At 45.0% G+C, this 273,039-nt stretch overlaps 13 protein-coding genes and 1 long non-coding RNA gene across 22 annotated transcripts; 8 read left to right on the plus strand and 6 right to left on the minus strand.

Moving 5' to 3' along the window:
• The first annotated feature begins 4,563 nt into the window (after positions 1 to 4,563).
• ANAPC1 (anaphase promoting complex subunit 1) lies at positions 4,564 to 29,936 on the plus strand. Its single transcript, XM_083857420.1, has 47 exons — positions 4,564 to 5,182; positions 5,954 to 6,115; positions 6,267 to 6,318; positions 6,868 to 6,977; positions 7,147 to 7,229; positions 8,040 to 8,113; positions 8,350 to 8,495; positions 9,115 to 9,335; positions 9,971 to 10,180; positions 10,461 to 10,556; positions 10,800 to 10,890; positions 10,980 to 11,045; positions 11,201 to 11,338; positions 11,673 to 11,813; positions 12,049 to 12,109; positions 12,396 to 12,583; positions 12,994 to 13,068; positions 13,208 to 13,473; positions 13,681 to 13,772; positions 14,067 to 14,215; positions 15,204 to 15,282; positions 15,361 to 15,397; positions 15,488 to 15,558; positions 15,669 to 15,847; positions 17,753 to 17,979; positions 19,119 to 19,237; positions 19,657 to 19,928; positions 20,471 to 20,705; positions 21,426 to 21,517; positions 21,660 to 21,794; positions 21,913 to 21,995; positions 22,108 to 22,186; positions 22,484 to 22,558; positions 23,090 to 23,166; positions 23,356 to 23,446; positions 23,540 to 23,593; positions 23,866 to 24,059; positions 24,287 to 24,373; positions 24,765 to 24,882; positions 25,653 to 25,730; positions 26,038 to 26,105; positions 27,075 to 27,213; positions 27,640 to 27,726; positions 28,164 to 28,259; positions 28,412 to 28,610; positions 29,078 to 29,212; positions 29,667 to 29,936. Exons 1-47 carry the CDS (start codon positions 4,970 to 4,972, stop codon positions 29,780 to 29,782), a joined length of 5,856 nt encoding a protein of 1,951 aa, XP_083713546.1. The 5' UTR covers positions 4,564 to 4,969; the 3' UTR covers positions 29,783 to 29,936.
• A 5,162-nt stretch (positions 29,937 to 35,098) lies between these two features.
• LOC310907589 lies at positions 35,099 to 48,881 on the plus strand. The gene is made up of 3 exons (XR_014589658.1): positions 35,099 to 35,165; positions 35,856 to 36,068; positions 48,139 to 48,881. It is a non-coding gene; the product is annotated as an uncharacterized lncRNA (long non-coding RNA).
• BCL2L11 (BCL2 like 11) lies at positions 43,592 to 53,934 on the minus strand (the record flags this gene model as incomplete). Its single annotated transcript, XM_083857875.1, has 3 exons — positions 43,592 to 46,564; positions 48,931 to 49,043; positions 53,577 to 53,934. The coding sequence occupies 3 exons, from the start codon at positions 53,932 to 53,934 to the stop codon at positions 46,475 to 46,477; spliced, it is 561 nt and encodes a 186-aa protein (XP_083714001.1). The 3' UTR covers positions 43,592 to 46,474.
• A 4,556-nt stretch (positions 53,935 to 58,490) lies between these two features.
• BUB1 (BUB1 mitotic checkpoint serine/threonine kinase) lies at positions 58,491 to 70,415 on the minus strand. The gene is made up of 25 exons (XM_083857769.1): positions 70,386 to 70,415; positions 70,131 to 70,190; positions 69,877 to 70,021; positions 69,358 to 69,554; positions 68,804 to 68,844; positions 68,445 to 68,539; positions 68,100 to 68,146; positions 67,811 to 68,001; positions 67,485 to 67,633; positions 66,757 to 67,094; positions 66,027 to 66,079; positions 65,389 to 65,529; positions 64,483 to 64,578; positions 64,074 to 64,164; positions 63,630 to 63,705; positions 62,927 to 63,107; positions 62,399 to 62,477; positions 61,774 to 61,997; positions 61,210 to 61,350; positions 60,529 to 60,644; positions 59,735 to 59,896; positions 59,456 to 59,613; positions 59,199 to 59,376; positions 58,928 to 59,034; positions 58,491 to 58,749 (listed from the first exon to the last, which is right to left on the minus strand). Exons 1-25 carry the CDS (start codon positions 70,400 to 70,402, stop codon positions 58,554 to 58,556), a joined length of 3,279 nt encoding a protein of 1,092 aa, XP_083713895.1. The 5' UTR covers positions 70,403 to 70,415; the 3' UTR covers positions 58,491 to 58,553.
• Positions 70,416 to 70,798: 383 nt separating this feature from the next.
• Positions 70,799 to 82,277, minus strand: LOC310906875 (two pore channel protein 2-like). 2 transcript variants are annotated; one of them, XM_083856504.1, is made up of 19 exons: positions 82,227 to 82,277; positions 82,046 to 82,128; positions 81,340 to 81,454; positions 80,136 to 80,264; positions 79,823 to 79,939; positions 78,995 to 79,113; positions 78,749 to 78,850; positions 77,983 to 78,109; positions 76,900 to 77,101; positions 76,028 to 76,172; positions 74,796 to 74,981; positions 74,486 to 74,550; positions 74,112 to 74,199; positions 73,831 to 73,900; positions 73,063 to 73,282; positions 72,764 to 72,854; positions 72,393 to 72,506; positions 71,882 to 72,000; positions 70,799 to 71,260 (listed from the first exon to the last, which is right to left on the minus strand). In XM_083856504.1, exons 1-19 carry the CDS (start codon positions 82,245 to 82,247, stop codon positions 71,115 to 71,117), a joined length of 2,259 nt encoding a protein of 752 aa, XP_083712630.1. In that variant the 5' UTR covers positions 82,248 to 82,277; the 3' UTR covers positions 70,799 to 71,114. The 2 variants fall into 2 exon arrangements, 1 of the variants encoding a protein (XP_083712630.1); XR_014589496.1 differs by lacking the exon at positions 70,799 to 71,260 and adding an exon at positions 73,710 to 73,749 and having other exon boundaries at positions 71,887 to 72,000.
• A 1,418-nt stretch (positions 82,278 to 83,695) lies between these two features.
• Positions 83,696 to 95,554, plus strand: NPHP1 (nephrocystin 1; the record flags this gene model as incomplete). 2 transcript variants are annotated; one of them, XM_083856505.1, is made up of 19 exons in its annotated part: positions 83,696 to 83,943; positions 84,551 to 84,611; positions 85,015 to 85,151; positions 85,489 to 85,681; positions 85,867 to 85,968; positions 86,450 to 86,541; positions 86,669 to 86,708; positions 86,991 to 87,075; positions 87,653 to 87,747; positions 88,035 to 88,163; positions 88,978 to 89,052; positions 89,325 to 89,435; positions 90,380 to 90,462; positions 91,328 to 91,404; positions 91,680 to 91,779; positions 91,887 to 91,999; positions 93,536 to 93,609; positions 93,720 to 93,764; positions 95,150 to 95,554. In XM_083856505.1, the coding sequence occupies 19 exons, from the start codon at positions 83,696 to 83,698 to the stop codon at positions 95,426 to 95,428; spliced, it is 2,139 nt and encodes a 712-aa protein (XP_083712631.1). In that variant the 3' UTR covers positions 95,429 to 95,554. The 2 variants fall into 2 exon arrangements, with proteins under 2 accessions (XP_083712631.1, XP_083712632.1); XM_083856506.1 differs by having other exon boundaries at positions 91,683 to 91,779.
• Positions 95,555 to 97,119: 1,565 nt separating this feature from the next.
• On the plus strand, positions 97,120 to 99,703 carry MALL (mal, T cell differentiation protein like). Of its 2 annotated transcripts, none has more exons than XM_083856513.1 (4): positions 97,120 to 97,255; positions 98,318 to 98,485; positions 98,699 to 98,827; positions 99,187 to 99,703. In XM_083856513.1, the coding sequence occupies exons 1-4, from the start codon at positions 97,154 to 97,156 to the stop codon at positions 99,247 to 99,249; spliced, it is 462 nt and encodes a 153-aa protein (XP_083712639.1). In that variant the 5' UTR covers positions 97,120 to 97,153; the 3' UTR covers positions 99,250 to 99,703. The 2 variants fall into 2 exon arrangements, with proteins under 2 accessions (XP_083712639.1, XP_083712640.1); XM_083856514.1 differs by lacking the exon at positions 97,120 to 97,255 and adding an exon at positions 97,733 to 97,836.
• A 116-nt stretch (positions 99,704 to 99,819) lies between these two features.
• On the minus strand, positions 99,820 to 113,145 carry ASB3 (ankyrin repeat and SOCS box containing 3). Of its 3 annotated transcripts, none has more exons than XM_083856509.1 (10): positions 113,107 to 113,145; positions 106,432 to 106,661; positions 105,975 to 106,136; positions 105,088 to 105,200; positions 104,583 to 104,718; positions 104,207 to 104,378; positions 102,690 to 102,887; positions 101,726 to 101,977; positions 100,838 to 100,971; positions 99,820 to 100,228 (listed from the first exon to the last, which is right to left on the minus strand). In XM_083856509.1, the coding sequence occupies exons 2-10, from the start codon at positions 106,625 to 106,627 to the stop codon at positions 100,002 to 100,004; spliced, it is 1,590 nt and encodes a 529-aa protein (XP_083712635.1). In that variant the 5' UTR covers positions 106,628 to 106,661; positions 113,107 to 113,145; the 3' UTR covers positions 99,820 to 100,001. The 3 variants fall into 3 exon arrangements, with proteins under 3 accessions (XP_083712635.1, XP_083712636.1, XP_083712634.1); XM_083856510.1 differs by having other exon boundaries at positions 100,867 to 100,971; positions 104,207 to 104,384; XM_083856508.1 differs by having other exon boundaries at positions 104,207 to 104,384.
• CHAC2 (ChaC glutathione specific gamma-glutamylcyclotransferase 2) lies at positions 107,167 to 111,946 on the plus strand. 2 transcript variants are annotated; one of them, XM_083856511.1, is made up of 3 exons: positions 107,167 to 107,357; positions 109,179 to 109,214; positions 110,004 to 111,946. In XM_083856511.1, the coding sequence occupies exons 1-3, from the start codon at positions 107,223 to 107,225 to the stop codon at positions 110,385 to 110,387; spliced, it is 555 nt and encodes a 184-aa protein (XP_083712637.1). In that variant the 5' UTR covers positions 107,167 to 107,222; the 3' UTR covers positions 110,388 to 111,946. The 2 variants fall into 2 exon arrangements, with proteins under 2 accessions (XP_083712637.1, XP_083712638.1); XM_083856512.1 differs by lacking the exon at positions 109,179 to 109,214.
• Positions 113,121 to 121,252, plus strand: ERLEC1 (endoplasmic reticulum lectin 1; the record flags this gene model as incomplete). The annotated part of the gene is made up of 14 exons (XM_083856507.1): positions 113,121 to 113,426; positions 113,873 to 113,977; positions 114,068 to 114,148; positions 114,577 to 114,654; positions 114,773 to 114,836; positions 115,817 to 115,857; positions 117,545 to 117,768; positions 118,842 to 118,971; positions 119,282 to 119,443; positions 119,745 to 119,804; positions 119,899 to 120,023; positions 120,532 to 120,609; positions 120,798 to 120,873; positions 121,007 to 121,252. 14 exons carry the CDS (start codon positions 113,121 to 113,123, stop codon positions 121,076 to 121,078), a joined length of 1,602 nt encoding a protein of 533 aa, XP_083712633.1. The 3' UTR covers positions 121,079 to 121,252.
• Positions 121,253 to 124,654: 3,402 nt separating this feature from the next.
• LOC310907941 (toll-like receptor 2) lies at positions 124,655 to 128,737 on the plus strand. The gene is made up of 2 exons (XM_083858526.1): positions 124,655 to 124,673; positions 125,619 to 128,737. The coding sequence occupies exon 2, from the start codon at positions 125,620 to 125,622 to the stop codon at positions 128,242 to 128,244; it is 2,625 nt and encodes an 874-aa protein (XP_083714652.1). The 5' UTR covers positions 124,655 to 124,673; position 125,619; the 3' UTR covers positions 128,245 to 128,737.
• Positions 128,738 to 132,382: 3,645 nt separating this feature from the next.
• Positions 132,383 to 134,091, minus strand: GPR75 (G protein-coupled receptor 75; the record flags this gene model as incomplete). Its single annotated transcript, XM_083858558.1, has 1 exon — positions 132,383 to 134,091. The coding sequence occupies one exon, from the start codon at positions 134,089 to 134,091 to the stop codon at positions 132,586 to 132,588; it is 1,506 nt and encodes a 501-aa protein (XP_083714684.1). The 3' UTR covers positions 132,383 to 132,585.
• A 6,223-nt stretch (positions 134,092 to 140,314) lies between these two features.
• On the minus strand, positions 140,315 to 182,691 carry PSME4 (proteasome activator subunit 4). The gene is made up of 47 exons (XM_083856912.1): positions 182,494 to 182,691; positions 176,625 to 176,765; positions 176,056 to 176,172; positions 171,700 to 171,744; positions 170,891 to 171,040; positions 170,128 to 170,191; positions 167,897 to 167,971; positions 167,657 to 167,779; positions 167,155 to 167,247; positions 165,937 to 166,202; positions 164,266 to 164,452; positions 163,528 to 163,617; positions 162,515 to 162,579; positions 162,264 to 162,414; positions 161,030 to 161,128; positions 160,594 to 160,663; positions 160,124 to 160,191; positions 159,390 to 159,605; positions 158,078 to 158,235; positions 157,371 to 157,466; positions 156,786 to 156,841; positions 156,238 to 156,294; positions 155,999 to 156,054; positions 155,817 to 155,915; positions 155,668 to 155,730; positions 155,418 to 155,513; positions 154,970 to 155,101; positions 154,214 to 154,423; positions 153,946 to 154,082; positions 153,661 to 153,714; positions 153,015 to 153,144; positions 152,329 to 152,410; positions 151,856 to 152,009; positions 151,246 to 151,315; positions 150,673 to 150,798; positions 150,183 to 150,335; positions 149,681 to 149,785; positions 149,145 to 149,236; positions 148,628 to 148,759; positions 147,838 to 148,046; positions 147,626 to 147,711; positions 146,771 to 146,899; positions 146,065 to 146,220; positions 142,940 to 143,102; positions 141,984 to 142,117; positions 141,029 to 141,163; positions 140,315 to 140,431 (listed from the first exon to the last, which is right to left on the minus strand). Exons 1-46 carry the CDS (start codon positions 182,664 to 182,666, stop codon positions 141,029 to 141,031), a joined length of 5,463 nt encoding a protein of 1,820 aa, XP_083713038.1. The 5' UTR covers positions 182,667 to 182,691; the 3' UTR covers positions 140,315 to 140,431.
• A 210-nt stretch (positions 182,692 to 182,901) lies between these two features.
• On the plus strand, positions 182,902 to 234,222 carry ACYP2 (acylphosphatase 2). 3 transcript variants are annotated; one of them, XM_083858138.1, is made up of 6 exons: positions 182,902 to 183,086; positions 194,772 to 195,041; positions 195,633 to 195,649; positions 197,085 to 197,194; positions 209,377 to 209,483; positions 233,444 to 233,565. In XM_083858138.1, the coding sequence occupies exons 2-6, from the start codon at positions 194,780 to 194,782 to the stop codon at positions 233,455 to 233,457; spliced, it is 510 nt and encodes a 169-aa protein (XP_083714264.1). In that variant the 5' UTR covers positions 182,902 to 183,086; positions 194,772 to 194,779; the 3' UTR covers positions 233,458 to 233,565. The 3 variants fall into 3 exon arrangements, with proteins under 3 accessions (XP_083714264.1, XP_083714263.1, XP_083714265.1); XM_083858137.1 differs by lacking the exon at positions 233,444 to 233,565 and adding an exon at positions 210,324 to 210,489; XM_083858139.1 differs by lacking the exon at positions 209,377 to 209,483 and having other exon boundaries at positions 233,444 to 234,222.
• Positions 234,223 to 273,039: the final 38,817 nt, after the last annotated feature.

Below are 273,039 nucleotides of genomic sequence, written 5' to 3' on the forward strand. Positions count from 1 at the left end.
TGTCCTTTGTTACCTGGGAGTAGAGCCTGACTCTCACCTGGCTACAACTTTCTCTGCCCCATCCCTGGCAGTGTCCAAGTTGGATGGGGCTTGGGGCAACTTGGGCTAGTGGAAGGTGTCCCTGCCCATGGCAGGGAACAGGATGAGTTTGAAAGTCCTTCCAACCCAAACCATTCCACTTGTAGAGAGTGACAAGGTCCCCCCTGAACCTCCTTGTCTTCAGGCTGAACACTCACCCCCATCCCTCAGCTGCTCCTTGTGCTCCAGACCCTTCCCCAACTCCATTCCCATCTCTGCGCCTCCAAGTCCTTCTTTTCATGCAGGGCACAAAATTGCCCCCAGGATCTGAGGTGAGGCCTCACCAGTGTCACTGACCACTGACCAGATGGTCACTGCCCTGGTCCTGTGGCCACACCACTGCCATTGGCCTCCTTGGGCACCTGGGCACACCTGGGCACGTGTTCAGCCCCTGCACACCATGGACCTTTCCTATCCACTCATCCCCAGCCTGCTCCATGGGGTTGTTGTGACCCAAGCACAGGACCAGTCACTTCACCCTATGGAATCTCTCCCCATTGCCCTCTGGCCTGTCCAGCACGGGAATGCTGTGCTAAAGCACTGCTCCTTCTCATCTGGCCCACACCAGCAGGACAAGAGAGGACAGGAACAAAAACAAGGAAAGGAGGAAGACCCAAGTGAAACCAACATTAACCCAGGGAAAACTGAACACATCTCCTGTGGCATGGGAAGGAAACAATGGAGTTTCTGGATATTCAGACCCTGCCCCAACACCGGCCTTGCAGGGGACATTTGGGATCAAGGTGCATCGAGGCCATGAGTGTTCCACCCCCCCCACAGGAAGGGACTGGGATTTGGGGAACCAGCAGCCTGATGATGCAATTGAAAGGCACTGGTATTTCTCTGCACCAACCTTTCTGCTCCCTGAACCTGTGACACAAGTCACTGCCTACTGCACTCTTCCCAAAGAATAGGACCATACCTAATCCAGTTTGAAGCCATTTCCAACTGGAAAGAAAAACCTTCTTAAGCTCAGTGAAAAAAAAAAAAAAAAAAAAACCAAAAAATCACTCCTAGACTCCTTTGACTTGTAAAGCTGCTTATTCACTGCACATTCCCAGGCTTTGGTGGCAGGGATTGAATTTTCCTCCCAGCTTCCCACATCTTGAAGCCATCAGCAGCCAAGGAAGGGTTCATGCAGTTGGAGGTCCTGAGGAAAGGGAAGAAGGAAGATTCACTAAAACTGCTGCAAGAAGTTGGAGCATCTTCCGTGCACATCCAGCAGCACTGCTTTTTCTCCAGATGTTGGGCACATTCCCTGTGGATCCAGCATCCCCCAGGGAGCAGGACAAGACCAGGGACAGACATTTGTCCCATGCTTCTCATTTGTGGTCAGCCTTTGCTACACAAGTGCACTTTAATCTGGCTGCATGCCTCACTGCTCCTGCTGGCTTTGCGATTTTTGGGAACAAAGAAATGGAAAAGCCTTTGGACTTTGTGGGCTGCAGTGTGGGAATGGCCCTTGCATCAGGATACAGTCGCCCCACTAACATGGGGTGAGGAAGAGAAGTGGGTTGTGCAAAAGAGGAGTTAAAAAAATAAACAAGAACATAAAAGAGGAGTTTAAAAAATAAACAAGAGAATAAAGAGGATTTCAGCAGCTCCCCAAAATCCCGATTTGGGTCATTTCTTTGCAGAAGGTTTGGTTCTGCTCCATCTCCAGAGGGTTTGTTGCACAACCTGACATGAGGAAGGGGCTGGTGCACGGAGATGGAGGAAAAAGCCAGAGAGGAGCAATCAGAGGAGAAGTTCTCAGGAGAGCTTTGTGATAGGAAAGGCCTGAAAGCAGCTGTCAGGAGCCAGTCTGACCCCTTTGGTTCATGGATACCTCACTGCCACCCTCCTGCTCCTCATGGCGCATGGAATACTGGAGTGGCCTTTTTTGGAGCAGGTGACAGATTTCTAGCCTCAGAGCCCAAACTCAACAGTTGTTGGGGAGTATCCACACAAACCACTCGCAGTTTTTGGCCCCTGACTTACCAGGTCTCCCCAAGCAGCATCCCCTGTTCCTGCTGCCCGGGATTGGGAATCAGCTGATATTTGACCCTAAGAACACCTCCCGAGGGTAAGGGAAAAAGGCAACTGATGTCAAAGGAAGGAGGGGACAACCTTTCCTGGAAACAAAGCCTGCCTATCTGAGCAGCAAGATCAGCCCTGAACCAGCTAAACCAGTCCCTATCCAAGGTTATCCAATCCATCACCAGCAAAGAGGAGTCCATGTTTTCCTGCTGTTTCCTGCTCCGGAGGGAGAGACCCTTATCCTCACAGCTTCTCCTGCCTGGGTGAGAAGCTATAACCCTCTCCACAGGGATCCTCAGCTCTCCCTTGGTGGGATCGCAGCAATGCCAGTGCCTGAGTCTGACCTTTTTTTGCAGTTTCACTTCAGAGCATCAACTCCGTTTCCTCACCAGACTTGGGAGACCGCGGAGACAACATAACCCTTGGGAAAATCAGATTGTTTAGCAGAAATGCCACTCGGAAATCACGCTTGTGGGCTTTTATTTGCTATGGGGTTTTTTTTCCCCGTGGCTATTTCTGTGGTTTTATTTTAATTTTGCTAAATCGTTCCTTTATTTCTGCTTCCTCTTTGGATCTATTTTTATTTTGATTTGCAGAGGCTCCTGTTCTTTCAAAGGCCAAACTCCTTTGGCAACATGTCCTTAGCTGAGGGCAGCTGGCCCGTTTGTGCTCAGTGCTGAACTCCAGGCACAGGATGCAGCTCCCAAACAATTTGCAGGGAAAAACAGAACATTATGTGATGCCACTAAAATGCCTTTTTCTTGCTGTGCCTGCTCTGGGCACTGGGACATGCTGTGGCTCTTACCAAGCACATCCTGTCCCTTAGATCAGCTGTTTATTCCCAGAACAATTCCTCCTGCTCTGCAAATCATTTTGCACAAGCAAAGGTTGGTCATTGGCTTTTCTCACCCTGCTTCTCCTTTCTGAGAAGTTCTTCTGTCCCAACTTAAACCAAAGAACCCCAAATCCCAGTTTCAAGTATGTTTTCAATTCATCCACAGCTTCTCCCTTCTTTGATTATTATGAAACTCACATCTTGAAAATAAATCATTTGCGCTTTCAGTTCCCATCGAAGTACTCCAAACAGGTTTTAGAGGAGCCTTAGATGGGATATTGGGAAGAAATCTTTCCCAGTGAGGGTGAGAAGGCCCTGGCACAGGTTGTCCAGAGAATCTGTGGCTGTCTTATCCCTGGAAGTTTCCAAGACCAGGTTGGATGCGGCACAAATCCTATGAGAACAGAAAGGGTTGTAAAGCACTGCAAGAGGCTGCCCAAGGAAGTGGTGGAGTCATCATCCCCGGAATTGTTAAAAAAACACGTGGATGTGGCACTTAAGGACATGGTTTAGTGATTAACAAGGTGGCGGTGATGGCTGATGGTTGGACTTGATCACCTGAAAGGTCTTTCCCAATCTTAACTCCCATCCAGGAGGGAGAGGGGATGACAAAATCTCTCTCTACTCCCGACAGAACTGCCCCTCCTGTGTGCCAGGAGCCGGGATTTTAGCTGGGATAAGTCAGCAGAGCCCAGATTTACACTAATTTATGCTAATCCATGTCACGAGCACATGGAATGTTGGGAAGAGGGTTGTACATGTGCCCAGGGGTGGCTGCAGAGACCCCATCAGTTCCACAAAGTAGTTTTTTACGCACCGTATCAAAGAATTCCAAAATCCCAGAATGTTTTGGGTTGTAAGGGACCTTAAAGATGATCCAGTCTCACTCCCTGCCACAGGCAGGGACACCTTGCACTATCCCAGGGTGCTCCAAGCCCTGTTCAACTTGGCCTGAAACACTCCCAGGCATAGGGCAGCCACAGCTTCTCTGGGCTAATGTCCATGTCTCAAATACAAACACCCATGGAGCCAACCAGGGATTGTTGGGAATAAGGGACATGGATTGTTGGTACTAAATGCCAGGGAAATTAACAAGATGTGACCGGAGAAGGCAGAAGTAGGGCAGGGCTTTTCTGGGACAAACATCCTTGTTTCAGTTCACAGAGACAAAACAACAACAACAAGAAGAAGACCGCGTAAGCACAGAATTCTTTCTCCCTTTATTTTGGAGCCCCTTCAGGCACCGAAAGGGGCTCTAAGATCTCCCTGCAGGCTTCTCTTTTCCAGGGGAACACTCCCGATTCTGATGGAGATTGAGCCTAAGATTGGATCCATCTACATCCCAACTCCCTCCCCCCCCCCCCCCACCTTTTACATCCCTGGCTTCCATAAAAATCACTCCACATGGACTCTGATTGTTCTTTATCAGGGAATCCCGGGATGATCGGGTGGGAAGGAACCTTAAACATGAGTTAAGGATACCTTCCACAATCCCAGGCTGCTCCAACCTGGCTTGAACACTTTCAGGGATGCAGCAGCCGCAGCTTCTCTGGGCAACATTTCCAGTGCCTCACCACCCTCATAGGGAAGAAATTCTTCCTAATATCCCATCCAAACGTATTCTCCATCAGTTTAAAGCCAGTCTACCACAACGCCAAGCTCTGTGCCGAGCGATCCATGATGGAAGTCGCCACGGGCGCACACCAGTCACCAACCGCCGCCGCCCGGCACCGCCGTGTCAGCGCTCGGCGGGACTGTAGCCCTGAAACGGCATTTTGGGGGAAGTCTCCCCTCAGGATATGCCGGGAAGCGCTGGAATTCCCTCAGGGACAGGGGGGGAACACCAGGACTCCCCCGGGAGCGGCGGCGGGACCCGCCGTGAGGCGCGCCCATGGCGGAGCCGGCGCGCGCGGGGCAGGGCGGGAGCGCCAAGATGGCCGCGCCCGCGTGAGGGGCCGCCTGTGCCGCTTCTCGCGCGTCCCGGTGCCCGCGGGAGCCGCCGGAGCGTCCTGGAAATAATGTGGATATCGGGGCCCCATGTCGGACCACTGTGACGAGAGGGCGACGATGATTGCGGCCGGCGACCTGCAGGAGTTCGCGCCGCGGGGCCGCGAGCAGAGCCGGCGGCACCCGAGCGCCCTGAGCCTGCAGCTGCGGCGGCTCCAGCCCGCGCCGGAGCTCTGCTCCTCCGATGGCGCCGCAGGGCTGGTGGGCTCCCTCCGAGAGGTCACGATCCACGACCGGCACCGGGTACGAGCCTTCCTGAGCTGGGGGTTCCAGGCCGGGTTGGGAGGGAAGGGGACTTAAAGCTCATCCGGTTCCCGCGCACGCCGTGGGCTGGGACACCTTCCACAAGACCAGGTTGCTCCTCCAGCCTGGCCTTGACATCCAGGGATGCGGCAACCTGTGCCAGGGCCTCACTACCCTCACAGGGAAGAATTCCCTCCCAATATTCCATCTAACCCTGGCCTCTGGCAGTGGGGAGCCATTCCTGTCGCTCCGGACCCGTGTCCAAGTCCCACTCCGGCTCTCTTGAAGCCTCTTTAGGCACTGAAAAGCGTTTTAAGGTCTCCTTGGAGGCTTCTGTTCTCCAGATGAACACCCCCAGCTCTGATGGAGATCGAGCCTAAGATTGGATCCATCCCACCTCCTCGCTCAGAAACAGTTTCGGGAGCAAGAGGGGTTCACTCTGAATCTCAGAACTCCATAAAGAGTCTCCCATACCCATTCCTCCGTGGCTTCTATCAAAATAAATCTAAATGGATCTTGATTGTCCGTTACTGTGGAATGCCAGGGGTTTTTGGGTTGGAAGAGATCTTACGGATCATCTCATTCCACTCCCTGCCATGGGTAGGGATACCTTCCCCTATCCCAGGTTGCTCCAAGCTTTGTCCAGCCTGGTCTGGGACACTTCCAGGGATGAGGCAGCCACAGTTTCTCTGTGCCAGCACCTTGTAACTAGCCAAACTCATCACACCTGTGGGTCTTGTGGCTTTTCCTTGACAAACCCCTGTTTTCCAGGAAAGCTGGCAGCTGAGGAAAGGCATCAGTGATGTTGGGGAGGAGGTGGACTACGACGAGGAGCTGTACGTGGCCAGCAACATGGTCATCTGGAGCAAGGGCAGCAGAAGCCAAGCATCCACCGTGTACAAGGCATTCACTGTCGACAGCCCCATCCTGCAGGTATGGAAATGTGGGAAAGGGGCACTGAGGAAATCCACAGACCCTCTGCAGACAGTGTTTTGGTGTGGGGTTAGTTGAGGGAACATGGGAAGGTGACGATGCACGGGAGCAGCTTGTTCTGGAGAATTAATGATGCTGTGTTGGGTTTCAGGCCTTGTGGTGTGACTTCACTGTCCCCCAGGAAAAATCGGAAAAAGCTGATGGTGAGTGTCCTGCTTCTTGTGTTGCTGGGCAAATACTCAGAGCTCAGCTCCCTTGGCTTGGAATCATGGAATTGTTTAGGTTGGGAAAGCCCTCAGAGACCGCTGAGTCCAGCTGTTGCCAAGGCCACCACAAAACCACCAGATCCGCATGGTTTTTATAGCCCTGTGCCTGTGTCAAGGCTGGATACCCTTTTGGGGAAGAAATTTTCCCAATAGCCAGCCTGAATCTCCCCTGGTGCAACTTGGGGCTGTTTCCTCTCATCCTGTCCCTTGTTCCCTGGAAGCAGAGCCTGACCCCCGCCTGGCTGCACCCTCCTCTCAGGGAGTTGTGCAGAGCCAGAAGGTCGCCCCTGAGCCTCCTTTTCTCCAGGCTGAGTGTTCTCAGCCATTCTTTGTTTTCCAGCCCCTTCCCAGCTCCATTCCCTTCTTTAGACACACTCCAGGAGCTCATTCACTGCAACTTGAAATGTTAGACTTTACTTTTTGTGTGTAAGAGATGTCTGAAACAGAGTGAAACTTCCTTGTGTAATTGTTATTTTTCCTTTCCAGTTTCAGGCAGTGAGGAAATAGTGGAGAAATGTATCTGCATTTTGCAGAATTCCTGCATAAACGTGCACAGCATGGAGGGGAAGGATTACATCGCTGCTCTGCCTTTCCAGGTATCTTCTGCCTTGCTTTTTGTCCACAATTGGAGTATTTTTGTCCACATTTATATTCCTCAGCTCTCCATAAAAAGCCTGAATGTCTTATTTTCATGTAAAACCCTCAAACATAACCAATACAAGAGATGGTTAGTTTTTCCTCTGTAAATCCATAATTTTTTTATAGGTTGCAAACGTCTGGCCAACCAAATATGGATTGTTATTTGAGCGCAGCAGTTCTTCCCATGAGGTGCCTCCAAGTCCACCCAGGTATGGGATGAGGAATTTGGGTGGTTTCCTGTTGGATAATCTAATAAGGAATGGAGGAGTTGGAGGGCAGTGGTGAAAGATCCTTGTGTTTCTGATAGGAAAAGGTAAAATCGAGTGGAAAAGGAGGAAGTTGTGGTTGGCCTATTCCTAGAAGTGTTCAAGGACAGCTTGGATGGGGCTTGGAGCAACCTAGGATAGTGGAAGCGTCCCTGCCTGTGGTAGGGGGTGGAATGGGATCATTTTAAGGCCCCTTCCAACCCAAAGCAGTCTGGGATTTTATTGATGAGTTTCTTCCACATCTGTGATTTTTATCCCATCCCAGTGACTTTGAGTGAGTGACTTTAACACTCAAAGCTGAGTGTTAAAACTATTTGGGAGTGCCAGTCCTGGGAATAGGATCTGGGAACCAGCAGCCTGAGTCCATTAGGTTTCTCCTGGGAATTGATTCCAGGCTGTCATGGACAACTTGGAGAGTCACTGAGGGATTGTCATCGAGACAGTTTCTCTTAGCTACAGGATCCCATTCCCTGTTGGGGGGGATCCCATTCCCTGTTGTGTTAGGATCCCACTCCTTGATCCCACAGCCCTCTGTGGATCCTTAAAGAAGCAGTTGGACTATGCACTGATGAGTAGCTTTAATCAACTCTTTTGGTTTTTCCTCTGGGATTCTCTAGTCCTCAGAAGAGCTGGGATTAGGAATAGAGGTCCTGAAAAGTTGAGTCTACTCACTTAATCCAACAAGCTTTTGGAGATGGAATCTGTGTCCCTGCTGTCACATTCCAGACTCTGATTTGTATGGCTTTTCCCTAGGGAGCCTTTGCCAACAATGTTCAGCATGCTTCACCCCTTGGATGAGATCACCCCTCTGGTCTGGAAGTCTGGAGGTACGTTGGATGTCACTGGAGTCCCTCAGAGTGTCAGCAAATCCCAGTGAGTCCCTGGAGTGTTCCCTGTATCAAAAAATTCAGGAAAAGTTACTTCCAAGGATGCAGTTAGAGCAGCTGCATGAACAGGGAAGCTACTCAGGGAAGAAACCCAGTTTATGGAAGGAAGAGAGTGTGGGAAATGCTCATAGCAGTGTTGTGGAGTTGATCCTTTGGAAGGCATCCCTGTTTTCCAGGAGTGTTTGGATCATCCCGGGTGCAGTACGTGGCTGACCACACGCTGCAGATCGTGTTCCTCAGCGCTGACCCTTCCATAGTGATGACCTACGACACTGTGCAGAGCTTACACATGGTCTGGGCCCTCAGGAGAGTCAAGCCAGAGGTACACTATTCCCTGGGGATCCCTGGAAAACAGCTGTGTGCATTTCTGTCCCCTTAAGTGTTAGGAATGCCTGGGATTTGGGATTTGTTTCATTTATAAGAGTAAGATGTTGGGTGGGGCTGGTTCTTTTGGTTTTTAAGAATTTTTTTCCAGGGATTTGCCTGGAGCAGGGAGATCATGTGGTGGTGATGGTCATGGGTTATGTTATTAATATGTTATTCCGTACAATGGACCAGAAGGTTTAAGAAAAGTGAGAAGTAATTTAGTGCCATGAAACCTTTTGACAGTGAGGATTGTGGGGCCCTGGCAGAGTTTTCCAGAGAATCTGTGGGTGCTCCATCCCTGGAAATGTTCCAGGTTGGACGGTACTTGGAGCAACCTGGGATAGGTGAAGGTGTTCCCTTGGCAGAGGGTGGAACTGGCTGGGCATTAACGTCTTTTCCAACCAAATCCTGGGATTTTGTGTAAACCATTGGAGCAGTTTCTGTGGGAGTGGAAGAGCAGTTGATGGGATTAACTCCGTAGGCTGAGCGTGAATTTATAACACGTAACTGACAGGAAAAGCTGTTGGGAAAACCTCTCCCTGTCCTTGCCCACATGCCATTGGTTTTCCCTCCAGGAGCAGAGCCTGGTGCTGAAGTTCCCAGAGCAGGGGGGCACCCCGCAGCACATGGCCACCAGCAGCTCCCTGACTGCTCATCTCCGGAGCCTCTCCAAGGGAGACTCCCCTGGGGGCTCCCCTTTCCAGAACTACTCGTCCATCCACAGCCAGAGCAGATCTGGCTCCTCTCCCAACCTGCAATCCCGCTCTCCCACCATCTCCAACATGGCTGCTTTGAGGTGAGCACCCACAGCAAATCCTGAAGGATGGGAGCTATGGAATACTGTGGACTCATTTTGTTCTCTTGTTTTTCCATCCAAGGCTCAGGTGCCTCTTGTGTTGCAGCACTTGAAATTCCCTTGGAATGCCCTTCCTGTGCCATTATCCCAATAACACAGGAGGATAATGCTTGTGCCAGAGCCAAGGAGGCTGCTCTGTCATGGATCAAGGAATGGCTGCAGGATGTTTGAGTCTCAGGAGTGTTACGGGCTGGATTCTCTAAAGAACTTAGAGGGAAGAGGTTGGGAGGGATTTTTGATCAAATGGACCATCTGAAATCCTTTTGGAATCTCTTCTATTGGATTTGGACAGAGATGCCTGGAAAATAATTAAAGAATTGTTTCCCTATGCTAGAAAACTAAAGGAAATCAACAGTGAGCTAGTTCCTGGTTTAGAGTTTGGTGTTTGGTTGGGTTTTAAAATCAGTGGAAGAGCTCCCTGGGATTCTCCCTGATTGTGAAGGTCCACTTTTCAGTCATATCCAACATCTGATTCTATCTCAGTTTTGAAGATCCAGTTTTTGACCACATCAATGTCTGATTTTTCTGTGATTTTGAAGATCCCCTTCTCATTGATATCCTGTCTCTGCCTGCAGCCGCTCCCATTCCCCAGCCCTGGGAGTCCATTCCTTCTCTGGAGTGCAGAGGTTCAACTTTTCCAGCAGTGCCCAGTCCCCGAGGAGACCCAGCATTACCCATTCCCCAAATTCCGTTTCCAATGACTCCTTCCTCGTGCCGGAGATGGAGCCGATCGTTCCTGAGCTCTGCATCGACCACCTGTGGACGGAAACAGTCCCAAACATGAGGTCAGATGGTTTTCTTGGGATGAGAATGGGGAAGCAGGAATTAAAGTGAAAACCCAGCTTATTTCAGTGTTTTTTCTGCAGTTGGAGCCATCTTGGAGTCAATTCATGGGCTTGCAGTCTCTGATGTTTTTGGGAAATGATGCTCCCTAAGTGCCTGGCTCCCTTGCAGAGAACTGAGCACTTGGAGTAGTTTTCCCTGGTGTACTATCCCAGGCTTTCTGAATGGTTTCATGGAGTCTCCAAAGCAGGTTCTAACCTGCTCCTTATCTCTTTTTTCCAGAGAGAAGAATTCCCAGGCATCCAAAGTGTTCATTTCTACCGACCTTTGTGGGCAGAAATTCCTGTGCTTTTTAGTGGAATCCCAGCTCCAGCTGAGGTGAGCATTCCTTGGGGACAGGTGAACCAGGAGAGGCACTCCAGAAATTCCCAGCTCGAAGTACATCAGAGGTTTTAATTAACTAGAAAATTAAAAATACGTTGATTTATTTTGGGCAAAGGAGGAAAAAGGAGGAAGGAACCACAAACCCCACAAAATTCATTGCACTGTTGGAAGTCTGTTTTCTTTCTATGACAACATCCAGGACAAACCTTTTTGTTTCCTGTTCTCCCTAATCCCTAGGTGTGTAAAATTCCAAGAGAGCAATGATAAATCACAGCTGATCTTTGGATCTGTCACCAATATTCCAGCAAAGGATGCAGCTCCGGTGGAGGTATTGTTACCTGTGGAATGTCCTTGTCATCCAGCTGGTGCCTCCTTAATTAAACACAAGGACCTGAATGTGCTGCTTGATTATTCCAGGGAATTGACACTCTGCTGGTTCTGGAAGGCAGTGGGAATCTGGTGCTTTATTCTGGAGTGGTTCGGGTAAGTGACACCCTTTCCATCCCTAATTTATGTGCAATGCTGGAAAGGGAGTTCTGAAGCATCCATGGCATTAATGGGGTAATTAAATAATTTTTGTGGGGGTTATTTTCAGAGAAAAACTTGACTTTTTTTGTTTCCTTTCTTCCACCAAAAAGGTGGGAAAGGTTTTTATTCCTGGGCTTCCTGCTCCATCTCTGACAATTTCCAACCCAATGCCTCGGCCAAGCACTCCCTTGGATAGTGTCAGTACTCCATCCAAGCCTTTGAACAAGCACCTGGGGCCCCTGGAAGAGGTAAGAAATAAGGAAATATTCCTTTTGTTATAACGATTGGTGGTTGTTTCCCAAGTGTCCTTCGGAGTTCAATCTTTCCTTCTTGTTCTGTAAATCTGTAAATCCTCTGAATAAACTTGTTTAAAGGAGATTTTTGTGTTGCTGCCCTGTTTATTTATTTCTGTTTGCCATAAAACTTCAAAGGCAGGGATTGGAAAGATTTGTAGTTGTTTCCAAAATTCTTGTTAGTACTTTAAACCCAACAATTTTAGCTGTTCTTTGCTCAGATCCACTTTAATTCTGAATTCCAATTCAATTTGAACTCTAAAATGAGCTCATTTTTCCCACATTGCAGAGCGTGCTTTTGTCACCAGTTCCGGAATTAAGGGATTCTTCCAAGATCCACGACTCCCCCTATGTTGATGACTGCACTTTCCAGCAGCTTGGGACTTTTATCCAAGCTCTGAGGGATCCTGTCCACAACAGAGTAACTTTAGTAAGTATTTCCCTGTCATTTAGGGCAATGCTTTTGGTAACAAAGATTATTTTAAGATAATTCCAAGGTTTCCAGTGTTTCACAGAGCTGGTGCCTGAATTCTGCATCTTAATGTAGCAAAAGCCAGGATTTGGGAATATGTTCACCCAATGAGGAGTTCTGAGTTGATAGAAAAGGACTCTGCCTGCACTTGGTGCATTTCCTGATTTATCTCCACTTTTGCTGGATTTTCCAGGAGCTCAGCAATAACACCATGGTTCGGATCAGTATTCCTGAGATTGCCACCTCGGAATTAGGTAGGTTTCCAAAGCTTTAGGTGGCTTTTGGTTTGCTTGGGGAAGGGCTGAGATGCCAGTTCAGACATGACTGGTTTCAGTAATGAGCAAAAAAGGAGTATTTTTCCTTATTTTTGTTCCAAATCAGAGGATTTGTGCTCAACTCAAGGAAGAGCTGTTGGGGTTTTGTGGCTTCATTTAGAGTTAAAAGTAGGTCCAACAAGAGGAACATGTGGAGATTTCCACCACTGATGAAGCAAATCCTGGGGAACCAGAGCTGATGGATGATTTCCTTCTTCCCCAACAGTGAAAAAATGCCTGCAGGGGGTAAAAGCCATCCTGCCCAAGGAGACAGCTGTGCAGATGTTGGTGAAGTGGTACAATGCCTACAATGCCCCGGGAGGGCCCAGCTACCACTCAGAGTGGAATTTATTTGTCACCTGTCTCATGAACATGATGGGTTACAACACTGAGAGGCTCTGCTGGACACGGAATGTGAGCAAATTCATTCTTCACTTCTCATTTTCCAGCATATTTTGCTCTGTGTTTATCATGAGATACATTTACAAGGTGCTTCTTTAAAAATAAATGATGAAGATTTGACTCCAGCTCACACCTAACCCTGCTGCATTAAATTTGGTTCATATCATCCATACTAAATTGATTCTGAGTTTAAACACAGGTCACAGCTCAGATTGTTCTTCTAAAGAGGATTTTAGATTTCTGGAGTTTGTTCAGCAAATCCAGAAGTACCTTAAGCCACATCATGTCCTACTTGGTTTGAGTTCAGATGTTGTGATTCACCTGGAAAACCTTGGGAATTTCATTCCTGAGCTGCTTTTATTTAATTTTCTTTTTCTATTTATTTCTTTTCTATTTATTTCTTTTTCTTTTATTTGTTGCAGCTTGATTTTGAAGGATCACTCTCTCCAGTCATTGCTCCAAAGAAGGCAAGGCCATCAGAAACTGGGTCAGATGAAGTAAGAAATGGTTCCCTCAGTTATATTTGGCTTGGTTTTTAGGGAAAAAATTCCTCTGTAATAGTGCTTTGGAATTACCTTTCTGGAAATTATGTTCACTGTGGATCCTCTCTCTTTCTTCCCTGTTTCTTTGCCCTAGGACTGGGAATATCTCCTGAGCTCTGACTACCACAAGAATTTCGAGTCTCATCCCATTGCCAAAGCTCTGTGCCTGGACCCTCTGGAAGTTTCAGCTTCCAAGGACGACTTTTCCCAGAGCCTTAGTTTGGATTCCTCCACCCTCCTTTTCTCCCACATTCCTGCCATTTTCTTTGTTCTCCACCTCATCTACGAGGAACTCAAACTGAACAGTCTGATGGGAGAAGGACTCCGCTCCCTTGTGGTTCTCCTGGTCCAGTTGGCCAGGTATTCCCACCGGAAAATAATTTCTTTGATGGGATTGCCCAAATTGGAGCAAACTTCCCCTGTATTTGAAGAAAAGGAATATCTAAAACCTTTCCTATTTGTTCCATGGCTCCAAATTATTCCCCAGTAGCACAACTGCCCGAAGGTGGCATCCGGGAGGTTGGAATTTTTTTTCCCAGTCTGTGACCTCCCTCTCTCTCATTCCAGGGATTTAAAACTGGAAGCTTACATGGATTATTACTACAGGGACTACCCAGCCCTTGTCAAAACCTCCAGGCAGACCTGCATAATTGACCAGGGTGAGTTTAAGCCTTTGGTTATTCCATGAAATTTGGATATTCCTTTTGTTTTTAACATTCCCCTCATTGTGGAGGATTATCCCATGCTTATTCCTTTGAGATAGTTTTTCTTCCTAAATGGATTCCTTGAACTTTCATTCCTGTCAAAAGATCCCATCTGACAGGAGGGATCTGTAAAATTTTGGGGGGAAATGCTGGATTTTTGTTGTTGAAAGAAATACTGGAGGAAATGGGAATGGTGAGAATTCTTGTGCCTTTCCCCTGGAGCTCATCGTCTTTGTTATTCATCATAAGTCCAAACAGGTTTCATGCTCCATCCCTCCTTTTTTTCTGCTGAGCCTCCAAGTATCTTCCAGTGGCTGAGTTCCTGCCTGAAGGGAGAGGGAGTGCAGCCTTATCCCTACTTACCAGGGATCTGTGAAAGGAGCAAACTGGTGGTACTGGTGAGTACTGGGGGGCAGGCAATACAGGCAATGTGCCTTGTTTTGTCAGCACTGCCCTGTGGGCGGGGTTTGCTTCAGCTGCTGAATATCCTGGAAATGAAACATCCCTAAAGGAAGATGAAATAATAGAGGGATTCATTTACTGGATGGATTTTCCAGGTGGGAAGGATGTACTGGAGCTGAGCAGCTTCATCACTTCTGTGTTTTCTGTGGTTTGTGCAAAGTTATGATGAAATTTGGAGTTACCTGTATTTTGGGAAGGAGAATTGCCCAGTTTTCTCCTTGGGCATGCCCCAACATCAATATTTAGTCCTGTGAGTGCTGATGGTATCTCCTGGTCAGCATCACTTCCTTACTCATTGATGGGAAAAACCTTCCAACTAGGAGCAGAGGTGTTGAGCCTGAGGTGCCTAAGGAGAAAAACAGGGAAAAAAAGCCTAGATCTATTTTCCTCCTGTCTCTGCCTGATCTGCCCTTGGAGAGCTCAGAGTTGAAAGATCTTCATAAAGTCCACAAAATCATTTTACCTGGACATGATTTTCCCCAGAATTGTCTAAATAGAGTGACTGATCCCTTGAATTTTGCTGGCTGTATTCAACAGTTTTTCACTTGGAACCTTTACAAAATATCCCAAGATGTGGAGGAAACCAAGTGGAAAAGGGTGTCTACAAGCAATGTGTGTGTCCTGCATGAGAAATGGAATGTGAGAAACACAAGAAGGATAACTGGGAACCTGTTTTTGCATTGAGAAGATATTTATCTTTTATCTCCGGAGCAAGGAGGGAAAATTCAGTGCATTGTTTCAGGGTGGATTTTTTTTCCAAAAATTTAAAGCTTTAAAGTTTCTTGTTCAGTTGTTTCAGTCTCCTTTTTCTCACAACACACCTGCCCCACTTCTGAGGTTGTATTCCAGTTATTTCCTGCCTGTTTTTCTGGGAAGCAGAATATCAGCCCCAAAATGACTTTTTTTGGTGTCTCTCTTCCCCAGAGTGTGGCTCTGTATATCCTTGGAGACGAGAGCGCCGTGCTGAATGAAGCCTCCCATTATTTGTACAAGATCACATCAGGTAGGAGTGCTTTGGCTCCATCCTGGGAGCGCCTCAAGCTTGGAGAACATGGAATTAACACAGCCTTGTCTTTCCTAGGCCAACGGAAGCAGCAGATGGAGCAGGATGATAATCGGTATGAAGACTTTTGGTGTTGTTTTATTGAGTTTGTGACTTCCTGCTGACTTCTGGATGCGCTTCTATTGGCTTTTCCTTAATTTTCCAGGTGCAGTTTCAAAACCAGCACTTCTGTTTCCAGCCTGGCTGAAAAATTGGTCCTATGGATGACCAGTGTCGGTAAGAGCAGAACAACATTTCCAAATAACCATATGCTTGGATAACAAGGAAACACTTTGTCTGGGACTGATAACACTTATTTGGGTTTTTTTTCCCTCCTTAATTTTTAGGTTTCACCTTGAGGGATCTGGAATCTCTTCCCTTTGGCGTGGCCCTTCCCATCCGAGACGCCATCTACCAGTGCCGAGAGCAGCCGGCCTCAGACTGGCCAGAAGCCGTTTGCCTCCTCATCGGCCGCCAGGATTTGTCAAAACAGGCCTGGGAAGGGAGCTTGCAGAAGGGAAAATCCGTGAGTATGACCACAAAGGGATTTCCTAATCCTAGGGTTTGGACAGAGCACCCAGCTCAGGAATTTCCAGCTTAATTCCCAAATTGAGGGTGACAAATTTACATGTTACAAGGGTTTTGGTGTGAAAACCAATATCAAGCAGGGATGGATAATCATGGATAGCTGGGAAGACTCAAGATAAATCACATTTTCAAATTTAGACAGAAGTTTTGCCTCCAGAGGTGTTGGATTCTTCCTCCTGCTATCCTTTCGTGCTTTCTCCAGAGACTCTGCCATCAAACCATGGCAGAAGGAGAAGAAAGTGGGTATTTGTCAGTGGCTTTCTTGTGTTGGCATGGCCAGCATCCTTCATTCCACTAGCAGAGCTGGATTTGGAAGTACACTTGCCATATTTCTCTTTTTTTCAAAAAAAAAAAAAAAAAGTTTTAGTTATTTGTATCCTGAGATAAAATTATTAAAAAAACAGTGTAGTTTTTTCTCTTCAACATTTTCTTCTGATAGTGGCAATCACCAGCATCCCAAGGAATTGTATCTCGCTGAAATGTCCTTTGTTGGAAGCCAAAAATCTTCTTAATGCTGACATAAAACCCCTTCATGGCAGAAGATTGGAGCCTTTGCCAAAGTCAGGAGTTGGGATTTGCAATCTCAAGTTCGTCTTGGTGAAGATCCTTTTTTGCTGTCTCGGCTTTGAAAGAGATATTAAAGTTATTCCAATTTTCTACAACAAATGCTTTATGACTAATTGCATATCAAAACTGTAATTAATTTGGCAGAAAGGTCAGTTAACTCCAGGTCAAACCCCACCTGCCATCATGTGAAAAATCCTTTTTGTTTGCTGCTAGTGGAAACTGTGCCCAACTGAAACCCTCACGAATTGTCAAAAATGATGATAAATTTGATTTTATCAGTGACTCTATAACAATGCCTCAAATTGATGTGACCTTAAAAAGCCAAAGTGAGCTTCAAACCCCAAATTGTTTGTCATTTCTCAGGAGGGCAGGGTGGAGTTTCCTGTTTCAGAACGGACCCTGCTGCTCTGGGTGGTGCAGTTGCATGTTGAGATTGAGTGTGGATTTACCAGAAGAGGTTTGATTTCATTCATCAGCTTTTCATTTACTTGCCTTCCTGGGGCCACGTGTTCCTGGAGAACCACAGAAAAATCCGTTCCTTTTGGGTCCTCTCACATCACTTGTGTGATGTGAACAAGCAGGAGAGCAAAGTCTTAGAAAAGCATTTTTTAAATCTTGCATGGGAAAAGCCTTTTCCAAGAGTGCCCCTGAGCTTTGGTGCTTTTCTAGTCATGTGTGGAAATTCTAAAACCATTCTGATGCTGTGGTGAACCGCAAGTTGCCTGATAGTGAGGAATTTGGGATTTTCTGCTGTTCAGGCTGTTTGTTTTAATGAGTGATCTGCTTTTCTAAGGTGGTTATGGTGGGAATCCAAATTGATGTGTGAAAATGTCGATACTTAGAAAAATAATGCAGGGTTTGGAGCAGAATCTGCAGAACAGCAGCTCTGGTTGGGCTGATTACAAACTGGGATAATCATAAACTGGGCTGATAGTGTAGGGAGGGAAAGGAAACCCCTTTCCTATGACTGCTCTGAAACAAGGAAGGGTTTTGAAAGGACAAGAATTCTGTCACATGTCACCTCCTCAATGTATTTGAGGTTCTATCTCTTGTCTTTAAGGCCATTTATTTATCCCATTTAGTTGTACAGAAGTACTTGATTTCCATGTTTGAAAATCCTTCAGGCCTTTAAATTCTGTAAGGAGCATGGGAATGTTCCATCTGTGTGTCCATCTATGTACAGACTCATCATTGGGTGAGTGCTGGGTGAGTTCAGGATACAGTGCCCTGCTGACAGTTTTTCTCTCTGGAACTGTCTTTTCCCTTTCCCTTGCAGTCTGTGGGCACGGTGCTGTCCTCGGACATTCCGTCGGCAGCTGAGTCGGAGGAGGATGAGGATGGCATGAACGACATGAATGAGGAGGTGATGTCCCTGATCTGGAGTGAGGACCTGAGGGTGCAGGAGGTCCGGAGGCTCCTCCAGAGTGCCCGGCCTGTCCGGGTCAACGTGGTGCAGATGCCAGAAGCCAGTGACCACGAGTACATTGAGGAGAAGGAAAACAGGTAAGGAATCCTGGAACCATGGAATGCCTTGGATTGGCTTGGGTTTGGAAGGACCTTTAAAGCTTATCTCATTCCTACCTCTGCCATGGCCATGAACACCTTCCACTATCCCAGGTTGCTCCAAGCCCCATCCAGTGTGGCCTTGGAACTTTCTCCATTTCCAGCTGTTTCTACTTCCCAGTATTTTGTTCAGCTGAAAGGTTGTGGGGATACTTTTAGAGGCTCAGAATCTAATTTAAAAAAAAAAAAAAAAAAAAAAAAAAAAAAAAAATCATGATCCAAGTCTTTGGAGTTCTGCTATATTGGAGTTGGGGGCTCTTGGGAAGGACACTTAGTGTGGACTCCAAATAGCACATTGAGCATATTGAGGTCAATTGGGGTTGAAAAGATTTTGTATCACTTTCTTCTGCCCAAAAAATGTGATATATAAGCAGGACCTACTCCATAGAGACTAAACCATCCATGCCCTGCCTAAAGCTGGAGAATCCTTTGTGATAGGCTGGTCCTGAGTCAGGGGACCTTGGACTTCCACAGAAAGCACATTCACTATTCCATTCCTTTGAAACCTGTGCCCAGTGGCCTCGATTATCCCTGTCCTGCTTCTTTATTCACTTCTGGGGGGCGTTAAAAACCTCTCCTTTAAAAACCAAATTAAAAAGCAAACCTGAGAACACCATTACCATGTGACATGCTCTGAGTCTGACCTAGGGAGCTGAGTAATCTAACGAGTCTAGAAAGTGTTTCCAGACTAAATCATAGAGAATTGTGGTCAGCATTCTTGGGAGCACCTTATTACCTCTGTATGTGCGTTATTACTCGGTGTTGTCACCACTCATAGCAGGATCCCACAGGGCAACCACCTTGGCTTGGCTTTCTCCTCTCACCTCGCTTCCGACATGGCTGGGAAGCATCCATGGAATGGATTTATTGAACCAGCTGTAAGGGGAAAATAGTGCCAGGTTCCAACAGCTAAAAGGTATCTTGGAGGTGAACCTTTTAAGGACCAAAGATTTGGTTCAAAAGGAGAAGGAAGAAGTCACAATGAGGGAGAAAAATGGTTCTGTCCAGTGCCTGTTGTTTGTAGGTCGTTTTAATTTGGGAAAATTTTCCATATGGTTTTGGATTCACCTCCCCACCAGGTTGCTGCAGCTGTGCCAGCGAACTATGGCACTCCCAGTTGGACGAGGAATGTTCACCCTGTTCTCCTACCATCCTGTGCCAACGGAGCAGCTGCCCATCCCTAAGCTGAACCTCACTGGTACGTTGGTCAGGGGTACTTCCCAGTCAATCCCAGAGCAGGATGGGCTTTCTTCCAACTGTTATTTCATTACTGTAATTTTTATGGCATCTTCTCCACCAAGAACTTCTCGGCTCAAGTGTGGGTTTTATGAGAAGCAGCTCCTTTGGGCTTTGAATATGCCACTTGGAATGGTGGAAGGTCCTTCTGGAATGGTCAGGGCCAGTGTTATCAAACACTGAGACCTTTTATCAGGTACAGAAGGAGAGAAGTGGAAAAATGGCCTAAACTGGTCAGTGCTGGGGTCATACAGGATGGAGATCCTGCAAAGGGCTGTCCTGACATTCCTGAACATTCTTGGATCAGAGCTGTTCCCTCACTTGGTACTTGATGAAGACCTTGGCTTTTTCTGACTGCTGTTATCCCCTCTCCCATGGCAGGCCGTGCTCCTCCGAGGAACACCACTGTGGATCTGAACAGCGGGAACATCGATGTCCCCCCAAACATGGCCTGCTGGGCCAGCTTCCACAACGGGGTGGCTGCCGGCCTGAAGATTGCTCCTGCTTCCCAGATCGACTCTGCCTGGATTGTCTACAACAAGCCCAAAATCGCCGAGCTGGCCAATGAATACGCAGGGTTCCTCATGGCCCTGGGCCTCAACGGGCACCTCACCAAGCTGGCCACCCTCAACATCCACGACTACCTAACAAAGGTGAGCCCTTCTGGCACATCCAAGAGCCAGGTCCCGCTGGGATTGGATTCTTTAGGTAAAACGAGGAAGGAAAAGTCAACAGGTTTCTTTGAACTGTTGGATTGGAAGTTTCCTGGTGTGGGAGAATATCTGAGTTGCATCATTATGGTCGTGGTGCATGGCTTGGGTTCAATGGATGGGTCCTTTCTCAGTGTGAGGAAGGACTTCTTTCCATAGGAGTGGTGGAGAACTGGCTGTCCAGGGTGGGCATGGAGCCTCTGAAGAAATTCCATTCCAAACCCACCTGGATGCATTCCTGTGTTACCTGCTTTGAGTGAGCAAGGTGGGGTGGGCTGGATGATCTCCAGAGGTCTCTTTCCATTGTAAATATTCTGAGATTCTGGAGAATGAGGAAACTTCATTTCCGTTCAAAGATTTCAAGCAGTTTTACCACCAGATCTTTCCACCCTGCACACGACTCATTGGGATACGCCACTGGAGCAGTGGGGCAGGGGTTTTCCCATTCCTGGACATGCCTCACTGCTCCTTGTACACTTGCCCAGGGCCACGAGATGACGAGTATTGGGCTTCTGCTCGGCGTCTCCACTGCCAAGCTGGGCACCATGGACATGGCCATCACCCGCCTGCTGAGCATCCACATCCCCGCCCTGCTGCCACCCACTTCCACAGAGCTGGATGTCCCCCACAACGTCCAGGTGGCTGCCGTGGTCGGGATAGGCCTGGTCTACCAGGGCACTGCCCACAGGCACACTGCCGAGGTGCTGCTGGCTGAGATAGGTGGGTGCCGACACCAGGAAAGCGGGATGAGGCTGGGATAGTCGCCGTGTGCACCAGGGAGTTGGGAGTTGCAACATTGGCACCTTCCCACCACAACATTCTTCTCCCATTTTTGAAACCTCAGGGTCGCTCCTGGGAGCTTGTGCAGCAGGAAGTCACTGGATTTAGGAAAAGAAACATGGCAGCATCATTACTGTTCCTACTTCTTCCACCTGGAAATTTGGCATCCTAAATTCCCGTTTGGAACATTAAGTGTTTTTAAGCACTAGGCCTTAAGAGCTGATGTGAACAGCAGATTTATGGTCTCACTTGTGCTCTCATTCTGAATTAATTTGTAACAGCTTTTCTCCACATTTACATGGGGCTATATTTGGAGACTCTGTGGTTTATTAAACAGGGAATGGGATAAATTTTAAGGGTGAAATTGTTGTGTTTCTGGAAATTGGATATGTGCAATCCTTTTTTAGCAACAGCATTTGGATTGGTTCGGGATCTTAAGTATCCTCAGTTGAACTTTGCATTTTCACCATGGCTCTAAACTCCAACCATAACATTTCAGAAGAAGTTGCTATTTGGGAGTGGATGGATGAACTGCCAGTTCCTTGTCATTCCACTGAGGACTTCCCTAGGGAGCGACAGATTTTTTTTTCTCCTTTCAGTATGAATTAAGCAATAAGCTGGAATTTTAAAAGGTGAATTTTGCTGGTTTGGTTTCTCCAGGGCGTCCGCCTGGCCCAGAAATGGAATATTGCACGGACAGAGAGTCCTATTCTCTGGCATCAGGGCTGGCCTTGGGAATGGTGTGCCTTGGGGTAAGTCAGCTGCAATTAGGAGACTCATTATCCATTGGAATGGCATTTCAAGAGCTGTTCCATCCTTGGCTCCCAGGTGCCTGTGGGTTTTTTTCTCCTAGAGGAAAGCACTTCCATGCTTTTTCTTCCTTTCATTCTTTAGCATGGCAGTAACCTGATTGGGATGTCAGACCTCAACGTTCCCGAGCAGCTCTACCAGTACATGGTGGGAGGACACAGGAGATTCCAGGCGGGAATGCACAGGGAGAAGCACAAATCTCCCAGTTACCAAATCAAGGTATGTGGTGCCAGCGCTGGCTCATTTAAGTTGGAAGTCTGGGAGGTGTCTCCATGACTTTGGGAGCATCTTTCCCTTCCAAGTGAACCTGTGGGAAGTGTTCCCTGTGTTTTCCTAGGAAGGAGACACCATCAACGTGGACGTGACATGTCCAGGGGCCACCCTCGCACTTGCCATGATCTACCTGAAGACCAACAACAGGTATTGACCCGGGAATTCTTGCAGGGTTAAATTGCCCTAGTGTTGGCTCTGCTGGGGTTTGGAATTGCTGGAATGTGACCTGGAAACCCTTCTCCTTTGCTGTGCCTTGCAGATCCATTGCTGACTGGCTCAAAGCACCGGACACCATGTATCTGCTGGACTTTGTCAAACCGGAATTCCTTTTGTTGAGGGTAAGATTTTTCTTGGGTTCATTCCTCAGTCTATTTAAACAATGGAATTTAGGAATTCCAGCTCAACATACCCATCATCCAGAATCCTTTGCTTCCCAGCCAAACTCACCCCTTCCAACAATTTCTCCTTGTATTGTGGCAACTTCCTTGTCATGGAGACAGAGTTTAGGGAGAAATAGATGAAAGACACAAATTATGGGGAAAGTTACATTAATTTTTTAGCTGTATTTTTATAGCTTTTCCCAATTCCATAGATAATTTTTTTCCCTCACAATTTGGTTTTCTCCCTTTTTCCAGACCCTGGCTCGATGCCTGATTTTGTGGGATGACATCCTGCCTAATTCCAAGTGGGTCAACAGCAACGTGCCTCAGGTAGGTGTTTGTTTATGTGTGGTGTGTTTGCTTTCCAGTTTTACACCTCTCTGGATTGTTTTCCATGTGGGTATTTCCATAGTCATATCAGGAGCACAAGGAAATGAGCATTAACATGACAGAGGTGACTGGTTCATGGGATTCCTGGATTTTAGGAGCACCAGGGACTGGAAAGGAGATGATTGAGGAGGGATGAGATTGTTCCAGACACGAAATTATGTCAGGGGAAAGGAAGGGATTAAACTTTTCACTGTATTGCCAGGTCCAAAACTGCCACATGGAGTTGAGCGTTAGGAATAACTTCCCAACAGTGGAATCAGTGATATTCCAAGATATTGTATGGATTTTTTAAGACCAAATGAGCTCTCATTAATTATGAGAACTACAGGATGCTGATGGTCTCTGTTGGAGAAAAAACAGCTTTTCCTTCCCTTAGACCTGTTTGGTATAATTTATGAACTTTTAATGGCCAGAGTTTCATTTAGTCATCGGTTTTCCCTTGGATTTATTTTCCTTTCCTGCTTTTTACAGATCATAAGAGAGAACATTATTTCTCTTCATGCAACAGAGCTGCCTTCCTCTGAAGACCTGAGCTTGGAAACGCTGGCGTGAGTAACACCCCAAAAATTTCCTCTTAGGGAATTTTACTGTCCTGTAAAGGAGAGTTTTGTTATATGGGATATCCTATAAAGGATGAGATTTCCTTTTTATTTTTAAGGGATGAAGGAGTTTGTGCTGTGTATTCAGATGAGGAGAAGAGGAACATTTAGTCATTTCCTGTTTATGTTGCTCCTTAGGCAAGCTCATGTCTACATCATCGCTGGAGCGTGTTTATCCCTGGGATTTCGCTTTGCCGGGTCAGAAAACCTGGCAGCATTTCAGTGCCTGGTAAGAGGAGAGTTATTTTATTCCATTCACTTCCCAGGGAGCTGTCACTCATCTCTTGGATCCATATTTACTGGGCATTTCTTTTCTTTCTAGTACAAATATGCCACGGATTTCCTGAAGTGTTTGTCGGCTCCAACAGCATCCATAGTAAGTTTTTCCAAGTTTTCTTCCAGCAAAAAGATGGCTTTGTGTGACCCTCAGCAAAACCTCAATGGGAAGAAACCCATCCTTTTTAATTTCCTGAATTACACATTATATAGGATGTGGCAGGGCTGTGAATCACTGAAGGACTTTGTTGGCTCTGCCTCTCTCTGGGGAATGTGGTTTCCAGTCTCTGGGGTAGAAAGTGGTGGATCATCACACCTGGAATGTGCTGTTGGCCATGGAATTGTGATGAAACCTCTCTGTTGTGCTTGAAGACAGGTCACTATAATCTGGAAACATGCCTGAGTGTCCTGCTCCTGGCCCTGGCCATGGTCATGGCTGGCTCTGGCAACCTCAAAGTGCTCCAGCTTTGCCGTTTCATGCACAAGAAGACAGGGGGAGAGATGAACTACGGCTTCCACCTGGCTCACCACATGGCTTTGGGGCTCCTCTTCCTGGGAGGAGGAAGGTAATGGGCCTTTTCCAAAGGCAGATCTCAGTCCTTATTTCCATTTCCTCCATTTCCCTTTTTTTTTTTTAATATTATATGGATGCATCAAGGTGTCTTCTGCTGGAAGAGAGACTCTTGTTGTCTTCATGCACTTTTGAAAGTTCCTTTCCTCATCCCACCAAAATATTTTGTCCTCCTGTGATTTTTAGAAGGAAAACTAAAGGACAGTGATTTTTTTCCTACAGATATTCCCTGAGCACTTCCAACTCCTCCATTGCTGCTCTTCTCTGTGCTCTGTACCCTCACTTCCCTGTTCACAGCACGGACAATCGGTAAGGCTTTCGTGGGGATCCTATTTCCTTCAGCTGAATCATCTTCTTACAAAAGACAAATGATGGATTTTTACCAAAAAAATCAATTTTTGGAGGTTCTCCATTAAAAAATAATGTGGGAAACAGAAGAAATAAGTGACAGTGGTGGGGATCTTTGATCAGTGAGGAAACACCAGCTCTGCTATGCTCTTGTGATGTGGCTACTCCAGTTTGCTTGGCTGGAAAGATCTGTCCATTTATGACCCTTAATCACTTTTGATTCTGCTCCATTAAGCCCTGTTCTACTAATAAACCAATGCCATGGCTACACAAGCTGTGTTTGGGTGTGGAGCTGGAATTGGGTGTTTGGGATCATTCCCAGCCTGTGCTGAGCTCTTGATTCCCATCCCAGGTACCACCTGCAGGCTCTGCGTCACCTGTACGTGCTGGCAGCCGAGCCCAGGCTCCTCACTCCGGTGGATGTGGATTCCAACACCCCCTGCTATGCCCTCATAGAGGTCACCTACAAGGTAACGTGGCTGGGAGGCCCTGAGGAGCTGTGGGATGACCAAACACTCGGATTTATCCCAGTTTTCGTTGGTGTGGCCTCCAGTCTTGAGTTTGGTTTCAGGCTGGGTGGAGACAAGGTGAATTCTGCGCAAATAAGTGAAGGGTTGGGCTCCACCCGCTCACACCTCAGGTGTGCTTTGGTGGCACCTGGAGAGCAGAAGGGAGGACAGGGAGAGTCACCAGAGTCTTCAAACAGGCAAGGAAGGGTGTCCTGATTGACCCAGGTTCTTTTCTCTCTTCAGAAGGATTTCCAAAGGCTCAGAGGTGGCTGGAAGCATTTGTGGTTTTCCAAGCCTTCTTGTAATTCTGAGATAAGCAATTTGGCATTTCTCCTTGGTGCTTCCATCAGGTGTCCTTCAGGGAAGAGTCCTTTCTGTGGGATTTATTTTAAATGGGAGAAGGGATATGCTCAGGATTGAGTTCTTGGAATTTTTAGGGGGAAGAGGTGCAGCTCTGTCGTTCTAGCAAAGACTTCTCCATGTTCCCATTACAGCTTGCTTCCCAAACCTTCACATTTCAGCCTTGCCCAGCATTGGGTGTTGATCCATCGATCCATGGAAAAAATGGCTTGAGAAGTCTGTGGTTCCTGACATGAGTCCTATGTTTACTTAGGAACAGAACCCCCTGCCTGCTCCCAGGGCAGTTGTTCCCCATATTCCCCATACCCTCTTCCTTCCTTTTCCCGTAGAAATTAGCTTTTCCAACCTGTGACTCCTGTGTTGTCTTGCAGGGCACGCAGTGGTATGGGGAGGTCACTGAGGAGCTGATGGCACCCACGCTTCTCCCAGAGCTCCACTTACTGAAGCAGGTAGAGGAAATCTCTGTTTTAATGGAAAATCACCTGGATTTTGTGTCACAGATCTCAAGAGCTGAGATCTGATGGTTTTTGTTTGATTCCTTAGCCTGACTCAGGATGACATTGTCCTATTATGATTCCAAAGACAATTCTCTGTCTTCTGTCTTGATCAAGATCTTCCAAGATCTGATGCAGCAGGGAATTTCCTGTAGGAGACACAAACCTCCTCCTGAATTTGCTGTGTGGACAACACTGCAATAGAAACCTCTTAATTCAATTATTCTGGTTATGTTTAGTGATAAAATGTTTCTATTGACAGATCAGAGTGAAGGGCCCCCGGTACTGGGAATTATTAATAGATTTAAGCAAGGGAACGACTCATCTCCAGTAAGTGTTTTTATAATGCTCAACTGAATCGTGACCTTGTAGTAATCGTATTTCATGTTTTTTTTAAACCCTCCCACAGCTCAGAAAAAGACCTGAGTTTCATCAAGTCACTGTTGTGCATCTGACAGCACTTTAGGGGGAAAGAAAGAAAGAAACTGCAGAGTTGGGTTTCACCCATTGAGGTGCATAATTCATGCAAAAAAACATGGTCGGGGAAAACCTGATAGTAAAACCCACAGAGGCTGGCAGTGGGATGGAGGCACTAGAGAGCAGCTACAGCTCATGGTTTTAGTTCGGTTTTGAGTAGTGGTGATGTCACGTTTCCCAGACTGTTGGGGACTGTTACTGCCCTGTGAAATGCTTTTTCTCCTGTCACTCTGTGTCACAAAGTTCCACCTGCCCTCGTGACACACTTGAAATGTGGGGGGCAGCTGTGGGAACCAGAGATTTTACCGGAACACAGGATCTGGGGGGGGGGCCGGGGGGGGACGGAAATCATTCTTATCTTTGCACTCCCCAGTGAGGGGTGGGAGAAACCAGCTGCATCTTTGCACAGTGATGTGGTGCTTTAAGGTCACTTACTTCCCATTAATCAAGTCCAGAATCATTTAGGGTGGGAAAGACCTCCAAGATAATGAGTCCAATCATTGATTGCCCTCTTGTCAACTGGAAGGATTAAATTAGAGCACAGTCCACTAGCACAGCATGCTTTGGGTTGGAAGGGATTTAAGGATCACCCAGTTCCACCCCCTGCCATGGGCAGGGGCATCTTCCACTACCCTAGGTTGCTTCAAGCCTCATCCAATGTGGCTTGGACACTTCCAGGGATCCTGGGGCAGCCACAGCTTCTCTGAGCAACCTGTGCTGGGGCCTCCCTACCGTCACAGGGAAGAATTCCTTCCCAATATCCAGCCTGAATTTCCTCTCTTTGAACCAATTCTGTAAATCAGCCCCATTGTGCCATTCCAGGTCAATCCTTTCCAAGGGTGGCATCCTGTACGTGAAGCTCCGAGCTGGGCAGCTCTCCTACAAGGAGGATCCCATGGGCTGGCGCAGCCTCCTGGCAGAGACCGTCACCCACCGCAACTCGGAAGCGCGGGCATTCAAGGTATGGCTTCTGGATGGTTCCTGCCAGGAATGCTGCTGAGGGAGGGAATTCTGATGGCTTTGACAGAACAGCCATGTGAAGCTGCATCTGCCGTGGGCAGACACAAGTGTTGGGCACATCCAGCTTGATCACAGAATCATTAGAGTGGAAATGGAGCCCAACCTTTAGGTCACTGAATCTAAATTTTAGATGTCTGAGTCCAACCTTTAGATTATGAAGTCCAACCTTCAGCTCATGGAATCCAACTTTTAGATTGAGTCCAGCCTTTAGATCATGGAGTCCAACCTTTAGACATGGATTCCAACCTTTGGTGTGGGTTCCAGTTTTCTCCCTTGTGTTCTGGGCACTTTGGAAATCAGTTGTTGTTATCTTTGTGCACAAATCCAAAAAGTTCAGGAATGTGTTTTAATCCCTTTTTTTTTCCAGCCAGAAGCAATTTCTGCTTTCACTTCTGATCCCGCTCTCTTTTCCTTTGCCGATTATTTTTGCAAACCGACTGTGAACATGGGCCAGGTAGGAAGTTTTGGTGTGGACCAACACTTATTCCATGGATACAAAGTAGGGAAAACTTGCCTTAAACTCGAGAGCAGAATTTAGCCCTGCAATCAGCAGGAACAGGGAATATCCTGCAGGATGTTGTGTAATATAAGGGTGATCCTCTGATTCCAGTTGGTTTCATATTGGGATTTTTTTGTCCCATTCCTTGAGGAATGTGTTTAACAATTCCAGAGAGCCCTGAAGCATTTAGGAGAAATCATTGAAGTTGTTTTATATGGAATTTCTTTTAAAATTAAAGGAGGGCATAAAACCTTGTTTAATTATCCCAAGGAAGAAGTCAAGTGGTATCATTAGTTATCCCAAATTCCTGTGATGCTACTGCATGGATTAACTTGGAGGTAATGGAGTCAGGAACCTGGAATAAATTGTGCCTGACACCTGTCTTTCCTCAGAAACAAGAAATTCTGGATCTTTTCTCCTCCATTCTTTACGAGTGCGTGACCCAGGAGAATCCGGAGATGCTGCCCACATACATTGCCATCGACCAGGTAGGAAACTCCTGTTCCTGTTGGAAACAACAGTTTTTCCCACTTTTTGGGGAGCAAAGAGTGGCCTTTTCCAGAGGAGGGAAGGCAGGGGTTGAGGAGTCGTTTCCTTCCTGTTTCATTCCTGCTCCAATTCCTGCTCTCCCCACTGCCAGGCTGTGAGGAGGCTGGAAAGGCGGGAAATGTCCGAGACCTTTGAGCTGTGGCAGATGAAGCTGGTGCTGGAATTCTTCAGCTCCCAGAGCCACCAGGAGAGGATGAACAGGAATCCAACCCGGGGGCTCTTCATGAACTCGGAATTCCTGCCAGTGATGAAGTGCACCATAGATAACACCTTGGATCAGTGGCTTCAAGGTAAGGAGGAATTTCAGTCCAACCAGTGTTGGAATCCTGAGATGGTTTGGGTTGGAAGGGATCTTAAAGCCCATCTCATTCCATCCCCTGTTGCTCACCTGGTTCTTGTCTTGCTGATCCAGGTTGATTTTTGCCTCAAAAGTATGGAAAATTGATGAGGGAAGGGAAGGCGTTTTCAGTTTAGTGTGGAACATTCCCTGGAGAGTTGTGTTTGCCTGGAACGGTGGGGGATTTTCAGCAGGGAAGGTGGTGTTTCCCAGAGAAAATTCCTTCCTCATCTTGCACAGGGAGAATTTTCCTGAAGCAAAAGCAAGCGGTGACCACAGCAGAGTGGCCATGGCGGAAGGAAGGAGGTCGGAAAACAACCTCCCATCCCACCTTCTGTGGGGAATGGAGACTTCAATGGGATTTATCTGTGGAAATCCTGCTTCCCAAATGTCACCAAAAGTATTCCTTGTGCCTTGCAGCTGGAGGGGATGTGTCCCTGCATTCCTACCTGAGTGGGCAAGCTCCAGAGGAATCCCAGCTGAGCATGCTGGCGTGCTTCCTGATTTACCACTCTGTGCCCACACCAGGGCAGCTGGCAGCTGGAGGCTTGGAAGGTGAGTCTGGAATAGGGATTCGGGGAACTCCTGGATCCTTTCACTGGGCAGCTTTTTCTTGCCCTCCAGCAGCCTGGGGATACAAGTCATGAGGTTACTCAGGGAAAAGAAAGGACCTTTATTTTGGGAGCTCTGTTCCTTCCTTAGAGCTGGGGCAGGAGTATCACCACATCCATGAGGGGTCTGGGCCCTATCCCAGGAATCCAGTGCCAGCCACAAATTTCTGCTGCCTGTTACACACCTCTCTTCTCTGTATTCTCCCCTGTGTTCTTCCTGGATTTGGGATCTCTTTTAAAAGAGATTTGAGATGGCTTATAGAACTTCACTTTCCAACCAGCACACAACAGATGCATGGGACGACACCTCCAGAGCTCCCTGGAGCTTCTCCCTCCAATTCTGGGCAAATCTTTGCTAATTTTTACGCCCTTTTCCTTTGCTTTGGATGTTTTTTTAGGGAGCAGAAACTTCTCAGAGCTGCTGCTGAAGCTGCGGAGGCTGCATGTGCCCGTGCGGGCACTCCTGCGCCTGGCTCCGCTGCTCCTTGGGAACCCCCAGGCCATGGTGCTGTAGTCCCACCAAACTTCCCAAAATCTCCTTCTTTTGTACCTTCCCAAACAACCAGACTCACCCCCAGCTGTGGTAACCACGACCAGGAGTTATTTATAAATTGTTATGAGGAATTTAAAAAAAAGAGCTATAAAAGTGGGGTCATAATAAATTTACTTTTGTAACAAAGACTCATTTGCAAATGTGTTTTTTGTGGGGAATTCAGGAAGGACCTTGGCTGGGAATGGTGCTTCTCCTTGGTTTTATAACTCCTTAGCTTGTGGTGGATCTTATTTTCAAACAATGGAGATAAGTCCTGGTTTTAACACTTTGTGTTCCCTTCTTCCTTGTGTATCCCCTGGATGAACTTGGAGCAGGGCTCATTCCTTGCTGGTTCCAGGCAGAGCAGATCCTTAATTTGTCACCAAACACATGGAATTTCTCCATAAAAAGCAGCCAGAGGTTGAGGGATTACTCAGCCAGAGCCAAAGGCTTGGATTCTGCTTACTCTGGTTCCAAATTTAACCATTTTCTGTGGCGATTTATTCCTGGTTTTTTTCCCAAGGAGGGGAATCCTCAAGGAGGGGAGCCAAGGGATTTTGCAAAGGGACAGATGGAGGGGAGAAGACAACCAGGAGTGATTAAAAAGAGAGCAAAAGTAGAAAATTTACACAAACCCGATGATTATTAAAAAGAACAACTTTATTGTATATTCACTGAGGTTTTCCAATTGCTTGAGGTGTCCTGAAGGAGGCAGAGCCTGTGACAAATTCCAATCCTCATCCCCTTTTTTAAAAGCTGTTTAGAAGCTGCTCTAATTTATTAAAAACAGTTTTATTTATTTAATTTAACAAACCTACTCCACAAACACCTTCTTTATGTGAATTCAATGAACCCATGAACAGATGGGAAATCAGAACAGCCACGAGGTCTCATGGGGCAATCCTGGATGGTCTTTACCCTGGGAGGTGGGGGAAAGACCAAGGAAGTTCCTTCTCAACTCAGGAAATGGGAAGCATGAAGTACTAATTTTCCAGAGGGAGCGACACTGGGCTTTCATGAAATCTTGGTATGGTTTGAGTTGGAACGGAACTTAAAGACCATGGGCACGGACACCTTCCTTAAAGCCCCCTCCAACCCGGCCTCGGACACTTCCGCGGATGGGAAATGAGATTGCCCCCGACTTTTTCAAGGACAGGTTGTTTTTGTTTTTTTTTTTTTACCTCCTCGAGCCTCTACCCCAGCCTCAGAATGAGCCTCCCGGGTTTATCTCAGTTGAACAAAGAGCCGAAAGTCCAAATGCTGGATTTGGGATTGAAAGCTGAGAAACCTGGAGGTGTCCTAAATCCTCTTGCTGTCCCGATGCATCCATGGGGTTTATCTCACATTCCGAGCGTGATGTTGTCTGGTGACCGGGCAAGCTGGAAGGAGAGGATTCATTCACTCACGAATAAGACGAAAAATGACTAGCAACGTGAGACCGAGCGTCTCCAGCAACTCCCTGCCGGGACATCGGCGTCGGGATGCTCCTGGTTTCCGCCGGATGCGGGAAAAGCGCCATTCCCAGCGTTAGGCGACGGAGGCGAGTTCGTGGGCGGGGGTGGGCGCGGGAAGCTCTGGCGAGGAGCTCTGGGGCTTCCTGTTTCCTTCCTCCGCAGCTCGAGCAGAATTTGAAAGCAGCGGCTGCCGTGAGCTGGACCAATGATCGGGGCACAGCGCGCCCGGGCCGCCCGCGCCCGTTACGGATGCCGGGGCTGCGCTTCCCGGCTCCACGTGGGAACACCGGGAACCCCCAGCCCGGGGGCGGCCTGGCCCCGCCACCCACGGTAAGGCGCTGGTCCTTTCGGCTGCTGCCAGGAATTGCGGGGAAAAAAACCCCCATGGAACCGGCGGGAATGTTTGGGATTTCGCGCGGGCTGCTGCTCGGGGTGTGCGCTTTGCCATGTCCCAGAGGGATCTGCTGGAGGAGGGGAGCCCCGGAGGCGATGTGGAGCTGGGAGGAATTTAGGGATGCACCGGGAGCCGCAGGGAGGGAAGCAGCGCTGCTCAGGCACGGAGAAGGGGGAGGTGGGATGTAGAGGGTGGATGTGGAGATTCTCCCTGGTCCTGCACCTGGATAACTCCATTCCCCATCTCTGGAAGTGTCCCAGATCAGGTTGGACGGGGCTTGGAGCGGCCTGAGCGAGAGGAAGGTGGCCCTGCCCATGGCAAAGGATGGGACGGGGTGGGCTTTATAGAACATTCCCTCCCCGATCATTCCCTGATTCCGTGATAATGGCACAGCTGGGAGCAGAGGCCGGGCTCTGCTGGCGTCATGCCTACCCCCACAGTGCTTAGTGCTTTTTGGAGTATTTTGTGCCTTCCTCTCCCGCTCATTCTATGCTCTCCTTTGGGATTTGGGCTCGGCAAAGCAGCAGCGAGTTCTCCTCCTGTCTCTTCCGCTGTCCCACCATCTGCAATCCAATACATCCCAAACTATGGTTCTCTGGGGACCGCTTGTGTGTCCCATAGGCTGTCCCGGAGCTGAGCAGCCCCGGGCTCCCTCCTCTTCCTGCTCTGGCTCAGCTTTCGCCCTCGAGATCATCCTGCTGCAGCACATTCCCTCTCCAGGAGGGAATTCTCCTCATGATCCTTCTTTAGTCCTGGCTGGGCGGCCCCTGGGGCGTCCCGCAGTGGCTGCGGGCAGAGGGCGGCTTCTCCAGCTCATCCCATCCCATGGATCGCGGTGCCGGCTGCGCTTCCCGGTGCATCATTCCCGGGAAGGTCCCACAGCTGGGATGCGGTGCCTGTTCCAGCCCGGTCCCATCGCCGTCGTCCCCGCCGAGTTCCCTTTGAGTTTTTGGCTGGGGCTTGCAACTTTTCGGCAACAGTGACCTCTGTCGGCATCGCCACCGGCGTGGCTCCGCTGTCACCCGACTGTCATCCTACGCCTCCATCGCAGTTCCCACGTCTGGCACAAGCGGGGCGCGGTTATTTGGGACCAATCCCACCATTCCAGCTGCTGCCGAATCCCACGGCAGAGCCCCGGCGGCGTTTCGGGAAACAACGGTGCCGGGAGGCGGCTGCGAGGCGCTGCTCAGAACCGGGCACCGGTTACCGAAAGGTGTCCCCGGGACAACCCCAGAGCAGAGAACCCGAAAATCCCGGGTTTAATGGGCGGCCAAACCTCCGTGAGTCATGTCAGCAATGGCGCTGCCGCCAGTGACTAATCCCGGGAGCGCTGCCTGCCGGGACTCGGCTCCATCCCCGTTCTAACCAGTGTTTGGCACGGTTAATTAACAATAAAAAATCCAGGTGAGGTTATGGGAAAGAGGATCTGAGTGGGGGCTGCCAGGTTGATGTGGGTGTCGCCTCAGCTCCTCCATCCATGCCTGTGTCCACTCAGAGAGGCTTTCTCTGCTGGAAAACGCTTTCCAGCACCTTTGGAGTGCGGATCAGCAGCTGCAGGTGGAGGCGAATTTTGGGAGGGCTGTGGGGCCGTGGCGGCGGCCGAGGAGTGACTCAGAGGCACTTTGGGGCTCTGTGGTTTTGCTTTCATGGTTTTGCTGTGACTTAGCAACTGTTTGCTTGCTCTGCGGGAAGGCAGGTGCCAGCATGCCCGGCAAAGCAGCCGGATCCTGTGGGATTCCAGCCATCTCAAGGGATCTCGGCGCCTTTGGGGTGTTGCATTGCCCAGGTGGATGTGGCTGAACTCCACAGGTGGTGCAGGCAGTGGTGTGACATGATCCTTTGGGATCTGCATCCTGCAGCTGTTCCATCCCACTGGGAATATCCAGCAGGAGCAGTTCCCACCCCTTTCTTTTTAGAAGAAAAATGGGATTTTTGACGGTGATTCTGGCATTCCCTAAAGCTTGCAGCTGCTCTGCGGGTTTCTGCAGAGTTGGATTTGGAAGCTGGGCCAGCAACCTGGCTTTTTCCAGGGAGATGCTGATGTCCTCCAGTACATTCTTCTGTTTTGTTGCAGTATTGGGGGGGAAAAAAGGTGGAAAGGGAGCAGGCTGAGTGTTTTCCCTTTGCAGTGGAAAATACTCCCAATCCTCATGTTCCTCCTTCTCGTAGGATGCTCATGGTGTGATTTCTTCCAGAAGGGCATTTCCCACTGGCTTGTGCTCTGCTGGGAGGAGCTCCAGGGATGTCTGTGGGAAGCACTGGACAAAGGAGAGCATCCATGTCCTAGTTTTTGGGGTGAATAGCCAGGCATTTGGTGCCACTGTAGCCAGCATGGTGCTCCAATGCCTCCAGAATTCCACAGTTCCTAGGTTCATTTGGAGGTTTGTGATCCCTGGAGTCTCAGCCAAGGGAGCTGGATGGGAAATTGGTGAAAGGTGAAGATGAGGACACAAAGGGGATGGTTTGGGTGGTTTTCCTCCCTCAGCTGAGCCAGGGTGTCACTCATCCCATGTCAGCTCCCTCAGGCACTGCCAGGTTTTTCCTTGTGCTGGACTGATGGTGCTGGAAGGGTTAAAGCCACCAGCAGGTCTTGAAGACAGGGATTGGGGTTGGAATGCTCAGCTGGACCATGGCATGGCCATGGAACAGTCAGTACTAAACCCCTCTGCATCCAAGCTGCCTCTCTGGTGTCATAAATCCAAGTTTGATTAGCATGGATTTGGAAAAGGCTGATTAAAGGTTCCCAGGGCTCCCCCTTCCCTCCATGTCACCCGCCCAGGGCTCCCTGTCCCCACTGTGTCACTGCTCCCAGAACTGCTCGTGTCCCTGAGTCACCTCCAAACTCCAGATGGATCTGGGAGAATGGTCCTGCCCTAAGCCAGCCGTGGGTTGCATTGTTTTTCCGAAATACAGAAGCTCCAAAGCACACAGAACAGAAATGGAGTGGGAAAAACACAAAGTGGGGACACCAGCAGGGTGATGGTTGCCCCCGTGCTGCAGAAGAGAGGGAAGAGGTCCCTTAGATGGGAGGGAAAGCTCTTGGAGTGGGGTGAGCATCTCCAGAACTGTTCCCTGGGGCTTGAGGCTGGTTTCCATCCCTAATGTGCAGCCAGAGCCTTTCCCAAGGGATCTGCAGGGAGGTCACAGCTTCTTTTAGATGGGAATGGGGGGAAAACAAGGCTTTCCAGGCTGGAAGAGTATCCAGGTGCCTGAGAGCTTAGGGATGCATTCCCTGGATGAAAGAGCCTTCCACTCCCACTCTGGGATATCTCATCCCCTTCCCAGCCCCCTCGGCCAATGGTCCCTGTGGATTTGGCTCCAGGCCCTGGGAAACGAGACCTTTCCCAGCAAAAGCTCTTTCTGATGAGAAAAAACTCCCTGATCCTTTCCCAGTGGGGGAAGTGGGAGAGCCCCTGGGCCGTGGGAAAATCTCCTTCCTCACATTCTGGTGGGAGGGATGGAGCCATATAAACCCTTGGCACATCCCAGGCTGGGAGCTGCAGCAAGGAGAGGCCAGGTAGGATGTGGGATGCATTTGGTCTGGTCTGGGATCCATGGAGGGATCCTGTGGCAGGGAATCCATAGGTGGCTTTGGGAACTGGTGCATGGGGAATTTGCTCCAGGGGGATGCGCCTGTGCCTGGAACATGGGGGGCTCTGAGCAGAGGGAAAGTGAGATTGAAAGTAATGGAATTCCTACAGTTTTCCCTGGCTGATGGGTTTTTATCTGTCCCTTGCTCTGCCTGGACAATTCCTGCAGCCCAGGGAAGGATGCCAGAGCCAAGGTTTCTGCTGTCATCCCAACATCCCCCCCATCATTCTCGTTAATTCTCAATATCAAAATGTTCATGTCATTCCAGCAGAAGCTGCTGGATGGGGCTGGGCTTTCCCAGGGAAGCTGATCCTGACCCCTTGCCATTAAATGACTGTAGAAGAAGTGTGGGAAGCACAGGGCTGAATCCTTGTGGTGGAGCATCCTGCCTGGGATCCAAGGGACACAAAGCCATGGATCATTCCCACCCTGCAGCCCAAAACCCACCGGCATAAACGTGGGAGCAAAGGGGCAGAAATCTCACTCTTCTCCGCTTCCAGGATTCCCAGAGTTGCTTCCTCCATAGGTGATTCCCTGTCTCTGGAACGGAAGAAGCAGAAGAGATTTTTCAAGCAGCATAAACTAAAAAAAGCCTTTTTTCCCTATTTTTCCCCAGGGAATCAGCAGGAACATGGCTGTCCCTCTGGGATTAGGACTGGAAAGGGAGATCTTGTCCCTTTTCCAATTATTTCAGTCCCCACTTAATGGTGGGAAACAAGTGCAGTTTGGGATTTTTCCACCCATTCCCATGAAAACATACCCAGTCCTGGAAGTTCTCTCTCCCTATCTCAGACGCTCTGAAGGTTGTGGGGAAGGAGCCGTGAATCCGGTGAGTGCCCCCATGGGATGGATAAATGTCTCTGTGGGAAGGTTGGAATGGCTTTAGGATGAGTTGCTTGGGGTGCAAAGCGCCGAGCTGAGGGGACCACCTCAGGAATTCTGGGTGCCCAATCCGTGTCCCAGTGCCAGAGTGGCTGTGGGTGCCACCAGCACTTCCAGCAGCACCAGTTTGGGTCTGGAAACTGGGGTTTGGGGAGCTGAGCAGTTCCTGGAACTGCAGCCCCACGTCATGAGGGGTTGGGTAATTCTATGACAGAGGAGGAAGGGAAAACCCCACAGAGCATCGCTGGGAGGCTCTGGCCAAGAATGAGTCAGCAGTGACTGGGTGACTGCTGGGGTTGGTTTTACTGGTGGTACTGGGGTTGCTGAGGCTGCTGGGGCTGGAGAAACTGGTGGTGCTGGTGGTACTGGTATTACTGGTGGTACTGGTGCTGTTACTGGTGATGCTGGTGGTACTGGTGGCACTGGTGTTGCTGGTGGCGCTGGTGGTGCTGGTGGTGCTGGTGGTACTGGTGCTGTTACTGGTGATATTGGTGGTGCTGGTGTTGATACTGGTATTACTGGCACAGCATCTCCCAGCTGCGCCTCTCCCTCTCCCAGTGCCAGTTCCCAGGACCTTGGGGCAGCTGCTCTTCTCTCCTGCCGGGAATTCCCGGGAATCCTATACAGGGATTTTACGTTGTCCATCTCAGCATCCAGGTCCAACTCAGGTCCCTCTGGAGATCATTCCTGTGGTGTTGTGATTCTAAGGACACCCAGGCTGTGTTTTAGGGATTTGGGGCTTTCCAGATGTTTGGGATTTATTTTCTTTAGGAAATACTTGGGACCAAATCCTGGCATGAAGGTGCCCCTTCCCGTGCTCTCTGAGCTCCTCCACACTTTTCCATGGCATTAAAATCAGGGAGGGGAATTTAAGTCAGGAAAGGCAATTAAAATCCAGCAGGGCAATTAATTGAAATCTATCAGGGCAATTAATTACAATCCAGCAGCTCCCTTATTCCCCTGCTTTTTATATTTAAATTAATCCTATATTTGTATATTCATATAAAAATTAAGTTCATGTAAATCTATTTATATTTATATGTAAATGGAATTTTATATATTTATTCCATATATATATATATTCCATACAAAGACATTTTTCTATTTAAATAAAATTATTAAATGTGTTCACATATGTAAACTCTTTGTATATTTATTGAAGAATATAGTGGTTAATATGTCAACATATGATTATTAAATAGAGTTGAATAATAGAAATATATATTTATTTTATTTTATTTAATAACAGAGTGTGATGAAGTAGATAGAATTAATGCAATATCATAAATACAATGAAAATTATAATTCATATAATAGTAATGATGGCCTCAGTGGTATAAATTAAGCTAGGTGGGGAGTTAATTGGAAAAAAAAAGGGTGAAAAAAAGGATTGTTTTTACAATGGGAAAGAACTGGGAATAAATGTAAGGATTGGGAATAAATGCAAGGATTGGGAATAAATGCAAGCATACAAAGATTTAATGGCTACTGCTGAGAGAATCGTGGCAGGTGGGTTTGTTGGTATGGAATTTTCCAGATTAATTCCTTGAGGCAAATCTCAGTCTCCGGGAAGGGCCTATCTGATTTTCCAGCTGGGTTTCTTGATACCGAATTTTTCATCTTAATTCTCAGAGGCAAATTCCCAACCCCTGGGGATATCCTGCATGATTTTCCAGGGGGATACATTTTTAAGCCAACTGTTACCATTTTCCCAGGACAAAACTCATTCCCCCTCAGGTCAGAATGATCCCCCTCAAACACCCGCTGAAAAATCATGATGAAGCAAAATCAGATCCAGCCACAAATTCCCTTTTCCCCTATTTTTCCATCCATCTGCCCAAGGGATTCTCATGGAGCAGTGTTGGCAGGGGGGCAGCCCAGAAGTGCTGGAAATTTGACTGATAGAATATCCCGAGTCGAAACGGACACACAAGGATTTTCAAACTCCAAATCCTGGTGCTGAACTCCCCAAAATTCGGGCTTCTTCACCCGTGGTGAATGGAGTGGGAAACGCCTGAGGATTTGGGAGACTCTCGGTGTTCCCCTCTCCCCACGCGAGTCAAAGCAAACGGATTTGTCTCGGTTTTCCTTCCCTGCACCCCTCAAGGAAATACTCCCAATCTGTTTGACCCTGGCACAGGGAAGGGGATGAGCCAAACCCCAAATCTATTCCCTGTGCCCTCCTTTTGCCGCCTTTGGCTCAGGTTTGAGCCCGGTGACGTGGTGAGGGAGGAGGAGGGTGGGGGGAGCGTTTGACTCGAGCAGCAGCGAGACAAAAATAGCGAAGTGGAAATTCAGCCCAGCTCAAGATTTGAAATGAAATCGTTTGAAATTAAAGATTTCGTGCCTTGCTGAGGCTGTTCCAGCCCTGCTCCGTCCTCTGCCTGGGGTGTGGATGGCTTGGAAAGGGAGCACCGTCCCGGGAGGGTTTTGAGGGTGCTTTTGGTCATCGTTTCTCGGCACCAAATAGAGGAAGAATAAGTTTCAAACGAAGCGTGTTTTGTTTTGTCACAGGAAGTGGAGAGAGCTTTGGGAGAGCCCTGAGACATTGACATGAAATTCTGTGTTTTTGAGCGTTTCCCTGGCCAAACCGATGGCGTGAATGGTGCCTGGTGGAAATCCAGGGGTTTGGGATGGGAGGGAGCAGGGCAGCGAGACCCCCTTTTCCCAGTTACCCTGAGGGAGGAGGCTTGGGGCTGAAGGGCTTTGGAGGGGGAGCGCAGCCCTTCCTGAGGGAGCCGCCGGCTGCTGTTCCGTGCCCCAGGGAGCCCAAAATTGTGGTGTCCGAGGGCTGAGGGCCGGGCGGCCCTGGGGTGCCCCTGCTCTGGGAAACCGTTGGAGACGTTTTTCCGGCGCCTCCGGGCTCGGGCGCCGCCGGCAGCCGGCACCCTCAGGAAAAGGAGCCAGGTTTCACAATGGCTCAGACCTCCCCCGGCCGGGCAGCCCACTCCGAGCCGCCTCCTGCCCTGAAAAACCCCAAAATCGGTTGTCTCCGCGCCGAGGGGCCGAGCGCGGCTCTTCTTCCCTCGCCGGCACCCCGGGAGAGCATCGCGCTGCTCCAGCGTCACCGGGCTGCGGGGTGACAGCCCCCAGCCCTCCCCTGCAGACCAAAGCCCCCAAAACCCCCTCCGTTCATCCCCTCTGCTCCTCCGGAGCTGCTGCTGCTGCCGGCCAGAATCGCCTCCCGTGCTGAGCGTGGTGTGCACTTGGGGTGATGCTGCTTGTATTTCAACCAAATCGTCAAATTCCCGCTGCTCCCGTGGTATTAATTTGCTTTTTGGTTTCGCTATTAATGCTGAAGGGCTGCGAGGTCGGCGGTGTTGGCTTTCGGTGGTAATTCACAGCGCCACTGATTTAATCCACACTCCGCTGCCAAAACCAGGGCTCACCCCGGGGTATTTGGGATGGGGTTGTGCTCACAGGTGGGAAAACGCTGGGAAATGCTGTTTGGGATCAGGAAAAATCCAGTAGGTCACTCGGGCTGAGTTTGGCTTCTCCTGCGAGGGGGAGATGGAATTAATTCCTACCAAATGAGGGTGCTTCGGGGGGGGGGGGCAGGGGCTGGTTTGGTGTCACCCAGCACTGCCCTGGGGCTCATCCCTGCCTTGGGGACACAAATTTGGGCAAACGCTGATTTTGGGGTTAAATCTGCCCTTTTTCTCGTTGTGCTGTGGTTCTGCTGTGCCTGTCCTCACTGCTGTACCCTCGAGAAAGGTTGCAAGCAGTTTTGGGAACACGTTGTCTGCCTGAAAGATGACAGAATTGGCCACAAATTGCAGATGAGACTGATAACAAAAGCCAACAACAGAAAATAGGTAGAAAAACAACACGATGAAGGCTGAGGGACCACTGAAGGACTTTTTTGTGTGTGTTTTTTAACCAGTTCTCTCACGATGGAAGTGAAAACACATGAAAAGAGAAATGTCTTTTGTTCTCCTACTCGAGTTAAGGTGCTCCAGCACCAAACCAGGGTTGAACCCTGTGGCTGGAGCTGCTGCCCAGCCCAGGGACTCGTAAATCAGCATTTTGGCACCGATGAGGGTGGTTGGATGTGGTTTTGGGGGGTTTTGTGATATTTTTTTAACCTTAAAAAATGTGCCCTGGAGCACATGGGTAACTCAGATTATTTTCTCAACCCAGCCTGCTCTACCTGAACATCTCTGTTCAAATAAATCAGGCTCCAGCTCAGAAATTAGGATGAGGTTTTTGTTTTCGTTCTACTTATTTCATCTTTGTTTTTATAAATAAATACAAATCACTCAAACTGAAACTTGATGGCTTTGGTGATAATCAAAGAGCAGCTCTGGGGAAATTTTTCTTCATTACCATGTTCTTTCACAGCCCACACTTGGGGTTTCGGGAGGAAAAATTCTTAACCTTTGCAGCAGCAGCACCCGACGTTTTTTGAAGTCCCGGCACACTCAGACTCGGGGTTCACATCACAGAGCTGCCTTGGCATCACCTTTAGTTTAGGGCCATGTGGAGAGGAGAAATTCTCTTACCCCCCAGCCCTTTCTCCCCTCAGTTCACCCCTTTTCCCTCTTTCAAAAAAAAAAAAAAAACCAAAAAAAAACCCAAAAAAAACCCCCAAAAAACCCCCAACATTTAAAAACTCCAAGAAAATGTTGGACTACCCCCTTGAAAGGCTTGGGGTTTGTTGTTGTTTTTTTAGTTCTGTGGGGCAGCTCTGTTCTCTACCAGTTTTGTACAACATGTTTTAGTATTTCCAGCTCACTTCCTGTATGAGGTTACTTTGTTTATCATAAAACCCCTATTTTTAAACCCATTTCTGCCAATAAGTCATTCAAATGGTAATGGCAGACGCTCGTGACTTTCCCCTCTGCCCCCATCTGACAGGGGGACTCTGGTGGTCTGGGAGGGATGGATGTCGGAATGTTGGCTGGGGGGGGGGGGGCGGTCCTGTGGCTCTTCCCTCAAATCTCAGGGGGATTATTTGTGTGAAAATCACCAGCATTTCTGAAAATCCTGACTTTTTTCGCCTGGGGTCCCATGTGGTGTGAGGATGTGGAGAGACAGAGCTGCAGCGCTCACCATCCTTTCCATCCTTAGGGAATGGCCATGGTGCCATTACCAGCCAGGAGAACTGTGAGATTGTCAAAAAACTGTTGGCTCGGCCCACTCTGCCCATAATTGCAGCGAGATGAGGCGTGGGTTAATTAACAGCCTAAGAGGCTGGGAAGTGCCGGCTCCCTGTGTGTCCTCCCGGGAAAAGGGATGGAGGAGCCTGTCACAAACCCAGCAAGGAGAAATCCATCATATCTGGGAAGAAGAGGCCCTGTGTCCCCCACAAGGGCTGTCTGAGGCCCCCTGAGCTCCACAGAACCAGCTTTTGTTGGAACAGCAATGTCTCCATCAGGGGTAACCATGTTGTGTGCCTTTCCTTGGGTTGCAGGACTTAATTTTTCAAAATTCCACAGAGAAGAGGTTTGGGATGCTCAGGAAGGGCAGCAGGAAGGTCCCCTTGGTCCAGCCATCCCTGAGCTTGTCTTACACCCTATAAAAACCCTGCTAGAGCACATTTAATATCCCTTTATTGCTTTTAGGGAGCTCCCTGGTATCCAACACTTCCCATCTCCGTCTGTGCCAGGTGTGACCCTAGGAGAGGTTGAGCTTCCAAGGAGCTGCCAAAAGGCAGAAAAGCCACTGGAAAGAGTGAGCTTTGTTGCAATATGAAAATAAAATGCAAAGCTTGGAGGGTATTTTTAGCTGGTTTAGGCTGCACAGGTGTTTGAAAGGTCAGCGGCGAGTCATTGGGAAAAAAAAAATATAATCATTTCTCTGTGTGAGGAGAGCCTGGCGGCTCTGGATGACTGGAATCTCATCCTCAGCTTGGGTTGCTTGGCATTCCCAAGGCTGGCAGGAGTGTGGGAGGGCAGGAATGTCCCAGTTTTGCATGTCCCCAACAGTATGAGCACATGGCAGCCATGAGTGTCCAGTTATGATGGACACAGGAAGCTTTGTCTTTTTCCATTAATAAAATCTGGGAGTTTGCTCCTTTTCAAGGAATAAAGGCAATTTGTCATCCTTAAAACAGAATTTACAAGCTCCTAGAATGTAAGAGCGCAGAAAGGGCCTGGCTTGTTGGGAGGAGCCACTGATGTGGCTTTGGTGGGCCTGGGCCATGGCCAACATGGGCTGACGCCAACCTGAGTTTGGTGGACCCATGACTACTTTGGGCTTGGCCATGCCCAACGGGCCACGACCTCCTTTGTCTTGGCCATGAACACCTTGGCTTTGGCCAACCTGAACCGTGACCACCTTGAATTTGGCTGTGGCCATCATGGGCTGTGGCCAACCTGAGCCTGGCCATGGCCAAGCTGGGCTGGAAACACCTTCAAGATGGCCATGACCCCCTTGGAGTTGGCCATGGCCAACCTGGCCCTGGCATGTGCCAGGGGCAGATCCCGACAGAGGGGCAGTGCTTCCCTTCCCCTTTTGTCACCAAGGACACTGGGTCACTAGCTCCTCCCAACCTGAGTCACTGCAGAGTCATGTCCCAGGTGTGACAACTCACCTGGACACATCCATGAACTCCCAAATTCCAACAGGAACTCAGAGCCACTGGGAGAGTGGAGGCAGCAGCTGCCACAGGCTTGGCTGGGCAATTAAACCTTTTTTTTGTGAGTTAAAGAAGCCCCCAAAATAGTACCTGAAACCAATAAACTTCCCTTTCAGGAACTTCTGTAATTTGAAACACACTCAAGAACAAAAAGGTTGTTTATCAAGTAGGACTTGGGGGTTGTTTTTAAATCCTTTTCAGGTGGTGACTGCTGAGGAGTAAGTGGAGGAAGAGCTGGAGGGACAAATGGGATGGAGGGCCAAGGCAGAGGAAGGCAAGGATGGGAATTTTTAAGAGCAGATTTAAAACTACTGTGTGAAATACTAAAAGGGAAAAAACTGTGATGTTCCATAACAAAATCAAAATAATGTTAATAAATGCATTAAATAATAAAAATAAGACAAGACACAAAGCCTAAAATAAACCCCAAAACTTCTTCAATGCCAGTGAAAACCAGCTGGGGACAAGAAGTGCATGGAAAGTGCCCATCAGCTGGGCTTGAGCCCGCAACCACATAATGTGAGGAAAAGCAAAAAAATTCCAAGGAATCCCCAAGTAACTCCCAGATGGAGCAGCTTTCAGGGTTGGGAACACTCAAGACAGCACCTGACAAAGCAAATTCATTCAAGAGCTGCATTTTGGGTGGCCTGAAGCCTTTTGGAGCTCCAGGACACCAAAATGGAGAGGAGGGCACCAGGTTTGGAGGGAGAACGGGTGAAAAATGGGGAAAATTCGTGATAAAGCAACAAGTATCTTCTTCTCAGGAGAACCTCAATCCCCACGAAAGACCCAGCACTTGGAACAAAGAGTTGGAAGTTTTTATTCATATAAAACTCATATTAAGAACATAAAAGATTCTTAAAAACAAAACCAAAAAACAACTCCCAAAAAACAAGGCTCTTGCATTTATTTACAGCAGTATTGCACAAGTAAAGTGGCAATTACCCTGTCCAAAATTCATCAGTGCAAAACACAAGGAAGGCAGGGAAATTGCAGTCAAAAATGCTACATATGCTGGGTCCTGCGACACAATTTAGTGATTCACGTAATCCCATGGGATGGCTGCTCCAGGAAAACCTGGCTGAAGCAATCCCAGGGGGTGGAGGAGCCAAATTCCAAATTCCCACTGAATTCACTAATGCTGAAGTCTTTGATGTACCTAAATCACTCCTGGGAAGTGGGGACTTAGGCACTTGGAGAAAAAAAAGAAGATTAAAATCTTGTTATCCACACCATGATGGCTTTGGAAGGGGATCCAACACTTCTGGCAGGAACTTAAATAAGCAGGAAATAAATATACAACATTTCTACAAGTTACAGCATTAAACAGTAGAGTGCATTAATTACACAGGGAAAAAAAAGGATCTACAGTATTTACCAATTCAACTCTAAAAAAGTGTAGGAAAAAACCCAAGATTTTTTTAATATATATATATTTTTTTTTAGGCTTTTTAAAAGTGTTTCTAAGCTGTACAAAACTTACAGGAGAGAAAGGAGAGGGAGTACATTGCACACAGATATTTGGCTCAGATGATGAAAATAATATGGCGCTCTACTCTAATAAATATTTGGGTATTTACAGTTTGGTGGAAAAGAAGCAAGAACGGGATCAATCTGGTTTCCAAGGAAAACTCTTCATCCTTTTGGTGCAACACAGAGCACAGGCTAAGCTTAAACACGACCCAGAGCAGGCAGCCAACGTGGCTGAAAGGAGCATAAATCCCTATTTTATATAATTCTTCTGTTTTGAGGCTTTATGGGGGGCTTTTCCCTATTAAACCTCACAATGCCACAGGAATCCTAATTTTTGAGGGTTCCTTTTCCTATGATTTTTGTCTGGGAACTCCTCCTGTGGAGAAGGCCCTGGAGACTTTGCCAATACCTTGATTTTTTTTTTTTTCCCCTTAAAATGAAACTGGTTTTTGTCTCCATGGGAGGATGGGGTAAAGTGCTCTTTGGTGATTCTTTGGTGTACTCCAAGGGACACATTCCAGATGCCAAAGGTTGGGAGATCCCAAAACACCATTTCATCCACCAGCAACAATGGAACTCAGCCAGGAGAAAAAAAAATTCCCCTCCTCTGCTGCCAAGTTTTATCCATTTAATTTTAATTTTACCAGTGGAATTCTATGGGAAATCCCTGGTGGCAGCCTACAGTAGGGCTGGCTGGGGCAGCACAGCCACAGCGAGCCAAAGCCAGAGGCAAATCCCAAGGGATGTGGAGCAGGATCTGCCCTGGCCAAGCTCCCTCGTTACTTGAATCGCTCGCTCTCCACCAGTGCAAAGGTTCCCCCATAAAGGGCTCCAAAATGCCCTTCCCAAAACATTCCCTGCTCCTACAACCGCTGCTCACCTTGCACTTCCAAGGAAAAAAGGGGAATAAAATTGGCAATCGAGGTTAAAACTCCCTCTATGATCTGCCAGGAGCAGGAGGGGAGGGCCCGCTCTGACCCGCCAGGCACAGCCATGCAGAGAGGTCCCACTGGGGTCTGCCCATTATTAATTAACACTAATTATCATCCATGGCACGCAGCAGCTGTTCCCTGTGGGAAGAACTGCTCCAAGGTGGGCTTGGGATAGGGTTTTCCTTCTTTTCCTATGGTGCTGGTGAGACCAGAAACAACCCCGTAGCTTTTGGGGAGCACCTACACCAGCCTGAGGGAAGGGGGATATTTGTGCATAGATATGGGATGGCCGGAGCAGCCAATCCCCCAAAAACATCTGCTGGGAGACAACAGGAACAGCCACGGCTCCAGGGGCAAAGGGGGAAAGGCCCTGGGACATGGAGCAACTGGGAAGTTCTCTGGGAGGACACAGAGCAGTCAGATCCCCTTGGAATGTCCTGGATGGATCCATGTCGGGCTAGCATCCTTCCATCTGCATCCAGGTGCTCATCCCTGTCCAAGCACGGAGAGGATCCCAGGAAAACACAATCTTAGAAACCTCTTTTGACAGCCACGACTCACAGCAGGTCCTGCTGCCATCGCCTCCGGCTGTGGCATTCCGGGAGCTGCTCCCTGCCTCCAGAATGGTTTATTGCTGGAATACTCAGTCCCCCACATTTGATAGCAGACACTACAGAAGCATTTTCACACGTTTTATAGAAAGAATTTCTTTTAAAAAAGGCAACCTGGTGGCTTGGGGTTTGGTTGGCTGGTTGTGATGGTTTGGACCCTGGAGTTCAACAGCAAAGTCTTGAAATTCAGAGTGAATCAAAAAAATAGAGATATCAAAACCCCCAAAAAATTAGTCAGCAGGAAGTAGGCTGATTTGCATGATGCAAATGAAGTTGGATTTGGGGCAACATTAGGTATTTACAAGTGAAAGAAGTGCTGATTAAATCCCTCTGGCGTTTTTCCAGCCTTTTTGGGGGACAAACATCCCGCAGGCCAAGGGAGAGGGGAGGAATCCAAGCCTCTGCAAGACAAACTCCAGTGGCTCTGCCCATCAACTGGCTCAGGTTTCCCTCTTTCCTGCTGCGAGGCTCATCCCACAGGATTCCAGGAACGACGACAAAACATTATTCCACATTTTCGCTGAGACTCTTTTGGGAAAAAAAGGCAAAAAAATGAATAAAAAGAGTGGAGAGAAACACTGAGTAAACACCACTCTGCCATAAAACGCCGCGGTCGGAATGGGATGTCCACCCTCATCCTGCTACGTTGTCCTGGGGGAGAGGCAGGGTAGGAGCCCCACATCCATCCATGTGTCCATCCTTCCCGGGCTTTCCCAGCGAGGAATTCAGTCCTGGTGGCTCGGGATGCACCTGGCGCTCACTGGAACCTCCAGATGAGGCGGATGATGTAACGCAACAGGCGCAGGATGACGACCTGGGGGTTTCCCACCTGGTGATCCAAGAAACCCTGAAAGAGAGGGAGAAAAAACAAAACAAAACAAATACAAACCAAACACCAAAAAAAAAACCAAACAAACAAACAACAAACCGCAACAAACAAAGCTGTGACTTTAATTCCCAGCATAAAGCCCCTCCGTGCTATATAAACACCTGGAAAATATTCCAGAGGCACAAAGTGAAGTGTTAAACGCTTTGCAGCCAGCAGAGCCTGGAGCTTGTGACAGTGGTCAAGGGATGCCTCCTCTTCCAGGAACAGCCTGGGACCCATGAGCCTTGCTGGGACAAGGAGTGGCTGGATGACGAATTGCCTGATTTCCTGGTGTCTTGTCCAAGAAAACGGTCCCAGGAGCAGGGAGGCCACACCCCTGGGGGAATGTGACAGGGAAGGCGCCGGGACCCGTCCAACAGCCCCGACCTGCCCAGCAAGTGTGGCTCTGGCACAGCGGCAGTTCCCCATTTCTAACCTCGGGCTGAAAGGGCAAACCCAGAGCCAGGCGGGGCCGGTGGGCACGAGCCCTTCCACCTTCCCCTCCGGAGCCGAGATGGCTCAGGAGCAGCCAGAAAGCTTCCAGAAGGAAAAGGAACCTTTCCACAAAGTGGCTCAGCGATGATGATTAAACAACGGCTTCAATGCTCTGAAACCTCCCCAGTTTTGGTGCAGGGAATGAGAATTTGTCACATGCTGACTGCACCAGGTACTAAGTGTTTTTAGGGTCACGCATGATGTCCCCTGCTCGTGTCACCTGAGCAGGCAGAACTTGTCCTCTGCATTCCGCTTCTTGCCCCAGGTTGGAATTGCAGCCACAGTGCTGGGAATGGCCTCATGCAAACCTGGGGGATGCTCCCTGCACCTCACCCTGCTGCTGCCTGGGAAACACCCCCATTCCTATTAAATTCACCCCCTTATCCACCACAGGGTGGCCAGGAGCAGCATGATGTGCCCAGAGATTTCCAGCACCAAAGAAGCTGGGATAATGCTGGAAGGACATTCCTGCTCCTCACAAAGTTCTCCAAATTTAAGGCACTGCTCTGGGAGGCAGGGAGGAGATGGGATGAGGGTGGTCCAGCACTGAACAGGCTCCCCAGAGAATGGTCACAGTCTCAAGGCTGCCAGAGTTCAAGGAATATGTGGACAATGCTCTCAGGCACAGGGTGAGATTGTTGGGGCTGTGCAGGGCAAGGAGTTTGGACTTGGATGACCCTTGTGGATCTTCCAGCTCAGGATATTCCATGCCACTGTGCATTTCTTCCAGCTCCTCTGGATCTGCCTGCTGCTACCAGGTGCCTCTAGCTTTCTGAACAGCCTGATCCCTCCCTTTCATTAGAAAGGTGTCCTTTCATCCCAAAAAGCAGCCACTTTGCATCACAAGGGATCAGCTTGGATAGGGGAGGTTGGAAAATTCGGAAGGAATTTGGAGGAATTGGAATTTGGAGGAATTTTGGAGGAATTGGGATATCGGCTTAGGCTTATATCACCATTTTGTTGCAGGTCACGAATGCCAGGGCATTTGGGAGAAGTGAAGCACATGGGCATGATGTGGAAAAAGCTGGATCATAGCAGCTTGATTTCCCTTTTTGCAGGAAAGCTAGCCTTGGGAGCAGTGAGGAAGCACTGCAGGAGCTATTTGGAGTTGAAGAGGATGAATAAGGATCCAGCATTCCATCACCAACACTGGTCCTGGCCCCTCTTCCCACAGCCAAGCCCGAGTGGATGGAGCAGAATCCACAAGCAGGGACACGCAGCTGTTGGGAACACTTGGCAACTGAGACACTGGTGAGCTCCTCTTGCTTCACCCCCTGGGCTGGGCTGCCTTGGGCTTTTCTGTGGCATTACTGCATTGATTTGGGTTGCAACACCCCAAGGTGAGTGAGTTCATGGGCTTATAAAAACTCTTTCAAAACAGCCTTTGCAAGAGAAGTAAGTTCTGGGACTTAGAGAGAAACTCTCTTCTTTGCAGCAGCCAAGATTTGGGAGCTGAGCTGGGAATCTCACTGAATGCTTCCTTAAAACCAATGGTGCTGGGCAGTGCATCCCCCAAAACTCCCAAAGTTTCCCTGCCTCTTCCTTTTAAAAAGTTTCTTAATCACCATCAGGTCCAGGCCCAACCAACACCTCTGCCCCAAAACCCGTGTGCAAACCTCATGCCCTAAAGCTTCCAGTCCCTATTTTGAGGTTATTTTAAATTGATTTGAAGGTTATTTTTCATTGATTTGAGGCCGCTGCCGCCGCTGATTTGCCTGGTCCAGGCCACCCCCGACCCACGCAGCCTTTTCTCCGACTGAGTGAACGAAACGCTCACCACAGAGAGAGTTTCCAGAAATGATTCAGCCTTTCCCTTTGAGAGAAATGAAGAATGAAGAGGGGAAAGTTACCCTGCGTGGACAATAGGAGGCATTGAACTCATCCCCGATGCGCCGCAGCTCCTGTGCGATCCAGATTTCTGGCTGCACCTCTTCGGCTGGAGACTGGGATTGCCACCGGGAAGCTGCGTGGGATGGAATGGGAGAGTTGGAAACCCAGGAACAAGAACTAACTGTATAGAATTTGCTACATGAAACTCTGTAGTAACCCATCAACTCTTGCCATCTTATTCCTATTTTTTATAACTATTATATTTTAACTCTCTTAAATCCCAGGGGCACATGTGGGGATTCACTACATACAATGAACAGACTTTTATGGTTTGTTATTTCTGTATTATTATTACTACTATTAGGCTTTTATTTATTTATTGTAGGCTTTCTGTGGGAACATCTCCAAGCTTTGGTCCCTCTTAAACAGGGATAAAAGCCAAGATGCCATGCTCCAGTTGCCTTCTCTCACCAAACCTCCTCTTCCCCCTTTTTTCAGCAACTCCTTCTCTAACCTTAAAAACCCTCTGCCTGGATATCTTCATCCAATTCTCACATTTCTTCCCCAAATCATCCTCAAGTGCCCAACATGGAAAACCAATGGGTTTGTCATAGGGTGGAGAAAGCCACAGTTGGATTCATGTGAGAAGAAACCACATTTCTAGCAAATCCAAGAGATTGAAAGAGAAAAGAAAGAGTTAATGTGTTTATTATTCTGCAGGATATATAATTATTTAGGTCTCCATCTTAAAAAGTTATTAAACATGTGATAAATCCTCCAAATAGCCAGGAAAAAAAAGGAAGACAGGATCATGTACAGTACCAGCACCTCATTCCCTTTCCTTAAAGTTCAGTATCCGAGCAGGAATTGCAGCCCTAAGGAATATTTAAAAAAAAAAAAAAAAAAAAAAATCCACACAACCAAAAACAACAACAACAAAAAAATTACTGCACAAAACAAAGCAGTGTTTTGGCACGACAGTTCAGAGGAATCACAAGGGAACAGGAATAGCTTCCTAGCTTCCAATCTTCCAAATATTCAAAGGATTAGTAGGGCAGTTAAATAAAAAAAGAAAAAAAAAATTAAATAAAAGCCTGGCTCCAACCTGACTGGAAAATGCATTTCCAAGCCAAGGCAGCGCTGCTTGGCCGGAGGATGTGTTTTGTTTTCACGCTGTAGTAGCGCAGGAGCGGCGCCCGCCGCCTGCCCCGAGCGCTCCTCCTCTCGCCGGTGAATGAACCACGCGCGGCGCTCGCCGTCCTCCCTTCCCTCTCTCCCTCCGCCCCGGCTCCTCCAGGGAGCCAAACGGGATTCGGTCGGGGCGGAGCGACCTTCCCAAACCCCACCGCCGCCGTCAGCAGGGCCGGCCCAGCCGGGGAAACAAAAACACGCGGCGAGCCGGGGCAGGAAGAGGCGAGGAGCGCCGGGGACGTGAGGAAAACCACGCGAGGGAGCCGCGCTGCTCCTGCTCCATCCTTCTTCCCCTTCGCCATCCTTCATCCCGCCCCGGCATCGCGCCCACGGGGCTCCTCCGCCCGAGACTCTAGGCTGGGCTCGGTGGCTGAGAGCGAAATCGGGCTGAGGTTTTCAGAAAGGACTTTCTGCGGCGCTGCCGAGCGGCGGCGGCGAAAGGGGCCAGTCATAACTAGTCCCCAAACCAGTCACGGGCGCTTTCGGGGGCGGGGGGACACAGTCATAGCGCGAGCCAGCACGCGCCACCGAGGCTGACACGGCTACCCCGGGCACGGGGACAACCGGGGCCACCGGCACCGCCGGGATGCCACGTCTGCCTCCAGCCGGTGGGATGCTCCAGCGTGGAATTACTGCAGTTCCGGCTCGAAAGGGCAAAAAACCAACCCCAAACTGCAACTTCAGCTCCTGGGTTAGGTATCCAACCCCCTTGAGGGAAATCTTGGAGAGCTAGGAGAAAAATGGCAGCAATTCCAAAATAAGAGCATCAGGCCATCACCAGCAGATTCCCAGCTCAAGGTTTTCCCCTTGAACTGAGCTATTTACACATGGAGAATCTCCTTTGAGAGCAACAGGAGGTTTATGCTGCTCCTCTCATGGGAATACACACCGAGATCAAAACAGCACTGGGAAAACCCATTTCCAGAGCACCTGCTCCAGCCACATTCCCAAAATCCACATGCGAACACGTGCCTTCAGACTGAAAATCTGATGGAAGGAAAGAAACCTCTTCCCATGGAAATGCCACACACAGAGTAACCCAATCCCTCCACAAAAGGTGAGTTTGTCTCTGGTGCCTTACACTCCCAGCTGAGAATTCCCCATCCCTGCCAACCTCTTCCCTCAAAAGCGGGATCAAGCCTCTTCCTCTAGCACAACCAAATCAAATCGGCTCCTCTCCTTCCCATCCCCTAAAGCATCTTCCTGGATATGCCAGGCTGGCACTGTAACCCTTGTTCCCTTCATCCCAGAGCATCCACTCGCTGCTTTTGTCTCATTTCCCCCCCAAAAAAATGGCTTTGGAGGCAGCTGGATGCGTCCCCTGAACTGTCAGAAAGGTGGCACAACCCAAAGCATCACTTCCCAAAACCACACCAACAGCTCTTCCTTACACAACCCAAGGCATTCCCAAGGGGTGCCTCCACCTTTATTTGCTCTCATCTAAACCTTTGGGAAAAGTTTTGCAAGATTCAGAGAGGGACTTTTGAGGCAGAGCATGAGTTTGCTATGCTGGATCAGCCTTGGAGCAGTTCCGCACTGCCCATGGGAGAGGCCAGGAGCATCCGTCGCTCCTGCTTGCAGGAAATGCCTGTTTATTTTAGCAATAATAATAATAATAATAATAATTATTATTATTATTGTTATTATTGCTTATGCTTCCGAGCGAAGCTCTCCACCTTGCAGCCTCTGCTCACAAAAGATAAAATCAGTGAGTAAAAGCACAACAAAAATATTCCCTTTGCTTCCTTCCCGAGGGACTGACCCACTTCCATGTGGAAAACTTCACGGCACGCATCCAGTTGGACACTGCCAAGGCACAGGGATTGAGGAGGAGGCGTGCAGGGCAAAGCCATGGATATTTCCCAAGGAGAGCTGCATGGGAAGTCACAGCCTGGAAGCTGCAGGCCTGGATGGGGATAAAACGGCTCTGTAGCTCCATGTTCCCAGCTTAATCTACTCAGGAGTATCCAGGATTACTGGATACATCCTGGTTAAACAGCACTGAGGATTTTCCATTTGCTTATAGTTGTTTAGGATGATTCCCCTAGCAACACTCACAGACCAAAGGCTCCAATAAAACAGCTGATGAGAACGTAGGAATTTGGAAAAAAAAAAAAAAAATCAGGGAAAACTTCAATTTCTTCCCGGATAAAAGAAACTGAAGCTTTGGCTCTTACGGCAAGGAATTCCGGGAGCATCCCCACTTAGTCGTGCCAGAGTGAGGTTGTGAAACTTGAATTAAGCTGTAATTACTGTAATAATGTCACAAAATCTTTCCTAAGGGCACATTACAGCCAGGCCTCCGCAGCCAGAACCACAGCCCTGAGCCAGGAGGGAATAAAAACACCATCAACCAAAAAAGACTGTGTTTAGATCCCAGAAAGTTTGAAGTTGACATTTGTTATCCCCATGCCTCACTCCCACCATGCCCTAGTGGAAGCTAAAAGGTGGAAGTTCAAAGGTTTCCTCCAATTAGAGGCAATTAATTCATCAGGAGAGGGGAATGCTGGACACACAGGCAAGCTCCCGCGGGCAGGTTTTCCCTGCTGGAGAGGCTTCACCTGGCAAAGCCACTCGTAAACACGCCCCCGTCCTCCTCCGGGCCGCTTCCCAGTGGGATTTCGGGATGCATGACCCCAGCACCTCCGCCACTGGGCGATGAGAGAGCCGGCAGCGACGCACGAGCCAGGAGCCACTTGCTTGGCAAAACAGCCTTGGACGAGCGAGCCCTGAGTAGGAAGCTGGACTCAACAACTCTGTCCCCTCCTCCCCTGGCAGCGACTGACCGAGTCCAGAAAAGAATAAACATCATAGTAATAAAAACCCCGGCGCTGGACGCGCGGGAGTTCCCCGGCGCTGTGTTTGCTCGGCGGGCCCCGGGCAGCTTCCACAAATCCCAGAGCGCTGGGAGAGCCTCGCGGCACGGCCGGCTCGGCTGCTCCCAAAATCCACAGGGTGGGATGCAGGAGGTGCTGCTGCAAGTACCTCGCGCGGCTACCTGCGTTTTCCATCATTCCAAGGGAAGCCGAGGGGAAGAGCAGGACAGCCCTCATGCACCAACAACCCCCAGCACCGTGTGCTCACAGCCCTACACACCCGTACACAAACCCCCGGCACTCCACACACCCCCACGAGAATCCGCGTTTTCCACGGTTCTGATGAAAGCCAAGCCAGGTGAGGAGGGGAAGGTGAGGAAAGCCAACCCAGGTGAAGGGTGGGAAAACCATTCCTGCACTTTCAGCCTACCCTTGCACTGTGTATTCACCCTCTACGTATCTCCCCCGGCACTTCACTTTCACACACCCCCACGAGAACTCGTGTTTTCCACTCGTGGTTCTGGGGAAAGCCACGCCACAGGAGGGGCAGCGAGGGCAGCCACGCCAGGTGAGGAAGGGGAGGCGAGGAAGCCGAGCCCGGCGGGGAGGGGAGGCGAGGCGAGGAGGAGGAGGATGGGGAGCCGCGCCCCAGAGCTTACCCATGGCGCTGAGGCAGTGGCTGAGAGCCTGGCAGGGCGGGCTGGGGGTCTGCGTGGCCTTGTCGCAGCCCAGGGGCGCGGGGCTGCGCTCGGCGTCGAACGAGAAGTACCCGCTGGAGGAGCGCGGCAGCAGCGGCGACCTCCGCACGAAGATGAAAAGCGGCGAGCGGGTGGCGAAGGGGCCGGGGCTGGCGGGCGGGCCCCGCGTCGCGGCGACCGGGGACACCGGGCCGGCCCCGGGCAGGGCGGCGGGAGCGCCGGGGCGCAGCTGCGCGCCCGGGCCCGGCCCCTCCGCCGCCGGCAGCCGCCCGCCCTCGCCGTCGCGTCGCGCCTTCACCTCGGGGGGCTGCTTAGCCATCGGGGCTGCCTGCGGGGAGCGGAGCGCGGTGAGCGGCCGAGCGCGCCGGGGCCGACCCGGTCCCCCGCCCCCCCGCCCCATTGTTCTGCCGAGCGCGCCCCCGCCCCGGCCCGGGCCCCCTCCCCGCGCCCCCGGCCCCGCTCACGGTGCTGCCGCCGCTGGAGCGGCCCCAGCCGCGGCTGCGCTCGGGTGTGCGCGGGAGCGGCCCCGGCCCGGCTCCACCCCGTGTTTACAGCCCCGGCCTCCCCGGCCCCGGCACCGCCGCGGCCCCGGCCCCGCCCCACGCCCGCCCCCCGCCCCGCCCGCGGGGAGGGCCCGGGCTCGGGCACAGGGAGGCGCCGGCACGGGACGCGGTTTTACACACAGGCGGGGACATGGCACTGGCGGGTGTACACACACCGGGGCACGGCACAGCCTTGCACGCACGCACACCCACCCCCCACCAACACAGCCCAGAGCGCCGTGCACTGATACCTTTACCCTTCTCACCCTGCACCCGTGCACTCACACACGCACAACACAACACCCCAGGGGGTTCACGCACCCTTACACGCACCTCATGTACTGTAGGTGCTCCCTTACCTGCGCAGCCCTTACGCAGCCCAGCACGCCTTGTTGAACCCCCATGTGCACACACACCTCACACCCACGTGCTTGCTCTTCACACACACTTTACACACACGTTGCACGCACACACACCGCTGCAGGGCCCCTCCTGCACCCCACAGCCCCTCCTGCTGCATCCCTTGCACATGCGTGTGCACACACACCCAGTACTGGTGCTGGTGCATCCCTCGAGTAGCAGCATCTCCAGCCCATGGAGAAACACGGCTGTGGAGAGGATGGTCCATGGAAAGGAAGGAATAGAGTGGAGAGGAAGAAGGACCATGGGGTGGAAGAAGCCCTATGGAGAAAAAGGACCATGGAGAGGAAGGACCTGGCCCGTCCACCCCGGGAGCTGAGTGCTGCTGCTGGAGCAGAGTCCGGTAGCCACAGGTCCCACATCCCAACCCAGTGTCCCCCACCTCAGCCAGGGATAGTCTCACACACTGCTGGAGTATCCCTGGCTGCTCCAGCTCTGTTCCTACCCCCTTCACACCATTCCAACAGGAGGGGAAGGAAATGTGTCAGCAGGTGTTCAAGTGGGCAAAAATAATTAGAGAAATTTGTTAGGAAGACACATTAGGAAAAAAAAAATAGGGACCAGCAGCAGAGGGGAAAGGCTCAAAGGTCTGGCCATCACTTTTCCACACTAGAAAAGTGATGGAGAAGCAGGGCTGAAAATCAGGCTTGTTCCTCTTTTCCCAGCCCTCCAGCAGCAGTACCCACAGCACAGAGCTCATGGGGCTCCATGAGGCCTCGCTTCCCTCACACTTCCCTTGGATCCAGGAGCCACCCGAGGCTTTTCCCCTTGGCTGGGGCATGCAGAGCATCCTGTGGTGGCGGGGCAGAGCATGGGGGACACTCTGAAGGCACCAGTGCTGTTAGGACTTGGGACCAGCCAGCAGATGTTGAGTCTCTTTTCTCCCCCTGGGTCATTTTAGTTTCTGTGTGGGCAGCTCATGTGAGCAGAAAGGAGATGGGGAACAGTCTGGCCTTTCCAACACGCAACCTTGAGCTGGCCTTTCTCCTCCTGCCCTTGAGTTTTTGGAGAGCTAAGATAGGCACCAAGTGCATTTTCCCACAGTGAATCATGGCTCCAGCCTTCTGGAACAAATCCGTTTCGATGTTATCCTCGTTGTTCTTGTCGTGAGCCATCTCTGAGGAATTTGCACCAAAGCCGATCCCAGAGGTCCTTCATTTTCGGCACTGTGGGCACATATTGAGAGAGAGGGAGTTGAACCTGCCCCTCAACACTGCCTCAGGCCCTACAGCATCCATCTCCAGCTCCCTGGGAATGGTGTTTGCATTCAATACAAACATGCCTCATCCCAGCCGTCCTACACATCCACCGGCATCCATGTGCGGGGAGCTATCCCATGGAAATGAGGAGGGAGAAAGGAGAGGGATGGAGGAGGATGGTGGGATCCCATGCTGCTGCAGCACTCCAGCAGTGGCATCTACCACCCAGTCTTGCCCTCGTGCCATCACTAGAATGACTTAGGTTGGAAAAGACCTCCCAGATCTTGGAGCCCAGCCCAATCCCAGCAGGTTGTCTCTGCCACTAGGAAGTGGGCAGGGAGGAGGTTGGAGCAAAGGAGATGGGGCCTGGCTGGAGGGAACAGAATCCTCACAGTGCCATGAAAACCCTGGGAAAAACCACCCCCTACCCCACCTCCCCACCCAACAGGTGCACCAAACCCTTTCTGACCTGAACAAAGCACCAATGGAAAAAAATGACACCTTGTTCTCCTTCTCCTCTAACCATCATGATAAACGTTACTTCATTCGTGCTGCCAGATAAAATCAGGTTTGAGGCTCAAGCATGAGGCTTTGTCTGAGCCAGGCTTGGAGCCTGACCTTTACCGTGCTCCTGATTTCAAACACCAACCCAAAATCAAACCCTTTGTCATCAGCGTGGGAGGTGCTTGAACAGCAAAGGTTGGGTAGATATAAGAACAGGTGGGTTTTGTTAAAGAGATGCATATTTTAGTTCAAGAAACCCCCAAACCCTCTCTGAGGGATGTCACTACTTGCCACACATCCACAGCAGCAATAGTGATGTGGTGATGAATCAAGTGACAAGAATGGTCCTATTTATCTACCTGAGTGGTCCCTGGGCTGGGCTGGGCATTTGGATTCCCTGCTGCCACCAGTGTATATTTAAAGTAATTTATTGTTCCTAATGGGGCAAGTGACATTGCTGTGGATGACCCCAAGAAGGGGGTCCAGGACTGCTGCTTCATTAGCATGTGCCTAACTTATTACTGAGGTGGATGCAGCTTTCAACAACCTCACACTTTATCCTTGGTAGTGCCTTCAAAGCCATAATTAAGAAATTTGGCCAGGAATTGTGGAGATGGCAGCAGAAAGGCCTTGGCCAGGACTGAGTGGTGATGGACTACCACCAGCATGGGATGGAGGAGCTGGGAGAGAGCCCCAGACCCCAGGGGGGGGCCGGGCTCAATGGCAGAGGGTGAAATATGAGTAAACCTGGGTTTTCTGCAGAAGAAAAGGCAGAGCCACCCACCCACGCACCAGGAAATCTCTCCTCTCCGTGTGGGTGGTGGAGGCCCCGAGATGAGTTATCTCTAAAGGGCAACTCTGGGGATACCTCGAGATCTTCAGCGGCGTGGAGCTGGCGTGTGCCAGGGAGGAAACATCACCCTGCCAGCTGGGCCCCGGGCTTCACTCCTGGGGTTTTTAACAGCTTAGCTTAAATCAAGTATAACAAGTGGAACCTCCACCCCACGTCATCACTCCAACTGATCCATTTTTATCCCTCATGAGGTATAGCTTTAACCCTTCTCCTTCCTGCTTCCCATGGGATGATGGTGGGACAGGCAGGAGCAGGTGGCTGGGACAGGGGGTTGTTTTTAAGGGTGCTTAATGTAAAATAACAGCATTTATTAAGGGCAAAGCTGCAGCTAAAAGATCCATTGTGCTCATAATGCTCTGAAAAGTGCTCTTCCACATATCCTTCTGCATTATTTGAGGAACTAAAAATATATGATTTACAATATAGATCTAAAAACTTAAGCCTGGCAGAGATTTTGGCCTGGCCAGAGGACAGCTGGCTTCAGCTCAGCTCGTAAAAAAATGCAACTAAGGAGAGAAAGGGAACAAAAAAAGCCACCCAGCACCCAGTGTTTCCACCAGCTCCGAGGTTGCTCCAGCTGATCTGCCTTGTGGTGCAACTCACTCCAGCCGAGTCAGGAACCAGCTGCTTCAGATCAAACCCCAAGGCTTTTCCACGTGCCATGGGAAGCAGGCTGCTTCCAAGGAGAATCCAAAGATGTTCTGCCATCAGGGCAGAGAGAGGAGCCCCAGCTGCAGGGAGAACAGCAGACCGTAGGAGAACCAACACATCCCAGCATACCAGCTCTTCCTGATTATCCCAGGCTGTACCAGGTGCCCAAGCTCACCATGGCTTTCTGGCTGAACAATTTAAGCAGAGGAAAAAGACCCCTGAAACAGAAGCAGGGGGGAGAATAGGAAAGGCTGTTGTCTCCCTCCTGTGGGGAGATGCAAAAATCAAATTAATGCCCTCTCCTCTCTCGGGGTGTGGGAGGGAGAGGTTGTGCTGCTAAAATATTCCTTTTAAAGGAACACTTTTTCTCCCCCAAGTTCTGCCATTACAGGCAAACAAGAGACATTTGTCTTCTGGGTTTCCCCTCAGCTAGAATAGTGGTGCGGGGGGAGGTCAGAACTGGAGGTGCCAAGGGAGGGTTCAGTCCTGTCCAACTTAAATCTGACCTGCAAACCTCCATTTCCTCCATCCTAGAAATTCCTGAGGACAGGTAGAGCAGGAAGAGGCCAATCCAAGCACACCCATTGCCTCCCAAACCAATTAACAACTCAATTTAGCATATTTTCCCCCCCAAAAAGCACAGAAAGATGCAAGGCCATCACTGCTGAAGTCAACCCCAAACCCATTTATTATTTAAAACCAAGTTATTACAAAAAGATTCCACGTCCATAAAACCCCCAAGTCCTTGGAAACTGTGCAAACTCAACCTTTATTTCCGTGAGCGTTTGTGCTCGATGAGCAACACGACAAGTCTGTTCCGAAGGAACTTGATTTCCTTTGCATAGGACCTGCAAAATAAATCCTTGAGCTTCTGGCGCAGGACTCTGAGGGAAGGCAGGTTGTGGCAGCTGAGAATATTCAGCAAGCTCTCAAAGAACTCCTTCCACAGCTCAGCGTTGGCAAGCCTGCAAAAAGGGACAAAAAGGCATCAAAAAAGCACTCAATTCAACTGTTAAAATACCGATTTTTACTCTGCTCACAGTTAGAAAAGCTGTGACAGAATCTGAGCTCAGAGCAATGTGGTACTAACATGGGTTTCTAGGAAATCTAGGTGAAGATTTGGGGAATATTTTGGACACCCACCTCCTGAAGGTTCCCTCAGGCTTCCAGACCCCGTTGTCGTCCTTGAGGCGCATGTATGTCCCAAAGAGCATGCAGTACACAGTGGCTGCAATCCCAAAGTAGTCTGTCTAAACCAAAACCACACCAGTTTTGTGTCAAAAACACACCCAGAGCACTAAAAACGAGCTGAAAACACCCCCTGGAGGGGGAGAGGCTCTGCAAGAGGCTACAACTCCAGGGGAGTCTGATTGTTTGGCGTGCAGGAAGCTTTGAGATGCCAGGCCTCCCTTACCTGGTAGTTCCATGGTTTGTTTGTCAGCATTTCCACGCACTGGAATCCAGATGTTTCACACCTGGCAGTGAAGGCTGTTCCCTCAGGGAAGAGCTTCATGTCAATGCTCTGGCCCAGGTCAATGAGGGTCAGGCCATGGCAGAGCCCATCAATGTCACACGTGTCGTTGTCCAGGAACCTTCAATCACAAGAAACAATGCCCTAAGTGTCTCCAGACTCCCACATGGTCACATCTGGTGACAACAAGAGGCACTTGCCTTTCTCCCAGAATGAAATTGTCAGGTTTGATGTCCCCATGGATGATTTTGCAACTGTGCAACTCCTCCACCATGTGAAGGATTTTGACAGCGAAGTAGATGACAAGGGCTTGGGGCATCACCTTCTCTGGGAGCTTCTTGTAAATGTTGATGGCATTCTGGAAGCCAGAGACACAGCATGGATTAAGGAACAACATATTACCAAAGGAGGTAAATCAAGTGCAGGAAATGCTGCAAAAGAGCAAAAGATTCTCCAGAGCAGAGGCTGGTGGCACTCACAAGCAGTGTTCCGTAGTTGTGGAGCTCCCCCACCAAAATGCTGCCGTTGGGGAAGAAATGGGCAGAATAGAAGTGGATGAAGAGGTGGCGCACGCTGGGGCTCAGTCTCTCCAGCAGCTGGGTTGCGATGTAGAACTCCCAAGGGTTGGCAGGTTTTTGGACCTGGAAGAAAGAAGAGGATTTCCTGGGAAAATCTGGGAGCAGTAAAAGCTGGAGTTCCTCTCAGGCTGGGTTTTGTTGTTGGTTTTTAATGGCAGATCAGGCATCTTCCTTCTTGAACTTATCCCAGAATGGTTTGGTTCGGGAGGGAACTGAAAGATGATCCAGTTCCATCTTCCATCCCCAGCCATAAGACACTTTCCACTATCGCAGGGTGCTCCAAGCCCCATCCATCCTGGCCTTGGACACTTCCAGGGATCCAGAGGCAGCCACAGCTTCTCTGGGCAACCTGTGCCAGGGCCTCCCCATCCTCACCGTAATTAACCTCAGTTGATAAACTCCATGATTAATCCTCTTAAATCAAGACTGCAATCCCATGCCACAGTTCCACACACTCCTTGTGAATCCCAGGTGCTCCAAAGAAAGCATAAATCACATTTCTGTCCTGAAAAAGCTTCAGGGTTTAAAGAGGGGCTTTAGATTTTCCTGAAGGACTAAATGTCAGAAAGATCCACTAAAAAGCCTCAGGGGCAGATCTGACATGGAAAGGCCAAGGATGCGTGTGAATCCACCCAGGGGGAGGGTCAGACTCCAGAATTATTCCAGGAGTGCTGCTGTGGCCCAACACCACTGACCTTGAATATCACTTTCTGATTATTCCGAGGGTTACTGGCATCCAGGATGGAAGCTTGATAGACTTGGGCAAAAGCTCCTTCTCCAACCAAGCAGTCTACATGGAATGAGCTGGAACCTTTAAAATATTAACATTAAATCCTGCTTGGCAACTCCACAGAGGAAAAAAACAGGAGAAAAAAGGAAAAAGCACCAGCCCATATGAATTATTTCATCCTAGATCAAGTCTTTCCCTACAAATCTCTTCCTGCTAGGAACAGGAGAGAGCAGGAGTGCTGGACATGCCACACACTCCACCCCAGTGTTTCTATTTTTGCCTGACCCCCTGGAAGCAGTCAAATTCCAAAGGGCATGCCCTGAAAAGTAAACACTAATGTTTAAGTCCCACAGGGATGTTGCAATCCCTGTCCTACAGCTTTTGTTGACATGGGCCCGCTGCTGTTCCCCACAAAGCTGGAAAGCTGTGGCCCAATTTTCAGGGAAACTGGGAAGAGTGCCTCATCCAAAAGGCTCATGCTACAAAAGACAAACAAGCCAACCCCAGGCCTGATTCCCAACCTGAGGCTGAGATTGTCTGGAGATACACATACAAGGAAGCTGAATTCCCACATACTTCCAAGAAGTTTTCCTAGAAAAAAGCTTCAAGAAATGCTTGGCAGTGATAAGTTTGAAGGAGTTCTTACCCAGTGAGAGTTCAGCCTTCAGTTTGATGAATGGAAGAGGAAATTTCCACTCAAAGTAGTTGGTGTAGGTGTGGAGCGGTTTCAGAAGCTCCGACAAGAATTTGTCGATCAATTCCTTGTCCCAAGGATTCTCTACAAGGACTTCATGGAAAAAAGGGAAGTGTTTAAGCTCTGGGTGTCATCCCAAGGAGGTAACACAAGCTTGGGCTTGAATGAGCATCACTAATTTAAAGAAAATAATAAACCAAAACCCCCAGGAGGAATAAGGATATGTGAAGCATTCCTTAATTTTCATATTCCAGCTTTTGCACCTGCCCAGAAATCCAGAGTTTGTCAAAGTGTTTGAGCCTCAGTGAGCCCAGAACCTGTCAGAATCCCAAGTATTCCTGCACTCTGGAGTATCCATGGCAATGTGCAATCCAGGTACAACCTACACTCATCCCTCCTCACATCCCTCGCAGGTGAGCGGCAACCTCCTTGCAGGAATCATGGAATTGCTCCCTCCACAAAGCACAAAGCACTGCCCTTGGAATCCAGGGAAGAAAACCAGGGAATGCTGTGTACCTGCAGGTCTCCCACTCTGGGCTGTCCTGTCCTGCCCAGCTCCACACAGCTTCTCCTGGGAAGTTCTATCCACCGCAAGGGAGGAGGAATATTCAGTTCTGCTTTGAGCTGTCTGCTCATGCAGTCGTTGGGAAGCAGCTACAGCAATTCCCTGGATTCCAGTCCCTTGTTTCAGGACATTACCATGAAGTCCTCTCTCTTCTGGGACATGTTCGAGAACAGGGCTATGAATTTAAGAAAGATATTATTAATCATGTTATAATAGTATTATATTCTTAACCTTCTGCCTTGGTGGTTTGGCACCTTCAGGGAGCAAAAATGTATCAAATGCCACCATGGCCATCGTGGACGTGAATAAAATGGAATTTTCTTAGGAAAATTAGATTTAGTCAAGTCACTTTACCCATTTCCTAATAATTCTCAAGTTCATCAAGAGAAGAAAACAGTGGTTTTTTAGCCAGTTAGTTTTTCATTTCAATGAGGCAAAACTTAAATCTTGGAAGGGTTTTTGGGGCATGGTCACCAAACCCAGGTCCATTTACCCCCAGAGTGCTGGGATGAGTGTTGGGCAGAGCCAGGATGATACAGTGGAAAACCTCGGAAAACTTGCATAGGAGCAGCATACCTTAACTTCTTGGGCTTTGGCTGCCTGTGCAGTTCTCCAGAAAATTCCAAATCCATTTGGGGCAACTTTTCCTTACAGGCTGAACAAAGGGAGCAAAAACAAGAGCAAATCAATGTCTATTTCCCCAAAAGCGGGAATATTTGGAGTATTCTCACCCAGCAGCTCAGAAAGCTGAATTTAACAAAGCCTCATTTCAAATATCCAAGTTAAAATAACAGCTGGATTTCTCCAGGGAGCAGATTCCAAGATTTAAGAGGGGCAGAGCAGCATAAAGGTGCTCCCAGACGGGATTCAGCCAATGTTTGGATATTCCCAACCCCTTGGAATGGTTCACAGCAGCAGTTGGACACACAAACTAAACTATCCCAACTAAAAATTGTTGGAGAGCTGATGAGCTCCTCCACAGGGAATGTGGACTCGGAAATGGCAGCACTGGGAGCCACACCTGGGCAGGATTTGGACAGAAATGAGGCATAGTCATGAGGCACCAAATTCAATGTTTTCCACCCAAAATATTCCTTATTTTACCTCTGTTCTCCAAAGGGAGCTGGGAAGGAGCTGCCAGGTAATTAAAGGGTGTGGACATGAGCCGGGCAGCTCGGGCAAAATCCCTGGTGTTGTCTGGACTGGGAGCCAGGGCTTTGTTGCTGCAGGGGCCATTCCACACCGTGTAATCATCCCGCAGGAATTCCGTGGTCCCTGTTTCTTCCTAGGCAGGAAAAAAAAATAAATCAAAATTTAAAATTAAGCCATTCAAATTACCGTGAAATAAAAACAAAATCCCATGTTGCCATAGTTTTACACTAGGTCTGAATGTTGGTAGTAGCCACAGCCACAGCAAAATGCCAGACCACCAGAAATTGCTATGAGAGCCTGGAAAGGCCAGTCCCAAGGGAAGGGATCTCTTCTATCCAAGTTTTATCCATCTCCTTGGCTATGGAAACTGCGAGGTGGCTGCTGGAAGATGAAATGTCTCTTCTTCCCCCAAACTGATGCCAACTCCACACATTTGAGAGGTGGAATTCTCCATCAATTTTATGTCAACCAACAATCAAAAAAGCTCATCCCCTTGGCAGGAAATGGGAAAAGGTATCCAGCCTTCGGCTAGGCATCATCCCTAGAAATATCATGGGACTGGGATAGAGCAGAGATGAATCCACCCACTCTGGTAACCCTCCTAAGTGCATAAGCCACTTCCAAGGCTAATAATCCCTGCAGGATCACCACTCACTTCTGCTGCACAGTCAGTCAAGGGATGTTCTCCAAAAGTTCTGGGCTCTTCTAGTTTGTTCTTGTGCTGTGGGATCCTGAAAAATGATCCAAAAAGTATAGAACAGCTTTTCCCCGACACACTGGTCACAACAAAGGTTGGTTTGTTTTAACTTGAATTTTTAATTTTAAGAGCCCCACTTGCAGCAACTTGGAGAAGCTGCAGCAGCTCAGAGTTATTCCCAAATTCTCCAGAGAATGAAACCTCCCAAACACAGTCCAAACAGGGAAGTTGTGCAATCCCAGAGCAGGAACTCCTGCTTTTCTCATGCTACTCCAGGCAGCTGCCACCAGTTGTATCTGAGCCAGTCCTGGCACAGCCACAGCAAAGTCTCATAGCATGGGATTGATTTTTTTCCATGATTTTTAAGGAGCTGAGCTCAGCTGCTCCTTTTCCCTTCCTTACCTGCTGTTCTCCTTCTCCTCCTCATCCTCAAAGATGGCAAAGGCAGGAGTAGCAGGGACAACAATGTTAGTTTTCAAACATCCACCTGGCTCTGAATATAAAAGATAACCCCTGTTATCTTCACCCAACAAAGATTATTTACACAGCCACATTCTCCCCCCTCTCCAGGCATGTGATGCTCAGGGCTCCATCCAGCTGCACCTGCAGAATTCCCACTCCAATCACCTTTCCTACAAACTCTTGGAAAGATTTTTCCGCCCAACCCTAGATGTGAAATCTCTCTCTGCTCACTCTTGTGAAGCCCCTGGGTTTCAGACTGGGTCAACTCTTACAGCAGGGACTGGTGGGAGGTGTCAGTGGGAAATAAAGAATGGAATTTCATGGACTGGGAAAATAAAAGAGCACACACCACTTTTTCTGCAAAAGGCTTCAAATTGTTCCTCACTGTCTTCCAGGGCAGATGGCTCAGGCAAGAAGGGTGTTTGGAACATATCCATGAGAACACCTAAGAAAGAAAGAAACAATAAATGAATAAATAATAAAGGAATGATGCTCCCAGAAAAAGAAATTTTCAGAGATTCTTCCATTGTGTAGGAGCCAAATCAAATGCCAATTAACTCTAACTGCTTTAAATGCTAATTAATAATATTCTTATAATTTATCAGCAATTACAAATTATTCCTCCCTCTTACATTTAAACACTTCAGACAACTGATCAGACACCAGAAGGACTAATTTGGCCAACACACACTTGGTCATGGCCCTGGTTTACTCCCTATCCAAGGGAAGATTCCAGATTTCCCAGGAGAGCAAATTCTCCTTTAACTTTTCAGAGTTTTGGAAAACGTAGATATCTGTAGGACTAATGAATGCCACAGGCTTTTTTTTTTTTTTTTTTTTTTTTTTTTTTTTTTTTTAATTCTTGTTATTATTATTTTTATTCAGCTCAGCATCAAGCAGAACTGGCTGTGAACTTCCAAATTAGTGTGGTTTAGATCTTCCCCTCCCAAACAGGATTCCCTGAAAAAGCAGCTCAGACAACACACTCCCAAAGAAAGAAGCCTGGCAGTGATTCATCCAGGGATCGATGGGATGTGGCTGCTGAGATGTTGTTAAAACATCAATTTCTGGTAAAAAGTTTTAGGTCACCCAGATAATCCCAATAGACAATTAATGATTTATATGTTATTTTCATCTTTGAATGGTGCACATGCCCATCCCTGAACAGCTCCCTATGCTAGAAAAGGCTCCACTAACATTTCCAGGGGAGATCTCATGGACTCCAGGCAAAGGAAAACTTTATTCCAGACCTTACCCAAGGCTTCCTTTGTGTGGACTGTGGGTGACGGCTGCACTTTGAAGGGTGTTGTTGTCCCTGTCACTCCTCCCAGAGAGGTGTTGGGGGTGGCCTGGGAAGCATTTGCACAGGCAAAGGAGGAAATCCCAACTCTGGAGGCTGGAAAACACAATGGCAAGATCACTCCTGAAGGAGCTCCGTATTGTTTATGAGCATTCCAGCAAAACATTTGTGAGGGAAGTAAACAAAAGGAGCAGCAGCGACGCAGAATTCGGAGATTTTGGCTTGTTCAGAGATTTGTGGCAGATTCCCTAGGGAGGCTGCCCTGGAGAGCAAGAGGGACCTGGGACGGCTGGGTGGCTTCCAAGGAATTTATCTGCAATTCCCAAGAATGCTCTATCCTGACACAGAAAGTGAAGCAGGAAGCCAGCAAGGATGAACAGTGATTCCTAACCATGCTCCAAAAAGAACTGCTCAGAACATAGAACAGGGACTGGATCCATGTTCCATGGAAAGGATAGAGAGACATGCAGGGATGACGTTTGAGAAGTCAAAAAGCTTTGCCAGGGTTGGAACTGGTGTCCACATGCAGTTAATCATTCCCAGCTGGGAACAGCCACACCAATGGTATCAGCCTTCATCCAAAGGTTCCTTACCTTCCCTCATATCCAAAGCAGGAGTTAATCCAGCAGATCTCTTGTTAGGGGACCTTCAGAAGAAAGAGTTACAACATTACCTTGGAATAGAAGCTATTTAAATCCCTATTTCAATGAAGTGAGAGGTCCTTTAATAAAGATCACTCTGGAAAGTTTCTCCTACAGCTGCCAATATCCTGGGAGGGAGCAGAGTCCTTTTAAAAGGTTAAAATGCATTAAAAGCTCTCCTTGGACAGAGATTGCCTCCAAGGAATTCCAGAATATGAGTGAATAACTGTTCCCACCTTAGCCAAATGCACTGAGCCACCCTTGCTTTGCCAGCCTGGGTTTCTCCCTCTGCCCTCCCGCCCCGCCCCCCCCCCCCTTTTTGTGGCCAAGTCCCACAGCAAAAGTGCAGGAGAAAAGTACCAGCACTTTTTATCTTTCTCTGGAGACCTTGGAGTGGGATCTGCAGGAGAAGATCCTGGGGTTTATTCCAGGCATGCCAGGGCCAGCCAGGCATTACACACCAAATTTCCTCTTACTGTAATTAAACCACAATATAAAAGGAATTAAACATGTCCACGAGGACCAAGTTTGATCTAAGTTTAATAAATAGTGGTTTCAGGTCAGGGTTTTTTTTTTCCCAGAAGAGGAAGAAAGGTTTATTTTTAGCTAATTCTAATTAATTTAGCTAATTAGTGTGGACCCTGAGGGGACAACTGCAGATGAGGAGCCTGTTCACACTCACAGTTCTCCTCTGCTCCGAGGCAGAGCCGGGTCAGGATAAGCCCATTCCTGAGCTGGAGCAGCACTGGAGGGAGGGTGCAGCAAACTGTTCTGGAGCTCCCCAAGCTCTGCCCGAGCTCCAGCTGGGGGGTTCTCCTCCAGCGCTTCCCAGGGGGAGGTGGCTGGGATGTGGTCACCAAGGGGCTTCACTGGCTGCACGGTGGGAGTAGTTGCTGGTGGTGCCTGGAATTGGGGCTGCTCAGGCACCAGAGCTGGGCACTTTGGCACATCCAGCCCTGGAGCAGGTGCCATCCAGTTCCCTGGGATGTGAGATGTGCCGGGCCTCACAGGTGGGGGCACCTTTAGGGATGAGAAGTGTTCTGTGACACCCAAATTCCCCCCAAATGTAGCCATTCCCATTTTCTCAACCAGCCCTATGTGACCAGAATGTAACAACCTGTAGGTTCCCCCGCAAGTACAGCCATTCCCATTTTTCCCGTTATTTCCACATGCCCAGAACCCAAGAGAACTTCTAGCTGCATCTCAAACTAAACTGTGGAGAAGTAAAGCCACACTTTGGGGTGAAACCTTCAAAATCTGGGTGTTGCAAGTTGTGCCAGATTTCCACACTAGTATTGCAGCCTCAACCTCCAGACTGGGTTAACAACCAACCCTGGTTCCTACAGCACGGCTGGACTTTGTGGGATAAGCCCAGGCAGAGCATTCCTGTCCATCCCAGAGCCCACTCACCACCCTGTGGTTTGGCTCAGCTGCTGGTTCCAGTCTCGTTTCCTCCAGGCTTCTGGAGAGCTGGGTGAGCTGGTCCAGCTTCTGCTGCAGGGCTTGGAGTTCCAGGACTGCTGACTCCTTCTTCCTCATGGAGTCTTTCTTCTCCTCCTCTAAGGATTAAACAACGACATTAAATGAATATATATGGCCTGTATGACATGCTGATGGCTCACTGTGCCTCCTCTCTCCTCAGGAGAGACACCACTAATGTGGCATTGAAAAGAGGAGCCAGAGGGATGAGCTTAACCAGGGAACAGCCATTTGGAGAGCTGCAGAAAGGAGGATACCCAGTGCCTGCTGCCTCCTGAGGAGCTCATATTTCTTGAAGTATCTCTTGGCCCTCAGCTCCTCAAAGGAGAGCTCGGAGCCCTTGCAGAGGAGCAGGTTCTTGTCGTACATCGGAACCTGCTCCCACCCTGCGGCACCCGACAGCGGCTTCGGCACAACCTCAGACTTCGAGATGTAGGTCACGTAGTTCCTGGGAGGAAAAGGGATGAAAGGGCCAGGGTCGGGGGATTTATCCCAGGAGAGCGCTAATTTTCCCCAGAGTGGGACTTAAAAGGACCACCCACTTACACTTCTTTTCCAGCAGCACAGGATTGAGAATCAGCAGCATCTAGACCCTAAAGCAGGGAAATAAAGCACCAAAAAGTTAAATTCGAGCAGCACAACTGGCACAGAATCCACTGCTAATATTATTCCTGTGATTCTGAGAATGTGTCAGGCCACTGAGTGTGTTCCAGTGTTTCCCAGATGAGACATTCCTATGGAGATGTGATGCTTGCAGCAGGAAAACAGCAGCAAAATAATCTCAATATCACTTTTGAGATACACCAGATACAGTCACTCTACCCTTATTTAGCCAAAGTCACCAACCTAAACTCTACATGAAACATCTTTCCCAAATAATCCATAATTTACCTGATTTTTGCAGGGATTAGGACTTGGAACACCTTTTGGAGGAACCATTTGATTTGCAACATGGGAAGTCTGAAGTGGTTTTACAACAGCAACATCTGGGACAGAAAATATAATGTAAGTATTTTCTACTCATTAATGAGTAAAAATTGTTCTCTCCTTTGTGAATTATTATTAATTTGAAACACTGGAAAATTAATAACTTGTTTTGAAAACACTTCCCTTAAGAATTTTTCACATAAAGAGGGAAAATAAAGTGGTTTCTACAGGGAATTTGTTATCTTCAGTGACAAAACTTACTCATTAAGGTAAAAAAGGTCATTTAGTGGAGCTACAGATCAAACAGGACTCTTCATCCTCACCTTGCAAAGGAGGATTCTGAGGATCATAACTCTGCAGGGAGCTAAATTGCAAAAAATTTCTCAGTTATTACCATGAAATTACCTGTCCCTCACCCTTCCCCACCTCCCAGCAATCTTGGAATTCCTTGTACAATCATGCCATGAAATGTAACATTGAAAACCCACCATTTTTACTGTATATGGACATATCCACAGCTGAAAAACTAAAAGACCCTTCAAGAGGTAGCAAGAGAACAAAACTGGGTATTTGTTTTATGTTTTAAATTACATTTTACTTTTGGTTCTTTGCATTTAGCCTTCAAAAATTAAATGCTTAACCCCAAGACTCAGCTCAAGGATTTGCTTCACTCTGGGATATATTTTTTTATACACATCCTAAAACACCCAATAAATATTCAACAGCAACGAAACACTATTAAGTTTAAACCTCCATTTTCCAAAAAGAAACACACAGGAAAAAGAAATAGTCAATCACGTGCTACTCGTGGTTAATTATGAGTAATTATGAGGACTCTCAGCCCTGAGTAAAGGAGTGGAAGAGGCCCCAGAGTTACCAGTGGAGCTGCTGCAGGTTCTCCCGGGGTTGTGCCTGGTTGAGAAGCCCTTTCTGGAGCACAGCTCCTGCTCCCTGCACGTTGCCTTCCTTCAGCAGCAGCTGACCCCAGGCCAGATAGAACTCCGAGGTCTTGGCTCCAATTCCCTGCCCGTGCAGGTACTCAAAGTACTGGCAAGGGGAAGAGATGAACTCTGCCTGCAGGACGCAAATGCACAAAGCCATCAGCAGCATTTCCAAAATCATCCAAGGGAGTTGCAGACAAAATTTTAAAAAATTAGAATTTCTTAGTTATCATCATAGGAAAGTATCATTCTCTAAGGATAAGAGAAGTTAAGGCAAATCTCTCCAAGCTACACAGCTTGAAAAACACACCGTTGTTTTTTTCTGATCCCCCTGTTCTGCAGAGGATCAGAATTCCTGAGGCCTCCTGCTCCTCCCAAAGCTCTTTGCAGTCCCAGAACCGCCACAAGAATAACTAAGGATAATGTAATTCCCAGAAAACCGCAGCTGTACGCACCAGCTTGACGCAGTATCTCACAAACCGCGGGTCCTGATGGTACCTCTTGTCGCCCACGAAGACCTTCACCAGCTCCTCCAGGAGCTCGGGCCAGCGGCTCTGCTTCTCTTGGAGAGGGAGACATCCCTCTGCCCACTGCAGGTACCTGGAACCATTCCAGAGTCAGCTCCGAGCCAGGGAAGGGACAACTCCTGGGCAGGGATGGGGCAACACTCAAACCGAGGATGGGGCGCCCCGAGCCAGGTGTGGCTCACCTGTCCCACGGTTCCAGCGGGTCGGGCCCTCGGTAATTCCGGATCTGAGCCTCGTAATTCCTGCAGGGAAAAAGCCGGGATCATGGAGGGTGGGAAGCGCCCGGAGCGGGTGGAGGCTCTGCCACTCGCACGGCGTCGCGTGGCCACGGCACCCGCTGAGCTCCTGGGGCCAGGGCGGCCCCCGATGCCGCTCCCGATCCTGGTATCTTCTTCCCATCCCGCTATTCCCTTCCCTTCCCTTCCCTCCCCGCTCACCGCCCGGGCCCGTCCATGCCCGCCCTTCCCAACCGCTCCCGCTGATTCAAACTGGCCGCGCGCGGCCCCGCACCGCCTCCCCATTGGCCAGCCCTCGGCCCGCCCCGCCTTCCCATTGGTCGTTGCCCCATCAATCAAACACGAAACCCCGCCCTCCGCCCGCGGGTGCAGTTCCCACCGCAGCCGCTGGACGGCGCCCTGGGCACACCCCCAAGGCAAAATGAGGGATAAAAGAAGGAATTGCGAAGTCAATGGGAAAGTCTGGCCAGCGCACGCGGCGCCCTGAGAGCGAGGAGCAGCCCACATTCCTGTCCACCCCTCCTCATTTCCCACCTCCATGCCCTGCACATTAATTATCACAGAGCAGCCGCAACCCTCTCCCATCATTAACTCAGAGGTATTCCATCGTTTTTCCAAACTTTGGAATTTATTGTGCTAAAGAACCACTTCATTCAGCATACACAGGTCCAGAGCTGTATATAAAAGTGCTGCAATACAATTCCAGTTACAAGAAGAAGTTATTCCATAACATACTGCCCATGGCACCGTCCCTCTCTGGGCGCAGCCGGATACTCCAAGTCCCCTCCTACATTCCAGACGTTTATGCGAGACAAAGCTCCTTTACAGGACAAAGCTGTTTGTTCCCACCGTGAAAGCCGGGCCTCACATGTAGGATTAGCCAGGGAGCACCTGTACAGCCGAGAATCAGCTCCATTCCCTGATCCCCCCTCATGCCGTGCTCTCAGAACTCGGGCTCCTGGGAACAGCCGAGGTGGGGGACAAGTTTAGGATCTCCTCAAAGGAAAGGCCTTCATCCTCCAGGGGTATCTCTGCCTCGAACATGCGCTGGAGCAGAGCATCCACTGTCCTGTATCCTGGGGGGCCAAAAACATGCCCAATAAGCACCAGACGTGCTCCTCTGGATACCCTGAAGGCCTATGCTTTAAAACCGACAAGAAAATGCTCACAATTACACTCCCTATTGTTCCACCCCATCTGCTTTAAGTACTCTGAGCTCTTCTGGAAGATAAGGCCATTATTTGGGATTTTTAAGCCCTTCTATTCCCACACAACCGAAACCTGAGGTACAGCAAGAAAGCCAGAAGGAGGGAAATAGTCACCGAGCCAGAGGAAAGGAGGATATGGTCACCCCGTGATCCAAGGCAGCAGGAATGCTAAGCCCACAGAGGAAGGAGAAAGGAAAAGAGTTGTCTTGGCAGAGCAGGACCTCGGCCACCAGGGCAGTGTCTCCAGAGGGAGGTTCATGAAGACAAGGAGCACAGAAGGGCTGAGGTGGGAGAGAAGAATGCTACAGGAGTAAAAACAAACAGCAAAGATCAAATGTTCACAGTTATCCCGAAGTTTCCAGGTGGCAGGTATCCCTTTTATAGCCCCAAGAGAGCAGCAGGGCTTGGGAGCTTCCCCAGGAAGGATGCCTTGGATGCCTTCCCCAGCTGGGAACCTTGGACCTGGACACCCTAGAGGGTCACACTTACGTTTGGAGGCAATTTTGAACACCAGCCCTTTGCTCTGTGGCTTTGTTCCACCTTCTCCCTCAAGCTCGTGCTCTGCACTCTCCATGTTGTCAAGGAGCTGTTCGTACTGGAGCTCATCCCTGCACAGCAAGGGCCAGAATTACCCTGGGAAGGGGGCACATCCTACCATGGGAGCCCAGCAGTGGTGGGTTCTCACTGAGGCAGGACAAGCACTGGCCACAGTGTTATTTTCCAGCATCTTTCCCGTCCACTGGGCTGGAATTCCTGGCTGGAAGAGCCATGGGAGGCAGCAAAGCCAACACCAGTGGCTTTCTACTGGCACCTAAACCAGCAGAGGAACCAGAACTTCACAAGAGGGAAGAGGAATCTCCATTTTTCAGGAAGATGAGCCAGATCTTTGTGACAAGGAAGGGGAATGTCAACTCATACTTCGGTACACAGAGGGTGTTTTTTCCCTCAAGAGTGGTGCAAAATTGGCCACATCCAGCATGGGTACATTTGGGGGGCTTACTCTTGAACTCCCATTCCCAGCTCCTGGATTTTGCGCTCGATGGCAGTTTCCACTTCACTCTTCTCCAAGGAGTACTCAACAAAGAAAGCTTCCAAGATGAACGACACAAAGATACTGAAAGAAACAATGAGCAGAATTGAGACAGCATTTCCTTACTGTCATTGACAGTCTCAATATTCCCAGGCCCATTTCCCAGTGCTCCATCCCCCTCCAGGTCAGAGCAGCACCCAGTGGGGACAAGAATAGAGCAGATCCCTCTAAACACAGCCCATCCATCTCCCACAGGTGACACCAGGCCCACTAGCAGTTCCCTGGCAGGGGCAGATCTCCTTTTCTATCTACAGCAGAGGAAATCATCCCAAAAAACGTACTTGACAATGATTATCACCATCACAATGTGGAAGGCAATGAAGTAGAGCTTGGCAGGCTGAACTGTCACATTGGCAAATCCATTGGCAAAGAGTAGAGTGGGAGTTAAGGGAAAAGAGGGAAGGAAGAGCTGAGGGAGGAACCAGGAACCCAGCAAAACCCTCTGAGGGACCATCGCTGCTGCCTGCCCATGTGCAGTGCCAGGGGAAGAGTATGGATCTGAGAACAACCCGATCTCCCACAAGGACCATCAATACCAATTCCCAAGGATCCAGCTGGGAATGGGCACCACTAAGGATATCGTGCCACTGGTTGACCACGGTGAGCTCCATGAGGACAATGAAGGATGAGGCAAAGTTGTTGAAGTTGTTCTTGCAGTACTTCCCACGGGCAAACAGGGAATCCTTGAGAGCTGGATTCCCACACTCCAGGGCATGAGGAGCATTTGAGTTGGCTGGGAAGTACTGGATCTTCCCGTGGAATAACTCCATGCCAATGATAGCAAACACACAATACACAACCTGGGAAGAGAAACCCCACCACCTGCTTCTCCAGCAAATCGCAAGCCCCAGGGCAAGCTTAGCATCCCAGCAGGTTTTCCAATTTCCACAGACACAGCCAAGAGGCTGGAGGGCAGCACAGACTCCAAGAGCCCCAAGCTACCCAACAGCATTCACCAAGCAGGAATAATTAGCCAAGAACTACAAACACATGGAGAGGAAATATTCCCAAATCATAACAGAAGCTCATTTCAGGAAATAATTTGAAATCCAAGTTTCTCATTCAGGCTTTTGCCCAAACCATGATTTGATTCTTTATGATGCAAAGCCCAGGCTGCCAGAACACCCCATGGATCCAAGGAGGATGTCCTGATCCAGGAAAAAGCAGGAATGCAGCCCCTCTGCACCCTTTGCTTGCACAATGGCCACGATTCAATCGGACACTTACAGCTCCAAGGGTCTGCCATCCAGGGAATTGCATTTATCCCCTTGGAAATAGCACAAGTGTGAGATTTAAGACATTTCTGTGAAACTGGAGTGCTTTGAGCCAAGACACCAGGATTTCTTACCAGAGTGAGCCCACCAAAAGTCAGCATGGTCGGGACAATGTTTATCAGGGTGTTCATGATGACCTGGAACCTGCAGAGAGTCCACACTGGTTAATTGTCACACCCTGGTCACCACATCCCAAGAAAAAGCCTCCAAGAAAGGCTGCAGCCACCGGGCTCATCCCAGGCAGGCTGGGACAAGGCCTTGCAATGCTTTGGGGGGTGGCCATGGTCAGCGCTGCACCTCTGGCACAGACCAACCCCTCCCCAAAAACCATCTCCCACCCCACTTTCTTCCTTACCTCTGAATGCTGTCAACAATCCGGATCAGCCTGAGGACTCTTAGGATGAACACAATGTCCAGGATCTGCTGGCTGTTGTACTTCAGGGCTGAAAAAGGACAAAAGTATTTTTATTATGAAAATAAAGCCAGGAAGCATTTAGATAAATTTCTTTAATTTATTATTTTGTCCTTGTTAAACATGTAACAGGGAGCTAAAAAAAAAAAAAAAAAAAAGAAAAAAAGAAAAAAAGAGGAAGACTGGGTTAGTTCTTAGAAACCCTCTAGAAATTCCTTGTCTGATACAAAGCCTCTCAAGCCTGAGGTGCTGGCAGCAGAAAGCTGGAGAAGACACCAAGATTCCCAAGGCATGCAGGCTGCTCAAGCTACACTTACTGGACTTGAGGGTGGCATTGAGAATCGTTGCAGTCAGGGCAGCAAAGATGATGAGAGTATCAAACCTGGCATGAGGGAAGGCACTGCTGTTAGATTTTGGGGGACAGGAGTGCAGTTTAAACAAGGAGTAACCCCTGCTCCTCACATCAGGGCCAGGCAGCCCTGGGTCAGTTCAGACTATGGGCACATGGGAGACCTTTGGCACAACATCCTCTGGTTCATCTTAAACACACCCTGGCACAGGAGTTCAGAGCTTGGGGAGCTGAGCACAGTGCTCACCAGACTCCACACAAATTTCCAGCCTACTCACCAGTTCCAGAACTGGGTTTTGCCGAAGAACTCCCTGGGTTCATAAGTGTAGACCTTCAGGAGGATCTCAATGATGTACAGAGCAAGAAACACCCACTCTGCATAGGAAATGTAGGGGCTTTCCTCATCCAGAGCAATGAAGATGGCATTTATCAGGATGATGGCATCATAAGTCCAAACAAAAGCCCTGCAAGAATCAAGAAAGATCAGTCTACAGCTCCCAAGAAGGTCAAAGTCATGCAGTTATTTCAGAAGCTCTTTGCCTCCTCTCTCAAAAATTCTTTACCCATCAGTTCTCCCCAAACCTGAGAGTTTAGGGGAGCCACTGAAGCTCTTGAAGTCAGAATTCGGTTAACAGGTCCAGGGAAGTGATTTTTTCCTACCTACTCAGTACTGGTGAAGCCACACTTGGAGGTGCTGAGGGAGGAACCAGGGTGAGCTGGGCTCCCCAGTACAAGAGAGGCCTGAACACACAGAGCTGGTCTATTAAAGGGTTACAAAACCCACAGAAGCACAGGACAGTGGAATACGATGTGTTGGGAGAGATGGGGTAGTCCAGCTTGACTGGGAGAAGAGTCAGGAGCAGCTCCTGTGCATAAATACCTGATGGGAAGGTGCAGGGAAGGTGGAGCCAGACTATTCTCAGTGATATCCAGTGGAAGCACAAAGAGGCAAGGGGCACAAGTTCAAATACAGCAACTTCCACTTAAAGAAGTAATTTGAGTTGTTTTTTTTCAACCACAGGTGATCAAGCACCAGAAGGGGTTGCAGAGAGGTTATGGAGCCTCCATCCTTTGGGGATACTCTAGACCCAGCCAGCATAGCCCTGAGCACCCTACTCTGGCTGGCCTTGCTTGGAGCAGGGGGGCTCCACAAGCCCATCCCTAGATGCTCCTTGCAACCTCAGCTATTTTGGCATTCTGGGAAGGCTCAAAGGTGAAAGAGAGCTCTAGAGAACTCCATACCTCCTGGAGCTGATGAGGCAACTGGACACTGCTCTGCTGAGGTAGGGGCATATCTAAGTGCAGCACTTTGGTCCTGCACGGCAAGACACAAAGCACAGCCCGATGTCAGCAAAACCCAGCTCAGACAGCGGGCCTTGCCCACAGCCACAGCTGGTTCCTCCACGCTGACAAAGGCAGGCCAGCAGCACAGCCCCTGAGGGTGGCCTGCCCCCAGTCTGTCCTGCCCAGCAATATGGCCAGGTGAGCCCTTGGCCCTGTCAGAGCTCACCTGTGCCTCACGACGCGGCGCAGGAGCTGGCTGGGCGCAGATCCGTACAGGGCTGGCACCCAGCGTGCCAGGGGGTGCCTGCGGACCCTCAGCGTCACCACCTGGATGTTGAGCAGGTCTGCCAGCTGCACAAAGGACTTCTTGTCTGCAGCAGAGTGCCGTGTGTCAGCCTGATCTCATGGCAAACGAACAGTGTTTGCTATGTGCAAATCGGAGCAAAAAGGGGTGGCAGTGATGTGGACTTGGTATCTGCTCCCAGCAAAGCCAATCCCAGAGCAGTATCCACCAAAACAGGCTGAACTTGGAATTCAAGCAGCTTCTCCTCCCCATTACTGGGGAACTGGCTCAAGCCATGGGCTAACAACCACCACAGAACAATTCAGAATGAGGAGACTGACCCATCTCTCCTTATTCCCATTCCAGAGGACTGTGTGGACATTACATCTGAAAACAAGGGATGCTTTCCACATCCTCTGCTGAGGACAGGAGGTCCCACATGCCATGGAGAGCTTGGCCTGATGTCAAATGGCCATGAAGGGCCACTCACAGTGTGTGGACACGGGCTACAGCACAGGCAGGAAGAACAACCTTTCAGGACTCCAGGAACCTGAAGGGAAACAGAAGAGGGGCCTGGAGCCCCCAGTCCTGGAAGTGCTCAAGAAATGACTGAACGTGGCACTCAGTGCTCTGGGCTGGGTGACAAGGTGGGGAGCAGGCACAGGTTGGACTCTATCTTGGAGATTTTTTCAACTTCAATGACTCTGTGATTCTGAGTCCCTCTTGGGGCCATTACAGATCAAAAATCCCAACATCAAACCCCTTGAAGGATCAGGCTCCTGGCCCCTGGCTCCTCCCCAGTCCCCACTGCTCACCTACAAATCCTTTCTGCTCATCATCTGAGATGCAGAGCAGCAGCTCCCGGTGGGAACTGCTGGTGTCAGGAGCCACCAGCTTGACCAGCTGTTTCCACCGGGCTTCGCGAACCACAAACTGCTCTCCCTCCTCTTCCTTCAGCAGGTTGAAGGCCTCGATCATCTTGCGGCGCTTCATGTAGGCGAGTTTACGGATCTCGTTCTAGAGAGCGCGTCAGGAGTCAGGCAGCTCCAGGTGCCCTTCTCCCTTTTCTTTAACAAATAAACTCATTTTCACAGCACAGAGATACAAGAAGGGAATGACACTGGACACAAAGCACAGTTAGTGTGTGTGGGAGTGAAGAGGCAGTGTTTAACAGGCAGCTGTGGGTTCTCCACACAGGGCTCTGGAAGGATCAACAGATTGCTGGATGCTGGGACAACACTAAAAAACCGGAAGGAAAGACAAAGGGTAGTGTCAGGCAGGAAGGAGGTGACAAAGATCACGAGATCTGCATGGCCACAGAAGGAAAGAGGATGTGTCCACACATGCTTCCCATCCACAAGTGAATCCCGCTGAGAGCAGGGGTGGGGATCCTCTTCTACACGACTGAGCAGAGGGACATCCAGCACTCTGCTTCCTGAGAAAGATCCAACCCCCTCATAGGAGCACCCAGGAATTCCCAGCTCTCCCTCTTTGATCACAAGTCCCAAACTGCTCCTACCTACTTTGGGCAGAACAAAAATTCTGATTTACTCAAACCTCCCATTTCCAGTTCCAATCCTCTAAGAGCACATGCAAAAATGCTGTGCAAAAACAGTTCCCTGCATGGAGACAGCATTCCAGAGCTAGGACTAAGCCTCCAAGATAATGCAGAATGTGCTTCTTATCTGTTGGAAACACCATAGAATATTTAATTCAATGTCAGCAGCAGAACTTCCAACAACCCCATGATATGAAAAGCAGGTCTGTTGTGCTTCTCATTTGCAGAGCACCAAAGGCAAGAAGCTGTTTCCCCTTCTCAAAGCTTTCCAAGGGAAAGCCAGAGGTTCCTTACAGAGAACAGCAAAAATCCACTGGTAACAAGCCCCTCTAGGCATTACCTTCAGGTGTTTTTTGTAGTTGTTGTAGACCACAGCCAGGAAGAGAGACATGAAGATATAAGTGTTGATGATGACAAAGGCGATGAAGAACAGGGTGTACCAGGAGCTGAAGTCAAACGCTGGCATCCTAAGAGAAGGGGAGGGGCATTGCTGCTTGCCAGAGTGATGAACAAGGAAAGTGAGTCCATGAGAAAACAGACTCCCACAATGATTTCCAAGTGCCATTTTGGACTGCCAGGTCAAACTTGTCAGATAAAAGCTAAGAACTGCATTCGTTCAGCTAGAGAACACCTTTCTTCTACTGGGTTTTCATCCTGGTTCATCAGGCCCTGACTGAAGGGGTGCAGAAGACAGCACAGAGATTAAATCTCTGTCAGTGTAGCCAAATTTAAGAGCAAACATGAGGCAGTGCTTCAGCCATATGCTAGTTTTTGGCCTCAGACCCTTGTTGCATGCAAATCTGCTTTTCCACCTGCTCTTGGATGAACAGCATTTTATCTCTCAGTTTAAATTCCCAGGGTCCCTGTACCATCCCAGTTGTGCTCAAGATATTTCCAGCACACAGATGACCAAGCCATTCCTCCCTGTCCTACTCTTGACAGCACCTTCCCAGCACAAACTACAATGGGAACTCACAAGAGAGAGGGATGAAAAAGCCCAGCACCCACAGAATTTTAACTCTGCTGTGAAAATTAGAGGCTGCATAGAGAGTTCTGAGAACACTATGAGAGAAAGAGATCTGATAATCTACACGTGACATCCATACATGACATCCGGGCTGTTTGCTGTCGTCACCAGCACATAGAGGTCAAACACAATCTCCAGGTAGTTTCTGAAGTAGGGCAAGCCTTCTGCTGTCTGGAGATTCCTAGGAGGAAGAGGACAGCCTGGAGTTAAACACTGGGATCACATGTCCCACAACAGGACTTGCACCTATCAGCAGTGCTTGCATTCCCTAGGAATTGTTTGGAGTCTGCCCAGAGTATCCCAGGAGCATAGGAAGTACCCACACCTCTCTCCGAACAGCTTCAAGGCCATGAGGGAGAACATGAGGAGGCTGAACATGAAGAGCAGGAAGACGTAGGTAATCTCCGGCAGCGTGTTGCGGATGCTGCGGAAGGCCCTCCGGATCTGCCAGGGACAAGGGAAGTGTTCAGAGGCAACGTGGCACCCCCTTTTCTCCCTCACCATCCCATCTGGATCAAAACCCTAAAACTGCAAGGGTTTAGAGATGCAAGAGTCCCAAGCCTTTCTTGTTCTCCAGGGGGGATCCTAGAAGGAAATGCCCCAGCTGCACACCACAGTGAACTCAGGAGCCAAAGGACAGAGGGCCCCAGGGCACTGCTGAGATATTCTTGCTGCAGGGAACCATTCAGGGACAGAAATCCATCACTCCAGGCCACAAAACACATGCTCTGAGCCCAAATGTCGAGCTGCTCCCTCCTGCCAGGCCTCCACAGCACGGTTTATTCATTTGTAGGTCAGGACTAGACCAGTCTTGGTCAGCAGGACAAAGATCTCTCCAAGCTGAGAGGAATCAGAGTCCACATCTGGACTACAGGTTTGAGAACTCCATGACACTTGTTTACCCAGGTGACTTCCAGAAATCAGTAACCTGATCCCTGACTCAGGGAGAAACATGGGGTTTTTTTCTGTGGTACTGTGTGAATCCCTCTTCTCACTTCAAATTATTGCTTCAGGCCACTTCTGAAACAAACCTTCTCTCACAGGACCCTAAATTCTGCCATAAAACCTTTCTGCTAAATCCCCTGGATTGTGGAAAGCAGCAGGCTGTCTGAAAAAACAGGACCCTGGACATCCCACCAGACCTTTTCCTTACCTGGCGACTCTCTGCAAAGTTGATGAGGAAAATGGGCCTCACAATCCTTGACCATCGGATGCTCCTCACATCATACATCCTGAGGACCCCATATATGGCCAGGTCTGTCAGGGATAACTATAGGAGAAGGAAGGAAAGCTCCCAGAAGTAATGCTAGGATGTGTCTAGATAGCAAACAGCATTCATTAAAACAAGGAGAGGTGCACACACGACAGGTTTGTGAGAGCTGGTTGGTTTGGCCATGGCTCATGTATGCCAGGTCTAGGATCCCAACATGAGGGGAAAAAAACCACCTCCCCTGGGCCCAACTCACCAGGATTGCCACCATGATGCAGATGTTCTTGGTGTCCTTCCAGAACACATTGTGCAGGGTGACTTTGGCAAAGTGTGTCAGCCGGCCAAGGAACACCAGAAGGCACAACACCTCCAGCACTGATGTGGCCTGCAGAGAGAGCAGGGCTCAGCCACCACAACCAGGAGCAGCAATACACATTTTTGCACAATAAAAACCAGGCAGAACAATATTTTCAGGCTTCCTTTTGTGGAATTCCCTGCCACAGGCAGGTTAAAGCCAGCAAGTCTGTGTTTGCTTAGGATTAATCTTTCACAATCACAGTATTGTAGGACAAATGAAGGCTGCAGAAAAGTCTGGCCTAAAGTAAAACTTAGCTTCTACCTTCACACATGAGGACTGTACTTGAGTCCCAAAGAAGGCTGGACTCGGTCTCTGAGATGAAGAACAGCAACATGACTTTGTCCACATGGGCCACTGGTGGTGGCCACAATGGCTCCTACAGTCTGTGGCCAGCTCCTGTGCCTTTTTTGTCCCCATTTCACACAGATCACAGAATTATAAAATCACAGAAACATTTGAGATGAAGGGGACCTGACACATGATCCCATTCCACACCCTGCCACAGGCAGGGATACCTTCCACTAACCCAAGTTGCTCCAAGCCCCACCCAACCTGATCTGGAACACTTTCAGGGATGGAGCAACCACAGCTTCTCTGGCAAACCTGTGCCAAGGCTTCACCACCCTCACAAGGAACAATTTCTTTCTAATAACCTATCTAATCCTGCCTTCTGGCAGTGGGAGTCCGTTCCCCCTTGTCCTGGCACTCCAGGCTCTTGGAGGTAGTCTTTCTCCATCTTTCTTGTCGGCCATTTCAAGTACTGGAAGAGCCAGTTAGATCACTCTGAAACTGCTCCAAGGCTGAGCAACCCCAATTCTCTCAGCTTTTCCTCACAGCAGAACTGTTCCATCCCTCTGACCAACTTGGTGGCCTCCTCTGGACTCACTCCAACTTTCCATGTCCTTCCTGTGCTGGGGACCCAGAGCTGGACGCAGGACTCTAGGTGGAATCTCAGCAGAGCAGAGGAACAAGGATACCCTCAAAAACATCACCATCCTGGTGAGACCATACTGTCTCTTGGCACCTCTGACAACCACTTTGAAGCAAGAAGCCCTTGCTGGCTCCAGCAGCTGCGTTTGCTGCTCCTACACCACAAACTCACCAGGAAGGGGAGAGGATACACAGCAGGCTCCTCAAACAGGGCAAGGGACAGGTTGAGGAAGATGAAGAAGTAGGTGGCTATTCGCATCATCCAGTGGTTATAGAGGTGATAAAGCCTGGAGGAGGAAGGCACAGGCACCATAAATAGAGGCTACAGGGCACATCCCCAGGGCATCACCAAACACATCCTGGAAGAACAGCACTTGCTGTCCCAAACAAACATTTTTGCCAGCAAGGAATTTGGCAGTTTGTTTCCAAATCAGTCTCAGAGTTGATGGATAGTACACTGCCTTTCAGAGCAGAGTTAAATAACAGAATATTTATTAAATATTTATTATAGTAAACAAAAAGATATTTAACTGTGCAGCCACCTGGTTCTGCCACTCCAGCACCTTCCGCACAGCTAAGGGCTGACCAAGCCTCCCAAGCTCTTCATTCCCACAGAGTGGGAACTCTCCTTCCCACTTGGAAGAATTTACTTTATTTTCTCCCCTCCGGCACACCACAGCTTTTTTTATGTCATTTCCCATCCTCAACATACAGATGCGCTGAGTCCCGTTTTAAGCTTTTCAGCTTAAGTCCAGTTTTTGGTACCCCACCCATTCACCCTTAGCACCCCAGAGTTTTTTTCTGGCTGTTGCTGTTTGGCCACGGATGTGGCTGGTTCTCCATAGGTGTGGCTGGGGCGGGAGGCGCATCCCCCTTACCTGACAGCCTCCGGGGAAGTCTTAAAAGGAATATTCCTGTTGTACTGCGCATCGGAGACAAACGCTGCTGCCAGTAGGAGATCCTGGGGAAGACACAAGGCAGTGTGTGAGGAGCTTCGGGGAAACTCTGCGGAGTTACTGAGGGCAGGGAGGGAGCGAGGGTGCCCGGGGGTCCCGCTACCTGGGCGGCCGCCTCAGCCATGGCGGGAGCGGACGCGGCGCCTCCCCAGCCCCGTCCCTTTAATGGGGCCGGTCCCGCCCCCGCGGCGGCGGAAGCGGGAGGCGGTGCCGGGATCGGGCTCGGGATCGGGGCCGGGGCCGGGATGGTGCTGGAGGCGCTGCGGCCGCGGGTGGTTCGCTGGGCGCTGCTGGCCGCCTTCGCCGCCGGGGCCGTGGTGGGCTGGCAGGCGGGCCGGGCGCGCCGCCGCTTCCTGCGCTGGCGGCAGCGGTACCTCCAGCGCCGCCTCGCCGCCGCGCAGGAGAAGCTGGAAGCGGCCTGAGCGCCGGCAGCCGCAGCCGGGCTGCCCTTGGCCCTGGCGGTGGGCTCCGGGTGGCTCCTCCGGCGGCTTCGGTGGGCGCTGCCTGAGCCGCTGGAAACGCGTGAAGCGCTGCCGGAGAAGGGCATCATCCCTGGGATTGCAGGGCTGCCGGCTGGACAGCATCCGTGGAATAGCGGGACTTCTGCCCTTCACAAAGCAAGATCCCCAGCCGTGTCAGACTAACCTAGCGAAGAGCTGAGGATATGCAAGCAACGATCCCAAGCCTGGAATGGACGGCTCAGGGAGGTTCGGAGTCCCCGTCCCTGGAGGTGTCCAAGGAACAACTGGACGTGGCACTCAGTGCTCTGGGCTGGGTGACAAGGTGGGGATCGGTCACGGGTTGCACTCGATGGTCTCGGAGGTCTTTTCCAACCTCAGCGATTCCATGATTCTGGGATTTCCCTATTTCATAGGGTTGTCTGCACTTGTCCAGCTCTAAGCCTGCTGCTCTGCCCTTGCCAGGAAGCGCTGCCAACACAATAAACTAGCAAAAGTCATCGCATGGTATTCCTAGGTGTTTTATTTCTTTAATAAACGTGAAAACCTGCCTTCTGGGCACGTGTAACCAGTCCCATTATGGGTGGGCGTGGGGACAGTTAAGTGGTGGAACAGCTCATGCGTTGGTGGATGAATGAACAAGTGAAACAAAGGAGCAAGAATTCCTCCTGGCACTTCGGATAAGGAATTGAGAAGGTAGCTGTAGCAAATTTTTTCTGCCCATTGCTAGGGAATTCCAGGAGAGGGAGTGCTGGGGGATTCATTGCAGGCTGCTGGTTTTCAGAGGTATTACGGAGTTCTAAAATCTTTGAGGGAGAAAAAGCACTGCCTAGAGCCCCTTAAGGCTTGGCCTTGATCTTGGACCTCTCTCCCCAACTTAACGATCCTGCCATCAGCCTGGATGCCCTACAGATCCACGGCAGGGATCACAAAACGCCGTATCGTTTGTCCCCAGCCCGGTGCCGGCGGGGCTCTCGGGTGCGAAGGAGGCAGGTCTTAGCGCTCCGGGCTGCCGGGCATGGGGCACGGAGCGCGGCGGCCCCGCCCCGGGCCCGTCCCCCCGCCCCGGGCCCGTCATCCGGCGGCGCCGGGGTCGTCCCGTTGCCCGGTGACGATGTCGGAGCGGCGGGCGCGGGGACCGCTGCAGCGGGTGCAGCGCCGGAGCCGGGAGCTGCGGGCGCAGGTAGCGGGGCTGCACCGGGCCGGGTACCGGGGATGTACCGGGGCCGGTACCGGGGATGTACCGGGGCCGGTGCCGGGTGTCTCGGCCCCTGACCGCCCCCGTCCCCTGTTGCAGGTGGAGGCGCTGCGGGCGGAGAGCGCGGCTGTGGCCCCCGGACAGCGGGAGGCCCTTTGGCTGAGGTGAGGGGGATCTCGACCCCCGTCCCCCACCCCAATCCCATCTCTCGATGCCACCGCCCGGGCGCTGCCCTCACCCTCCCCGCTCATACCCTCAGTAGTGTTCGTTCTCTCTGTGTCTTTTTCTCTCCTAATCGTACAGCTTTCCTCCAGACCCTTCTCTCTCCTGTTTTCCAGACTGGCTCTTTCCCAGCCTTCTGGGGCTGAGGACATTCTGGGTAAGGGAAGACTGAGAGGGGATCTCACCAATCCATAGAAATATCTCCAAGGAGATGGTGCCAGCAACAGGATGAGCAATGGCCATTAATGAAACACAAGATCTACTTCAATATGAGAGGGAATGAGGGCGGCAGGGAACTGGAATAGCTGCCCAGGGAGGGTGTAGAGCCTCCCTCTCTGGAGACACCCCAAAGCCACCTGGAGTGACTGGGTGAGCTCCAGAGGTCTATTACAATCCCAGCTATTCTGGAATTCTCTCAAATGTTGCTGTTTGGGCTTGGAATTCTCAACCTAAAGGGGCGCACAGCATGCAGAATGACACTTTTCAGCAGCTGTGGTTTGGGTCAGAATTTTAAGAAAATACCACCTGCCTGTCTTGCTTTCAATGCAGATGTACGCAGCTGAAGAAGTTGATGGAGGAGAATACAAATGCTCTCCATGCTTTGAAAAAAGTAAGTATGGAGATTAATTTGTGGTTTTCTCCAAAATTCACCATGGAAAGTATTTTTTAAAAATCCACATTTTATTTTAGATGCCTCAGGACAAGAGCAGTGCCCAGCACTGCACGATCCCTGCTTGTCATCTCTCCAATTTATATTTTTTATATCCATGTGTATAATTTAAGAACTCACTTTAATGCTTTATTTTGTCCAAGTCCCAGGTGAAAACTTAACAGAGAATTTCACCTTGGCAGAATGAAAGGGTAAGAAAATTGTCACTAAAGAGGGACATGACAGCAGCCCAAGAAGGGGGAAAGCCTGTTAGGCATATCTGGAAAACTTCATTATAGAGGAATTTAGATTCTTTTATTGGGGAACTTTGATTCTTTGGGGCATTTGTTGGGTTCTCTGTCAGGCTGATGAGCCCGCGCCAGTGGGGAATTACAGCCAGAGGAAGGAAGAGGAAGAAAAGCTATTGCTAAAGCTCTCCCAGCAGCTGCAGAAACTCCTTCTTGTCTTGGGTCAGGATAATGTGACAAAGAATTATCCAGGGTGAGTAGCTTAAACATACAAACGCAACCTGTTTTTTTAAAGGATGGCTGGAATGGACCTTGAAAAATCATTATCTCACCCCCTTAATTAGCTGAAGAATAAAAGAAGGATTAAAAAAGAAGTACTTTGGAGAGAAGTAATTTATGACTTGCTGGGATTTTCTCAGAGTGCTGGATAATGGCTGGAATATAACATTTGGAGGAGTTTCTTCAGGACGGAGAATAAAACACAGGAATGAAAATGCTGAATCTGAATAACGTCCTTGCAGAGGCTTGACAGCATTTCAAAAAGTTTAGTGGAAACAATACTTAAAAATAGTTTGATTTGGTTTTGGTAGGGATGAGGAACATCAGAAAGGTCCTTGTGCAAAAGAGGGAAATGAAGAAGAGGAGGAGAGTGAAGATGAAGAAAGTGAGGAAGAAGACACTGAAGAAGAAGATGAGGAGAAGTTGTTGGATAATCCAAACGTTAGAGAATGTGTTACTGTTGGAAACTTTGATGCCCACCAGGAAGGGGATCTCACATTTGTGGTAAATATTTCTCTGCAAAGGGTTTTTGCTGCACATCACTCTGAGTTGAGCAGTAACTATAATGAAATCCTATGCTTTTGGGATTCAGCCAGTTGCTTGATTTGGTGAGAAATTGGAATTAGGTCCTTTTTCATTTAAATATTTGATTGGTTTTTTTGTCTCTTTCTCTTCCTCTGTTGCCAAAGAAAGGTGAAATCCTGCTCATACACGACAAGAGGGCGAATGGCTGGTGGGTAGCTGAAAATTCCAAGGGGGAGAGAGGCCTCGTTCCCAGGACCTACCTTGCGGTTGGTGTGCTGCAATCTCTGTCCTAATCTCTGCTCTTTTATATAGATTAGTGATTATATATCTGCACAAAATGGGTGACAGTGCAGTGTGTTGTTTGGAAATAAAGGCAGTTGTGTGAAAGTAACCCCATGTTTTTATCCATGGGGATGGAGATATCCATCAAAAGCAGAAATTCTGTGCCTTGTGAAGTTGTGGCAGAGAAGTTTCTTGAATATAAAAGTCAGAATTTTTGTCACTAAGAGTCAACTCCGAAGACTCCAAACTGCTGTAGATTAATTTGGGAGTTTAATAAATTATCTGAAATGGGAGGCCATGTAAATGTGGGACAATTTTCTGCATCACAGAGAGAAAATCTCCTTCTCTAAACTTACTTAATTTTTTCTAAACTTCTATTAACATGGGCCATGGTTGGAGAAGGCATTTTTAAGACCAGAACTGGGAAGAAATCAAGCCCTTTGCCATTTTAAATGTGAATTTCAGGTTCCTAAGGAAGAAGAAGAAAGCCATGAGGAGTCAGAAGAGCACATAGAAGTGGTGGATGAAACAGCAGATGGAACTGAAATTAAAAAAAGGTAAATGGAATGTTTCAGATATGGTCATGAAGCTGCTGCTATTTGAAAACAATTTTTAGAGCAATATTTGGTGGTTAAGTTTTTGTTCATGTGAGGATTTACTATAAATCCCTTTATTTTCTTCCAGAACAGATTCCCACTGGAGTGCTGTCCGAGCCGTCACAGAGGTAGGTGCCTCTCTTACACTGCAGCTGCACCTGCCATAATCTTTATTATTTTGTAGACAAGGTGTGCCTTTTCCCAAACACTGTGTCTCATATCACAGACCATTGTTCTTAATTAACATCTGTGTTTTGGGAGTTTTTGGTAGCAAGAAATGCCAGAGAAATGCTTCAGAGAAAGTGACTGATATCCCATATTTCTGGTTCTAAACAGAGCTGTAAATTAGGATGAAATTTGCTGTTAAATAGCAGGAACAGTAATATCTTTTTTTTCTTTGTTTTTATTAGAATGACACTGTGGAGGTACTGACCACCACAGGTGCAGTTCCTGCAGGATTCCGTCCATCCATGCTTTTCCAGCTCTTGGAGGAAGGTAAGGATTTCGCCTGGCAGGATTCTCAGGTGTCTGTGGTGGCTTTCTCACCCTGGTCACCAGCCTGTTGGACCCCAATCCCTAATGCTTAATTTTAATTAATTGACTAACTGGCTATATTTGACCCATCAAATAATGTATAAAAGATTTTTTCCCTTAAATTTTAATTTATCAATGTGAAAACCTGACAAATTTCTTCATGATTTTAAAGAGTTTCCTCTTTGGAAGTTTGTTCCTGTTGACTGTGCAGGAAATTATGTTGGGGTTTTTTTAATTTTAATTTTCCCTTTTTCTCAAAGGTCTTTTGTAGTCTCTTCACCAAATATATTAAGATACCTCATGTTTTGTTAGTCTTTCTGTTTAAAGCTGTTAAATCTCTTTTTAAAATTAAGTTACTGTGCTTTTGGGATTAAATACTTCACAACACTCACAAATAGTAAACAGTGCTCACGGCAGATAATTCCATAGATTTATTTAGTCAAATATTCAACTGGACATAAATTTTGGGTGTTGTCCTTTTTGGTTTAATGTAGATCATTTGAAAAATGAAGAGTTTTAAAATTTACTCTTGTTGTAGGTGAAGAGTTTCGAGGAAGTTACTATTTGCAACCTGAGCTTACTCCATCCCAGCTGGCTTTCAAAGACTTAGTGTGGAACTCTGAGAGAAATACTGTGAGTATTGCTGCTAAGGGGGACAAACTTAATTTCCCTCCTTTCCTTTTGGCTAATGATTGTGTCTTAATTTGCACCATTTCTGGAATATTTCTTCTGCTGGGACCTTCTGTCTGTCCCACTAAAACATCCTTAGGGCAGAGCTGAAGGCTTATGAAGAAAGAAATCCTGCTGTTACCGCTGCACTGGGTTTGTGGTTGGGAGAATCACCTCAGTCCATAAACACAAAATGAGACACCACGTGCAGAGGGCCCTGTAGGTTTAATCCTCCTTCTGCTGTGTTTCAGATCCATCCTAGACCCACCAGAGTGTCCCTGATTGTCACTTTATGCAGCTGCAAGATGATCCCTTTCCCTGGAACTGGCGTAAGGGTCCTCAGCCGGCATGTCCGGCTCTGCCTCTTTGACGGCAGTCGGGTAAGGAACGTGTCTGCTTCCCAAAAAAGGACTGAGGGAGGTTTGGAACTTCCAGGATCCTTCAGGTTCTTGTTCCTCTCTGTCTCACTCAGAGACACGCACGCACAACCCACATCCCAGGCTGCTTAATTTATGCTCAGATGAGTCTGGTTTGAGCCCACTCACCCAGAAAAATAGAACTGAATGATAAAACAGGCCAGACTGCATTGATGGGCCTGGCCAGGCAAGCACACTCAGCCCTGCTTCCCACCCTTGGTACTCCACAAAGCACATGATCCCTCCCCTTTTCTGCCTTTGGTTTCTCCCCCTCTGCTTTCCTCTAAATCAGGTAAATCAGGTGCAGCCCCAAAATGCCACTGAGCAATGTGAGGCGAGCCAGGGAGCTGCTCCTGACTCAGGGTGATAGTCACAACCAGCCCCTGGGGCTCAGGGCTGTGCTGAGTGGCCCTGGGAGGGGCTGGGGCGGGAGCTCCATTTCTCTGAGTCCCTAATTTCGGGTCCCCCACCTGCCATTGTGCCTCCTGGCTCCTTTGTGTTCCTGGAGTGTTTCCTGGGCTGATCTGTCTCCTCGGATGGGCACGGGAGCAGCTGGGTCAGGGTCAGATTCCTCCACATACCCTTGATCTTCTGTTCCTTGGTGTGTGTGCAGAGCAGCTTTTAATAAAAACATAACCCTGATTATCCAGCAGTTTTCTTCCAGTTGTCTGGAAGAAACTGTCTGTGTGTAGTGTTGGATCCATCAGGGATAACCCTGCATTTTCTGGGAGCAGGGCTTTCCAGAAAAACTTGCCTTAGCTTTTTTTCCCCATTTCAGGTGCTGAGTAACATTCACACAGTGAGAGCTACGTGGCTGCCTAAAAATCCTCAAACTTGGACCTTTTCTCCAAAGGTAGGTGACACAGCCACTGGCTTTTTACAGCTTCTTCCTTCAGTGTCACTAAAGTGCACCTTGGTGGCCCAACTGTGTTCCATGGAAAGACAATAAGGGGAGCAAGGTTTTCACTGGAATGGGGTCTCCCCTCATTTTTATATGCAGTGGGGTTGGGTCTGAGATCTTGTGTTAAAAGAAGGATGTGCTTGATGGTCTTCAAAAATCAAGAATTTTTTTTTTTAATAGATACATTAACTTAATTTTTTTTCCTCCCTCTCTCTCTGTATCAGGTGATGGGCATCTTACCCAGCTTGCTTGATGGTGACACTTTTGTCAGGTCCAACTCCCTGTCTTCAGACATTGGAATATTGTTTGAGCTTGGCATCATGTACAGGTGCAATGTGAGTGTGGGGAGGTGCAGTGGAAATCACTCCCAAGTGCAGGTTCATTAAGGGAACCAGCTGTCCCCAGTTAGAGAACAGGACTAGAGAATATTCCTCATCAGAGAATGGGATTAGAGAATAGGATTACCTGGAAGGAGCCTGCAGGAAAGATGGAGAAAGACTTTTCACAAGGTCATGTAGTGATAGGGCAAGGGGGAATGACTTCCCACTATCAGAGGGCAAGGATAGATAGGATATTGGGAAGGAATTCTTCCCTGTGAGGGTGCTGAGGCCCTGGCACAGGATGCCCAGAGAAGCTGTGGCTGCCCCTGGATCCCTGGAAGTGTCCAAGGCCAGGTTGGACAGGGCTTGGAGCAACCTGGGATAGTGGAAGTGTCCCTGCCTATGGCAGGGGGCTGGAATGAGATGATCTTTAAAATCCCTTCAGACCCAAACCATTCTGGGATTCTCTGATGGGAGAATATCCCTAATTAGAGAATCAAAGTCCCTCTAACTCACGGACCTGAGTGTCCCTGTACCAACACTGAAGTCACTTATGCCAAAGATCCCATGCCATGGGATCACAATGGATTAATTCTCTCTTCACTTCTGGAGTTTTCCATCTCTGTGATTTATTTCAGACTAAATTCCTTGAACTTGAAAACTAAAGTTTTAACTGCTTCAGCAGCATGGACAGTGGTTTCCAGCTCCACTTTACACAGATAGAGCCTGTCCATCTGGGATATGCTGCTGGAAAGCACAACAGGTAGAAAGACAATAGATGGTAAAGCCAGAAAAACTACCCTCAGAGAAGGCAGACTGTGATTTTTAAACACACAAGGATGAAAGAGGAAAAGAGGGATAACTACAACAATTTTGATGTGGTTACTGCGATTAATTGTGGTTCAGTTGCTCATTCTGGGTCAGCTGCTCAAATAATTTACATTTCTCTTTTTTTCTAGTTAACAGGTGACAGAGGAGAGCTGAGCTGTGGCTGGGCCTTTCTGAAGCTTTTCACTTCCAGTGGGATTCCTGTTCCTTCCAAGTGAGTTCGTTGCCTTTTCTTGCTCTCCCTGTATTTACACATAGATGTACATACATCTGTTTTAGAGTAAGAGTAAAGCTCATCTTTTATACTTACACACTGGTGGGGCATCCAGCCCAGTCCTTTATGATTCTGGCTCCTCTTTGCTACATTATCCCTTTCCCATGTGAAAACTTGGGAGGCAGGTTCCCAAAACCTGGAGTTAGGTAGGGGTTGCTGTGAATGAATCTCTCATTGCTCTTGAATTATATTTTGCATCTGCTTTATGATTAGTGGGTCTGGTCATCTGAAAGAATAATAAAATGTATATATTTTTATTTTATTAAATGTAGGAAAACTTTCTGTTTATTGGCAGAAATAATTCATTGTAGCGCAGACTTTCAAGACTCAGTTTTTACTAAATATTGGTAGACATATATACATTGTGTGTATGTACTCTGAATTTATCTGGGTTACAGAACAAAAACAATACCCACAGGACACTTCTACTGTTCTAGAAGTCTCTAAAACTCTTCTAAGTCTCATTTTTTAAATATGGTACTACTATTTCATTAAGTAAGCATAGTATTGCAGATTAAATTTCATGCTTGTTTCAGCAGTGAATTACTCTTGGCAGAACTGGGGTTACATTATTCTTTAACAATTTTTAAATATGGAAGATTTAAATTGTTGAAGTGATGGTTCCTCAAAACCATTTTAGTGAAATAATTGCTAAATTCCATACAAGAAAAATATTTGGGCTGTGGAAAAGAAACGATGTTTTTAATGGCTTTTAAAATATTTGACCTCTCAGTATAATCAAATTTCAAAAACAGTTGAATTCCCAATATGCCAATACAAGCTTCAAATTTATCTTTATTAACAGGATGTATGAGCTGGTCTTGAGTGGTGGGACTCCCTATGAGAGAGGCGTTGAGGTTGACCCATCAATATCAAGGAGAGGTGTGGTTTGTTTTCAATATTATATAAACATAATAATGTGATTAATGCTGCATCTCCTTCACAACAGTCCCCATAGCCTGGTTTGGGTTTGCGTGTTCTATTTTTGCATGTGTTTCATTATTTATCTGCTCTTGCCTGGGCTGTGGGGAGCTGGGTGATGCCAGGCTAACTGAACTCGAAAGAGTTCTCAACCCACTGAAATGCCCGTTTTTGTGATATAATTATTACTGTTGCTTCAAACTGACTGTTTGAATATGGAGTGTTTATTCCTGCAGCAGGCTCTGGGGTTTTTCAGCAGTTTATAAGCCTCAGGAAACAGCCTGTGCTTCTGGTGAAAGTGAAGTCACCGAGTGTGCATTCAAAAGACATCCTGAAGTGAGTCCTTGTGCTTACATAAAATGAAAAAGTATTCCACATAGCCTAGAGAAATCTGCAGTGTTTGCAATAAACATCTCAACTGCTGTCCCTTATTTTCCCAACAGTTTTCTCCCTGAAACATTAGTTGGGGGCATGTGCTACATCCATCTCCTGGTGTTTTATCGGCAAATCCTTGGAGATGCCCTCCTGAAGGACAGAATAAGCATGCAAAGCACAGGTGAGCACTGGAGGAAGATCAGGTTCTTCCAGGGAATGACTCTGTCCAGAGTCTCCCTTTGGTAAGAGATCTTTTTGGCACTCAGGCTAAGTTATCCTCTTTATTTTTATTTTTTAATTATTATTTACTTACTGACAGTAGGGAGAGATAGAAGCTGGAGAATTCTGGTTTTAGAGCTCAGTGTCTTGCCCTGATTATTCAACAGAACTAATGACAGTTTATAGCTTTCTCCATTTTAAAACCAACTTGAAAAAAGGAAAAATCACATTTCTTAACTGTTCTACATATGAATTTATATAGGTGAGAACTGCCACACTTACTTGATTTGATCTTCATAATTTAGGACAGTAGATCAGGCTGACAACCTCTCCTGGAGTCAAACTGCATCCCTTTGGATTCAGACTTCAAATTAAGTCATTGAACAGCTTTATCCCAGAAGTTGTTCTGGTAGCTCTACAGCTAAAGAAGATTTCCATTATTTCAAAATCCATCATCACTTTAGGAATAGACATCTGAAAATGTCTGTTCTACTTCCCAGAAGTCATCAGTCCTGGCTCTCTTCCCTGAAATGTTTTGGCATTAGTAAATGCTTCATGTTTACCAAGCTTCCCATCAACTTCAAGGTGAAGAAACAAATGTACATTCAATATTTGAAATCACATGAAGAAAACACTTCAGCCAAAATCCTGCTCTCTCACTTGGAATCTTATCCACAGTCTCATGAATTAATGACAAGAGTAGAGTGATTTCTTATGGGAGTGACCCAAAAAGCACCAAGACACCTGTGCAGTGGGATACGTGTCCCATTGTGAAAATCCACTGTGCACTTGGTCCCTTGTTGCAGTAGGACATGAAATAAAGATGCTTGGCTCCAGTCAGGAGGCAGTAGAAATGAGAAGGCTTTATTTACAATTCATTCAACCCTTTTATAACATGCTGCACTAAAAGGCACATTATTGGTCCATAGGACTGACACCTCTCCTATTGGCTCAGTAACACCTGTTGTTATGGAAAGGAACATGGTTTACACAAGGTTGTTTTGGGAAAAAGAAAACTGTTGAAAAGTTTCACTTGGGAAGAGCTCAGCAATTCTCAGGCTCAGAAAATACTGAGCCCACAGTCTCTGGTTCTCCTAAAATGCCACACTAGACATGCCAGGCTGTTTATCCATAACATCCAAACCAAGCAGCACAATTGCAGCTGTGTATAAAAAGGACAGGTGCAGAAATAGGGGAAAACACCCCTGGCAGGTAAATCAGGAAGGACTCGTGTTTGCTGCCATTCCCAATACACAGCACTGGGGTTTGTGTGTCTCCTCTCCTAGTTTAACTGTCTCTCAGCCACTGAGAATTGGCTGCAGTCAGAACAGTTTTTAGAGAGTCCTCCTACCTTCCCTGCTCTGGAGAACTGTCACAGCTCATTCTCCCTTTGGAATAATTGGGCAGGAGGGGATGTGCTGAATACCTGGATGTCCCGATACTTTGAAAACCATCCTGATTCTTCGTTAGCCTTGAATGTGTTTGTTTTCTGTTTCAGACTTAATCTGTAATCCTGTTTTAGCAACTTTCCCTCAACTCCTGGATCAGCCAGACCTGATGGATGCACTTCGGGTATGTTACCTTGTCAGGATTTCCAGGCAAAATCTGAGCTTTTTTTTTTTTTGTCCTGGGAGAAGACAAGGTTCTGCACAGCCTTGGTCTTATTTTACATTTCATTTTAGAGTGCCTGGGCAGACAAAGAAAGAACATTGAAGCGAAGTGAGAAGGTAACAAACTACAGGTTTTTCTTTCTTTATATTCAGGGTAATTCCAACTAGCTGCTCCCTGCCAGTGCAATTGCTGCTTAGCTTTCCCTCTCACTGTACATCTGTTTAGAAAATAGAGATATGTGAATGCAGTTCTTAACATTTCTCACCCAGATTTATAACAGTAAACCAGGAACAAAATTAAATTAACTTGTAACTTTTCATTTCAGTGTTGTTAGGAGGGAACCTGTTACAGGTTGGCACCCAGTGTGGGGCTCCCTGTCATGATGTGCTTCCAATAGTCAGCTGGTAAAAGCTTTCCATGGATACAAAAGGGGCTGTGTATGCCCACAAAATCATCTTCCCTCCTCCAAACTCTGAGCTTCAGTCCTCCACAATCTGCCTGGGAAAAAGCCCCCAAATTCCTCAGATCTCCCTACCCCAGACAGTTGTAATCCCACATTTTGGCATGTAGAACTGGCCTGGTTGTCCCTGGGCTCACCCACATCTTGTCCTGCCTCCTGTACCCTGGACAGATAGCAGCTGCAGGGAACTGAATGAGAAAGCCATTGGCTCTCAATCCTGGATTCCCTGGGGGCAGCAGCAGAATATTTCATTCCCCATGCATGCTCTTGGATTGATGCACAAGGATCGCTCCCCGTTTATGGAGAACACCCTCTGAGTCAGAGTGGCTGACTCAGGGCCATTCATCCAAGAGGAAAGCAGATCTGCTCACGGAATTGGCAACTCCCCCGGATCCCCTAACCATCCAGTTCTACCTGATTGGCATGTGCCACTCCCACGGGAGGATTGCTGCCTGCTGAACACTCACCCCTCGCATGGTTCTGTGAGGCTGAGCTGTAAAATACTCCCTGCCAGGCACAGCACTCCTGAGGCTGGTACACTCTGGATTTGGGTCTTTCCTGCGCGTTTGATAATTGACCAGCCCGATCCTTTGTCTCTGGGTTTTCAGACTGATCTTTACATGGGAGCACACAAGTCTCACCATGCACAAAGGGTGGGACAATAGTGCCCAGGGGCAGCATCACCTCTGGCTCCAAGGAGTGGGATCAGAGCCATGCTCCGCCTAGGACAGCAGGGAAGTGGGAAGAGTTTGGGCTTCCAGGGCAGGGAGGATGTGACACTGCTTTTAAGAAATACTAATACCCCACACCAAAGGGCTCTCAGTGCCTGTAGTTTGTGGGAAGGCTGGCAGAGTTCAGGGTGCAGGTTTGTTGATATGTTGAAGGCTTATCCAGGATAACAGATGTGTGTTTAGGAAGGTCAAATCTCTTCCCGTTGTTTTCCTGGGAGCTGGTAGTGAGTTGTTTGTTTTTTCCCCATGTACAATACTTGGCAACACCATGTGTTTGCACTGAAGTATTTTCAAACACTCTTTTCTGCAGAGAGATCAAGAATTCCTGAAGTCTGCATTTGTCCTGGTGTACCATGACTCTGTGTTCCCTCTGCTGTGCTCCACATTCCTCCCCAGCTACAAATGGGCTGAGGAAGAGGTGGAACTGTCTCGCTGGAAAGTGATCCATGACTTCCTGAAAAGGAGCCGGGAGAACGACGGTGCGCTGAAGTACCTGTTGTCATCAGGAAACACCCACAGAGCCTTTGACATCTCAGAGCTGGCCTATGATTTCTTAGGAAAAGTGAGGGAAAACAATTCTGGACAATGAACAATTCAAGGCTCTCTAAGGACATAGTAACAATAAAATTAAATTCTTACCAAAGAGATTGTGTAGGATCTGAATTGCAATGGATATTTTAGCACAATTAAGATTTTGAGAGAGATTAAAATTATTTTATCCATCTATCTACTGAAGGCTATATTTTTAATTTGTAACTTTGTAGTGTTAAACAAGGCTCTGGTTGCCTGTTGCTACCTGTTTGTAGCCATGTCAAGTGTCATATTATGCCAAAGCTGAGGTAGCCCTTTTCTACTCTTCATGCAGATTCCAATTAATTTCCAGTGTTGTTTTAATCAGAGTGAACAAAAGGCTCTTTGTCCCAGTCCCCCAGCAGCCTGGGAGCAGGGAAGGGAAAGAACAGCAATCTTTAAGAATGCTGCTGAGCAAGGGCAGCCAGCTTAGAGGAAGAACCCTCTCTTGCCCTTCCAGTGACCAGCAGGTTGCTCTGTTTTTAGACTGTTTGCCTATTCTTCTCCCCCACTCAGGAGAAGGCTGGGTTACTCCAAGGAATGTGCCTGACCCAACACAAATAATAGCTGGTGGGAATCCTGAGAATGCTGCATTTCCCCAGGATTATTTCCTTTGCTGGCCCATGAGTGCCTTGGGACAGCAGGCTTTGCATGCTGCCCACTGCCAGGGGGAAGTGGTTAATCCACTTTCTCTTTAGTGCTGGAGCATCTGGATGCTTCCTGCAGGGTGATGGGGACATTGCCACTGTGTCACACATGGATTTAAGCCCAGGCTCAGTTTTGTCTGGTGAGATTTAAAACAAGTTTTTTGAAAGCCTCCACTGCATGGAGCCAAAAAACAGCTCCCACCAGAGCATCTGTAAAGTGGAGCTTCCAGAAATACCACAGGACACTTCCCCCAGCCTAGGAAGGGCTCAGACAAGAGACATGGGTTTGATCTTTGCTCTGTGTTGCACAAGAACTTGGCATAGAAGCCGAGTTCCTGGGGCATCATCCGTCTCGCCTGGCAGAGCTGGGATATCTCACTAGGACAGTGCTGTAGCCCATTGCCCGTGGTAATGGGGTCATTCTGTCCTCTCATTCTGGCCACCAGACAGAAGGGCCATCCCCAGCCTTTCATCCCACCCCTTATGTGGGAGTTCTGGGGCAGTGGATGAAACAGCAAGTGCTTCCCGAATCAAAAATGCATTTGCCAGGAGGCAGAAATTCCTGTAGCTCTCCTTCAAACCCTACTGGGCACTTGGGATCACATTGCCAAACCCTCCCGGTGTGTTTGTAAAATTTACCTGCTAGTTTCTGAAGGTTGGATTTGCCTGGAGGGTGGGGAGGGGTCTGGCGTGACCACGGGGCAGAAACCTGAACAGAAAGGGGAGGAGGCAGCAACAGTGAAGGTAAAATATTTCAGGCTTGGAAGCGTGCCAAGGACAACTGTTTGCAGGAAACATTTCTGTCCCGGCGAGATGTAAGAAGTTTTTTCCCTCTCCCCTCCAGTTAATGACCTTGCATTGCTGCGTGGTGGGCCGGGGTCCCGCTCTGTCCCATCCCGGCTGGCAGTGGGATGCACAGAGCCGCCACAGTCTCCGGCGGTGCCCGGGGCTCGTCGGGCCGGGGCAGCGGCGCGGTGCCAGCCCGGGCCGGTTCCCGTATTACGTCCCACGGGCGTGTCCCTTAAATCCCGCACGGGAGCGGCGCGGGGCAGGCGAGCGCCAGCGGAGCCGAGCGGAGCGGTGTCACCCGAGGAGAGATGGCCTCGGTGGGTCCCTCCGCAGCCTCCACGCAGCCCGCCCTGCCCTCCGGACCCGCCATCTTCAAAACCATCCCCTACGCCTTCATCCTGCCGGAGATCGTGAGTATGCCTCGCTCCGCTGCCTCAAGGGACCCACTCCCGGCTAAAATTTCCCGAAACCGTCCTGAAGGCATCATTACTGGGAAGTGACATCTTGTCTTTGAGCTTATGCTGAATGCACAGAGTATTCCTGATGGGGTTTTTAGGAACAGCTTGAGGACAAGGTACACTCAGCTCCATCACAGCCTGTGTGAGGATCACTGGCTGCCGTGGGGCTGGGAGAGGCTGAAGAGCTGCTGGCCCGTCCAGGGCAGAGGAGCAGCTCTTGTTATCACGAAGCAGGTCTTGTTATGTAGAAATGGCTTGAAAATCAAGGAAATTTTCCTCTCTGGATCAAGTCGTTCCAGGGGTTGAATGCAGTTGGGCGTCTTGCAATGTGTGACATTCCATGATTCTTTCAATTGCTTCTGGGTCCAGAGGGCATTCAGTGGGACTGGCCAAGATAGCAGCAGGTGTACTTTGTCATAGTGCACCGGGGCTGGCAGCCCACACACCCCATGCTCCACAGGCACAATCCCTGCCTGTGGCAGTGTGCTCAGCTCCCTGCTGCAATTTCACCCACCTCAGCTGGGATGGCACAGGTGGCACAGGCTCATCCTGATAACCCCGTGTGCTTTTTGTGCTCAGTAAATATTTTGGGTGGATCCAGAGCATGCAACTTGCTCCAAGCTGGTGCATGGAGCTGAGAGTAGACTTCCTCGCGCTGTGATTCCAAGCCCCCGAGATTAATGAGCAGGCAGGGCTGGGCTGAGGAGGCCATTCACTTTTTCCAGATAAAAGCACATTTTCTGGCTTCTCCACCAAATCCCTCGGGGTGAGATATTTCCTTGTGTGGAAGGTGGCAGCAAACCCTTCCCTTTTGTGGGAACACTCATTTCCCATGAGTGTTCAGGGAAATCAGTGCCAGCTTGCTTGTTGTCGCACCAGGATGCTCTGGGAAAGATGCAGAGGTTCCGCTGACTGCTGCGGCCAAGCCCAGGAGGGAGGCGAGGAGGGAACTGGGGAGGAAAAAAGCTTTTCCTCATCCCACACTCATCAGAGGCGCCTGTTTGTCCCTGGCAGGTCTGCGGGACCTGGGTGTGGATCCTCGTTGCTGCTACCTCCGTCTCCTTGCCACTGCTTCAGGGATGGGTGATGTATGTGTCCCTCACCTCCTGCCTCATCTCCCTGCTGCTCCTCTTAAGCTACCTCCTCGGCTTCCACAGGAACAGTGAGAACTGGAAAGTGCTGGTAAGGAGGGGATGGAACACGGGCAGATGTTGGCAGCAGGAATGTGGGTGTAGGACCCCCGTGGCTGGTGACGCACCAACCCTTTCCTCCTTTTGCCTCAACTGCGAAGTCCAGGGGAGCTCTGATGTGAAAGCACTGCTTGGGAGGGTTTGGTCCAGCCCTGTCCAGGCACATGTCCCCCTCTGGGGCACTCACAGGGGCTTTGTTTTGCAGGACAGTTTGTACCATGGCTCCACAGCCATTCTGTACATGAGCGCTGCTGTCCTGCAGGCTAACGCAACCATCAATTCTGAGTTTGGCCCAAACGCGCCACTCAACTACCAACTCAACAGCGCCGCATCGGTGAGTGCCAAGCACCCTGCCAGGCTGCAGAACACACAGTGCCCTCTGGGAGAGGCAACAGCACGTGCTAAAGCCACAGCAGAACCACCCCAAAGCCCCACAAGTGTCACATGGGGCAGAGCTTCACATCCTCGTCTCTGTGGGTCATGCAGCTAGCATCGGCTACTCACGGTCTGTCCACCAGTTCACGGACAGCCTGATGTGGCTGCATCCCGGGAAAGGCTGAGGCTTTGGCTGCCCTTTGAGGCTGGGAGAGCCTAGAGAGCTCTAGGGTGGGAGGCTTCCCCAAGCTGAGAGTCCTGGGAGGAGATGGGGTTTGCCTCTGCCAGCTGACCCGCCCTCTTCTTCCTCTTGTGCAGTTCTTCGCCTTCCTCACAACATTCCTGTACATCCTCCACGCCTTCAGCATCTACTACCAGTGATCTTGGCAGCACCAGATTCACCTCTGGAGGACAAGGGCTTTCCCAGTGTGAGAGACCCTGCTGTCTTCCCAAGATGTCCCTGCCCCAGCCCTGTCACCAGGCCTCAGGAACAGCAAGTCGTTTTGCACTTCATCACAGGAGGGATTTTGCTGGCACACTGTTGGTGTGCCTGTGGGACATTTCCTGCCTTGCCTGGGGGCTAAACAAGGGCAGGCCCCAAGCCTCCAATTCTGACATTCTGCCAAATATTGACACCAAGGGGAGGGGAAAAAAATAAATCACTGTTCCTTCAGCAAAGTCTCCTTTTTTATGTTATTTGCCTTTCCCTGGTTGAGCTCCATCCTTCCCCAACACAAATTCATAACAATGATACAAGATTGTGTTCCTTGACTTTCAGATGGTTTTATTTGGTAAATGCTGTATTTGGAATAAAGTATCAACTGACAGATTTTAACTACTCTGTAAACTGTGTTCACTGAACAAGCTCATTTCACTCTCCAAGAGTTAGAAAAGAAACAGAAAATGTTCGCTTAGAAAGCTACGACAGATTTTAAACAAGTAAATCATAGAACTCATAGGAAATTTCTATTTGTAGTATAAAACTACAGTGTGAAAAGAATTACAGCAGACATTTACAGCAGTTCTTCTCCCAAGTCTCCTGATTCCCATTATAAAACCTGCAGCTGCGGAGTCCAGACACTGGCACCACTCTTATGGAGCACTGGTGTTACTAGTGTCCGTCTTCTATATCCTCAGCTTGAAGGAGCTCCTTCCTCTCCCTGCTCCTGGGTATCCTGTAGGTTAGGGATAGGGATAGCGTTGGCTCGCAGCACATCCAGGTAGAGCAGGTAGTCCTGTAGGGAGGTTGGCAGCAATGGGAGCAGCAACGCTCGGATCTCGCGCTCTGAGCGCAGGTGCTTGGCCCCCAGCAGGGAGCGGATCTCCAGGCGGCACAGATGGGACAGGGAAGGAAGGTAGGCTGGAAAACAAAACTCCAAGTCAAATGCAGAGCAGCTCTTACTACACAAATATATTTACTAATAAAAAAGGAAATAAAGAGAGAACTTAATCTCAGTTTCCCCAAATAACCCCCTTTTGTTTTTTAACTCCAAAAACATCCTCATTAGCTTCAAAAATTCTAAAGGACGTATTATTAAATGGCATTATTACTTGGACAACTTAAAAATTATTACAGACCCTTTTAAAGAAGAATTTTCTTTGAAAGAAATCATTACCAAAGACACCTAAGTGCAGTTTTTCAGTCAAATAACATGTTACCTGCTTTTCTGAAGGCTGAACTATGAAAAATTCCTGCACAGCCAACTGAATCTTTTTGGCTGGTCACATTTTTATGGTTTGTATTTAATTACTGTCCAGTGCTTACAAAACAGGACAGAAGCTTCATTGGAAATACAAATCAAATTAGAAAACATAAACATAACTAAGTTAGAAAACTTAGTTAGAAACATAACTTAGTTAGAAAACTAAAACATAACTAAGTCACATTGTCATCTTCTCCTAAATCTCCCCACCTGCAGCTTGGAAGCTAGATATATGGAGGCATTATTTTCCTGCCTGTATTCATTACCAAAATGGCTCTTGGAAGTCCAAGCAAACCTCTGCCTGTATTGGGAAAGGTGCTGCTCCACAATTGGAGGAAGTCTGCTCCAATTCATGAACTCCAGGACGAAATTAAGGACATCCTCACTCATGGAGAAAATCCTGCGTAAAAAAGACTCTCCTAAAATATCTTTTAAAAATATTTGTAGGCTACAGAATAAAATACCAAAAAGCAAGGCATGTGATAAACAAGGACAGTGAGATTTGTTCAGTCACTGAGTTGCAAACCTCTAAAACTTGTAGTGTGCTTACTACAGTCTGCAGATAATACAGATGTTTCATAACTCTAAATTTAATCCTGTAGTGCCCAATTAAATATAAAACATCACCAAGCTGTTATTTATATGTGGAAAAGCTTCAATGATAATAATAATAATTCAGAAAATCTGACTGGAATTTTTGCCACATTGTGTTAAACAAAACAGTCTCAAACTGCATCCGTTTCCTCTCCTCCCAGCCTTGGCCCAGCTTCACTTCCCATTTGTTTCCCATCCCTCCTGACCTACTTCTCCCATTGGAATTCCTTCTTACTATAGCTGTATTAAAGTACTACACACACAATTTGCAGCTAAATTTGGGAGTTAATTAAAGATGTTCAATATAAATTTGGGAAGCGATGCTTTATTGCTACTCGAAAGAAAGGCAATTTCCAGTCTGGCTTTCTTCCTAAATAAAACTGTTTTACTGCCTCCAGACATGACATGTGAATGATTTATTTCAGACTTTCCACAACCCCTCCCGTTCCTGATGGTGGCAACTGATTATCAAGGGCCATCCTGTGAAAGCCCTGCTCAGTAGCAGCTTTGCACATTAGCACGAGATGTTTAAGTAAATAAAGACAAGGCTCCCTGCCTACCAGATCCCGCACATGAAATTCACAGGATTGAAGCCAGCCAGTAGAAGGCAGGGCAGCCATTCCTTGTATTCCTCCTGCACTGTGCTGCTGTAGTGGATGAAGTCTGTTAATTCCTCCTCCGAGGGCAGGGGGCAGCCCAACCTCAGGAAGCGCCGGAACAGAGCAAACTTCTTATGGCGCAGGCAGTGCGCCAAGTTAATCCCACGCAGGGTGATCCCATGTTCCAGGAGAACATCAATGAACTGATAATACCTGTGAGCGGGAGAAGGAACAGGGCATCCCATGAGCTTTCCCTCAGATAGCCCCTACCACTTTTCACATCTGTCTTCAATAAGACACTTTAAAATGGTTTTATTAAAACCCTTTCATCATTACCCACTGCAACAAGGTCATAGGATAAGGACAGAGACTATGACTGGTGCTGCCTTTGAGTGATTAGATGGCACATTACTCCATAGAAGCGGTGACATTTGCTACCTGCCTCGTTCACAGCACAATCACCTACTCTGCATCCCTTCCCAAATTATTTATTATACAGCAACACCAGGACAGAAACAGAATAATGGTGTCCAAGGATTTTCAAAGGCAGCTTCCTAGGAGCAGGCCACAAACTAAATTCACTACTAACGAACCTCATTAATTTAAATGGCAGCATCTACACCATAACTAAATTTCAATCCATGTACAAGAAATAATCTGTTAAAATCTGAGAGGATTCAAAAGCCATTTTTGAATATGTTTGCCTTAATGCAGCACGTGAGTCACATTCCAGGACTTCACATTAATATTCCCAAGGAGGCATATTAATGAGGAGTGTCTGCAAAGGGGGAACACACTGGAATTCTGGAAAAATATTAGATGATAGAAAGAAGTCGAAGAAGGAAGGTGGGAAACTGCACATTTAAAGTAAGTTAATTAAAGCAAATATGATTATGAATAATTTCAAAATAGAAGGTTTGCTTACTGCTTTTGGAAGATCACGCACATAGGGGACCTGCAGTCAAAGTCCAGACACTCCTGAGCATCTGGGCTGAAGCCCTGTTTGAGCAGCATTTCCAGGCACTCCCTGTTTCCGCTGTACAGCGCAGAATACACGGGGCTCACTTTGCCCTCACCCTTGTCACAAATCCGGTCAGTGATTGGAATCAGCAGCTCCAGTATCCTGCAGATATTTAAAACCACCGTTTTCTGATCTCATGCAATTAATCTTAAACACACGGTCATTTTTTCACACGGTCATTGCAGCTTTGGAAGAAAAACCACGGTTTTTCACTCTTCAGTTTGCAGCTTTGTAATTCCATACACAGACCCCTGGCAAACATTGTCCTTTGGGACAGACTTGGGCTGGAAAGAAGTATTTTAAACCAAACCAGTGACAGCTACTTCCTATTACCCAAAAATTCTTTTTACAGCAACAGAACATGACTGCACATTAAATCCCATCTCCAAGGAAGTTTGTAAGTAAACTGGAAGTGTGAGTTGCAAATTAAATTAATTCTTAGTTCTGTGAAACAGAAAAATCATTCTGTTTACAGCTCACACCCCAGGCCACATCACATTAGTGACAAACATCAGTTCCTTTGCTGCTGGAACTTATTTGTGCTGCATAAGAGTTGCCATTGATGAACCATCATTTATATATTTAAGTACTGTCCATGTGTGAATCATGGAGTTCCTGAGAGATCTTTCTCCCCAATGGTCTATTCCCAAAACTTCCTTCCACTCTTGGTTCTCTGCTGTGGAACTGACTTGTATCTCTGAAATTGGGCAAAGCTACAAAATGCATCTCTGGAAAGATTAAAGAAACTGTTTTGTGGCTTTTTCTGGCTGGTCCAGCGAATTCAATATTTGCATATAATTCTTCTGCTACTTAATACAGAATTCTAATTAGCAGCTGTTCATGTCATGTATAACGTATAATGTACAATGTGTAATGTGGTTATTTGTATTTTTAAATGTTAAAGTAATACAGCCATGGAGTGAATTGATATCTGGTTCAGCATTGTGGAAAACCCTTTAAATTCATTAGGATATGGATCAAACTCAGGTTAGACGCTGAATTAAAAATCATATAATCATAGAATGGTTGGGGTTGGAAGGGACCTTAAAGGGGATCCAGTTCTATCCCCTACCATGGGCAGGGACACGTCCACTATCCCAGGTTGCTCCAAGCCCCATCCAACCTGGCCTGGAACACTTCCAGGGATCCTGGGGCAGCCACAGCTTCTCTGGGCAACCTGTGCCAGGGCCTCTCCACCCTCACAGGGAACAATTTCTCCCCAATATTTCATCTCAACCTACTCCCTATCAGTGTGGAAGAAACTACTAAGAGACATTTAAAATATGAAAATAATCAGAACTTCTAAACTACAGATTAGTTTGAACAATCATTTTTTTCTCCCTTTTAGGGCTGAACTTTCCTTTGGGGATCAGATTTGTGTGACCAGGACCTTCTGTCTGAATGCCTCTGCAACCACCTACTTTGCATGGCCCATCTCAGCTGCTGCATGAATGGGTAACTGCCAGTTATCCTCGTTGCAGTAGAGGTTCGGGTCTGCCCCTGCAGCCAGCAGCAGCTTCACACAATCCATGTGTCCCTCCTGTGCAGCAATGAGCAGGGGAGTGGCCCTGTCCTTGGCCTGGCAGTTGACATCTGCACCTGACACAAAACAAAACCAAAGTCATGCCCATCAGTCATCATTTTTCACAGAGTGGCTTCAAACTCAGCAAGTTTTCCGCAGCAATAAGGAAATAAAACCTCCAATATGCGAAATGATGACGTGTAACAGCAGAGCTAAAATTGCATTTACTGGGAGTTGATGGAAGTGTAGCAAGGGAAATGAAGGACTGTGGTTACCGTGAGACAGAAGCAGCCTCAGACTCTCCAGCTGGCCATACTGAGCAGCCACAAACAGAGGGGTAATCCCAAAGTCATCTTGACAGTCCTTGCTGGCCCCTTTCTCCAGAAGCATTTGCATTATCTCAGTGGAACCCTGAAATAAATGTTTTTAGACTTAACCAGCAGAAAAGTGAGGAAATTACATAATTTGGTTTTTTTCCCCGACATGTTCCAGATAGAAAGAATAAAACCCACAATATTTTCAATATTCTGAAGATGCGCTGAAAATTTAATAGTAAAAGAAATTAGACAAGTTTAAATTGATCACTTTTGCTTGTTTGCATGATAAACTCATTTGTATGTGTTAGAACCATTAAGCCAACATATTTTTAAGTACAAGCTTATGACTGCTAAGGTAGGTTAGGAAAAATTACCTGACAAAAATGCAATAATTATTAAGGAAATAATTATCCCCCAGAATACACCAGTTACATGGAAATTACATGATGTGCTCACAGGTTACCTGAAAGGAAGCTTGGTGCAAAGAATTCCATCCAGACCAAGAATGGGAACCTTCAACGCTTGTTCCATGTTGGAGCAGAAATTTGACAACCTCTGTGTGTCTGTTCTCAACAGCTTCCACCGAATAGTAATGAAAAAAAAAATTGAGGAATTTTAAAAAGAAATAATTTAAGAATTTGGATTTAAAAGCTCAAAAGGTCTCACTGCCAACTTCCTGAAACAATAATCATAATTCCTTTAAACTTGCCCATTATATACTTACTTGTCTTTTATATTTAGATCCCCAAAACAGTGTTGGAGTATGGAAATTATGCCTAAGTTCCCCTAAACTTGGAAAAGACTTGGAAACAAAGGTAACATGGCACCCATGATGTCTGGGTACAGAGGCAAGTAAATCAATAAACGTATTTAATCAGATGATTTAGACCCTCAGGACTCACCGTAAGAGAAGCGTTAAGCATTCAATTAGGTCAAACATAAATAATAGAAAAAATTCTAAAATAATGGACCTTAATTGCCAAACTAGGAATGTCAAAAATAAGTCTTTTTACATAAGAATTAGGGAGGAATTATAAAAGTCAAAAAGGCTTTGAAACAGCCTCATACAGATGTAATTCTGAACCTTCTGAAGTTTTTCTGTGCTTGATGCAGAAAACCAGTTTGCTTCTATAATTTTGTTTTAAAACAACGTCTGAAGCAGATTTACCCATAAACAAAAGGCTATTTCCACACCCACTCCATCTCTGAGTCTAAAGCCTGGTATTCAGGGCTACAAAAAGACACCACATGACAGGCAAGGAAGAAGCTCTGGTGAGTTTAAACTCAGAGAAACTTGAGTTTAAACCGCTGAGTTTAAACACTTCGGGATTTCAGGGAATCTCTTGTCACCTAGGAAGAGCGGGGTGGTGCCGGATTCGGTGGGGACATTGTCGATGCCAGCCCCAGCTTCCAGGAGAACCCGGAGACATCCCACAGAGCCGTGACGAGCTGAGAGGTGCAGAGCACACAGCCCTTCGAATGTCCTTGAGTGAATGTAGTTTTTAGCTGACGCTGCAGAGGAGCATAGTGAAGGGAAAAAAGGGATATTTGGCAGTGAATTACAAAATACAATAATTTAAAGAAAATAACAGAGTTATTTGAGATAGGTGGCCTACAGAATACCCATGAATGTGCTGTTATCACCTCAAGTATCACCCACGAACTGCAGCGTGTCAACTTCTCTTTACCGCTGTTGGGAAACCATACAGAAAATCCCCAAAGACAGGATAAATCTATGTAACTTGTATTTTCTATGACAGGGTAATTTAGCAGAAAATCACACTATTTCCCATTAGGTTTTGCTTACCTGTATCAATGAGCAGCTTCAGGCACTCACTGGAATTGTGCGCTGCAGCTTCGTGGATGGGCAGCCACCCCCTGTTATCCGGGACATCGATGCTGTATCCTCGATTAATCAATTCCCGCAGTATTTCAGTGTTTCCTTCTCTGGCTGCAAGGCCCACGGCTGAGCACCGGTCGGAATAGGCTTCCGTGAAATCCATCCCTGCTATAGAACTCTACAGGAGGAGGAAAGGACTGGAAGGGGAAAGAAAAAGACATGTGTGTTGGTACAAAATACATACGAGGGGGAGGTTGTATGTTTTGCAGAGGATTTGGTTTAGTTGGTAGAGAGGTGGTGGTTTGGGGGGGTCAGGGGGAGGTAGTTGCTTGGGGTGGGGTGGGTGGTTTGTGAGTTTTGAAGGGAGATAGATGGTTGTGGGGTTTGAGGTGAGGTGGTTGTTTTGGAGGGTGTTTGGGGATTTAATGGGAAACTGAGTTGGAGGAGAGATGTTTTGTTTATGGGGTTAAGCGGTGTTTCTTTGTAGGATTTGAGGGCAGAAGTAGTTGTTAGGGAGGTGGCTGGGGGGGGTTGGGGGGGATGTGGTTGTTTGTAGGGCTGGGAGGGCGAGGCTGGTGCTTGGGGGAGCTTGTTTGTGGGTTTGGGCTGTGGTCGCTGGTGGGTTTTGGGGAGACGGTCGCTTGTGGGGTTGGCGGAGCCTGTCCGGGCTGACGAACGCGCCTGGGGCCGCCGCCTCCGCCCGGGGCCGCCCCGCGGCTCTGCGCAGGCCCCGCCGGGCCGGGCCGGGCCGGGCCGCCATGTGGGTGTTCGGCTACGGCTCCCTCATCTGGAAGGTGGACTTCCCCTACCAGGAGAAGCTGGTGGGGCAAGTCCGCGGCTACAGCCGGCGCTTCTGGCAGGGCAGCACCGACCACCGCGGGGTGCCGGGCAAGGTGAGCCGGGGCCGGGGGGAGAGCGGCCGCCGCGTCGGGACCGGGCCCTGCCCCGCGGACGGAGCCGCCCGCAGGGGCTGCACGGACACCGCAAACAACACAACGCGCTTTAAAGGGACTCAGAAATGCCCTCATTCGTCATTTAGGGCGGTAAATACCCTCGGTGAGGGGCGGGTATTTAACCAGGCTGTGCACAGGGAGTGAGAAAAGCCAGAATTATTGATCTAAGTAACCCCCACCCCCGCTGTATTTTAACTTATTTTAATGTCCGGTGGAAATTAATGAATTAGGAAAGAAAAAAAAAAATTCCAAGTGAGCATTCCCAGTGTCGTTTTTTTTAAGCCACGGGGGTGAGGATAATGTATAACCTGCGCCCAGGTAACTCCACTGTAAACCTGAAGCAGCTTTAAAATAGAAAAAGCATCAAGATTATTTTAAAGAACATAGGTTGCTTCTTGGAAAGTTTAATACAGATGTAAACAACATTCGTTAGAACCTCCAACACCATTGAAATATTTTGGACAGAGCTCAAAGATAACGCAGCTTGAGCCGCCACTGACACATGTTAAAGAACAGCAATGAGAAAAGAACCAGTTCTTACAATTATACAGCAAATTATGTTAGCTGTATTTTAAAAATATTTTCAGAGGGTTATTCCTAATACTACAAACAGTAATTAATTCCTCTGATCAATAAGTATTTAATAATTTTTTTCTTATTGTTTGTTTTCAGTTGTTTCAGGCAAGACAAAGACTCTGCAAAGCAATTAACTAAATATCCTGCCCTTCCTTAGGCAAACAGATTCTTCTTCAATCACACAACCCACCTGAACATGAAGTCCTCCTCAGTATTGCCCTTCATATTAAATCGAATTAGATTTAAATAAAATTTAATGAATTTAGGCTAGAGTTACAGACATTCCTAGCAAGGGCAAGAAAGTTGATTTCCACCACAGAATGGTGGTCTCTTTAATCCAAAATTCACAAAAATCTTTGTGACTCACTGCAAGTGCACAAGTCAGAGAACTATCAATGACTATGGAAAAAACATTCTAAAAGGAACACCAAAGTTATCTTTGATGTATCCTGGATACAGACTCATTTCTCCTCAGGAAACAGGAATCATTTAGTGTTCATGTAGCTTTGTTGCCTTATTTTATCAGTCAGATCAGGAATAAATGGCTCATGCTGGGAAAGAACAAATTTGATGCCAAAAGCAGCAATTTTAAACTGCAGATGAAGTTCAGCACAGGGTTTTATGTTTTAAAGTTTTATACAACTTTTAGAGTTTTATACAACAAACTTCAACTGTTTTATTTCCAGTATTTACAAACTGGCTTCTTACTTTTTCCTACAAGAATTAACTTCCTGGGGAAAACAAGCCATTTGCAAGGTATCCTCCCTCCATCCACTAAGGCTCCAAGGGTTCCTTAAGGATAGTTTTACATTAATGAAACTCTTAATTATCACTGTTGTTGTATTGTTAGTTAATTGTCACTGTTTTAAACTGCAATAGAATTGAGTCTGGACAGCACATGTAAAGCCAGGACATTCAAACCCGTCCCCATTTCTGACTACCTTAATTTTTGTGTCACAGGCACTGTCAACCCAGAATTTAACATGTTGTTTATTTTCTCTAATACACACTAAAAGCTACTCTCAGAAAATATTTACAGTGGATCTGGACCTTACTGGAATTGTGCTGGATTTCTCTGAGCATTTCATTTCTGTTCCTTGGTTTTTTCTTGGTTTGGTTTGGTTTTGCTCACAATTTGGGGCAAAAGCATCTGAGTGAACAATGATTTCTTCTTTTAAATTTTAGCCTGGAAGAGTTGTGACCCTGGTTGAAGATGCTGAGGTACAGTACTGCTGTACAGAATGTCCTGATGTATTTCCACTTGTTAATTATTGCTTTTGTACAAGCAGATAACTGTCTTATGGGAAAAGTTCTCTCAGTGTTTCCCAGAGTTACGCCAATGGCTCTTGATTGTTTCAAATAATCAATATAAACTGGAAGTAGTTTGGGTCTGTTATTACCACAGGGATATTCTAAAGTATATTCTGGAATAGTCACTTTGTCTATCTAGTAGTGAGATGCAGAACTTGATACAAAGATACACCAAACATACATGATTTGATATCAACATCAAATGATAAATGTAATTGCTTTAATTTCAGCTTTGCAAGGTTTAACCAGATTGTGAAGGTATCTCAGCACACCACGCCAGTCCAGGTGTGTAACAGGTGTAGGTGACCCTCAGGTCCTTGCCAAACTGTCACTAAGGAGAAGGGACCTGATCAAAATCCCTTCAAATTCAGCATTATTTAAATTTGTCATTTGCAGACATAAATTTTATGAGGTCAGGGAGAAATTCTGTGTCCTTTTTGCCAGCTTCTTAGTGGCACGTACAGCATCTATTTACTACTCCAAATATTAACAAAATAAGAGATTGCTCTGTTAGAAAAACCTCAGCATGAGCAGAAAGAGGATAATCAATTTGTGTGATCACTGATAATTCCCTGAATAAAGCAGCCCTTTTTACAAACAGTGCAAAAAGCAGCAGAAGGGCATAAAATCAGTTTGCTCAAAATTTTGCCTAAACACGATGATTTCTGAGTACCCTTTTAACCTGTTCCTCTCGGCCAGGGGTGTGTGTGGGGCGTCGCCTACAGATTACCAGCTGGGAAGGAAGGAGAAGTGAAGGCCTACCTCGATTTCCGGGAGAAGGGTGGCTACAGGACCACCACGGTGATCTTCTACCCGAAGGACACGTCAGTGCAGCCCTTTGACGTGCTGCTGTACATTGGCACCCGCGACAACCCCAACTACCTGGGCCCCGCGCCGCTCGAGGACATCGCGCGCCAGATCCTGGGCGCTGCCGGGCCTAGTGGCAGGAACACGGAATACCTCTTTGAGCTGGCCAACTCCATCAGGAACCTCGTGCCCGAGGATGTGGATGAGCACCTCTTCTCCCTAGAGACGCTCGTCAAGGAGCTCCTGAACAAGCACCAAAACCTCAACTGTCTATAAAGTAACCTCCCAACAACCTGGTTCTGTCTTCGGAGGAGAGGTTTTGTTGGCCGTGGGCGTGTGACAGGGAGGAATGCTCCTCTGTATTGCACTATCCTAATTAATACTGCATATCTTAATTAATGCTGCATTCAGAATAGGAATTGGTTACTTAAAACTGCCAAAAGCATTCTTTCAGGAGTCCAGAGAAAGGTGAGCAAGGAAAGTGTTCTAGGTTTGAATTTGGTATTTTAGCTTTTCGAAGACTGCACCTCAAGACAACTACTTAAACTTCTCGTTATGTTTCATTATTATTTCAGGTTTAAAATAAAACTTCAGAATATTTTTTAGGTCAAGATCAACATGCAGAGACAAGTTCCATAGATTTAAGTGATTTGTTTTTTGTTCTGATTCCAGACCATAATGCAGGAATTTTAAGTGGTTGGACTAAATTGTGTAGTAGAGCATTTATATCAACATTCAGCTCCTCTGAAATGAAGTTACACCACTGGATTAGTCATCTCACCCTTTACATGTTAATTTACTCTTAAATGCAGAGGATAAACCATTTTAATGTAAAAGAATTCCTTCCCTTGGCTGCTGATGTCAGGCCCTGAAAACCACAGCTTTAGGCACCCTGACTCAAACAAGCCATAACCTATCAGTGCCTCATTTTCATTTCTAATCTTGATTTAAAGAATAACCCCAAAATATTAAAATTAATTCAGAGCATGACTTAAAGTCACAACACAGCAAGAACAGAAACTCTCATCTCTGTTACTTCGGGTGCTGTTGTGGCCCCATCTCTTTAAAAATCCCAGCTCCAGGGATAGATTTTAGTTTCAGGGATTCACCAACAGAAGGTAATTAAGGGAGGAACCCTCTTTCCAGTAACCTTAGGGGTTTGTATGGACATCCCAAAAGGGTTAGGAAGCCCCCAGTTTAGGCCAGTAGGCTTCCTGATGCAATCCATCAGCACACAGAGTTATCTGTCCCAACATGGATTTGTCTTGCTCCTCAAAACTTTTATTTTTATTAACTTTTAGCAAAGTATATTTTTATATCTTAATATAAAAGGTCCTGTTTCAAACACCATGTAATGTCCTGTTTTCCCATCCAGGGAATGTGTAAGTTTTTAGTAGCAGCCTGGAAGCCTGGATTCTGCATCAGTGATTGCAAAAAAAGTGTGTTTTTCCCCTAAGAAGGCTGACCCTTTCTCTTCTTTACATCTGGTTTATATTTGTAAAGGTAAAAATGTGCAATGGCACTCTCTGCTTTCTTTAAAATCCTTTTTAGATTTAAAAATACTTTCCTCAAAGACTTATCCTTGTTCCTTCAAACAGGTCAGGAGATGCTTGTGCTCAGTAATGATCCAGAACCATCAGGGCTGATTCTCTCTTTGAAGGCTAATTATTTAAGTACTGTGATTCTGTGTAGCTCCATATTCTCTATCTTTAATTGCCTCCAAGGCTTTGTTGGTTCATTTGCTTCCCAAATCCATAAACCATTGCAACAATACACGTTCCTCTGTGTGTGTGTGTGTGTACGACTTCAGTGCAATAAAGATGCGTTTCAAAGACTATTGTGGTCGGAAACCTCCAGAAATGCTGTGTTTAAAGTGTGTCTGTGTGGGGATGGACATCAAGGTGTTCATTGCACCTCACTATAAAATTGCAATTGGGGCTGAGAATGACAAACACCACACAGGGGCTACTATAAACTGTGGCACATTAGGAATTAAAGCATAGGAAATACAAATATATACATTTGTTCTTGCTGTGTGGGATTAAAGCCACTGCTCTGCCCCCAGTCGCTACCAAAAACCTCCCAGATCTGCTACCTCAAAAATTTTAGGCCATTTAGACTTTTTTTCTGATTGGTTAAACTCAATCCGTATTTATGCAAAAACGGATTTTAGATCTGTAGGCTTCACTACACAACCATGCACACGGAGCCGCTGTTCAGCCTGTTCCCAAACAGTGTTTGGGGAAACAACAGGCACAACCATGACTATTAACAGAAGATAATGCAGAGAGGAGAGGGAAATCCAGACTTAAGGGTTGGACTCTCTCATCTCCAAGGTATTTTCCAACCAGAATAACTCCAAGGTTCTGTAATAAGGAGATTCTCTGTAGTGTGGCCAATTAATTTCCTGTGTCTCTCCAGTTATTTATCTGCTCCATGTTTCCCATGGATAAGATGGGACTGGCCTAACGTGCTCTGATGTGAAGACTGCTGATCCCCTTGGGTTCTCAGATGTATAGCTACACACATAATATATATATACATACACACTGTGTGTATAGAGTAATACACAGAGGAGCCCTTAAAGCGCTCTTTTACACTCATGACCACATACATGTTGGTTATGTTTAACCCTTAGTGCTGCCATTAATGACCAAAGTTAATTATCCGCACCCCATTCCTCCCGTTCATTCCCTCACTTCCCGCCCTCCTCTTACTCGCCTCCACTTTACCCTCCCTCACTCCCCATTCGCTCACTCATTCACGCTCTTCATTCTCACTTCTCCCTCACACTCATTCCCTCGCTCATACTCCTCAAATTCCTCACTCCCTCACACTTCTCCCCCTCGTTCACTCCCTCCCACTCCTCACTTCTTCCCCGTATTCACTCAGTCACTCCCTCCCTCCCTATACTCACTCTCCTTCCCCGTACTCCCTCCCTGCCCGGACCCCCACGCTGCTCTTTGGCCCGCTCCATGCCCGTCCGGCCCCTCACCTGCGCTGCCCCGGATGCCGCTGCCCGCGGCGGGCGCTGCCCCGGTTGTTGATCGCGGCTGCCGGAAGCCGACGTGGCGGCGGCGCGGCGCGGCCTCGGCGGAGCCGCCGGCCGGCATGAGGGGCTGCTGGCTGCGGCCGCCGCGCCCGGCCCCGGCCCCCCGGAGGAGCTGCGGGCCCTGCCCGCCCTGCCCGGCCCCGGCGCTGCTCTGCGGGCTCCTGGCGGCCGTGGCGGCGGTAGCTGAGGGCGGCCGAGCACTCCCGCAGCTCAGCGATGACATCCCGTTCAGGGTGAACTGGCCCGGCACCGAGCTCAGCCTGGTCCGTACCGCGGGGCCCGCACGGCCGCTCCGCCCGGGGAGGGGCTCGGAGCCTCCTCGCCGCGCAGCGGGGGCTTGGGTGGGGCTGCTCCGGCAGCTGGGAGAGAATCCCGGGGGATTCTGTGCTGGAAGCGGCATGGGGAGAGCCGGGCGTGAAGGGGAGTGGATGGGGCTGGGGGCTGTAATAAAGGTCTTGAAGTGGGTGAGCAGGAGTGAGGGGAGCATGGAGGGGATCGGGGATCTGGAGTGGATCAGGGATATGAGTGGAAGTAGAAGGTCCAAAGCGAAGGCAGCAGCAAGCAACTCCCAGCCAGCTTAACCACCAAACCCCAGTCTTGTGGTGTAATTAAACCCCAGGAAATACTCTAGAGCACCATTCAGAGGTATTTCTAATGAGTAGCATTAAAAAGCACCTGCCTGGCTGATCCATGTTGGTTGTTTTCTCAGCCGACCACTGGTGTCTTGTACAAGGAGGACAATTATATCATCATGACCACTGTGGATAAAGAGAAGTACAAGTGTCTCCTGCCATTGATAGCCAGTGGCAACGAGGTGAGTTCAGGCGAGTTATTCTGTGAATATAAACTGTAGCTGAGCATTTACATGTCAGTTTTAGTGTCATGAAATATCCTTTTGTTGCAGGAAGAAGAAAAGGACTATAAAGGTCCTACTCCAGGGGAACTGCTGGAGCCTCTCTTTAAGCAAAGCAGCTGTTCCTATAGAGTATGTTACTTCTGTCTTGTTCATTAAATGCCAATTAAAAGGTTGCAGGCCAGTCCATGTTACGGTTTAGGTTAGTAAGTCAGATACCAATACAGTCTGAAACAAGGTCTTTACAACTTTATGCCTTAATATTGCTGACAAAAGTGTGCGTGATTAAAGATATCAGAATTCAGATAAATGGGTTGCTGTGGTAGCGGTTAAAAATGTGGATTTTTTTTTTTTTAATTATTTTTTTTCCCTTTGTTTTGTCTGCATGAAAGTCAGGGAAGTCTTCCATGGTGTCTTTGTTCAGGCAACACTGAGACTACTGACTGTGCTCTTGTTTTTGAGGGTGTTCCAGCCTTTTGCTGCAAAAGCCAACATTTGGGTGGTTTTGTGGTGTGTAAATACATCCAAAGATAATTCTTAAAATATCTTTTATTTCTAAGATTGAATCTTACTGGACTTATGAGGTTTGCCACGGGAAACACATCCGTCAGTACCATGAGGAGAAGGAAACGGGACAGGTAGGCTGCTCACAACCCCCTTCTCCACTTCCCCTTCTCTCCTGCTGAACTCCTCCAGCAGGCTTGAATTCCCTGAAAAAGGTTGGAAAGTGGTAATTGATGTTTGTTCTGATTGTAGAAAATAAACATCCAAGAATACTACCTGGGGAATATGATAATGAAGAACCCGTTGTCAGAACCAGGTACATTTTAGATTACGTCATTTTGCTGATGTTAGTGAATTTTTGGGGCTTTAATTCTGTCTGACCAGTTTGAGAGCCTTTTTTTTTTCTAGGGAACCTGGCACAAATCCTCAGAAATATTCAAGTGCCTGGCGCGAGACCTGAGTGGAAATGAGGTTACTGAGCCCCAAACTTGAAGAGCATTTTAGAATAACTGATTTTTGAAGCATTTTTTGCCCGTAATTTAGTTCAAAGAAGTCTTCCAAATCCACAGTGTTCATTCAGGATTGATGGAAAGAACAGAAACAGAATAGAAAAACATTACCTAGGTTGGGGTTTGTTCCGTTCTAGGCTAGTGTGCAAAAGGTGGACAGCATTGTTTTCCTAGAAGTGATTAACTGGAATGCTGCAGTCCTTTGTGGGGGATTTAGTGCTGTTCATCCCACCTCTGGATCCCTGGCTGTAGCCCTGAGTTAGGGATCTTAGTCCTGGAAAGAAACAGGGCTTCAGACCCTGCCTTGTTTGGCCTTTCTGGGTGGTGGTACCTCAGGTCACCGTGGCTGAGCCTGTTTGGGATGTTGTCCCTCTGCCCTTCCTGCTTAGGTGGCAGATTGTGTCCTGTGTCCTTTCCCTGCTTCCTCTCTGGCAGCTCCTGCTCCTTCCAAAGCACCTGCCTGTTTCCTGTCCAATTCCCACCCTTCCCAAACAGCTGCAGTGACGTGTTCTCCAGCCCTGCCTTGGCGTCAGGGCTGGGTTTGGCCTGTCCTACCAACTCCATGTGGTTTTGTGATGAGCTGATGTGTATTGTGCTCTGTTTGTTGTGTGCCTCAGATCACTGGTTATTTCCTTTCTTTTGTCTTTTGCACCAGCAAGTGCAAAAGTGCAAATGGTTCTTGGCAGTGTATGAAGCACCAGCAAATGCACAAAACAGAAAAGCTTCTCTGTAAAATTCCATTTTATTTCAAGTGCACAAACTTACCTCATTCTTAATTATTCCCTAGATCAAGGAGAGAAGGAGAATTCCAAAGATGGTGCGAAAGAGGCAAGTGAAAAACATCTATTTTAAGTTCTGGCATCATTAGTGGAGACAATTTGTATATTATCATAGAATCCCAGAAGGGTTTGTGTTGAAGGGGATCTCAAAGATACTCAGTGCCACCTGCCATGGGCAGGAACACCTTCCACTATCCCAGGTTGCTCCAAGCCCCATCCAGCCTGGTGTTAGACACTTCCAGGGATGGGGCAGCCACAGCTTCTCTGGGCAACCTGTGCCAGGGCCTCCCCACCTTCACAGGGAGAAATTTCTTCCTAATATCCAATCTAATGATAAGATGATGTAATTAGTCCCCTCCCAAAATGATTATCAAGAAATGAAACTGTTCCTGAGCTGCTCTTCTCTTGCTTTTAATTATCAGTCCCAGCTCAGAAAATTTACTTATCTTGCTACTCAAATTACTTATTTACACTTAACAAGCCCTACAGCACAAAATCCCTAAGAGATGGAGCTGACCTGCTGACCCATCCCATAATAGTCAGTGCTTCCCTTTCCCCTTAGAGAGCTTCCCCACTTGTTTAGGCCCCAAAACTCAACTCTTGAGTTGCTGATCCTATAGTAGAACAGTGGGAATAGCTGATGAAGCACACTGGAGTTTGGAAATAGTGAGAGCAGGTTTGACCTTATTGCAACTTCATTTTCATGCTGAAATGAATATTTTGTGTCTGTGGCCTTTGGAATAGCTAAGGGTGGTGGTTGTGTAGTGATCACAGAAATACCCAGGCCTGAGGAGCATTTTGAAAGTCGTGTGGGGACAGAAAGTGGCCTGTTCTGGTGGCAGTGGCAGCTGTGCCTCTTGGAAAGCCAAGGAAACATAGTTTAGCAGTGCAGCTTTTTTTCCTTCAGCTTCAGAGGAAATTAAGTCTTTATTGCCTCTTTGTCTGACAGTATTTATGATGCACTTGCCATGTCAGGATTTCCTGGAATCTCTTATCAGGAAAGGGCATGCATGTTGGTTCTTTAATCTTGTGAATGTCTTCACTCATGGTGGAGCAGTTTCTGGGAGGAGTCAGTAGCCTAGCACAGGGTGACTTGGCTTGTAAGCCAAAGCAGGTGAGGGGCAGAAAGCTCCTGGATCCCTGGAGTGTCCTGACCCCAGAAAGCACCTCTGTCTTTTAGCACAGACCCCTGTCTGTTCAGCACTGAAAACCTTCAGTAGCTCAAGCAACATGGGTATAAAAGAGTCAGTTTGTAGGTTTGGGCACTTTGGGAAGCCAGGAACTCCAGCTGCTTCCAGGTTAGAGACTTTACCACTTTAAGTAATTAATGTCATAAAGAGGAAGCTGGATGAAACACAAAGGAACAAACCTGAAGAGAGCAGACTGGAAGGTGTGACAAAGTGGGATTTACTTTGTATACATCATTGACTTTGTTAGCCACAGCCACGGGTGGTGTGGGATCCTCTGGATAAGGAGCAGCCTGGGCTGGGAATGCTAAGAGGTGTAGTGCAGGTGCCAGGGTGACTTTGCAGGGGTTTTTTTATACTTTAGGGCCTGGCAGACCCAATCTGGGTGAACACCAGGACAGGTCTGGATGTTGCAGAAACACTGGGAAACACACAGGGTCTGAGTTTAACCTGGTAATGCTGGCTCTGCACAGAGGAATAACATTTTTTGCTTCAGAGGAGTCTCAGGAGCTCTCCTGTGACTATGACCTGTTCCTTTCCCTCACACAGATCCCCACGAAAAACATTGAAGGGCAGATGACTCCCTACTACCCTGTGGAGCTGGGCAATGGCACTCCCTGCAGCCTGAGGCAGAACCTGCCCAGGTCCAGCACAGTGATGTACATCTGCCACCCCGAGGCCAAGCACGAGATCCTCTCTGTGGCAGAAGTCACAACCTGTGAATACGAGGTGGTGATCCTGACCCCGCTGCTCTGCAACCACCCCAAATACAGGTACAGGGCCCACAATACTTATGCCTCCTCTTAGTCTGTGATTTCTGGAGGGATCATCCTCATGGTATTTGAAGACTGCAGATACTGTGTGTGTACACTTTAAAAGTCTGTAAACCCAAAAGTATCTTCTCCAACCATAACCTTAATCTTGATTTTAGCTCCTCCTAAGGTGAGGAGCTCTCTAGAAGCCATTTCTATATGGAGAATTCACAATTTCAGTGTTACTTTCCAAAAACTAGGTGTAGGCTTCTTGTTTCCTCCCCCTCCCTGAACTCTACCATGTATCTGAGGGACTCCCTGAGTGTTTGGGGGGTATAAAAAGAGAACCGCAAAGGGAATGTGCCATATAGGCAAGGGGGGGATAATGGACAGGATTCCTGGATTTACACAGATGTTGGAACAAGTGAGTGTGGAACAATCAGTGATCCGAAAGAGGCCAGAAGGTCTGAAGGCAAAATCCTGCATTTTGAAAACACTTGGCAGTTGGAATTACTAAGTGCTGCTGGTTTTGGTGTTTGGTATCCATTGTAAATTTTCTCATGTGGATGAGTTTGGTCATACTCTGTTATCTGCTGCACTTACCTGTGGCACTGTTACCTATTTCTTGCATGAGTCTTTCAAGCCTCTGTAGCAGTAGAAAAAAAACGATAGAAAGTGCACAGGGAAATTGTTCTGTTGCTTGATGAGGATAAAATCCGGAGCTGCTGCCTCCTTTCAAAGGGAAGGCATGGAAGGGTTTCTGGCCACCAGCAGGAAACACTGAAAATAAACACACAGGATCATCATTCCCCCCCGTATGTCACCTTGGTAAAAAAGGAAAAATGGAGGTGGCAGCTTGGGAGTGCTGCCCAGTGACATCACAAGGATCACAACCCCAATTCCAAGTTCAGTGCTCTTTTTTCCTGTCATGTGTTCCCCAAACAGCCCCGAGTGGTGCCTCAGCCTCTGGGGCTTTCCCTGTACACCTGGCATCTCATCCAGGGATGCACCTGCACCACCTGAGCAGCAGCAGATCCAGAAACTCAGAGCACTGTGCTGATTTCTGTACGACACGTTCTTACCTTGCTGGGCAGGTTCAGGGCTTCCCCTGTGAATGACATCTTCTGCCAGTCCCTGCCAGGATCCCCACTTAAACCCCACAACCTGGAACAGCTGGAGAAACAGCAGGAAATGCAGAAGATGCCTTTTAGGAGGGTCAAGGAGGTAGGATTTGTTTCATTTACTTTCCATATTTAAGACATTTTATAAGGTGGTGTCAGTCTTTCATTGGTCTTTAAGCTTGTTGAAACCATCTGTAACTCACCCCATTTGGAAGGGAAAACAAAGCAAGTGTGGGCAACTGATTTAAATTTTTGTAGCCTTTGTAGCCTACAGTTCACAAATGTGTGAAGGTTTTGACTGGAATTTTCTTTCAGCTAAAATTGACCAAAACAGCCAACCTGATCCAGTGTTCAGTAACTTCCGATAACTTGTAAGACCCTGTAGGGGACTTAATTGTATCCTCTAATTGCAGGAAGAAATGCCTTCAACAAAAGAAGAGAAATTCTCTTCCATCCACAAGCCTGTGGCTGTTGGGAGCCACCAGCTGTTAACAGTGGGGACAACCCACATCTCTAAACTGACCGATGAGCAGCTCATCAAGGAATTCCTCAGTGGTTCCTACTGCTTCCATGGGGTGAGCAGCAAAGCCATGTGGAGTAAACTTATGTGGAATACATCCTAATTCATGTACTTGTGTATTTTTTATCTTTAACTTTTCTGTTGAAATTCAGTTTATTTGAGCAGACAGTGAAATGAAAGTAGGTAACAGAATTAGCTGTGAAGGATTTTCATTAACTAACAGATACAGAGTTTTATGGCTGAAACAGCTGGTTTAGGGTCTAGGGGGGAAAAAGATCAGTTTGGTTTTGGGTGTTCTGTTTGTTTTAGGGGTTCTGTTTGGTTCTTTATAACACTGAGGTTGTTCCTCTCCCCAGGGCGTTGGCTGGTGGAAATATGAATTCTGCTATGGCAAATACGTCCACCAGTACCATGAGGTGTGTTCAAAGAGTTTTCTTAGTTCCTTTAAGTTCCTGTTAAGAAAATACAATCCTCTGGACATGGCGTAATGATCAGCTCTTCCTGTTTTAGGATAAGGAAAGTGGCAAGACCTCCGTGGTGGTGGGTACGTGGAACAAGGAGGAGCACATTGAGTGGTCAAGGAAGAATGCAGCCAGGACCTTCTACCTGCGAGAGGATGGCACTCAGACTGTCAGGTACCAACCAGGCTCTGCCCTCCTCTCACACCTGAGACACAGGGCCCAGCCCTGTGACATCTGGGTTATGAACAGATAAAATAAACTGCCAAGAGCAGCATGTTCAGATTTACCCCCCAGTCAACATCACAGATAAGGAATTCAGCACGTCAGATATGGCACAGAGAAAAATCTTTCAACTCTGAACAACTCTTTCCCTCTGCAGTAACTGCAACACAACCTATTGCTATATAATAGTAAAATAGCTATATAATAATATAATAGCTAATAGTATAATATATAGTATATTAATATATAGTATGTATATACTATATATAATAATAATATACTAAATAATAATACTATACTATATATATTATATAGTGTAATATAATACTATATTTGTTACTATTTGTTTGTATATTAAATACTTGACCAATGATGAGGTGCTGCATTGCATCACAGAACTGCCTGATTGAAAATTGTGTTTAATACTTCCAATCTCTTCCATTCTGATCTTTTGTGGCAGGATGGTGTCTCATTTCTATGGAAATGGAGATGTTTGTGACTTGACAGACAAGCCAAGGCAGGTGACTGTGAAATTGAAGTAAGTGGACTTTTTACAAAGTGATGTTTTGTGTCTGTTTCATGGGTGAGAGGGGAAAGCTGCTGCTGTTGTCACAAAGCTCAGAAAACAGTTTCTGTTAACTTAATAAAATTCTGCAGACAGCAGTGAAATATGTGTCACTCTGTGCTTATTGCCTACCAACCCCCCAATTTCTCCTTTATTTTCAGATGTAAAGAATCGGACTCTCCTCACGCTGTAACCATTTACATGTTGGAGCCTCATTCTTGCCAGTACATCCTTGGGGTATGTACAGACATGCCCTGAGGTCAGGGCTGGTAGTACAGCACATCTCCAGGTCTATGTTTAAGGTGGCCCCTTTCTCCCAGTGACTCCTCTCAAGATTCTTGGAGTTCATGGTTTGGTCTCTCTCTTCCAGGTGGAGTCTCCAGTCATCTGTAAAATCCTGGATACAGCAGATGAATATGGGCTCCTTTCAGTGCCTAGCTGAGGACAGCAAAGCCCCCAAGGCCAAATCCTGGCATTCCCATGGGAACAGTGTCTGTGAGCTGACAAAGGCCTCACCAGCACAGCTCTCCAAGCTGAGGGACTCATGAACCACTTTGTGTATAACTATGTGTATATAAGAGCTTATTGATAAACTTTTAATGATTAAAACCTTGTCTTGCACTTCCTGCCTGGCTCGTTGGTGCCATTGTTAAGGTGTAACCTCAACTCGGAAAAGGCACAGAAACAACTGAAGCTTCAGGGAGGAGTTGTTCAGCTGCCAACAGAAGGAAAAGGTGAAGCCAACACTTCCTGCTCAGGAGCCACAGCACCATTCATGGTTTTCTACTGTTCCTGCTTTCTCCAAACACCAATGTTACCTCACTCTAACTGCTGGGAATTGCATTCTCCTGTCACTGCACCTCATGCCTCTTCAGCTGCTATTTCTGGGCTGCTTCCCAGGACATCCCATTTATTTATTTATATTTAACATTGCAGGGTTTGTCTTCATACAGTTATTTTTCTGAACATCCTTCCAGATCCAGTTCTCTGTAGCTTGTCTACCTCACAAAAAATGTTGGAGAAGTTTTAATCTGCTGGCACTAGACATTCTTACAAGTAAATTGAGAGAAATCAGATAAGTTGAAATACTGCTGACAGGAGGATCTGAAGTAGATTTACTTCATATTTTCAAAAAAGCTTGTAATGGTCAACACGCAGCAGAGCTTTCAACGTTTGGGGCTGTAGCAACAGTGTCCAGTTGGTGTGTGTTTGTCACTTCCCTGTGCCCACCACATTTCCTCTTTCCTGCAGCCCTTGTGCAAGGCACAGGAATTTCTGACAGTTGTGGGGAGGAACCTGCCAGCCACGTGGCAGATGAGTGGGCAAATAATGCCCAAAATACTCCCCTGAGCTGCTGGACTGTTGCAACAGAACCTGTTTTAGTTTCTCAGCAAGCAGAAAACCCAAACAGCAGCAGCAGCATGATTTAGCATTTAAATTGACTCTCACTGCTCTTGCTCATATCCTGATTTCTGAGGCTCAGCAAGGTGGCAGAGGGAGCTGGAAAGGGGGAAGAATCTTTTACACAGATTATTTCCCCATGGAAAAGTCTTGTACCCAGATTCCCCCATTCCCTGCCTTCCTGCCAGCCAGAGGCATCAGCAGCCAACACAGAGTAAGAAAAGATGAAAGCATTTCACCTTGTGCTGCCTGTGCGAGGGGCTGGCTGGATTCCCTCCTTATGTCTCTGAGCTGCGCAATCCCTTGGGACGGTTTTATTTTGGATCAAGGCTGCCCTGATGAAAGGCTGGAGCCACCCAATGCTGGGCAGCCTCAGCATCCCTCAGGCTGTGCCAGGGAAGGGAACACAGCACACTCACTCCACCTGCACATCCCTCCTTGTGGTGATTAGATCAGAGGGTGAGTGGAGAATAGTTAGTTTGTAGAATGTCAGAATTCCCCACATGGGAGGAAACTCCCTGGTGGGAGGGGGAAGTCCACCCTGGCTCAGAAGCCACAGCACCTGGTGCCCCCCAACAGCAGCTTTTGCCATGGTGTGAGCAAACAGGCTCTTGGAAAACCCGTGTTCCTGAGCCTCAATTTCCCATTGCACAGGAAGCTCCGTTCAGAGCTATTCCTGCCTGGCATCCAGGCTGCCCCAGCACCCACATCCACCTCCAAAAGAAACATGCTTTCCTCCCCCTCCTCTCCCATCCCCTCCTGACCAACAGCTGAGTTAGATTTGCTCCTACGCCTTCAGGATGTAGAGCTGTTTCACAAGGACAAGTGCGTTTGTGTCTTGTTTCCTGGGTCAGAGGGGAAAGCTGCTGCTGTTGTCACAAAGCTCAGAAGTCAGTATCTGTTAACTTAATAAAATGCTGCGTTTCCAGGTCATAAATTTATTTTTATCCAGCACCTGAATCCAAGCCCACCTTAATAAGGAAAGCTCGTGTGAGGTCTGGTCTCTTCAAAGCTGGTGCTGATCTTCTTTGGATTTGAGCAGCTCCTATGCAGGTTCAGCTCTCCTCCATTAAACAACATTTCCAGTGCACAAAAACCCTTTTCCTGCAGAGAGAGACAAATGGCACATGACCCAAAGCACTGGTTCTGCTCTTGGCCCCATGGTATGAACCTTCCTTGCTGAGTCAGACCTTCATTGTGTCCTGCTCTTCCCTCAATTCCCCAAATAAGAGGTTGTTTAAAATTAAAAAAAAAAAAAAAAAAAAAAAACAACAACCAAACCGACAAACAAAAAAACACACAGAGAGGGTGTTGGATGAAACAAATGACAGAATAATTCCAGCACAGGGAGTTGGTGGAATAGCCATGCTTGTACCAAAAAGCTGCCTTTTTTACTTTGTCCCTTCCAACCATGATTGATTCACTCTGGGATTTTGCTGGCCCCTGTGCTAGGATGTAGCTGTCCCACCTTCCCAAAGGAAAGCACAGCCCAAGGTTCATGCCTTCTAAATACAGCATCACTGTATTTAGATGGAGAATTGTCCAACTACAGGCCTCACCCCACACTGACAGCAGGAGCAAAAATTTCCCCTGACATATTCCAGCTTATCTATTTCACCTCCCTTTTATCAAAGCAGGTTGGGATCTGTCTGAAGAACGGATGACTGTGGGGCAGTTCCCAGAACCTGCCATAGCAGGGAAGTGCCCAGTCAGATCAGAGAGCACAAACCATCTTGGGTTTTCCAGCCCCCAGGGCTGGATGGAGGGGCCTCTGGGCTGCTGTGAGAGTTTCCAGTCACTGGTGGTTGCAAAAGAGTGGAAAAAAAAAATAAAAATTGGAAGAGATAAAAAGGCAAGCTCTGACCCCAGTGAAAGCTCTAGGTAGGTAATAATTTAGAGAATGTTCTTACCCAAGTGTCCCTGCAGGGCATTAACTGACTCCAGGACGTGTGATGGCCTCTCCTCTGACCTTCCTCCCCACTCAAGCTGGTTTTATATTATTTTCTTTAAGGGAGAGGCAAAGGTAAAGTTACAGCCAATGTCATTTCATGGTTATGAGGAGTTTGAGTGACTTTGGTCATCAGCATGGGCTATTAGCACAAGTAACCTGAATTTCTGAGTTACCAAAGCCAGGATCAGCTTTGTCTGGATCTTTCCCTTGGCTCCGATCTCGTTAGCAGTGTTGTTTTTGACAGAGCATGACCACAGCACCGGGGTGCTGCTCCATCCTTTGCTCTGTGCTCTCCTGGGAGCAGCACTCAAAGCTCCCTCTGCATTCCTGCAGTCTGCCCCTGCTGATCCCTGTGGCCAGCACACGCCCTCCTTGCTGAACTTGGTTGTCAGTTTTTTCCCCCATCTGCGATGCTGAGGCCGAGGCGAACCCTCGGGACGACGCTGTGATGCATTAAACAAGCAACTTCCACCTTTTATTTCCCCCCTCGGCCACGGGCTGGGCAACGCCTGAGAGCGGCGCGAAGGGGAAAACTTGAGGGATTTCCGCGGGGAGGATCATCCCCGGCACCAGCCCCTCCTCCTCGGCCGGGCACAGCGCAGGGGGCGAGGCCCCGCTCCGCTCCCGGCTCCACAAAAGGCGCCCGAGGCGGCAGAAGGTGAAGGAGGAGCGTTCAGGAGAGCAGGTGCGAGGGATCAGAGGGATGGGAGAATGGGTGGAAGTGAGGAGAGAGCCGTGTGATAAACTGACGATGTCTTTCACAGTCCGGGGATTTCTGGCTCGCTCCCCCCCGTGCCGGGTGTTCCTGCGGGATGTGGGGTGGGCTGGGGGTCCTGCTGGCAGCGGGGGACAGAGCTGGGAAGTCACTGTCGCCCCTTACCTTCAGTTAAATCTGGTGGCCCAAGGCCGGTGGGACTGTGGTGACACAGGTTACTCACACGGAGCTCTGCAGCTGCCTTTGCAGGGAACAAATACACGGCTTGGAGCAGCGGGGTCAGGGACCCTTGGCAGAGACCCGGGGCAGGGTTGGAGCCGGGCGGCGACGCTCCCGGCACTCGGAGTGCTGTGGGTCACTGGGGCAGTGACCCCTCCTGGCTGCCTCCCATATCCTGCTTCCAAGGAAACTTACTCCGAGAGGTGAGGCCAAACAAATGGTCACTGGTAAATCCTCGGCAGAGCAAAGCTCCAGGGGCTGGGATCAGGGGAAGATCCATAGTCACACAATTACGTGGAGCTCCCTGGGGCATCACTGAAGTGGCTGGACAGGTTTTGGAGGGGTCAGACTTTGTTGTCATGCACCGGGATGGGAGACATAAAACCCGAGTCCCACAGAGCCACGAAGGCCATTTCAGATTTTGCAGGGGGAAGATAGTATTGCATGGGTCGCCTGGGAAAGAAAAGAAAGAAAAAATCAGACTTTATCTACCACGACCTCAGATAAATAGTGCTCTCCTTCAAATCATTCTCTCACACTCTCTCTCTTACTCTGAAGTAAGATGTGTTTTCTTTTGCTGGATAAAAAGGGATTAATGGATACAATTAGTGAAACAATTTCTGGACTTCAAATAAATTTGAATTATTTTAAGGATATTCATATTATAATGACAGATTTAACATTTATTTTCTCCAGGATGAGGATCTTTCCTGGCTGCCTTCATTTCTACTTCATTCCTTTCTTACTCAGCAGAGCATGTGGATTCCTAATGTGGAGAACACCTCCAGCTTTCTTGGTTTATAACTACTCCTATTCGAATCTCTCCTCTGTCTCAGAAGCACAAGCTCCAAAAACAGCAAGAGCTCTCAATTTCTCACACAATGTCATTGAAAAAATTACCAAAAGAGACTTGGAAGGATTTGACTGGCTGGAAGTCCTGGACTTTTCCTACAATCAGATCAAGATTGTTGAGCCTGGAGTGTTCCAGAGTCTGCTCAGCCTGGTTTCTGTGGATTTATCATCTAATGATGAGAAGCTGCTTCTGTCAGATCTCCCACCCCACCTGAAGCTCTCACCCACTGGCAAAGCTCCGAGGTCTTTGCAGCTTTCCAGGAACTCTGGCAAATCCTCAGGGGCTGCTCTGGAGCCTTCTGCTCCTGCTGAGGAGCCGTCACGTTCTGGAGTTCTGTCTCTCCTGCAAATCCTTAGCCCCAGGCTCAGGAGAAGCACAGGGAATCTTTTTCGGAGGGGAGAGAGGAACACGACAGCCCTTCCCACAGCCACGCCTGAGCCCAGCCTCTGTGGAACTCCCATCAACGGGACACTCAACCTGTCCCACAGCAACCTCTCCCAGGATGAGCTGATGGTAAAACTGGATGAAGATCTCTGCCAAGCCCACCTGGGCAGGATTTTGGAACTTGACATCAGTCACAACAATGTGGAAATGGATCTTCTGTCACTGTTTACCCTGTTCTTCCCAATGGAAAATACGTTGTCCATCGACGCCAGCTACAACAAGTTAACCATTAACATCCTGGATGCTGAGTTCTTCTGTAAGTTCCCATCCCACCAGCTTTTGTTCCTAAACATCAGCAACAACCCCATCAACAGCCTTGATACACTGTGCCTCCCTTCCAGCATCAAGGAAATTGATTTGTCCTTCACCAACATCAGCCAAATACCCCTGAATTTTGCTAGAAAATTGTTTAACTTGGAAAAAATGTATGTTCAAGGAAACCACTTCATCTACACAGCATTCTCAGAAAGCAGGAATACACTTCCAATGTGTGTTCCTCCCCCTGGAACCATACACATCAACACCATCTCCTTTGTGAGGAACGAGGCTGGGACGCCCATTGAAAGCCTTCCCGAGAAAGTGAAACACCTAGGAATGTCCAACTGCTCCATTGTGGAACTGCCAGAATGGTTTGCTGACACAGTGGAAGAACTGTTATTTCTGGACCTCAGCAGCAACCACATTTCTGTACTTCCTAATTTCCCCCCCTCCCTGTGGCATCTCGACATCAGCAACAACAACATCAAAGTCATCTCCCCTAGTCTGAAATCCCTCTCCAACTTAACAATATTTAGGATTCAAAGTAACAAAATCACAGATATACACACTGAGTATTTTCCATCATCCTTAAAAAAATGTGATTTTAGCAAAAACAAGGTGAAGGTGTTGTCCTTAACTTCTGCCCTGGAGAAGCTGGAACATCTCAATGTTTCTGGGAACCTGATCACACGTCTGGAGCCTGCCAGCCACCTTCCTGTGCTGACCAGCCTAGACAGCAGCCACAACCTTATCCCAAAGCTGCCCGATGGCTTTGGGGAATCCCTCCCAGGGCTGAAGTATTTTAATCTCTCAGGGAATAAGATCTCCTTTCTGCAGCATGGCTCTCTCCCAGCTTCTCTGGTCGAACTGGACATCAGCGACAACGCCATCACAACCATCGTGGAAGCCACGTTCGGCCCACTGACAAGCCTCAGGGTTCTGACCGTCCAAGGAGAGCATTTTTTCTGTACCTGTGACCTCTACTGGTTTGTGAATGTCTACATCCACAAGCCCCAGCTGGAGATTAGGGGCAGGGGGGCCGTGAGGTGCAGCTTCCCCCCGGAGCGCCGGGGCTCCCTGGTGGGCAGCAGCCGCCTGACGCTGCTGCGCTGCTCCCTGGGCGTCCAGCTGGCCGTGACCGCCGGCGCCGCCGGCCTGGCCGTGCTGGCCCTCACTGCGCTCTGCTGGCGGCTGGACGGGCCCTGGTACATCAGGATGGGCTGGTACTGGTGCATGGCCAAGAGGAAGCAGTATGAGAAGAGGCCAGAAAACAAACTCTTTGACGCCTTTGTCTCATACAGCGAGCGCGACGCCAACTGGACCAAAGAATACCTGCTGGAAAAGCTGGAAAATGACGGGTTCAATATATGTTACCACGAGAGGGATTTCAAACCGGGGCATCCTGTGCTTGGGAACATTTTTTACTGCATAGAGAACAGTCATAAAGTGCTTTTTGTTCTCTCTCCCAGCTTTGTGAACAGCTGCTGGTGCCAGTACGAGCTGTATTTTGCTGAACACCGGGTCCTGAATGAAAACCTGGATTCGCTCATCATGATTGTGCTGGAAGATCTCCCACCCCACAGTGTCCCACAGAAATTCAGCAAACTCAGGAAACTGCTGAGAAGGAAAACCTACTTGAAGTGGAGCCCTGAGGAACAAAAGCAGAAAATGTTCTGGCATCAGCTAAAAGCTGTCCTAAAAACAACCAATGAGCCACTCGTGAGAGCGGAGAATGGATCCGCTCTGGAAATGCAGGAGCTGGAATGAGACCCAGGGAACTCCGAGGGCTGTGCCTGGAATGCCTGTGGTCAGATAAAAGCATTTAGCTCTTGCAAAGGCTGCTGTGATGCCCAGGGGTTTGTCTGGATCAGTCCCAGGAGAGGGTCCTAGGGGGGACTGCAGCACACCCATTATTCCCTCTGATAAAGAATCCTGAAGAGATGAGACCCGAGCACTGATTAGAAGCCTTTTTCTCCTGGATGCTTGAATTTGTCCAGCTATTCCCAGCATTTCCCAGCATGTAAGTGCTGTGGATGTCACCTGAAAGGAATAACTGGACTACAGATTCCTGGTTCTGGGACAGCTTAAGGTGGAACACACCCCGTGTGCAGGTAAGAGAGCCACAAACCATGCTGGTACACAGGGAGCAGCTCCCTTCTGTGCTTTGGCAAGGAAAGATTAGAGAGTCACTTAATTTAGCCCTCTGAGAGAGGCTAAACCCACACTGCTACAGACTTCGGGTTCAGTGACTGCTGGAAGAGATGAGATTTGAAAATCTTTTGTAAATTCAGAATAAAATATACAACCAGTCAGTACAAAAAGGACCAGCTGAGTGTGGTGGTCTCTGCTGTTAAATAACTGGGGTGAGCTTTGTTTAATCACAAATCTCTGGAGAATAAGCAAGTTCTGTACATCATTATTTTGATTTAGGAAAATTCCAACTTACCTAGTCACCCTGACCCATTTCCAAGGGATTCAGTGCTACCTCTGCATGGTCCTTGCCCTCACCTAGTGCCACTTGATAATTTTATTTATTGTGCTTGGGGAAAAAAAAAAAAATTCAGCTGATCCAACATTCAAGGGAAATCAACAGACTGTGACAGAAAATAAACACCAGGTGAGGACAAATCATTTGGTTTAGCACAACTTGGACTTGCTCCTTATGATGAGCAAACACAAACAACTTCCCAGTAGAAAATCCCAAATCCGGGAATGCAGGATGTTTGGAACACAGACTCTGAAAAGGAATTGGCTCTGCTGTGACAAAACAAGACCAATACCAGCCTATTTGCTGCCAAAAGGGGAAACATGCAACAAAAATCTCCATTGACAGAGATCCCTTGGAACTCAGTTCAAACCCACCTTTCCTCAGCAAAATGATTTGGCATCATCAGCTTTGAGGTTTGTCCTGGGTTGTAGTGTAGGATGTACACAAAGTATTTATTCTATCACCATCTTCATCAACTATTAGTACCAAGTGGGGCAGTACTCTAATGTTGGGCTGTCTTCTGCTAATGGCCCATCAACACCTTGCCCATGAGTCACAGGTAACTCCCTCCAGGGGTTATCTCTGTGTAATGGGCCATCAAGGACCCACTTCACAACTCCTCATCCCATTGTGAGATGCTCTGCCCAGGGGGAGGAGCCAAGCATTCTCACCTGGATATAAGCTGGTATGTGGGACAGTGCAAGCAGCCCTTACCTACTGGATTCCCAGAGGACCAGAGCTACCAGACCTTTTTCTACAGGATCACTGCTTCAGGAAGACCACCTCATCTGGACTGCTTCCACCATCCTGCTCAGGTTGTATTCTGACTCTGTCAGTGGTCCTTTGTGTTATTGCATTTATTTTATTTCATTTTTATCTTTTTACCTTTCTTCTTAATAAATTATATTTCTGACTTGGAGCCCCTCACTGGTTTTGCTTTCCAAACCACGACAAGGTTTTATGTATTAGGATAAAACCCACAATCCTGCAGGCCAGCAGCTGAAAAAGCTAACTCTTTTCACCACAGAGATCCAGGGCTTAAAAACTGTGAATTATAAAAACATTACAAATACTTTTATTCATTTAAGCAACCAGAAGTCACTTGTTAATGAGATTAATGAACCCCAAGTAATTAATCAGTGGTTTTTCTAATAGCCTTTGCTAATAGCCTTCCTCTTTCTAAACCACTTGGTCGTATTTCTCACTTCCTATCTATCTCCCCACACATTTCCCACCTCCACATTCTGCTGCTTCCCCCTCAATTCCATTGCTGCTTGTTAAGCTTGCAGCGACTCTTTACTGGTTCTGTGCTCAGCAGGCTTCTGATAGAAGAGGATAAGGGAAAAAAGGGAGAAGTTATACTCCAGAAGAGTCTAAACCAATTATTTTTATCAAGAAATTGATTATTTCAGTCCATGATTCACTGCAAAGTTGTAACTGCTTTCAAAATCCAATCTTGATTTACTGTGTCCATGAACCGCCCACAAAACAACTATTTAGTACAGCTGGCAACTTAAATGAGGTTTTGTTTCTCCTGCAGAGGAAAAGGTTTTGCACTTACTTATCTGGCACTATGACACTGTACAGATTAACACTGATATTAATTACACAGGTGGTGTTAAGGGCACAGCTGGCAACACAGGTGTTAACAGAAAGCAAAGTACAAGTTATTTTGTCACATAAAGGCAACAAAACCTCCTGCTTGGCCCCTTCTTGCTTTACTCCCACGTGAATACTGAATGCAAATGAGGTGTGAATGTTTTAATTTTGAAACACATGATGACGCTCATGTGGTCTAAAGGCACAGGAGAAGTTGCGCATGCACACAGCAAACCCCTAAAACTGCCTCGTACATTTTTCCCTTCAATACAATTTATATTGAAGAGAAATTCAAATACAGAACAGCCAAACAAGATGTTTTCATTATCTTTTATACTTAGTTTAAAAAGAACCACAATTATTCATTTAGAGAAAAAAAAAAAAAAAACACAAACAAACCTGGGCAGAGAGGTTTTTAGACTTATGGAAATATTTTCCATTTTACACTTGTTTTAGAAAGTTGTTCACACTGATTTTATTGCAAGAAAGCTGGTTTGAATTATCCAGAATTAATTCATATTCAGTGTTAAACAAAGAACAGTGTTCCAGGAGAATCTTGAGAACAGTTTAGTTACCAAAAAGCCTTGAACAAACAACTCACAGACAGCAATGATGTGGACATTTTTTGTTTCTGAAGTATCAAATCACGTTCCCATCACTGTCATTTTCCTGAAGATGTGGCACTTTCCTATTGCAAGGCATCAAAAGCCTGTGACACAATTATTTTGGAGACACTGAGGCTCTGCTGAAGTCCACAGAAGCTGACAGGTGATTGCTTGTTTAGAAGAGATCTGGCCACTTAGAGCAAGAAGTGTCAGGAATGTAAAAGCCCCTGAATTGTTCTGTCTCCCAGGGAATTCCCACAATAAAATAAATACAAATAGGTGAATTTATAAGAAAATATTTAACTTCTGTTATTTGCTTGCCGTGTAGACCAACCAACAAAATTTCTAAGCAAACAGATGAAATCAAACTGATGTTAGATCTAACAAAACTTCAGGAACTGGTCATTCTGGTTATAGGCATGTTAACAGCTGCCAGTTCTGCTTGTCAGGAATAGCCAAATCCCAATTTATACAAAGTCATGGGCAAAAGAGCAAGCAGCAACATGACTCTGTGCCTGACAGCTGACCAGTTAGGGAATGCCAGAGCTGACTGTATTCTTCCTGGTGTATCAGTCCCATAATATTGCAAAATTCATCTTTATCCTCAAGTAATGCAAATAATTAGGTAGGACATAGTTATTTCTATCAGATGTAAAACACTTGTCCAAATTGTTTTGGGATACAGAATACCACCATCATTAAAATCAATGTCCAGCAGATATTAATGTACCTACTGCAGAGGTTTATCCCAGTGTCACACTTCCCAAAGGCCCCTCCCCAGTGGAAATATAACACTGACCAAACAAAGCCTTATCCCACTTGCAGTAGTCAAAACTGAAATCCTGAACTTTAGCTGAGTTCATAGAAATTTTGCCATTTACCTCAACAGAACCAGGGTTTCACCCCATGAAGATAAAGGACTTTTGTTATTACTGAAAAGCATTGATTCTTCCAACCTTCTACAACGGGAAGAGTTTAAACTCAAACACTAGCAAGCATCTCCCAATTCTTCTTTCCTGAAAATACAAGATATGTATAATATTTGGCGTTATCATAGAATGGTTTGGGTTGGAAGGGACCTTAAAGATGATCCAGTTCCATCCCCTGCCACAGGAACCCCCTATCCCGGGTTACTTTGAGCCTTGACCAACCCGACTTTATGACATAATGAACCACAAGTCATGGCATCTAGGTTGTTTGTGTTGTGTGGTGGTTTTTTTTTTTTTTTTTTTCCTTTACTTGCCCAGCGGTAAAATTTGGTAACAAAACCGTCACGGAAGGCGACAGCCCCACGTTTGCTTCAAACGCAAACGGGCACGGCGTTTCTGTTCATTGGCAGCAGTGTCACGGCGTTTGGAGCGATTCCTGCCCGAAGCAGAGCAGGACACCCTCAAGAATGGCTGGGTGGTGCCAAGGCTACACGGAGGGCAGCGGTACGTGCCTGGCGGGGGCAGCGCCGCAGTCCCACCCTGCGCTGCCGGAGGGATGGAGCCCGCAGGGCCTGGCGAAGGCGGAGCCCTGCAGGCTGTGGGGGGTGCTGGCCTCCGCCGAGGGGCTGCTGTTGTACACGCTGTAGTAGGGCTCGACCCGCGTGTTCATCGGCGTGGAGCTGCTCTGCCCGTAGTGCTGCTGCCCCGCGGACGCCCTGGGACTCAGCACGCTGTCCTTGGAGTAGCTGGCGCCGCACGCCTGCTCCAAACCCTTCTTCTGAGCCTTGGGAGACAACACGTAGGCCGAGTTGGTCTCGTGGTGGGACGATTTGTTCCTGTTGACCTCCAGGCTGCCTTTGCCTACGGCTCGAAGCCTCGTCTTGTGCTTGCAGCAGAAAAAGACCAGGGCCACGTACTGCAGGCACCAGAGCACGCGTCTTCGCAGCCCCGCGCTGTTCCGGGAATATATAAAGGGATTTAATCCCGACTTGAAAAAAATTAGGGTAAACCCACACAGCTCAAACTGGTAGAGCACAAAACCCCCGCTGCCGGACAGCATGTCCTGCACCAAGGAGATGGCCAGGGGCAGGCAGCACGCCAGGACGGACAGCACGATGACCACGCACGTCACCACCGCCTTGGAGTCTTTGGCCGTGGCCAGGTTGACGGCCGAGGCCAGCGGGAGCCGGCCGGCGAGCTCGGCACGGCCGTGGGGCGGCTTGGTGCAGCTCTGGGTCCGGTACATGGCGGGCACGGCCCCGGGCCCCGCGAAGGGCGGAGCGCCCCCGGCCACGGCGGGCGGGCACCTCCTCGCCCGCGCGTTCCTGCGGAGGGCCTGGGCGATCATCACGTAGGACACGGACACGACGGCCACGCAGCAGATGAAGTCGGTGACGTAGAGGTAGAGGATGAGCTTGCCCTGTCCCCTGGGCAGGCCGGCCACGGGCAGGCAGAGGCGGGAGCCGCGGGTGCGCAGCGTGGCCAGCGTGGCCAGGGTGAAGCTGGCGGCCCAGAGCAGCAGCGTCAGCAGCAGCGAGCAGGGCGCCGAGGCGGCGCGGTGCGGGTGCTTGCCCAGCACCATCCGCAGCCGGTGCAGCGCGATCACCGCCACCGTCTTGAGGGACATGATGATGAAGCCGTAGGTGGTGAGGTGGAAGGTGAAGCAGAAGTTGCCGGGCACGCCGCGGGCCGGGCCGAGGAACAGGACGAAGGCGAACATGGGAGCGGCCACGCCGCAGATGAAGAGGTCGCAGAAGGAGAGGTTGAGGATCATGAAGTCGAAGTCGGTGCGGAATTTCCGGAGGGCCGGGTCGAAGAAGGAGAGCAGCACGATGAGGTTGCCGTAGGAGCCGAGGCAGAAGACGAGGGCCAGCAGGGAGGCGCAGGCGGCCAACGTGGCGGTGTGGGTGCCCTCCCGCAGCTCCGCGGGGCCGCTGCCGTTCGCGCCCAGCTGCTCCGCGGGCCCGGCCGGCAGCCGCGCCGACCCGTTCATCGCCGCCCGGCCCCTTCACAGCCCGCTCATCGCCGCCGCGGGGCTCCCGCCTCGCCTCTTCACCGCCTCCTCACCGCCGCCTCAGGGTTCCCGCCCAGCTGCTCCGCTCACCGCTGCCTCAGCGCCGCCCGCCCCGCCATGGCGCCCGGCCCGGCCCCTCCCCGCTCCCCTCCCTCCGCCGCCGCGGGGCCGAGCCGGCCCCCCCCCGCGCCGCCGAGCACAGGCGGGCCCGGGGGAGGCGGCACCGAGCTGCCCGAAGCCCCGTTGCCGCTGCATCCCCGCTGCTGGGACTCGGGGAGCAGCGGTGATGCGAGCGGGTGGAGCAGCACAGAGTGTGGTCTAGAGAATCACAGAAGGCTTCGAGTGGGAAGTAGACTGCAGGACCATCTCGTTCCTCTCCCTGCCATGGGCAGGGATCTTTCACTAGCCATGTTGCTCCAAGCCCTGTCCAACCTGACCGCGGACACTCCCAGGGATGGAGGGGCAGCCACAGCTTCCCTGAGCAGTCTGTGCCAGGGCCTCACCAACCTCACAGGGAAGAATTTCTTCCTAATATCGAGTCTGAACCTACTCTCTTTCAATTTGAACCCATTCTCCCTTGTCCCGTCACATGCTCTTGTAAATAGTCATTCCTCACCTTTCCTGTAAGTTCCCTTCAGGTCCTGGAAGGCTGCAGTTAGATCAGCCTGAAGCTTCTCTTTTCCAGGCTGAACAATCCCAATTCTCTCAGCCTTTCCTCACAGCAGAGCTGCTCCATCCTTCGGAGCAACTTGGTGCCTCCTCTGGATTCGCTCTAACAGGTCCTTCCTGTACCAGGGACCCAGAGCTGGATGCAGTGTTCCAGGTAGGGTCCCCCCCAGAGCAGAGGATCTGTGCACCAACAAAACACCTGCCTCAGCCCAAAACCATTCAGCATCAAAGTTTTGCATTTGCTCAGAAGCACAGGATCTAAGGCAAAGCATCTTCTGTGTTCCCATGGGGAGGGAAAACAATCAGCATAATTTTTTTATCTGTTAACTGCCATCTCCTATCACAAATATGTTGGATATCTGAGCATTAAAGGGATGTTTTTGAAGTATTTACAGGGATGTGAGGGTAAGGAAGCACTCAGTGCATGTTCTCCAAGGCGGATGCAGCTGAGGGGCCTCCATGGCACTGGAAATCCAGGTGGAAGGGGCCAAAATCCAGCTAGGCAAGGCACAAAAGCACTATGAAAATACAACAGAGCCAGTATTTCTGACTTATGCATGCACTTCTCTTACAGTCATTATATATTCATAATCTATTGTTTTAATAACTATCCCCAACCCCAGGTGCTTTGTAGAACCATCCAGACAGCCACAAGTGTGCAAGTTTGATACCTGAAAGCTTCCCCCTGCCACCTGCCTGTTTATTTTTCAACACATTCCTTTCTAAACCTCTGAGCAATATTTTTTTAACCCTTTGGCTGGGGAAAGCAGCCTGGCCTGTGAGCCTTGCTGTGCTAAACACATGCCCAGTGGCAATGGGGATGGATTTGTTCTTGGGAGAAGTGCCAGCAGTTGGCTGCAGCAGTGCCTTGCAACCTGGGCAGGTGCATTTTGCCTTGTTTTTGTCCTTAAACTGGTTGTATACAGGAGTGGGAACGTTCAAAACCCAAAACATGGTTTTCTGTGTCTTCACATCATGTCATCTCTCAGCTTGGCTGTCTCTTCTTTTCCTTTACTTGTATTTTTGTTCTCCAGTTGTGGTTAATGTGAAATCTGTGGGTGAACCTTGGCCCTCCTGAGTAAGAGTTGCTTTTTCATCAACAAACTGGAATCTCCCTCCTTGAATTTTCTTATTTATAAACATCAGAGGACGCTGAATTATGGGACTAAACAAGCGTGACAAAAGGTTAGCCTAATGCAAGAGTGGGGTTTGGTTGTTTTACCCCTCAACAGTTGTTATCTGTGGTTTGAAATGGAGGGGAAAGTGTAGCTGGTTCAAGCCTGCAAACCTAAAATATTCCAGCAGAAAATGAGAAGGGATTGCTCTCAGAGAGCAAGGGAATGAGCTGAGGCAAAAAGGGTTTCCATGGGAGCACAAAGCCCTTCCCAGGCCCTTTGGCACAACAAAGTGTCACACCAGTCTGTCCCTTTTAAAAAGGACTTTTTAGCTTTTAAAATAATTGCCAAAGTTTGGGTGGGGGAAAAAAGCAGTGGAAGAAGTGTGTTTTGCAAGGTAGGAATCACAAAAGCAAAACTTACCTTGCACAAGCTACAAGAGTATTTACTCTTTGCAGCATTCAAAGCCTTTCCTTAAACTAATCCCTTAAAAATCCAGTGCTCTCTAGACCTGTCAAGTTTCTCATTGTTCAGTCTTGGAGTTCCTACTGCATAAGGAGAAACAATGTTCCCAAGGCATTTTTGACAACAGTGTTCTTTTGCAGGTATTAACTGAAAATTACTTTTAATTGTTGAAATCTGTCCTCATCTCAGTCTAAGATTTGTATCTTATGATTTTAACAAAAGAGTTCTAGAGGAAAGCAGCTGGAATAATAAAAGAGATATTAACCCAAAAAAAAAAAAAAAAAAAAAAAAAAAAAAAAAAAAAAAAAAATAGAAATAAAAGCCAGGAGAGAATAAGTAAGACTAGCAGTGAAAAGCTTTTAACAGAGTATTTTCAGGGTGAACACAGCTGGCTTTCTATCTGATTTACTGTAATCTGACTGCACTTATTGCTAGAACAGATTTATTTGGTTTGTTGCTGGCTTTCATAAGAAGCCAATCAGAAATTATGGCATCTCATATTCCCCAAGGGAAGTATGTGTCCAGCTCTGCCTGCAGCAGCAAAAAATCTGCTCAGCAATATTCTACATCTTCCACAAAGTTTGTCTTTGACATTAAACCAGGCTGTAACTACCACAGCACCAATGTCCTGAACACCTTGCCTTGGATTAACCACCTGGAACCCCTCCCTTGGAGTAGGGATTCCTCTGCCTGCTGGCAACCAGGAAGTCTAGAGAAGGCTGAGGTTAAATTCCCCTTCTTTTATTAGAAATCCTCAGAAGTTGCCTTCCAGGTACTGCAGGATGCTATGAGGATGCAAAACACATCAGCTGGTAACTCACAGCAGAGTTAAACTCTTCCCAGGACAGTGGCCAGCAAACCCTTCTACTACCATGGCGCTTTATTTTACCCCTTGCATCTTACCAGATTATTGTGTTTTCCACAGCCCTAGGGAAAAAGGAGCTGGAGGCTCTGCTGCAGGATTCCAGGAAGCCTGAAGCTGTGGAAAGAAGTGTGAGACTGAGCAGGGTGTGGGATGCTGGGCATGCCTAACTGAAAAACTGACAGGAGACATCATCACATCATCCAGTGTACCCAGCACAGCAGTCCCAGCAGCCTGGGAAAGAACTAAGAAGGGAGGAAGGGAGATACCTGGACGTACCTGGAATACAGTCATACAAGAAATAGGGAACTTCATCCCTTTGCCTCTTTAATTAAAACCCAAAGCCATTCATACATCATACATGAACTTGTTAGCAACACAATCCACCAATGCTGAGACTGTGGCACGACCCAAAAGCAGAGGTTAAAAATCTAATTTGCCTACTTGGTAATTTTCTTACTTATCAAAATAAGCATCAAATATACCCACCTGATTATGGAAATATGGCAGATCACACCACTGAGCAGTACATCACTGGCAACTTGAGTGCTTAAAAACCAAACCAACCCCCCCCCCAAAAAACCCAACAAAAAAAAAAAAAAAAAAAAAAAAAAAAAAAAAAAAAAAAAAAAAAAAACCACCCAATCTCAACAAACCAAAATACCTCCCAAACCTCCCAAATTCTGCCTTACGTCTCTGCCTTTCTTTGGTGCTTCCCCATGATGGTCATAGGTTATCTGTGCAGTCTGACAGGTGGTCACTAAGGATGTCAAGGCTATCAAACTGTCTTCAAGATACTTTTCATCTCTTTTCCTGTTCCAAGGGGAAAGAATCTCTCTTCTGATGCTAGAAATCTCTCCCTCTCCAGACTGAGGTACTGCAGTTAAGTTTGTCTTGACAGCTTCAGGGAAGAGACAGTATAAGACATCAGTAATGGAAGTTCAGAATTCAGGATGTGGATGTTGCTTGGGGAAATAAATCCAGTAATGGAGTTGTGGTATTTGGTGAAGATTTGGTGGTATAAAATTGTTCCTGCATTTTCAGGACAAGAGACTAACAACCCTCCCCTCACCAAAGCTCACCCAGCACAAGTTTGCTCCCACTACCACAGGTGTGTTTTATCCTATAGAAATGTATTTTGAATAGTGTGCTGTGTTTACTGGGGGATCTGTTTGGATAAAGCAATTTACTGTGGATTTATAAGGTGTTGAGAATTAATACCACTCTGGATTAGAGCATGATTCCCTACAGTGCACTGAATCCTCAACCAATTCCAGCTACACCCTGACTAAGAAAAGAGATTCCCTAGTACAGCACAAAGCAGCAGAGCTGCAGAACAGCACATGCAATATCTGCTCTAACACTTCCATCAGTCAAGGATCATTTAAAGATGATCCTCTGCAGCAAAGGCTTTCCATCACTTGTAAAGATTAAATTCTATCAGCAAAACCCACTCCAACAGAAACAAGTTTCTCCAGTTCTCAGAAGCTAACAAGCATTTTCCTGGCACAAGGTATTTTTCCATACATGTAAAAGCTGATTTCTTAGATATTAGAACAAGATCTTTAATTAATCCTTAATGTTGCCTTAACACATTACCAAATCCCAGAACCAACACAGGCCTCGTCCAAAAGCTCAGAAGCACTGCAAAAACCTGAAGTTATGCTCTCAAACCAACACATTTCCTCTTTAGAAATACAGGAAGATGCAGTAGTTACAAACAGTCCATTTATTGGGTTTTAAACTACGTACACAATTAAAATCATAATTTTGGCACTACGCTATACAGTGGTTACATCTGTGTGCTGACACTCCTTAAATACTGCCCCAGGAGCACTGCTGTGCTTGGAAGTTTGGGATGAGCCACACAAAGGTCTCAGTGCTCCTGGGGGGGTTTTGCATGAAAGATGAAACACACACCAGTTTATGAGTTTATGAGTTATTTCCATGTACCTCATGTTCTATGAATGGATCACACCAGAGTATGTGATGTCAGCATTGAGAAATGGCCACATATGTTGCAGTAAAATCTGAATGAGACACAAGTCATGAGATACAGGAAAAGCAAAACAAACCCTCTCAGACACAGATATTCTGTTAAAATAATTTAAAAAACTAAGAATGGCATTTGTTTTGATACAAAAGCCAGAACCACTATTGTATTAACATCTAAGTATGAATCTTTACAAATTAATCTCACAATGGTGTTATGTAAAAGGTTGCAAACTGTACAATGTTTTGTCAATGCAATGCCTCTACAATTTATACAGTCTTTTACAACTATGTAACACATATTAAACAGCTTGTTAAACAGCCAATTGATACCAGTCTCTTAACAAAGCTGCAAGCAAAAAAACCACAGAGCTTCCACAATCTTCAAACGAGATATGCTTGCTCAATCTTCAGAATACACTGTTAAAAACTGCCTTTCCACACTGTGCATACATTTCATTCTGTGAATTCATCCACCACTAACAGTCCACCATTTCCTATCTGTGGCCTCTAATTACATGGAAACACCCCTTTCCCCCTTAACAATATGCAGAGAATCATAGATTTTTTTTATTCCACACAAGGTCAAGACACCCCCAAAGGTCTGGCCAAGACAGCAGGAGCTACCCATGCTGTGTCCTGCCACCCCTGCACAGAGCTCAGCTATTTACATTTGCACAAGGGAGAGAATACAAAAAGGCAATGCTGCCCTGACCTGGACTGCATGGTACTCAAATCCCAGTAGTGAAAAATAAAACTCTGAGGAAGGAAGGCTCCCAGGGTTGTGTAGGGACTGGTGGAGGAGTTGCATCGGCAGAATTGGAGAGCTCCACTGAGAAAATTCTGGTTTGTGGCACTCTCTGGTTCGGCATATCCTTAATGTTGGGAACGGGGCAGAAGAAGGGGGTGAGGGATGTGCAGTGTCACTGTATGCAAGGAAGCAGAAACAAGACTGATGTGTGATGCAGGCCAAGGAGAAGGCTCTTGCCATGACTCATGATCAGGTCCCACAGGCACAGCCTTGGGGTTCCCCCGGCTGCTCCCTGGGGAGGTGAAATTCCTTTTGAATAGAACCAGGTCTCTACATTTGTATTTAAAAGTGGTTTTGATTAAGCATCAGGATTTCCAGCACAAAGTTCTCTACATGATCTATTTCTTTTGAGTTTCCTTTATTTCGCAGAAAAATTCCTACATCCTCATTTTCTCCAGGAGAAACCTGAAAAGAAAGAAGAAAGAGTTCAAAACACAAATATTGCCTTATGCTTTTGTTTATTTGAAAAGATAAATTAAAGCTTCTCTTGGAATATTGTCACAAAGCATCACAATACAATAGAGATGGGAATCTTGTAGTGTAACAAAGAGAAACCCCAGGAATGGATTCACTCTTTGGGGACATGCCTGTGTGAAGAGCCCTGGCAGCAAAGCCAGAGCGTGGAAGAGGAAACCGAGTGGTAGCAGCCATTCCCCATCCTGAGATGTAGGTGATAGCCTGGACTGGGTGGTGCAAAGTCCTCAGAGGCATCAAAGCAGCACTTTAGGGGCACTGCCAGGGATTTAAAATGCAGCCAACTGGCAGAAAATGGAGAAAAGGAACATCAATATTCAAGAAGAGAAATGTAAATGTCTTAGCAAAGCACAGAGATGCACAGAAAGATAGGCAATATTTTAAATATTTAACCAAAATAAATCTGACCAAAACCACTGGAGGAGGTAAGGGCCAGAAATTTTGACTGCAGCATTTTCCCCTGTGGTTAAGGATTCTTCCTGACTCTGGAGTAGAATTCCTAAGAGTGAAGCTTATGGCAAAACCCACCTATGCATAATAACAGGGTGAAACCAGGAGGTCAGTGAGCACCAGGAGCTGGTCATCTGTGAACTGCTGCTTGTGCTCCTGCCAGTTGTCGTGGTGGGTCCTCCGGAAATTGGACAGCGTTTTCTTCACAGTCATCTGCCAGCACAATTGGGATGGAGCTCTGTCAGTCAGGGACCCCAGCTCCACAGCAAAACCAATGTTGGATACAACAAACACAATTGCTCAGTACCACCAAGGGTTGGAGCAGACCCTCAGAGGATAGGAAGGCTCTGGGGAATTCGGCCCAGGATTTTAGTTTTCACAGTTCTGGTTAGTCTTTTGACCAGGGTCATGACTCCAACATTCTTACAGAAGGGACTCCTGGACCTACAATTTTGAGCTGGGAAACATTTAGAAATTCTTATGAAATAGAAGCCAAGTGCTTTCCCCCCACTGCCTTTTCCTTGGCTGTTTCAAAAGGGTGGTTTTGGTCTGAAAACACCAAAGGAATTCTTCATCTCACGCCTCTGGCTAAAACAGCCACAGTCAACAAAACCCAAGAGACAGGACAAAACAGTAAGAGTTAAAAACAACTATTTCTTTAAAAACTTATTTCTAGGGCAGCTCGTAACACTTCATTTTAAAAATTCCAGCCTGATGGTTTGGTTCAGGTTGATGTTTCCTAGAATGGCATGCACAAAAGGGACATCTTTAATGAAAAAAACCCACTTCCTCACTATAAATACAGTTCTTGCAGCTTTCAATTTAATGCTTTACATTTGAAAGTAAGGACAAATCCACTACAAAAAAATGCTTAAAAGCAGGTCATGCTTTAAAACTATTCAGAGTCATTTAGTAAAAAGCAGCAGAAATTAAACTTCTTAATAGGTTCCTATGCTTTTCTAGGAAAAAAGAACTAAGAATGAGTCACAGGTATTCATCTGTGTTCCGAAATAGAGAACTGCTGCATTTTTACCTCAATAGGCTGGGGATCATTGAGGTGGGCACTGAGATCCATGAGGAGCTGTGGCATCCAGGTGGGCACATCATAGGGACTGGACAGGATACAGGCACTGAGCCCCAGGACGCCGGCGTGGCGCTTCACCAGGTCTGCAAAAACAGGGCATCAACCTACATCATTAAAGAAAATCAGCAACTAACCCCCTGGCACTGCAGAGACCTCCAGCTCTGTAGAAACCCAGAGAGTTCTACAGACATGAACTTATGGACTTCCAGATCGATTCTGCTTCCTTACTCAGAATCCCAGATTCATTCTCATACCTTTAATTTTTCACACCTTCTTCCAATAGGAATCTATCTGCAACTGCTGGACACTTTATAAACATTTTAAATGAGCTTCCCTCTCTCAAAGAAACTAATGAATAACTCAGGAACGACATCTCCATGTTCCCTCTTTTTGTTCAGAATGTTTTCTCAAATCCCAGAACTACTGGACAATACGGAAAGCCAAACTTCTGGGTCAAATGACCATGACTCAGATGCACTAACTGCCCATGCAGAACCCAAAGTTCCAAATCAAATTAGCTAAGGGGGGTTTTGTTCTGGTTTATTTTTTTGTTGGCTGCTTTGTATTTGTTGTTTTTTTGGGGTTTTTAGAATAAAAAAATCCACACTGCTAACAAATAGAAGCTAAGGTGGGCAAGGAGTGAAACTATGTTGTGACGGCCAAGAAACTTTATTTACTGAGGAACTTGCTATCCCTCATCATCTGCATCCTTATCTCTATGAACTGGAAACTGGAAAAAACTCTTTAATGTTAATTCTAGAAGAGTAAGACATTTATTTAACATAGGAATACATAATAAAAATAGTTGTCTTTGCTGTGTATTCTTGCCATTTATGTTGCACATCAAATTCTATGGCAGTCTATGTTACCTAAAACACTGATTTCTTCCTAAGCTGCTTTCTTACCTCCTGAAGGAATTGTGTCCCCCACTGAGGCCAGGTCCCTCTTCCTTTTCTTGGGGAGCCTCATCTTGCAGAGCTGCTCGAAGTGAGTCTGCATGGGCCCGTCCATGGTGAGGAAGTTGCATTGTAGGAGCCCGCTGAGCGTGGTGGCAGCCATCTCCCTCACCTGGGCACAGATGGGACAAGACACAGGTTATTTATGCCATTACTGCCCTTTTAAGCACACCCAACTAACCCAAGTGAGCAAATCTTGCTCAGCAAAAGCCTTTAAAGTATTATTTTGCTATTAGTAGTTTATTAGATGGCTCTTTAAAATTAAAAAACATGCTTTGCTGTAATACAGAACTACTGTCAGAAAAACTGCCATAAAGTAATCTGCTACTCAAGCAAATAACGTACTTTACCTCCATTGTAGCTTTAGAAAGTTTAGAAACCAATGTTGACCAAGACTAAATAACCAACCTGCTTCACAAATGTTGACCAGGACTAAATAATCAACTTGCTTCCTAACAGGTTCTGTATTGACATCAGTTTTAAAGTGGGCTTTATTCAAAAGCATTTAGTTTTTCCCCTGACAAAAGCAGAAGAGCTTTTCCAAGAAAAGGCAGCAGGTATGTTCCAGAGACGCAGCTAATTCTGTTCTACCCATAGCACAAGAGTTCTTTGAAAGATACAACAGATGTGGGATTAATAAACAGCAAAATGAACTTTATGATCAACAACTCAATTCTGTAATACTCCAGCACGATAGACTTCCTTGTCTCGAGTACCACATCTCTGCACTACATGAATAAAACCAGAAACACAGGTTGAAAAAATATTCTTCCTAAGGGTAACACAGAAATCCCAAAGAACAAGACTAAACTTAGCTTTCATCTAATTGCCAAGCCATTCAAAATACAGATTTCCTTTTCCATTCCTTTTAAACCAGCCACAGCACTTTGTTAGTGTATCTTGAGTAGAGACAACTCATCCTTGCTTGTAAAAACAAGTGACTAACCCATCAGTACTACTAATTTCTCTCATCTCTTCAAATCTCCCAAAGCCAGGAAGTTACAGACAAGTAAAACTGTATTTAATTTGGGAGTCCCTCCAAAACTCACTCCCACTTTCCATAACTACATTCTGACAAAAGCCTCCCCAAATTTACAAACTTGCAAACCAAATCAACTGTTTGAGATGCTGCCACCAGATTTTTGATAGGTACATTCTGTCACAGGTAACTGCAAACAGAACATTTGTCTCTGTGGAGCACAAACACCTCCCAGTGCTCTGAATCCAATGCAGCAGATTATAATAATGAATCACATCCTTGAACATGATGTTCTGAGCCTCATAAAGCCATAAGTACAGTTGTAAGAGCTGCAATAATTAAACAGAGGAAGTTCAAATAAGCTCTCGAGACTCAGGCCCATTCCATTTAAATTTCTACAAGGTACTCTTCAACGTGATCTACTTTGCTGATAGTGAAGAAGTATGAGGTGAGAGGCTGGCAGTGCTGTTTATCAGCAGTTTGTGAGTCCCTGAAGAGGTGAGCTATTAAATGAGACATAATGTGCTAATACAAGAGCCAGACACAAAGCAACTTGGCTGAGAAGTGAGCGAGCTCCCAGGAGAGCTGAGTTCATTTACATCTCTACTCCCTATATTACAACCACTTTAATTTCTAAATTAATCTCCCAGCTAGAAGGAACATTTTGCTGTGAGGAATGCCTGGAAGCAAAGCCTTTAAAATCATTCATGAAGCAGCTGATCACTCACCACCTCTGGCACTAGATAATTTATAAATGATCACACTCAGGATGAAATACAGAATATAAAAACAAAGCCCTGTGGGGTTTGGATTTTTTTGGTCAGAAGGGACTGATCACAGTCTATAAAAGTGCAAAAATATCAGAACAAAACCACTCAACAGCACCAGCCAAACCCAGCTACAGAAGTTGCAAGGGGCTATTCAAATACTCTAATTCCTGTAAAACTGCAGTGCAATACGAAAAATACTTAACAAGACATGAAAACTGTGCATATTAAAACAATCATCATCAGGTCTGGTCTTTGTATCAAAATAAACAAAAAAATTGAAGTATCTTAAAATCCAAGAACCAAAACCTCAGTTCTATAGACCAAAACCACCAAATCCTAGTCAAAGCTAATGAATCTCATCTTAAAAATCCAGCATCCAAAAGCTACACAGGAATTACTCAGGATACTGCATCTTGTCAGTTATTATCAAGAAAGAACAAGATTACTTTTCAGAGAAAAGTGAAAGCTTCCATGGCAACAGCATGAACCAGAGTGGTTAGGAACACAGGTAGGCTTTCTGGATTTGCACCTCTGAGGTGCAGAGGGATAATTTGGTACATTTAAAGTAACTGGATAAATTGCATTCAAGTGAATAAAAGGTATTTTTCAAAATGGTGTGAGATTATGAGGTAAGTGTTCTGACAAACAACTTTTGTAGGATCGCAAGGTGATGCAGAATCTTTCTTCTAGAAGGAAAAAAAGCATCCAAAAGTAAGATTTTATTGATATTTGCCAGCTGCACAAACACCAGGGAAAATGACGATGTAGGGGAGATAGGCCAGGCAAGAGGTTAATACTAAAGATTCTTTACTTTGTTCAAGCATGACTTAAATTCACATAACTTAATGCAAGCCCCTCAATTCTAGGTAGATCTTGATGCAAATATAAAGAATATTTTTGTGATTCATATGATATGATTAGATGAGGCAGACCTGTGGAGTAATAAATTGTGGTTTTACACACTTTTCACATAGGAATGCATTTGCCCCTGGATGTTGAATTTTCCTACCAACACACATTTACAGTGGAATTAATAATATCCCTGTTTTATGTACTGAAACCAAGCTCCAAGCAATGCATCATTCTGTGAAAAAGTAGAGGTAATGGAACTTAAAAAAAGAAAATCACTAACAGGTTATTTAATTATCAACTATTTTCCTGAAATGAATATAAAAGAAACAAATCCTATAAAGCTGATTTTCAAAGCAGGAAGAATGCTGAACCAGAAGCATCTCCTGAATTAATTTACATGTCAGCTCTTCCATAAAACTTGACAAAGGCAAGGAACAGTGGTGTGAAAGCAGTGCAGAGAAGGCATCACTTGCCTCGAGCTGTTCATCTTCCAGGAGTTTTATCACCAGCCACCTGATGTCATTGACTGCCTCACTGTTGTTGAGGAAGATGAAGAGATTGTAGAACACCATGGTCTGGAGGTAGGTTAAGATGGTGTATCGGGCATGCCAAGAATTGCTTCTTGCTGTCTGCAGTGAATAAATGAGGGTGAGAAGGCAAAAATGTCAAAGAAAGCAGGCCCCTGATGGAAAGTGAACAGTATTTAAGAAAAAAAGCTTCTGGGGTCAGTTGCGAAGAACTTCCTTTATTCAGGTAGTTTTGTTTCATACACCTTTTATCTCCAAAGGAAGCAGCTATTATTTAGGTAATAATTTTCACAGGCTTTAACTCCAAAGCAGATTGTTAACAGAAATATATTGTAAAACCCTAAAAAAATCGGATTCAAGGGCAGTTCCTTAGCTGAAGACTCATTCTGAAACTGGATTTTGAATTGTTATGCTCATGAAGAGACTTAAAGTGTTCCACTATTGAACCAAATGTTAACATATCAAAATGCTGCTCAATTGGTTATTAAAAGTAGGTGGCTTAAATGTTAAACAAGATACACTAAGTGTTTTAAAACACTTTAAATAAAGCCTTTCAGATCTAAATCAGTATTTGATTTGCTTAGAATTTTAAGTATTGTACACTCTTCTCTTTAAATGAGAGGAAGCTTTAAGCTGTTTGGACCACACTCACTTGTTTTAGCACCTGAAGTACCAAAGGCACTTGCTGAGGATACAGCAAACCCTGAGACATCAAGGACAAACACATCTTAGCATCTCTTTTGAGCTCATCATAGCTGTTGTCATTCTCCACGGGTGCAATCTAAATAAGAGCAGGGAGGGAACAAAAGCCTGTTAGTAAATAAGTACTGGTGATAGCAAAACCCTTAAAACAAGGGTGATCTCATGAAAGGACAGCTGTCTAAGAAAAATACATTCAATATAATGCTGAAAGATTAGGGTAGCTGAGAAAAACAATCAATATGACATTAAATATTCTCAGTAAATCATCAAGATATCTAGGTGAGATTTTGGTACTCCACTGTCATTCTCTTGGTATCAAACCCAATTAATTTTGTATTTTAGATCCAGGTACAAAACTGAGACAAAGCTTTACCAAGGTCACTTTCACTTCAATGAACCTTTTATTTTATGGTCACACAGATTACTGTTGGGTAATTATTGATATTTGTGCACTCTGGGCACACAAGTATGGATTATCTCTGAGAAGTAAGACTGGATGACACAAATTCCAAGAATACAAGAATCAGAGGAACAACAGGAGCTGCTTAGAAAGAATTGTGTAGGCAGGAAACAAAATAACTCAAGGTCCCTTAGAGAATCATGGAATGGTTTGGGTTGGAAGGGACCTGAAAGGTGATCCAGTTCCACCCCCCTGTCATGGGCAGGGGCAGAGCTGGTTGTTCAATGCTGCCCGTAACCTGACCTTGGAATATTATAAATATATATCAATAAAATAGCTTCAGTTTATATATACAATCCTTTTTTAATCAAGCATAACCAACAAAGGAGAAACTAAAGGATGTACCTTGAAAAACAAAGGTAACAGCTGGAGTTGCTCTGTGACAGCTGTAGAGAAAGATCGTCCTGCACTTGCCATCAACCACTTGAGAACTGTTTGAATAAAGAGAAACAATCACTGATTAAGAAGAAAAATATTAACAATTCTGCCACACAATTTGCAGACCTCAATCACCATGTGCTAAACTACCCCCCCATTCCCTGACTTCCTTAACTCACTTGTTTTCAAGAGTTTAATGCCCTGAGTTCGCTCGTCCTGTTCACCGACTCCATTCTCTTCCATAACATGATTCTGGATTTCTTCATCTGCTTCCATGAGGGGTTTGAGGTTTTCAAGTATCCGGGTTGTAAATTCATGGACACGAGGAGATTTAGTTGCAGCAGTATTCGGCAAGGAAACATCTATCATGAATATGTAGGTCAACACACTAAAAAAACCCAAACAAAGCCAGCAGGAACACACAGTGAGCACGACTCTTGTCCAGAGAACAGTGACCTATGAACTCCAAATGTTCCAAAAACAATTGTGTGACCTTTGAGGATTAATACCTAAGAGTAAATTTCCTCTCATCTTCTATTTAAAGCTATTTAAAACTAAATGTTTCTTCTAAGAGTTTCAGAGATGTCAAACATAAATACAGACACAGAAATTGGTGAGGCCCTGGCACAGGTTGCACAGAGAAGCTGTGGCTGCCCCAGGATCCCTGGAAGTGTCCAAGTGCCCCAGATTGGATGGGGCTTGGAGCACCCTGGGATAGTAGAAGGTATCCCTGCCCATGGGAAGAGGTAGGACTAGATGGGCTTTATGGTCCCTCCCAATCCAAAACATCCAATGAAAAAGAGACAAATATAGAGACGTCATCTGGAATTTCTGAGGCAAGTCTGATAATTACTGATCTGATTTTTGTTACAAGCATTAATGCTTTTCAGGTTAATTATTTAGCTACCTAACTATCCAAATAAAATGGAGAGTTAAAACCCAACATGAACTGCAGCAGACAACACTGACCTTCCTATCCTCTCTCGGACGTTCTTGTAGACCTGGGTGAGTTTGGGCTCCAGGTACTTGAGCAGCCTGTGCAGCAGCTCTGGCACTCTCCATTCCTGCTGGGCAAGGCCCCCTTGCAGCACATAAAGCCGGCTGGGAATCAGAACAGCTCATTTTTAGTCATACAGAACATTCCTCCTTCCCCAGTCCCCTCCAGACTTTGTTTGGGAATGTGCACAAGTGTGACAGTGCATCAGAGTGTCCTTCAATGAGCAAAGATGGGTAAAAATTGCCCAGTGAAAACAACAGTACTGCTGCTCTACCAGCCCCAAACCTTCCCATCCTGTTAATTGAGTTATATTAAAAAAAAAAATTATCATGAAGAACCTGCAATTGTGTGGGAAAGCTAATTGGAAAGCATTGCCTTTGCTTCCCCTCCCCTACAAGGCAGCTGGCACAGCATCCTCTCAATACAGCTTATCCAGGCTGTATTTCCTACTCTAGTTGACCACAATAAAACGGTTCAAATTCATTTTACCAGGCATCTACAAATGATCCTCCTTCACCACTCAGTGGAGATTCCAACAGCAATTCAAACAACCAGTGTAGTTTCCTAGGATCTCTGCTCTCCTGGAAAAGAACAGGGAGCAGAGATGTAAGTAAATGAGGGAGGTTTAAAATGTAAATAATGTATAAAATAAGGTATAAATAAGGAAAGTTTTGACAGAGACTTTTTTTTTCGCATCCCTTGGGTTTATTTATTAAATAAGGGCAACACTCAGTATGTTTTCACAATTAACCTCAATAAAACTATACACAGTTTTAATTAATTGGTAAATACAATCAGAACAGAAGGAATTTTAGCTTCACTTTTGAGATATCTGAATGCCTGAATTTTGCTAATTAGGGTTCTGGCTGACAAACTACACCGAGTTCTGCTGAGTGATGTGGAAGAATTATTGACCCAAGATATTTATGACCCATCAGTGACCCAGCACCACAGCTCCCAGTTCACTGCAGGAATGGCAATCCACAGTGGATCCAGCTTTAGGAGACAAAAAATGGGATACTTACACAGGAGGTGGCAATGCAGGTGCCCCAGTCATTGTATGTTTCCACTGTGATGTTGGATAAAGCTGTTCGAAGCAATGGACACAGAAGCTTCCAAAGTTTTTCCACCTGCCCAGCAAAAACACAAGAGACAAGATTTTGTTATTTAAGGATCTCAAACCCAGTGCAGATATTAAAAGGTCTTCTTTATTTCTGTACTGATTCTCCCAGGATTATTTTTTGGCATAGACAGCTAGGCCTGAATTAAATAAATATTCAGCAGTCCAAGGTAGACATAAGCACTTATTTCTATTGGAAACTACAAACCACATCAGCTTTGCCATCTCCTTAACAGCAAACCAGTCCTAGTTTTAATACTAGAGCATTTTCCTAACACCTGGCAAGGACAGGCACCAAACCAAACAATGAATTGTGCTCCAAGTATGGCAATCAACTTTTAATTGGGTTAGTAATTCAAAATTACTCTCTAACTTTCAAGAATGACTCAAAAGTACTGCTCCAGCACCTTCTCAAAGGTCCAGTGTTTAGAACCTCTTATGAGGCCAGCGATGATTTCAGCTAGACATCTCTGGGTGCTTTCGTGGGAGTCTGCCACCAGTTGTTCCAAGTGGGGCTGAAGAACTGGCAAAAAGGCATCATCAAAGTTTCTGAAAAGGCCCTGGAAAACAGGATGGGAAAAGGTCTTCAGGAACTACCTAAAACATTGTCTTCCCATTAATATTATAAAATTGTGAAACACATGAGTTTGAATGTGCAGAAAGTGAAATTACTTTGCTTTTTAAAAGAGCATTATACACCAGTGTCCTTCAGACTATTACAATACTCTAAATATGTTTCCCTAAGTAGTTAATCAGAAGAGAGGATTAATAGAATTAGCCAGAGCAGCTTTAAAAAGCAACGTTTTGCAACAGTATGAGCCCAGCAGTCTGTGGCTTTTCCATGCTCTGGGAATTATCTACAAAATGAGAGCAATTTAGTGCCTGAACTCTCCTTACCTTAAAGAGGCAAAATCTGCGAGGATTAAATTTGTCCTTTCCCTTTCTGTCTTCTAAAGACAAAAATTTTATTAACTGTTCAACAAACTTGGGATCAGAAAAGTGATCATATATAATTTGTTCTGCCTGTAACAAGAAGAAAAAAAAAGGATTAGTTCAGAGGTGTTTGCTTGTCATGGTGATATCCCAATCTTTACAAGTCCCATGTTTCATTTAAATTCTCAAGGAAAGAGATGCCTTGTTTATCCACTTCCCCCTTCCTTTTTATAGAGAATTACCACAACCTCTAAAAATTAGTCCTTCCCACTGTCATTAATGACCTTGTTCTCAACTCTGATCGTGATTTGAAAGGAAACAAGAAAGTGCTCATTAATACAATTATTCCATGATCCCTGAAAGAGAAGCAGCAATACATTAAAATAATTAAACTCCTTCTGGTATGCTGACACAGTAAGAATCAGAAAAATACAATTAAAAGCATCTTGTGGGGATCTCCGCAGTAATCTGCGGACAATATTAAAAAAAGAAAGGAGAAGTACTATTAAAAAAAACCCACCAACTTCCAGCTCTTACCTCTGACAGCTCCTCTCTCCTTCGCCCAAGCTTTGGCTGCTGCTCAACTGGGGCATAAACTGTCATGGTTCTGAATATTAAAAACAAAAGATAAGTTAAAATACACTAGCACATGTTGTTGCTTTCTATGTTCTCAATATTAAATAGAACTTATCCCCAACTCCAAAAGATCAAAACTTAAAGAAGCAAATTTACAAGAGAATGAAGTTTGTTATTAAAGGTTTTGCTATACAAGCATTCCAGAATTATAAAGGATAGTATACTCTACATATATCTAATTTCCAATATGAATATTTCATTTTAATAGCAGCAGTTAAACAGCCATGTGGAATTTGTCCCTTTTTGTGCCTATAGCCCATATAGAGAGAAATGGGCAGAAAAGAAACAATAAACAAAAAGCCCCAAAGCAACCAACACAAAACCCACCTAGAAATGGTAAAACAAGCAAGAGGCAAAAAAGGACAAAATAAATTACACTTTTTTGTGGTTCAATCAAATTAACTACCTATGTATAAGAAAAATTAAAAATCATAATAAAATAGGATTTTATTTCCCATAGGATTTATCCTGCTGACTCTCTCAACTCCATCTCAATGCTAACACTACTCACTGGGGCCAGGTGTAATACCCCCAGTGTGTTTTCTCCACAAAACAGCAGGATTCCCAGGCTTCCTTGGTCTTTGGTAGGCTCTGGCTGTTGTAGTGCAGCCACTGGTTGTCAGCTCTGTCACCAGCCAGGATGCTGGAAGGCTTCGGGCTCCCACCTGATCCAAGAGGAAAATAAAAATTAACATGTATAAAAATGATAAAAATATAAAAATTAAAAAGCAGACATACAAATTGTTCTCACAAATGACCAAGTTTTCAGAGAGGATACAACCCCCAAAAGCAAAAAAACTCCAAAACCCCAAACTGAAAAATTAACTATTATATTATTTCTGTATCATATTTACTTATTTGCTTAGAACATTAACAACCAGGGAGAAAATAAAAGCTCCTGATTCTATATTTAATTTAACCAGAAGGCTTTTAAAAACATTTTAGGATAAGTGTAAGATATGTCTTATATTCAATAAAACATACTTATTTCGTAAGGGCAGATGGGGACTTTCTTGTGTGTTCTCTTAAGCTGCTTAAGAATCCCAGCCACAGCTGATATGGCCACCTAAAGAAAAGGAAAAAATGGGCATTAATGTATTCATTCCATACATTTCCCTCAGAAGGATGTGGCTCTTCATCCTTAAAAAACCAGTGAAAACTGAAGTAAACCCATAAGGAAATAATCCTGATTATTTCAGGGGATATAGGACATGCATTACTTTATAGGCCAGAAAACCCTCATTGATAATTTTGTTCTAATAATTTGAATTTAATACTTTTTAATAATTTTTCTGGGGGAAAGAATGCTTGTTTTGAGCCTCACTGAGGCACAACAAAACAAGCAAAACACTTTGACAGCTCCCTTCAAATAAATTGCAGGTGGGAAAAGCAGGCATCTGCAGAAGAAATCATGCAAAAGAACTCTGAAATAACTAAGGACTCAGCCCATCCCACATCTTCACAGTTTACAGATTTACATGTCACACTACAGCGCTGCCACGACTGCAGTGATTTCTTGGATTGGGAATTTTGTACATGTGTGTGGCTGGAAGGGGGAGGAGGGAGTTCCACCTCAGTTTTTTGTGCTTTATCTCAGCAAAACCCTGTAAGCGCATGATGTAAAGCCCAAAGAGCTGCAGACCCAAAGGAAATCCTTCAGCTGGGCTCACCTTCCGAACCAAAATTGCATCATGGTTGAGACACTGTACAAAGAATTTTATGGCACGGGCAGGCAGGATCCTGTCATCCCTCAGGAGCAGGGACAGGAAGCCAATGCTTATGTGCTCAAACTTCCAGGGTCTGAAAAAATCCCAAATATTCAAAACAGAGTGTAAATATCAAAGTTTATCTACTGGTTTTAATCAGAAATTATTACACGTATTAAGATTATGTAAATACATAAATGAATGGTACTGCTGTAATCAAGGAACTTAACTCATTTTGGGAAGCCCTCAGTGTTCTGGGAACACACAGATGTAAAAATATAAAATACATGGTGTAAAATACCTATAGGGATATTATTTTAAAAGTTTTTTAACACAAATATCATGGGAACAATTAGAATCTATTCTGATGTCAGTGTTACAGACAGAATCAGAGCTTTTGTAATTAAAATATTAAAAACCTCAGTAACAGGCCAGGCTAATTAAGGAAAAAGCTTAACTCCAAGATGTGTTGATGCCTTATATTAACAGATCAAGCTTCCAGTGCAAATAAATCCACAACCATGGTAACTATCCTCCTGGATATTGATCCATGCAACCACCTCCAATCCACCTCAAAAAAATGCTTTCATGCACAAAAAAGGGGACTCACAGATTTCTCTGTTCCACACAGTCCAGCAGCATGTTGACCAAATTTTCATAGTTCCTAAGAGAAAGAGAGGGAGTTATCAACCACATGGTACTGAGAGATCCATTGAAAAATAGATGAAAAGTTCCTCAACAGAAGGTGTATGAAGGTGAAAAGGAAGACGCAAAGAGGAAATGAAAGTGTAGAGAGAAGATGCAGCCCAACAATTCTTGGACATTCGGGATTTTTCAGTTTAGCCATTTTGGATGAGACGACATTTAACACGCAGTTCAAGGAAGCTGAACTCACCTCAGAGCCTCAGCATTCTTCTCCTTCTGTCGCTGAATTCCCAACTGCATTTCCTCTGATCCCAGAGCTGGGAACTCTGAACTAGGCTGTCCTGACTTCTGCAGCAGAACAGCCACCTTCATGCATTTCTCTGGAACCTGTTGATGGACAGTGCAAAGATTTGGGACTTGAACTCCCAAGTTTTTATGTCTCTGTTTTGGAATCAGTAGAGTACAGAATTTCCTTGTCCATACAGACAAGACTGAACACCAAGGATTTGGTCACTCACTGCAAAATCCAGTCCAATGGTTTCATACTGCCGATGGATTTTCTCCGCTAGGTCATCAAAGAGTCGGACTATGGATGGTTTTTCCAAGGACATGGCTTTACTAAGCCCAGAAGAGACAATTGCTGGCCACGTCTGTGCTATACAATCCCAATCGTGCAGATTGGCCAAGCACACCCCGCTGTGATTCCCAAGAAGACAATATAAGGCACCCTGTGGAATGGAAGATGGAGTTTGGGAAGGTTAAAGCTCAGCTCATCCATGATACTGACATATACATGCACCCATACAGAATAAAAACTCAGCTGCAGCTACCAAATCATTAAAATGTTCATAAACATTCAGCCTCACTGTCAAATTACTGAAGATTTTGCACTGAGTCCTCTTCATTTAATGAGACTGGAAGCCCTGCCAATTAATTTATCCACAGATTGGCTGCCCGATTTCTCAATTATGGTAGAGGAGATGATTCACAACTGCTTCACCTTGACTACAGCTTCTCAATTTCCATTCCATAACTTAAAAATAGGTGCTAACTCACATTTTGGTAATACCTGAGCACACAGGAAACATATTTAAACACAGCATTTCTCTTGAAAATAGACCTAATACAAATAATTCCTTATACCAGTCATGCATATTAGCCAGGAAAACATCAGTCATGCTGATAAACAAGCAAATTCCACTTTCCCCATTAAAAATTCTCATGTAAAAACACTTTCAAAAGACAGCCACAAAAACAAGTTAATGAGGCAGTACTTTAAATTGCTTCTGAGTGACATCTTGCCGATCAGGACGAAGAAATTCCAGAACTAAGGGAATGATATCTCTGCAACAGAAATTGTAGGTTCCCAGAGCTGTGAAGAATGCTTGCTGAGCTTTACTTCTGACCTGAAACAAAAAAAATTACTAGATAAAAATAACATCCTCATCCATTTCAGTTATTTATGCATAAAGTTTTTATCATGTATTTGTGCACAGAAACAAAATTATTTGTGGAAGGTTGTTAACACCCCACCCTGTTTATAAAAATTACTTCTTGCTTCTGGTATTTACATGAGAACAGCTACAAATTTACAGAAGATTCTTTATGTTGCCAGAAATGAGGTGTTTTCAAGATCATTTGAAAAGCAAACAGCCAGAACAACATATTTAGGATGTAGAATCACTTGAAAAGACCAGGAAAATACTCCACAAATCTCCTCACCTGCCCATAAGAACTCGTGGACAAACACAGAAGATCTCTGATCATTTCCTGGTGGGAAGTTTTGTACTCACAGCCTTCCATCGTCAGAGTTCTCAGCTGAATTCATGGTGAGCACAAAGAAAGGACAGATTGTTTTTACATTTCACACATATAAAAACACCAGTGCAGGAATATTGTTATGATGACATTTAGCTAACTATGCAAAGCAGCTTTTCAAGAAAATTAATGAGGATTGAAGGGGAAGAAATACCTCATGCTGCAGCATAACCCTGTCAATCAGCAAGGCTCTGATGTGTTGTTTCTTTCCTTGAAGCTGTAAAAAAAGGCATCCCTTGGTTTAGAGTTCAGTATCAGATCTGCAATTCAGGAACCAAAGCTTCACAAAGCCAAGTCACTGACCCTGTTCTCCATTGATTTTTTCACTAGATTGAAGCTTTTCCATCGTGAATCAAACTCATGCTTGTGAGACCCTTGGAACTGCAAAACATCACTGATAATCTGTGGAAAGAAAGAGATGGTAAGAGTGATTGTTTTGCAAAACAAGTCATCTTGCCTTGAAGTTTTACAAATGTAAAACATACCTTTATTATTAGAAACAAAGACTTGGTATCGTCTTCTGAATTATCAAGAATGTAACCTGGAATTGGGAGAAATGAAACGTATAATCAGACAGGAAAAGAGCTTTAAAAATTAGCAATAATTTTGTTTCTGCAAAGCTTATCTTTCAGCATTATAGGCAAAGTAAACAATACAATTTCCTCATCTATAAAATCCTACTGAAGTATGATACGGTTTTAGTTACAGGAGTGATCAAACTTACGCAGCAGTTTCTTTGTAACCCTTGCGATTGTTTCTCTGTAATTCTCCCTGGATAAATCTAAAAGAAAATAAAACATTTTCTGTTAATTATACAATAGCATAAAAAGCAATTTATTGTGGAGCAGACTATTTAGAACTGGCAGTATGAACTACTATAAAAACAACCATTTATATCCAAGGACACAGCTCTCATCAGTTTATCACCTCAGCTGCTTGGGTTTTATAGGTACAGAACCTTCTTTATCTGCCTTGACAGTTGGTTTTATTTCTAAGTTCAGGCAGCTCATTTAGCATACGGGAATTGAGGAACACACAGAGCTCCCATCCCCAGGCAGATTGCTGCAGTATCTTCTGTATCACTGCTGAAAATAAAACTGTGTGTACACAGAACTCTGTTGTTGGTCATAAAAAACCATTCCTATAAAGAGAAGAATCAAAATTATCATCTTCAAACAAACTCATTGTTTTTACAAAAGGAAAAAAAAAAAAAGAAATTAAAAATTCCCACCAGCACTTAGAGCCTACCTGAACAGACAGGGATCTACTCACCATATTCAACACCAGTGTAAAGCTTTGTCTCTTCCAAAGACACCAGACTTGGAACCCTGCATGAAAACAAACTAAGTATTACTACACATTACAGAAATAATGAAGTTTGTGCATTTCACTGGCATTTAATTCATTTTAACAAGTTAAATTTCATGCCAGTAGCACACAGACTTCTGGATATAGTAACAGCATACCTTAGTTCTCACATTTATAAATTAGCCATCCATTTGGGGCAGACTTTGTCAGAGGCAGGGAAATCACAAGGACACCTTGAACCCAGAATTTTGATTTCCCAGTTAACAGAGCCTTGTCAGCTCCATTAATCTGGCAGAAATTTGGTCTCTGTCATACCTGTGAACACCCTCACTGAAACACACATGGCTCCCTGTTGTAGAGAAGGACAGGAGAATTTGAGTCCTCTCCTGACGAGTGAATTTTCTGTATCTTGGTATTTACTGTGAGTGTTCCCTAAAAGCAAGCTTCTAGCAGCAGTTGTGTGACAACAGCAGTAAGAAAGCACTAAAACCCAGCATGAAGGAACATAATCACTGAGAATGTTTGGGATATAAAATAAATGCTACTTACAGATGAAGCACCCTTTCTCCTTTGAGAGGAGGCAGAATGTTCCCAGAGCCAATCAGGCAGTTGTGCACAATGGCAAGACACTGCTGCACATCATCTCTTAAACAAAGAGGAAAACCTGGTTACTTAAATCTGTTAATTGCTTGAAAAAACACAAATGACAAACCACATCTTTTTTGTGAAGTTTATGAAAGTTTTTTCTTTAGTTCCATCAGTTCCTCACACAGGAGGAAGCACTGCAGAAATCAAGCCAGGCTTTTTTGAAACATCCTAATTTGTCTACAAACCCCAATATTTAACTTCTTTTTCTGGAAAACATGGGAGACTTGGTATTTCAAAACTGAGCAGGTAAGATAAATTAGTGTGAAAATTGCTTTGAAGAATTTTATCTTAATCTCAGATAAAACCTATGAAATAACTCCTTACCCCAAGGCCAAGACAATTCCTTCCCTCCATGGGGAGGATGAGGGAATATTTTAGGAGTGAATATTTTACAATCTGAAGATAAATTAAAATGCAAAATGTGAGCAACTTATTTCCTGTGTTACTTTAAGGAAATCTTGATGCTATCTGAGCTGAAGTAGGAGCTTTGGAAATCTTAAAATAACATCAAAGTGCAACATTATAGTATTTTCCTCTCAACTTTCGTACTGCCTGTGTGATTGGCAAGTAACTACTAGGAAAGGATACATGCACCTTCTCCATCCTACCTGGACATTTCCAGCTCGCCGAGTGTATAGAGCTCCAGCCTGGTGAGCTCAGGCTGCAGGAATGTATCCAGCAAATAAAAAGCAAAGCTTATTTCCTCTGATGAAGGAACGTGCCACTGGATGTCCAAGTTCCACAGGTCACCTGGTTTACCCCAGTCCTGCAGCAAATAAAGATATTTCTTAATAATCAAGCTATTTGAATTGTGTTCTTTAAAAACCCAGCATTTAATATTGTTAAAAAAGCCCCAAACACATGTGAACTGACTACTGCTATAAAGTACTTCTCCTGTCAATTCCAGGAAAAACACCACTGCCATAAAAACAAACAGAAATCACAATCCTATACACATACCTAGAAAATAACACATCTGAAAGCACTAAAAGGAAAAGGACTTCCCAGGTCTAACTGAAATAGAACTTAATTAATCCTTCGACTGGATATAAATTCAGACAAATTCCTAAGTACAACTCAAGACTTTTCATACTCTCATAGAGAACAGCAAAGTCACTGTGAATTTTTTCAGTTTCAGAGGAGGAATTTACAATAATTGTGTGATTGTTGATTTTTTGGTGGGTTTGTCAATTTGTTTGTTTCATTGGGGGGTTTTGGTGTTTAGCATTCAGGACATTTTTGTTCATTTTTAAATGATCACCTGGCCCAAATGGATGTCCCCATCAGTTACAAAACTGGGCCAGCTTTCAGTAACAGAAGATTACACGCAATTAGGAATTATGTAAAAACACTTTTCAGCAAAATGCAGTTGTACATTGAAACAGGCCAGCTGAAAATTGCTGCCTTTAAACTGAAATATTGATAAATTGACCTCAAAGTCTTAACAGCAGAGCAGCACATGACTTCTGACAGTTTCAGTAACTTTTAATATTGCCACTTCTGCTTTCATTTGATCTCAAGCTCATGGTAGAATGATTATTTGTCATTCTCCTGACCTGTAAAACACCACACCTCTTTGCTGTGTATTAACTTATTATAGTCATGCAATCACAGTAAAAAACACACATCACAAACCACTAGTAAGTCATATAAAACTACTCAAAACTATAAAACTACTCAAACAACAGCCAGTATTCATTCTTTGCTATCAATATACTTTAAATTAATTGTTCATTTGCTCTATATTTCAAAGCCCAAAGCATCACTTTCTATTGCTGCTACCACCGTCCAGAAATCTCCAAATAAAACAACAGAGTATATGACTGTGCTTAAAAAAAAAAAAAAAACAAAAAAAAACAAACACAACAACAACAACAAAAAAGTCAAATCCTCTAATCCTAAATAAATGAAAATCCTTGCCTTGATAGGAAAGTATTCAGAAAGAGGCTTGTCAAAGCCACCTGGCACACTGCAGTACTCTGTGGGGTAGATAAGTGTAGCAGAACGAAGAAGATGGTGCAGTAGGTTACAAGACAGAATGTAACCCTGCTTACAGGTTAAGTGTAGCGTGCGCTGCAGTATCTTCCCAAACTGCTCCCTGTACAGCAGCAGCTTCTTGCCATCCACTCGAGTGATCTGGGGGCACAGAGAGACATTGCAAACATCAGCCTGGTCCTGCAGGGCTGGACAGGGTCATACTGCTCAAGCCAGCTCGGCCAGGCTCCATTCTCCAGCTCACACTGAACTTGCATGTGAACTGATACTTCCATAAGCTGCTGGAAAAGTTTGAGTGATGCCTTCTGCTTGACTCCATCCTGAATTTTCTAGAAATACTTCTGTATTTTCTTAAATTAATTTTAAAACATTTCTATTTACCAAAAGCTTCTTCTGTTTCTCCCTGCATTGATCTCTCTTCTTTCACTCCTCCTCACTAACTGCTTTAATTTCATTCCACGTGCAACAACTGTGTTTATCTCCTTCAAACAATAGCCACTCATGTTGTATTCAAAGTTAGGTAAAAATCAGAAGCTCTCCAGTGCCATTCATACAACATTTACATTGCCTTAATAGAAGTTTATTTTTTTTTCTCCTTTCAGGAGCATTAAGCAGGATGCAGTGACACACAAGCATGAGAAGAATGCTTTTGGGAATACCTCTGATAAAAGCTGAAGATTCCAGAGCAGCTCCTTATCTAGTTCTTCATCATGTAATACATCATCATCTAGAGGAACAAGGGATAAGCACTGCTGTCACCACACTGCAGCCAAGTTTTCCAAACAAGCTGCATCAGAATCCAGATGCTTCCATCCCAAAATCTGACTTCCAACCCTCCAACTCACACTGTACCCATGTCCAGCTGGAAGTCACTTCAGCCAATGTACCACCCTGAAATTGAGCAACGTCTGGAGACATTTGAAACTGCGACATTTTCGAGGAATCATGGTTTTGCAACCTGATAGATTTTGGCCTTGAAATTACACAATTGTCATTTCAGGTTTTTTAGATTTGTCCATTGCTGAAATGAACTTGTAGAAAACACCCCGAAGTTTTACATATTCTTTTCATGCTGACCAAAAATCAACCCAAAAGCAAGACAGTAACACTGAAAATGTTAGAAACTTACTGCCTGTGAGGTGAGTTATGACATTACAGCAATGTGGCACAAAAAGCTTCAAGGACTCCTCGGGGCGGCACTGCAAACAGCACCACAAAAAGTCCATTTTAAAACAAAATATCTGAGGGAACTCAGCACACACACTGACAAGCATCTAAGACTAGGCTGCATCCCAGCCCCAATTCAACCTACAGTCAGCCAGACTTCATGATTCTCAGTCAATAAAACCTCAATTTAACATAAATGCAAGATAAATACTGCATGAATTATTACTGAATATATATCCTGAAATATTGCTATATGGAAACAGTCAATTTTAGAAGACATAATATTAAGAGGCACCTGTATTGACATGAAAAAATATAGCTATTACATAGGAAAAAGCAGAAGCATTAGCTATTTTATTTTTCAAAGAGGGAGTGAAGTTAAGAGGATTCTCTCTCACTTTTACTGCAGCTCGGCACATATCGGCAACCATTCGACCAGCAACTCTTGTCTCAAATATATTTGAAACAGCAAAGTTAAAAACCTTCTCCAAGGCAACCTAAAAATGAGGACAGAAAGATGGAGGTTGCTTTTTTTAAAAAAAACCCCCGAGATTAGGTATCCCAAAATGTTTGGTGTTACACAGAAGGCACTCTCTCTATAACCCTGTGTTCTTTTAAACCAAAACCCACAATTCACGTGGAAAAAAACAATCAGAATAGAGAGACAGAGAAAGCAGCTTTGTGGAAAGCCTGAAATGTTCTTTGGGAAGAGAGGAGGTGGATAACTCTTGATGACTAATATAAGTTTAGGGTGATTCTGAAAAACTATACAGAAAATATTTTCCAGGAATAAGTCACAGGCTGATGACAGGAAAACTTATTTCATGTGTCACTGTGAAGAATAGCCAGGACATCCCTTAGTTAACAAATAAATAGGGAATTAAGTAGCAACTATTTAAGTAGCTTTAAAGCAGGTTATTTCCACCCAATACCTTGCAAGGCAAGCTCAGCTATATAAAATGTAGATCCCATGTATACTTTAATAATGGACAAACAGGAAAAGTACAAATTAAATACTTAATGACAACAAAGAATTAACTTAAGACCTGCATTTACCAAAACATTCCAAACAAAAATCATACCCAAGTGCCAGTGCTCAAAATGTACAAAACCTGGCAACTCCAAGTATATATTTATTTAAGCAGAAATATGGTAACCCAAACTCCAGGGAAAGAAGCTGTCCATGTAATATACCTGGATTCGCCACTCACTCCCTCTGAGTTATTTTAATCCAGGTAATTTTTCTGATCCCATTAACCATAGCTCCTTGATCAGACTCCTTGGCCCAGCTGAAGAAGTGACAGGGAAGGGGGAGAGAAAAGGAAAGCAGGGGCTTGGGAGGGTCAGCATTATGAAGACATGAAAATCCACAACCTAAACTGATACAGGGATAAAATAAACTGTTGGAATGATTTCTTCTTGTGTTTATCATCAGTTTGCAGGAGAGCTCTGTAAGAATGTAGATAAAATCATGAACCAAACTGGCATGAATTCAAGCTGCCCTCTCAGCCCTTGCCTTGGTTAAATGCAGAAGTTCACATTCACTAAAGAAGGAAGAATTCAAATGTATCAGCTGTTATCAACCCAAAATTAAGTTTCCTAAAAGAGATGAAAAGCCCATGTTCTACATACCTTAAAGATATCCTTTGAACACTGGGTAAGGATTGTACTGAAAGTAGAAGAGAGACCTAATTCCACCAGACTCTCCAAATGAGTCATTTTCTCTGTTTCAGTCTCCTCTCTGGTTTGTTCTAATGTGCTGCTCTCTATAAGTCCAAAACATCTACACAAATAAACCCAGTAAGTACAGGGTTAGTAAGTGAAACTGGAAAGTTTTATAAAGCTCTTCATGCCAAGCTGTCCCCTATCCTCAGCTCACTCACCTATCCATAAACTGCAGCACAAAATCCTCAAATTCAGCAGATGCAGAACACAATTCTCTCTCCACCTAGAGTTTTCCAACAAAGGAAACACATAAGATTGGCTTTTATTAAGGAAACAAAGTTTATTTCCTATATTAACTACTTCCAGCGTCCAAGTGAGAACATCCTCCAGTGCATTTCCCACCATACAGACTCAAGTACTCCATGAAACAGTTATTCCATGTTCCTGACACTGTCCTGTCCCAATTTCCTGGCCTGGATGTGTATTTAAATAACCTCTCTGGTGAAATCAGGTCTGCCTCCATGGATACAACCTTTGGCCTCACCCCTGATCCTCCTTTGCAGCAGGAGGTCAGCGAGTGCCAGGGGTGCTGCCAGACCTGCTCTCCTGGCAGAGATTTACATTAAATATTCACTGAACAAACTCCTCTTTATTTTTGATACTGCAGCTCTGGAGCAATGAAATTCATCTTTTAATTTGGGCAACCTGCAGCTCTCTGAGCAACAAAGTTTCCCAGGAGCAAACAAGTGTGGGTGATAAGGGGGATAAGATTCATTGTCTAATGCTCTTACTATCTCTTGACTGGAAGAGATTAGCAAGTATCCGGAGGGAAAGCAATAGAATCTCAATCAGGGAAGGGAAGCAGGACTTTAAAGAAGAGCAGGGGTTTCTTTAGGAAGTAAACAGCAGTGAAAAATGAAGGGAAAAAAAAGTCTAATCCACTATTTAAAATAACTACAGAGTCCAACATCATCAAGGCAGGGAAAGCTTTGGGTCAAATGACACCACACAGGGCCCTGAGCAATTTAGTTCTGACATAAAAACATTAAGTGCCTGAATTTAACATTCTCTACAACAAGCTGTGACTAAGAACCATTGCTAAAACTTATTTGCACACTGGTATCAGCTCCACTGATAGAAATAAACAGAATTCCTATCTTTGCATACACTGCTAGAAATTTAATTGAAAACCAAGTTACAGATTGTTTTTATACCAAGCCAGCACTCTTACCTCTGAAAGATCATCTCTTTCTTGCAATACAGATGAACAATCTACTAAAGGCACCAGAGTAGAAAATGTTGCAATGAACTGGAATGTAATCTGTTGAGAGGTACAAACAGCTCTTTAATGAGTGTTATTATATCTACACATTAAAAAGCTTTTACAGTTAAGGTATAGGATCTAAAGGAAATTATACTAAAAAAACCCAAATAAATCCAGAGCTCAATTCTTCCACCCTAAAACTTCAACAGCTATTTCATATTTCATATATAAAACTTAATAGGCAGAACTGTAAATATAGTCTCAATTTTTTAAGTAACGTAGCCATTATTCTGTGCTGAACTTTATAGCTACAAAACCCCAATACTTACACAGTTTTAAGTCAATTAATACGAATTTCTGAAAACATGCACTTTTATAACAACATAATTAAAACCTACTGATAAAGGGCTTCCTTTTAATCTTAAATGACTAGGAATATTTCTAGGAGCTGTGGAGAAGCTATTTAATTGTGTATTTCAGAACAGCCCAAAAAGTCACTACAAAGCTTATCACAACCACTTTGCACTGTTAAATGAGCCGAAGAGGCTTGTAATATTGAATTTTTAGGAATAAAATTGCACAGGAAAAAAAAGGCTGATAAATTCTGGAGTTACCTGCTTTCAGAAAAATCTAAAAATATTTCTACATAAAATTTGAGTTAGTTGGCTGGTTATCTTCTAAAAAAGGCAGTATTTGTACACTCACCATGCACTTGCTGAAGTCATTTGGGTCCACCCCAGGCAAGGCTCTCATCAGCAGAGGTAGCATGTGTGTGGGACCCTCAGGAAACCACTTCCCTCCAGACACCAGGCTCCGAGCTACTCCAATGACACAGCTCAGGGTGGCTGTGAGCTGATGAGGCTCTGTTAGGGTCTCAAGTGCAGGATATGTTCTGTAAAATGAAGGCAGTCAGACTGGTAACAGTAATGTTTCTAAAGCCTTCAAAGAAAATAGAAGTGGACTGCACATGGCATTTCTGCATTAAAGACAAAAAAAATTTAATGTTTCCAAACTTGTTTTCTCCTAATTTTCCAAAAGATTTAATATCGTAATCTTACAATGCTCCTTCCATTGGATCAGTGCTATCCACCACCAGTTCAGGATTAAGGACCTTCTGAGCAGCTGCAGCATAGAAATTAAGAGCTGCCTGGGCTCCACATCCAAAGCCTTCCCTGTTTGGACTTGGAGGCAATGCCAGCTCTAAGGTTCTTGTGGCAAACGTGAAAACGTGCCTTGGCTGCCTCTAAACAGAGAGGGGACCTCTTACTTCATGTTACAAAGAAGCCCAGATCTCTTTATCAAAAACTGGGAAGTTACTGCGATTTTTAAACCTTTTTTTTAAAAAAAAAACACTTCACACTTCTAAAGCAAACTACATAACAACACTTCCTGTTGTTACCAAGAGCCTCCAGTTCAGACAGGAGTCACAGTGCTACCCTTGCCCTACATTACCCAGAGCACAGCTCATCCAAATAATCTGGAACTGCAGCCAAGCCAAACATTCCAGGGATAGTCTGAACTACAGAGCAGACGTTGGGTCTGCCCTCAGAACAGAAAGGGCAGCTCTACCCAGCACTGCTGTCCTGCTTGGAACTGCTGGGCTTGGGATGTTTTGTACAACAGTGGATTTATCGAGTTTTTACAAACAGCTGAGTCAGAGGTGTGGAACAGGGGAAGAGCTCTTCAATCAAACTCATTCCTCTGCTGTTTTGTTAGAGTACAAAAGCCTGAACAAGGAACACAGATGGGGGCTAGGAGGAAAGCTTTCAGTGGAGCAGGAAGGAGCACCATTTTTCTTCAGGAACTTCAGACATCAAGGCATTAGAAATAGTACAAACCAAGTATTTCACTGGGGCACACGGTCTGGCAATTACGAAGTCAGCAACGTCAGTGATTTTAAACCACCTATAACACGCTCTGAACCAAACAGAAATACAAAATGTATCCTTATTGCTACACAATCATCCCGTGTAGCTGGAACCTACCAGGTGGCTTATGAATAAAGGATGCAAAGTTGCTTTTTCAACTGATCCACCCACTATGTGATACAAAATGCTAGCAGAAATGCAAGCCACCTGAGGACTGCCTACCCTAAAGCACACAAGCTGTCAACAGCTCCCAGAACTATGCCACTTGCCAGTTGTTAAAAAAAATCCAAAACCAAACAACAAAACAAATCAAATTAATTTAAAAAATCAAGTTCTCCCCTGCTCCCATTCCAACTCAGGTGACTGCTCAGGAGGGTGTATTAGCAGCTCCTCTCAATGCAGGCATTCATTCATAGCAAGCAATTCATTTATTATTTAATATGACTGCTTTTCCTATTTATTTATTTGGAAGGGCAAACAGATGTTGCAATGTTCCTCCAAAACTTACTTCTCAAGTACAGGTGGAATTACTAATTCAGGACGCATCAGTGCAAGGTTCTGCAGGGCTTGGGCAGCCTCCAGGCTTCCAGTTTTGCTGAACATTGCCAGGAGAACAGGCTGGATGATGCACTGCACAAAGTCTGTCACATCCTGATCCGTGAGTTTGTGGCTCTCAGGGACAGGAGTTAACCAGGTCACCTTCTTGTAGCGCTCGCGGTGCAGCCTCCTCACCACACTACTGGGCAACCTCTGGAGCAGCTTCATCAGTTTGTTCTGGGGGCAGACCAGAAATGCTGGTCAGGGGCTTGGCAGCAGCACAACCTGAGCTGCTCAGGGCACAACAACAAATGATTAAGGCAAGATCTTGGAATTATACAACCACAATAAGGGAACACCCAGAAAAGCTCTAAAATATGATGCTCGCAATTAGCTGTCAAACTTCATTTCCCAAAATATCCGTAATTGTGCTGCCAGCACTCTGCCTTATGATTTAAAGAGTCACGAAAATCACACAAAAATTATACAGGCAAGAATCAAGCTTATTTACGTAATTAGGACATCTTTGGGATCATTCTCTGCACGTTCACATGTAAGCAAATACCCTGTTCAAGCTCCCTTAGCACTGCTGTGACCAGCCTTGCTGTTCTAATTTCTATTTTCCACCAGCTGTCACAGGGAGATTCTTACATTCTTTAACTGAAGACTCCTCCAGTTACACCATAAAAAAAATTATGTTTCAAACTAGACAGTGCATTAAAAATGCTTTTTGCTTTTTTTAATAGAATCACAGAATGGTTTGGGTTGGAAGGGACCTCAAAGCTCATCCAGTTCCAAACCCCTGCCATGGGCAGGGACTTCTTCCACTAGACCAAGTTGCCCCAAGGCCCATCCTAGATTTTCATAACTAGTATTATGGCAGTAGGTCAGTAAGAAAAGAGCAACATCACACAGGTAATACTCATGGTGTGTGTCAGCCTCATTTCAACTGCTGATTTCTTTTTCCTAGCTATATCCGAATTAGATGTCTTGTTTTGGACAAGTATTGTCCAAGTATTGTCTTGTATTTGGAGAATAGGAGTATGATTTGAAGGACAGGGCAAATGTGGATCTTGATAATCCAAGGCTCCAAGCACCACACATCCACAGACAATCCAGAGCACACAGGGCTGACAAGTTGAAATCCCAACCAAAGCTCTTGTCTTGACACCCAAACCACTCGACTCACCAGCCAGCGCCCATTATTTGAGGGATGGTAAAAAGAGGCAATGCCATTGAACAAGCCAGACAAGTGCTTCTGCACCAGCTTACTTGGTCCACCCTGAAACAAATCAACCACACAATTTTACCACACAGACCGAGATAAAATGAACAGGTAACAGCAGCATGAGGCACAGGTGTGTTCTCCCCACAGCAAGACCTCAAAGCAGCAAATCATATTCCATCCTCAGCTCAGCATTAAGAGCAAATTGTCTCCATCCCATCTGCCAAAGTTCACACTAAAACAGGTGCCTGTTCCTTTCCCAAATGCCACAGGCAGCAGCTGTGACACAAACCTTTCCAGCCACATTCCACACAGACAGCAGAACGATGGACTTGACAAGAGAATTTGGGCAAAAAAGTCCAAAACCACGCTTCTGCAGTGAGCTCAGCAGGAGGAATATTCATCTTAAATATATGTTTAAAGCTTTGCATTCATTTCTGTTTTATTTTATGAAGTAGTTACTCACCATCATGGCTGTGATCCACATGACTGCATGTCCTACATCGTAAGCATTTGTTAAGAATCTTGGAACAACCACCTGATTGCTTCCCACTGGCAGATTTAAACTCCTCAAAATCCTAGTAAAAATCTGACAGGAAAAAAACCAAACATTGACATAAATTGATTTTCTAATCCAAAGGTGTTTTAAAAGACCAAACCCATCAAGCAAGATAAGTAAGGCATATAATGAAATGAGCACTGTTACCTTTGGTACATATGGATCCCAGTCTATGTACCCAATGTTGTCAGTGGCCAAGCGAGCAAAAAGATTGACTAGATGCTGAAAATAACCAGAAAAAAGGGAATATTCATTAGAATATACTGAGATTAAAAGATGCAAAGCCCTCCAGCTACTTCACATACACAAGATAAAAGCTACCTATTGCACTAAAAGCACATGGGAAGGGAGATTTCGCTTCATCAGAACCACCAAGACATGTTTCACTGGCCTAAAATAGCATTTATACAGAGACATAGAAGAAAATTCCAACAAGTCATCCATCTAGCTTTTCCCAATATTTAGCTAATATTCCCAATATTAGGACAATTAGTTCCTGCAGGATCCATCCTACTCAGTGTGTGCTGCTGGCTGTCACATTTGTGTGCTTTGGTTTAAACCCATCAATGGCTTGTAAAGGTCACAGGCATCAGCTGTCAGCTGGGAGGGCAGTCTGTGACTGCCCATGAAGAATTAGACACTCCATCACCAGAAGACAGCCCCAGGAGTGCAAAAGAGAACTGGAAGATGTCCTCAGGAAAGACAGTTATCAGGACTGAACCAAAAAAAAGGAGATGAAGTCTCACTGTTGTATCCTGATGATGAAAAGCACATCACCCACCAAGTCTGCTTTTAGGAGCTTCTCCATATCAGGAAAGACCTGCCAGGTTCTGGATGCTTCTATCAGTATTTTGAAGCGATGACAAAGCCAAAAGGAAGGGCCTTAAATAATCCTGCCTAATTCTGAGACAGATAGTCCAGAGGAACAGGCCACCCCTCAGGCTGAAGGACACGACAGCTTTGGAAAATCCCCAAGTTCAATTCAGGACATCAGACACAGCCTGAAGACAAGGGTTACATTTTCTTTAATGATCTGCCTCTTTAATTTGGTATGAGGAAATACCCACTGGAAAAAAATCCTTACTATGCACACAAGGAATTGATTCCACAGCTCCCCTTCAAACAGCAAGTCTAATTCCTGCCAAAGCAAGCTGAGGAAAGCTTGCAGCATACAGAGGCTTAAACTGGATTGCAGAGTCAGAACCCATGTGTCTAATTATCTGCATCCCAGCCTGATGGAATAAACCTGACTTTAGGAAGTGGACATGACAGAAAAGCAAACAAGAAGTGAAAGCTTTGCGAAAGAAAAGCAAGCCAAGTGTCAGAATACAGGGGAAGAGGGGAAAAAAATATTAGAGACAACTTGTGAAAGAATGCTGATGATTACTTGTTACACAGTTTGACAGAAACAAACTAAATTATGATATTCAAGCACAGGCTGTCACAATTCTGTCAGAAGGAATAGACAGAATTATGATTTTTTTTGGGGGGGAAACCATCAGAAAAACACAAAAGTGAACATAGAATCTCAAAACCAGCTTTGGCATCAGCAGTGTTTGAATCTGGACAACTGTCAAGTGCTGGGCCCAAGGCTGGGTCCCTGGATTTATGATGGAAGGTAGGAAGACCCACGGAATGTGCAACCACGGTGATTTGGAAATCAGCTTTCTCCTCAGATACACAGAAGTTCTCCTCGTATATCCAGGCAGGAGATTAGTAAAAAGAGCCAGATGGCCAATGAGCTTATGCTCATACTGAGCAGGGAAAAGAACTGGGGATAGGCCAAGTTTCACTGCAGCAAAGCCAAAGCACAGCTCAGCTGACACCAGCAGCACCTGAGCTGTTGCTGGGGCTGCCTCCAGAGGGAGGTTTTCACTTCCCAGCTTTGGATCTCCTCACAATGAGACACACAGATGGGGCAGACTACGTGCCTTGGAAGATACAGCCCAAGGGAATTTTATCTCAAAGTCAACAGCAGCTCATTGCAGTGAGGGCAAAACGTCACTACTCAAAATTAGGGACCACCGAAGATGTATTAAAAGACAGGACAGAAGTGTGATTTCTAGAAGTCACAACTGCACTTTGCATAATTCCAAGTATTAGCAGGCAGCTTGGAAAATGCCAGCATTCCCAAGGCTGGAATGAAAAGCTGCCTGAGCTGGCCATTAGATGGTGTTCACCAAGCACAACTGCAGTCTCATTTATTTAGACAGTAATTGCTTGCTAACAATAATGAAATTGTCTCTGCTTTCTTGTACTAGTTAGAGCAGAAGGGAAAAATCCATTATATCGCTGCTTGGCTTCAATTTCTCGCAAGCACATTGTAGGAATATTGAAATGAGGATTTTTTCTAGTGTAGGTGAAAAGCAAATACTTACCCCTTCCCACTGGGGAAGATTTTGAACTGACACCCAAAGGCCTATAAATTCATCAAACCAAAGCCTGAAAGAAAACAGAGGCAAAATAATTTTAGCACTGAGAAAGCAGCTCCCTCACAGAATATTTATCCCTCACTTTGCCAGGTGGTTGTAGGAATTCGCCTGTCCCGAAATTCATTCAGCAAGAGTAGGGATTTTTAGCTTTTTTTGTAGCTTTTATCAATTTGCTACACACAGCATATTCCCAAGTCCAACTTTTAGTTCTTGCTTTTTTTTCTTTATTTCTCCTCTGACTCTTTTTTGGTCCCCTTTTCACAACACAGAGACAACTGTCTCTCCAGGAGTTTCCTTATCTACCTCAGCTCTGCCATCCCAACACGGGTAAACCAGATAAAAACAAATGACACTTCATCTCCCTCTGCCTTGCACTGTGAAATTTATCCCTTTCGATCAGTGGTCACCAGTGTCATTAGCTCCTTCTCTGAATTCACTTGAGGCCAAGGATGCAAACCCTCCACACCAGTCCGTGACTTAAATGCACCTTTACAAACTCCATAAAATTCAATTTAGTTTGATTTGCTGTGTGCTTTACTCAGTAGGGAAGAGGGACTAAGACTCCTGCAGGTTACAAAGAAGCAGGTTGACAGTTTTTCTGTCTTGAACTCCTGCCAAAAATGCTGCTGAAAGCCACCAGTGACTTCAAATCATCCTGTAAAAGACGATTCTTTGCACTTGGAACAGAGCACTCTTCAGTGACACCTACTTGAAACCCTTGTGGTGAAGTTCAGGGGGAAGGGTGGTGGGCAGGAAGAGCTCAAAGTAGGTAATGGCCTTCTGCATGGTCACATCAAAGGGACACATCAAAGGCCTCCACTCGTCCAGCATTTCCGCAGTGGCATCTTCCGGGAAATACCTGAAAACAAGGAAACGACTGAATATACCACAGACTTGGCTTTCAAGTTTGACTCTTTTTAAGCATATTGGAAACTAGCTATTAATTTGTCATAAATATTCACTTTAGAGTAAAACCATGTGCCCAGGGGCCATGGGCATGCAGCCCTCACCTCCAAAAACCTTCACAAAACAGAGGTAAATCAATGACATTCTGCTGCATCATTTCAAGAGCACCAATTAAAAGGATTCTTGTCTTGTTGAACCAGAGAAGAATCTGTACAATGCAAAACCATTTCACTGTGAAGGCTGGTCCAAATCAAACAACTATTACTCATTTTTGATGCAATATTAAAAAAAAATATCACTTCAGGCACAAGGATCATTTATAGAAACATTATAGGAACACTGGTGATTTAATTTCTTTTAAAACACACTAAGCGTGCATGAAGTGCAGTATTTAAAATGCATATTAGATACATTTTTTATACAACAGAATTATTGCGGCCAAGGCTGTTAAAAGGAAAAAGAAACCCCACAAAGTCTCTACTCTCCATCCCAAACTTTTTAACAGTAGCCAAGCAATGACAGGTAGAGTGGGGTCTTTTAAACATTCTTCACTTCCTGCCTAAATGACTATTTACGATTTTAAAAAAAATAAATCATTATAGAAACACTTACGGTCTGCAGCTCTTCACGAGTGTTTTCAGAACACTTTCTACAGAACTGATATGAGAAAAGGAAATGTTAGGAATAATATATTACTAAATTTCACAGACAGCATAAAATAAACAACCATTTGCTGACTTTTCTGTACCAAGCTTAAGATAATGTTGATGCAATTAGAGGTCTTCTTTGAACATGCATTAGCTAATTGCCTTCTCCACAGACCTAACTGTAACGATTAAAATCACTCTGCTCAACTCCTAGTCCTATTTTTTATATACTACTCCGGTATTTCCTGCATTTAAGTGAAGAATTACTGTCATTTCATGGAAGTGACATCCTGCATTTTGTCCACAACCAACCAGCAAAGTGACTTCTAGGGGAGATGAAAACAGGAAAATCGGTTTGTGCAATTCATGAATATTTGTAAGATAAATAAGGGCAACTTGTTGTTTTTAGGCTTCAAACACCATATTTGTCCTTTTCAATGTGGTTTTGGGCTTTGTCCAGTGGCTCTAAGAAGAAATGAATTGTCTGCAAATCAAGGGTTGTTTCATTGGAGTCCCAATTAACAGCTGATTTTAAAAGTGCTTTCATCCACAGCAAGAACACTTATTTGAGAATCATTTCAACACCTATTGTCACCTATTGTCACAGGATGCTATCAAACCTTTAAAAAGACTAAATCTCAGAATAAACTCAAAGAATAAAAGGGAGGGGGAGCAGAGAGTGATCAACCAACACAAAGGTAGTAAATTGTCACGTTCTTCAAACCTTCCATGTGTTACACAACCACCTCAAGACTAACTTGCACTTCTACCCAAAAACCTTCCCTGAATGAAAAAAAAAGTTCTGGCAAAACAAATTCTTACATATTTTAGATATGCTTTCTCTAGAAATAGATATATTGCACCCTTTCATTCATCATCCCAAAAGAATGTTAAACAATGCTTTTCTGCTCAGAAAATGATCATGCAAATATATCACCTTTAGAATTTTACCAAGATCAATTAATTTTGAGACACACAAATACTGAACATGACTTATTGTCTCTCCAGTCCCAAATGAAGTAAACTGATCTCAGGAGTTTACAGCCAGGAGAAATTAAAAAATGGATAAATCACCAATTCCCTTCAACACTCAATGCAAGCCAGGAAAATCCCACTCAGCCCTCAGAGCACTGCTTGAGTGCCCTAAAAGATGCAAAATTATGTATATGTTATGCAACTCAGGACCTCTCCCAGAAAGAAAATTTCAAGCAAACTGACTCTGAAATGTTGAAAGGCCAACCAGTCATTAAACAAAAATAAAACCAAACTCTGCAGGAAGATCCTGGGATCAAGTGAATATTGTCCTTGAAGGAGTTGGGAAAAAAGATAACAGTTGTTCCAAGAGCAGATAAATAAAGCATGAAGCAGCACGTTCCTTAAGAGCATTAAAAATTCACATGATAAATGTTTGGGTGACAAAAACAAACAAGCTCTCCCCAGACTATCACTCCACTCAAGTCAGCTCTCACTAAGGAAAACCTGAAGGACAGAAATTTTAACAAACACTGAGGCCAGAGATCAACACATTTTTAAAATTATTGATTTTTTTGTTAGAGCTCAGCATTTGTCAGTGTGAGAGAGCAAAGGACAAAGATTGGGATGTTCTCTCCTCTCTCTTGGTTACAAATTTAGGAAGCCAGAAAACAAAAAGCAATAGTGACACAATTTTGTACCCAAAGGACTTCCATTCAAGAGAATGTTCAAGTACAGCCCAGCTATAGGAGACATCTTGGAATATTCCCATTAGGAGACTATTAAGAAAGGACAGGACAAAGCAGCTGGGGAGATACATTAAAGAACACCCAACACCACTTTTAACACCTATCACTGTTATCTTTTTTGGCACTACAGGATTATTGTCTTCTTTCGGAAAGGGTATGATCATACTGATCTGCAAATTGTTTTTTTCCCCCCTACATTTACACAGAGAAACATGTTTCAGTTAAAATTATTAACATATAACATGAGAGCTGACTATAATATTATCAAAAATCAGTAAGACAAATTTCAGTTTTTCAGAAGGCCCGAAGATAAAGTCTAATCCTGAAGTGGACACTCCACCACTTAAATTAAATTGAGACAATGGAAAGAGCAACCAGCTACAGTTTCACAAATTATTTTAGTGATTTCCTAGCTAGAGTGAGCCATCTCTCACTGGATTAATACAACTAAGCCCTTGTTTCTAAAAAAAAAAAAAAAACACAAAAAACAAACAAAGCAAACCCCATTGCAATCCCACTGCCACTTCTACCAGTTTTCTGCATTTATCATACACCAAAACTCCTGAGACTGTTTCCCTACAAAAATTCCCAGTGAATTGTTGACACAGAAGCTCTTCATAGCCCCAAGGTTGTTGCTGAGTGGATTTTCCAGAAGCCATTACCTCACTGATAAAGCACCTCCCATAATTTCATTGGATTTAAGAGGAAGGTACCTTCACTCCATAATGTCCTCCTGCACCAATGGTGATTTTATCCACAATCACACACAACAATGCTCCAATGGAAAATTTAGCTCTCATTTAAACCCCTGAAATATATTTGCTGGTTCAATTAGTGAGAACCGAGCCCTGAAGAGCCACTCCACACACTCTGCCTGGGTCCCCAGTTAGCAAGGTTTACATCCAGTGCGACATTCTCATAACCAGTGGTGTCAGGTTAACACTGGCCTTCCAAATACAATTATTTATGCAGAGAATTCCACCTGTGTGACAGTGTTACAGTCCAACAGAACATGCAAGAAGGGACATTGGCCATAGCTCAAAAAAAAGAGAATCATTCTTACCACCTATGTAATACATTAAGCACAACTGTTTTAGGTGAAGACCAGCCTGGTAGGTAAGAACTGAATGTAAACAAAAATAAAATTCAATTAAAACAGGAGATAAATTAAACAGCTACAAATCAGCTTCTAAAACCTTGACTTCCACCAAAAAGATACCCCTCAAAAAAGGATGAGCACTATATGAGAAGGAATTGCACTGCATGGAGTTTCTGACATGGAATAAAGTTAATAAAAGCTGAATGCTTCAGTCAGATCATCACAACAGAAATTTCCTTCCTGCTTAACATCCTTTATTGTCCTGGAAAAGTTTCCTCCCCACTAGACAATGAGCAGCTACTCAACACCATCCCCCCACAGCACCGTGTGCAGGTACAAAAATAAAATAATAAAATAAACCAAGGGAGGCTCTGCTCTTTCACATTTTTCCTACAATTACCAAAATAATTTAATTTAGCAAACTGATTTTTTCAGGTTCACAGCCACAAGAGAAATTCTACATATATTTCCTGTTCATGTTCCTTATCAGCAACCGGACCTTCCCCTCAGGAATCAGTGGCAGTGCTTCAGTATCATTCAGAAAATTATTATTTTAAGAGGAAATAAAACACTTTCACCTGCATTTCTTGACATAAAGTTTCAATTCAACCAAAGACAATACATTATCCATGTGCTTGCTTTTATAATTTGTAATTTATAGAGCAGGACCTTCTCTGACTAGGATAATTATGAAAAATTTAAGTCTGAAAATCTACAAATGGAGAGGGATTGACTGTCCATAGAAAGCAAAGTAAACAAGTTTTCATTTTGAAAATCAGCAGAACACGTCTGAAATTCTTAACTGGAAAAAAGAAATTATTTCTCTCTATCCTGGCTTCATTTTGAGTAAACACGTGTTTTTCCTACAGGAAATAATTCACTTTTCTTGGAGTGCAGACTCATTTTTACCTGGACTTCAGATCCTGGGAATGATTACAGGACAAATACTGAAAGACAGTTTATCTTTTCCCCCACAACTTTACTGTGTTACAGAAGAGAACAGTGTACATTTAACTTAGTACCTGTGCTGGTTTTGGTTGGGGTAAGCTAATTTTCTTCACATTATTACCCACCATTAGCTCAACCCACAGGTTTTCTCACTTTTACCCTTCCAGTTCCCTCCCCAGCCCCACCAGGAAGGGCAGCATGAGAGGCTTGGTTACCAGCTGAGGTTAAATTGCAACAATACTGTTAAATATTTTGTACTAAATTTATTAAACTGTGGATTATGACCCTAAAATAAGTTGAGCAAGACCTCTGTTTCAGTGTATTTAAAAATTAATCACATTCATAAAGAAAGAAACAGCATGACAAACACAAGCCACAGGCAGAAGGAGATACATGATTCAGTGTAGCCCTGCATGCAATTATTGAAAGGTGCCTCCTGAAAATAGAAACAGAATAATTCCCATGTATCAAATTCCAGATATTAAAAGCACATTACAAAGTACTTTAAAGCAGGTACTGATGGCGTATCAAATTTTTTAAAATGTGAACTTACTTGGGAAACCAATTTAATCCCAGATGTTCTGTTTTGGAGTATAATATCCTTTCCAACATTTCATAGAGTGGTCGCCATGGTAACTCTAAATCACCCCTGGAAAGCAGTTCCTTTTTCCTAATAGGAAACAAAACACCAAGCACTTCAGGATTCAATACTGACATGGACACACTGCACATGGGAACATCCCCATCCCTGCTCCCAATTTGGCACGAACTGCAGGAAGGCCAGGCAGGACCAGGGTGGCCTCTGGCAGCCTTCAGCACAAGTGACACTGCCAAGATTTTTCCTGACTAAGTGAAATAAACATTATTGAGCCATGAGCCAGTTGGCTCTCTGAGCTGCTTGGTTTTCCTGATGGGGGAAAACTGGCATTCTTCCACTTCCATCCCACTCCTAAAGCTCTGAATGACATTTGCACAAGAGAACCCTTTAACCACCAGCACTGTACAGGGCAGATAAGTGAAGTAACCTATAAGAACTCTGCCACACGAGAGGTACAACATTGAGCAAGAGATCAACTGCTCTCAGACAGAAAGTTTCCACAGTCAGCAGAAATCTCTACTCACTTTAAAAGGTTGATCAGAAGGCGGGCAAATCCTTGCATCATGCTGATCTCCAGCTTTGGAATTGTCACCAACTCGTACAATAGTTTGATAAAGAGCACGTGATCCTCCCTGCTGAATTTTCTCCCATACAGTCGGATGTATCTGCAAACCAAACACAAGAGGAGTCAGAAATACTTTAAAACATCCATTTTATCCAAGATCTGAGCCAGAATCTCTTTGATTTGCTGTTGAGTGAAACAAAACTAAAACCTAGTTCTCAATCCAACAAGTAAGAACCTGAAGACACACACCAAAGGAAGATTTACAACTGCAATTAGGGGGAGAAAAAGAATTATCAAATAAAGTTTACAGCCCCCTAAGATTCTACAAATACTATAACCTCATGAACAGGACACAATCCAGAAGCTAAAAAAAAAATCTCAAAAAGTATCAAGCCAAGCCCAAATCCAGTATCTTTCTGTAAAGATGAACAATTGATTCAGACACTGAGCTTCTTTGCCTAGTGGTGTGTCCCACTATCTTCAGCAAGGGTAGATCCCTCAGACTCACTCCAGAAGAAGCCTTTGCTGGTTTTAAGTTGAGATTGAAAAGAAGAAACATGTTTCAAGTCTTGAAAGATATTCTATACCAGCAAAACCTATATAAGGTGCTAGCAGAGCATTTTAGGTGTGGCACAACTGTAAATTGCTGGGAGGCAACTTCCCTTTTTATTACTGCTCTGACTATTCTTAAAGATTCATAAGAAAGCTGCTTTCCACTTCCCTTTTCCTGTCAAGTTCAAGGGGGGATGTTTACATTTGATGGGCAGTGCTTTCACAAGTGTTCATTTCAACAAGTTGTACTTACTTTAAACACAGAAGGAAACAAACAAAATACAGAATAACCCACTTTTCCACTGCAGGAACCTAAATAATCCAGATTGGCCAGAGACACTACATGCCTACAGAATTACACCATCAAGAGCCGAACACCTACACTTTTCACATGCCGAAAAAAGACAAGCAAAAAGAATCCTCAGGGAAAGGAAAAAATGGGTGAAACATGTATGATTAAAAAAAAAAAAAAAAGAAAAAAAAGAAAAAAAAAGAAACTGAAGAAGCCTGGAAAATAACTTTTAACTGCAAAGAAACACAGAGATCCAATTTATCTGTCAACATTGCTATATATAGCTGAAAATAAAATGTTTGGCTGGTTCTCCTTCATGACATTTGCTAACAACAGCTCTGCTACACAAAATGCTGTTTAATTAAGAAAGGAGTAAAGTACACAGAAGTGTGCTGAACACAAAGATGTCACTGTGCCCAAGCAGCAGGATTTGATGCCAAATTGCTCCCATATTTTACAGCTTCTTTATGGAGAAGGGAGACAGATCTGAAAGGGGTCAATTATTTGTATTAATCCAGCTGAGCATTAAGGCAGTGGCACAAAATAAATACTTCTAGAAAGGGGTGCTAAGCCTTTTCCTCAAGATTAATGAAGAAAAATCTGTCAGAAGGGAACTGCAACATTTTCAGAACACCCCTTCAGAAGGGATGAAATATCACCATTACTAAATTAAAGAATATAGGCATAACTTCATGAATCCTGAAGGGTGTCCAGGGGCTAATCAGATAGATAATGTTCATCATAGAAATGGTGTCTCTTCAAGATATTTGGGTTATTGCGAGGAAAAAAAAATTGTGGAACTAAATTGTTGCAAAATAAAAGATAAGACTTCTGAAAGCAGATAATAATACATTGAGATGACATCTTAAATCCACTGCCTTTTTGATTCCTCTGAGGTTTTATGAATTCTTATCCTGCAAAAAGGATAAAATTATTGTCCTTCATTGTTCAGCTACATGGGGAAAAACTCCAAAACCCAACAAATAAAATACACCCACATAACATAAAAAAACATGATTAAGAAGTGAAAATTCTGTTTCCAACTCCAGCCATTCTGTACAGAGTCTCTGGAGATTTAAAAAACAACAACAAAACAAAACAACAAACAAACAAACAAAACCCAAACAAACCAAAACAAAAAACCAAACCAAACTAAACCAAACAAACAAAACAAAAACCCAAAAAGCCCCATAAAGCCAATTCCCCAATCTAGGAGTGCTGGGTATCCAATCTCTCCCTCCACAAGTACAATAGGCCTATTTTTAGGAAGTGTACTATCCTATCATGTGGCCATCCTAAAGTGCCCTAGAATGTTGGCTGCCCTGCTACAGTTAAAAATTACCTCTCCTCCAGAAGCTGAACAGCACACTCCCCTAAATTCCTGGCTCTCCAACTGCAGTCCCTAACACACAGGGCAGGATCATGACTGGTTTAAAGCTCAGCTTTTGATAAATGATGTGAAAAGCAATGAATCATGCTCAGCAGGATCACATAAATCACACGTTCATGTACACAGCATACACACATCCCTCACACAGCCAAAGAAAGCTTCTGTTTCCCTGATAAAGATGAGAGAAACATGTCAAACAAGACTTTTAGGGAATACTGATTACAATACTTGGCAAAGTCCCACAGAGACATTTCCATCCTCACTGTAACTTTGTGTCCTGTCGCTCTCCTTCCAAACAGGTGAGCTGCTTTTTTCCACACCTTACAGCAAGACAGTTGAATGTCATTTTATTAGTCTACACCTGACAAGAACATAAAATAACATTGTCAGGGACAGCAGCTGAGTCCTTCATCTCCTCACACACCCCTGACTGTTGGAGCAGAAAGCACAGAAAGGTATCTGTGTGTTTGTGTGTCTGCAGAGTCAACTCCACACACAGTAACCATGAATTGTCTGCATTATATTAATATGCTCATTTATTGACTATGTTTAGAGTTTTTTTTTAATTTTTAGAACAATCTATAAATCATGACAGAAGGAGAAGTTGAGGCAATGTATACTGCTGACCTAAAGACCATAAAAAATTATGGAGCAAGACCAGTTAAGCAAATTATTTTGATGTAACCTGCTTTTCCCACACAGTCTGTGGCAAGCCGAGATTCACTCTTCTGCTTTCACAACTGGTTAGTGTTTTACAAGCTTTTACCAGACAAAGCTGGAGGAATTTTGGAGCAATTATTGCAGATTTAACTGCCAGTCTTCGGGGCAAGTTTTGCTTGATTCAGAACCCTCATCAAATCATAAGATACCCTCCTCACAGGAGATGAAGTTCTCTCACCAGTCCACAAACACATCCCAAAAGAACCAGGTGTCACCACAGAAAATGACCCATAAAAGACTTATTCAAGTCAGCTTACAGACATTACGTCTGATCAACTCCTATTCTGCCTCTTTTCGTCCCCCTCTCCTTATTCAGTTTGTGATATCAGACAGCTGAAACAGCTGGTCTGAAGATAAGTATGTGCAAGTCATGGTTCTAGCTGTGGGTGGCATAAAAATGCATAATTCAGCTGCCACCATGAAAGAGTACTCAAATTTTTAATTTAAAACAAAAATCTGAGTTTCACTTTCATTCTCTCCTGTAGCACAGAGTTGTAAAACGCTGAAGAGGTGATATCATGCAGGTGTATCACCTGCATGCCACTGTTTGCTTTGCTCATTCATATGTACACATACCCCAATTTGTATTAACATTTGTATCTGTACCATAAAGACATACATTATTTCACAGAATACAGCAAGAATTCTGGCCTTTGCAATTCAGACATTAGCAACAAACCCAATCAGCCATCATGCCATTATGAAGATTCTGAACATTTTATTAATTATATCTTTTTTCAGGAGGGAAAAAGGGAGCAAGTCAATTTGGAGATGAGTCCCTGACTATCAAGAGACAACAGAAATTGGATTCTGAAATGTCATGAACACCACAGGGCTGGAAGTGTTTTATCTACATCTGAACTTTTGCTTCTGTATTTCACAGAACGATAGAATGGTTTGGGTGGGAAGGGACCTTTAAGCTCATCCAGTGCCACGCCCTGCCATGGGTGAGGACAACTTCCACTATCCCAGGTTGCTCCAAGCCCTGTCCAACCTGGCCTTGGACACTTCCAAGGATCCACGGGCAGCCACAGCTTCTCTGGGCAGCCTGTGCTAGGGCCTGCCCACCCTCACAGGGAACAACTCCTTCCCAATATCCCATCTAACCCTGCCCTCTGGCCATTTGAAGCCATTCTCCTTGTCCTGGCACTCCAGGCCCTTACAAATAGTCCCTCCATTTTTTTGTCTCCCTTCAGGTACTGGAAGGCCACAATTAAATTGCCCCGGGCCCTCCCTTTTCCAGGCTGAACAATCCCGATTCTCTCAGCCTTTTATCCCTAGAAGTACTCTGTCATGTCAAACCGAGCAGCAGCACATCCCTAACATTAATTACACCAGCTTATTTTTTACACTAAGCCCACTATTTCCTTCCCTACCCACATCAAACACACTCAGAGCCTCTCTGTATCTAAAATGCCACAAAGAAAATCTCGGTACTAACAGGCATCAGACAAGCTGCAAGCACTTAAAATGAATTCAAACTTCAAAGTGTAGGTGGAAAACCACAAATTGGAGCCTGCTGACCTTTCTGTGATCCATAAAGCAGCACAGCAGCCCAAATTCACTGCCCTGGAGCCTGAAGTGGTAACAGCAATTGCCATTTACAGAGTGAGTAACAGGGTGATTCTAAGGCACACTTTGAATTAATTGCTGTGCCTATTCAGCCTGTTTAGCTAAAGCTCATCTCTCTCACAGTAGGGACTCCTAAATACTCGATGGGAAAAGGAAGTTCCACCACAGGTATAGGCAACAGGTAACACTGAAACCAGTATGAGTTAGCAGATGGCCGGGGCGGTGGGAAGGGAAGCAGTGTTGAACTGGTTCCAAGCAGGTTCAAACTGTCACATAACACAAACATGTGAGTCATTTTGCAATCACCACCGTAATTCTATCTAAGATTGCCTCTTGGGAAACAGAAAGACACTTACATTCCAACACAGTCGTACCTAACAGACTTCGACTGACTCGTGTATATTAAAGTCTCAATTGATATTATTTAAAAAAGGACTTATGTAAGGAGAAAAGTTGTATGTGAGTTTTCAAAACACACATGCACTGTTGTTTCTAGCACAGAGGAAACGCTGTCTATGAAGGCACACACAGTATTCAGCAACAAACATGATAAACTTCCACAGAATTTACTGATTGAAGCTACAGCACTCAGCGTCATATGATGCCATATCCAGTGCCAGAGCGCCCCAAATAAATAGGGTCAAGTGTATACTTCGTAAAATTTCCGAGAAGAAATCTATGTAGTACTCGGTGCTATCTGTGAAATCACCGCGGGTTTATCTGTATAAAAACCACCTTGCCAGCACACACAGCACGGCCAAAACATCAGCACAAACTACCCCACGCCAGAGCACAGCCAAGATATCAAGGGCACCGGTGGTGTTTACACAGCATTAAGCCAGAATTTAATCCTGCCAACACTGACCCAACAAATCGCGTGTCTTGAGAAAGACTTCGTGTCCCTATAGCAGAAGTTACACGGAGATTGTATCAACCACAACTTGCTCAAGAAGGGGAGAGGTGAAACAGGTGGCCAAACAGGCATTAAAAAATATACATGTATTAAAAATAAAAGCACCAGTTAAACGCACAAGCGCTTAACTCGCAGAGTTCCTATGTTTCAGAGGCGGCAGGCGAGCTCTTGAGGCGGGAGGCAGCTTCGTCCCGGTTTCCGATGTGGAAGCGCTGGCCTTGTGCAAGGCAAGGACGGGACAGCGGCCGGGAGACCCGGCCCGGCCGGGAGCCGGCGGTTCCGTTATGCGGGAGGCGCCCCCGGCTGGCAGGGCAAGGCACGGCTCGGGAAGGGACTGACGCGCCGCTCGCAGCCCGAGGCCCCGTTCCCCGTCCCGCCCCGGCACTCACGTCGAGAGCTTCCTGGTCCAGAAGAGCCCGCCGGGCCAGAGCTCCTGCAGCTGCACGGCGCGGGCCAGGTTGCCCTTGATGTGCTCCAGGAAGCGGGCGGCCTCTGCCTCCAGGCTCTCGCCATAGGGCAGCAGCTTGTTGTAGACGATCTCCTTCTGCGGCAGCCGGGCCATGTCGGCGCTGCCCGGGGAGGGCCGGTGACCGCGGCCGCCGCGCCCCGCCCCGCCCCGCCCGCCCCGCTCTGCTCCGCGCCGCTCACTTCCGGCGGAAGACGGGCCCGGGGCGGCTCCGGGCGTTCCGCGGCCACGGGGCCGGGCCGGGCGAGCGGGGCCGGGGCTCTGCCGGGGGCGGCCACGGCGCTGTCCCTACGGGTCGCCTTGGCCACCGCCGCGGGGGGGAGGGGGGCGGAAAGGCCGCGGTGCCCGCCCGAGTTCAGGGTTCGCCCTCTGCGGCTTTGCGGTTTTTTAAAAGGTCCTTCTCCGAAAGCTGCCGCCACCCGGACGCGTAATTCAGAGTGAAAACGCTCATCCGCCGGCTGCTCTCATCGGGAGGGAATCGAGCATTGGTCCTCGCTCAGAAACACTCGGTGTGAGGTGGGGATGGGGCGGGTGCTGGAGATAACGGGGCAGTCCCCGTCCCTGGAGCTCAGGGGCAGGGACAGACCGGGGGCTCAGTGCCGTGGTCCGGCTGACACGGAGGTGTCGGGCCATAGGCTGGACACGATGATCATCACCTGATTGATTCAGTGGTTCTGTAATTAGCCCCGGAGTTTGATAGCAGATTGTGCGGCTGCCTAAGAGGCTTATTTGAAATAATAACGCTAGTCAGGAGCGCAGAGCTCGCCCGCGGGCCGTGGGTGTGGGATAAACTGCTGAGGGATATGTGATAACAGCACTGATAGCTGTTATCTTCTCCAGCTGTCCTAATATAATTGAATTTACCCTCAAGAGTTACATCGTGGCCATACAACAGCTGCAAACTGATTAGATTTAGAGCTACTGACAAGGGAAAATCCTGTTTTCTGATCTTTATGCTCAAACTAGCTCTGCTTAAATGAAAAAAAAAAAAAAAAAAAAAAAGATGGCTAACTAAATTCTGGAACACACCAGGGAGAGGAGAAAGGCCACAGAAAACCTACATCTGACAGGCAAAGGCATCATGGCATCTTCCTGAGGAGTGCACTTACATCATCTACTTTCTTCATCCTCCTAGAACTCTTAATAACATCCTCTTAAAAAAGGAAGCAACAGCACCAGGATTTTGTTTAGTGTCCCATCCTTTTGAAATACCCTTCCATTCCTAGAAGATTTTGTAGGTGTGTGATCTCATGGATCACACTTATCAACTTTTACATGATTACAAAATAGCTGGACTTCACTAAAATTCTTGTAATTACAGGGATTTTACAGTTGTGTTGCCTCATATCTGCATGAGGCAAAAAAAAAAAATCATAGATGAATCTCTGCCCTTTCTGGCTTGAATTAAAAGTGAAACTCGATCATGGTCATCTTTCTGTGGGGATAAAGTACATCTTGGTTTAGCATTTTTCTGGTGAAAGCAGAAATAAACACTGAAATTAATAGTTTTATCACCAATTCAGTCAAGGGTAAATTGGCTCAACAGCTGTAATAAAAAACCAATATCAAGGGTAAGGGAAAAGGGTAAGTGAAAGTATATGTGCATTGAAACTGAAAAGTCTAAAATTACTTATTTTCTGTCAGTTAGAGGCAATTCTTGATAATCACAATGGTGATTTGTTCAGACATTTCCAATGTGGGAAAGTGGGAAAGTTTGTCCAACTTGAAGCATGCAGAGTTTTTTTGGACTTGGAGGGGAAAAAATTCAAAAGTTCTAGCCCAATTTTCTGAAATTGAAGTTGGCAGATAGACCAGGAGCTTCACAGTTGTGTTCTGTTGATTTGTAGCCATGTTATAAAAAATTACTCCTGCCCTTTCTAACCCAAGTTAAAAAAGAGCCTTGATTTTTCAAGCGGTTTTGGAGTATTTGGCATGTGAATGAACACCTCTAACTTCAGGGAGCCTGTTCTGCCTGAGCCACAAGCTGCCTTCTCAGCTGTGGGCTCAGACACAGGAATGCCTTCCACCAGGATTAAATACTCACCCTTTGGGGAAAAACATGCCAAGTTATGCCATCAGCACCTCTGACAGCCATCCTTACCAATCATCTGATCTCTTCCATTCCCGTTTTCAGAATGAAACAAGGGGAAAGGAGATTCCTGCTCCATTCATAATTACAGTAGTAAGCATACCTCTAGTACTTGCATTTTGAATGTATTTTCTGCATGTTGATTTATCTACTAATTACATTTAGTAATTATTAAAAAAAAAAAAATCCTTTCCCCTCCCTGCTATGCCACCATTCTGCTCTTTAAAAAGAGAGGGAAAAAAAAAGATAAATTTTGCCAAGTGAGTCAAAAATAAATGTGTTGTTCAAGTTTGCAATATGTTTTGGCTGCAGCAGTGTGTGAGGGCACATTTGGTTCCTGAGTCAGATGATGAAGGACGGGGCTTTCATAACACAGGACTCGTCTGTGCCACTTCACATCAACAGCTTCTTCCTCTCTTATTAAGTGGGAGGAAAATGAATTGCCAGCAACCCAAATGTGGCAGCCACCTGTTGATTTTGGCATTACCTCCTGAGAATTGATGAATCCAGGTGGTGTAGTTGTGAGAAAAACAGTCTTCCCATTCATGAGAAACTTTTGAGTGCTGACAGTGGCATGGGTCATGCTGGGGGTTGTTCACATGTTCCCTCGTTGGGTGATGCCCGAGGGCAGCCAGCACCAGCACAGGGATTTGGGAATCTTGTCACTCAACCTTGCTTCCTGCTGCCTCAGCTCTCCAGTGACTACTTAGCACAGATGTCTTCCTTAGTGACCCATCTGTCCTTTTCCACCCAAGTTAAAAGTTGGATAATTTTTGAGTGACAGATTTCTATCTATTTTTCAGTACCTGAGGCTCTTCCAGTACCTGAAAGGAGCCTACAAGAAAAATGGAGAAGGACATTTCACAAGGACCTGGAGTGACAGGACAAGGGGGAATGGCTTCAAACTCAAAGAGAATAGGTTTAGATTAGATATACACAAGAAATTCTTCTGCGTGAGGATGGGGAGGCCTTGGCATAGGGGAAGCCATGGCTGCTCCCTCCCTGGAAGTGTCCAAGGCCAGGCTGGACAGGGCTTGGAGCAACCTGAGATGGTAGAAGATGTCCCTACGCATGGACAGGCGGTGGAACTGGATGGGCTTTAAGCTCCTTTCCAACCTAAACCATTCTATGATTTTACAGTTTGGAAAAGAATAGCAATCCAACACGGGCTTCATATTACCTGTATCATACTTGTCCAAGTCTATGACCCCCCCTATCTCACAAAGCCTCACTACAGGAATAAAGAGGAATAGCTGCTTTTTGATGAGGATCCTCAAACTTTCTCTCAGCCCTATGTTTCTAAACTGGTCAGCCATCCAAAGCTGAAAGGTGCCAGAGAGGCAACTCAGAAACATCCCTGTCATGTAAACTTCTGTTTTACAGAGAATTTATCTATTTAGGGGTTGAGGGCAAGAGTAATTACAGCATCTGAATGAGGAACTTAAAGTTTCCTGTGTAGTACGGGATGAAAATAGGTTCTTCTAAAGTGTGATTCAGAGGAACTAATTTTAGGTCCCTAAAAGAAGGCTGTCTAAATACTCCATGACATGTTTTGAGTTGGATGGGGAGGCGGGTTCAGTGTCACCTACAGCACATACGCTGAATATTGTTCTTTTTCTGCAATGCTTGTTTGGATCTTTGTGTTCTAATGTAAGTGGAACATTTCTACTGAGCAGAAATAAGAGGCTCTTGTGAAGAGGTTAAAGTGTTATTATGGGCACCTGTATAATATTTAAAACTCTTACATAGACAAGGCTGACCAAATAGGTGCAGCATTGTTATCCTTCACTTTACATTCCCAGTGGTTCTTTCTATGAGAGTTAAATCCATCCTCAGTTATATCCATTCACAAGATATTGTTTGGCCTCTGCTCTTTTCCAGCTGAACTTAGTGTGTTACTGTGCTCACAATGGAAAGTTTTGGTTTGTACAAGAACAGGACCTCAATTCTCCTTGGGGAAATAAATTAATTTATGGCAAAAGTGGTTTTTCCTCTCCACTCCCTGGATTTGTTCTTTTTTAGTGCCTTATTGCCCAAGATTTAGAAAGCATAATTGTCCCAAATCCACAGCAGAGATTCTGCCTAGGACAGGCTGTTTCCTCTACATGTCTGAAACTCCCAAAGATTTCCCTGGAAACTATTGAGCCTGTGGGGAGAAAAAGCAATAGACTTAAGCCTCTTTGTAAGAGGTTCTTTCCAAATTACTCACAGCTATTTGAAATAGATAATAATTCCTTGGACATGACAGAAATGTAGCCAACTTTAGGGAAAGAGACATCAGGGTTATTTTTTGTTCCTCTTGAACCATTGAGATGGATTTTTCTGTCTCACCCTCTTGCCAAACAGAAACCAGTCCCAGAGAAGCATGTGATGACAGCAAACGTGCAAAGATCATTCCTAGGAATTCTGCTGTTCTAGGAAATCAAGGAAACATATTCCCTTGGCAGCCTCCAGTCACTCACATAGAAACTGCTGATTATAGACTTGGGTGTCTCATGCAGCTGCCCTGTGTTTGCCAGAGAGGATTGTGACACACCTTACCCCAAGTGCCTGGGTAGCTGATCATATTTATTGTTTTTAAGTGGCAAATGCATCTGTTGCGGCTTCATCTGCAGTTCTCTGGTTTGTCTACTCCTTGTTGAGATGAAAAATTGGCAATGTCTATTTAAAAATAAAATTTTAAAAATATATAAGCTCTGCTTTCCCAACCTAGGATAAATCAAACAACAAACAAAAATCTTTTCTCAGGTTTTCAGTCTCATTTCAATCAGCATTCAGCACATATAATTGTGTTTATCATGGCCATAGCTCAAGCAGTTGTTCAGGCTTTAATTCTGTGGGTGGATTGTGTGTTCGCTGTTTGGACATGTGGATCAGAAGTATTTGAATATTTATGAATTCTGGAGGAGAAGCAGGCTCACCTAAATATCCCCTTAAGCAACCAATCCTTTCTCTCCTGCTGAAGAATTATCTATCCTTTGCTCCGGGCTGAGTGGTTTTGTGCATGGAATCTGCATGCGAGACTTTTTGGCACGTTTCTAAAGCAGCAGCTTCTCTCATGGCGTGTTAGGGAGACACCCAGCAGATTAACAAACCTTTGGGAGGATCACATGGAACAAACTCGGAGCTCCCTGGTGTTCATTTGGTCTAACCTGGCATGTTGTTTATGTCTATGCCCTGGTAACGTGGGGGAAATAAGTGTAGTTATGTCAGGGGCATGATTAGAGTAGTGCTGGGCCTGCTGACTAACACCAGCGTTCAAGGAATTGTAAATTGGTTTATTACTGTCCCAGGTACCCCATTAAGAAGAGTTCAAGGTGAAACAATGACTGTAAATTAACGCTTCCTTACAACCTTGGAAATATAACTGTCAGCAAGGCCGTTTCGGATAGAAGGAATGTTCCAATTAAAGAGCACAGAAGGCCTGCAAATTCAGGGATATCCCAGGGAGAGGAAAAGTTCCTTTTGCCACATTTGTGTGTTGTTACTTTAAGCCCAGTGGAAAACTGAGGCTTGCTTAGTACAAAGGCAGCAACTGCCCTTCTGCTGGGCAAAGCACTGAGAACTGGGTGAAATAGTTCAGGGGGTTTAGAATATTCAAGTGAGAAACAGAATCTATCTTGAACAAAAAGAGCAGGAAAAAGGCAGCTTGTAATCTCCAGAGAGGGCTCTGCAGGACAATCTGGTGGGCGTTCTCTGTGCCTGTGATGCCACTATCTACAATCCCCATGTGTTTTCTTTTTCAGCAGCATGCAATGGATGGATACAGAACCTGATTCATGCTTTCTTGGCTTTGCCAAATGCCTGCTCAAATCCTGTAGCCATGCTCTGAGTTAATCTGCTTACCCAAAGGCATTGCTGGAAAAATGGTTGCCCTTGGAGATTCCAGCCCCCTTTGCCTGGGAAAGACAGAGCCATCAGGATCTGGAGTGGTATTAGCAGGGGCTTGACAGGTTCTGAAATTGGAAGAAACTCTTCAAGAATCACTCTGGTTACCCCTACATATCCCCAGAAAATTAGCATCTCTGAAAAGCTGGGAATTTTGACATGGGAAGTCGGGAGCAAAGCGAATTTGAGGTGATGTCAGGGGTGCCAGAGGTGTTACCAAGGTCAGAGCACCCAAGAGCTGGATGTGCACAGCACCTCTGCATCACAGCAGCTGCAGCACTGTGAGTGCAGCCACAGCCAGCCCTGCCAGCCAGGGCCAGCAGCCCAGGGCACCTGACCCCATCCTGCACTGCACAGAGCAAGGCATGGCATCCACCAGCTCTCCAGGGGCTTTTCAGGAAGCAGCTGATACCATCAGAGTTACTTAGCAGAGTATCTCCTTCAGGTGCCCTCACTGTGATTTTTTTGAAGTTAGGTATTCATTTAGGTAGTCTTATTTTCTCACTAGATTCCCAGACTCCGTGCCTTTTTCTCTCTGCAGCCCCTGCCAATGTTTATTTTTTCAGGAAAGCCTTCAGTTTCTTTCAGACTGGCCTCAGTCTTTGCTGTGGAAATGTGCAAGAACATTTTCCTGTGACAAGATTAAAACTCAGAACTAAAGCCTAAGAACTGGGCATGCATGCAATCTTACTTCCCCCCCTGCATACTTTCCATTTTCTTAGTTCACAGGCAGACATCCTGAGTCACAGATTATTTTGTTCTGTTTAATAGTGCTAACTGGGTTTTTCATCCCCTCATTCATCTGCTTTTTAAGCTCATTATGTTCTGGCATCATGTTCTGCAGCAGTAATTTGTGATTCATACGCAGTGTGAAAAGTTGTTCCCTTTTGATTGTTGTTAACTTTTTATCTGGGAGTTTTTTTAGTGCCGAGTTCTTCCATGTGAGAAGTAACAAGGCCTCTTTGCCATCTATGATTATACAGACCTGTGTGGTCTGCAAAAATCATGCTGATTCTTTCCTGTTTTATCAGAACCACTAAAGTTTCTGCTAGTTTGGATGGGGAAGGTGCCATCAAGTTACAAAGATGGATGAAAGTTTGAGACTGACAGCATGCCTCCTTTCAAAGGCAAGAGAGCATCTTTCTTCCCCCAGATGCTGACTTCCACCAAATTTGTCACAAGTAAATGTCTTTGAATCGTACTTTTGATGAGAGCTGACCACACGTTCAAACTTGGAGAATGAAATCCAGAAGTTATACAATTCCAAGCAGCGAAGCAGTAATCAATTTGGTGAGACTTTCTCTGATGGCACAGGCTGCACTAATACAGGGCAAGATTCGGAAATACTCACTATTTTCTCTCTGTTGCTTTTGAGAAGAAATAAAGGTTTAATACATTTAAGGAGAATGAATCAAATAGTTTCACCGAGCTGCAAAATGTAATGCTATCAACCCACCTCCCCAAGAAACCATTCCTTTAGCAACCCACGCCCTTTTGTGTGTTCTCAGATCTTTTGTAGAGCCCTGAATCCTCCCTAAATTTGACAGCATTGTTCTGGCAGCCGTGGGAAGGGTGATGCTTGAATTTTTCTGTGTTTCAATGGGAATAAGAACTTACAGCCTTAAATGACCACATCTCCTCCTCCTTAAAATGTGCAATAGGAGAAAACATAACAATAGAATCTCAATGTTTTCCTCAAATAATAATGAGTTTCCTGTGAATGGATATTTCATAAATCAAATGTTGTATCAATCTGCTTTCCTATCAAAACAATTTTAAATGTAGGCATTACAGTAGGTGGGTTTGTGTTTGGATTTAGTCATCAAGCCAAGACTGACTTGATCCTTCATGCTAGCAGAGGACTGACAGACTTAACCCCAAATTCCACCTGAATTCCTGTGCTTTGGTACTGAAGAGTTTAACTTTATCCATCACATTTTTGTTTGATTTTTTTAATGTTCTTTTTTTTTTTTTTTTTTTTTGCCATAGGACACATCAGTTCATATGCTCATGTTTTAATTCCCAACATTTTGTACTTTAAAAGAACTTTGCAGTGATGATGCAAGCTTCCAAGGCTGATTTCCTCATAGCAAGTATTTATATTTACCCAGTAGTTTAGTTCCTTATTATAATTTTAGATTAAAACTCCACTACTACCAACTACAATCAGGAATGACTTATCTGAAAATTCTTTCTCTTTTTAATTTTTTTTAGGTATTTTTAGTGGAAATACTTTAAAAAGCTTAATTTAGACTGAAAATTTTTTGAACTGAACATTGTTTTCATGTGGTTTAATTGGTGGAGGTTTATTGGCTTATTGCCCAATTTAAAAGCTCCTTTTAGAGAAACAGTCAATAGGTCTTCATGCCCTGCAGAATGAGGCCATGACACAAAAATAAAAACACAAAATATAAATAGTATAGTCTAGCCAGAGGAAAAGAACAGGCTCACAATTTTGTCTGTATCACTTGTGTTACCTTATGTAAGTAGTCCGGGATTTTGGAGCACGAGGGATTAATTTAGGTCCCATCCACATAAAGTTTGGCTGCACTCCTGAAATCTGATCTGTGTGGGTGTGACTCATACCCTGCGCAACACTCCCCTTGCTCAGGGGCTGCTGCACAGGTGGGGGGTTCTTCCCACACGGATCACGTCCCTGGATTTGAATACGGGAATATAAATGGATCAGGATACAAGTGTTGTAACCAGGTCACCTCTGCTGTGCTATGGGCACACTGTGGATTCATCTATAAAGTCATTAATCACTCAACTGCCACAATAAAGCTCTCGAAGAATCCCCCTTCGTGCCTGTCTTACCCTTTAGACTCCCAAACATAATCTGTAGTGGTAAAAAGAAGAAAGTTCCTGATAGTCAGTAAAGAAGAAAAACTGGGAGATTAAGCCCTGGCAAAAGGTTTCAGTATATTTAAATATTATGTAAATGAAAACTGCAAAAAAAGACCCTTGTACAGCTTTGAAGTAGAAATCACATTAATTTTCATTTAGAAATGAGGAGTGAATGCAATTTGGGAGAAAAAAAAACATTATATGAGAATGAAGAAAAGGAGATGACTAGTGAAAAAGGCTAGAAATTTATAATTTCGCCTGAAGAAGAAAACATAAAGGAATAGCAGTGCATTATCTTAAAGGAGAGAAAAAAAAATTGATGTGCATTACCGTTTACAGAAAATAAGGGAAAAATGCTGGAAAGGCCAAACTAAGCTTACATGGCCTCCAGTCTTCTTCCCTGCTATTCCATGCTCCCTAGGTAACAGCAATCAGCAGTATCTTTATTATTAATTGATCTGGAGGCTTTGGTGTCCTTTGGGAAACACTCATCAAAATCATCTGGGGACAGTTTGCAAGTGAATCAGGTCTAAAGTTTGGTTCAGATAAACAGAGCTGCACAGCTAAAGATACATCAAGAAACCTTTATGATAAGAAGTAGCAGGAGAGAGAAATGCAATCACAGAAGGTTTGAGGAGGAACCAGGTTACCTAAAGAGGGTGCAGAAAAATAGCAGTGTTGCTACAAGGGGAAAGATGAACCAATACAGCAAGGTGAGAGGTTATGTGACTGATGGGGTATCCATGTGAATGCCAAAGGCAGTCATTTTGGGAGTGGGAAACGTCCAGGGTGCGTGGTGGTGTGAGGTGACAGCCATACACAGAGACACTGGGAGTAGTGAGTAATCAAAGAACCAGAAAGCTGGTTTTCCAGCTATTCTGGGCCAGAGGTGAGAAAACAGCATAGAGACCTACGACTTTCAGATGACCAACCCAAAAGCATACTAATTGAGATGCCTTAACCAGATTGCTTTTTATTGGTAGTGGCAGAGTCAAGGGCACCAATAGGTCTGACTCTCCCAACCAGCCTCACCTGGGACCCACCCACTCCCCCTCTGCCCTTTGGTGCAGGAGCTCTACTTAAGCTGAGGGCTGAGCAGAGCTCTTGCCTTTAAATCATGGATGTGTTCAGTTCTGGTTTTACCTCTGTGCTTCCAGCCCAACTTGATGCTCCTGGAGGGACTCTGCTGGCTCTGCCTGCAGATACTGTGGGACTGTTGTCTCTGCTGTGCCAAGGCTGTTCCTTGCAAACCCATCTTTGTGCTATTCCTTGGTGTTTGGCTGCAAGGTCACTATTGTTGGGGTTTTTTCTGCCAGTAATAATAATTTTTACTATACCCTTTTGTACGTTACAGCCAAAACCCCGTGTTGTGGAAAGTTTTACTGTGCTTGGAGGGAATATTGGGAGTTTTTAGACGAGGGGCAGAGGGCCTGGTGGTGAAATGTGTCATTGTTATTTTTGTAACTGGCTGTAGCTTTGGGAAGTGAAGCCAACAGGTTCTCCTTAGGTCAATGCCACCACCCTGGAATAAACAGCTGGAAGTGGGAGGGAAATTCAGAACCCCATGCAGGCTGCCTGCACTTCTTGGTAATGTGTGCTAAAGCTCTCATGCTAATTAGTGTGTCAGAGTAACCTTTGGTTTCTAATGTTGATTACTTAGGCAGGAAAATATGAAATGTTTCACAGTATCATCTTCTGCAGTTTTCTGCTACTTGTCACTAAATAAGGAGAAAGTTGGACTTGTCTAAGGAAGGATGGGCCAGATATTATGACAAATAAATGAAATGTCAAAGACTGTAGTGATAAAAAATGTTGTTGCCAGTGCTGGAATCTGTAGGTAGCAAAGTGTCCTCAGCACCAGGATAAGCTCTGCTTTCGAGACTTGTGTGGCTTTCTAGTGCAATAAGCTGCTACTATAAATCATTTTTTTTACTGGTCTTGCTCTTCACTGCTGCCAGGTGGCAGCAAATTACCAAAGATTTTCTGCATTTTGCTCCTCTTTCTGTGGAATCCTCCTCTTTCAAAACAAAACGGTGCTGATTCCACGTTAGAAAAATGTATGACCTCTGTGGCAGGCAAAGATTTGATTTAATATGCTATATTAGCATAATTAAGTTTTGTCCATTATGTTCCTATTCCCTGTCATACTGGAAGCTTTTTGTTTCTATGTGAATATTTGTGTTCTGTGCTGAATTGAATGGTTGTTTCTCTAGTTAACTCGTGCATCTGGGAAAGTAACTTTGTTATTTTTCTAGGACTTTATTTTGAACCTCCCTCTAGCCTTGAGGTTCCAAACCTGTGAACAAGTCAGGTTATGCCGCATTGCTGTAGAACACAAGGTGCATGTGGATGGAAATTGCTTAATGGAGAGAGCAAATAAAGTTATTTTGATTTTACTGTGAAGTTGCTGTTAAATTACCTTTATCTGTTGGTGAGTGAGAGCAGTGAGAGTTCATCTTCTAAGGCTGGATTAATGCTGCTTATAATGTAGAATTTTACCTGAAAAGTTGTCTTAAAAAAAAAAAAAGCAAATATGGTGAGAAGAAAGCTAAACTTCAAGCAGACATAGAACACACCAGAGAAAAACCTTTGTGGTGTGTTGTCGGAGACTCAACCTACTAAATAATCAATTGTTGACTTGTTTTTGTATCTGTCGCATATAGATAAAAGAAATGTCATGATGACAATTTTGGAAAGGTTTTCTAATGGGAACATAAGCACTTCTTGATACCACTAAAAGCTGGATGAATAGTTTGCATGCAATGAGCTTGCTTTCTCTGGGATCTGCTGCTCCAGCTGAGTCTGGCATTTGCCCCAGCACAGGGGGAAATGGGCTGTTAAAACCGTGTGAAGTTTTAAAAATCATGTGGCGATGGAAGATGTAAGTTGGTCACTTAGCCTCATCCGGAGAGGGATGCCCAAAACACATTTAAGGGTTTTTTCTTATGCTTTCGTTTTCAACTACCTAATTTTCCACCTTATAAGGCAAAAATACCTCAGTTCAGTAATGTACGGAACACACTTTGTTTTCAATGTTTCCTGTAAATGCCTGGGAAACACTAATGCTGCTCACCTGTGCCGTGGATGTTGGAGACTCCAGGTGTGTGTGTGGCAGCACCAGTCCTGGAGGAGGAGATGGTGCCGCTCGGACACTGCTCTCTGAACAAATCTCTAATCTGAAATAAGAGCTGGGAATGACACTTGTGAGGGCTCTGTAGGGCCACCCCTCGGGGATGCGGGGCCTCGTTCCCCACGGCAGGATCACGGGGCACTTCCCGCCCTCGGGTCGGGCGCTCTCCCCTCACAGGAGGAGCGATGTTTTCCCTTACAGGAAGAGCCGTGTCACCCCTCGCTGTCGGGTGTGTTTCCCTTCACAGGAGGAGCGATGTTCCCGCCCGCCGCTGTCGCGTCCTCTCCCCTCACACTCCGGGCTCCGCTCGGGGCGCCGCGGCCCGCCCCGTCCACACGTGAGGCGGCCCCTTACGCCGTAAGCTTGAGCCTCTCGCGCTCCCGTCCGGGCACCGCTGGGCCGCGGAGCGCTGGCGGCCGCCACTGCGGCTCTTCCTCCGCCGCTGCCATGTCAGCCCTGGCCAAAGCCTCCGGCGCACTCAAATCCGTGGATTACGAAGTGTTCGGGAGGGTGCAAGGTAACGGCGGGCTGAGGGGGGCGGGCGGGCGAGGGGCACCGCGCTGAGGCGGCGGCGGCGGCACTGCGCGTGCGCGGGGCGGGAGCGGCCCGAGGTGGGAGGGGCGGGAGGCGCCGCCGTGTTCCCAGCGAGACGGGAGAGTTTTGTTTGGATTGTTTGGGGTTGTTTTGTTTTGTTTTTAATCGTTGTGAATATTTCCCCACCCTAAGGCTCGGCTCCTCCTGGAGCAAAGGCTGCTCTGTCCAAACTAGCTCCCATTGCGCGCAGTTGCGCTTCTGTCAGCGCGGGTTCGTGGGAACGCCCCTCCCGCCCCTCCCATTCACACGCTGAGGCGTTTGCATTGCCGCTTAAATATGTTATAGCACAAATACATGAATGATAATCATCGCGTGACGAAGGGAAGGCTCAAACACAACTGCTGGTCGCTTTCCTCAGTATAAACGTCACTGAAATTTCCATGGTAAAACACTACGGGTAGCTTGAATGCACATCATCGCTCCCTTATATTACCTGAAGTTCCTACATGTGTCATACTTTCACAGGACTTTAATTTTTTTTTTAATTTTATTTTTTTTTTCTTTTTCTTTTTAGGTGTTTGCTTCAGGATGGTAAGGCAATGCTGGATTTGCTAGCTACTTTATGGTATAATATTTCCAGTGCTAAAAATAAGGCAGTAAGTCTGTGGACTGTAAACATATCCAGCCTGAACTTTGGCTGGATGATTAAGTACTGTGAGTAGAATTAAAATGATTTTACATTAAAATGGATTTTTAGAAGCTTACCAGTGTGTTGCTTGTGTAGGTTGTGGTTTGGGTTACTTGTGATGCAACAGCCACAAGAATGTTGTAGCACCTTAATCTTTAGAAAGGTTAAATCTGAAACAAGGTGTTTTCAGTTTAACTTTTCAAATGGCAACTTAGTGCCTGTATTTAAGGAAGGTTACTGTGGAAAAATCTGAGGGGAAAAGTGCTAGAAATAACTACTTTGTGGCCCATACCCTAAAAAAGTGATTCCAGCAGCTCTGAAGTGCAGCAGGTGGTTTTGCATTTCACGGAAACCCATGAAACTAGAGGACACGATTAAAGTAAGAACAGTGTTTTTGTCTCAAAATAGTTCCCCATGCTTGATATTAAACCTGAGATATTTTATGTGTAGTTTACATGTATTGTGAAATAATGCCAAGTAGAAATGAATGGGGGACTGCAGTGGAGTTTGCCTTGAATTTAGTTATTCTGTCAGGAAGAAAGGGCAAGTCCAAGCTTGCTGTGCCTTGTTTTGAGCTGACCAGGGACTATGTCAACACACAGCTTGGTGCCAGTCCTGATCTGCTCTGCAGTACTGAGGAAAAGGTTTGCAGCTGCATTCCTATGCTTTTGGGCAAATTAGGATGGAGAAGCTGCTCCTTAATCACCTTGGAAAATGATCTTCATAGTTAGCACCATTTTTTTCATTGGCCAAATCACCACAAAGTGTGTTTTGTCTTTTGGAATGGTTCATAGAGATGAAGTTTGGCTCTTGCTATTTGTGAATTTCATCACAACTGGTCATAATTTTTTGGTATTGCAGATGTATGCTTTTTTTTTTCCCTAGTAATTAGATTATGACCTTTGCTGTTGTTTGTCAGTAGAGATGCAGCAGCTGGGACTAGGATTTAAAGGGTGAAAGTCAGGAGGAAAGGATTTGGAAGGGAACTGAGAAATTTGTACACGTAGCAGATTTAATGAGTTTTAAAACTGTGTTGATCAAAGGGTCAAATGAGCAGTGATAGGAGCTATGGAAAGGAATAAAGTAGCTACAAGGGAATAGTGTGGGATTAGTGAAGTCCTTTGTGATCAAAATCTTCTTCCTTTTGGGAACTGAGCTGTGCCTGCTGCAAGTCCAGAGATGGCAAGAACATCTGAGTGCCTGAGGATGAGCATCACTCATGGATTTTTATTTTTAAAGTGTGGTTCTTACAGCTGGGCAAATGCAAGTGGGGAGTGAAGTGTTCTGTATGTGTCTGTGCTGGCATTGATTGTCCTCTCTCTTTATTTCCCAAATCAGTACACGGAACAGGAAGCCAAGAAATTAGGAGTGGTTGGCTGGGTTAAAAATACCAGCCAAGGAACCGTGACAGGCCAAGTTCAGGGCCCAGAAGAGAAAGTGAATGAAATGTAAGTATTTCTGTGTTTGGATTATTTTTTTTCTTACTCTCATTATAGTAATTGACAAAAGTGTTTTTAATACAAAGTGACAAGTAGATCCATGTGTTAGTAATGTAACAGTGAGCTGTGAACAAGTCTTGAAGCTTGACTAATAATACTGTGTTTTCATTTCTAGTGTCACACAGTTTATTAATGTATTTCCTTAACAGCCTCATTTTTTGTGAAATGAAAAGAAAGCTTTTATTCATGTGACTAAAGGTCTGGTTTTTAATTAATCAAAACTTCTCTTGTAAAGAAAAGATTGAAGAACTTGACATATTTTCTCAGTCTGTGCTTATAAAACAGTTTAAAGGAAACTGAGTTTAAATATGAGTTTTTTTTTTTCTGATTAAAACTCCCCAAGAACTAATGCATAAATACACATTTTGGCCAAGGCATGCAGTCTCTGCCATTTGAAAATTAGTTCTGAAGTATTTTGGTGTCTTTTAAAGAATGGGTAATAATTTTTCTTATGAAATTGCCAGTTTCCAGGAGCTTAAAGCTATCACTGAGGAAATGATGCCTGGAAAAACATAAGACCAATTGAGTTCCTTCCAACTATCATTTTTTGCAAATGTATACAGGGACATTGTTGGAAACTTTAAAAGATCCCTCAGGGTTTTGTCTGTTTTGTTTTTTTTTTTTTTTTCTCTTAACAAAGAATGAGTGAGGGCAGAACTTTCCTTTTCTGGATGGGGAATTAGCAGTGCACATTCTGCCAGCTCTTTCCCATGCAGGAATTGCTTCAAAACTGAACTTGGATGAAGAGAAGTTGGCTTTGTGCATAGAAAAGTGTTGCACACTCTAGTCAGGAGATTTAAATGATTTCCAATAATTTTCCTTGATTTTGTGCTTAAGGTGAGGTTACTTATCTTGGGCTGCAATATATTTACAAAGCTAGAGTAATATCAGGGTTTTTTCTTATATCACATTTGCATTTACTTTTGGAAAGAATTTTGTTAATACCCAGATCTCTTCATGTTTTGTGAATTTTGTGTTGATGCCACGTTTTTATTTGACTTGGAACATGAAACTGACCATGTGAGAAGCCAGGGTTTGTTTTCTATTTATTGTCCTACTTTGTAATTTAAAAACACAGATCCAGAAGAAATAAAAAATTGTTTCCAGTTGCTGCTCCTTTATTTCAAGTTGGAAATCAACGTGTTCCTCTGATGTGGGAGTAATGTGGCAATGCTGAAGTCAAAGTGTGGTTTTTGATGCATAGATTATTAAATTTGGAGTCCTGGAGTAAAATTCTGAAATAGGAAGATTTTTTTCTTTGCACTCTCTGTATTCTCTAATGTATGGAAAAAGCAGTGAGTTTATTTTTGTCATGAACTTGGTGAAGTTGCATGAGGAGGGTGAACTCTTGCATGTGAACTGCTCATTTGAAAGACCCTTATTTTTCTCTACTGCTACTAGTGAATAGCCGATCAAAATGGTTTTCAGGTTCTGGAAGTTCTTTTGCTGGTTCTGGGTTTTTAATGTTAATGCACTTTAGGGGGAAGTAGTAAAGGTGTTTTAGTCTATCCTAAACAATATTTATCTTTTTATGATGCTAAATAGAATCAAGAACGTGGACTGAAAAGAGTAAGGATGCCACTGGAAAGTACAGGTGTCCTATAGGTAAATAAGCAAAGCAATATAAGAGGGAGAACTGGAGCAAGAACGGATTGAGAGGGCAATAAAGATAGGGAAAGTGTAAAAAATGTGGGAAAAAGCCCGAGGCTCTCCAATGTTGCCAGAAGCATGGAGTGACTAACAAAGCCTGCCGTTGTTCTGGAGCAGGAATGCAGCAGACCTCTAACCCAATGGTTTTCCAGCAGCTCCCCATTTTCTCCCCCTTTTTATTCTATTTTTGTATCAGTAATTATAGTGGGAAGCACAGCCACCATGTATCCAGTGCAGGCTCAACATCAAGGAGCATTAACTTTATATAATTTATTTTTTTGTGCAGGTTGCAAGGTAAGATGTAAGTGAGGAGGAACAAGAGGATGAGCAGACATAAAATGTAGTCATGCTGAGTTACTTTGAGAGTTGCCATGCAAAATAGGCAAACAGCTGAGCAGGGGCCTCCTGGCTCTGCAGAAATCAGTGTTAAATTTTAAATAAGTGTGAACAACTGGGGCCTGGGAAGTGCTGCGTGTGCAGGAAGTTGTATCCATGATTGGACCATTCATTTAGTGTTGAACATGGGTGTGAATTTCTTTGGAAGTACTGGGAGGCTAATTCCTTGATATTCTGTGGTGCTAAAGTCTTGGTCCCACTGAAAACTGGCAAAATGTACCAACTTCCCCAAGCCTCAGATTGTAGCAGGAATGTCACTGAGCTGCAGGAAGCCCAAGGGATAGATGGAAGGGATTTTAGATATTCTCTATTCAATTTTGCATCGTTTGGTTTTAATGAAAACTTTTTAGGTTCTCAGTTATCAGGTGATTTTTATGTGAAGTATTTTAAAGCCACTTTTTAAGTTGGCAGATCGTGGAGAATGTTTTAGAGGGTGTTTTTAAGAAGTCTTGAGAACCTTTTACCAGTTAGCTTGCTTTGGTATCCCTTGTTTTTTAACTCTAGATGGAGCTGTTAGTTCTGAAGATCCTCAACTGCTCTGTTTGCAGGGAATCTATTTTTAGACTGTTATGGTAGAATCCATCTTTCTCCTCACTCTACTTTATAGTCCTGTTCCCTTTGCTGCTTCTGCACCACACGGATCACACCCCTTATCCTTAGATAAAAAAGCTGATTTTCAGAGTTTTACCTATCAAATCTCAAGAGAAGCAGAGCTGTACCATTTCTGTAACGTGATATGGTTTTATGGTAAAGTGGGGGTGGTTTCTTGCCAGCCAAGGTATAACCTGGTAAAAAATGAGGTAGAGGAGTGTAGTGCTTTGTTTTATTTAATTTTTTTTCCAGGAATACTCACAGCACAGGGTTTTTCATTATAGTATCATGTGCTATTTCTTCCACTTTAGCCATTAAATAAGGTTGAAGCCTGCGTAGTCATGGTGGTTGTTGCCATAGCAACCTGCATTGACAGGCTGGAAGTTGGTTTCCTGGGAGAAATTTGTGAACTTCGATGACAAATCACTTAGTTATCTATTAAAAAGCGAAGATAAAGGTCGTGGTAAAGTGCCAAATTCAGAATTTACTCCAAAACTCCAAGGTTTCAAATCAAGCTGACACTTGAAAATGTGAAATCTTAGAATATTTTTTAGGCACAAGCATGTAACAGCACAGTGAGTGTTCTTCCTGTCTCTAGAGAAAGGCAGAGTTCTAGATATAGATGGCTTGTCTTGGTAATGGGTTTTAATTAGAAACTAATGCTAATTTCATTTGAATGTTGTATTTTTTATTACCAATGTCAGTTAAGAATTAATATTAAGATTTAACTGGCGCAAGACTTAAATTACTGTAGTGTATAAATGCATAGAAAAAAATCTAGTTATAAATTAAACTGATTTTAGTCAGTGTTTTGAGATTTTTCTCCATTTTAAAAGGATATTTTTTGAAGTATTTTGCTCAAACTAGAAGTGTTGTTTAGGAGGAGAATCCTAGACATTGATTTGCACATGAACTTGTCATTGAGGCAGAGATGTGCCACAATAGGATGGCTGAAATATTCCTGAAATGTGCTGTTCTGGGGAAGCTGACAGTGACAGATTTTGGAGAAAAGGGCTGAGGGAAATGAAAATCATATTCTTTGATATTTTTTAAACTTTATTTAAATGCAAACCATTGGAAGGTGTTAGATTTGTTCTCATTTACGATGGTAATGAGGAACAGTTTTACATTAATCACTGCTGAAGGTGATTTACAGTGTTTCAATAGCAAATGACAGGAAAATATGATGGGAATATCATAATTCAGTGTGGCTCCAAATATAGTAAGATTAAGTTTTTAATGTTTGATTATATTTTTTGCTTAAAGGTAAGACTAATGTATACTGGAAAACTAAATTGGGCTGTAACTTTTGTGGGTAATAAAATGGTAAATGTGATTCTCTTCATATTGAATGTTTGAGGTATTAATTTCTTCTCTATAATTATTGGTTAAAATTGACAATCTAAATTGTGAATTACTGTAGTTATTGGTCCTATAAATGAAATGTACTGAACTATTACTGATGATGGCCTGGGAGAAACAGTTCTTTGCGGTTTTTAGCCATATAAAATTAGATGAATGAACTAATTAATTTGTTGTAGTAACTGTACTCTGTTTAAAGGCCAAGGAATGGGTCAGGTAAGTCAGAACATGGAGTTTTTGGTTGCTGAGGATAGAGTGAGCTGTTTAGCTGAAGGAGGGCTGCATGTGCTTCCAGCACAAAGCCAGAGGCCCAGTGTCTCAAGGGAATTCCTCTGTCCCTCTGGGGCCCAGGAAAAGGCTGTTTTCCCAGTGTGCCCACAGGGACTGAGGGAGCAGTGTCCCTATGCCCTGAAGGTCACCCAGCCCACCAGTGACAGCCAGAAATAGCAGTGGCCTCCTGGCACAGCTCCTCTCCTTTCCACTGCACTGGATGTGCCTGTTCCCTGCAATGCCTTAAACCACAAAAGCTTTTAGCCATGCTTAGGTCTTTCTGGATATAGAATAGTGCAAGATAAAAAGAGTTTTCCACACCCGTTTTTTCTGCTGGAGTATCAAAATAGCTGTCTTGCATGACCTTGTAGATTTTTTTTTTACAGTAGCTCTGTGGAATATTCTTTATGTGTCTGGTTCCATTTCTTCTTATCGCTGAAGCATTTTTTGTTCATAGAGTATTTACCAGATATTCCTGCATGTAAACAGATCTGAATTTCTAGGATTTTGACTCTGGAATAAGCAGAGTTAGTGTTTGCATTGTCTTGGAAAGCTCAGAATGTAATGTTGGGCAGGATAGTTCATTTTTCTCCTCTCTCTGTTAGATGCTGCATTAATGCTCCTAAGTCCTTTAGCAGTGTTAGGAACGAAGGCTGAGTTTCCTATGGTACTCCAGACTTTTATTGGCTTCACTGGTGGGTATCTGTGGGAACACTCAATTCCAACATCCCAGCTGCACAGTTAAGAAGCAGGAAAAATTGCAAGGCTGTATTGGACTGTATTGTAAACAGAGGCAAGTGAGCTGTTGTTTGAACAATCAATTTAGGCATTTTATTGCCACACTGGGAAGTCAGGCTTCTTTTGGCTCAAAATTAATCTTAACTAAACCACAATAACTGTTCTATGAAGGATTGGTTGAGCTTTGTGGGAGACTGATTTCAAAATAAAATTTCTGATGTAATGCATGACTTCTACTGGGAGTTTTTTGTTCATCTGAGCATTTATGCATTCTTTAATGCTGATACTTTTTATTATTGAGCGACATGTAATGCTTGGTTATTTCCAAAGTGAAGGTGCTCTGTTATTGCTGATGCAGTAGGATGTGGTGCAGTTTAGTGCCATTCATTTGGCTTTTTCTGCTGAATAAAATGTTTAATGTGTCCTTAGTGCTCCACCACAGCACTTAGAGAGATACTAATGAGTAAAATTCAGCTTAAACTAAAATGGCTTTTGTTATTTAGTTTATCAGGGTGGGTAACTGTGCATCCAGACAAAAATAGATCTCTGGCAACAAACTGGTAATTATCAATAAAAACATGTACTTAGTGCAGGTTTCCTGGAAACCTATTCTGGATGTGATGTTTCATACGAGTTCTGAAAATACAAACCAATTCATGTGACTCTTAAAAAACAACTTCAGAACTGCAATTTTTTTTCTTTCCTTTTGGTGTGCTGATATTTGAAAATTACTGAGCAGGGAACAATTTATGACCATTTTTCTGTCTGAAGGGTGCTGTTCTGGGTCTGGAGATTTGTTTGCAATCCACAGGAGAAAGCAACATTAATGTTAGAGTTGCATAATGTGAGGCTGAGAAGACCTCTCTGGGGATGGTGCTACTGTCCCCAGAAGGGGTGTCACAACTGGGCAGACACTCAGGTGCAGCTGCTCCTGGTGGGAAATCAGGAAAGGAGTGTTTTCCAGGTGTATTAAATCTTATGTGTAGTACAGCAGGAGCTCTCCCATAGGAATGCCAAGGTGTATCCCAAATGGAAAACGTTTGGCAGACTTAACTAGGAGCCTTAGGCTGAGGAGGTGGATTCAGTTCTGAATTTGCTGGTGTAATTAAGCACAAATCATGGGTCTTGCTGCTGCTGTTCTTATCAATGTTGTGGTGGTGGAAAGTGTTTTCTCTGGGATTTCAACACTTCCTTAGGCAGGTAAATCTAGGACTGGAAGCAAAATCTCTATTCCTTATGCCATGTTAACCAGAAAAGGAGAGGAAGCTACTTCCAGCTTTTATGGGGAAAGAGCTCTGAAGCCTGTTGATGTTGCTGTTTTGTTTTATTGCTTAAATTACTTTTGTTGTGCTTCGGTTCATTGGCAAGCTGTGTTCAGTTTCTTTAGATGTTTTTATCAAAAATGAGTGTTTCACACTCATATAGTTGAGATACACCATTTGCCAATAGCAGAAAAATCAAAATTATTTCTGATGCTGCTCTCCCCTCAGCCATTATTGGAGCATTGCAGCAGTAGAAAAAGGTTCCTCTGTGTAACTTCATTATATAACTCAATTTTACCTTGTTCTTTTTCCCCTCTCCCTGTATTCCCTGGTCTGACTTGCCATGGAAATACAATGTTTATTTGTTTAAGATAGTGCCCTGAGATGTTTCCCTTGAACTGTGCAGGATGTTATCAGCTGTCCTGCCAAGTTAATATTACTTTTAGTGTCTTAATCTTTATGTGGCCCCTATGAAGGGGGATCCTGAAATCTGTCTTCAGTGAATCACTTGGAGAAGTCTCTGGGTTTGGCCTGTCAGCTTTTTGCTCTCCAGCTGATTTAATGTAGTTGATCTGTGACTGGATTAGAAGCTTTCTTTTCAAAGCTGGTTTTCTTGGAGATGTTTTTTTCCGTAGCTGAAGTGAAACAGCTGGCTGGGCTCATCTGTAATGAATGCTCTGCTTGTGTACCTTCAATGCTTTCCACTGGTGTTCACATTTGTGCTCTGCTGTTGTGATGCTCTGGGCTCTTCCTGCCACTAAAGGAACAAAGGATATCAGTCTGGAAAGTGTTCAGAACTTCATGGGGAGGGGATGGGCTGGGAAAAAGGCAGAGTTTTTAACTTAGGAAAATAATTTAGTCATTAAATTTAATTAATGCCTGATTTAAAACTGGGCAGCTGATACTCAGTTTGGGCAGTTTCCTTGAACTCCCAATGGGCTTTCTGGTGGAAGAGGATCCTGGGCAAGGAGTTTTCCTTCCCTTTTTGACTCTCTAGACCTGTAGAATTCTAATACAAGTTAGAAAATAAACTAATTTGGGGCAAAATCCCAATCCATTCCAGTTTGCAAATCTCCCAGCAATTGTTTGATGTTTCATTCATCTGAGCAGGTTTGGTGTATCATAGTGGAGCTCACCTGAAACCATCACACTCTATAAATGCTGATCCTGAGCCTCTGTCCCTGCTCACTGTATAATAAAAACCCTTCCTTGAAATTAGATTTTAATGTCAGTGCTAGGAACTTTTCAGACAGCACAATTCTACCCCCCTGTTGGTCTGGATAGGGTTAAAATTATCTTTAATTTCATATGGCTGGTGACTTGCAGGGGAGATTTTCAAGAGTTCAGGAAAAGGTTTGGCTAGGTATTCTTGGAGGGGTGGAGAAAAGGAGCTGCCTGCTACCTGTCTCAGATCTCCCTGACCTGCTTTTCCAGGCTGTGAATCCAGGAGCTGGAGCCTGGAAACTGAGGTCTTCCTTGGCAGTCAGGGCTGCAGGGCTCCTTTGTTGGAGTGAAGACTCCCAGAAAACTGCAGATTCAATTCCTTTTGGAGATGAATCTGTTCAACCTCCAGCAAATCAGTTTTCCAGGGAATAACACCTGTAACCTGTCTCTGGTTGGGAGTACATGCAGAGATGGAATTTTGCTGCTACAGATTTCTGTTGCCTGTGCTGCTCCCTGCTTTGCTGGAAAAGTGCTTGAGTAGTATCATTCCACCTCAGGGATGGGAAAGCACCTTTGCTATTCATCACTAACATCACTCCTTGTGTCTACCTGTGCTTTAAAAAGCCTTGGCTGGGATGTGATCAAGATCTAATGGATTTCTGTGTTTTCCAGACTTCTGTTTTGTCCAGCACACACAAACCATGAGCGGTTTTATGTCAAGTTCAGCTTCCAGGACCTGCTGTTACCCAGCCTGGGGGTGTTGATATTCTTACTGCAGTCTGTGATGTCCTAAATCACAAATCAGCAGCAATGCAGTGCAGCTTCAAAAAGAGTTCATGTTTTCTTTTCGGCATTGTAGTGGAGCTGAAATTGAAGGGATTACCTAAATTTGGAATGAGGGCTTAGACAAAATTTGGTAATTGCTTGCTTTTTAAATTCCTAGTGCAAATGTGAATTAAAATTGAAGATAATTTTGGTGAGTAGTTACACATAGATTATTCCCATGCTGCATGTGGAGGAACTGGGGCACAGAGCAGAATCAGTAAAGTCTCTTATGGCAAATTTGTGATGGAGCTGAGAGGGAGTGTAGGAGTGTTGATATCCAGTCTTATGCTAATCCTTGGAACAGAGTTTCTTCCTGTAAATTGACTGGGCTCTGTGCATTGGTTAACTAATGTCAGTGAAGTACTGCCCAGAATTTCAGGGTGTATTATGTGCTTATGTACTTTCCAGTAACTGCTTTTGGACTGTTTCAAGCCCTACAGCTGCATTATGGTGTCAGCTGATTCCTCTGGCCCAGATGGAGCTGTTACTTTCTGCCAGATCCAGAAGAAATCTGTCTTTCTAATCTCAAAATGTTCAAGACTACAAAGCAAAAAACCTGATAGGCTGGAGTCAGTCAGGACCTTATTCTGCTTTATCAACATGAAATTCCTACTACCAATAAGCAGATAATAAACCGCTCTCCTCTTTGTTCTTCTGGTCCTGTAGTTTAAAACAAAAAACTGTTCAACTTTCCTTGTTAGTAGCTATAAAATACAACATGCCCTTTGTAGTTCTCACATACCAGAAATAAAGCAATTGTTATATGCCAGCTGGCTTTTTTGTTGTTGTTGTTAAATGCTGGCATTAATAATAATTAATTGGATAACTACATAAAGATTTTCATTCTGGCTTATGTCCATATGGCTAGTACGGGCAGAAAATGCAGTATGGAGTGAAACATACAAGCAATTAATCGTTTCAGTGAGTACTTGTAAACAAGGTCAGCTCAGCAGCTATCCAGGAAATCTCTTCTGAAATGTGATGCTGTCTTCATTATCCTTTTCGAGAGTGTTGGTATAGGACCAGAACAGCAGCAGGATTTCTTTGCAATGCTCTCTGACTACACACAGCAAATCTTTGAGGGCTGGTAGACACAGGGATGAACGTTAAAAAAACCCCAGACCTGCAATACTTAATTAGAACTGTGTATTATTCTCATCTTTGAAAGCTGCTGCTTTGCCTGAGTTGAGTCACAGTTGTGCAGGCAAACAAAAACCTATTCAACTTGGTGTCTGGTTTAGTATTTTAGCTAATATCAAATGAGATGTTTCTGGTTGGGAATAATAAGAGCATGTGGAAGACTAACCTTGGTATTTACTGAGTCACATGTTCTGAGAAATTTTAAATATTTTGCTTGGTGTTGTTTATAGAACTAAAAATCATCTTGAGTTTTGTAGTTGTCACACATGCAAACCATGCCTGCTGGAGACCTGGGAATTGCCAAGTCTGAAGCACATGGACCTCAGGCATGAAGCAGTGTGGTGGTGGTAGAGGTGCCTGGGACTTAAAATGTCCCCTGGCTGTGTGGGATTGCTGTGGGAGGGGATGCTGGAGCTCTGGGATGGTGCTGGGACCTGTGCTAAAAATCCTTCCTGCTGGAGACTTGCCCAATGCCTTTGCCCTGAGGAAACCACTCTGTGTTATTAGCTCTCCTCTTCCTAATTATCCTCCCAAATGGAGATAAAAAATGAACTTAATGGCTTTAGCTGGAGTCCTGCATGGAAATTTGTCTTTTCCCAAGGGAATCAAGTTACTGGGAATGTGACTCCTATAGAAAGGCCTAAAAGATCTGTGTTACCATGGGGTTTGAAAATAGAACTTCCTAAAATTCTCTAAGTGTTTTTCCGGATGATGTGGCTTTCCAGAAGGATGACCTTCACCTTGAGGTGGATGGCTGAGTGCAGAGCTCAGGTGTCTTCAGTGGGATTATGTCTGTGCATATCTCCCTGACTTGTTATGGGAAACACTTCCCTCACTTCTCTGGCCTGTTTAAATCACAATGTGTGCTTTGAGGCATGGGGGACTGGACAGAAATAGAATATTCTTTGTTCTGGGCCAGGTGATCTGTACTGCCTATCCTAGTGTTTCCAGTGAATAGCAGGAATGGATGTGCCAGAGCACTGAAGGCAAGGACTGTGCAGCTTGTTGGGTTATATGGGGCAGTGTCCAGGGCAGCCAAGTGTGTGTTTGGAGGGTGGTTTTCCTGGCAGGCAGCTGCTTATTGTAGGTGTTGTTAGAGAGGACCTCAGAGGTCAAAGTGGGAAAGGACAGAGTTTGTAGTCCTGTCAATAATGTGTTGATGCCAGTGAAGTTATACCTAGTATGTAGCAAGTGTTAATTTTGAACAGCTGTCTTTAGGTAGAAACAAGTTCTCTGATCCACACTCTCAGAATACAGAACGGGCACTGGTCACAAGATTGGGCAAATCCTTCAGTGGAAGTTGGTGTAGAAAGGGACGCAGGTGCCACAGGCTGCCCGAGGGTGGAACACACAGTCCATTTCCAGGGAGTGTTGATGCCACTTGTTTGGAGCTCTGTGGTTGGTAACCCTGTTCTCAGCCTGCCTCCCTGCTCTTAGTGGATCAGTGGGGAACGTGCCAGTGGCTTTTGGAATTCATCTCAAGGTCACATCTAAATACAGAACAAAAGGGAAGGACTGTGGTACATTTGCCCACTGGTCTAGGCAAGAGCAGAGTGTCCTCTGTATAGCTTTTATACAGTGATCTGGGGTTTGCTGAAGAGGAACAAATGAGGTGAGGTACTCAAAATTCTGGATAGAAGAAAATATTAGTCCTGGTTCTGTAACCAGCTCAAAAAAGCAGAAAATAAGATGGGCAGGACAACCAGTTACTATTTTTGTTGGTGATTCTGTCCCTCTGCAAGGGAGCAGCTGTTTTGACACCAACAGACACTGAAATCAAGGACTTTTGTGTCTTGGCTCCATTCCATCTTGACAGGAAGCAAGATCCTCTGGTGGCAACTTAAGTTGAAGTTTTGGTTATTTTATACCACTGTAATGTGGCAGAGTGACAGGTTGACAAATAAATTCTGCCTTGATGACATTTAAGCTATCTGGTGATGAATAAGAAGTAAAGCAAGTCTCAGGAAGGAGGCTTACAAAGTCTATGAGTCTTGATGAAAAGATTTTTTTTTAAGAAAAGTTAAAAATTAAATTCCTCTGGGAGAAATATTTATAACTTAAGAAATTATGTCAAGAGGGCTGTTGTTCTAGCAAATAACTCCTGGTGTGTTTTAGTTGCTGAATAAAGAAAACTCTGGAAAGGGAGATTAGTTTCAGCTAATTATAGGGAGCTTGGGTTTTAAATCTGGTTTTGGGCTCACTGATAATATTTAATTCACTAATGACTCAGTGATAGCATCTTGATTGACTGCATTGCTAATTAAACATGTGACAGTACTTGATGTTTTTTGCTCAAGGTCCCAATGCTTGGTACAAAACTACTCCATAGGAATTGAAATTCTGTTGTAAATAAAGATTTGTAGCATTCCATATTGCATTGTCAAGATAATGCCAAAACCCAAAGGTGGGAACACATCTGAATTTTGGTTTAATGATTTCAGATTTCAGCTGATCTCATGATTTTTGATAGCTGATTAATAAATCTGAACATGAGGGATTATTATTAATACTTTGTGAAAAGGAAAATAGTAAGAGCATTATAAATAATTTCCAGGTATTTCTTACTCTGTTCAGGTTCATTGCACACTTTGCTGCTCTGGCATCTTGTTCTCCTAATTTAAAAAATTGCAAAAAAATTTAAATTATGTAATTAATAATTCATATTAATTATGGAATATTTCATGTTAGTAAGTAAGGACATTATATATTTAAGTTTTACCTTTTTTTAATCAGACCCAGTGTGATACTGATGACAAATGAGAAAGATCCTGATCCTGAATCAGTGATGGATAATTTCTTCCAGCCTGTCTTTGGGCTGTGGAGGTTTTGTATCTTAGCAGGTAGGGATGTAAAATGTAATTCAGACACTCAAGGAGAACAGAACAACCATTTTGTTCCAAAACCATGTAACTTACCCTTGTTTTCAGTGTACTTCTGCATTAGTTACTTGGGGCTAGTCACAGAACTGTATTGGGCATTCCTCCAGTTAATTTCATGTTGTTTGGTTTCAAGCTGAAAACAAAAACTGGACATATGGATTTTTTTTCCCTTGGGTTCTGCCTGTTTGCAGTTTCTGAAAATCCTTAACTTGAGGAGCAAAACTGGATGCATTTGAGATTGTCAGGGTCTTGGGGATTGAGTAAATTCTCCTTAGCTTTCCCTTCAGAACTCTGTAGGGTTTAAGTGGTACCAAGGAACCATTTTCCGGCTGACTTGGCATGTACAGTGTCGTTACTGTCAGGAAAGTTTGGTTCAGAGTGGAGCTCTCTCCTGTGCCCTTGCAAAAATGGCCCTGGGGGCAGCCCTTGTTTCATTTTTCCAGCTGTATTTGCCATTTCCAGAGCTTATCCTGAAGTCATGGCTCACCTCAGACTCATCATGCAGAGGTTCCCTGGAGTTCCTGAGTTTTCTTGAGTCAAAATAACCCTGTCAGTTGTGTAATGATTAACACATTGGGTCAATGGTAAGCTGAGGAATTGTATTTCCTTTAGAAAACAAACAAAAAAAAATTTGGCCTTTACCATCACTCAGGGCAATAGGGGTATCAGGACACAATGAATCATTGTGTTTAAGACAGAGATGTCCTAGTATTGTTATGGAGAATGAGTTGGGAATTGTTTGGATGATCTTCTCTCAGCTTCTAAGATATTATTTTTTTGGCATTATTGAAATTATTACAGGTAGGAACCTGAAAATATGGCTGAAACAGCCAGGAAAATGTGACGAGGTCCAAAATCTCTGCCAATGCCACCAATACTGGACAGACTAAAAAGGTGGCAAATTCTTGAGATTTCTTTGAAATGTATTCATTTGAAAGGAATGAAAACATCTTTGCCTGAAGATATTTTATATGCTAAATTCTAGGATCATGATGCTGATGTAAGGGGTTAATCTTCAGTGGAATGACTTTGAAACGCCTTTTATTTATCTTTTCTACAACATATGAACTTTATTTCCCTATTCATTGAGTTAAAAACCAGTTGATTAGAGACTATTTACACCTCTCCTCATCAGTCTCTGGGCCTGCAACACAGAAATGGGAGTATCCAAGAGCTCTTTCAGTCATAAATTCTAAAATTAAATCATGCAAGCATTCTGCCTTTGTCTCTAGTTCTTCACCTTATCTAGAGATGGAAAAAGCTTCTCCTTGACCAGCTGGGCTGTGTTCCTCTTCCTTGTTCGCCCTGACACACCTTATTTCTGATTTTTCTCATTTGCTGCTCTGATTCACTGCTGACATCTCGTTTCTCCTCTGCTGGAAGCTGCATTTCCTCAGTCACTGATACGATGTTTTTGGCTTTGTGTAGCTATTAAAAAAAATAAATTAAGGTGCTTGTATTTGGAGGATTTGATTCTCTTGTAATTTAAAAAAAAATAAATTGTTGTTTATGTGGCTTTGTAGTTCAGTGTTTTTACACTAGATGTCAATCTACTTGCATTTGTGGAAGTTACTATTTTGTGCCTTCTAGATATTTCTTCCAGCAACTCCCCTACTAAAATGCTGCTTTCCATCTGCTTTGCAGGGAAATCAATGCCAGGAGAAAAGGGATGAGTTGAAATATTGATTTTTCTTTTGGTAGCTGATGTTGAACAGGACTTTCTGCAAATAAGACAGCAGTTTTGGGGTTTTCGAGTGTAATTAAAATAACTTACTTCAGTAAAGCTGGTTGACAGCTTTAATGGAAAATGAAATTCAGCCAAGATAGAAAAACTTGTTACACTGCTTATTTCTTAATCTTTCCCTCTTTTCAAACACCATTCTTGCAGGATTTGGTTGAAATGAGACCTTTGACTTTACAAAAGCATTTCTCACCTTGCCATTGGAGAGCCAGGGCCCCAATGAATTGTTTAGGAATAAATGGAACTAATTTCTGCTGGGAATGCAGAATTCAGTGAGTTAAATGGAAGTTTCTTGTCACAGAGCAACTAATCATTGTTATTAACTGCTTTTTAATATATAACTCCTCATTAAATTAACATCTTCTCTTATGTTACAACTCCAGTTCTGTGATCTCTTCTGAGAGGCCCCAGAGGATAAAAGCCTTTTTTTCCTACTCAAGCGGTGTTTAAAACATGTTTTAATTTGTCTTTGTGGAAAATGAACTAAGATGATGTCTTGTGTTATGCTCTAATCCAATATTTTATTACTTTTTAATTTTTGGAGTGCCTTATTAATACAGTTTTCCAGGATTTTCTTTAATAGATTAAAAATTTCTAACATCACTGAAGAACCAAACTGGCTGGAACTCTTAGTCATTTGGAGAACTATATTATTTAGAAATCAGTTAAAAAGGGAAAGAATATATTCTACATGGCAGTAAAACAGAGAAGCCAGAGAGCATCATGGCTTGTTAAAAGAAAGTTATATAAGAATTTTAAATATGCAGACTCGAAGACTTTGTGCTTCTTCATTATGAAGTTGATTGTTGATGAAGAGTCAGACAGGCCTGAATTTCTTTAACTCAATCAACTTTAACTTTTCAATTATTGGGAGTGTTTTTGATTCTAAAATATTAAAAGGCTTTTCGGTGCTCAGTCCCACTTGGTAGCTCAAAATGCTTTTGAACTTCCAGAAAAATAAAAATTTCTAATTTGGGATTTTTGAAGGGTTTACTGAACTCCTGGATTTTTGACTGGAGGTTCCTGAAAGGTGTTTGGGAGAAGGTGACCTTCAAAGTTATGCCTCATTTATTTTGTGTTATTTCACAGGGCTGAATATCAGTTCAAGAGAAATAAATATGTGTGAAACAGCTGCTAATAGTGGTGAATGCATATAAAGTAATAATTAATGAAGAATAATTTGCTTTACAAAAAATCCCTTTGATGAGCTGGGATGGTTTGTATTCTCTAGCCAGCAACAGTTTCTTTGTCTGAAAGAATTTTGCCATAAGGGAAGTGTTTTGCATTCTTTAGCAAACACAATCTCTCCCAGGATTCACTGAAGTGCCCTGAAGAACTGTAAGTAATAAGTGATTGCTTGGGACCTGGAATTTTCTTTGAAAGTGGATTTATTTTAAAAATATATCAGGAAAGGGTGCAGTTTGAATGTTGCATAGTAACATCATGGAACAGATTTAGGTCCTCTTTATCACATTTTACATAAAAATCCCCAGCTTTGAGCTCTGTTGCTTTGGAGCAGCCTACAAAATGATTTTTATAGAAGCACAGGAGTGGAAAGTGTACTCAGTTCTTTGATCCTCTTCCATGTGTGAGGACGGGGATCAAAAGGAAAGCTTGGTCCTTGTCACCTGTCACTTGGTGTCCCCTCACACACTGGAGCTGTTCTGTCTCTGCCTCCTACAGACTTCTCAGCAGCCAAGGAACCTCCTCAGGAGGTGTGGGGTGGTACCCTCATTCTCCATAGACTTTTCCTTCCATCCTGCTGGAAATCAGCTCTGTGGAGAAGGAGCTGGGGATCCTAGTGGACACCAAGGTATCTTTGATCAGCAGTGCTGTGGGGGCTGGGAAAACTGATGGGACCTGGGATGCCCTGGAAGAGCATTCCCAGAAGGTTGGGGAGGGAGTCCTGCCCCTCTGCCCAGCCCTGGGAGGCACATCTGGAGTTCTATGTCCAGTCCTGGGATCATCAGGACTGGAGGCCCAGGAAGCTCCTGGAGCAGGACTGGCAATGGCTGTGGAGATGAGGAAGGGCCTGGAGCATCTCCCTGTCCAGGAAAGGTGAGGGAGCTGGGGCTGTTCAGCCTCCAGAGGGGCCCCAGCTGAGAGGGCCCTCAGCCCGAGGTGTCCCTGTGTGCAGGGACCCAGCTCTTTTCCAGGGGGCCCAGGCATGGCACAAGACAAACAAGCAGGAACTGATTCCACCTGGACAGGAGGAAGAACTTCTTGGAACAGTTTGCCCAGAGGGGCTGTGGAGTTTCTCTCTCTGGAGGTGTTCCAGAACTAGCTGGATACAATCCTGTGTTGTGTGTTCTGGGATGGTGGGACTGAGCCACAGTAGTCCATTTTCACCTGACCCACCCTGGGATTCCAATTCTGCCAGTGCTGATGCACGTTGTGGCTGTTCCAAACAAAACCAGAGGATGTGGAGCTCGGGTGTTGTGGAGAGCTGTTGCTCTGCCTTGATCTGTGCAGATTTAGGCACACTGGTCTTGTTTATACTTTGCCACATTTAATTCTGCTTTAAACCAATTCCTTAGGTTTCATCTGTCCATTTTGCTGAGTTCCTAAGTCAACACTGTGCCACCAAGCAGTAGAGTGCTGGGAACATACAGCTGGCAGCTAAGGCGTGCAATGAACTGTAGATATGGCAAGGTAGCCTTGATTTGTAACCGTGTCAAAGAGACAAAAATGAGAGAGACAAAAAGATTAATCCTCATAAAACTGAATGGGAAAGCTGCTCCTTATTCTGAATAAGGTGTTCCCTGAACCTTGTTCAGTGTCTCTATTTGGATCTGCTGTTCAGCCAGGTTTCCATCAGAGTTGTGTGGCTGCCCTGTTTAAATGTGGCAGCTTTGAGCTCCTTATAGTTCATGTTAAAGCTACAGCCACACAACTGTTTTTGTCCCATGTGCTCGTGGTAAATGTAATTGTGTTAAAATTATACATGCAGATAAAGGCCTGAATTGTTTATGCATAGTTTTCTGTTCTGGTAATTTGTTCTCCTTAGGGTTCTCCCTGATGTTTTCTAATTAATCTTGTAAATGTGTTTAGGTGGTATAAAGAGGTTTTATTTTCTGCTGTGTTGCTTCAGGGTTTGGTCAAGTTGGTGTTTGCTGGTCACCCGAGCCATGTATCAGTTGTATATCTGGGAAAAATATGTGTCTTTTCCTAATAAAATCAGTGATCTGTGTTTTGTGAAAGGTAAGGAACTGTCATCCCATTAACAGTTCTTAGGAGCCATCCAGCATTTTGGATCTGTGAGTGCTGTGGGGTTTGGAGAAAATCTGCTCCAGCAATTCAGGGAGCTTGTTCTGGCTCTCTTAACACAGGTGGAGGAGTCAAGGCTTCATTTAACTAGCACCTACAACTTGATTAGCTGGGCAGGTTTTTCTGTCTCTTTATCCTTTTGCTGCTGCAGGAACAAGGCAAAGCAGGAGATATTAATATTTAATGAAATATTCTGGACCTCAACCGTAACTGTGTTGCTTTTTAGCTGGAGGTGTTGCCCCTTGAAGTTCCTGCTGGATTTCTTTGTCTGAGAAGCTCAGCCCAGTTTTCTCAAGCTGGTGGACTTAATCCTCGAGTTAGTTATATCATCAGTTGTTTGGGTGTATTTGTAGGGGATCAGACTCCTGGCTTAAAAGTATGTATAAATTAATATCCAGAGCAGAAAATTATTGTAATGGTTAGGTTTCCTAGGTGGTCACTGAACTGATTCTTAACATACAGCTTGAAGATAAAAGACCCTTAAGAAATGGACCTATCGATATTTATGAATTTTGGGGCTTTGTCTTCCAGTATTGAGAAAGGTAAGACATTAAAAATGTCCAACAGTTAAAAATGGGGTGAAAATAATAATTTAAAGCTGAAATGTGGAGTCTTGTTTATTTGATAGGGTTAAAAATTAAGGAAATGTCATAGTATTTTTCTACATACTGTATCAATATAGGGGTAAATAAGCAATATGACATAAAGGGGAGAAGGTTGTTTCTATCATCAAGTCAAAGGAGAATGAAGGAACAGAAAGATTTACATCATGATAGTAGATCTGTCAATATTTGAATCCTGAACTTGTTTTCATTGTTTCAGTTAACAAATAAATATGTAGGTAAGCCTGTGATATCCTAAGTTTAAAGCCCAAACTGAAGCTTTGATTAAATAAAAATGCCTTTTGTTCCTTTATATTGTGGGGGAAAGTTGTTCTCTGGTACAGATGCATTTCTGTACTTGCAGGCACCTTGCTAATACTCCTTGTGTCGTTTGTCCTGTGGCAAAGGAGCTGGGGAGCCAAGTTCCATGTGGGAATTCTGAACTTGTAATGCAAGATTCTTTATTTGAGCTCCACAGTCCACACACAGAATTTCATACAAGGGCAGGAAAATGATTGATGTAATTTGAAATATTTAATAATTTCTCAAGTTCTATAGCCAAATGTCCTTGACTGCAAAGAAAACTGATGCAGCAGCTCTGTATTAGGTTGGTGTTGTGGGTTGAGAGCAAAATGAATGAGAGGCTCCAAGTCAGAGATATAATTTACTAAGAAGAAAGGTAAAAAGGTAAAAGTAAAATAAAATAAATACAATAACACAAAGGATCACTGACAGAGTCAGAATACAACCTGAGCAGGATGGTGGAAGCAGTCCAGGTGAGGTGCTCTTCCTGAAGCAGTGATCCTGTAGAAAGGTCTGGCAGCCCTGCTCTTCTGGGAATTCAGTGGATAAGTGCCTTTGCACTGTCTCACATACTAGCTTATATTCAGGTGAGAATGCTTGGCTCCTCCCCCTGGGCAGAGCATCTCACAATAGCATGAGAAGTGTGAAATGGGTCCTTGATGGCCCATTAACAGAGATAACCCCTGGAGGGAGTTACCTGTGACTCATGGGCCATTAGCAGGAGACACCCCAAAAGTCATTAGCAGAAAACACCCCAAAGGCGTTAATGGGCCATTAGCAGAAAAAGGCAGGGGGCTTGGGAAAACACTAGCCTACCTGGTTTTAACAGTTCATGAAGATGGTGATAGAATAAATACTTTGTGTACCTCCTACACTGCAACCCAGGACATAGTCCACCCCTTATTCTATTACCATCTACATCATATCCAAATCAATACATTCTTACAAAGATATGCATACACATAGAGAATAAAATGTTACACACTGTTCTCACTTAAAATTAAGTCTCTCTGTGGTACACAATGGGTTTTTCCATCTTTTTGCATTACCCACCAAGTGTGACCAGGTCCTTGAGCAAAGACAATCCCACGGATGGGTCTGCCTTTTCCTGAGGCGGGATTAATCCAAACAGTCTTCCTTAAAATGCTTTTTATATGTACTGCAGGGACTTTATCTCTATCCACTGTGTGCAAGGGTTCAGACTGGGCAGGACCACCTTGATTAATAGACTCTCGGGTGTTGACCATCCAGGTAGCTTTGGCTAAGTTTATTTCCCAATTCTTGAAGGTCCCCCTGCCAAGTGCTTTCAGGGTAGTTTTTAGTAGTCTATTGCACTGTTCAACTTTTCCGGCAGCTGGTGCGTGATAAGAAATGTGATATATCTATTCAATACCATGTTCTCTGGCCCAGGTGTTTATAAGGCTGTTTTTGAAATGGGTCCTGTTGTCTGACTTAATTCTCTCAGGGGTGCCGTGTCTCCACAGGACTTGTTTTTTTAGGCCCAGGATCGTGTTCCGGGCAGTGGCATGAGGCACAGGGTAGGTTTCCAGCCATCCAGTGGTGGCTTCCACTATGGTCAGCACGTAGCGCTTTTTTTGGCGGGTTTGGGAAAGGGTGATGTAGTCAATTTGCCAGGCTTCCCCATACCTGTACTTCAGCTATTGTCCACCATACCACAGAGGCTTTACTCGCTTGGCCTGTTTGATTGCAGCGCAGGTCTCACAGTTGTGGATGACTTGGGAGATGCTGTCCATAGTAAGGTCCACCCCGCGGTCACGGGCCCATCGGTGTGTCGCATCTCTTCTTTGATGACCAGAGGCATCATGGGCCCAACGAGCTAGGAACAGTTCTCCCTTGTGCTGCCAGTCTAGATCCACTTGTGATACTTTTACCTTGGCAGCTTTGTCCACCTGCTCATTGTTGTGATGCTCTTCATTAGCTCGGCTGTTGGGTACGTGTGTGTCTACGTGTTGAACTTTCACGGTCAGTCTCTTTACTCGGGCAGCGATGTTTTGCCAAATGTTAGCGGCCCAGATGGGTTTTCTTCTGTGCTGCCAGTTGGCCTTTTTTCAGCGATTCAGCCATCCTCACAGAGCATTAGCTACCATCCATGAGTCAGTGTAGAGATAGAGCCTCGGCTATTTCTCTCGTTCTGCAATATCTAAAGCCAGCTGGACAGCTTTAAGCTCTGCAACCTGACTTGATCCATCTTGTCCTTCGGTAGCCTGTGCAACTTGTCGTGTGGGGCTCCAAACTGTAGCCTTTCATTTTTTGTTAGTGCCTACAATTTGAGAGGACCTATCAGTGAAGAGAGCATATTGTCTTTCAGTCTCCGGTAGCTTATTGTATGGTGGGGGTTCCTCGGCACGTGTTACTTGCTTTTTTTCTTCATCAGACAATAATCCAAAATTCTTACCTTCTGGCCAGTTTGTTATAACTTCCAGAATCCCAGGGGGATTTGGGTTTCCAATACGGGCGCGCTGTGTGATGAGAGCAATCCATTTGCTCTATGTGGTGTCAGTGGCATGATGTGTGGAGGGAACTTTTCTTTTAAACATCCACCCTAGCACTGGTAATTGGGGTGCCAGAAGCAGCTGTGTTTTAGTTCCAATCACTTCTGAGGCAGCTTGAACTCCTTCATAGGCGGCCAAGATCTCCTTCTCTGTGGGAGTGTAGTTGGCTTCAGAGCCTTTGTAACTTCGGGTCCAGAATCCCAATGGTCGGCCTCGAATCTCCCCAGGCACCTTCTGCCACAGGCTCCAGGACAGACTGTTGTTCCCGGCTGCAGAGTAAAGCACATTCTTCACATTTGGTCCCGTCCTGACTGGGCCAAGGGCTACTGCGTGAGTAATCTCTTGTTTGATCTGAACAAAGGCTTGTTGCTATTCAGGGCTCCAGTGGAAATTGTTTTTCTTGCGGGTAACCAGATAGAGAGGGCTCACAATCTGACTATACTCAGGAATGTGCATCCTCCAGAAGCCTATGGCACCTAGGAAAGCTTGTGTTTCCTTCTTGTTGGTAGGTGGGGACATGGCAGTGATCTTGTTTATTATCTCTGTGAGGATTTGGCAACGTCCATCTTGCCACTTGACTCCCAGGAACTGGATTTCTTGAGCCGGTCCCTTAACCTTACTTCGTTTAATGGCAAAACCAGCTTTCAACAGAATTTGGATAATCTTCTCTCCTTTCTCAGGGTGTTCTCTAATACGATGATGTCGTTGATGTACTGCAGATGTTCCGGAGCCTCACCTTTTTCCAGTGCAGCCTGGATCAGCCCATGGCAGATGGTGGGGCTGTGTTTCCACCCCTGGGGCAGTCGGTTCCAGGTGTACTGCACGCCCTTCCAGGTGAAAGCAAACTGAGGCCTGCACTGTGCTGCCAAAGGAATGGAGAAGAAGGCATTGGCAATATCAATGGTCGCATACCACTTTGCTGCCTTGGACTCCAGCTCATATTGAAGCTTTAACATGTCTGGCACAGCAGCGCTCAGTGGTGGCATGACTTCATTCAAAGCACAGTAATCCACCGTCAGTCTCCATTCTCCACTGGACTTACGCACAGGCCATATTGGGCTGTTGAAAGGTGAATGAGTCTTACTGACCACCCCTTGGCTCTCCAGTTTACAAATCATCTCATGTATGGGAATCACAGAGTCTCTGTTAGTGCGGTATTGGCGGCGGTGTACTGTTGTTGTGGCAGTTGGTACCTGTTGTTCTTCGACTCTGAGCAGTCCCACAGCAGAGGGGTCATCTGAGAGACCAGGCAAAGTATTCAACTGTCTGATGTTTTCTTTCTCAACTGCGGCTATCCCAAAGGCCCAGCGATATCCCTTCGGGTCTTTGAAATATCCATTCCTGAGATAGTCTATGCCGAGAATGCATGGGGCCTCTAGACCAGTTGCAGTGGGATGTTTTTGCTACTCGTTCCCAGTTAAACTCACTTCAGCCTCTAATACAGTCAGTTCCTGGGACCTTCCTGTCACCCCAGAAATAGAGATGGATTCTGTTCCTACATACCTTGATGGCATCATGGTACATTGGGCCCCAGTGTCAACCAACGCTGTATATTTTTTTGGGTCAGATGTGCCAGCCCATCGGATCCACACAGTCTAGTAGATCTGATTATCCCTTTCCTCTTCCTGGCTAGAGGCAGGGCACCCCTATTCCTGGTCATGGCATATATTGTTCTCCTCCTGTACGTATGTTTCTGAGGTCCCTTCCAGAGGATCAGTCATATCATCATTCCTGTACCTTCTGGAGTTCTGAGAGACTGGGGCAACCTTGATTCTAGATGGGCTTCTTGTGGTAGGTGTTCCTCTTTTCAGTTCACGTACCTGGGCTGCTAAGGAGGAGGTGGGTTTTCCATCCCACTTTTTCATGTCTTCTCCATGCTCTCAAAGAAAAGACCAGAGGTTACCTCGTGGTGTGTATCCTCTCTCCCTGGCTGGGGTCGCCTGCTCCTAATGGCAGAGACTCTCATCGGCTCTGGTGAGATATGGTAAATTTCTTCCTTAAGTTCTTTTTTCAGTTTCTGATGGCCTTCTTCAATCAAGCTCCGGACTTGCTCAGCCAGTTGCATTTCCACAGATGAGACATGGGTGCGAACTGGGGCGATGACAGTGTCCTTGTAAATTCTTAATTTATTAGCCAAGACACTCACCTTGTCTTCACCTTTTCTCCATTGCGGTGTTGCCAGGTAATGTGAGTGCATCTCTGGTCCAAGCCGTGCAAGTTTCAGCCACATCCGTGATGTGCACTGGACATCATCTGGGTTTTAGGAAATCTCTCGTTTTCTGAAAAAATGATCTCCAGCACAGCCAATTCCCTCAGACATTGGATACCTTGTTCTATTGTGCTCCATTTGCCTTGGTGCACTTGGAGGTCTTCTTTACAAAGGTATCTGTCTTTCACACTTGTTAGCAGTCGCTGCCAGAGGCTGAGAGGTTCTTGGGTTTTCCCAATCCCCTGGTCAATGACCACATCCCGGGACAGCGATCCCAGTTGCCTGGCCTCAATTCCATTCAGAATGGTGTCATTGGCTGCAGCGTCCCAGATGTGGAGCAGCCAGGTCAGGATGGACTCATTGGTCTGGCGGGTGAATTCCCTTCGTAGGTCACGCAACTCACCCAGGGATAGAGAGCGAGTAATAATCTCTATCTCTGTCTCCTCTGCTGGCTGCGAAGGTCCTGCTACATCCTCGTCAGTCACTACGCGGACTGATTTGCTCCTTGACTTCTTTTTCTGAGTGGTGGCAACTGCTATTGGTTTAGGTTGTTCCAGTTCAGTAACGGTCTGTGTGGAGATGCTGACGGCATTTTTGGTTCCTTTCTCCTCTGTGACAGTCTGCGTAGATGTGGACACTGTTGCCTCACTTTTGGCTTCTTTCTCCTCTGTGGTGGTCTGTGTAGATGCAGACACTGTTGATTCACTTTTGGCTTCTTTCTCTTCTGCAATAGTTTGTGTAGATGCTGATGATGTTGCTTTGCTTCTCTTTCCCTCTTCCTCTTCCTTAGGAACATGCTGTATCACACCAGGTAGTGTTTTGTTCCTAAGTATGGTGCAGAAAAAACAAAGGGCTGTGCAGAGAAGAGAAAGCAGGGATGACAATAACATAATACTGTCCTTGGCATCCAGAGGGTACTCAATATTTTCAAAAACTGCTGTGTGGTGCCTAAAAAGCTGGAAAAAATCATTCTTTACTCCTCCCCACGGGGGCTGAGTGAGATTGTTGAGGCTCCAGCTGTAGCATCCTAGACCAGGACACGAATCCAAAACTGGGTATATATTTTGAATGCTGTTCATTGCCTCGGAGTTTAACAAGCAATGGACATAGTAGACCAATAAGGCAATTTTAGTACCATATCCTGGTCTACACAGGAGCATTAAGACCGGCAGATAGTACCCCATGTGTGGAAAAATATAGAGAGATAGGTATAAGACACATGTAAGCATGTTGAGCATCATAGCAAACAGGTGTCTTCTCAAATACAAAACTGTAGTTCTGACTTTTCTCAGTGCCGCTGCCCCACGTTGGGCACCAAAAAATGTTGTGGGTTGAGAGCAAAATGAATGAGAGGCTCCAAGTCAGAGATATAATTTAAAAAGAAGAAAGGTAAAAAGGTAAAAGTAAAATAAAATAAATACAATAACACAAAGGATCACTGACAGAGTCAGAATACAACCTGAGCAGGATGGTGGAAGCAGTCTAGGTGACGTGCTCTTCCTGAAGCAGTGATCCTGTAGAAAGGTCTGGCAGCCCTGCTCTTCTGGGAATTCAGTGGATGAGTGCCTTTGCACTGTCCCACATACCAGCTTATATCCAGGTGAGAATGCCTGGCTCCTCCCCCTGGGCAGAGCATCTTACAATAGCATGAGAAGTGTGAAATGGGTCCTTGATGGCCCATTAACAGAGATAACCCCTGGAGGGAGTTACCTGTGACTCATGGGCCATTAGCAGGAGACACCCCAAAAGTCATTAGCAGAAGACACCCCAAAGGCGTTAATGGGCCATTAGCAGAAGAGGCAGGGGGCTTGGGAAAACACTAGCCTACCTGGTTTTAACAGTTCATGAAGGTGGTGATAGAATAAATACTTTGTGTACATCCTACACTGCAACCCAGGACAGTTGGTTATGGCATTGTGTGTTTAATGCTTGGGATCAGCATTACATGTGTTCACTGGCTAATGAATTCCTAGAAGTCCTTGCTGACTGGGTTCTGACATCTATTGACTTCCCAGTGCCAGGATTTTCAGTCTCCTGGTGGAGTTTGGTTTGTCTCAATAATTGAGTATGTCTGTCCAAGAGAAATGTGCTCTGGTGATTGGTATCCAAGAGTTTGAGGAATGGCTTGTTTTAAAATTATTGTCTTTGGAATTGGAAACCTATATGTGGTTGAGAATATATTCCGTGTGGAGTTGTCACAGTCAAGATTAGCTTTTTATGTATTTTTTACTTGTTGTGGTTTGAAAAGCAAAATGAATGAGAGGCTCCAAGTCAGAGATATAATTTATTAAGAAGAAAGGTAAAAAGGTAAAAATAAAATAAAATAAATACAATAACACAAAGGATCACTGACAGAGTCAGAATACAACCTGAGCAGGATGGTGGAAGCAGTCCAGGTGAGGTGCTCTTCCTGAAGCAGTGATCCTGTAGAAAGGTCTGGGAGCTCTGGTCCTCTGGGAATCCAGTGGGTAACTGCTGCTTGCACTGTCCCACATACCAGCTTATATTCAGGTGAGAATGCTTGGCTCCTCCCCCTGGGCAGAGCATCTCACAATGGGATGAGGAGTTGTGAAGTGGGTCCTTGATGGCCCATTAACAGAGATAACTCCTAGAGGGAGTTACCTGTGACTCATGGGACAGGCGTTGATGTGCCATTAACAGAAGACACCCCAAAGGCAGGGGCTTGGGAAAACACTGCCCCGCCTGGTTTCAACAGCTCATGAAGATGGTGATAGAATAAATACTTTGTGTACATCCTACACTGCAACCCAGGACGTTACTCTAGGTATAAATGCAGTTTTGTCCTCAGTAGGATCTATTTACACAATAGCAGCAGTTGTGCTGCTTCAGATGTCTTTGCATGCATGTTTGTGATGAAAATTCCATCAGAATAAGCAACGACTCATTTCTCCAAACACAGAACAAGGATTCAGCATGATGTAAGAAATGGGACTGACTTTGCACTCATGTCTTAGTGCTGTGCTGAATGAAATGGCAATTATTCCTGCTTGTTGAGATTATAAAGGATGAAATTATGTTTATGTGCCTTTGGAGAGACTTCCAGTGATTCTTCCTTTTACTGGTACCCAGTCTGAGAGCCTGGAATGTGACTTACAGAGGTGATGTGCTCTTGAGCTCCTTCATAATCTCAGTTACATCTGTTTGGTGGTAAAATCTGTCATGTCATCATAAATAATCGTAAAACTCCTTATCTCAAAGTGGGAATTCCTGGAGGCTTTTGGTGCCTTTATCTGGAGGCAGATCTATGGTCTAGCCACTCTCTTCATCCCACATGTCCTGAATTTCAGTGCGTCTGCTGTGAAGTTCATATTTAACTGATATGATTTATATAGTGTTTGGACTGTTTTTTCTGGACAGCCAGGCAAGCTGTTTTTATAAAAAACACGATGACATGAACCGTTCTGACATTAATTCTGCCAAATTATTATTTCGCAATTATACACTGCTAATGTTTGGAAGTCTGCATAATTCCTCCTACAAATTACTACTTTTGTTGTTTTGCTTTGAAGGTCTTTGTGTTGCCAGAAACTGAAAGCATCTTTTATTCTCTATAAACTTAGAAATGCTCAAATAAGCCATGAGCAAAATCAAAGAGCCTGAGTTTGCCTTTTGAGAGGTTTTGTTGTAGGAATGCCTCTGTGTCTTCAGTGTGAGGGTTTCAACTCCCTGACTTTGGGAATCTTTGTCACTGGAAGCACCAAGGAACTCCAAGCTGACTGTGAAATGATTTGAGGGTTTTTCTGAAATACTTGTACATAAATTTCAGAAAAATGAGCTACTAATTAGATTTGTGGCTTTTCAGGAATTTTTTTTTTTTTTGGTAGTTCTCAATTCACATCCCAGCCAATGTAGCTCCTGCAGCAGCCAGACTCCATGGGAAAGCCATCAGGAACAGGTCTTCCCAAGCAAAAGGAAACTTCAAAAATGGGGAAGGGAAGAAAAGAAAATGGCATAAATTACAGAAAACAAATGAGATGTCTGATACTTCTTGACAACCCCTGAAGCTTGAAGGAAAAATGGGAAAAAAACCCAGGAAGATGGGGTTTAGGAACATATTTGTGCTTTGCCAATAATTCTCTTCTTACCAAGCATATCAAAACCTGCTGTATATTGAGGAATTATGCGGCATAAACAACAAAACTAAAAATTTTTGCAGGTTAACTAATAAATAGTTGTTAACAAAAGTCCTATTTGGGAATACTTAAATAGTATGAAATAGTCTTCCAAACATGATTTCTTTTGATTTTGATATTTCTTCTTCTGTAGTTGTAGTTCTTTGTTTAAATTTTGTAAAAGCAGACATCAGGTCTATCTCCCTGTCTCTAATAAGTGTTGACTTTGGTAGAAATAAGATACTGCCTTTAGTAGAATTCTGGTTTTATTCTGATTTTTTGAAGTCTGAAGCTCTCACTGCCAAAATTATATACTGTTAATGGGTAGGTTTGGAATGACCAGGAAAATGTTCAAACCCATGGAAAGTGAAGGTGGAAAGATGAAGCCAGTTACCCTCAATGATAATAAAATCAATCTGTTTTGTTTTCTGTAAGTGGTAACTTAAAGTAGGAAGTTCCAAACCTTCCTTGGGAAGATGAGATTTTGGGATTTCCAGTCTGGGTTCATTTTATAGGAAAAACTATTCAAAGAAATCTATTTCTTGATTCATTCATTTAATCACTGTTCCAGATAAACAGGAGAATGTTTTTAGGTAAATACTCTGAAAACGAAGTTTAATAAAAGCATGATGTAGTACAACACTGAACAGCAAGAACCCAGATCTCATTTCAGTATGTATTAAAAGCCTTGTTTAATAATTTTTTTTTACACAAAGAAACATTGAACTGGGATACTTCTTCATGCTCTGATGGCTTCCTTAAATAGCTGGGAGCTTTAAGTGTGTTTGTTTTTCCTCAGTGAGTATATCCATAGTGACATTCCATGGACCCCGGGATGGGCTTTGCCCTTGGCATGCTGGGCTGAAAAAGTATTTTCTGTCAATTTTTTTTTTATATTAATAGAAAGTATAAAGTCCAACAATTAGAGATGGTGCAATGTAGACTTTGAGGAAATCAAGTAGCTTTGGCTTTTCTATTTGGCTTTTATTTGATATCTCAACTGATCTATCCAGCATCCCTCCTTTTGGAGAGGTTTGGGATCAGGGCTTGAATGGCTTCATTAGGGTGAGGTGTTTAATACCTGCCTGTAGAGACTGAAAGGATAACTTCATGGAACTTGGAAAGCCAGAGAAAAATTAAATTGAGATTAGGTCTGCCAGAAATGGTATTTTGAATACAGATGAAGTCATAAGAAAAACATGATAAAGAATGCAAATTATTTTCTTACTGTAAGTGGAATACAATTCTTTGGGATGTGACAGTGTGGAAAGAGGTGTTTCCTTCCATATGGTCTCTAAGGGATAGCCTGGCACATCCCATCCTGGCACCCCTCCTGCCTCAGGCTGTTGTGTCTGGAGCTTTACCTCAAGGCAGAGCAGACAGAGGGTCTTGGGAGGGTATATGATGGAAACAATAAATAATACATCTCCTAGTCCTTGCTCTGCTTTTCAGAGAATATTGCATTTGCATCCTGTGGATGGCAGGTGCAGCATTCCCTACCTTGTAAAGACTGCCTGCTGGATGCACCTCTGTGCTCTGGTGTGCTGGAAACCAGAATGAGCTGTTGTCAAATCAAGAGCAGAATCCCTGCAACATCCTTACGTTAATTTTTTGCTTTCTGCTTGTTGGAGTTATATATCCGTAATATCAAAAAAATAGAGCATTATGAAAATAAGTCTTGATACAGCTCAAATTTTCTCAGCTTATAAAATTTAAGCAGGCTATTAACTAGTGGAATCCACTTGGTGTTTTCCTGAGCACTTGTGCTCTCTAATACTATGTATTTAAAACATTTCTTGTTGCTCTTATATTCTGAAGTGTGTACTGTATTATATCACAGTTGCTTTAAAAAAAGCAGTTGGAGATGGAAGGTTAAAAGGGGAGGTGGAACTTCTTCCTTGGAAAGTGTGCAATTTAAATTAACAAATTAAATCACATAGTATAAAATTGGGGGAAAATAGAGCTGAGCTGGCTGAGTGCTTGACAAAAAAAAATTCAAAACTGTTTTGCAAACTAAGGATAAAAAGAAACCCAAAGTTCTTAGCTGTAGACCAACCTTGTTAGCTTGTGAAATATTCCAACAGAGGCATTCTAGGAAAAGCTAAATTTATGTGTAGTCACTGCAACACTGGAAATGTTAAATGTTGGCCTCACACTTACTCAGAGCTCTACAAAAGGATGCTTTTAAAGTGTTGATGCTTTCCTTTAAGACTTTTACAATTGGAAATGGCAACTTCTCAGTGAACCTTCTAACTTTTTTTCCCCCAGTCCTTTAACTATGCAGACATTCGTAAAGTATGGGAGCCTTTTGAGGCAAACAGAATCCCAGTGAAGGAATTTACTCTGGCTTGGCCTTGCATTATTTTTAGTTCTTGCATAATACTAAATTATTCTTCAGTGTAAGTGTCTCCTCTGAGGAGATGTAGCAAGTGTGGGAATGTGGGTGTTGTTCCTTGTGGCTTTGGTGTCCAGCTGAGCCCTGGGACTGCAGAACAGGGAAGCGTTGTCTTTCAAATTCCTGACTGTGTTGGTCAACTGGACTCGTGGCTCTTGGATTTCAGCCAGGCTGTGTAAGGACATGGGTTTGAAGTAAAGCTGAGCTGGTCAAGTGTGATGATTCATTATGGCTCTGAAATGGCCAGTGCAAGGGTTTAATTAACATTTTGATGGGTAAAGTTGGTCAGAGGCTGAAGAGCTTTAGTTCTTGTTCAGTCTTATGTGGGTGATAGGTGCTGAGCTTTAGAAAGAGCTTTTCTTCTGTTGGTGCCCCAACAGCAACAGTAACTCCTCATTTAAGCTTCTTGTGGCCTTGGGTTTAATAAATGTGGAATGGCAGAGAACCTTGAGTGGCATTCCGTGGAGTGAGTGGAGTTAGCCAAAATTCCCAGTCGGCCTGGAGAGCCAAGCGTCCCTGTAGGGGCAGACAGAGGAGAAAACACAATGGGCCTTTTTGCTGCTGCTGACTTCCTGGATGTTTACTGCACTGGGAGACAGGACACAAGCGTGACTGGAAGTTCCCTTTGTCTCCTACTTTTCTCTAGGTCAGTGTGGACATAAAAGCTTTGAGTTACTGGAATGGCTGAATTTGGGTTTACTTTTCACTCAGTTCTTTAATTTGGAACAAATGACTGCAGTGTTGCTGAGATTTTTCTGATAAGATCTCTGAAAGAAGCCAAAAGTGACTTGCCTAACAAGGCCTAAACAAAGAGGTATACTGATAAGTTTTAATAAAAATATACTTATGATCTCATGTTGAAATGATTAACTCCTTCTTGAAGATTACCACGATGATTAGCAGGAAAATGCACAACTGATCTTGGCATTGTATATGACAAAACCAAAACAGCTCCAGGCTTGGTTTCTACCATTGTGGGGTAATTCCTTCTCTTCAAAGTAATAGGTGAGGACATTTAACATAGATCAGATACCAGTGTCAGAGTAAATCTGAGGTACACAGAACCAAATTCTTTCCTGATGCAAACTGGCCAGGATCACTTTGACATTAAAAAAGCCTTGCCAATACCATACAGAATGTGATGATAAACACATAAGTCACTTTTCTCAAGTTTATAAATAGAAATTCAACACAAAAATGTGTATTTGAGGCTTACTCAGGGTCATATCCCATGATATCTGTAAAATCTCAGATCCTGCTAATCTGCCCTTGCTGTTGTCATCCTTTCCCATATACTTAGAGGAAAAGCTCATTGTGGATTCCCAAGGGAAACGCTGCCCCTGAGTGCAGCGGGAAAGGAAGAAATATAAACAAATTAACAACATTCATCTAACAGCTGTGTTTAAAAACAGATTCAAACACCAGTTTTGATTAACTACCTTTCTCTCCTTCCAAAACACTTCCAGACCTTGTGTTAAAGGCCCAATGGGCCGAGGCATTCCTGCTATTGGGATGCACTGAGCAGCCAGGCTCCCACACACCTCCATGCTGCAGCTCTGTTCTGGGCCACCATGCACATGCCTCAGCAGGTCCCTTCAATTCCAGCCACCCACTGGTTGGTCTGTATCCTTCAATCCTGCTGCTTTTGCTTCCTTGCTTTAATTCTCTGGAGTAACGCCTCACTTGGCTGTGGTGGGGCCATCCTAATAATGGGATTAAAATTACCCTCCTTTGCACTTTTCTGTGTTCTCAAACCCCAGTATTCCTAACACACTTTATTTATTTATTCATTCATTCATTTATTTATTTATTTTGCTAGGGTTTTTATTCTTCCTGCTGCTTTTTCACAACAACCCTATAAATTTTCTTTACAATTACTTATTTTCCTGGTAGTAGGAGCAGAGGTGTAGGGGCAAAAAGAATGGCTCTGCAGTAAGCCGAGGAAAGAAAGGTGGGAGGTGTCTTTATGCAGAGGAATTGGGGTTTATAAGCACAAAGGTTTTTGAGTAAGTGTTCCTGGCCCTAAAGATTACAGAGCAAAGCTTGAAAACCATGGCTAAAGTTCTTCCCAAAAGCTCAGAAGCCAAACAGCCAGGAGAGAGAATTCAATGTTTCTTTTGTAAATGTGGAAATACCAGGATTTATGAAAATTGGACAGTGCTGTTGCAGAAGGCAACAGTATTTTTGAAGGGATTTTATAAATATTTGCAAACCTTGTCTATATGCTGTCACAGATGTAAATATAATCTCAAGAATTAACATTCTCTGCAGTATTTTATTCTAAACAAAGGGCAATAAAGTGTAAACAAGCCCGTGCCATTATTTTCTCATATATCCTCTAAATAAAAGCACAGGTTTCTCCTGTTCCATCCACTTAAGTGACACTGTGCTTGAGGTGAAGAGAAAGGAACATAACCTGTGCCTAGTTCCTCATGTATTAATGCTGGAGAGCATTTCCCGTGTCCTTTCCTAGCACCACAGACTGTAAATTTCTCCAATATCAGGATAAAAGGTTGTCTTTTTGCATACAAAAATGAACTGTTGCAGGAGTAGTTTTCATATTGTAAAGAAATACTTCAGAGAATAATGCCAAGCAAGCTGTTTATTTTAGAGAGATCTATTTTGTAGCAGAGATTGGAGTTAAAAAATAAATACTATTCAGAAAATCAGAAAGTTAACTCTGTTACTGTAGTATTTCAAGCACTGTGGGTTTTAGGGCTGTGCCAGTGTTATTAATTATTGTTATTATTATTAATGATGGCATTTAGTTCTGTGGTTTAGTTGACAAGATGGTGTTTGGTCAAAGGTTGGAATCTATCTGGGAGTTCTTTCCCAACTTTGGATTCTGTGATTATCCTGTGTTACAGAGATGTAACTCCTCAAATAGCTTTTCCAGGGAGCTCTCCAGATACCTGGCCAGTCTCCATTCTGCCAAGTTAACAGGTAGGAGTGTTTTCCTTCTTGGAATATTGTGCACAGCAAGGCTATTTCCACAAAGATATAAACTGGGATGGTGCAAACCCAGCTCTTTGGATGTTGTTTTGCAAGTATGTGTGGAGTGGAAAGGGCTCTGTTGCCCGTGTGTCAGGGCAGTGTCTCTTAGCAAGGTTTGTTTTAGTTAATGAAAGGAGAGAAGGGAAGGAGTGACAGATCTAATTGTTTTAAGCTCCAAGGAGCATCCCCCATGAACACAGGGATAGGGGAGGTGTGTGGTTTGGTTGGAAGCTGTTTCAGGAGCACGGGCTCCTCCCCTGGACAGGGAGGTTGTGTAATTCAGAAATCCATGGTTATTCACAATTCAGTGGGATCAGAGCATGGCCAAGAGTGATTTCATGGGCATGCAGTGCTTGTGTTGGGGAGGAACTGTTTACAAGGGAATGGAGTGAGAGGACAAGGGGGAATGGCTTCAAACTGACAGAGGGCAGGGTTGGGTGGGATACTGGGGTGGAATTTTTCACTGTGAGGGTGCTGAGGCCCTGGCACAGGGTGCCCAGAGAAGCTGTGGCTGCCCCTGGATCCCTGGAAGTGTTCTAGGCCAGGTTGGATGGGGCTTAGAGCAACCACATGGAAGATGTCCCTGACCATGGCTGGGATGGCACTGGGTGGGTTTTAAGGTCCCTCCCAACCCAAACTGTTCCATAAAATTAAACATGGTCAGAAATGGCTATTTAGAGGTTAGTTCTTTTTCTGGATTCATTGGAGCAGTCACTTTGGGAATAAATCCTTTAAAACAAAACTATGCTGTGTAGTGTCCTTTCAGCAATGTCCTCATTTGCTTCAGATGAGCGAGGGGGAGGGAGTCTTTGCACTCCTGAGAAGTGGGAAGGAGTGGTGAATTTTAACATGGATGCTATAAATGACAAGCTAAGACTCCAAATGCAAGTAATTGTAGCTCATCTCTGCACACATGAAGAGACCTGAGGTGAATGGGAATTGAGAAAGCTGAGTGAAGCAAGAGGAGGGTGCAGAACTTTTTCTTCACTGTTGATCTGGGTACTCATAAGTTAAAACCGTTTTTAAAAATACCCCTGGTAGTGATGAGATTGAAGATGACATTTAACTTCTAGGAAATAGTGATTTTCTGCTTTCTGAGCTTGTAAAACATGTGCTTCTTCATAGTGCTGGTGACTGGGCTGTCACTTGAGCAGAGAGGGAGATGGCTGAGTAAAGTCCCCTTAATGCAGAGCTGAGCTCCAAAGTTGTGCAGCTCCCAGGTACTGCCTCCTCCCCTTCCTCCTGCATTGAATAAGGAATAACACACTACCCTGTAAAGAGTTTCCATGGAGCTGGGTTGCTCTAATTGGATTTTCATAATTTGTGCTTCATCCTTATTCATGTGAAAGAGAGTATGTGGAGCTGAGAATGGATTGTTTGCTCTGGTTAGAGTTTGTAGTTATTCTTCACCCAGTAGAACTTGGGAGATGGCAGCACCCAGGGATGAATTTTTCATGTGAAGGCTTGTCCTGGGTTGCAGTGTAGAATGTACACAAAGTATTTATTCTATCACCATCTTCATGAACTGTTGAAACCAGGTGGGCTAGTGTTTTCCCAAGCCCCCTGCCTTTTTCTGCTAAGGGCCCATTAACGCCTTTGGGGTGTTTTCTGCTAATGACTTTTGAGATGTCTTCTGCTAATGGCCCATGAGTCACAGGTAACTCCTTCCAGGGGTTATCTCTGTTAATGGGCCATCAAGGACCCATTTCACACTTCTCATGCTATTGTGAGATGCTCTGCCCAGATGGAGGAGCCAAGCATTCTCACCTGGATATAAGCTGGTATGTGGGACAGTGCAAGCAGCAGTTACCCACTGGATTCCCAGAGGACCAGAGCTCCCAGACCTTTCTACAGGATCACTGCTTCAGGAAGAGCACCTCACCTGGACTGCTTCCACCATCCTGCTCAGGTTGTATTCTGACTCTGTCAGTGATCCTTTGTGTTATTGTATTTATTTTATTTTACTTTTACCTTTTTACTTTTCTTCTTATTAAATTATATCTCTGACTTGGAGCCTCTCATTCATTTTGCTTTCAAACCACAACAAGGCTGGACAAGGAATATGTTTCTTGTGGTTTTGTCCAGGATAAGCTCACCTTCAAAATGGGAAGAAAAAAAGAAATAGTGAACAAACTATCACATTACTTAAAAAGCAATTTCTAGTATTTTTAGGAGATTAATTCAGTATTTCAAGTATGTGTTCGTTCTTCTCACTCAAGGACATCCAACTATTAGAGACTTTCCTGGTAAATAAACAAGAACCATTTTCAGGTTCTTTTCTGAATCTGAAACAAAAGGAACTGGTTTGTCCTTAGGCTTGTTTCCTTCTGTTAAGGAAATCTTATCCCCTTTGCCTTGAGGCTTCCAGCAGAATTGGGGAATTGTGTTCTTGTGTTTTACTCCTGGACTCTTATTCCTGTGTTATATTCCTTAATGGAAAGGCTTCATTTAAGGCAGGAAGGGAGGTTGTTCACAACAAACAGCAAAGAACCAGAAGTGTGAAGAAGTGGAAACATCTGACAGATACTTTAATTTCTCTGTGCTAAAATAAAGCAAGTCACACTTGGAAGATGAGATACCTGGGTCTGGTTGCTGTTTTGTAGGAAGTTTTCCCATAAAGATGCTCTGTTTTATTGTTAAAGTCACATTGAATACAAGTTTAGAACTGTCCGTGCCAGTGATGAGACCAGTCTGTGAGGGGCTAACATGATTCATGGGGAAATTATTTGTCTCTGGTAACCAGTGAAGCCCCTTGAGATGTTTTGCAGTGTTTTCTGGTGACAAGAACTGCTTTTTTAAAAAAAATCTTGCATGTAGGGTCTCTAGCAAGGTGTGTTTCTGCACCTCAGATGTGATATACTGATTTACTGGCTCAAGGTAAGTAATTTCTGTGCTTAATTCTCATTATAAAGACATCAAAATTAGGTCTCACTGCTAGAATATTGCAGTTTACAATGCTCAGTGTGATTCTGCAAAGGATTAATTAGCATAACTCTTATTAAGACAGCTCCTGTTGTTTTCAAATCAGAATTTAGTAATAGTAATACGTTAAATATCTATACTAAGTTCAAGAAAAATTTGTGGGAAAATATATTTCTCCTTTAATATGGTACAATAAAATACTTTCTCTTTTCTACTTCTGGGAGTTTAGTACAACCAAAAATACTGGCCAAGTATTTTTTGTAAATAAACCTCTGTAAGCACTCACCTGCTGCATTTACAGTGTTTGGGTATCCAGTATAACATCCAGTATTTATTACAAATCAGTATTGCTCTAATATAATTGATGTCTTTTCACTGGGTTTGAACTCACTCCTTTCTAGTTCCCATTCTTTTAGTTGCCAGCAAGGAGCAAACTGGCTGTTGGGATTCTGTTTTCCTGTCACTTTTCAGTTATCAGTGGTTTTTTAGGTCCTTGCTAAAAGCACAGTATTGAATCTTCAAAGGTAATTATACCTATTGGAATGCTATTAATAGTGTTTAGAAGGGATCATTGCAGTAAATCTGCTTTAGCCTTTTTGTCAGCTGTGTATTTATGTAATATTGTGTAAATCGCCTGGGAACACTGATACCTTTAAAGAGTATGGTTTGCTTTTAAAGGGGAAAGGGAGGGAGAACAGGAAAGAGCAGATTTGGGGTAATTTCCTTATTGAAAGATGCTTTTTATGGGTCTTAAAAAAGTAAAAGTGAGTGAAAGCATGACAGAGAATAACCCCCACGTGTTCAGTTCCTTGTCTGTTAACCCTCTCTTGTTTTTCCTGCAGGAAATCCTGGCTGAGCAAAGTTGGAAGCCCAAGTTCCCGTATCGATAAAACAAATTTTTCCAATGAAAAGGAGATTTCCAAGCTTGACTTCTTGGATTTCAACACTAGATACTAACAGGAGGGAACCTCACTAAGCACAAAACTCTGACATTTCTGCTGCATGCTATTTTCTGTGCCTCCATCAAATATCACAAGAGCATTGGGATGCTTTTCTGTACTAGGGATAAACATAAATGCTCCCTGTTCCCACCAAATAAGAATTCCTTGTTGCTGTGTTAGACATCCTCCACCATGAATGTCAACATTTTGTGTCCAAAATGCCAGCAATTCATTGCAGCTTTGAAAGACAGATAAAAGCTTAGAAGTGCTGGTGGTTATTTGTGTACAATGAGATTTGTTACATACAACCAGATGGTACCTAATCTTTACACCGTGAGTCATATTTTAGATGAAAAATAATGATAAATTTATATTCTACTGTTTGTAATCTCACCAAAAATACATAACTACAGAACTGTAACACTTGGGAGTTCTGTGTAACAAGTCTGTTATAGATCAGGCTCTTTGTGATAATTAATAAGGTTATAGTGGTAATTTAAAATAAATACGTTGTTTCAAACTAGGATTATCTAATCAGCTCTGGTTTAAAATTCTCCATAATAATTCAAATAGATCTTGTTCCAAGGTGATGAAATGTGTGGCCTCTCACCCTGTTTTTTTTTTTTCATTGTCTACCTGTAGCTTACATCCATGCTGACTATAAAGGATGTTTTAATCTCTTTGCTTTTTGGATGTTCTTTCTAAAATTGAAGATTTAAGTGATTTTCCTTATGGATCTGTATTTGCCCCTAAGTTAAGACTGTGTGGTAGAACCTGCACCCACATCCATCATCTGAAGTCCATGGAAGTCCTGACCCACTGGCTTGCTATAAATCCTGGATAAGTCTGATCCACTGTGGATTCAGTTCCCATATCCAGTGCTATCTCCACAGCCACCATGGAGTCAGTCAGGACTGGATCAGACCCAGATCCTTGCTCCTGCAGTCCTTGTGGGTCAGGATTAAAGCTTACCAGGAGACTTCATAAGGATGCTAAAGCTGCTGTTCCTACTGGCTTCCCTGTCCCCCTTCCCTGGGTAGGTGGTGTCAGTTTGGGCAGCTGCACCACATTTACAGCTCATGGTTTGAATTTCAGGAAGGCCATTTCCTAGCTTAAGCACTGCACTTCTACATCAGTGCAAGGTGTGCCTAGGAAGCTATTTCTGCTCAGCACTAGATTGATTTTCTTTGGACCTTTGTGTTAAGCAGTAAAATCTCCTTTCTAGAATCTGTAAGAGCTGCTTATGAATTGCTCTGTGATCATACACAAGCCTCCATTGTTGAAGTCGTGGTCAATAGCTCTTGTTCAGCCGATGGTAAATGGCAAAGTTTAAGTGTAGCAGGAGCTCAATAACTGTTCCATCCTCATAGAAAACTGTATCCTGCCTAATAAATAGTTTACATTTTCCTTGGAGCTATCTGGCAGAAAATACCCCCTTAGTCAAAGATTTTCCAGCCATGTGCTTTGCTCATATTTTGAGGAACAAGGAGAAAGGAAGGCAAAAAACAAAGGAGTCATTGGATACAGAGGAAAAACAGACAAAAATTGTTTTAATTTGTTCTAGAGGTGGAGCTGGGTGCTCACAAGGACCTGGGAATTTTACCCCAAGTCCCCTAGAAAGGTAAGGCTTGAGGAGGGGGAAGCAGCCATTTAAAGTGCTCACATTTTTGGGGAGGAAAAAAAAGAGAGAGCATTTTTCTGTGCTGCAAGTAATGTGTTGGTGTGTTCCTGAAACTAATGGAGCCTTGGCTGGCACTGTGGGCATTAATCTTCTCATTTTATTTAATCCTCAGATTCTGGTAAAGTATCCTGAGTCCAAAGCCATCCCATGTGTGGAAGTACAGTGTGAGCAGAACAGCAGAGCAGTGGCTCTAGATTTAATGAGAACATCATTGGTTTTGAGGAGCCAAAGAATCCCAATGTTAAGATAGGAAAAAAAAGCACGAACAGTTGGATAACTAGACATCAAAACTGTGTTGAGGCATATTTCCTTTTCCACTCCATACTAATATCACTCAGTTAGGACTGTATATACCCCTGAATTTTATTTTTTCAAAATGCAATGCAGCAAGAATGTATGATGTGTAGGCCAGCTTCATTCTTGGTGTAAGTGGAAATACTTTCCACTAAATAGCTTCTATTTAAATAGAAGTAGTTTCAATTAGTAGTTCCTATTCTGTTCTCCTAATAGCTTCTATCTAAAAAGGGTTGAGACTTGGAAATAAATAGTGGGAATAGACTTCCACAAGTTATTTGTGAATTTTGGACATTGATGACTTTCTTGAGGGGAAAATGTTGTGGCTGATTTGTGTTCCACTAGAATTTAAGAAAATTCACCTCATTAAGCCTAAAGGCTAGACATGTTAATTAAAATCAGTTTAACTCCTAAATGACAAGCATTTCAGAAATGAATAAGTTCTTTTGTACTTGATTAAAGAACAAAAAAAATAAATTAAACCTTGCCAAAGCCATGAGCAGAAGGAGGGCTTTGTGCCTCATCAGGAATGATGTAACCTTGCAGAACAGGGATGGTCTGCTAGACCTGCTCTTTCTTGGTTTCTGTGTGAAGAAAAGCGTGGTGGCATCTTCTGCCATACTTTCTCTTAGGTGACACCAATCTGTCACTTCTTATTTTCTTGATGTCCTCTGGCACTGCCTTGCTTGGCTTGCTTTCTTCTTAGAAAACAGGGCATCTTTGCTGCTGGAATCCTCTTACTAGACAGAGTGAACTGGATTAGTCACTAGAGCTTCCTGATTAATGCATGGCTCTGTGCTGCTGCAAGCACTCTGACGTGAAGGGAGTGCTGCAGTGAGGGATGAAGGCAAACACTGCTCTGTGCTATCATTTATTTTTTAGAGTCTGTTTATACAAAACTAATCCCGTAAATTAGGATTTCTGTAGTATTATTGTTTCTTCAAGGCTCCTCACAGTCTGTTGTGTAGTGGGTAGAAGCATTAGGATTAAAGAGAGGTTATTTTTGCCTCAAAAAACACTGCAGGGACATAAAATAACTAAACTCACCCCATTTCATCTGATATTAATGCTGGGATAATTTAATAAAAAATCCTGACATGGAAGATCAAAGGAGGAGCAACCTTACTTTTGGTTTAAAGGGCTGCAGGAGTGGGTTGGAAGGTTTTACCAATCAAAATTCCAGAATGGTTCCACAATTAGATGGTATTCCTGTAAAACTTAATATATGTAAGTGCAAATATAAATATTTAAAAGTAGTTTCTGATGAATTACACTGTAAATCAGTTGTGAGATGACATTGTCTTTACCCCAGGAGTGAAGAATTACACTCTGAACAGCATTAATGGGGGAGTAGGAGAAGTTTTTGGCTCAAAATTCAGCAAGCATCACTGTCTCTGATGAAAGGCACTGTGGGCTCTCTCATTGCTGTAATAATTCCTTGGTGTTAGGAATTAACACCTGTGATTCCTGCAGTTTGGAAATAGGAAAGTCTTATACTGTTTCTTCCTGTGTTTGTGTCGTTCTAAAAGTGGGCAATAAGCTCTAAGCCATGCTTTTGTTTCATAGGCAATTGATCAGCAGCAAGAAGCAAATTTTGTCCATCATAACCATGGTGTGTGTTCCAGAAAAACGGGGGCAAGGCCCTTGTGGATTTTTGGGATAAATTCTTTTCTGGGCCTGACAGGCTGAATTAGAGGAATATCCAGCATCCCAGGGTTTCTCCACTAGCTGGAAGGTGACCTGGCATTCTCTTGAATTTGGCAGGGAGGTAACAAAACAAACTATGGAGAGACAAGTTCTGTACTGCAGGCACCAACTTATGTTCCATTGGAATGCTGCCATGGACTTTAGTGGGACCAGTAATTGGTCATGCAACCAAGGAAATTCATTATTAATGGAACAGTGTTTGAGTAGGGGGAGATAAGATAAAGACAGCCACTTACTTGGTGCTGGGTTTGGTTTTTTCCTAGTTACAGAGGAATCACTGTGGTTTCAGGAACATTAGAAAAGCTAGAACTTTCTTGCATGGAGTTCAGCACTTGAAACCATGCCAGATCCCAAGCATCTCACTATCCCAAGCAAGCCAGTAATTCCCAATCTGTAGTTAGAGAGTTGTTCTGCAAAGGGTGGAAGCAGAGAGTGGATACATGCAACTCTTCAAAGCCTTATATAATAATAGAGTTTAAAATAAAATTCTACTGCAGGCATAGAGATGGTAAAAAGAACAGGAAGGGAGCAGGGATAGGAATTTTAAGAAGATCAACGTGGAGAAATTTACCTGCAGTTGTTTATTGGGAGCTGCAGTCAGTGGCACCACTGGAAATGAGTTCTATGCGAGCAGCATAGAGAAAAGGGGTGGCTGGGGAAGAGGGTCTTGGCAGAAGAGGGTCTGAAAAAGTGCTCAGAAGCAAAAGCTCAGGAGATGATTGGAGCATGAGAAGAGAGGCCGATCAGCTGATAAGGGAATGCTCAGTTTAGATGGCAGCACCTGAGTGATCTGGGCAGGTCACAGCAGGGATTTGAGACTCACTGTGGGTCTTGTTCAGCTGTCGGTGATGTTTTGTATTTTCCCCCTGTTTAAAACTAACCAGCCTCAAACTTTTCTTAAACATCCACTTGCGAACTCTACAAGTGTTGTACTGCTGTGAGTAGTTCAGCTCACTTGGCAGAGAAATCTCAGTCCCTGGTAGGAAAACCTGTGTGAGAGGCCCTAACAGTAGCATCTCTTCCCAGAAATAACTGCCAGCTGCCAGGAAACAGGCAGACAAAAAAATTTGCAGACCAAGTTAAAACTCATTAATGACCCACAATATAACTCGGGGAGAAAAAAAAACCCTGTGCAGTTATCTAAGTTTGCTGACACTTCGGAAACAAAATGATGACTAAATAGTAATGTGTGCTCCAAAGAATGAGTGGTATACCAAGATGAATAGGATTTAGGCACTATTTATCACAGTTAAGCCGTAGCCTGAATACCATAATGCTGATTCCTTAAATTCATTATGCAGCCAGTATAATCTAGCAGGCAGCAATGTGCCTGTGAGAAGGAAGAAACTATTTCCATTGTTTTAAACTGAACTGTAGGCACAGAGTGATTGGTAAGATTGTGCTTTGTCTTATTTCTAAGATACCACACCAATGTTTGTAACATTTCTGTGAAGGAAAATCTTAAACCCACTGAATTCTTACATTTTGTTGTTTAAAGTAGTAATCATGGTGTATTTATCTGATGGATACTGGGGGTTGTCATTCCATACATATAAGGAGTGTTGGTGATGCTTCCAGCATCCCTGTTTGAAGCTGGCAGTGTGTGGGTGCTTCCAGCTTCTATTTATGTGACTGGGGTTTGTCCTGTGGAATAAATAATACTTATTTTTTCTGGTGTTAATATCCCTGAAGTTCCCAAGAGCAGCCTCACAGCTCTGCACACAATTGTTTGTAGAAATTATCCTGTGTGAAATAACAGCTTTGTTCTGACCCAGAACCCAGAAATTTACTCTTTGGGTGGTAAGAAATGGGGCATTCCTGAGCTGCCCTTCAATGGAAATTTTGTAATATTTTGGAAGAAGGAAGAGGAAGGGACAGAAATAGCCACAACTTCTGAAATTTCTGGCTTAGTCAAGGTATGTTTAAAAATCCCTCAATGTTCTGAATGAAATAAGTGAATTGTTCTGGAGGTACTGAGATAACAGTTGCTGGTTGCTTTTTTTGAATTTTCAGATAGCATTCAGGAAGTGTAAGGAATGGAAGCACACAGGAAAGCTGAGAGATTTGTTTTGTTTAATGTCCTTTTTCTTTTTTTTAAGCCACAGACAGGATTTATTTGCATTTTTTAAAACTTGTCTGTGGGGGAATGGAGCCACTAAAAGCTGGAGTGGCTGTGATGAGGCTGTGATAATTAACATGGTTTGACGTGCTCAATGCCTTGAAGCAAATCACTACAGAATTCCTGGTGCTGAGTCCTGAGGGAAAGGCTGGGATACATTAAATTGCTTTATAGGAAAGCCCCTTGGGTTTTTCAAGTGGTGTAAAGAAGACAGTTTGCCACAGAATTATCAATTCTGAAGAACCTTAGCAACAATGTGGTAGCTTTGCTGCCCTCAGTACAAAACAAAAGAGAAAAAATGGATTCTCCTCTGTGCTGCTCTAAGCCAGGAGGAATTCACTTCTGGAGAGGAGTGGGAGACAGGTTTCACCTTAGATGCTTGTATTCTCTGAAATAAAATATGAGATGGCAGCTCTACATTATTTAGTATCAAACAACTGATGCATCTAATAGGAGAAGCAAGGGAAAATACCTTCTGAATTTTAAATAGCTAACTGAGGCAGCAAACCAAATAACCACAAATCAAAGGCTTGCAGCCATGAGAAAAATATTTGAGAGGACAACCTATTCACAGTGACCCAGAGCAACCACTAAACTAATGCACTTGAAACAAGGATTCAGGAAAGAAAATAAATCTGCTATCAAGCAAATTAGGGGGAAATGGGGATCTTTACCTCTCTGGTACTATATTTTTTGGCTGGATTAGTAACCTGCAATACCTGCTGCTTAGTAGGTGAGGACTATTTGGTTCTGCTTCTTATATCACAATTGTTACAGAAAATATTCTTTTTGGTGAGATAAATCCTACTAATTCCATGCTTTACACTTCCCCACTAATTTATTTTCCCTCAAACATCTTTTCTCATGTTTTGCACAGCTGAGCTACAATCCATCTGTCTGTGACAGAGATGTTTATTCTTAGTCCAGGGTGGAATCTCAGACTCCTGTTTCCTGGTTACCATTTTCCTTTACCCAAGAGCTGCAGATTTGGATGTAGGATATTGACAACCTAAAATTTCAAGTGGAGCAGCCTAAAAAATTGAAGCACTTCAAAGAGCTCTCAATGTCTTCTGAAAGCTGCAGTGTGGAGTGTAGGGACCATCCACAGGCTTTTCTACACTGAGCTGCTTCCATTTTATTTTGCAGTCTTTTGCTTCATATTAGAGTTGTCATATCCCACTGGCCAATTCCAAGGCACTCCCTTCTCTCCAGTCTTTTTTAGCCCCCTTGAGTGAGGTCAGCTGGAGTTTTATAGCCTAACGAACTCCTAGAAACCTCTGTCACTATGCTCTGTCCCTTTGGGATTTTGCCTTTCCATTTTATTTCAGGATTTTGCCACTGATCCATTTCCCTGAATAAAGCCAAGCCCGGAACAACCTTATATTCCCTCTGCTCATTGCTCTCCTCCATCTAATCCATTTTATCTGATAGTGATTACTAATGGCTCCTCTTTGTGCTGGACTCAGCCTCCCTCAGAAATCCAGCCTCACCAGCCACACTCCATTGGATCTTTGGGGGTGATCCTTCCTGACAGCGTAACCCCACTGGGGATTGCATTAACTAGGCATGCAGAAAAGAGAAAGTGCCTGTCTAGTGTAATAAAATAAACACATGAGGGGGAAAATTGCTGGCCAGGGGTAGAGCTGGGTCTTTCAGTGTTCTTCAAAAAGCCCCCCTGAGTAGGTATAGTAATACACCCTCTGATTCCCTCAAATCTTTAAGCTTTTCCATAATTTTTGTGGGGTTTTTTTTACAATAGATATCCAGTGAGTTTTCTTTCATCTGTTCAAATTTCATCTGCTCTGCTTTCATTATGAAGAAAATGTTAATATTAAAAAAGTGAAGTCATGCATGTGCAGGCTTAGGGAAGTTCAATCACTGAGCCATGAGTTTAGCCCTGAGTCAAGTAAGTTTAATCCAAGAAAACAAAATTACATGAACCAATCTTTTTTCTTCTTCATCCTGCTTTACAGTAAACAGTGTTATTAGGATCCTGAAACTTAGTTTATCCCTCCCTCACCACCTCTAGCTCCTTCCCTGGAGCCCCCACTAAATCCCTGTGACTGCATCCTACAATCCTTTCAGAGGCAGTTGGCTTATGGCAAACAAGTGGAAGCCCAGTTTGGCACCTCGTTGCTCTCCGTGGGAACCTAGAGTGCCTAAATCCTTCTGCAAGGTACCAAACTTAGCAAATTCCTTTATTTTTAACTCTTGCTATGGGTACAGTAGACAGTTTTCTCTGTGCCTTCCTCAATCTCTGCAGTGTATCCACTTACATTTACAGACATATTTCATTTGGGATTCTGCATGGGGGAGATACATCTGTCATTGACAGAACTTAAATCCACCTGTGATCAGGTTAAGTGGCTCCAGTGATACATTAAGGGTCATTTCCTTCAGGTGCTGGCTGTAAATGTAAACCCTCCTCCTTTTCAGGTAAGTTATTTCTTAGGACTGAATGAGGTTTCTGAACTAAGTGGGGACTAAAGCTGTCCAATCCCAAGAGAAGGAGGCTCTAAAAGGGTAATTTAAAGTAGGTGTGGTGAGTGTCATGGTTCCTGCCACAGTGAAATGTCTTCCCAGGCTCTGGAAGCTGGGTCTTGCTGCAGAAACATCACTCTGGAGGTTGTGTTCTTCCTTTGCAGCTCATTTCCGCTTGGAGCTGAAACAGTAGCAAAGAGTTTTTTGGTGTGAAGTGGAATTACAGAAAAAATACTCTGGATATGTTGTTTTTCCAAGGCTGTGAGCACGCAAAGGCTGCTTCAGGTATGTCTGGTGGTGGAGACACTGAGCAGGATGCAGGAAGGTAAAACTTCCCTGACATCCTTATGGAGTAACATTGCAGCTGACCAGCTGGAAACGGGAAGCTCAAATAATCCAAAATGGATTATCCTAGGCTCCATCCCAAACTGCTGAAGGGGGAGAAAAAGCTTCTACCCAGGCCATTTATCTCCATCCATCCCTGTTCCTCCTGTCTGCCTGCAGGAGCAGCCCTTTTCAGGAGTGTTTCCTCACACCCAAGGAGGAAGGCTCTGCCCGGGGCTCCATGTAGAGCCGAGCTCCAGCTTTGTGCAATTCCAAGTGTTTCAGGCCTGGGAATGAGCAGGGATGTCTCTAACCTATGTATAGATACCTTTCTTGAAGGGACTTCCTCTATCAAACTGCCTCTTTGGTACTTCTTTTTCTCCCTTATTTTTTTTCAACTTAGCCACTCACAGGCTGGATAAACAGAGTATCAAAGAGCTTTCCAAATCCAAAATATGGGGATGATATACAAGTTAATCTTATGAAGTGAGGTATTTCCTGGGAAAGCCTTCTAAAGCAATTTTTTTTCATTAGTGAGTCCCTCATTAGAGGATTAAAAGCTAAGCTCCTTTTTCCCTCATTTTTTCCACAAATTAGGTTTTCATAAGATCTTTTATGTGTTTTTCTAAGTACCCCAGGTCTTGCCTCTTCTGGCAGAAGTATAAATGTTAATAACATTAATTACTTCATGCTAATAAACTACTTTTGGGATCCTTGGCTAGGAAAAATATAGGAATCCCTCTTTTTGCATTTTTTTGCTGTGGTATTTTAGGTGTAGTGAGAAATATCCAGGGCCACAGATCAGATGGATGTCATTGACTTTTATGCAGTCTAGATTTTGCAGAATAACCCTGTTTTGGCTTTCTGAGGTCAGGCCTGCTTCTAATATTGGTATTTTAGTGGGGATTTAGCTTTGTAGGGGAAACTTGGGCCTGTTAATTCCCCAAATCTGGCAAGTGGTGTCCACAGGTGAACTCTGGATCCTCTGGAGATGCTCTTATGGGCTTTCTCTGTGGGGCCAAGGGAGGATCCTGGAAAGCATCAGGCATCCAGTAACTCCATACAGGAAAGAGCTTTTCCTTTCCTGAGGTCTCGAAGTTGTGGCTACTGTTATGGAAGTGCTTGTTCTTCTGTGCAAATCCAGGATTTTAGGGGAAGTGCAGAACAATGGACAACAATTAACTGCCAGCCAAAATAAATATGGATAAAAGATGGAATACATAAGGTGTAGCAGCCTGAGAAATGCACAGAAATTAGCATTTGGGGTCCAAGGGCTCACCCTCAGCAGTGACAAAACATGCACAGGAAAAGAAAAAGGGGTCATGCCATGACTGGAAGGGTAAAATTTCTGATATAAAAATGTCTGAATTCCAGTGGAAAAAGGTAATTTGTCTTACAGTCCCTACTTTAAAAATGCTTGGCAGTGTCTAATGTTCTTAAAAACCTCCTTTAATGAGATTTGACCCAGTGACAAGATTTCATTATGACTTCATTTAGAACCCTTGAACAAGTGGAAAGGAGAGTAACAGTTAACCTGAACTCTCTTAAGACTTTGTTAATGTACCTGATTTCCTAGACAGGAAACACGTCTTTGTCGAGTCTAAGAAAATCTCTCAATAAAAGGCATTAATTTGTAAGTGGAATTGGAATGTAGAATAACTGGAAATTTTATGAGATGTGATTCCTCCTCTTCTAGAAGGCAATGGGAGAAGTCTCCACCGTGAGAAAATTGTCAGAAAACAGCCTTTGGCCCTGATGGAGAGCATTTCTTTTTTAAACATTAACTGTAGATCGCAGTATCAATTCTGGTTTATCACTGTGATGATAAAAGTTCAGTTCACCGTTGTCTTGAAATGACTGAAGTGACTGGTGAATGTTTTGTAACTGAGAACCATTTCCTTTTGTAACTTAAGCACTTAATTGCTTCTAATTGGTTTCTGTTGCAGAGGAGATTCGGATCCAAATGACCGAGCAGAGAGGAGAGGATGGGGGAGCCCGTGGTAACCGCATTAGGAAAGTGTCAGAGGTGTCTCTTTGGGCCAGGACAAAGGAAAAGGAGGAGGACACTACGGAGCATCTGGGAATGTGCACAGAGAGGCGACTGGGGATTCTGGGAAAGATCGCTAAAGATTAGTGCTGGCAAGCAAAACAGGAAAACCGTATTTGATGAGGCATAGAGTCCTCAGCTAATCAGTGTCCTAAGCAGCTGATAAGAGCAGTCGAAACCATTGAAATCAGCAAGCCAGTAGCACTTGGGAGAGCTGGCACCGTGGGAAAGAAGTCACAGAACTAAATCAGAAATTAAACACCAAACAAAGTCTCAAAATGGGCTGCCTGGTCTGGGAATCCATTTTGTGCCTTCAGGATCCAGAGGTAGATGTGAGTGAGTCATAATCTTAGTTTAGGAGAACCAAGGAGTGATTTTCACTGCAGCTTTCTGTACAACCTGACCTTCATTGCCCTCATATGAATCAGGAGTAAGCAGAAGAAAATCAGTGTGAATGAGAACAAAATTTAATTTTTGATATTTGCAGAAACTTAAGCCCAGATTATACCTTGTTCTGGTTTTAGAACAATCAATAGTATCATCTAGGGCATGCTGACTTCTGAACCAGTACACAATGGTATAAACATATTTGAATATTATCAATGAGTAGAGTTAGTGTAAAAAATCCTTCCTTGTATTCTTTTGTCTTTTAGCCTGAATAGTGATGGAATGTTTAATATTGGCACAAGAATTGCCAACAGAGACTTTATATCTCTCCCAAATAAATGCTGCTCATGTTCACCAGTGACACGATAATCCCAATTATGTTGTGCAGGATTAATTAGCTCCAGTGTAAGGCTGCTAAATGAGCAGTTATACTATTGGGGATCAAAAGTCACCAAAACAAACTAGGTATAAACTTGCACTTCCTCTTTCAGTATGAGAGGGAATGGCTTCACCTGACAGAGAGCAGGGTTAGATTGGATATTAGAGAAAATTGTTCTCTGGGAGGATGCTGAGGCCCTGACACAGGTTGCCCAGAGAAGCTGTGGCTGCCCCTGGTTCCCTGGAAGTGTTCTAGCCAAGTTGAGTGGGGCTTGGAGCAGCCTTGGGATAGGGGAGGTGTCCCTGCCCATACAGGGGGTTGGACTAGATGGGTGTTAAGGTCCCATGTGTGTCGTTAAACTCCACTGTGCTGTAGAGTCCCAAAGAACTGATCCAGGCACCAGCCTGAGTTGGCACCAGCCGAGATCAGTCACCTGCTGCAGTCAGCAGCAGGTGAAAACCCTTGAACTTTTCTCCAGTACTAGATGTCACCTTACTTGATTGCACTATGGCCACTGTCAAGCAGTTACTCTCTGCCAACAGGTTTAGCAGTTGAATTGTTCATTTTTGCCTATATTCAGAAATGGAAAAAAGGTACATTTTTCAAACTATACTTTAGGGGGAGAATCTGTGTGCAGATGATGATTTTTGTCTCCATATAGCAGTGCATGTTAAAAATTTCCCAGCTGATGTCACTCAAGGCGTTTCCTCCTGGCTCTCTCCCCCATCCTGAGTAAACAGCTATGAAAACTGAGAGTTCACCTGCTGTATAACCCTGTATCAGTAATAAGCCTTCTTCTGGCATGGATAAACCAAATCTTTGGGAGTTACCACATGAGGAAATACTTCTATTTAAAAGCTCCACATCTGGAGGCTGTGAGGTTGGAAGAACCTGCCTTCAGCTGTTTGAAGATAGAGTTACTGGTTTTAAGAGGGTTTGACTGACTCGGGCCATGGGAGGCCAAGTGTTTGCCGTGTCCTCTGGCTGAGCAGGGTAGATAGCACAGAGCAACAAGGGCTGTGTCAGGGCACGTAAAATTCAGTCTCCTGTGCTCTTTCCCAGCTGTCTCTAAAGCAAATTAATGACAACAAGTCTAGACCAATTTTTAACCAACTGCTCAGACAGGCTCTCTCCTTCTTGCTGGTGTTTTGTCAGCATAATGGCTGACTTGGCCTTTTATTCCCTTCAAGTAAGGTGTTTGGGGAACTAAGTGCTCCATAAAATCAGACTTGGGTGAGCAGGAAAGCCTCATCTAAAAGCATGTCGGTAGCAGGTGAGCTGCCTGGCTGGCAGAGCAGGTGTCCTTTTGAGAGGGCTGGGAGCACTGTCTAATGAGCCACTCACCCTCAACTGCTGCTGCTGTGACTTTCATCACAGCTTGTTTCTGCAGGCAGTTGCTGGAGAGCAGCTGCAATCCTGCATTTCTTCACTCCATGTGTACTTACACTGAGGCATCTGGTTTGGAAGCCAACACCCTTGCTGACTATGCCAAGAGGATCAGCTGAGCCTGCTGCTGTCACCAAAAGGTATTCCAGGAGAGCAGCAGAGCAGCAGCAGCCTTGTTATGGCTGAACTGCATTGTCTTCAATGAAAAAAAACCCTGTCCTATGGATCACTTATTTAATACCAAAAACCCACTTGGAAACACAGCAGATTGTACTCTAACAACCGAATATGTTTTCCCAACTACCAGAGCCTGATACATTTGAAATAAATAAAGTATAATTCTCCTCTAATGCTCTGAGCCTCTCTGTTTCTGTGGGCTAATAGAAACAGATTTTCAAGTTGGGAGAGAGGGGCTCCCTACTTGGCGACTTCTGAGCAATCTGAGATGTGGAGGGGAAAGCCTTTGACAATTATGGTAATTAAGAGAGAGGGGAGGGAGAAGGAGAGATGTTTCCTTGAACGGATGGACAGTTTCTTTTCTGCCCTGGTTTAAGGAGGGGAAGGGCTGCTTGCTTAGGGCTCTTTCTCTTGAGTAACTGATGAAGCAGATTCATTCTGCAAGACATAGAAGCCAAGGTGATGCTGACTGGACAGATCTTGGAGCTCTCCACGTCTGGCAGCAAAGGGAGGAAACAGCATCAGAAGAGAATCATTTATGTTGCAGCAAGAACTACCTTGTGCTGACTTTCTTTCCTCTAGAGTTGGAGGGGAAAGAGAATAGCAGTTGTTGGCTCTTTTTCCCTGCTAGTGAAGGAGAGGAGCACGGACAGGAATGTCACAATACAGACAGGCCCAAGCTTTGTAAATCAGTCCTCTTGGCTCATCAGGGGATCCCTGCCAATTGTTAGTAGAAAGGAGTGACAATCAGAGACAATCTTAACTCATACCTGTACGTTCTATCCAGTGTCACCTGGGGCTCAGGGGTCAGGTGGCTGCTGTTACAGCCCAACTGCTGCAAGGTTTATAATTGTGCTGATCCTCTGGCAGTGAATTCACAGCCAAATGGGAGTTATGAAACCATGTTTTAAGATTTAGTCTGTATAGTCAAGCTTGTGTAGCAGACAATAAAAGGCCATATTTAGAACAGCGACAGATTTTGCCGAATACTGAGAAGAGTGAGAGATATAATCAGGGAATTATTTTAATTTTTCTGATTCTTTCTGCAGCAAAAGTCATTGCAGAGGTAATAGTGAAATTGAGTGTGGTGGTTCTTTTTACCTTTCCTGGAGGATCCTGAAGCCTGTGTCCCTTCCATGTGTGCTGTTGCTTTACTTGGTGACTGTTATAAATGCAACGGCAAAAATCGGATTAACAAAGAAACAATTTATTAATAAAATGATTCCAATCACCGATAAAAAGAAAAAACCACAAAAGGATTCACAGCGCAGCGCCGGGTGGAAGAGAAGACCGCACTCTAAGGCACGGTTTTCCCAAATCCACACGGAGCAGGTCGCAGCTCGGGGTTTTATAGGGGTTTCATGTCCCGAGGCGGAACAGGTGCCTAGGATAGTCTAAATAGTCCAAATAATTTTCAGATGGGCTTCCCAGATTTGTCGGACTCTGCAGACCGTATTCCGGGAAGATCCTTTCACATGCGGATGGAGCTCGGGCGGCCCATGTTTATTTCAATGTGTATTCCTCGGCAGAGAATTCTCTTTTTCGTTTGGAGAGGAATTTCACTGTCTGGGTTGCGATGCCGATTCTTATCTGGGTTGGCTAGTGTCTTTGTTTCTCGTAATGGTCCTTGTCCTGTTCTCTTTGTCTCAGGACCGAGGACCGTGGAAACCTGGCGGGGGAATAGTTTCTACGGACCATACCTTTTTATATTAACACCAGTCTAACATATCTTGCTATATTCTTTTATCACAATTTTTTACCCAATGTCACATTTATCACAGTGACCTAAACATGTGCTGAACACAAAATCTATGTTCCCTTGTGACAAATCTCTTGTTTCCTTGTGGGAAATCTTTTGGGCTCTTCTAGGAAAGATCTTGGCTCTGCTCTCCTGGCTGTTTGGTGTTGGCCTTGTGTCAAAGCAGATGGAAGTGGCCTGTAACAGAATGCTGGATCATCTGTCCATGTCCAAGGAAGGAGAATGCTCTGAAGGGCCAACCCTTCCCCTTGGCAATACCAGTTTACTGCTCCTAATATGGCTGTGGTTATTGCCCTGTGCTTTGATCAGTGATTTTTTACCTTGTGGAACTTTGTATCCCTGGAGACCACAGCACTGCCAGTTTAGTCCAATCTGGAGGCCAAAGTGGGAGACTCGGGGAAAGCTTCGATGCAGGTAAAGATGGGGAATACTGAAGGAACCTGTTCCAGTGATGTCAGCCAAGCTGTAGAGCAAAGATCAGTCTAATGAGTGGCTTATCCAAGGCTGATTTCCTGTTTAGAAAGTTAAGATAATATTTTGTTGTTGAAAAATCAAAATGATCAGCTGAAAGCACCAGCACTTAGGGAGTTAATGGCTGGCTCTGGGTCTGTGCTCCTGTGACACGTCTGGAGCAGTCCCATCCCTACTCAGGTTCTGTAGGAGCTCCCTTGTGACTCCATCCCCCAGCAGTCACCGTGGGGGAAAGAGGCTATAATTGATCCTGGTGATTCTCAGCCACTATGACAGCAAAAGACTGGTCCAGTGTTCCCTAAATTGCTGCTGGAGTGCCAGGACTAGGAGCAAGCACAGGGCACCCCTTGTGCCCTTTACCCCTCAGCTGCAGTTGAGCAATGCCCCCCTGAGCTGGGCGTCTGGTCCTCCCAGACAGGCACAGTAACTCCTCTATGGAAACGTTCATACCAATTAAATCTTAGCATCAAATCATTCTGTTCCATCACTCCACTTAATTAGCCATGGCCTTTGGTATTTCAGCAATGCTGCACCATGCCAAAAAATGAAAGTATTCTTTGTGTGGTACACACCCAACAACTGCCTGTCTGCCAGCCAGGGGCAGACCAACAAATATTTCTCCTGCACCAAAGCAGTATCTGCTGAGAAATATAATTGCCCACTTCTGTTTTTCCAAACTGAAATGAGTTAGAGGCTGTGGTCTTTTCATCTGGGCACTCTGCTTTCCTTGCAGCAAAACCAAGCTGGTTTCTCCTCAGCTGTTTAGTGAACATACACTGTGATGAGTCACACAAAACCCACAACTGAAAGGGTTCCTCAAGTGTTAGTTGTTAATATGGTCTTTCTATTTACAAATGATAAACACAAGAAAGGAACACAAATTAACTGCTCATTAATAGCAGATCACAACTATTACCTAAATCCTTGTCTGCAGCAGGGCCCTTGACTTTAGGAATGTGTATCAGGACTGACCTAATTTTATTTTATGTTTGGAAACATCCAAACCCAGGCAGATCATCACATTCCACTTTCAGCAAGAAAGCGCCTGATTTGGCAACCTCTGTTGTAAATGGCTGCAATTTTTTCTTCCTAAAATTTGAGCAACTCCTGTGAGTGAGGATGAAAAGCTCTGTGATCTGCAAAATCCAGCCTGGAATTACTCATCAACAAATGACAGTGAGAAAATGATAATGGTTATTTTCCTGCTGCCCACTGATGCTGAGACCCATTTACATTGCCAGTGAGAAGGAGGTCACCAACTTACCTGTGACAAGGAATCAGCTGATCCATAGAAACAAGAACTCTTTTAATAGCCCCCCAAAGCTGTGTCCTGCCATCCGAGGCATTTGTCAGATGTGACCAGGCACTTGGCCTATTTTTGTCACACAACAAATCCTTTTTCCTACCCTACTTGAGGCTCAGTCCCACCCTTGGATATGAGCTCACTGCTCTTTCATTTGCATGGAAATGTTCTGTGCCTGAAGGCAGAATTTGGCTGGATCTGAATAATGGCATCTGTAATATTCCCTCAGACAGGACCCAAAAAACACCAACAGGTGCTGATAAGCATCCAGCCAGCAGAGAGGTGTTTATAAATCCTCCTCAGTGCTTTTGGAAAATCTGCCTTGGGGAGGCTTGGAGAAAACCTGGAGTTGCTGCAGAACAGAGGTAGGGGTTCAGTCTGTTTGTCTTGGTGGCCCAGACAGGATCTTAACCATCACAACAGCCCCACTCCTGCCAAATAGCCCAGGTGATGTTTTATACTCCTGTACAGTACAGCTGGGTATGCTTCTGCCTCTTGTCCTCCATGTGAAAACCTTGCTTTTCCTGTAATCTACAGAAGAGCTAATTCATTACAGAGGTTACATTAGCATGAAATAATCAGTCACATCACCCATAGAGTTCCAACATTGCTGTGAACCCCTGGCTCTGGTGAAAGCAATAGAAAAATACATGTTCACCTCTACCGAGCCACAATTTCAGTTTCCTAGGAAGCCTAAGGAGTGGCTCCCAAAGTCCACCATCACTGGTGTTCATGGATTTAAAACACCAACCCCTCCTGGCTTTTCACTTGTCCCAGCAGTTCTTTAGGAAGTTGCTTGTTTCCCTTCAGCATCCTTTGCTGTGTGAGCCCAGAGAACCCCTTGAACCAAGGCTTTCCTTGCATTCTCAATAGGAAATTGCCTTTCTGATCTCCAGATCATTAAAAAAAAAATCCTCTTTAATTTTTCCCTTGTGTTGCAGGCCCATGGCAGCTTCACTGAGACAGAGAGGTTGTCACTGGTGTCAAAGCATGTAACCTATGGACACATTCACCTTTAAACCTCTTCCCTCACTTCTCTTGCTGAGGCTGCTAAGTGTGGGGGTTTTCTGGAGGCCTGGGGGTGGTTTCTGGCTTCTGTAGGCTGTTCTTATTTAGAGTAGCTGAGATTTTGTTCCAAAGACTTTCTTTTTTCATAAACATTTTGTGTCACAGGTACCTTTAAATGGCAAGTGTGACTCTATTTCAAGGAAAAGGGGAAAAGGCAAGAAGAGATCTAACTTCAAGATTTATCCGCTTTTCTATGAAACTGAAGCAAGATCTGTGCTGGTGTGTGAAACTCAGCCTTGTCCAGAAAGGCTCAGACTGGGGCAGCAGCTCTTTTGCTTTCTGCTCTGTGTAAATACCTTTGCTGCCCTTCACACCAGGCTCTGGGGATTTCCACTGGATAATAAGTTAGAGTCCAAATACTGAACCATTTGGGGTGATTGATGGGGGATGTTGTGCACTCACCCAGGGTATGTCATTTCCAATCTTAAGGGAAGCAATTGTTTCCATATGTTGGCACATTGGGGGTCTTGGTGCCGAGCCAGTTGTCTGGCTGTGATCAGGCAGCAGCATCTCTCAGTGATGGAAGATTATACCTTGGAAGAGGGGTGCTAACTTTAGGCTGTATTCCTTAAAAGGATACAAACTCTGAACACTTCTTCAGGATGTAATTTATGGTTCCAGTATGTTTTGACTTTACATAGATTAAAAAACAGGCCTTTTCTGTATGCATATATGCATAAAAATTCCTTCCCGCTCTGTGGACCCTTCTCCCCCTCAAAGGAATCCAATAAAACAATAGCTGGAGCTGGGTTGTGTTGCTAACTTGGCTACATGGGCTGCTGCCTGCTGAGGCTCAGAAGGATTCCCCCTTTTATTAATCCAATTCCTTACAGGTATTTTAACAGCTACATCTAGTTTTGTTAACTAAATCTAGCTTTTGTTGCTCAGCTGGAATTCAGGTTCTTGAAACAGATTTTAGAGTTGTCCTGCACCTACCAAACCATCATGTTGGGATTTTGGGGTGCTTTGGGTTTTTTTTTTTTTTGTAAAGTGTGAAACTGGTTGCACGTTGCTGCGCAAGTAAGTTAAAATAATTTTCAAACTTCATCAGTAAGATTCTTCCATGCTAAGGCCCTGCATCAAGCAGGGAGGGGCCAAATAAAGGCTGCTGGAAGAAGGTATTTTTAACATGAGAAGTGAGAAGCCACCAATTTAAAATATTCTGTGAGTTCCTGAGCTATCCACAATTCCCTGAATCACCTTCACTGGAGCAAAGTTGCCTGATGGTGATGCAGCCAGTGAAGGATCACCACATCCTTCCTGAAGTGTCTGTATTGCCAACAAAACCTGCAATAGATGTTGTGTGTGTGTGACCCCATTTGAAAAACACAGGCAGGTCATCAGAGACTTCATTCTGTGTCATATCCAGGCCAATCCTTTTGGATAAAATCAGTCTGAAATTCTAAAAAATGCATTTTTCTCTTCCCTAAATGGTGAGCAATCATCAGGCTTTTAATTCTGCAGCCCAAAGCCTTTGCAACTGTGAGACACAGTGGGCAGAACCACTCAAATCACTGCAGCAATGCTCCCTCCTCCAGCTGGGAATAAAGAACACATCAAATCACTCTGCCACACATTTCACTTAGGGAAATAGGCTGGATTGGCATTTTAACTCTGGAAATGTTTGCAGTGGTATTGTTTGAGCATCTTGGGGTTTCGTATTGACCATGGGATGATCATCTCTGTGCAAGACGGACAGATAGGGAGAGAGATGTTGGAATACTGAAAGCCAAGGATGCAAGTTTATTCCCAGGAAGACTTGCAATGTTGTGAGAGGAAAGCAGAGACACAAATTTGTTTTTTCTTTTCTGTCATGTGCATGGGTGGTTTTTTTTGATTTATTGGAAATATTAACTTACTAAGGCCCTCTACTGGAATATTTACATAATATCTATTACTTGACCTGAAGAGATTTTTGATGCCTAAAATTCCCCTCAGAGGAATAAACTAATGTCTTTTAGTAGATTTGTTGCAAAGCTGAAATGTATGAGGATACACAATGTATTCAGCTTTTTAAGTCATTTATTAAGAAAAGAGTTTTGATCTTCTGGGCAGATATTGAGGAAAAAATACTCAGTGCTCTTATGGGAGTTACATGCATACTCAAAATGTCAACAGTTGAATTATTCACATGTGGTTTTAAACAATGTGGCTTCTACCTTTTCTCTAGATAATGTTCTTGGTGCCTGAAAAATGTCAGAGTCTGGATTTGATAACAGTATTGTTCATGCAGCTACTGCCATGGTGGGTGTGAATATATATAAATGTATACCTCTGGATTCCTGCATGAAAATTGGGAGCTAGAATTTCCATCTAATTTTGTTTTTCACTTTTAAGGTCGTCTATAATTGCATGTATAGATTTGGTTATTAAACATCAGGAATCAAGCAATTTATAGTTCTACCAAACCAAACAATTCTCTATATAAAATAAAAGCGCACATTTTAAACATGCCTCATTCCTGCTCAGAAAGTTGTAGCTCCAGGAGTGCCTCAAGCTTGTAGGGCTTCCTGAACAGCTACAAATCCATGTGTGTGCACTTTTGTAGGAACTCCAGAGCTGTGTTTGCATTCCTGAGCTGCAGGGATGGCCATTCACTTCCTGCAGCTGGTGAAAGGCAGGGGTAAGCCTAGGATTGCTCTGCAATGGTTGACCTAAAACTGCTGCATTCTCCTACAAAACTGCTCCATCCCACACTACTGGAATGTAGGTCTGCCCTATCTTCAGAGCCATTAGTTAACACTAATTAACTACTTCCAGCATATTAGCAGCCTTGACTATATGTGTCGATACTAGATGGATGCTAACCTAACGAGCTGCTCCATGTTAATTACAACCTCATTGAGCCAACCATTTTGGGAAGAGTGGGAGATCCATTTCCTTCCGTGGTTTGCAGGCTCCTTCCTTCCTGGCCTCTGCCTGGTGGCCATGGTGACCTTGAGGAGCTGCCGACCTTGGATTCCCATTCTTTCCACACTGTAGCCCATTTGCCTGGGACTCCAGGTTATCACACTCAGACTCCTGTACCTGATCTGGCCTTTGCTGCTATTTGGGGCTCATGGACCATTATTTCTGTGTGATGGTGCATGTTCCCAAAATAAATGTCCTTAAGTTAGCAGGTTCAGTTGCAGGGAGCAGTCTGTCTGTAGCAGCAGAGAGCTTGATTTAGGCCAATTTGGGTTTTTTTTTAACCTCTTTTGAGGTTAATAATTTTCTAATTACTTAGTTAATAATAGATGCCTCTCAATATATTTACGAGGCATCATATGTTTTTCAAAAGGACTGGATCCTTTAGCGGATGCAAGCCTTGGTCCAGCAACGTTGTAGCAATAAATCAGCATCTGTTCAAGAACTGCTGGTTGTATCACAGGGATGCCAACTACAGATTTACTCTATTTCAGCTGTGCTTCCACATTCAGGATTTATTTGAGGGGTTTGTGTCCTAGTGACTCTGACAACTTTGCTGAGTTGCTGCTGTGCAAATGGAAGTGCAGTGGCCTACATTTCCCTGGTGATCAGTGAGACAGCCTGACCCACTTGAAACACGTTAACCAGCCCTACTTCCAGACAGCTGGGAGCACTTGTCCACCACTGGACCTGGACTGATGCCATGCCTCAAGCTGAAAATTCAGAATTTCTGGCCTTTTTGGAGGATTTGATACAGATAATTTGTGCTTGGCGCTTGTTTTCTTTCCCTTGTGCCTGGATGTGTCGTGGTTCAGTGTAATGGGTCAGTCTGTGTTTCATTAAATATTAACAGGGAAAATGATTTGTGCTCATTTAGAGGGCAATACCGCTGTGCTAATGGATGGAAAATTGCCTGGAAGGCTGCTGGTAAAGGTGTAGTGGCAACTGGCACTGCACCCTTGTTCTGAACTGCCCTGCCAGGGGGACGGGAAACATGAAGAGGTAAAAAACCACAGGAAAACAAGAAGAATACTGTAAGGAATATTCAAACATGTGCTGAGCGATCTGACTGGCCTTTTCTGCTCTGCACCGTAAAATTTATCCCTCTGACATGGTTTTCATCCCAAGCCCAGCCAAAGTGCTGCTCTGAAGCCACCTCAGAGCACTGTCCTCAGCAAACCCTTGTGTTGCTGTGACATGTGTGAGCCCAGCCATTGTGGTCTCTCTGTCTGGCAAAGGGACTCGAGCAGATCAAGAGAAGCAGCTGCCACTTGTGTTTGGGCTTGCTTGGCCATGTCCTGCAAGTGCTCCCTGACAATATTATAACAAGATATTTTTCAGTTCCACTTGCAGCTCCCAGAGCATCCAAAGGTCTCCAGTCCTGGAGCTGCTCCAGAAACAGACCTCCTTTAGCCATTGGTGCAATGCCAGGGAGTCTAGTAATGAACCCATCCGAGGGAAGGTGGGACAATGTGCATCCGGTGTGATTAATGGCATCCAGGAAGGCGGAGGAGAATGTTTATCCCAGAGCTTCCAGCTGTCTGGGCAGTAGGAAGATTTGTTGTCAGATGCTTTAGATTGGCTAATAATTAATATTAACGACGAGCTCTTTTGTGCTGCTGGGACATGCTCCCCTTTGTATTTGTGTGTGCTGTAGCACCCAGGCTTCCTGTGGGCTTGATAAACAATAACCTAATCATAAATCACATGATTTGGGTTTCTAAAGATGGTGTTTATGCTGTGACTTCACTGAATCCCACTGTCTCTGCCTGTGAAAAAGCTGGAATGAGTAAGATAAGAACAAGGCTAATGCAGATGGGTCTGTTTTTATACAGGCACTTAACTCTTGCCAGGCCTTGGCTCTCAGGAGCTTGTACATGTGATTATACATTCCTTATAAATCAGTAACTTGGCATAAATGTGCTGTAATATATATAAAAACATACTCTGATAGGCTCCAAGAAATCCAAAATGCAGGATTTGACTGTGAAAAATGTTTTGAGAAATGCAGGGCCTGCTTGTTTCCCCTTCTGTTTGTGTAAAAAACATAATACTGAAGAGAATCCTGTGTGGCTCTGATGAGCAGAATGGTTGGGGATGCAGTCATAAATCTCCTGGCCTACAAAAGCAGTGGTTCAGCATCGTCTCCATGGCAACCCATGGAGCAAGAAATGAAATCTGATATGAAGAGTCTCACTGAGGAGAGCCGTGTGTGAGTCACACACTCACCGAGGCAGAGTGCTGGTGAAGCAGGGAAAATAAGATGCATTTTCTTTTACTTGTTGCTTCGTTCTGAGTATTTCTGCTGAGAATAAAAGGGGCTGACAAACCAGCCATTATTCCATGGCCTTCAACTACTCGGAGCCAGGCCAGGGGCCAGCAGAGCGGCCGAGAAACAAGCGCGGGCCCTGCCAACACTTGAGCTCATAAATGAACTCAGCTCACAGCTGCATCTCTGAGCTGCTTATGTTGCCCTGCTTAATGTCAACCTTGTTTCCCCTGCCAGCGACATGGAACTTTTGTGTGTGCACAGATAAAACCAATGAGTGGTCGATAGCTCCTAACTGGACAGAAATATTCCCGAGAGCTGGAGGGTCATGTTCACCAGAACGGCCAAAAACAGAGAAAGGAAACTCAGTGAAAAGCTGAATGACCTCACCCACTTTCTTCCTGCAGAATTCCTAGGAGACACTAGGCTCTGAAAAATTTATCAGAACCAGACGTCAAAGAAATAGCCAAGGCATTCCCCAGAATTCCTGTGGGAGGACACAAAAGTTCAGGCGTTTCTCAGCTGAGGTGAATGTTGGCTGCCCTGCTGGGGAGGAGCCCTTCACGTCCTGCAGTGAAACACCTTCCATCAGTACAGGAGGGGGGTTTTATCTCCCTCACAGGAAAACAAGGAGACACTGATCCCACCAGCAGCAAATGACAAAAAAAAAAGAGCCTGGAGTCGCTGTCTTTGCTTATTCCAGCGTGTCAGTGATGCCAACCACGAGCTGACACCAGGGAATTGTTGGAGGCAGCACAATCCTCCTTTGACGTATCAGCAGCTGCACCATGCTTTGATGTCTCCACAGAACTGTGTTTATCAGAACCTTCGCTAATGGTGAAATTTCATTGCCTCCCTGGTGCCATCAGCCCCTTGATTCCTTCCCTGCAGCCCATGAGTTGATTTTTAGGTTCATCAACGTTTTCAGAGCTGCTGCTTAGAAGTGGAAGCCACTGTGATTCATGAAAAGGTGCTTCATTTTCTGAACCAGTTGTACTTTTCCTTTCATGTTTTTTGCTGGTTGCTAGGTGTTCTGGGGGTTTTATTTACCACATCCCTTTGGGTGCTGCCGTGTGAACAGTAGTTCCATATGCCGGGTGGTGTCAGCTCATGATAAATGGGAGCCATTGTTGTTTCCGTAGGAAACAATGACAGCCAAGAGGGACAATTTGCTGCCGTCCACAGGAATGCAAAAACAATATGTCAGTGCTCTCCACAGGTAATGAAGACAAACCCTTGGAGCAAGCGGTTTTGGGGGAGAAGAAAATGCTTTTACCTAAGATTTGTCAACATTTTTTTTCTCATATTGGGGTACATTAAGCAAGGAAACAGTAAATTTACTCAGGGTTACACCCCTCCACCCCAGACTAAGAGAAAACAATTGTTCAAGAGACTGAAGGACAAGCTTTATTAATATATCTCCAGTATAATTCCCTGTACTGTTCACTGGTCTTCCCAATAGATTTTCTCCTGTATTCTTGTTTTATAACTCAAAAACACTTCCCTATACAACATGCTGAAATAATTTTTCATTTCCTCTTCCCACTTTCTATGGGTAGGTTTTTTAACATGAAGTGGCAGCAGTTGTGTTATGTTTAATCAGATATTTATGTAACACACAATCCCCAAACTGCATTAATTTACTGTGAAATTTTGTGAAGTCTGGTTTTAGACAAGATGCCTCAGAAGAACAATGCCTAAATTAAAATCTATGGGAGACCAAGTTCACATGATGGAGAGGGTGTTGCCATCACATCTGGTGCTTTTTCAGTCTCATGAGTGCCTGGAGCATCTTCACTAACCAGCTCTGAGGCACCACACCAGGATTCCTTGTACTTGGAGCTCTTTTACAACTTCTGTCTGTCAGATCTTTTTATTTTCATTGAGCATCAGTAAAATCAATTCATTAGATACTGTACATAGTGAGAAATCTGTGCCATTTAATATGAACTTGTTACAAAATACATTTCTGTATCCTGAAGAGTTTTAGGAAATAAGTGCAATATAGAAGAGATGGGTCTTGTTTTACATTTCTCTTTTTTAATCAGAGATTTTGTGAGCACAAGACTAAAAATCATGTAGTGAAATCTTTGAAATGTGCCAACATTTTAGGACTTTTGATAGTGTATATTAAACGCAGAAGTTCCCAGTATGTGTAGTTGAGTTTTCAGAGTGTTTACTGACTTCTTGTGACATTTGGATGCATTGTTTAGGTGCTCGGATTAGGAGCTGTGCTACCCATCGTGTCTGGCTTGTTCATCTGCCAGCTAAAAAATCCTGTGAGGCAGCAACAGGAGGATGAAAACACCGGTTACGTTGTCACAGTCACCAGCCCAGCCTACAGCCACCCAAACAGGCACAGTGGAGGGGTGCCAACCAGACAGACCCTGCTGCCCTTGGCTGCTGATGTGGATCAGAGCAGAGCAACTTCACAGAGTGGGCTATGCCTCATGTTTCAGCTCTGAGAGGTTGTTTCACTGGAGCAGACTCCACAATCCTGCCCTGGAATTATCCTTACTCCAACTAGGGAGCCCTGTCCTGGTTTAGGTGATGGGAAACAGCAGAATCACAGAATGGTTTGGGTTGGAATGGACCAACCCCTTGCCATGGGCACTTTCTCCTATCTCAGGCTGCTCCAAACCCCATCCAACCTGGCCTTACACACTTCCAGGGATGGGGCACCCACCAACCTCACCACCCTCCCAGGGAAGGATCTGGCACTGAATTCAGTTTGCTGCTTCTTCAGCTGATCATAAAATGGCAAAACTTGTGGCTGAGGCATCTGGCAGCTCCTGGATGTATTGTTTGCTTTGTAACACATTCATCCTTCCCAGGCAGCTCTTTTCAATGAGGTGTCCATGTTTTTTGAATATAAATATGAGGGTAGCTTCAGGGAACATAGATTTATTCCTTTTTCTCTCCTTGGAGAGGTGATTCAGGATGGTGGGTAGGGATCAGTTGGACAGATGTGCGTGTGTTGTCCAGAGCTCAGTCATCAGGAATTCCTTTGAGATCTGTGCTGCTCAGGGTGTATGGGTTGTGTGTCTGCTGCTCTGTGATGTGAGTTACCAATCTGTTTGCACACCTGGGCAGGCAGAATTGTGTAAAAAGAAACCTGGGAGAAGATTCCACAGAGTACAGGAAACCCCAGTCTAGACAAGCTGAAGGTGGTTCATTATTTAAGGCTGCTGCATTTCTGCTGTGGAATGAAGACAGCAAGTGACTAGTCTTGTTATTGTCTCCATAGCACTGATTTAACAGAACTTGTGAGATGTAATCTATCTGGGTGAGTAGGTGAATTTTTGGAAGCTCCCATAGTTAATCAGCAGCTGTAATTGCAATGAACAGCCTAAAATATTGTGTTGCCCTCAGCTGACTGAGACACGAGGACGTGTCTGCTTCCAGTCCAGTGGCAAGTTCATAAATTCCGTTGTTCCATAATGCAGGAATTCAGCCAAAATAGCTACAATATGGGATATTATGGCTTATCACCAGCTTCCAGAGCCAGTCCCAGGCTGGGAATGGTATCCTGCCCACCGTTTCAGTCACCAAAGTGCAGTGCTGAGGCTACAGTTGCAAGGTGTAGGGGCTGTTCCTTGTATCCCAGGGAGGAATTTCACCTCTCCTCTCTCAGGGCTGCTCGTGAAGGGCAGTGCAGCAGCCTGAGATGGCCTCGCTGGAGCATCGCGCTGTGCTGCCATTTTCCATGGCAACTGGAGCAGGGATAGTCTCACATTCCTGTGGCATGTGCCATTATCCGTGTGCATCCTGGCAGTTCATGCTCAGCACCTTCAGTAAAGCAGCAGCCACTATGGGGAACAGAACACGCTTGAAAATCAAAATAACTTGTAAGGTTCTACCGAGTCTTTTCCCATCAATCTTTAGTTCTAGGGTGGGGCTGCAGTGAATGAAAGTGCTGCCGGCAGCAGTTGGATCCGACCGGGTGGCGGCACTTTGTGCTCCAATTGTTTCTGAGGGCCGTGGCTTTCAGCGAGCCCCAAGTTAATGAAACTGCAGCGTCAGTGGCTCCAGCCTAACAAAAGGAGTGGAGCCCCAGTTGAACACACATTTCCCCTCTGCAGTAAATAGTGGGGGCAGGACAAAAGTGCAGTCTTTGGAAAAGGCCCCAGCCCCGCCACTGCGTTTCTTTGGCACAGATCAGCAGGGATTAAGCTGCAACCCATGGAAGTTCCTCTGTGAATACAACTGCTGTCACTGCACATGGCAGGGGAAGTGGTTTGTGCAACCACAGAGTGTCTGTGAAACACTGTGGTCAGACCAGGGCTGAAAGTGAGGAATATCTGATATGAAGTGAGTAAACCTCAAACACAATGACCAAAAGGTTTGAAATTTGTTCTAGGAAATTGTCCTATAGAGTAAGTTCTGGTGTCTTGACCAAGTTTTTTATTAAATTTAATAGTAACTAAACAAAGATTTACTGGGAGCTGTACAGGTGGTCTAGAATTTCTTCATAACACAGGTCAATGCAATTGTGTCTGTAGTCTTCTCTCTGCCTCCAATCTCCCTCCAGCTCTCCTCAAAAAGAACATTTTTCAGTGTGAAACCTGTTTGCCAGTACTTGAGAAGAGATGTGAGAGCAATGGGATCAGTAAAAAGTCCTAATCTGAATTTGTAGATGCCAACAAGCAGTTAAGGAGGTGTATGGGGAAGGTGAGCATTACACACAGGTTTAGCACTAATCTCCCCATCTCTTTCCCTGCTCCTTCCTCCTGGACCAGACTGCCTGGAAGTAGCTCTGGACAGCGGATTGTCTCTGAAGGTGGGATGTGCAACAGACACTGGGCTCAGCTGCTCCAGAATTATTCTTGTGGGAGAACAATACAGAGAAAACACTAAATCATTTATTCACTGCAATAGTCAACTAAACATTACTCAAATGCCAAGGTAGAATGTGGGCTATCCAAGCAGTGTTTATTCTGCTGCTGAGTGTCCAAATCAATTGAAAGAGGAACCTTCTCCCACACTGTTTTATTGAAAACTTATGGACTTGTCAATTTTTAAAGCTAAGAATCAGAGAAATCCCAGCCATGTAAAATTACAGAAAAAGAACTGTGTTTAAACAATTAATAGTGAATGATTTTCTAATGCTTTTTGCATACTTAGGGTGCTTTGCTGTGATGTGGACCAATTTCATGGAGCAATTGCTACTCCTGTCACTGAAATGGGTCAATATACTGGATTTACATGATTTTATAGTAACCTTTCATATAAGCATTGCAAAGGCAGTACAGCCTGGCAGTGTCACCATGACCTGTGTCTCTAAGCAGAGGGATTTCGAGCTTTGGTTCTCCTTATCAGAAATAGAGGAAGGAATTTGCTGGAACAGAATGATGAGCTTTTGGCATTCAGGTGGGACCAGGAAGATCTCTGGTCCCTGGCTCTCAGCTCCCAGCCACAGGGTGACAGGGAGCCAGACAATTTTTAGGAGCATCAGCACTTCCTCTGTAAGGATGCTGCTTTCCTCCTTTGTAGGAATCCTTAAAGCTTCTCATGCATTTAAGGCACCACGATAACTGTGGCAATATTATGGCCAGCCATAATATTTAATCAGCTGTCCTGGGAGTCTGCTGGTGTGGTAAAATATCATGCAGAGCCCAAATCCAATCTCCGGGAGAGTCTCTGAAGATGAGAACGCTAAGACATTGCCTCCCGATCTCCTAGGTGACAGGAGCTTGTGTCCCTAATTGGTCCCCGAGCCTGCGGCACCAGTGGTGACGCGATGGGGCTGAAAGGCAGCTATTACAGCTGAAGTGATTTGGTAAAGAATTCGGTGAGAACGAATGTTGGGCGTGTACACAGGGGATTTAATCTGTGCTTGTTCACACAGACCTGTTGTCTAGTGAGTTACTAGGAAGAGGAGCCTCAGGCTGCAGGATTAATGTAAGAACCATACTCGGCAAATGATGTCTTTTCTGTGACCAAACCACAGGTACAAAACAAATCTTTTGGTGAAGCCAAAACCATTTGGTTTATGTACAGCTCGCTCACACCTGCCTGTAACTTGACACAATGTTGAATTCATCCTTTTGAGGATGTATTTGCCATCTATCCCACGAATTGCTTTGCTGCTGTTTTGGTAGCAAGTTAAAGTTGTGAGTCAGATAATTGAGCTTGAGAAACAGTTTAATCCTATTACAGCACATAAGACACTATCTCTTTCGTTTTCTTTCACTAATGCTGGTTCATGCACTACTCCTAGATATTAAGAAACACATCATAAGAAGTCTGTCTCCTCGAAACAAGGCATGGACCCACAACACGTAAATGAGCATTACATTCTGCAGTCACTGGGACTCCCAGTTGACTTCACCTGTCCCTTGGTTCATCACCATTTTCACAGACCATCATGCAAATAGTTTGCTAAAATACTTGGATGTGTATTTTCCATCACACACTTAACCTGTAGCAAACGCCTGGATTAGAAGAAGTGGATATGAATAAACCAGTGCATTGTCTCCTCCATGTGAGACTGTGTTCAGAAAGAGAGTAGCAGCCCTCATTTGGTTAATGAGGCAGACCTATTATTATAGATATAGTAGTAGTAGTAGTAGTATTACTATACTACATAATAATAGTAGTAGTAATAATAAAGAAGCAGCTGGCCTTTCAAGAAATGTCTGGGCATGGGCAATTTTTGGAGTGAGAAGCCCTCTGCCTTTAGGGTCATGGCACAGGGCTCTGCTGTGACTGACCTTGCAGACCTGCTTGTTGGCTCTGGAGGAAAAAGTTTGTGGGCTCATTATTCCATAGCAAAATTCTCCTTAGTACCTGTGACTGCTTTCTGCTTGCAGAGGCTGGCTGCTCTCCAGTACTGCTCTCCTGTTCTGGGTGACCTTCAAAGAAACAGCAGTCCAAGTTGGATTGTTCTGGGACAAAGGCTCATTCCCATGGCCTGGGACTCAGTGTTCACGGGACATTCAGCCACTCACTGACCTCATTTCCTCCACTTTCCCAAGGGCTTTATAAGCATAACCCAGGAGCAGGGACAATCTGTGGCAAGACAGCCAAATCTACTGTTGTAACCACCACCACATTCCATAGTCTTGTGCTGAAACAGGGACATGCAGGTAATGGATATTTTATTCCAGTACTGTGCTTATGGAGTGATGTATTTCCCTATGTATGTGTCAGAGCTCGAAAGGAGGATCCATTTTTAATGAGCTATACCATGCATAGCTAATGCAGAATCTTAATTTTAGACACAGATTTTGTTTTTATCCATTGAGGAATGCTATAAACCCCTGTGGTGAGTGAGGATGGCACAAGGACGATGCTGCTCAGTGGTGGCTTGGAACACCAGGTAAGAGGCATAGGTGAAGCTGGTCCTGCAGGTGCCTCAGTCCCAGCCTCTTGGATGCTGCCAAGCACAGCTGCTACATACATAATGCAACAGCCTGTTCCAGCTCACCCATTCCAGAGCCTCTTAAAGGCTCAGTTCCCTGCAGGCTAGGACTAAAAATAAGTCATCTGAGAGGGGTACTAGTTCAGTTAATTAGCCAAGGAGCAGAGTACTGACTGTTACACTGATAACAGTGTCTGGCTTGCCTTGTTCCAGTGCCTGGCACTGCCCACAAGGATCAGGAAGATCCTGCCCAAAGGTAAACTCCACAGTGCAGCTGCTGTGCTGAAATGAGAAGCTCTCCAGATCAGGATCCAACCTCTTTGGCCAAATCCTCAATTCTTTATGTTCTGGTGGTACAAAGGTTGCATGAAGCTGGTCTGGGGTCCCAAGGAGTGTTTCCATTTCACTGAAAATCCATGATCCAAGTCCTGACCTGCCTGTGCGATAATTTAAGTCTGTCATGATCACATTGCTGTCAGTGCACCCCACAGTGTTCTGGGCTACAAATAGAAGAGGTCAAACTCTCAGTCAGACCAGACATAGAGGCAATAATGCAAGAAGAGGAATTTTCCCCAGCTTAATTTCTGTTGCATCCCATTTCTTTACCTGTTCTGCTCACTTCAAAGTGACAGTTCTTCCAGGCTCTGGACTGCAAATTTGGGGTGGAACACAAACTTCTCTTTCTCCTAGTTCTGTTTTGGTTTTAATCTTTTTATTATTATTTTTCAGCAGTCATGGAGAATTACAGAGTACTTCATTTATGCTGATTGGAAGTGTCTGAGCAGTACCACCATGGCCTTTGTGCCCCAAGAAATCACTGAGGTCTTTTACGGCTGCTGAGCATATCTAGAAGTACCTTTTTGCAGTGTTCTCCCTCCTCTGCCAGTTGTTTATTCATGCATTGACAATGAGAAGCGGTTGAAGGTGAACTTACTCTTGCACTTGCAGTGTATTAAAATTAAAGAGCTGTGCTTCCAAGAATTGCACTCTCCTTCCCCAGCACAAAAAGAAATGCCAGACCTGAGCGAAGTGCACCAGGAGATACGATATGAACCTCATTCAGCTCCCATAATTAAATACAGAGATCCACAAGATCAAAGGGCACCTGGGTAAATTAAAAGAAAAGCCTGTATGGAATGTATCCATCTCTGGAGCAGCTTCTTATGGATTAGAATGATGTGAAACCTTATCAGTCAAGGCAAAGGTGAATATGGCTGGGATTTAACTGTTTGGGCAGAGTGCATTTCTGGTTTGAATTCAACATAAAAGCTGAACCAGACTGACACCAGTGAAATGGGGAGGTAGCTGGGCCTGGGCCTGAAAGGAAGTAACTGTCAGAGTCAGTAAGAGTCTTTTTGTTCGTAGCAAGTGACACTGGGATGGAATCCTGTCCTCAGGCTGTGTGTCTGAGCTGGCAGGGAGGCAGACTGGGGACGTGAATGCTGGGGGGCCAGGGGCAGGCACAGCTGGTGGTGAATCGGGAATTCTGGGCAGCAGTGGAGCCAATCCAAGTGGGAGCGACATGTGCAGAGGAGGGCAGCACATTCCTGGGAGCTCTGGGGCAGAGACACCGAGAAAACCCAAACCTGGAACAGGTGTGAGTGACTCACATGGAATTTGGTGGGAGTGAAGCTGCTCTGACTCATGCAGAGTTGGTTCAGTTTAGCATGAGCATTTTCCAGGACACCAGTGAGAGCATCTCTCCTTGTCCAAGGAGTGTTTTTCATTGCAGGAAGGCTCTTGTTCCCACTCTTGAGATTCCCACAATGCCACCCAAGTTTGAGGCACTCCAGCAATCATGGGGGTAAGGCAGGACTCTTGAGCATTGAGGAGAGCAGGATCTCTGCCAGTGAGCAGAGATTAGAGGAACAACACACACTTGACTTTGTTATTATAAATTATCTCGCATCCCTTCTACCACACCAGTTGGAGCCATTTTGACACATCTGCAGGGTAAACACATGTCCCTAAGAATCAAGTGCTTCTGCCCTGCTTTGTTAAGCCCTTCAATGGTTCAGAAGTCACTGGGGATAAGTAATAGCTCCTGGAGCCGGGCAAGATGATTGTTTCCAAATTTCCATTTTGATGTGCGCATTGCTCTTCCAGTTCTCAGCTCCTTCATGGCAGTGTTGATGATTTCTGGGGACCGGGAACAAAGCAGAGATCTGAAGGTGTATGTCCGTGTGCTGAACTCTTTCTGCAGCAATTGAAACATCACATCACTCTGAATGATGTGGGATCCTTGCAAACCTTCCCTTCACAGCTGTGAAACTTCAGAGGAGCTGAGTGCTGCCAGCCTTGCTGCCTTGCCCTGCCCTCCAATTTCCATGTACACTTTATTCCTTGGAGTAAAATGTATGTGTGCAGTGTCTCAATGGTCCAGCCTCTGGTGCCACCCCAAAGGAGCATCTGACTTAACCAGGGTGTGGGTAACCTGGTAGATTTGTGTTGAACCTCAGCCTTAATAATATCAGAATATATATGTGTGTGTAAAATATCAGTTAATAATGAACAGAGATTCTCATGAAAAGGAGTAGGAATGCTAAGACTGGCAAAACTTTATGGAATTGAGATGATGGATTGATCATTAGGGCTTGCTGCTAGCTTAAAGCAAATTATTTTCAACACTTGCCTAGGCCTTTACTAGGCTTAAAGGAGCTGTTTGTCCATCCCAACATCCATAACCCTCAAAGCCTATGGACCAATGGTGCTGTCTCTGATGAGCGAGGGCTCACTTCATCCCTGGAAATGCTTCAGAGCCTGTTCTGCCACGGGACTCTCTCTGGAACATAGAGCAGAAATTCTACAGATGCTTAACACGCAGATTTCTATGTGATGACTGGACATCTTATTGCAATTAGTTTGAGGGCCTAAGAGGGACTTGGGACTTCCAAGAAGTCAGGAAAAAGACAGAGAAAATTGGGTGTGGAGACCTCAACAATTTCCTCAGTGTTTGCTGCATGACTGTGACTGATTTATTGTGCCTGAACTGAAGTGGAAGATGGAGGATCTCAGAGCTTTGCATGCCAGGTCAGAGTCACAGACACATCCAGATCCACAGAGAAACATCCACATTGTGTGAGGCCCATGCATTGTTCCAACATGAGTTTGGGAGCATGAGGCCCAATTTCAATTGCATTCTTCCCCCAACTTTGCTGTTCCTCATCATAGCCAGAGTTGGTTTTTGCTCAACTGGCTAGATGGGGGTTAAATATAATTTACACTTCTATCTTTCTCTTTTGACTGTAAGAAAACTCAGTCTGCTCCCTAAGACAATTCCTGGGTATTAATTGCAGGTTTATTAGCTCACTCAGAAGTGTTCCTTGTTTACAGGTGAGCTGTGATCTCAGGAGAAGATAAATAAATGTTCCCATCCTAGCAAACATAATTGATGGACTTTTAGGCTTAGCAATCCATTTACATTGGTTCTCTCCAGAAGAGGAAAGGCTGGAGATTTGGTTTTGCCTGAGGAAAATTGTTTCTTCTGTCACTGGAGGTGACCAGAAGAGCAGGCTGGTGTAAGAGTTGCAGGGCCTGGCTCTGAGCAGTGATAAAATACCCAAAAGAGCTTGACATGGCTGAGTGTTCCCTAAACAGAGCTGCAGGAGGGTGGGGGGGGTGGGGGGGGTGTGGAGGGGGATGGTATCTGGTGGAATTAATTGCCTGTAATTTTCTGGAGGTTGTAGCTTAATGGGACTGGCTGCAGCAGAGCAGAGATCAGAAGGGTGGGGACAGGTTTTGTTTTTTCAACAAAAACTGTATGAGATAGAGCATCTCAAATGGAAAAGCTGCATGCAGAGACTGTCTTAACACATTGACGTGTCCCAAAAGCTTCAGCTGCTGAAAAAACATATTTTAGAAAATTCAGGTGCCTGTGCCAATAAATGGCGCAGACACATTGGCTGAGAGTTCCAAGTCCCCTTTTCCGGTAGCTTGTGAATGTCAGATTTGAACTTTTCAGACCAAAATATCCCACCCTCAGTGTCAGGCTCAGGTTGAACTTGCTTTTGCTGTGGATTTTTAACTTTCAACAAAAGCACTTCAGCTCTTCCTCATAACTAAGTGTGTCCCATGTATATGATTTGTTTTTTTATGGATTGGTTAAACTTCATTGACTTGCTCTTTTGAAAGGTGGTTACCACAGGTGTGTGATTTGCCTCATCTGTGAAAGTAACCCAAATTTAGACCTTATAAAACCTCGGTAACACCTTCTACCAGGAAGAGCCTTGTTGGAATTTGTCAGGGAAGAGTCAGTGTGGTGAAACAGGTCTTGGGTGAGTCTCTGAGTAAAACTGGGCTGAACACTGAGCAAGGAATGGCCTGGTCCAGGGGTGACAGATGACTAGGAAGCCAAACTGAGGCCACAGGGGCATTTCCAAGGGGCTGCTGCTCCAGAGATGTTCCTGAAGGGCAGCCAGCAAGGCAAGGCAGCCTGACTCTGACAGAGGAGGGAGGAGAGAGCACCGTCAGGGATGTATTGTTGCAAGGGTGAGGTCTGGTGGAGTGGAATTTAGTAGATCAGCATGAATGAAACAGGTTTCATAGAGCCTGAGTCTGACTAGATAAACTAGGTAAAGATTGGAAGCCAAATAATAAGGATTGACAGGGAGGGCTAGGAAGCAGCAGGGTGTTAGTCATGAGCACCAGGAAAAACAAAACCAACCCAAAACCCAGCACAGAGATGAGAACTCAGAGTTAAGAGCAGAAAGCCAGGCATCAAGTAACATGTAGAAAAATGAGGAGAAAACAGAGTGTCTACTCATTGCTATTAGGGAACATTTTTCCTGGAGACAGAGAGAAGGCTGGGGCCCAGTGGGAAAAATAGTGTGTAATAGTTCATAACACAGGGAGGGCTGAATTAAAATTGCACAAGCAAGTCTTCATCTGCGGAGGTGGGAGAGCACTGGAAAGTTGCATTAGTCAGAGGAGTGGTGTGTTATTTTTTATTTGTTCTGAGGGGATTTTCATTTTCAACAAGGAGGGTAAGTAATCACTGCAAAAATAATGAATGAGTAATGAATTCTCTTCCCCTTGGAATCTCCAAATCTCTAAGGCGCACAAAGCTAACCAAGATGTAATCCAGTTTGCCCAGGATTTATAGCTGGGGAAGGAAATGATGATGAGGGACGCTTGTGGCCTATGGAAGAGGGACATTCAGGCAATTATTCCTAATTGTGAAGTCCCTGTTCCTTCAGGGACTTCCTGACATCTCTATATTTGCTTTGTTTGACCACTGCTTGAATGCTGTTCCTTGGAGAGTCAGCTTTCCATGAGCATGGGAAACTGCAGGAAGGAGCAGAAAGGCCTTCCCTGACTTGATGGCAGCCAAATCAGTTCCACTGGCTCCTCTCTGCTGCACAAGCCTGGCCTGGCAGTGCGAGCATCACTGGAAAAGCTGGAGGACGGATCAGCTTTGGAGGCCCCAAATTTCTCCCGGAGTTCCAAGGTCGTCAGACCAGATGATTCTAGAAGGTGCTTTTGACTCTCTGCCTGCTTGGTCCCATTTCCAGCCTTCCCTGTGGGAATTGGCTGCTGAGAGGAAGCTGATTCCTGATCTTCAGGCCTCTGCTTGTCCCTGGGGACAAGGGATTTGTCCTGCAGCCTGGACACGGGCAGCAATGATGCAACACAGGAAGGGAGGCAGGGGGAAGGGAAGGAAATCTCATTTTTCCTCTGAACACGAGAACTATATCAATGCCTTGAAATATGCCAGGATCAATGAAATAATTTGGGAAACTGCTGGAAAATCTTCTGTGGAGGCAGTGCTGTCCTGTGGGCTCTGAGTAGCGGCAGAGATGAAACAAGGATCTTTTCTGGGGCTTCACTATAAACCCCAGAGCCTGCTGGCCTTTTGGAAAAGGGTGGGAAGTCCCAGGCTGTGTCCTGGGTGGAGACCTGTTGGCTCTGAGGAGTGGGAAGGACGCCAGTGGGCTGGGGCCAGCCCCGTGGCCTCTGCTATCTCCTGGCATGGAGGGCTCTGCTCCTCCCAGTCCTGGAGCTGACACACTGCTCCCTCACTGCTCCCTGAGTGTTTGCCTGCAAAATCCACTCAAATTCTGCCTACATTTTGAGAGATCCCTCCTGAAGTTGTATGAAAAGATGCCCTGATTTCTGCCAAGGCTGGGGGGGGGGGGGGGGGATATTCTGCAGGGCCCTGCTTGCCCACTGCTGAGCAGCTCAGCTGGTGCAAAACCACTCCAAAGTAACACCACTAAAAATCCGGGGCATGTCAATCCAGTATGAAAATCCCACTGTCCTGCTTTAGGATGTGCCACCATTTGGGCTGGATTTTAGGGCAAACTTTTAGAATTGGAAAAGCTGAAGAGGTGCATAGAGAAGTGAGGGAGCACTGCAGACTCTGACTGAAGGCCTGTCAAAAGAAGGATCTCAAACACAGGTCTGGGTGTGCCCTAGGAATAGCAGTCCTCTGGCATCCCTTCCACTCCCATTTTCCTCTAGTTCAAGGTACTGGAAAGGTTTTTGTCACTGACAGTTTTCTGAAGAGACATTCAGTGAAATGCCGCTGTGATAAGGCAGGCTGTCATCTGGGAGCATCTCTCTCCCTTTCAGCACTCCTGGCTTCCAGATAATTCCATTATGTGCAGGCATGAAAAGGGTCCTGTCCCGAGATGAGGTTACCAAGTCCAGCCAGGGCTCTGAATGAATATTTGCAGCTCTTGGAGTGTTCTTCCCATGACAATGCATTCAAAGCCAACCCAGCACACAAATCTTTTGCAGAACACATAAAACTGTCTTAAAATCACTTCTTCGTGTGCACTAAAATAATCTTATTCCTTTTAAGTTTGGGCAAGGTGTTAATATTCTTGGCTGGCTGGAAACCTAACAAATACCTTTGACTTCTCCCTTGGCTGTGCTTCTTGCTGGATCTGCCAAGCATTCTTTAGATGTCAAAGCCTGGGATTTATATGCTGGAAAGAGCGTGATATTTTTGAGGGCACAGAGTTAACCAATTTTGCACAGAATGTACTGGTTATGTAAAAGTCATATTTTAGAATGAAATTGACGCCTTATGGAAAATCCTAAGTATGGAAGCAAAGTGAAGCTCTGCCTTTATGCACAGTGCAGATCCAACCCCTGGCCTGGCTTTTTTTCACTATTCTCCACCCTCCTGTGTTGCTGTGCTTCAACCATGACCTGAAGGGTTCATCCCAGAGGTGAAGAGTTCCATTTCTACATCCCCTTTCTTAACAAGAGTTTCCTCTTTGGCATGTTGTTTTGTTTTCCACTTTGTGTGAAGGTCTGAATTCCAAAAGCCTAAATAGCCAGATAACACCAGGCATTTTGCAATATAGACTAGTGGATTTCTCCATGTTTCCTGAAGTGCTGTTGATTTGTGGAATTAGGGGAGAAAGTGAACATCCTCCTCTTGCCTCATTGCACTTCCACCCCATCCCAAACCAGATCCTCCTGTAAAGGTGATAGATTAAATTCTCACAAGACTGAAGGAAAAAGGAAAATGGGTGAATTTTTGTATTTGCCTTTCAGAGATCTCATATTTATTTTAAAGAATTTTTGAATGGCTGAAAAGGAAAATAAACTCACTTTTTTTTTTTTTTTTTTTTTTTTTTTTTGTTATTATGTGAAGTACTAAAGTATATTAGTCATACCTTTATTTTAGCTTAATGAATGGAGAGATAAGAAATTTCCAAACAACAGCCCTGGAATGGAAACAGAGATTATCCTTTGCTTTCCTGGGCTGTAGTAAAGATCTGATTGGGAGCTTTGATGAACTTTAGTGCAAAAATACATGGAGTCAATACGGCTTTACTGTGAAAAGCAGATATGGAATGTTGTTAGGTACATTCCATAATGGAAAGTCTCCCTTTTGAGATGGATGTGGATCCACCCTGAGCATGTCTTTGTTTATTTGTGAGATTGTTTCCTACTTTTCCTTATCACAAACTTCCAGCTGTGAGTTAAAGAGGCACTGCTGATGTTTTGGTCTTTGGACTAGGGGATGCTAAGGGGACTTTCCATCCAGGGAAGGACTTGGACAACTATCCAGGGGTACGTGGAGGCAGAGAAGGCTTCTCCAGCTTCCTTCCTTCAGCTCTTAATTTGACTCCACTGAAATAGAGGGAATAAGAGCAAGAACAAACCTGGACTATTTTATAGTGATTTTAAGCCTGGTTTCACATAGGATTACACATATGTGTGTTCTTCTTTCCCAATAACTTTCGGAGCTGCTGGTTGAACTCAACACTTGAATTTTTAGCAATAATTAACTTTTTACTAAAAGTCAAAGGAAACTAGTTTTATACTTCTTTTTGATCCTTTCCCTGTACTAAACTTTTTTTTTTTTTTTTTTTTTTGAAGAGCAGCCCTCAATAGCAGGTGCAGCATTCCAGCAGCATTCCCAGTAACAACAGAAGTAATGCCATCCTTTTCTCCTGGAAAACAATGGAGAGTGGGATCGGGAGTTGACCCAGATTCTTCCCTTGTCATAATGTCAAAGTCACTTATGAAGATATCTGAATGTGTAAAATTTTAAATTACTCTTATAAAATCCATAAGGAGAACCCTGATAAAACACATTTCAGTGATCTTCATGCTAGTAGTGAGTTGGGCTTCCTGTGATAAAATATTTTAGTCTGTCCTAGGACAGAAATGATTTGTAGAAAAGCACAGTAAAAACACAAAATTAAAAACACAAAGCAAATTCCACACTTTTCAGTGTGCCACTTCTTGGAATATGAAAAAACCTCAGGCATCATTCTCTGCTTCCCTGACCTGACACCCATCAGTCACAATAAATAGTAGAAATGTTGTGAAATAGATAAATAATGACAAATCCCAGGCCCAGGTGTTCTCCCTGCTCCAGGGATGTCCTTGGCAGGTTCCTGCCATGCACAGCTTTCCCTTCAGCCAGCACAGAAGGTGCCAGCTTGGTTTCAAGTGGGCCCCTTGAAACCACACTGAAACCCTTCTCCTAAAGACCTGGCAATGTCTGGAGTGTGGATTTGGACGTTCAGAGCCTGCAGTGCCTCGCGGTGACCTGTGGAGCAATGTGGGGACAGTGGCTCTGGGAGCTTGGGCTCATGGAATGACCCTTCCCTTGCACAGCTGCAGCCTTGGCACCCTCCAGGCTGCTCTCCCTGGGCATTCCCTGATCCATGGGAACACTCTGCAGAGAGCAGTTTGCCCAGATGGGTTCATCTGGACAAAGGAATTTAGGGAAAAATTGCTGTTCTTTTAGGCGTGGATCTGAATCTGGATCTCATTTCTGTCGTGATCTCTTTAGGGACAACTGTCCCCTGAAGGGAAAGCCCCAGGCTGGTTCCCTGTGTCCAGCAACTCAGGGTTCTAAGGCAGTGAATATCAGCCACTGTGGAAGTGGCAAAACAGGAGAAAAAT

Source organism: Zosterops lateralis (genome assembly GCF_965231275.1).
Source record: "Zosterops lateralis genome assembly, chromosome: 3".
Lineage (NCBI taxonomy): Eukaryota > Metazoa > Chordata > Aves > Passeriformes > Zosteropidae > Zosterops > Zosterops lateralis.

What these genes read in the sequence shown, in the direction of transcription:
- CHAC2 (XM_083856511.1), top strand. Translation starts at nt 107,223, where the DNA reads ATGTGGGTGTTCGGCTACGGCTCCCTCATCTGGAAGGTGGACTTCCCC. An exon ending in ACCGCGGGGTGCCGGGCAAG is followed by an intron (nt 107,358 to 109,178) that starts GTGAGCCGGGGC and finishes TTTAAATTTTAG; the next exon opens with CCTGGAAGAGTTGTGACCCT. An exon ending in CCCTGGTTGAAGATGCTGAG is followed by an intron (nt 109,215 to 110,003) that starts GTACAGTACTGC and finishes CCTCTCGGCCAG; the next exon opens with GGGTGTGTGTGGGGCGTCGC.
- ASB3 (XM_083856508.1), bottom strand. Translation starts at nt 106,627, where the DNA reads ATGGATTTCACGGAAGCCTATTCCGACCGGTGCTCAGCCGTGGGCCTT. An exon ending in GAAGCTGCTCATTGATACAG is followed by an intron (nt 106,137 to 106,431) that starts GTAAGCAAAACC and finishes GCTCCTCTGCAG; the next exon opens with CGTCAGCTAAAAACTACATT. An exon ending in GACTTCCAAGAGCCATTTTG is followed by an intron (nt 100,229 to 100,837) that starts GTAATGAATACA and finishes TTTGTTTTCCAG; the next exon opens with CCTACCTTCCTTCCCTGTCC.
- LOC310907941 (XM_083858526.1), top strand. Translation starts at nt 125,620, where the DNA reads ATGAGGATCTTTCCTGGCTGCCTTCATTTCTACTTCATTCCTTTCTTA.
- BUB1 (XM_083857769.1), bottom strand. An exon ending in CCGCTGGAACCGTGGGACAG is followed by an intron (nt 70,022 to 70,130) that starts GTGAGCCACACC and finishes GAATGGTTCCAG; the next exon opens with GTACCTGCAGTGGGCAGAGG. An exon ending in CCAAAGCCCAAGAAGTTAAG is followed by an intron (nt 61,998 to 62,398) that starts GTATGCTGCTCC and finishes TTAAATTCATAG; the next exon opens with CCCTGTTCTCGAACATGTCC.
- MALL (XM_083856513.1), top strand. Translation starts at nt 97,154, where the DNA reads ATGGCCTCGGTGGGTCCCTCCGCAGCCTCCACGCAGCCCGCCCTGCCC. An exon ending in GTGAGAACTGGAAAGTGCTG is followed by an intron (nt 98,486 to 98,698) that starts GTAAGGAGGGGA and finishes TTTGTTTTGCAG; the next exon opens with GACAGTTTGTACCATGGCTC. An exon ending in AACTCAACAGCGCCGCATCG is followed by an intron (nt 98,828 to 99,186) that starts GTGAGTGCCAAG and finishes CCTCTTGTGCAG; the next exon opens with TTCTTCGCCTTCCTCACAAC.
- ANAPC1 (XM_083857420.1), top strand. Translation starts at nt 4,970, where the DNA reads ATGTCGGACCACTGTGACGAGAGGGCGACGATGATTGCGGCCGGCGAC. An exon ending in TCCACAACAGAGTAACTTTA is followed by an intron (nt 11,814 to 12,048) that starts GTAAGTATTTCC and finishes TGGATTTTCCAG; the next exon opens with GAGCTCAGCAATAACACCAT. An exon ending in GTTCACAGCACGGACAATCG is followed by an intron (nt 24,374 to 24,764) that starts GTAAGGCTTTCG and finishes TTCCCATCCCAG; the next exon opens with GTACCACCTGCAGGCTCTGC.
- PSME4 (XM_083856912.1), bottom strand. Translation starts at nt 182,666, where the DNA reads ATGGCCCGGCTGCCGCAGAAGGAGATCGTCTACAACAAGCTGCTGCCC. An exon ending in GTTCAAAGGATATCTTTAAG is followed by an intron (nt 161,129 to 162,263) that starts GTATGTAGAACA and finishes CCTCATTTTTAG; the next exon opens with GTTGCCTTGGAGAAGGTTTT. An exon ending in GGGTATTACACCTGGCCCCA is followed by an intron (nt 151,316 to 151,855) that starts GTGAGTAGTGTT and finishes TTTAATATTCAG; the next exon opens with AACCATGACAGTTTATGCCC.
- LOC310906875 (XM_083856504.1), bottom strand. Translation starts at nt 82,247, where the DNA reads ATGGCTGAGGCGGCCGCCCAG. An exon ending in TGTATCCTCTCCCCTTCCTG is followed by an intron (nt 80,265 to 81,339) that starts GTGAGTTTGTGG and finishes CTCTCTCTGCAG; the next exon opens with GCCACATCAGTGCTGGAGGT. An exon ending in CAATGCCACCCTCAAGTCCA is followed by an intron (nt 74,200 to 74,485) that starts GTAAGTGTAGCT and finishes GTCCTTTTTCAG; the next exon opens with CCCTGAAGTACAACAGCCAG.
- ACYP2 (XM_083858137.1), top strand. Translation starts at nt 194,780, where the DNA reads ATGTTCCCGCCCGCCGCTGTCGCGTCCTCTCCCCTCACACTCCGGGCT. An exon ending in GAAGAGAAAGTGAATGAAAT is followed by an intron (nt 197,195 to 209,376) that starts GTAAGTATTTCT and finishes TTTTTTAATCAG; the next exon opens with ACCCAGTGTGATACTGATGA. An exon ending in GAGGTTTTGTATCTTAGCAG is followed by an intron (nt 209,484 to 210,323) that starts GTAGGGATGTAA and finishes AAATTATTACAG; the next exon opens with GTAGGAACCTGAAAATATGG.